The sequence below is a fragment of the Opisthocomus hoazin genome, chromosome 2 (assembly GCF_030867145.1).
Source record: "Opisthocomus hoazin isolate bOpiHoa1 chromosome 2, bOpiHoa1.hap1, whole genome shotgun sequence".
Classification (NCBI taxonomy): domain Eukaryota; kingdom Metazoa; phylum Chordata; class Aves; order Opisthocomiformes; family Opisthocomidae; genus Opisthocomus; species Opisthocomus hoazin.
In genome coordinates this window covers 126898789-127187146 of record NC_134415.1, presented here as the reverse complement: position 1 = coordinate 127187146, position 288358 = coordinate 126898789, and the positions used below count along the sequence as shown (strand labels likewise).

Here is a 288358-nt window from a genome sequence, read left to right as displayed (position 1 = left end):
AGATACTGGTTTTACAAAGTGCCCCTTTGGAGAGACAACTTGCATCTTCATTTTCCAGTCCTATCTTTCACACTTGTGTGAAAACCTTCGCAGCCATTAATCACCAGCTTGCAGCAAAATAAGCAGAACCTCTGAACCTGTCTCACACCAGAGTGCCATTAAGAAAAACAATATATCATTTAACTCAACATTGTTCGCATGTGAAGTTTATCTCTCCTAATGAGATCTTGTTCTCCACGGGTTTTGTTTTCCCCTATTTCATTATTACAGCTCCCTTTAGGCAGGTCTCCCTAGAGTTTTAATTATGAAAACAACACCTGTTTTCAGTGCCACTGTTGGAGTTTTCATCTGCTCCAGAGAAAGCATTTGCTTCTCTGTTATCTTGAATGTCTTCCACTCTCTGCATTGATTTCCCAGAAAATGCTGTATCGATTTTATCTTGACATTTCAGTGAATGCCTCATCTTCCTCATTCCTCCTTCTTCTGAATTTTAGAAAGCTACATTCACCCTTGTTCTCTCCAGTCAAGTAGGGAATATTTGTGATTCTCCTTTTCAGTTTTAAACCCCTGTGTGATCAGACCTTTGGCTGCTGTGCCCTATGCATTTTGAACGTACTCTCCAAGCCACTGGAGAAATGCAAGGATTTTTTTCTTGGTCTTTAGTCAGACCTGAAGACCTGCTGCAATATTTCTATACAAAGATTGCTCTGATTTTAAGCTCCACTTTAAGAGTTCTTTTAATCTGTCACATTTGTGTTGGTTTGGATTGAAGAGCCTGGTGTTTTGTCATGTTCAGTACATCCGTCATATCATCTAATATTAAATTACACTTGTGTTGCCTTCAAGACCATGGGCAAAAAGTTTCTCCTAGATTATTATGGCTATATATGGAGTCTGTGTTATTGTTACATTAGTGTTTTATTGCACTAGAATAATAAATAGTTGTAAAAAATGCAGTAGTTCTTACCTTCTGTATCTTCAGCATTTATCCGATATACAATTTCTCATCATTTTTGTGAGGAAAATAGGGCATCAAACAGGCAAAAAGAATAATTTTCACTATATAATAATAAAGCAGCAGTTCACATCTAGCAGCTTATACTGAAATAACAAAGAAAGATAGGCTTAATACACTGCCAAGCTTATAATATTACACATCTAGGGAGCTGGACAGAATTGACGATTAGACAAAAGACCTGCAAGGAAATTTCTGGATTCTCCTTGAAGAAAACGATTTATCATGCAAGCCACTGTGTTTGAGCTGAGCAATATCCTGGCCTCCAGTCTTGGATAAAGCCAAAGAACTATGTAAGATCTAAATTCCAAAGGACAAACATGTATTGAGGGAGCTCAGGATCCATTTTGTCCAACATGAATCACGTAAAAAGTGAGTGAATAAAAACTAGAGATTCAGGTTCCTCTTATAGCTTATAAATAAAAATAATTGAAATGTCAAGACTCTTGGTCTTAGGAAAGGATGGATCATCCCCAGAGCAGCTCTCTCAACATCGGAAGAATCAAGCTTAGACTAAATGCTGAATTTTTAGGTAGACAAAGGTAGATTAGATGTTTTCCATCCTAGATGTCCCTGAATCTTTCTAAAACGAGTAATTTTCAGTAGTGCCCAGCAACAGGACAAGGGCCAAAGGGCACAAACTAAAGCACAGAAAGTTCCGTCTGAACACGAGGAAGAACTTCTTCACTCTGAGGGTGACGGAGCACTGACACAAGTTGCCCAGGGAGGTTGTGGAGTCTGCTTCTCTGGAGATATTCAAGACCCTCCTGGATGCGGCCCTGTGCAGTCTGCTCTGGGTGACCCTGCTTTGGCAGGGAGTTGGACTAGATGACCCACAGAGATCCCTTCCAATCCCTAACATTCTGTGATTCTGTGATTCTGTAATTTCAGGTTTTATAGCCATGTTCCAATTCTGATCACTACAGCCTGGTACACTAAAATCATCACTGAACTTTTAATGGAACAAACTTTACTACCCCTTCTTCCACCCCTCATGTAATGATTGTGTTAGCAGTTAACTCCCTGTCTTCTCACCCTCAGAAACCCAGCGATAATAAAACAAATAACTCAAGTAAACAATATGCAGTGTTTAATTTGTCCTGTCTTTTAGGGTGTTTCCAGATGAAAAAGTTAAATAATATGCCGTGACGGTTTCTTTCTTTCTTCTCTAGTAGCAGTGAGTTAAATCAACTCAATTTTCACTGTGGATTATCTGGATCAGATAATAGACAACTTAAAATAAAATCCGTAAGAACTTCTTGCATTCTTTGCAAATAAAGAAGTGATTGAAATGAATCTATATTTTAGATTTTAAGTAAATAAATAAATAAATAGATATTGGAAGAACATTATCATGAAAATTTACATTAAACTGCCTCCTTACCACTTTCCCACCTTCTCATCTTCCTTCCAGACTTTGTCTCTCTTGAAATCCATATAATTTTCTGTGAGGACAGATCTTTAAATCTGAGGCATATTTGCAGTAGCCTCCCTTTGAATATATTTCTGCGAATATTTATGTACATTTTTATACACATATATCATGATGACAAGCTAAACATATATTTTGGATTAATTAGATCTCCATGCCATTAAAATATTCTCCACCTAAAAATGATTGTTTCACTATTTTGCATTTTGTTATGAATATTTTTAAGATCTAGAGAAATAAAGGTGAGCTTAAATAACAGGAATTTTCATGAACAGCTACTAGACCAAATTCACAGGTAATATTTCAAAATAAGTAAATGTGGGCATGAATCTAATGAGGAAAAGTATATTTAAATGATCTGAAAGGTACAGGATTAGCAGATTTTAAGAGTATTTGAAAATATTTTGTCCTAAGGTCTCCTTGCTATCCTAATGGCAGATGGTGATTTCACTTCAGAGATGGTCATGAAGAGCGTCTACTAGGAAGAAACATGACAGGTTCCTGTCATATGTTTTGAATATGAATTTAAGCCTACATGCTGATTTTTCTTATGGAGGGTTCTCCAAAGGTTTTAAATCGAAGTCAGCAAAAGTAGCATAAGATTTTCCTCAGCCGTACAGGACTTCCTGAGCACTATATCACAATTCCTATAGAAATGGTTTTTCAGAATTGTATTAGTTTTCCCAGTCTCATCATAGATCCACAAGTTTCCCCTTCAAGGAGTTTAGCTGAAAAAATGTATCTGTACCACAGTTTTTATGCATTGTCTTGTATGCAGACCTCAGTGCTTGCCTGCAATAATACTTTTTGGCTATATCTGTAGTATACTAGGATTGTCACTAATATGGAGGTGGCTGAGTATTACTACTGAAAAAAACATCTGAGACTAAGGGTTTTCAGGACAAAAGAGAAATCTTCATTACCGTACAAAATTTCAGATACGCTGGAGAGGCTATGAAGAGTCTTGAGGACCATCTATTGCAGCAGCAGTAGTGCAAGATGAGTTTATGTGCCTGGATGACACAAAGGATATGAAGGACTTTGAAGAGGAGACTTGACATTTGGGAAGATCTACAAGCTGTGGCATTCGAAGTCCAATTTTTTCCCCAGGACGTTCACAACATATCCTGCAGCCCATGGTTCAGGTTTTTCCTAGTCTATGAAAAATGGGGATCTAGTGAAAAATGAAGTGAAACAGAAGGCAAGACTGGAGGAAGATTTCTTAGTCTTCTAAGAGTTTTGCAAGCTCTGAGCAATTCTCTATAGAATAAATTCATTTGCTCTGTTTATATGAACAGTCTATTTGGTTCCAGTGGAAAACCCACTGAGCGCTTTTTAATGTGAATAAGTATAAGCTGACCTTTCCCATGTTATGAATTTTCTTTATAGATTTGTCCTCTAATATTGTCTGAAAAAAAAAATATCCTAGCCAGCTTTGATCAAGGAGATTCCAATGGGTTTATTTCGATTTTGTTATATTGCAGGAGGCAAAAGGAAGAGGCAATATTTTCAGTTACCCATGCTCCCAAAAATTCAGATGACTCACATCCACTAATTCAGAGTCCTTGAAGCATCGGTTTACAGAAAACTTTGTTAAAGCAACCGACCGTTCATCAAGAGATAATTGCCAGCATTGGATAAACTTGCAGAACCCAAAGAAAGATGGGAGACTTTTTATGTCGGCGAAGACTATTACTCATCGGATGGCAGTTGCAGCTTTGGAACTGCAATTGCTACTGCGCCTTGTTAAATTTGGTATTCATAAAAAAAAAAAGAAAATCACAAACAACACAAAAGTGAAACAAAAGCCCTGCTAATGTTTAAATTTTATAGTGAGATACAGCCACAAGGCACTAGCACAGAAGAATATTTCTGATTGGCTACCAGCTGTTGGAGCTGAACAGATGAGCTGAAAAGTAGCAATTTACAAGCTATTTCATATTTAAAACTGTTAGGTCCTGTGCAAAACAATCTTTTCTCTCTGGGAAAAACAACAGGAAAACAAAAAGAAAAAAAAAAACTTCCCCAGAAGAAAGGAAACATCTACTGAGAACAGATTCTCCCAGCACAGTGAGAAATTTCAAATTTCTCTTTATTCTTTCAAATACATTATTTCTTTTGAACGATTGTTTTCTTCTTTCATAAGTATCAGTGCCATTTAATTATGTTAAAAATCCGACTTGTTACAAAGAATCATTAATTACTAACTGGCCTCACCTCTGCTGCGTTGTAAAGTGTCACAGCTTAACTTCTATCTCGCTTTTTAATCATTGCTGTATTGACACAGCTATTTTAATATGATGTCTTCCAGAATTTCTGAATGCAGCCAGATAAATTGTGATTAATTAAGAAAGATTATTGTGCTTAACTAGGACGGAAATAATAAATGTTTATTTCAGGAAAATGTAAAAGATTTGTGGAAAACCGTTGCATTCTATATATAGTCCTTCACTTAACAGCTCTACAAACCTGCAAAAGTTGGTTCTTGCTGAAAACTGCCAGGCTACATACAATGAAATCTGGAGTAGTAATACCAGAGAGCTGTCAGTCAGCCATCCATCCATCTAATTGGCTTCTTACCATCTTTCCATCATGTTTTTTTTATAACTGGTCGCCTCTGGCTAAAATGCAAATCATGAGGAAGAGCCGTCTAGAAAAAGCTGCTGCTTTCTTAATTATCTGTCAGAGTATGGACCAGTGGACCCTGGGCCGCAGAGTAGAGTTATGCTAAGCAGCAAGGCATCATGGGAATTGGAGTGACAGCTCATTTTCCTCCTGTGTTTTTTCCATGTTCGAATGACAATGCAGAAATACGGGTTTTTCCCACACTTTCTCTGAACACCTGGGCCAATGCTCAGGGGAACACAAAGCCAAAACTGTCACATTTCCAGACATGGTCTTATTGCTGTCACTGTGACAGGATTGTTGACAAATGCCAGCAGTCATCTCAGCATCTTGGGAAATGTCTGCCGTGGTTGTGTCAACAGCCTGACAGAAATTGTTAATGTTTAAACTTCCTCCACTGACAGAATCCTGTCTTGCTGACAGCATTTGTCATATGAAACTCAATCTTTGTCAAACTTGCTTAAAAATTAACACTTTCTCCATTTCTTTTGAGCTAACTGCTTGTGTGCTTTTTTTTTTCTCCTCGAGTAATAAGATTTGAACAAGGTAATATTCCACAGTCCACAATGAGTCCAAGAGAACAAGTACATTATGAACTTAAGGCCAGCTTGTCCTTTTGACCTCTACTACAATGATAATTATGCTTTTATTCCTTGCCCATTTTTTTTGCCTTAGGAATCAAAGTTCTGAATTATTCAAGAGCCATAAAAATCCTATTTCTCAGTGTACAATGTGGAAAATCAATTAAACAGAGTTAGCTTAGCACTTATATAAAAATCAAGTTACAAGTTTGTAGACATACATTAACTGAGTCCTTCTCCAACTTTGGTTTTGAAGGTCAGTCCAGCTGGATAGAGAAACAGCTTCAGTAAGTCTTACCTGGAAACCTTATTCCAGCTAGAAATCTGAAAAGTCTTCAGATGGGTATTGGTTTGTGCAAATGAAAAGGCAAGCTACATAATCAATGTTGTATATCTTCCAAAATATGGCATGGGAATATCATGGATCATTTAAACTTATTTGAGTGAACATGGTTTCACCCAAGAAGACCTGAACTAATCATCAATATCTCATTGGGCGATAAGAATGAAGTACTAGCGTGGAAGACTTCTGCTTATTTTAATGTAGATAGGAAAACTTGAAGGACAAATATGCAACCAGAGGTGTGGAGACCTTCAGAAAGGTGCAAGACACGATCTTGGAGCTCCATCGGGAACAGTTTTGCCTGTAACTCCCTGCTGATACCAAATCCATGCCCCTGGTGGCATTATGCAATCAATAGCTATTAGTATGCCTATAAGTCACTGAAAAAGCAGACCTTGGCTGTTCACAGTGATAGAAGATTTAGCAAGAGTGATGTCCTGGATACAGTTTAAAGCTAAGTACTTATACCATCTCCCACTTATTGCCTTCACAGAAAGTATTCTCTAACCTTTCGGAAAGTGAATCCATTCCATTAGTAATCCTTGTGTACGCCTGATGTTGTGTCCATGATGTTTCATGCAGATCAAATATTATTCTTCATTTAACTTTCTGATTTCTCTGTATTGTTAAGTGTCTGTCATTGTCTGGCCACTGAAAAGGACAGAAGCAACTCATGGGCAAGTGAAGAGTTACTCATCTGTAACACTGGTATAAAGAAGCAATGTAATCCAAGACACTGAACATGTACCAGAGTGCTAACACCGCCTTCATCTTCACTTCACTATTGACTCTGGTTTTTAGTGTGATTTTTTCCACTTCTACAGCACAAACTGTTAAAACTTGGGTCCTAAAGTTAGGTATGAAGCGCCATATATAAGAAATTAAGTATGTGACCTGTTTTAGAACAGAAGACCATCTGACTCATCCATTATAGACAATAATGACTAAAGATGCTCAGCATCTCTGTGAAAGAGGATACTTCTTTAAGCACTAGGTTCTTAAATGACTTAAGGCATTTGGTCTATAGGATGAGTTTGAAGGTGGTATTCTCACATCTTACTTCTGCTGCTGGGTGAATACCATCAGTTTGGTTTCCTGTACAGGGTACGACAACAGCTGTGCACCTAAGGATGAGACCTGTAGAGGTCAGCAGTCTGAGGAAGACCCTGTCTATAAGAGTAAGAAATTGGAGAGAGAGGGAGAATGAGTGTGTGGTCACGGTCCTTAAAGATATGAACATTTATAAACTTTGTGTCATCCAGACCTGTTGTGGCTTCCTAGTGGGTTGAGTGGAACTGACAAGAGAGGTCAGGGAGTGCATTTGCTGTGAAATGCTGGGAATTAACGCGCTGAACTTTCCAGCATCATGATTTGAGTAGTTTATGCCCACTGAAAGAAAAGGAGGTGTTCCCAGAGAACAACTGAGGTACCAAGGAAAAGTAGACTCCTCTTCCACTAGGAAGCAGCTGAGAAAACATTCTCCATAGTCCATTTACGGAATTAGCAATTCCTACTTATCTTAAAAAAATATTTAGGAACAGGGCCTTATCCTGCCTGTATCTTTACTTTCCCAGTTACCAAACTGAGATAATTATATTCAGCTACTCCGAAGTATCTAAGAAATTGAGAATTACAAAATGATAGAATGGCCTGATATTGTATTTTCTTGTTTTGAAGTAATTTTTAAGTTTACCTTCTGAACTTCATAGTGATGTAGGTTTGCTCTCTTTTACATCCTGGACAGTGAAATCAGTCTGAATTTGTTTAAAATATTGAAATTATATAAAATTTCAGTCAGAAATTGAAGATACTGAACATATAACCATGATCTGCTTCCAAGAATGAAATGCAAACACTGTTAAATTAGGACATATAAAATATTGCCAGAGGAACCCAGTCTTTCCTGAATCTTGTATGATTTAATCTCACAAAGGTTTGCTTGTGCCACTATGTTTGAAGCTGATTATCAAGCAGAATCAGTTATCTTTTTCCAGCACACATGAATGATGTCAGATGAATTTAGCAGATGGTAAACATTGATATTGTTGATGTGATCTGTAATTCTAAGAAAGTTTCAGTCCAGCTATTCGAAAATTCTTTAGAAAGCAATGTCACCCGTTTTACAGGTAAATAAACTCAACAGATCACCCAGAGCTACAAAGGTAAGTACGTAGACCAATTGTACTGATGCGTAGACATATTTATGTGACTTGGTCAGAGCCATAAGGCAAATTGATCGCAGACCCAAGTTCAAAATCTCATGTGTCGAGAATCTTACCCTTTGCATAATGGAAACAATCTCATATGTGTCTGTCAAAAAGTAGGTTAGACAGTACGAAACAAATCCATCCTGCCGTTCTTGAGTTAGCTCTGGGTGAAAGTTATGTGTATCTGCATACAACAAAATTCTGGTCACAAATTTGTTTGCTTTCTTAAGTTATCTCTGTCATAAAGAAAAGTTTGAAGGTTTAAACTTTATTTCCAATTATTCATTTATGAAATATTAAATTTGACTGGAATAAGAAAGGGTTTTGACTGATAAAATGTTGGTAGTGCTCTGCAATTGCATACCAGACAAGAGTAATGAAAAAACTTCAGCTATGCAGATGGGGTCCTATCAGATGGAAGATGCAAAATTCAGCCCTGCAATGAAAGATTTTGGATCCACACATGGTTTATCTGGAGGCTGCTTGGAAGTCAGCGGACTGAAAGATAGATGTCGAAAACTTAAACTGGCTCTTTGTGTTCCCTGGCTAGCCTTTCAGCAACCTTTTCTTCCCCAAACCATGGCACGCCTGTGCACAGCCGTTCTGAGTGATCACCTGCACCGAGTGAAACAGAAAATCCTTCATTCTCCTTGACACAACTAAGATGATGTGAAGAAGAGAACAGTCGAAAAACCTACGAGAGCAGAGCAGAGACTAGACTATGCAGCCTGAGTCCTGGGCTAAATAATTATCTCTGGGTATTATATTATTTGCATAATTAAAAAGTTTGGCTGAATTTCCGACATGCTGTCTCCTACATCAGGGAGGTGGTGGGGGTGAGTTAATCAGCAGGAGAAAAGTGAAGGTTAATGAATTGTTATTCAGATGGTGCAGGCCCTGTGAGATTTGTGGATAATTGATACCATTTGGGAGCTAAGGCAGAGTGGAAGACGAGAGGGGAGCTGCTGCAGCAGCTAGACTGGAAAAGAGCAAGCAAATGATAACTTAGCAATTATCATTTTGATGGGTTTGTTTGTCTTTTATTTTTTGACTTCTTTCTCTGTCTCATTCTCTTTTTTTTTTTTCTGTTCCCCCTTGATTTGGGTAGAATTAAGATGGATGCAAAAGAATCATTCAAAAAAATTAAATATCTGGCAAAGGCAATATGGCCTTTGAAAATGCATCTGGGAAATCCTCATATGGAGAGTGGAAAGGATAATTTAGTGTAAGCTGGAAGCGTAGTAGCAGCTTCATGTTGCAGAGGTTCCTTTGACTTCAGCATGAGTTTTTTCCAGCAGGTGAAATTCCCATTTTGCAGAAGTCCAGGATAAGATTTATAGAATCATAGAATGTTAGAATGGTTTGAGTTGGAAGGGACCTTAAAGATCATCTAAATTCAACTCCCCTGTCATGAGCAGGGACATCTTCCACTAGATCAAGTTGCTCAGAGCTTCATCCAGCCTGGCCTTGAACAATTTCAGGGAGGGGCCATCCACAGCTTCTCTGGGCAACCAGTGCCAGTGTTTCACCACGCTCATGGTGAAAAATTTCCTCCTAATATCTAACCTAAATCTTCCCTCTTTTAGTTTAAAGCCATTCCCCCTTGTTCTATCACTACACATCCTTGTATAAAGTCCCTCTGCATCCTTCCTGTAGGCCCTTTCAGGTACTGGAAGGCTGCTCTGATGTCACCTTGGAGTCTTCTCTTCTCCAGGCTGAACAGCCTCAACTCTCTTAGCCTGTCCCTACAGGAGAGGTACTCCAGCCCTCTGATCATCTTCGTGGCCGTCCTCTGGACCCGCTCCAACACATCCATGTCCTTCTTATGTTGGGGTCCCCAGAGCTGGACACAGTACTCCAGGTGGGGTCTCACGAGAGCAGAGTAAAGAGGCAGAATCACCTCCCTCGACCTTGAATTCATACACCATTAGCCCGCTATCACTTATTATTCATGCCGTGAAAAAACCTAGAGGACATGAAGTCAAGCCCCACTCTATTCATCATTGTCCAAAAAGCTCATATTCCAAAGACCCTAGCATTTTAATCAATAGATCAGCACAAGAAAAAACCTATGAGGTGACATGTATTATCTAAAGCTACAAACAGGTGAGTAAAAGAAGCTGCATGTCCTGAACTGGCCTATTGTAAATCATGAACTTTAAACCATCTTTCTGAACCATGTTGCAGGGGTTCACCAAGCTGCCTGCATTTGACATCTTAAGGAAGATTAGAGAAACACCACTATAAGTTTTCAGTCCAAGCACAGCTTTCAGAAGACTGTGATTAAAGATTGGCAAGATGGAGGTCTTCTCCATCTTGCACAGATCTCTTGTGCAAGAAAATTTTATATACCCCAACTGTTATTTCTAATTTAAACTATTTATAGATAAAATAATTTAATTCAGGTAATATTCTATTACTGGAAACCTTTAGGGACCCAAAACCAATCTCAGGAATCTCCTTGACACCGGCTGACTACCCACATCAGTTTGAGACATTTCGCAAACACATTTCAGCTGCTTACTTTTGGCCCACAATCAAAAGCAGATCAACAAACATGTTGATTTTTTACCAGTCTAGAGATAGAACAAAAAGTATTTCAGCAGCAGTGCTGTTCTTGGATAAAACTGGCAATTTTAACACATGGGACATTCTGATATTCAAAAAATCGTTGATGTGGATCCCAGATTACCTGAATGGGAACCTGTCTATTCTCTGCTGCTCCTTCACCAACATAAAAAGGTTTGGGGTGAAATATTTAGCCTTCAATAAATACGCATTTTATGCAGAAAACTGAGGTCTGTGATGCAGACAGCAGGCTGGAAAGAAAAGACTGCTCAAAGCAGGGTAGGGATAATTTGCTTTCGTTTTTTGCCTCTTATTTAGATGGAGCCTGAAGCTTAATGGTGAAAATTATTTGGTGAAATCAATCAAAAAATTATTTTTCTTTGCCTCAATGGCTGCTGTGACAGAAACGTGAGAGCTGTAGGTATAGATTAGTACTATGTCTGAGATAGAGTCCAAAAAGTTTTAATTTTTTTTAAAAAAGTTTTTAATTAACAGTGTGCCCTGGCTGCCAAGAAAGCGAATGGGATCCTGGGGTGCATCAAGAAGAGTGTGGCCAGCAGGACGAGGGAGGTTCTCCTTACCCTCTACACTGCCCTGGTGAGGCCTCATCTGGAGTACTGTGTCCGGTTCTGGGCTCCCCAGTTCAAGAAAGATGAAAAGCTACTGGAGAGAGTCCAGCGGAGGGCTACAAGGATGGTGAGGGGACTGGAGCATCTCCCCTACAAGGAGAGGTTGAGGGAACTGGGCTTGTTCAGCCTGAAGAAGAGAAGGCTGCGAGGGGACCTTATAAATGCCTACAAATATCTTCAGGGTGGGTGTCAGGAGGATGGGGCCAAGCTCTTTTCAGTGGTGCCCAGTGACAGGACAAGGGGCAATGGGCACAAACTGAGGCACAGGAAGTTCCGTCTGAACATGAGGAAGAACTTCTTCCCTCTGAGGGTGACGGAGCACTGGAACAGGCTGCCCAGGGAGGTTGTGGAGTCTCCTTCTCTGGAGATATTCAAGACCCGCCTGGACAAGATCCTGTGCAGCCTACTGTAGGTGACCCTGCTTCGGCAGGGGGGTTGGACTAGATGACCCACAGAGGTCCCTTCCAACCCCTACTGTTCTGTGATTCTGTGATTCTGTAATATGATGTCCAGCATACTAAGCAGGTTATGTAATGTCTCCAACATAAGGGGATAGGCAAAATATGGGCAAAGAACTTCAGAAAACTCTGAGATTTAGCCTGATTTTAGGAAAAGCTAAATTTGTTCTATATTATTATGCCTAACATATTGGTAAAGCCTAGTCTACACATCACCAAAGAGGAAGAAGAGTCCAGTACAAGCGCATCTTACTGGGAGGGAAGTGGTACTTTCGTTATGGTATCATTAATTATCGCCTTCCTGGAAAACCTGTATTTCGCTACCAGTGAAAATTTACTGCACTCCCTAAGCATCTTGGTGCTCATTCCAGGTTCTGCAGCAAACCCGCACAAGTTTGGCCCAAATGCATAAGATCAATATGATATTTATTTGGACTTTGTTAATATTTCCCATCCCTTCCATTGGTGTTAGTCTAGAACAACTCTGTTATACTGTTAAGTCCCACTGAACTGATCTCTTCCTTTCTACCTTGCCTGACTGTCTTTGAACTCTTATTTTTACTTTCTTTTTTTTTTTTTTTTTCATATTACAAATTCCTGCACCTTTGAGACCTTAGCAACTTCAGGAAAATTTTATTTATTTATCAAATAAAAAATTCAGTAGGAAAAGAACATACACTCACATGTACCTGTATGGTGGGAAGGGGAGGGGGTGCAGAATCTAGGGCAGAGCTTGCCGTGATGAAAAAGATGACAGGTGCCCCCCACTGCAAGCGTGGGACTGAGAGACCATGGATTGAATGCAAGGAGGATGCTAGTGACTTCAGGGAGAACTCTTCTACCTGCAATATTTCCTTGTAGTTAAAATATACAGCACACTGCTGAAGCTAGTTACAGAGACAGGCAAGTGTTAAAATTAATTTAAGAGGCAGTTACACAGATTTTGGGTGAAGGTCTGAATAATGAAAATAGCACTGCTAGGGACATATTTTTGGCTGATTCCAGTGCTGAAATACACTGTAAAGTTGGCTGATCTCAATTTAATAGAATCCTGCAAGCAGGTGTCCTTGATGCTGCTTCAAGACTTCTTGCAAATAACTCCTTCTGTTGCCACTTTTAAAATATGTGGGCAGTATTGTTGGACACAACTTACAAACACAAAATAAATTTAAAAAAAAAGAAAAGAAGACTTGGCATTTTGCATTGAGGAGTGATGCATATAAAGTAACTGGGTTATGCTCTAACAATAAGCATGGTGAAAAAGATAGAACTGCAAATTTGTCAGGGGGACTGAAATAAGACTTGAATTAAAACTTCCAAGATTGATAAATATCCTCTGGGTCACACAGATGGCAGCAGTGGTCAGAGTGAAAGACTGGATGTAGAGAGAGGGAGCTGGTGGCTCCTTGACGTCTCCCTGCAGTCCATCTTACATAAAATATTGCTATTTTCCCTCTGTGTCTTGTGTTCCCATTTTTTCTGTCAATCTTTTGGTACTACTGCCTTTGACCTAGGGACTACCTCCAACCTGATAGCAATTTTGGACATCGTTTAACTGAATAGACAGAAACATATAGAATCCCTGTGCTCAGAAGCTGAAACCTGAAAAACATAATTTTAAAGACAAAGAAGCTTTCTGAAAACCAGAGTTATTTAAGCACCACTACCAAAAGACGGGATGGATCATTGTCACTGCAGCCCAGTAAATCCAGTCAGGGTTGAGTTTTCACATCCATGTTTAGCCTTTTAAAACTTGTGTTCTCAGCTTAAGTTAATCATCACTGTTTCCTCACCTTTAACAAAAAGGGGCAGCTTCAGGGTAATATTCTACATTAGACATTATGTATTATGCTATGATGAACAACTTTCTTTAGATGGCTTTTTTTCCCATTGACAAAAGAAATGGCCTACATATTCAGATTAACTTTCAGACTTTCAATATTAAGTGCTTTGAATTAGGTAATACATTCCTGTGTATCTGATTTTTTAGTCAATTAAAAATATGTAGATTTATTCTACCATTCTACTATCTTCAGTAACAAATTTACAATTTCTGTTTATTCCTTTATCATTCTCTACTGTTGTTTATGATAGCAAATGCCTGGTTTTGAACAGGAGCAGAATTTAATGTGATGCTACTCTTTGATTTCTCCCAGAAAGAGTACACTGAATTTTGCTGCAGCAGATGCCATCACTGACCATTGAGCTAGAAACTTTCTACTTTATGGGTCTAGTGTAAAATTTAATCCAATCTGTTTGATTAGCAAAATCCAAGCAGTTGCAAAGCATACTCGTCTGTTCTTGGAGTTATTAAAATAGAAAGGATTTTAGTGTCTAGGGGAGCCGAGTTTTCCAGAAGCCACCAGTGTAGCTGTCCTTCTGACTGCAGCAGGGTAGATAATCTTACCCCACAACAGTGTCTTCTGTCCCTGTTGGTAGAAGAGCAGGAGTGGAAGAGATGGAAAGCTTCACAGACATTTTTGCCTAGCCTAGTGCTTTACCCCAAAGAATATTTCTTCTGCATCAACAGCTGCACAGTAAAAGCAGCTCCGTCTGTTAAAATATGCAAATGACCACCACGCATTTTTCCTCCCTCTCCTACTGGGCAGGGAATTCTGAATCTAAATTTATGGTGGAAAAAAACAGAGAATCAGAGCGAAGTGAATCTCAAACCAAGGGAATGCAGTGCAGTTTATTGGATATTGATTTCAGCAAAGGAAAAAAAAGACGAACAAGGCATATATACTGGTTGTAGTAAAGAAATGTTTCAGCTTAGATTGATAGGATCAGCGGACATGACAGAAGGTCACTGAGTTAGGGGAAAATTAACAACTAAGTTATAACACTGAGAAATCTTTGAAAGAAAATTTAATTTATAATTATGGATAAAAGTGCACTTTTAGAGAGAACATAAGTAAATGGACTGAGCTGAACAAGAAAATCCAATTGGCCCTAGAAGACAAGCAGACTTTATTTATTTATTAACTCAAAGAAGAGAGAAACATTAACTCCACTTTCTGTTTGTTGTGTGTTCATTAGTTTTGCCTTTTGGTCTATTTGGTTATGCTTAATGTAGACAACAATTTAGGCAAGGTAAGGGTACCTGGTCATAACAGTTCAAGACTCCCAGTGCTGGCCTACCTTTACAGCCACTAAAGATGGTGTCTGATCTCTGTATTTATTCAAAATAAGACTCTATTCAAAGTCTTAGCTATAAATTTGAATATTTTCTGAAAGAAGTGAAGATTAAAGGTCTGACTTTGAGATGGATCCAGTACAGAAAAGGGGAGGATTCCTTAAGAAAATGAATCTGGAAGTGTATCATGGCGTGTGGGCACAAGATCACTGAGGAGTTGAACTGTGGTTTTAGAGACTGGGATAGCTGAGATGCCCTTTTCTTATACTGTATTATCCAGGATATGTTCCCTCTTAATAGAAGTGTCTTATGTTTTTGTACAGAACCGGCTTCACTGCTCTCTGAACTTAGCGGGTGAACAAAGGAGAAAGCTAATTATCAGTTCTGAGGGTTTTTTGAGGGTTGATACATGTCTCCTGGAAGAATCCTAAACTTACTCTACTGAATTACAACTATGCTGAAGGTTAGGTCTCTCTCTAATTCACATTGTGGGGGTCCTTAGCATTCCAAGTTCAGATCTTTATTCAAAGAATACTAAATAAATAAGCTGGAACATATTTTCAATACATCTGACCACTCTATGTGAAGTTATATAACAGCTGGATTCACAAATAAAGAAGTTTATTAAACTGTTCCATATTGGACTTTTCAGAACTGCCTCCTAAACCATCCACTAAATTTATTCGGCTCTTGACACTCTGCTCTTTGGTCATATCTCAGAACCATAGTCACATCTCAGAACCAGATTCCCAGAGTCATCTTTCTTCTGCCAGTCTCTTTCTGCAGAGTTGACCAAGAAAATCCAAGCTGGTTTTCTTGAAGCCATGTTACTCCCTCCTTATTTTCTGTAATTGTTTTTTTCTAGTTTCCTCCAATGCCTCTAACCTTTCCTTCAGCATGATTTGGTCTTTAGAACCTAACTCTCAGTGGGTGAATGGGGAAATGCCAGAAGATTCTGTCCTTTTGTCCATCATCATTTAGACGCCTTCTCTAGTTAGCAGGAATTGAGAGAAAGAGAATATTTCTACAGAAATATTTGATGCTTTCCTAAAGTAGTTATCTAAGGCATACATTGCTCCCTGGATATATCACTCCCTGAGAGTGCTTTGTCTCAGCTCCTTAGATGATTGAACATAGTCTAGCAGTTTCTCTGTCTTTGGGGCATCTTCCACCTATGTCTCAGAAGAGCCCTGAATCAGAATAAGGGTTTCCAATCGCTATAGTAATAAATAATACTAATGCCAGTAGTTTGGACTTTAACAGTTTGTATAAATGAAAAGCAAAAGGAATTATGATAATCTGGCAAAAAGAATATTAAAGTTCTTGTTCTGTGATACAGGTCTTTGTTTTTATTTTTTTTTTCTTCCTAATCAATTCCTTTTCAACCTCCGTCCAGTCATGAAGTATTGGATTTGTGGGCCTGTTTTACAGATGGAATAGCAATGGCACATAATCTGTACAGCTGTGCATGTAGTATCTGGCAGAGGTCTGGTTAGTTTTCTAGTTGCCAGTAAGCCACATTTTTGGCTGGAAGAACCAGAGATGTTCCAAATTTATTGCCCCTAATCACACCAATACTTCCACATTGTAGTGAAACATTGTAGTGACTGGTGCCAAAGTCATTCATGTTCATTTCACTCCCTAGCAACGACTATGTGATCTAACTTCATTGTCCTTCTAAATTATTATGTGCATAATGCTGATGAAAACCACTTTGCTGACATACAGCATTTTTCATCAGCAGATCTCAAGGATCTTTGCAAAGGACATCAGTATTTTTATGCCTGTTAAGAAATGGAGTAGCAGACATAAGCAAGTGAAGCGTGTTTACTACAGTTTTATTTTTTATAAAATACAAAAAACTGAGAACAGAACCCTATTTCCCACACTGCATCTATACAAATAAACATACCAGCTCCAAGGCATAGACTTGTGCTGGGTCTCAATGTCTTCCCACCATTTGTTATCATGTTCCTCAACACAGCTTTGGCTGGTGCCAACCAGCACTCCAGAACGCCTGCTCCCTCCAGTGAAAGGTCCATGGTCCATTTAATTTCCTAGTATAGGAAATCCCTTCATGTAAATCCAGGCCTCTCCTTACGAGGATGCCTTATTTCTCTACATAATCTATGCAATCTTTCGCTTGTTGTGAGATAAGCACTAGAAGTTTACCAGCTCTCTAAATGATAAATATGTTTGATAAATACGGTTGTCTTTGCCAATGCTCTCATACCTTTTTTTAACCCAGATTTTAATCCAGAGTAATCATTTTGAGCATAGGAACACTAAAAGGAAAGAAAATAAAATATAAACCATTGGTCTTGTCCAATGTGGAAAACAAGAATAAAAGATATCAGATCTATAAGACAAGATCCCATAAGAATTCAGCTCCCTGTTTTGCTGAGAAAACAAGAAGCATGAGTGAATTTATCTTCTGTTTGGGAGGTAGGCAGCAGACAGTTTTACAGACAAAGATGGAATACCTGAAAACAAGAACCAAATTAACTCCTGAAAAAGCAAAGTGTCCTCTCACCAACTGTGCCAAAATCAAAGCTAGGTACAAGCAACACAAAAGATATCCGCTTGAATCCATATGTTTTCCCGTCCTTTCCTAAAAGCTATATACATTTTAATGATACTGTTCAGGAACTTTACAACAGAAGTTTTTTTTCCTCCCCTCAGCAGGATATTAGAATAGGCCAGTTTTTCAGAAACAAATCTTTCAAAGTGTGAGAAAGGGTAATTTTCAAGGCTTTTTCTATCTCAAAAGCATTCCAAACTGTGAGTTAATTTGCCACTGACGAATGAGTAGAAATAACCTGGTTCTGAAACAAAATGTTTTAAAATTATGAAAGAAAACATTGTTTTTAACCTGATCCAAAATAGTATCTATTTTTGGTTAGTTTGTCTCGTTAAAATGTTTGCTATTTCATTCTCTCTTCTTTTACCAGAATTGGGAAAAAAGTGTGAAAATTTAAAATTATGGTGGCTTAGAGGCTCTTTTCTGCCAGTTCTGATTTTGAGCCATTCACCTCTGTCTCACTGTCATCAGAGAGAGCATAAAGAAACCCTGTGAAATCTTAAATATTCAATACATTTTGTACGAACTTAGGATAGTGCAGACCAGTTCCACCTGCTGGGGACAATTGCTCCTGGGCTCCCATAGAGGTGTCACATAACAGAGTGGGGACAAAGTCTACTGCTGAAGATCCATTCATGTCATCATCAAATTATACCCAGAATTAGGGAGACAAATAATCCTGAATTGCTTCATCAAGACTTTGGGGCATCTGAAAAGATTGACTGCTTTGAATTTCTGCATTATTTTTTTCTCCTACAGAATCTTATGGGATGTAAAAATCATTCTCCACATCTGAAAGGTGCCCTCCAATGTGTAAATCTTCCATGCCTTGATTTTGTATATATAAAATATCAAGGCTAACAGTTCCTTGGTCTTACCCAGTGTTGATCTTCTCTATTTTAAGACTATCATGGCAAGAGCTGAACTTTGATAGTTACCTAGTCTCAAGGACACTGATATAAATACAATCACAGGCACATTTAATTGTGATAAAGCAAATAATACAGCCACATAATGATAACAATATGGTACTTCAACAGCTTAGAGTTAGGCCAAGATTACCAAGTTTGCTTGACTATAGTCACATGTTTAAGTCTACAGAAAAATTTCTTTTGTGTGACTATGTTGAAAATACACACACCTTTAACCATCACAAATCTTGTGTCAGTAAGCCTGCTAGCTCTTTCAAAACATCACACAATTTACCTGCACTTTTCAGGACTGCACGCAAGGCAAACAGTTTTCCTTGCAACTCTTTCATTTTATTTTAAATCTTAGCTTGGTTATGAGATAAGTTGTCTGTATACCGTAAACTGTAAGCACTATAGATGTTTTCTTTAGCATATAACTTTAAATGTTTGAGGTTAAAGATCCAAAATCCAGCAGAAATAAATCCTGACATTATCCCTAGCATTTTAGACAACTTCAGCATTTTACCAATTTTCTTCGTAATTATAGGAATAAATAAGAGGCATTTTTAGAGACTTTAAAAAAAGATTACTTCAATTCAATGTAAAAAAAAGAGTTTTCACTATTTTCTACATTAATTAACACTGATTTGCATAAGTCAGGCAGGGATTTGTACCATAAATCTTGTGGTTGGCACCCATTTCTATTCCTTGTCAGAAACATCACCCTACGTTGGGCACCAACGATACAGCCTGGGCACCAACAATACAGCCAGACGCAGCCTAAGGAGTATCAAGAAGGATTAAAGAGCCCTGGGAGTGACAGTGAGAGACTCTGGAGCACAAATAGTTTTTTAATCAAGTCTCCCAGTCAAAGATAAGGTATTTGAAAGGGAGAGTCAAACCTGGCAAATCAACAAATGGCTAGAGGACTGGTGCCACAGCCAGGTTTTTGGTTCCTTAGGCCATGGGAATAGCTTTGAGAAACCCGGTCTGCTGGGGGATGATGGGTCCATCTGACAGAGACGGGGAAGAGCATCTTCGGTCAGAGGTTTGCCAAGCTGGTGAAGACAGATTTATACTAAAGATGCTGCGGGAGGGGAACCTCAATCCATCCTACTGCTGCCAGTTTGATACAAGTCCCAGCAGTAGATGCCCAGAGTCTGGAGAAGGATCACAGGCCAGCAGGAGAGCACATGAAGGGCAGCACAAAGGAACCCCAGCCAGTAAGTCATCTTCATTGGGGTCTAACTGAAATGCCTCAATGAAAAAGCACACAGCATGGGGAATAAACAAGTGGAGTTAGAGACATGTATACACCTGCAGGGATATCATGGAAAGGTGGTGGGTTGGCTCCTATGACTGGAGTGTTGGAATGGAAGCATATAGGTTTTTTAGGAAGGACAGGCAGGGCTGATAAGGAGAGGGTGTCGTCCTCTATGTCAATGACCAGCTGGAGTGCATGGAGTTCTGCCTGGGGATGGATGAGGAGCCAAACAAGAGCTTATGGGTTGGCATTAAAGGCAGCGAGGGGACGGGTAACATTACAGTGGTGGTCTGCTACAGGCCACCCAAAAAGGAAGACCAAGAAGATGAGGCCTTCTATAGGCAGATAGGAGCAGCCTTATGTTCATAAGCCCTGGTTTTCATGAGGGAATTCAAACACCCTTATATCTGTTTGCAGGACAAGACAGCAGGGTGTAAGCAATCCAGGAGGTTCCTGGACTGTGCTGATGATAACTTCCCTGTCCAAGTGACAGAGCAACCCATGAGGAGATGTGCTATGCTAGACCTTATTCTCACCAACAAGGAGGGGCTGGTGGGGAACGTGAAAGTCAATAGCAGCCTTGGCTGCAGTGACCATGAGACTGCAGAGTTCAATATCCTTAGGGCAGCTAGGATGGTGCACAGCAAGCTCACTACCTTGGACTTCAGGAGAGCAGACTTTGGCCTCTTCATGGACCTACTTGGTACAGTACCATGGGATAAAGCCCTGGAGGGAAGAAAGGCCTGAGAAAGCTGGTGAATATTCAAGGATCACCTCCTCTAAGCTCAGGAGCAATGCAACGCAACAAAGAGGAAGTTGGGCAAAAACTCCACGTGGCCTGCATGGATGAACTGGGAGAGCCTGGACAAAGTCAAGCACAAAAAGAAAGCCTACAGAGCATGGAAGCAAGGATAGGTAGCCTGGGAGGAATACAAAGAAATTGTCTGAGCAGCCAGGGATCAGGTTTGCAAAGCTAAAGCCTTGATAGAATTCAAGCTGGCCAGGGAAGTCAAGGGCATCAAGCAAAGTTTCTATAGGTATGTCAGTGATAAAAGGAAGACTAAAGAAAATGTGGACCCTCTCTGGAAGGAAATAGGAGACCCAGTTACCTGGGATATGGAGCAGGCTGAGGTCCTCAATGACTTTTTTCACAGAATCACAGAATCTCATAACGGTATGAGTTGGAAGAGGACCGGGAGTCCTGCATCCAGCATCCAGCTTTGGTGTGCTCAGCACAGGACAGAAATGGAGCTGTTGGAGTGGGTCCAGAGGAGGCCACAAAAATTATCCGAGGGCTGGAACACCTCTGCTGTGAGGAAAGGTTGAGAGGGTTGAGGCTGTTCAGCTTGAAGAAGAGATAAAGCTTCAGCGAAATTTTATAGCAGCCTTCCAGTACCTGAAGGGGCCTACAAGAAAGCTGGAGAGAGACTATTGACAAGGGCATGTAGGGATAGGACAAGGGGTAAAGGCTTCAAGCTGAAAGAGAGCAGATTTAGATTAGATCTAAGGAAGGAATTCTTTGCTGTGAGGGTGGTGAGGTGCTGGAACATATTGCCCAGAGATGCTGTGGCTGCCCCCTCCCTGGCAGTGTTCAAGGCCAGGTTGGGTGGGGCTTTGAGCAACCTGGTCTAGTGGAAGGTGTCCCTGCACATGGCAGGAATTTGGAACTGGATGATCTATAAGATCCTTTCCAACCCAAACCATTCTATGATTCTATGATTCTATGTTTTATTTTAGATATGGGTGAAATACATGTCTAATGTAAAATCACACCCTTCCACTATCAAATCTATATCAAGGGTTAGATTTTTAGGAATACAATACATTGGTTTGTTTTCATCTCAATTCTTTGTAACCAATAGGCATTTTGTCATTGACTTTCTTTAGCGTAGGTTCAACCCCCCAAGCAACAGTGTTATCTGGTGTCCTTGCTAAAGCTAACCCAAACCTTCCATTTCAATGGCCTATTAACCACAGAAGAAATAAACAAAAATACAAGTCCATCTCACAGTTCAAAGAACTGCTTAAGTAGGGGTGATTTTACAGAATCTCGGTTTCAGCTAAAAGCACCATGAGATTAAAAGAAGGCTTTGCCAGAGCAATTGCTTTGCAGGTACTTCATCCAACTGTGACTTTGCAAACTTTGCTGCAGGTTTGCACACTCCGTGGCTCGGAGTATTTCTGAAATACTGTACGGTAATAATTAGCAGCCAGAGGCAAAATAATCATTGCTAGTTTCATTTAATGTTAAAGCCAAACTAGTATATTTTCTGTTGGTTAAAATGTCAGACCTTATCTGCATTATTCTAAGATGAGATGGAAAAAATGTACCTTTAAACATGGTTCTGAATAAGACTCCACCATTTTTAAATGTGTTAATTTGAATGCAAGCTATGCCTTCTAGAGAATAGAGAGGTACATTTGAAATAAGCAGACTGAGCTAATATGTCAGCATAACTGATTTATGAGGAAATGTCAATAAGTAAAACAGCATTAAAATTAACAAATTGAATCAAGGTTGAATTAATTTAGGTAAATATTAGTATTTTAGCTCAACTAAATTCATGGGATTTCTTTGGTGGAAAGAGGTTGATAATGTTTCTGAGCAAAATTTTTAAAACAGCAATACCAAATCAGACAAGGTGTTTTTGTAAGGCCCACACCACACTGCACTTCCCAGAACTTAAGCTCTCTTTTTGCATATAGACATTCTTAAAAAGTTGTTCTTAACAGTTTTATGAACACTTGAAATCTCATCCACGCACATTATAAAAGCTATGCAGAAGTGCAGATCTTCCCCCAAGTGTTTTCAACTATGCATATCCTCCTCACCACAACATAGGAGCCATTTGTCGTCTTCTACTTACCAAGAAAGGTCTTATCTAAGTTACTGTAAGTGAACAGTGAAAGATGTCAAAGAGCCAAGTTCTGCTTTGGCTTTTTTTGTCATTTGCAGAGTTGGACATTAGAAATAGCTGCACAGACCAGATATATTTTTTTTGAAATTTTGAAAAAAGAAAAAGTTGTTCCTCTCAGACCTTGCATGACAATTTTCAACAAGGAGTGAATTTTTATGGTCAAATTACAAAACCCTGAAAACAGGAGTTTATAATGGAAACACAGATACAACCGTAACTATGGTATTGCAATTGCATCACTATAAGAAAATTGGTTTAGATAATATACACTTCTGGAATGACTGCAGTTCTAAATGATCCTGCATCTCCATAAATCTCAGCTAACTCAGTAATTCAAAATTACGAAGATTTAAGTTTAGTACCAATAAGCAATAAACTTATGGCTATTGCTATAATAACCACTGGTCTGTGCTCCTTTATTTCACAGCAGGTGGTCTTTGCGCTGGTTTGCAGCCTGAATGAAAATATTTCCAACTAATTCAAAACTAATTCCTGAAGTTGAGTGGAGGCACATCTCCAAACTTTCTCACAATTCCATTTCACTGACAAAGAGCTTGGTTGTTTGGCATTTTTTTTTTTCTTTCCCCTTTTTTCTTTAACCAGTGCCTAAGCATATTGTTCCTTTTTACACTGTTTTATACTAATATATTATATGATGACAGCTGACTTACTGTATTTCTGCAAACTGTCAAGGGAAATTCACTGAGGAACACGTAAGTTCCTCTAAACACACTGTGTCTCTTTACATCATCTTACTTCCCCTCCGATATCCCCTATACCTCTAGTATGCATAATGTTAAAATCTCATGCCTGATTCTCCTGTCAGACTTATCAGCCTTACGTAAGCATGACTTTAGTGACTGATTCAGGCCAGCAGCAAGCGAAAAGCAACTGAGGTTAATAAAGTCTAATCCCACAATTAACCAGAGCCTGAAATCTCCACTTCTTTGGACTATGACAGAAACAACACTCAACTTGCCTTTCATGTAAGGGTGAGGCACGTCCCTTTCTGCCATGGGCTTGATCCTGTTGATGAGATGTCTAGTGGTACCTTGCCTGTGTGTGTGGCAGGGGTCCCTGGGTTTGGCATGCAGAGTAAGCTGCTACCTGGAGATACTTCATCTTCTGCAGATCACTGTCAAAATTCCATGGTCCACTTCCCAGCCTGGATTCTCATGTTGTGAGCCATCCATATTCTGCCTATGTACATCTTTGGCTCTTCTGCTCTAGATTGCTCATCTTGGCCGTATTATATAGATCTGATTTATAGTGTTCATTCCCCTGTCTTTGGCTCACAGGATGGCCTTAGTACCACAGTGTCTCCATTACCTTCTTCCAGAGTGACAACAAGAAGACAAGAACTCTTGGCAGTCTTATCCATCTCTCCTCACCTTCTAAAGTCAGAATCACTGAATGGTTTGAACTGGAAGGGACCTTTAAAGATCATCTAGTCCGCTCACCCCCTGCCATGAGCGGGGACATCTTCAACTAGATCAGGTTGCTCAAAGCTCCATCCAGCCTGACCCTGAATGTTTCCAGGGATGAAGCATCCACCACCTCTCTGGGCAATCTGTGCCTCTGTGGATCTGTCAGAGGTGAAATGAACACACACTACCTGCAGACTGCATTTTTCTCTTCTCCATACTCATGCTGGGATCCAGCAACAAATTATTGATAAACCAGTTCAGGTATTTAGTCCCTGAAGAGGAGAAATTACAAAAAATGGAAATTAGCTCACAGGATGAGCCAGCATCTGAACTCTGCCAGACTGCTGCCTCTCAGTCTGTCTTGAAAGGGGATACTTAACTAGCTAGAAACCCAACAGAGGGGTTAATATTTTGTTCAGCAGAGCCAAAAAAACCCTACCAGGTACAAAACAATTTTCTACTGCAAATACTCAGTTTTAATTTTAAAGTACTCATGACTTTTTTAAAATTCAGTGTAGACAGAGGGACAGGTAGATAAAGTCAGGTCAAATTCATAGAAATACTTCGGTCCTCATTTGCTTTGTTTCAAGTTATGCTTTTAACAAGTAGCTGGTCATTACAAAAAAGAAGTGAAAGTACGTTGGGTTCTTTTGCACTGCAAGAGCTCATTGAAAATCTGACTGTAACCCTTTCCAAGCTACTATCCACTTATCCCAGCCACCCATTAACCTGTTCTGTGGTGTCTGGATGTGAAGAACTACTCCATAGTTCTGAAGTTCGACTCCAATAAACAAAGAAAGTATATTAGATGTATTGTAGTCCCAGAGCTACAGAATGTGGAGACAGTTCTGCAGTGACATGATCTTCTCTTTTTCCCAAAATATTTGCTGTCAGCCACTGCTGGAGACGGTGTTTAACCAGGCAGATCTTCCGTAAGACTCTCCCATGCATGCAACAAATGAAATTCGGTATCTTTAGAAATTCACTCAGTTAGTTTGCAGCTGAATCAGTTCCCTGATCCAACTCACAGTGTGGCCACACAAGCACTTGTTCTGGTATGAGGGAGGGTGCCAGAGTAAAGAGCCAGGGGACAGGATTTTCTGGCAACAGTGTTGAGTTGTGTTAACTAAAGTGATTATGGAGTTACTCATTTTTCTCAAGTGAACTAACTATAAAAAGCTTGCATGAGCTAGACAGGGTCTGTATCTTTGTCAACAAATATTACGGACCGCATAGCCTGCAAAGGTAGAAAAGTGAAGGGTCAATACAATTTCCATTTTACTGATACGTGGTCAGCTGCAGGTGATTCTACTGTTAATACTAAATCATAAAATAATGTCCTGTTTTTGTTTCAGAGAATTGCAGTATTTTTTCAATCCAATGAGATATAATAAATCAAATTCTTCTCAGTTCCAGCCTTGAGTTTGTCTGAGCATGTCTGCAAATGTCTAATTTGGGAGACATTTCATTCTATCACGTGTTTTACAGCAAAATTTGAAAAAAAACTATTGAATTTATGCTGATCTAATGAAAGACTGGGAGTGCCCCAGGTAGCAACTTTCAGAAAAGAACTTTTAAACATACAGAGTTTGTTTATTTGTTCGTTTATCTATTATGGAATAAAGTGCTGGGTTAACTCATTTTTACAAATCAGAATATCAGACCATTTTCAGACATTGGCACTGCTTTTCGAAGTCTCTGAATGCTTAGTTCCTGCACCTCTTATCCAAGCTTTCATTTCAGTAGGCTTTGTTAGACTTCATGGAAGAAGTTGAAGAAATAACACTTGACCATTAAATGGGTGACTCTTTTAATAGAGGACTCAGTCTCTGCATCTGTGCTGCTTTCACTTGTTGCTGAACTATAAGACTTTATCTTTTTCTCAATGTCTGTTTTGCTCCCTAGTGGGATGAAAAATTGGGGAGGGAGTAGTTTAGAGAAAACACTACATATTTTAGAAGCTCAATACAGAAACACAAGTAGGAAATTTGCGTAGAAACACAAGTAAGAGTCTACACAATAGCCAAGGTGAATGGCAGAGAAATATGCTCCTGTGGATCATCTCCTCATTCTCGATAATAAAGACATTTACAAAGACCAACTGTCAGTGCCTAGCTTGTGAGCAAAAGAATCTGAATTCATCAAATAAAAAGACAAATTCTCAACTGATGGAAAACCACAACTCTGTTGACTTCAAGTCAAACCATGCCAACTTGTGAATTTATCCCAAACTGTTAGCTTGGTTCTCTTTGGTAATGACCTTGAATACATTTAGATTGGTGTGAAATAGATGAAAAATGGTATGTAGCCTGTTATCAGTGCATTTCCCTACTCCCAGCCTTTAATCCTGTGAGAGTAGCAGAAGTGAAAAGGTTTCAAACTTCTTATGAAAATATTTTTCCACCATGCCTGTTCCCTAGCCCTGTCTGTTCTCCTTTCTCTCTGCATAAGCAGTTTTAGACTTTATTTAAGTGTCGCATTTCCAAGTGTTCACGACTCTGTACAAAGCTCGTCACACATCACTCATGCCTTATTTCACGGGCTGAGCTGGTAATTAGCATATTTCACAATTAGCCAGTGTATTTGCTTTGCTAATTTCATTCCATGATGAAGGTGCTAACTTGGCGTGAAGCTGTAATGTACTGGTTGATTTATTAAGCTTCCTCTGATGGATGAAAATCACATGCTGTGCCTTTACTGTCGGGAAAGTTAACAACATCCATTTGTAAGAGATGGTATTTGAAAAGTGATGTTGGTGTGATTGAATGTGTGAATCTGTAATGAAGCCAAGTCAGATAGCTCCTTCCCAATAAAGTAGTACTCAACTTCTGCAGTGGCTCCTTCTTGAAATTGGGCTTGTCTGCCCAGAATTCCTCCCCTTAAGTATGCAAGTACAAAATACTCATCAGCTATTTAGCACGCAAGTATCTGCAGATGGAACCAAACAACTGTAGAGGAGTCAAATGCCTAAATCCTCTGAGAGTCTGCATCTTACATTGTGTATTCATAGGACAAAGCGTTTGCTGTTCTTTTCTTAATGAAGTTACAAGGAAAATGCATGGTTGACCAATCAGTCAATTTATCTGTCAGACCATAGGCTTTCAAGTGATGCTTTTCAGGAAGAACACCCTGGTCCATGACCCCTGATTGTGAAACCTAACATAGTTATGTCCACATACTCTCCATCTTTCCAAGGAAAAACTTGACTTTGTGGTTATAACTGTAATATTAAACTTAGCAGTGGCAGGACCCATTCTTTGTCTGCAGAGCCCGTGGGTAGTCTATGTCCATACTGTGACACTCTCTTGTTCTCAGAATAAAATAAGGTTGCATGCAAGCTCTCTGTTAGAAACCGTCACTGGTCATTGCTAACCCACTATTGTACAAGGCCACAGTCTTGTTTTATTTGCTAATATGAATGTACTGTATGGTACTGTATAGGTAGTTTTCCTGGACTGCTAAACACATGGGATCTCTCTATAGTTGACGGAAAGATACAGCATGTCCAGAGATCAAATCAATAGGACCTAAAACAGTAAAACTTAAAGGAACCTGTGGCTGTGGTTTACAATTTTAAGGTAAAAAGCAGCTATATAGGTTACTCATGATCTTCACCAGGATAGACATAGCTCTGGATGTGTGGCATAGGGAAGTTATCTGTGGTTTCAATGACAAATATGTGACATGATGTAGGAATATACGTGGTGCTGGACAGAGATGATGGGAGGAGCAGTTGCAGGCTCTTTTCCATCAGTAAAGTCTGCATTGTATTCTTTTAGGATGTAGAGGATCTTTTCTACTCTGACCTGTATGGGTAGCCAGTCTGTCTGTATAAAAACATTTTTGTCCCTGATACATATCTCAAAGAGGATCCACACACTCCTGAAATGATGTTCCTCCTGCTCCCTTCGCACTGTTCTGTGGCCTGTGATTGGGGTATTTTTGAGTCTATCCTCCTTTTTACTTTCCAATTTTTCCCTTGATTTTAACTCCCCTAAAGATTATGTGTTCTCTAGAGAAATGCTTCTGAGAGAGCACTTTGAAACTTCTAATGTTTGTATGCCCAGAAAGAACAGATGAAGTTCTCTCTAAAACTATCATATTTTTGTCTTACATCTGCATTTTCTCCAGTGCATCCAATACAAACTATTGACAAATCAACATCAACCTGTCCTGTCAGCACTCTTTTGGGTGTCAAAGGTACGAGAAATCAGATTGGTCTATATCAGAACTTGCATGTGCTTCACTAAAATGTGAAAGTAGAAGGAAAAAGCAAAAAAGTATTGACATGTCAAGGAACCCAGGAATAAAAGAACAAGTCAAAGAACAACCCCAGAATAAGGATTTCTCTCATTTTGTTTAAGTAGGCAATGGAATTACACAGATAAAGTCAGCATGAGCTGCTGATCCTCCTGTTTTGTTCTGGTTTTTTTTCCCATCTATTCTCTCTGTGCTGGATTCATCTTTACTTTGTAAAGCTATGCACATATGTGATGTTATAACAGTATTAATAACAACAAAAACTTGGATTCAGGAAAAAAATTGAAGCAAAATTCGAAGTCTATATGTGCTTCTAGGCATGTGTGTACCTTTCCCATTGAGCATGTGCTTAACTGTTATCAACTTCAGCAGCTTAAAGATAAACACAGATTCAGAACAGGTTGTTTTCCTGCATAAAGGGCTTGCTTCTTGTGCCCACACTTGAATTATATTAGCAGGTTTGGATCAAGGGCACTGCTTTCCTGCACAGTCAAAAACAGTTTAGCTCAGATGTAACCAATCTCTCCCAGAAGAAAAGCCAGTAAAAGGTATCTCATCGGAAACATTACCGACCTTACGGACCGTAGACTTCCCTTTCAACTCCTGCTACCAAAATGCTTTCATGTGTCACTTCCCTTCCTCTTCTCTAATCACCCCACCCTTATGCCTTCCACCTCCTTTTCTTCCTTGGCTCAAGCCGATTTTTAAACTCAGCAGAAGGCAGGAGCTGCTGCTTCACACACATTTCGCCTCAGTGTGAGCCCCCAGTTCACACTTGCAGCTGAGCTTAGAGACCACGATCATTATGGTTACTCATGTTGTTGTTTATGCTCCAAGAGCTGCTTTTTCACGCCAGAAGAGTTACACAAAACTAAAGAGATGCTGTTTGGCCAACCTCATATCATGTGTGTATCTCAGTACTTTAGAGGACACCTTGCCTGCTTTTTTCATGATTTATAGAATACTGCTTAGATTCAGCTAGCTGAAACCTATTTTTAACTGAACAAAACCTTCCTACCAGATATGGACTATTACAGAAGAAGAACAGCAGGCTTTTCTCCAGGTTAGGGCAAATGCAACCTTTGAAAATGCAGAAATATATAACCAGTAGTTGTTTAGTTAATCTCTCAAACTGTAATGTACATGCTTTTGTAATTATCTGACAGTGATACGGACAGAATATTTTAATATTTTTAGATATGAGACACATTAATTTTTTTGTTGTATTTAGCAGGTGAGCAAGATAAACTCATCTTCATTTTATACTAAAAATAAGGACTGTTTATGTCCTTAACATGTGTAATTTATTGCAATTGATTTCATTGTTACAATTTTAGATCCCGTCTCCTTGAGAGCACTGACCTACTGCTGAGGCAATCAACAGGGAAGAGTCAAAGTTCATGAGTTAGCCAGGTCTAAGGGAGAAGCACTACCCTTGTTAATTCCTCCTATTCTGGTAGCTGGACATGGACTACAGAAAAGAAGCAATTTTCTCAGTGGGAGTTCCCTGAACTGGTGGGATCAGTGAGTTCCATGAGATTTTGCCATCACCTTGCTGAGGAAATGAAGCCCATGCCATTGAAATGAGACTAACTCCCAACTCTTCTGTATTATCAGTCAGCTCAGATGCGAAATATACTGGAGCCCTTACTGAGACTGACGATAACTAGGTCAAAACTGGAATTAGCCCGCAGCCAATACATTTGTTAGGTGCCGAACTTCATGACTAGTCTCAGCACTGGACACTAGCACTGAACAGAGGCACTTTTATGTTTCTCCTGCACATACTTGAAGCTGCATGAGAAAGCAGGGGTTGAAAGAACTGTTCATGAGAACTTGCACTTTTATTGATGATGCCAACTACAAGCTCATTAATGATCCAAAAACTGAAGCTGATCCTTGTTGTTTCCAAGTAGCACAAATCAAGGCTGAAGATAGAAAATGAGAAGGAAGAAGTGTAATACAGTGCATAGGGAATTGGATAAAGACAGGGAAGCAGGTCAGTTATGCGGATGAGGGTCCCTGCTTGATGGGAAAGGTAAATTTTAACACACATCCCTCCAAGCATGACGAAGCAACATGCATAAACTCAGATGTTTAAGGCCTGGGCTCTGGCTTCTGTCCTTCCTCCCCGTTCTCTTCACCAAATGCTCACAGAGCACTCTGTTCATGTCATTATGACCCTTTTGAAAAGTTTGATTACCTGTACCCTCTCCAGTCACTGACAACATGGTCTTGTCAGTCTTTATACCTACCTGAAGTGCTCTATTTGGACTTTTTTGGATTTCCTGCAACACATCAGCTGTCTTGTGCAGACTCTTTTTTAATCCTTAGATGTTAGGCATTGAACTCATGAGTCTACTTCCCAAGTCTTTAACTCCCATATGGCTCATCCATCATTCCAGAAGTTAATATCTCAGTGCTTTTTAGGCCTGTATCATTTTAGCATCATTACAACTTAGAGAGGTGGGATATCACACACGGTGGCACAGTGGAGCCTCTTGACAGGACAGACATATGTTTCTGGAAAGTGAGTCTCCAGTACGACAGGTGAACACATATGTCTGTTGGGGTAGAAGTAAAGGATTTTGGTCGTGCAGGCTACCAGATGAGGGAAATGTGCAGACCAAAGGTGGCTGCTGTGCCCAAAGATATATCTTACCACCAATGATAACATATCCTGTTCTGAAGCCGAATATGAATGATTGAAGTCTGGGGGGACAGGATGAAGGAATTGAGCAGAACATTTCATTTGGCTTGAAACCTCTCCTGATGAATTATCTGCAGTATCTGAGTCCTGCTCTGAAGGATCTGCTAGCACTTTCTGGGAGAACAGGATAAAACTGCTGTCATCTTGTCTGGGAGTAGGCAATAGAAAGGCGTGGAGGACAGAGAGATGCTGAACCTGTGACGAAGCAGGGTTTACTCTGTGCAGCCTGGAAGCTTGCCTTTCATGCAGCAAGCATCTTTCGAGGAGGTGTCATGGAGACAAACACCAAAGGAAGGCCCTCACATCGCTACTGTCCGTGACTCAGTTTATCGACTACAAATAAACCAGAACTTCTCTGTTCCCTGTAAACTCGCCCTGATGCCACTAGATGGTGCTTTTAATCTCTGGTAAAATCTGCAGGGCTCGAAGGCATGGAGACGGGTTCATTGCAGAGAAACTCTGCAGTTTTCATGAGGAAGGACTTTTGCAGACGAGAAAACTTATCCTGCATGAGGAGAGACAGCCAGAAACAAAGACGTATCAGCAAAAAAAGAAGTCCTGCACTGCCTTTGTTCAGCATTATTCATACACTTGTGATCCCAAAGCAAAATACACTCCCTAGTACCCTGGCAGGTGCTGACCGTAAGGGACAATCTGGACTGTAACAACAGTGTCTTTTAACGGTGGCACTGGCCAGGCTCCATCAGGGCTGCGCAGGCTGGAGGACTCGCAGCTCCGGATCAGCCCTGGAAAGGCTGCGTGTATGCAGATTGCCCTGGAAGCGTCGGTCCTCGTGTTTCCAGACTCCCAGACCATCTGGCTCCTGGCTCGGACACCAGCCGGTGGTATGCGGGTGTTTGGGCAGCGGGGTGAGAGCTGGTCCCTGAGTCAGGCAGCTCTGGGGATCCAGAGCTTCACAGAAGCCACCGACCCCACATATTCCGAGCAGCACAGCCATCCCTTCATCTACACGTGCATTCCGTTGCCATTTGGTAGGAGGCAAGTAACACGTAAAAGCATCACTGACTTCTCCTCAGCTCCCACCCTTTCTCTTAGGTTTAGTTCTGGCCAGCTGATGTTTCTCTCCAGTCTCTCTGGGCTGAACACAAGATAAAATTGCAAAGTGAAGCTCAGGAGGTTGATGTTTGCTGCAGTGCAGACCCATCATTTTCTTGTTTGCGTGGGCAGTTTGACTTTTGAAGAAAACATCCACCTCCCTTGAAAATCATTGCTCTGCAGTCTTTGACAGATGTCTGGCCTCTGCCACCACTCGGGAAAGTTTGATGAACCTGATTATTTTGCTGCTGTTTGTTGTAGACCAACTGAAGCAGATACTAAAGTCAGGATGACTGAAGTGTCATCTTTATTTGATTAGTGTCTCAAGGCAAGAATAAGGAGTTTCTGTTATATCAGTAGGGGCCTGCATTGACTACATTGATGTAAGAACAGCTGCTAAAGGCTTCTTCATATTCAGGTGACACTGTGTAATCTCAAACAGCCTCTATTAAATCCAGGTAGCTTCCATTAGATAATACACTTTGGCTGACTTAATTGTTATCTTTTGAGGATCATTTTCATTTCCAGCCTCAGGAGTAAATACCAAAAATGGTGTTGATGTTTAGAAGAGTACCTCAGTATTGCTTCTATTTCACACAGGGAAATCCTCCTTTTACCGAAGTTAGTGTTGCAGTGATACTTTGCTATCTATTTCATGTCACTTTTCTCCTTTTACTAGATCTTCCTAGACAAATTGTGAAGAAAAATATTATTTATATAAAAAATACAAAACATACTGCTCTTTTAAAATGTCCTGAGTACAATCCCAACAAATTAAGACCTTTGTTATTGACTTTCAAATTTCATAGACTTAAAAAGTTAGCTGAGATGGTTACAACTCCTAACATCTCTTAAGCAATACAGCAATAATATCCTTTCCAGATACAACTGTATTATAATAAAAGTCCCTCAAGCCGCATGAGAATTGATCTTCCAGAAAGACATCCAGTCTTGATTTAAAGGCATCAAGATGAACTAAGAGGGATGTTCAATCTTCTTTGCTAAACGCATGCACACTGCTCTGCTGTGATTTGCCTGGCTTCATCTTACAACCATTACTCGTTGTTATTCCTTCCTCAGCTGAAGAGAAAGTAAATTCCATAAAGAAACATGGTACATTCATTTACCAGAACTAGGTTACAGGCTTTGCAACATATTCAAGCCAACATGTTAGGACAGCAACAAAGGAAGTCTTGATGAGATATATCTTCTCTTATGTTAGACTTTTCTAGGATAAGAAGAAACATTCACAAGGTAAAGACAAAGCCACCATTGCACATTCCAAATTCAAATAACAGTAATAATATTTTCTGGCTCCAAATTTATGTTTCCATCTGGCTGAAGTGACTTGGCAACCAAAAGCATAAGCTTTGTTTCAATTCTTGGTATCAACAAGTACCCTTAAGGCATATTAGGGAGGTATGACAAAAATCTAGTGAATGCCAAAAGCAGTGAAGCTTAGCTATTGGCTTGCCAGCATGAGAGAAATATAATCTGCATTTTGTAAGTATGAATATAAAACAAGCCCTGGCATTGCAAGCCGCTGTCAGTCAGGAGGAACTTCCGATTTCTTTCCAGAATATATTTTTTTTTATGCCTATTTATTTTTACAGTGTGATTTAGTGAACAGAGGATTAAGCAAAATGGTGTGGCACAAAAAAACTTCTGTGTATGCTCTGTATACACATTTTCTTATTCCACACTGCTGCACTTAGCCCAGCTTTCCTTGAGTAATGGATAACTAAAAATGAATTAATCTCAGAACTTTCTTGGACAGTGTTTTTAGTGTCCTAAAAGTGATTTGAAAGAGTTTAAAAATCTCATGGTTTTTCAAGCCCTCTGTCCAGGGTGTCAAAATATCTAAAGCCTTAGCCTCTGCACTTTTCATGAAGACAGAAATGAGTCTTCATTGATGACTTTGGCATAATTTGAATCAAAATTTGATTCAAAAAAAGAAATGGAAACCTTTAGTATGAAGTAGACAATAATGAATAGAGCATGCCACATTGGATCTTCTGCCTTTGTTTGGATTGGTTTGTTATTTAAGCTGTTCATTTCAATTCTGTTTCCAGAACTTCAATTTTCATTGTTGGATGGCTATGTTCTGGTTTTCAGTGGGCAAGGAAGCATGGTCAGGCAAGAAGGTGGACTGAGGCTTGAAGACATCAGTGGGTAGATGGAGTTTGAAACATGGATGTTACAACAGAACTCTTGAGACCCTTTTAAGAGGAACCCATCAGCTATCTGATTTGTGATCCTATGGCTCCTGAGCAGTTCGCAAGTTGTCCCAGAGTCCCAGAGCACTGAATGATAGGCATCACATAGCCAGCAATGGGTTTACACTGGCTAAGCAACTGCTGGGTAATCTGGCTTTTGTACAGCCAAATGAACCAGTGGGAGCTGCTGAAGCTACCACTGTTGAATTGTCTGGCTCCACATCCGTATTTTCATCCCACGACGTAAAGCTGGACTTTTGAATGTTTTGAGATGTGACTTATTGGGCCTAGGAGCTTGGCTCCTTCTTATTCTAAAAGAATAAAACATGGCATAGTTCCAGATGTCAACTTTTTGGTTTTTTTTTAAATTTGGCTGCACCACAGGAGTGACCTTCTGGCCTTACTTGTCTCCTGTTATTCCACTTTCTGAGTTTTCCATGTCTTACACTTTGAGGCCCAACAGGAAAAATCTAACACAACCATCTTTCCCCTTTGCCTAGATTTTTACTGTTGCTAAGATTGACCTCAGAGGACAGTTACAGGGTTGAGCTCACCGATTTCATCAGGTCAGACCAGGAGCCTGGAGCAATATTTGCTGACAGTTTCAGGCTGTGACCCTGAACACAGTGAAACTTTATGGGATAATTTCTTTCTTATTATGCAATTGATCAAATCCAAGGGAAGAACAGCCAAACAGTAGTAGATTTTCAAGTTCATCAGGTACAAGCAGGTTTTCAGCCTCTTGAACTCTTTGGAGCTAGAGATTATGGAGAAAAAGATAGAATGTGAACTCTGAGCCAAATGTCGTCTTCTCTTCCTGCTGCATTACAGTAGAGCAAGTGACTGGAGACACATTGCTATGGCTTGTATTTTATCCTAACAGAATTCTTTAGAAGTGGCTTTTATAGCTGGCAAAGTAAGGATTTACCTCGGAAAGTGGTCTGCTGGAACAACTAAATAGTTGTACTACTTTTCCTATACTAGGGGTTACAAGGCCTGGTTATTTGAGCGAGCTGCACAGTCTGAAAGGATTACCTCTCTCTTCTGCCTGCACAGCTCAACAGAAACAGCCTCGCTGCTCTTGCCACTGAGATAAATCTGTTTCTGAGTGGTGGACGGTAGTGCAGAAGGGGGAAGAATCCCTCTCAACATTGCCGTTGTCTTTCTAGTGCCTGCTCCTGCGCAGAGCCATCTTCCCAGAGATGCTCCAAGCCCTGCCTACAACCCCTCTCCCTCATTCCATTGCCCTAAGGCAGGACCAGACAGCTCCCCTCCCACTCTTCACTGGAGTGATGGGAGACCAAGAGTCCCAGGAAGTCAATCAAGGCCAATCGTCTCTTGGACTGTGTAGTAAGCATTGTGGCAGCAGGCTGAGGGAGGTGATGCTCCCCTTCCACTCATCTATCATGAGATCCCACCCAGAGTACTGCATCCAGCTCTGGATCCCCCAGTACAGGAAAGACATGGACCTGCTAGAATGGGTCCAGAGGTCTCTTTATGTGAGATCTTTTATAAGAAAGGTGGAGAGAGACTTTTTACTAGGACCTGTAGTGACAGAACAAGAGACAATGGTTTTAAACTGCAAAAAGGGTAGTGTTAGATTAGATATGTAGAAGACATTTTTTACAATGAGGATGGTGATATACTGAAACAGGTTGCCCGGAGAAGTTGTGGATGCCCCATTGTTGGCAGTGTTCAGGGTCAGATTGGATGGGGCTTTGGCAACTTGATCTAGTGATAAGTGTGTCTGCCCATGACAGGTGGGTTGGAGCTAGATGATCATTAGAGGTCTCTACCAGCTCTAACCATTCTATGATTCTATGATTCTATATGGAAATGTGTGAGATAGAAGGTGCTTTTGGGGACAGGGAGACTGGCAGCGGACAAGCATGCGACAACCCCACTGCAACCTCACTACCTGATCAACTGTCACGGGGAGGTTAATGAAAAGTAAAAAAGGGGTAAAAGGTAGTTTTCTTCCACGAATAACTTCCTGAAATCATTTACTGCTCTTCAAATCTTCATTGACCCTTCTTGATATCACCCCTAAGCCCCCCTTCATATCCCCGGAGCTTCCTTCAAACCTCTTCTTCCTCCAGAACCCCACTGATCCTTCTCATGACACATCGTCACATCTATCTCCATAAGAGCCTTCACACTTCTTCTGTCACAGTCACAAAATGCAATTTTGCCTAAGACGTCTCAAATCAGCTCTGCTACAAGGCATAGGAAAAGATTTAAGATGCCACAACAACCTTAGAGAAATCACTAACAGTTGCAAACACGCTATTTCAAGTGAATGCAAGTGTTCATGAACATCTGTATTTGTATGTGTGCATGCACAGTGGGGTGCATGATATAGCCTACATGGCAGAGACCGATACTGCTTGAAGACTTGTCTTTCCTTTCCAATTAACTCCTGAATAGTAAAAGAATTAACTTAAAATGGCTCCTACAGCTGTTTGACATTTCTCTTTGTGACAAAACCCACATCATTGCGTGCAGACTTCTATGTTCACTTCATTGAAAAAGGGCCTGATCCCAGAGTGGAAAAAAATGTATTTGGACTAAGGATATGCATCAGTGAGACTTTACTGCTGCTTTGTAGGAGTTCAGGAGATCTGAATTCTTCCCTTTAGACCTGGGAAAATCAGTTTTCTCAGTCCCCTTTAGCAGGAATCCTTGGTTTTCAATCATTTAAACGCATTTTCTACAACTGGACAAAGGAATATAGGGAAAAAATCCAGTTGTGCCCCAGGAAATCTTTATTTTGCAGTGATAATGCAGTCAGTCTGTAGTAGCTCTTCTCTGAACACTGATTAAACAAAAACTGAAAGCAAATTTAAATTGCTGTAAGTAGTGACTTTAATCCATAATTACTGACAGATATAGGAAACCAGGAATCTTATCTTCATACCTCTGCTGTATTTAAAATTTTGTCTTATTTTGAAAAGGTTAAATCAAGTATAGGCAGGGAACCTGACATGTTTAAAAACTAAATACAAACACCCTGACACTTACTCAACTTCTCAGTTTTTTTAATGCTTTTAAGTCCTCAGTGAGCATGTATTGGCCATTCTCTAATTGTTTTTTTCAATCGCTACATTGTCTGATAGTTAGACTGATTAACAGCTGCATATTAGCTGCAAAACTTCCCAGGTTCACAACAAATTAGATTCATCCTGAAAGTCAAGGTCTTATAGTAGGAGGAATGATCAGTGGTCCACAGAGTGTGTCATTATACATCCTATGAACAAACAATGGTTTTTAATTTGCTCATTGAGATTTTAAAGATATACACTGAATCGTAGAATCATAGAATCATAGGTTGGAAAAGACCTCTAAGGTCATCAGGTCCAACGGTCCGCCCAACACCACCACGCCTACTAAACCATATCCTGAAGTGCCACATTGTTTTTTGAACACCTCCAGGGATGGTGACTCAATCACATCCCTGGGCAGCCTGTTCCAATGCCTGACCACTCTTGCAATAAAGAAATTTTTCCTAATATCTAATCTAAATCTTCCCTGGCACAACTTCAGGCCATTGCCTCTCGTCCTATCTCGTTCCTTACCTGGGAAAAGAGACCAACACCCGCCTCATTACAACCTCCTTTCAGGTAGTTGTAGAGAGCGATAAGGTCCCTTCTCAGCCTCCTCTTCTCCAGACTAAACAGCCTCAGTTCCCTCAGTCACTCCTCAAAAGACTTGCTCTCTAGACCCTTCACCAAACTTGTTGCCCTTCTTTGGACATGCTCCAGCACCTCAATGTCTTTCTTGTAGTGAGGGGCCCAAAACTGAACACAGTCCTCCAGGTGCAGCCTCACCAGTGCCGAGTACAGTGGAATGATCACCTCCCTACTCCTGCTGGCCACACTGTTCCTGGTACAAGCCAGGATGTCGTTGGCTTTCTTGGCCACCTGGGCACACTGCTGGCTCATGTTTAGCTGGCTGTCAACCAACACCCCAAGATCTTTTTCCGCTGGGCAGTTTTCCAGCCACTCTTCCCCAAGCCTGTAGTGTTGCATGGGGTTGTTGTGACCCAAGTGCAGGACCCGGCATTTGGCCTTGTTGAACCTCATACAGTTGGCCTCAGCCATCGATCCAGCCTGTCCAGATCCCTCTGCAGAGCTTCCTACCCTTAAGGAGATCAACACTCCCACCCAACTTCATGTGATCTGTAAACTTGCTGAGGGACCACTCAATCCCCCCATCCAGATCATTGATAAAGACATTAAACAAGACTGGACACAAAACTGATCCCTGGGGAACACCACTTGTGACTGGCTGCCAGCTGGATTTAACTCCACTCACCACCACTCTCTGCACTCAGACATTCAACCAGTTCTTTATCCAGCAGAGACTACACCTATCCAAACCATGGGCAGCTAGTTTCTCCAGGAGGGTACTGTGGGGAACAGTGCCAAAAGCCCTGTTAAAGTCCAGGTAGACAACATCTGCAGCCTTTTCCTCATCCATGAGGCAGGTCACCTGGTCGTAGAAGGAGATCAGGTTGGTCAAGCAGGATCTGCCTTTCATGAACCCATGCTGACTGGGCCTCATCCCCTGGTTGTCCTTCACATGCCCGGTGAGTGCACTCAGGATGAATCGCTCCGTAATCTTGCCTGGCACCAAGGTCAGGCTGACAGGCATGTAGTTCACAGGATCCTCCTACCAGAGCTTCTTGCAGATCGTTGTTGCATTGGCTATCCTCCAGTCATCTGGGACCTCCCCTGTTAATCAGGACTGCTGATAGATGATGGAGAGTGTCTTGACCAGTTCCTTCACCAGTTCCTTCAGCACTTGATGACATAGACTGATGACACAGACTGCTTGGGTGCAAGAGAAACAGCTCTGTTTTTTCGCAGAATAGTAAAGTATTCTGTAGCTATCAAGGAATACAATAATGCTCCCTCACGTGCTTTATTTCTCCAGCTAAAGTAACAGTTCATTATTTCACAAAAAATTTCAATGGTTTCTAATAGGAGACACTGGAAGAACTTTACTCCAAATCACTTTTGTCATCTAATCTGCATTGTATCTTTTCCTTGTTCCAATTTGGAAGACTCATTCCATATTATGCATGTAAGGGGGCAGAAAATAGAATAGTGTCTCTGCTTGCACAGTACTCTGTGGTGCTCTTTCTCATAGTGCCTTCTTCTCTGATGTTGCTTTTTGCTCCTAGATTTACTATCTTTTTAAAAAAGCACCTCCTTTCAGAGCCCTAATAGTGAACAGCTTTGGAAGTACTGTCAATAACCTACCTGGTGGAAAAACAAAATGAAGGAAAGCACAAGCACAGCCATAGACTCCATTCGTCTGGGATAAACACTATTGCCATAAAACCCTGAAAGAGCACCCTCTGGAGATGCTGTTAACAGGGTGCCCTTCACAACCCAGATAGCTTTTGTGAACATGACTGTTTTTATGGCAGTGTGTCCATCAGCTCTGGAAGTGACTAAGGCTGCATGCAGAAGGTTGTGGTATTAGAGATGGGCGAGTCTAGTCTTCAGGTTACATGTAGGAGGTGGCATAGATGGTCAGATTCACATCCCCAAGATTTAGATATTGACAGTCAAGTTGGCTAAGTCTGAAATCACTGCATGTTCAGTTTGTAGTCCACAGAAAGAAATAGACACATATAATATGATGTATCCCACCCTGATTAGACATGCAGTTAGGATAAGATGAATTGCAACCAGAAGCTTTCTGTCCCTGAACTTCTTAATTTAGGACAGGTATGCAGTACATGTCTGAAGTTAGAGGAAATGGATCCTGCCCTAAGTGACTCTCCAGTTGTTCAGTTCTCAGCCCCTGTGCCAGGGAGATAGCTAAGTTATACTGTAAAACCACTAGTCAAAATTAAGCTATAGCACAGATATGTGAAAATGGGAGGAAAATGGGAGGTAGGAGATATATCACAGAAGTGATGGAATATGAGGATTTTCATTGAGCATTTACTCTTCAATTTATTCATCATTGAAGTATTAATGTTTAGTTTTTATTAGTATAGATGTTCTTGCATATGTTTTACAGAGGCTTACATGTTCTAGATTAATTTAACTCCAACAACCGTTCAACCAGACTTCATTGTGCTACATAATACTGAAGAAATATTTAATTTAATTCTATTAGTTGTCACCAGCTTTCTCTCTTGCCACCATCCTATATATATATATATATATATGTGTGTGTATGTACAGTAGTTTGTTGCTAAGTAGAATAATATAACTATAGTACATAGGTAGATATGGCTACTTGGCAGTAAAAAGTTAAAATGACATAAAAAAGAGCACCTCTTCCAGAAAGGAGAATATTGTTAAAGATTAACTATACTTTGCAATTAAATGGGAAGCCCTGGTTAACGATCCATGTTTCAGTTTCTTTCCTAACATCCATCATCACCCTGTTGAGCACCTTGTTGATATTAATTTATTCATGCTCACCGCAGTGTTGAATCCCCTTCACTTCAGTCAGGCACAGATCAAGCAACAAAGTGACAGGCTTCTAAAAGGACACAGGGCTGGAAATGAAATCAGAAGTCAAAAACAGAAAGTTTTTCTTGCTGGGATCCTGTCTGGAAAGACCAAACATTTGAGCTTCTATTTAGGAACAAAAGAAACTCAGCCCTTTCCTTCCACAGTTTTTTGTACATATTTTAGCTACTGAAGTATCACAGGGAAATGGAATATTACCAGCTATATCCAGCAGCTTCTGCTGCTGATGTTTGGATTTGTCTCATCAAAACAGCAGCCAGGCTTCACTGTGGAGTCCAGTCTCTGTGATATACATGAAGCACTTTCAAAAGATGCTGGTGAGGTCTGCTTCCTGAAATGATGCAGGGAAGGGAACGTCATCTTTGTGAGTCAAAGCTGAACCTTGGCAGGAAACAAACATTAATGTCCTCATTTGTAAAAAACTGTGGTGTGCTAAGCTCTAGGGAATTCTATTGTTGCAAAACAGAGACAGCTACAGCTCTGAAATGACGACAGAGTTGACTAGCAGAGTTGGAGAACTGAATTTTTGAAATATGACACCTCTTGCCATGCAAGTTCCATTTTATATTTGCAAAATAGTTTCACAGTTTAGCACAGTGTATGCCAACACCCATTTACTTCATTTAAAAAACAGATGGCATTTTGTTATCTGTGGTCCACATGGACCAATATTCTATAATGGACCTATCAATGAAAACACCTCCTATCTGTAATCATAACCGTCTGCAACTGCAGAGGTTTATCCAAACAATTTTCTCAGCTGATTAAGCAAGGACGGACTCCATTTTCCTTGCACTGCCTCTGTAGATATCAAGTTTATACTTAAAAATAGACACACAATAGAATTTATGCATTCCTCTCTGAAAGGCATTGTCTGATCAAAGCTTGAAAGCATGCAAAGAACAGAGTTCAGCTAAAATTAAAAGACCAGAATAATAACAAGACTTGTGGCATTTGTATGAATTCCTTCAATGTTTGAGCACTCTTATCCAGGTAGCAGAGGCTGTTAGTTTTAAACACAGAATCATAGAATCATAAAATTATTTGGGTTGGAAAGGAATCCTTAAAAGTCATCTAGTCCAACTCCCTACATTACTATTCTGGTTACCAAATCCTGATTTCCACCATATTTATTTTCCTACATAAAAGGACGACATTAAAAGCCTTTGAAGATCTTCAAATATCAAGTATGTTGATGATATTTCTGTATATATAGAAATAGGAAAAATGTAATCTCATTATCTTACTAAATAAATTACTTTTTAGACAGAAGACATCCCTTATTAATGCCTTATAAAAAACTTATTAAAGTTAAGAACTCTGAGACTTGGGTCAGAGACTGATTCTTCTCATTCAGAAAAACTCTGCTTCATTCCATAATTAATAGGAGGTTAGACTATATGACACCAGAATTCTTCCTTTGAGTTAATACTTCCACAGCTCACCTATCCAAACAAACAAGATGTCAGCCAGGATATTTGAAGTTCCTTTTTGTATCTCAGTGACTACAAAGCTAATTTAGTCACCGTTCCTACTTTGTACCTATTCTTATGTCTTAGCAGCACCACATTACTGCATCTGATGATGGTATCTTCCTTGTTTTTCATAAGCAGTGACATTGACAGTTGTAGACTACACCAGTATAGTGATTTTTAAAGTGTATTCTCTTTAATCCTAGCTGGAGAATTAAAAAGGAAAAGGTAGAAGAGTCTAAATCACAGCACTTTTTAATTCAGAAGTTTTCTACATCAGGAAAAATTTCTCTCCATAAGAGCGTATGTCTTTTTGCTACATGTAACATTGCAGTGAGCTGTGCCCGTTTCCAAAAGCATCAAGTTTGGAGAGGAACTACTCTCCACATTAAGGCAGTGAAGAATGATGGCCAGTCTGGAAGGGAAGAAGGACCTTTTCAATAATACTCTCAAAAATGTGTTTTGGGTTTTTTTGTCAACATTTTGTGATTAAATTTTCTGAGAAAAATAATGTTTGAATTAAATTTTTTAGATTAAATAGACAAAAATTCCTCTTTAAAACGTCAGTAAAGAGGAAAAAGTAAACTGCATATATGTGTATATACTTAAGTATATTTGTATCTACAGAAGTACTTGTGAATATATTTAATTTATAGTTAGAAGAATGATGTTCAATGAAATTTCTATGGTAGACAAAAAACAGTTTGTTCTTTAAACTTTTGTCTTTTTACTAGGTGATCCAGATACAAGCACAAGAGAATAATTGTTGTCTACTTAGATACTACCTCTCAAGTTACTTGTTGCAAAGTAAGCCATTGAAGTAAGCCCTGAAGATGCAGTTCCTCCAGTTCTGACAAACAATGAAGTGAAAATCAATCATATGAACTCCTACTGGTCTCCACGTTGTGGTCAAAAGATGAAATGGAGATTTCCAGATTTCAGTTCATCTCATCCTACAGCAAATACTAAAATCTCCAGTATGAATCATGGCATTAAAATGCCACCTTCTTCTCACTTGCTTCAAAGAGAAATAAAGTAACTACTTCAGATGTAGACATCTATGTTTACAGGAATGCTATAATAATACTGAAGGTGTAAATTCTGTTGCTGTGTCCTGCTCCATTCCAGGCAATGCTACCCCACTCTTTTTATCTGTGTTGATGTCTATGCTTTTGATGAAGTCTACGCTTTTCACACAGATAAACTGGCAGTAATAGCCAGTTACCACTGTTGTTTCGTCTTAGTCTGTAGTATCAAAACCACAAACATATTACACAGATATAACTCCACAAAAAGATTGTGAAGCTCACATTTTAGCTAGTTAAGTCTTATTTTTGACATCAGAAAGTTTTAAGATGATCTGATGTTCTTTTCATGCTAATATTGTAAAGTAAGGGGCTATTACCTCTGGTCACATACCCGAGACTCCATGGGAAACCTTGTTTACGTGACAAGTAATAGCAATAGGGGTGATGTGGCAATAGCATTCAAAGGCATCAGTGATGAATTATGGCCTAATCGTGAAAAGTGTGTAGGCAGAATGAAACATCATCTCATCCAAAGAGTCGATGAATGGTGTCTTTCAAGACAACATGCTGGTACAGCAAGCAGAAAAACACGGATAAATTGTGAGAAGTTCTGCAAATACCTTAAGGAGGAACCCAGTGGTGCCACTGGCTTAGGAGGCTTAGGCCTCGCTGAATGTTTTATGGATACTTTATACTATTTATAAAGATATTTATCAACCAATGTAAATCTCTTTAATCTTCACATATCACTTTGGAAAACTGCTCCTTATTATTAACGTCATTACACACATAGAGATTTATTTCTCATGGATTGTCTTGCTTACATTAAGATAAAGATATGCCTAAAAAAGAAAAGCAAGCAAAAAAAAGGAAACGCATGAAAGCGTGACCTGTCTACTGACAAATGAAATATTGTTTGTCTCTGTACAAAGATGAATCATCATTAAAAAGATACTTCACAACTGAAGCACTGTTGATAATCTTAGTAGGAAAAACACAACAGACTGGAACTGAACTAAGGCATTTACTTATGTCTCGGGAAGACAATTCTGATCTAAAGTATGTCATATTGGTAAAATTATTTTGGGAAAATTATTGGTGTTCTTCAGAGAGATTTATTCAGTAAATATAATTTCACTATCATTTATATGCTATAATTTATAACATATATTTTTATATATTTTATATTTTAAAATCTAGTTCCCATTTATAGATTTAATCAAAGATTTTAACAATTATTGGAATCTTTATATAACCTTGATAGGTTTTGATTAGGTCATTTGATGTAAATTGTGATTAACTGCTTTGTAATCAAACCCAAGGGTTTTGCTAGAAGACATGTTTTTTGGCTTGCATAGAAAATGCCTAGCATCCTAACTCCCATCTTCAATATAATTTGCTATAATAGACAGATAATGACTCTAGGGAGTGCTGACAGCAGTGTTGAATTAGAATCTGCAAATTCAGGGAATACTTATATGCTTTGCTTTCCTTTAACTATGGTTAAATCAGTTTCAAATAATTTTCTCATTTTTTTTGGCTGAAATTAATTAGTATTCTCAAGAAAAATTATTACAGCTGATAACCAGCAGGAGATACGGATTTTTTGACGCTGAAAAAATCTTATTACGATTTTTAAAGTCAAAGGACAAAGAAATTAGGAGGGAAATTTTGCTTAACCACTAAGTATTGACTACCTTTCAAAAACACAAAAAGCCTTGGGTATCTGCATGCATTTATACAGCTTGTCCTACGCTGATTTATCAACTTATCGAGTAATCAATGGATGAGTGCTAATGGTTATTTGCCTGAACGTAGGTGTTTACATCATTTTTAATTTAGAACCATAGAATGGTTTGGTTTGGAAGGGTCCATGAATATGATCCAGCTCCAACCCCCCTGCCATGGGCAGGGACACCTTCCACCAGACCAGGTTGCTCACAACCCTGTCCATCTTGGCCTTGAACACTTCCAGGAAGGGGACATCCACAGCCTCTCTGGGAAAACTGTGCCAGTATCTCACCACCCTTATTGTAACAGATTTCTTCTTTATATTTAACCTAACTCTACCCTTTTTCAGTGTAAAATCATTGCCCCTTGTTCTGCCACTACAGGCTTTGATAAAAAGTCTCTGTCTCTCTTAGAAGCCCCATTTATATACTGAAAGGCCCCAGTAAGGTCTCCTCAGAGCCTTCTGTTTTACAGGCTGAATAACCCCAACTGTCTCGGCCTTTCCTCATAGGAGAGGTGTTCCAGCCCTCTGATCATCTTTGTGGCCCTCCTCTGGACCCACTCCAACAAGTCCATGTCTTTCCTGTGCTGAGGGCTCCAGAGGTGGATGCAGGACTCCTGGTGGGGTCTCACAACAGCAAAGTAGCGCGGCAGACTCCGCCAGTCTGTATTGATATTGAGGATTGCCCTGAACCAGGTGCAGGACTTTACAGTTGTCTTTGCTGAACTTCACGAGGTTTGCACAGGCCCACTCCTCAAGTGGTCAAGGTAGGTCTTGGTGAAATTACTTTCCTCTAGCAAATCAACATCTAGTTGACACTAGTCTTCCACTGACTTGCTGAGGGTGCACTCAATCCCACTATGTTGCTGATGAAAAGATTAAATAGTGTTGATCCCAGTATAGACCCCAGACAGACACCATTTGTTACTGCTTTCCACTTGGACATTCAGACATTAACTTTAACTCTGGATATGGCCATCCAGTCAGCTCCTTATCTGTCTAAGATTTCATCTGTCAAACCCACTTTTGGTCTCCAAACCCAGAGACAATTTCTAATGTAAAATATTTACCCCTAACTTAAAAACAGCTGAATTGTATCTTAGAATTATTTAGTCAAATACTAAATGAGAAAAGAAGAAGAGTTTTTAAATTTGAGTTACCGTAGCCAAGGATTCTTTCAAAGTTATTTCACTACTTCTAATTAAAAGGTGAATGAACTGCTAAATTAATATTTTCATCTGCCTTTGCTTTGGAGGGTTTTTTCTAATTGAACCAGATGTCTCACAAGAAAACATAAATGTATCTTAAATATAAATCCCATAAAATGTATTAACATAACTGACAGAACACACTCAAGTCAAAACTTGGTTCTGAATATTCCTATTGTTAGCAAAAAAATTTATCTGTATTTTGCACTTCTACAGGCTTGTCAAAAAAGGGAGTGTAGAAGAGCCAGTATGGTTATAGTAAGGCACTTCAACTCTGAATGTATCTACGTTTCAATTGATTGCACTTTGGAAAAACTACTAACATGTTTGAGAGTTTTTTCCAATGCCAGAGGAAGGGGAGCAGCTGACACAATGGGAAAGGAAATACTTTTGAGGTTATAAAGATTTCCTGAAAAATGTTTATCTTGTATGCCAGACTTCCCTATCACTAGGCTTAATATAGTGTCATAAATATATCAGTAATGAAAACAAGTTTTTAGGAGGTTTCAACAAGGCCAAGTGCCGGGTCCTGCACTTGGGTCACAACAACCCCATGCAACACTACAAGTTTGGGGAACAGTGGCTGGAAAACTGCCCGGTGGAAAAAGATCTTGGGGTGTTGGTTGACAACCAGCTAAACATGAGCCAGCAGTGTGCCCAGGTGGCCAAGAAAGCCAACGACATCCTGGCTTGTACCAGGAACAGTGTGGCCAGCAGGAATAGGGAGGTGATCATTCCACTGTACTCGGCACTGGTGAGGCTGCACCTGGAGGACTGTGTTCAGTTTTGGGCCCCTCACTACAAGAAAGACATTGAGGTGCTGGAGCATGTCCAAAGAAGGGCAACAAGTTTGGTGAAGGGTCTAGAGAGCAAGTCTTTTGAGGAGTGACTGAGGGAACTGAGGCTGTTTAGTCTGGAGAAGAGGAGGCTGAGAAGGGACCTTATCGCTCTCTACAACTACCTGAAAGGAGGTTGTAATGAGGCGGGTGTTGGTCTCTTTTCCCAGGTAACTAGCGATAGGATGAGAGGCAATGGCCTGAAGTTGTGCCAGGGAAGATTTAGATTAGATATTAGGAAAAATTTCTTTATTGCAAGAGTGGTCAGGCATTGGAACAGGCTGCCCAGGGATGTGATTGAGTCACCATCCCTGGAGGTGTTCAAAAAACAATGTGGCACTTCAGGATATGGTTTAGTAGGCGTGGTGGTGTTGGGTGGATGGTTGGACCTGATGATCATAGAGGTCTTTTCCAACCTATGATTCTATGATTCTGTGTTTCTATGATTCTATGACTTTGATTTTGTGATGGCCCTCTAATAAATTAATCCACTCCCATGAAGAGTAATGTAATACTTGAAATGTAGGCAGAGTAGTACTTCTAGGCATTACTAAAGACAGTTGGATTAAACTCTATTTTGTGTCCATTATGATTCACAACAAGATTATTCATAACGGAATTTTATGACATATTTTTTCAAGATTTAAAAAAGATACTTCAATATGCATGAAGACCCTAAGCAGAGTTTTGGTAACAGAAAGGGAAAAAGCCTCAGAAGAACAATTCATTAGAACCATAGCCTTCCCCCATCAATTATTTTATAAAATTTCAGAATCAGGTAAGAAAAAGATTAGGGATGGGCATCATTTGCTTAATGAGCCATAAGAAGGCAAGATGAGAATGGAGCAATAAGCTTTGCAACTCAAAATCCAGTCTTATTACACAGGAATGAAGATGTTTACTCTGTATGACTTGTGTACTTCAAAAAAAGTGTCATTGGTTTAAGGGGCTGCCTCTGTACCTGTTTTGTAAATCTGTTCAGAGCTTTTTTTTTTTTTTTTTTTTTTTTTTTGTGACAGTAACCAAAGAAAAAATCTAGTCAAATCTCAACTATGGGACAGAATTCCTGGTTCATCTTCAAAACCAAGTTGCTTAAAAGATAAGTCTGACAAATTCAATTAATGATCTGCAAAGCAAAGTAAGGAAGGTGTTATATACAACATGGAATGGTGTGTAATAAAGAATTATCAGGTTGGAGCCTACTTGAGTAGTGTTTGGTGCTTCCTGGCACATATATGTTAACTTCAGCATTTGTGAAACTTACTTTTAGCACTTCAGGCTCTGGGTTAATTCACACTGCACCTGCTGGGGTGTCTTTGTGTTATGGACAGAAGCTGAGAGCATTTTAATCTCTCCCTAAAATAGTAAAAAATTTTCTAAGTTGCAAATTTTGTTACAGAATTAAATGATTCATTACAAGTCCTCAGACCAAAGGTCATTTCCTAAGGCTTTGAAGGTCATCTCCTAAGAGCTTTAGCAAACATTTCAGTTCAGAGCTCCACTGAAGCAATGTATTGTTCCATCTCAGTGGAGCATTACATTTTGTACTGCACTCACTTAAATTACATTTCCTGTGCAAGGGGTTAGTGAAAGACTGTAACTCCTGCTTGAATGAACACATCCACAAAAGCTGCACCCGTGTTAGTGAATTCAGCAGCACTAGGGAATATGGTTTGCACTGGAATTTGATTTTGGTCTACATCGCTGAAGTGTTAGAGTGGTCCCTGAAGCTGTTTGGACTTAGATCCATGAGCACTGTCCCATACTTTGCCTAGGCAGGGTTCGGGAGCATCTGACCACACATTGAGATGCAGACATACTCTTTCAGAGTATGAACATGAGGCAGATGATTGTGGTAGTTGGTGTCACCGGAGCTGACAATGTTTAGCTTACCCAGGTAGTCTCCCAGTAATGAGGCATCTGTTGACATAGTCTTGCAATCTGTGGATGTGACAGAATGCACTAAATAATCCCTTTGGCAAACGCACAAGTGCTAGGGCAAGAGTGTGGTTGAAACGTCTCAGGTACGACCTTCAAAAGGAATCCATGGTAACCCACTTTTATATAAACCTGTAATGGTGTTTGTGGCCCAAATTTCACTTCTATGATTTCAGGCTAGTATGACTGAGTCATGCTTACCTCAACTAGTGTATTTTTAGCCTGGTTTAAATGCTGTCATGATATCTATTCACCTTTCATCGGTACATCTATCTTTGGCAGTCATTACCTTAACATTTAAACTCACTCTTCAACCTACTATTTGACAGAAAAAGACAGATATCAGTGGCTGTAGCTAAACTTAACACTGTGCTCATAGGCACCAAGTGCATAGACAAGCCATGCCATACTACTACTGTATTTTAACTTCCAGAACTAGGCAGCCACACCCAACCAGTCTTTTAGTAATGATCTTTTGTTCATGTTAACTCTCAGATCATGCCTAGGAATTGTTTGGGAGCATGCAAGTTGTCCCAGGCCAACAGCAGGCCAGGACCCGTGCAAACACAGCAACCAGGTGCCAGCGCTCAGGATTATTTCCTAGCATTTCTTTGCTTAATGGCATCAAGCTCATTGTAGGTATGTATTCTAAAATGACATGAAAATTGCTGACTAGATAGAGAACAGAAATGGAAATTTGTGCCCCTAAGAGGAGAAAGGGGATGACATTCTTGGAGCTAATCAGACACTTCATCAGCTGAACAGCTGTAGATTTCCCTGTATGTCACAAATGAGCGGTTAGGTCGCTTAAATGATCACTCAAAGGTTTTGCAAGAAATCATTTTACTGAAAATTTAGAAAATGTGATCTTGTACAGTTTCTTGGTAAGGTTCACTCTATTACTTATAAAATATATTATATATTAGATTATATATATACTATATATATAATCTAATATAATGTAAAAATATATATATGATATGATACGATACGATACGATACGATACGATACGATACGATATGATATGATATGATATGATATGATATGATATGATATGATATGATATGATATGATATGATATGATATGATATGATATGATATTAATGGGTGGAATACTAAATCGAAGGAGATTTTGAGTGGAAAATGTTTTACACAGAGCAGAAGAAAAGTGTAAGGGGTAAGGGACACCCTCCCATTGAGTCACCAGCTTCAGACTGGAGCCCCTTGCGTTCTAAGCTCCTTCTCAGAGAGGAGCCTACGTGCGGCTGGATCCAGAACCAGCCTTAGACCACAATGGTTTAAGTCCAAGGAATATGTTTAGCAGCAGTTCAGGGTGTGTTCATAGTTTAAAGAGAGATAGAATCACAGGGATTTAGCAGCTATTTACCACTGGTAAACTTAACATTTACAGAGTGATTAGAAAGAATTTGCTACTACAATCGTAGTAATAGAATGTTGTGTTTTGAATCGATTCCCACCCACACACACATACAATTTTAAAAATTCCTCTCGAGTTCAGTGAAATACTCACTTCAAAACAAATGATTTCTCAATGGGCGAAGGTTCAGTCTCAAGATCAGCCCAGGCAGTTCGTGAGTTACTCTGAGAAGCATCCCACTCAGAGGGAGTTACTGGGCGCAGCCCGCTGTGGACCAGAAGAGCTCAAAGGGCCTTCCTTTGTACCGCCATTTGTAGGGTCTCAAGATGATTGACCTTAGACATCAGTAGTTTTCCATCCTGGTTACAATGCACATGACGCAGACAGCAGCTGTACAATTCCAGTACTACCCAGAATGTACAGTTGTGTCTTTTACCAGGCAGATGCTACTCCAGGCAGGAGACTCAGGTGCCGTCAGGGAGTGCCTGATTCGCCCAGATCACTGCTCTTGTACAAAGACAAGGAAAGCGCCAAGTCATCCCGATTCAATGCACACCAGCTAACTATTCCTGCAGTGCAAGAAAGAACACAAGATTGACTGGTTCCTGGATTGCCAGGTGTGAGGGGGGGCTACACCACCACACTATTGACGGAGCTCTGTTGTTTGCAATGTGTTTTGAGCACCTAGTGCACACCTACATGTAGCCACATAAATACTGATGTCTTAATCTGCCAGTTAAATCCTATCTGCGGGTTCACTAGTTCTACTGCTCACACAATTATTGTTTAGTAGTGAGAGTGCTGCAATATAAAGTTGTCAACTAGTACAATATCATGTCTCAGTTTCCAGATACATTACAGAGGTGACAAAGTACTGTGTACGGCTCTGGAACCCTCAGCACAGGAGAGACATGGAGCTGTTGGAGCAGGGCCAGAGGAGGCCACAAAAATTATCCGAGGGCTGGAACACCTCTGCTGTGATGAAAGGATGGGAGAGTTGGCATTGTTCAGACTGGAGAAGAGGGAAGGCTCTGGGGAGGCCTTATAGAAGCCTTCCAGTACCCGAAGGGGCCTACAAGACAGCTGGAGAGGGACTTTTGACAAGGGCAAGTAGTGATAGGACAAGGGATAATGTCATCAAGATGAAAGAGGGTGGATTTAGGTTAGATAGAAGAAAGAAATTCTTCACTCTGAGGGTGGTGAGGCACTGGCACAGGTTGCCCAGAGGAGGTGTGGATGCCCCCTCCCTGACAGTGTCCAAGGCCAGGTTGGATGGGGCATTGAGCAACCTGATCTAGTGGAAGCTGTCTCTGCCCATGGCAGGGGGGTGGGAACGAGATGATCTGTAAGGTCCCATTCAACCCAAATCATTCTATCATTCTATGCAAAATACCTAGGATTATAATGAAACCTGGGATTATAATTAAGAATATTCTGTTTTGCAGGATTCAGGAGCTGTTGGCTGATGAAGCTCAATGTGATACTGTCCATAAAAAATCTGGTAATTGCTTACAGGAAAAGGCAATTTCAACAAATGCTCCTTCATGCAGTTTGCTGGTAGAAATTGCTTTCAGTCAATTATGCCTTCTATTAATTTGGATAAATGAGGCAGGATCCTGTAGCTCATTATAAGTCCAAAACCACAATAAGTAAGTAAATATTTTGACAGTGTTAAAACTAACTTCTGTAAAAACATGTATAATATTTATAAGCATTTAAAAGGTCACATGTTGTATAATCATCATTCAGTGCATTCAGTGCCAGCTAAAGGAAATTTTTCATGAATCACTGGACTGATATTTTAATACTGTAGGCAGTCAGTAGTTTTCTGAAATACTGTCAAAAATCATATGGCTGATAAGTACCTGTGTCTTTTACCACCTCTAAGAAAGGAGGAAGTTAAGCAACAGGAAAACATGTACCTTGATTATGGGACAAAGTGTATACCAGTATATAAAGTACTGGAAAAGCCGTATCTATCAATTTTGGAGCAGAATTTTATATCACTTTACATCAGAAAACAGGCAGAATAAATATATAAAAAGATCAGATAATTTGGCAACAAAAACTTTGGGGGGAAAAGAAAAGGATACTCTAGCTACCCTGAATATTAATTTGGCATGGCTCTTGATCAGACTTTGTCATCCTTTCTTCATCTTCCTGTTCATCCAGAAGGAATGCAAAGATGAGATTACTACCACCCACTTTCAGGAGAACTGGCTATAAACCAGAACTGAGGTGTCATGGAAGAGATTTTTTTCAGGTGAACAGACAGGCACATGGGAATCGTGCAAGCAGAGTATGTGGAGCAATTACTATCAAGGTTAAGATTGTCCTGTGCAACACCCGAAGTTTCTTTGAATTCCATATAAGATTTGTCCTCAAAGCAGGAAATTTGGGGTGAAAACCCGCAGTGTATGTTGAGTAAGGATATAGACGAGAAAACAGCTTGCCTGAATGTCCCAAGCTCTATGACAAGAGATTTCTGTTAAGTAAACATTGATTTTAGACTGTAGGTACAATGACTATGTCTCAAGAAAAAACAGATCGCTTGACTACCAGTGAATCTGATTATTAAAGTAGCATTCAAAGTCCATGGCACTTCAGTCACATTCCATTTTTAGATAATAATGGTCCAATGGCAAACCTCTGCAAATACTTTTATAACTGCAAGTGATGACTAAAATAGAATTTTTTACTTATTTCTGGGGATCTAACTGAAGAAAATGAAATTGGAGCAAATGAAGCAAAAGAGGGTACCTCCTCTTTTAAAATATAGGCTAGCTAACCACTGGTTTTGGAGTGGTGCTTTATTATGGTTTAGATCATAGAATCATAGAATGGTAAGGATTGGAAACGACCTTAAAGATCCTCTGGTTTCAACCCCCCTGCCGTATTATTCCTTCTTTTAGGGCTAGGACAGATAGGCAGACAGAATACCATCCCTCAATATTAATGTTATAAAGGCATAAGGCCATGAACTTTATGCAGGGTTTCTATCTTTATGGTTACTTTGAATATTAAATATCAGTAGCTCTTCACAAATGCAAATATTTACATGATTTCTTTCTCCTGTTAAATTGCAAGATTAAAACGTCAAAGCATACCGCTAAAATGCACAAGGCAAATGTTGAGTGCTCATGACCGAACAAACGCAACAGACTGACCTTCTGTTTAGACTATGTGCACATGATCTCAGTCTCATTATCTCCTTGTTTCTATATAATTTTCTGTGAACTTATTACTTCCAAGGTGGTACCTTGTGTACATTCTAGAGAAAGGATATATAAAGAATGCTGATCCTTTAAACTGAACTAGCAGAGAATATGTGATCCATCTGCAAGCCCACTTGAATAAGCTTTGAAATTACTGATTTTTGACTAAGATACTGCTGCCTTACTCTAACATGTCTTTCAACTTGTGATCCATGGCACCACAAGGTCTCAGAATTACTTCTACTGCTTCAGAAAAATGTGATTAAACATGCAGTGGTTAAAAAAAAATAAAAGACTATGATTTTATCTAATTTTTTTATATCTAAAATTTTGCTATTCTCCTTGCTGCTTTCCTTTGTCCAAGGAGGAAAGTTAGGAACAGTCTTCCTGTCTGTAGACTCTCAACACTTGTATCACGTGAATTACAGTCTCAGAATCCTTACCTGTGCTCAGAGAATAAGATAATATTGATTTTCTATGGTGAAAGATAATTCATGTTTAGTAACAAGTCAGCTCTTGTTACTGACAAGTGACACATTCTGTACTTCTGTTTAACACACTTCCTTAGCAACCCAACAGCAGCTGTAAATAGTTTAAAGTTTAAAGTGCTTGGCCAAAGTTTGGAAACAACCTGTTGTGACAAGCAATATAAACTGGATTTAAGAGGACAATTTATTGAAAAGAAACAATCTAATTCAGTTGTCTGCAATATCAGTGGGACTAAACAGTTCAGAAGGTCCCTTCTAGTCTTGCATCTTAGACTTCTTCTGATATGGAGCCATAAGAAGTGTAGCAAATATCTGTCCTACATTATGTTTTGAGAACAAGATTTGGTGTTTAAGATCTTTAAATGATCTAATTGCTTATTCCCACCATTTTTCCAACCTGCTTTTCAGATGGTGCCTTACAATAAGTGCTTAAGGTTCTGCCAGCTGACATTCACAAAACTGTATTAAATATTACTGAGGCCCAGTATAGAACCAGTTGCTTGAAACCCTTGTTGAGACTTAAACTCTGGACAACGCAAGTAGATTCCTCAAAGCTAGCTAGGAACAGCCATGTAATGAGGGAGTCAGCTGACATGCAGTCAACATGGCCAAAACCTGCCTGTTCCATAATATACATGTAGTATTACAGAGAACACAAAGATAGCTTCTCTGCCTCTCAGCTGGCAGAGTGGCTATCAGTGCTAAAAGCCATTCTCTACACATTCATGCATACCAAAGCTATGCAAATCTGCCATAATGTTGAGTCAAGCACTCTTACAGAAGGGCCCAGCACAAGAACTGGATTGTTCTGTTTGTGCTGCAACATGTATGTCAGTACTGTATGGTGGAATTTGTTTTTCAAGGACAATGTAAGACTTCATTTATCTTTAATACTATAAAAAAAAAAACTGGTAAAGATACTTTTAATCCATTTTTATATGTCCATAAAAATATACATTAAATATCAAGATTATTTAAATATAACACTCCCTTGGGAGTTTCTCAGAGTCATTCTTTATTAAGCCAGGCTGAACTGATTGTGAAATGATTGTAAGAGTGTATTTGATTTTAAATGATGCATAGTGCCTAAGTAAATGGCAGGGATTAGCTGAAACTTGCAACAAGTGTGATACAATTAAAGCTAAAGAATACCTGTTATGAAGAATACCTTCAGAATACATATGAGGCTCCATAGATCCTGAAACCTGTGGTACCATGACTGCCATACTAATTTACTGAAATATCAGCAGGCAAATAAACGCAGAGACAATTTCATATTCTGACTGTGTATCTCACATTGCATGCTACTGGTGTTTACAATAACAGCCAGGTGAAAACTTAAATATTGCTTATCTTACCTGGAAACACACATGACAAAGACAGAAAAGGTTTCTCAGCTTGTCTGTGATCAGATATTGCTTACGATATAGTGTAAAAACAGGTTAAAAAAAAGAAAAGTGTCTAAAATTACTTCCTATCTTGATACCATTAATTTCTATAGTCTTCTTAGAGTCTAAAGATGAATTCTCACTCCTTTCATTAAAAGTCCATTGTATTTTAATTTTTAAAAATAGACGTCATATAGAAAGGTCTATTTCCTTGCCAAAATGATGGCAAGAAATGTTTTTCTGTATCAGTTTCAAATGAGGTAGTGTTACAAACTTCTCTTTTACTGCTGTAATGTATTCAATAATAACTTAGTATTATTCAATTATCTTGGCTATTTTGAATAATTCAAAACTGTAAAAACACTAAAAACCAAATATATGTCAAGCCATTTATGTTACACACACAAAATGAAGAAGCTGAACTGAGTGGATTCCCAATCAGTTACGTATCTAAATAAGCATATGCTTATGTCTACATAAGCCTGTGGTTCCCAGCAGTGTATGAGAAATGGTAACAATGATGTGGTTTTACAGTGCAAAACTGGCCTTAGAGTCTGTATCCTTACACAGACGACTGAGCTTCTGTGAGTGCAGGGCAGTTTGGCTCCTCCAGTGCTTTGTGACAGAAATACCAAGTACACATCGGAATGGCTGAGCCATCCACCAACTTGTTTATTTTACCATTCCACCTCTACTTTACAGGAGTTTGTGCAACAGGACTACTTCTGCTGTAGGGTTGAGGCAGTTTCTATGGTGTTTGTATTTTTCCATATTTTGGACGAAAAGATACCTCTTTTTTTTTTCCTATCTGAGCAATCGCCTTTGATTGAGGGCCTATAATGATTCGGACTCTTGTTTGAAAAGTGATTCATATTCAAAACCGCATTTAAATAATTGCCTAAGATAATGAATGTATTAAAAGCTTGTTATGACCACAGGAGTAAGAGTGAAAATGCTAAAAGTCTCTATTTTCATATCTTGTCCTGAATGAGAATGAACTGGAGCACACACATTTCAGTTCTTTGCTGAACTGTAAACATGTTTTCGGATTATTGTTACAAAAAATGAAACAAATAAAATCATAATGTAAGAAGTGACCCAACACAGTAACGACTGTGGTGAGAAGTATCTTCTGAAATGTTTCAGCCCCACTGTGTCTCCTTAAGTCAGATCTGCATTAATGTCAGATTCACAGGCTGGTGGGGAGAGGATCCTCTCATGAGGATACACAGAAATTTTCCATGGGTGTTTGCCAAGACAAACATATCAACCTAAGGTATCACAATCCGTTAAGAGCAGTGACTTGCTTGCATTCTAGAGCAACAACCTGCCTTCAGGCTGGCAAAGAGGGAGAGCTAGTCACGGAAGCCAAGCTTGGAAGACATAAAGACCATATAGACTCTTGTCCTATGACAGACAGCTCATGCTAGGAAGAAGCTCAGGGAACTTCTCCTGGCCTTTAGTTTTCTCATAACTGCTAAGAAACCATAAACCAACACTTAATTTTGTTTTCACCTTGAGCCTTTCCATGCTTTCCACCATAGTGAATTCAGGTGTGACCTTTATGGGAGACTGTAATGATTCAACTCTTTGGGATGGTTTTCAGTAGTAGTACTCAACCTGTGGCTTGCAAACCTATGAAGAACTACTCTTTCAGCCTAGAAACTGCTACTAACCTCCATATAACCTTCCCCAGCATTTAACTCTACTGTCTATGTGATATACAGAGCCCATATTTACTGCACTGCAAGGTGAAGCATCTTTGTTTATCCGTATAGGTGACAGCCTATAGTCCTTCCATTCTACAACTGCGACTACACTTATAGAAGTGATATAAACATTGCCAGGCCTGTCTTCAGACCCTGAGGCCAAGCCACTGGGCTCAGCTACAGCTGTTACACTCCAGACAGTGTGGAGTATCCCCCAAGCTATCTGTTGGGAATGGTCCTTGGTCAACGGAAACTCCTGAACATTAACCTGCTGTTTTCTAGACTGGTTTGACTGTTGATCAGCCTGAGATCCAACTATGGCCTGTGTTAAGAGTTTAGGCAATAGGCTTTGCATTGCTCTGCAATATATAGGATCATGCCCTATCTAATTTACAATTATAAATATACAGGCTGACCCATTATCTGGAGAGCTGTAAAACTTGGAATTGGTGGAAACTATCATGAAACATCCCAGTATCACGGGACTTACCAAGCAGCCTTGCCTGCTTAGTATCCCACAGGTATTTTAACGTTCCTTACAGGGGTGAAATCTGGCAAAATTCAGATTTTGTGTTCAGCTCTGCTAAGTGAGAAGATATCTTTGACTGGAGCATTTCAGAATGAACATCCACAGTCAACACTTCCTGCAAAGATTAAGACAATCCCTTCCAAAACTTGCACAAGTTTTATTATTATTCATTCATTTGCATTAAATGATCATTAATTATATGTTCTTTGTGAGCCAGTTTTACAGGAACTCTCCAGGAGATTAAACTTGCAGCAATTCAGGGAACTCAACAATGTTCTTTCCTTTTCAGAGATGAGTCTACAAACTACGCTCATCTAGCCAGTTTCTGGATCTCACCTAGCTCAGACAAGTATGAACTTGAAATATGAGGTACCCCCCCCCCCCCCCCCCCTCAAGACAGCTGTAGTATGTCCTTAGAAATCTTTTGAGAAGACCCGACATGTGGTCACCAGAAATACTTCTTGCAGCCCTGGAAGACTTCAGATACTCCTGGCCAACATATGTCCCAGTCTGGCATCAAAACCAATATAATGTGAGAGCTGAAAATGCAAATAAATATCTGTTTAAATAAATTCTTTCCTTAAATCTCTAATTGCATTTTAGGACTCTGATGGAGTTTATGCTGCTTTGTCTACTTACTTGCCACAGACACAAGGTGAGGTCACTCGCGAGCACAATGACCTGCTGTGATGAAGAATTCCAACAGCTAGCCACACACCAATGATGGCATTTGATGAAAAGATCTTGCTCAGGTTCCTGGACCAGTAGTTCTCAAATGTGTTAATACCAGATGCCTCACAGACTAAGTTTTCATTGATCTTCTGGTGGAGGCATGAAAAAAAATTGCAACCATTTTGGTTGAAATGTCTCAACAACTTGTCTTGATCCCCAGGTACTACAGGAACTGCAACTTGGAGAGTGTCACCCTCATTGGAGATATTCAAAAGCCATTTGGACATGGTGCTGGGCAACTGTCTTTGGGTGGCTTTGAATGAGCAAGCGGGGTTGGACAACTTGATCTCCAGAGGTCCCTTCCAACCTGAACTGTTCAGTAATTCTGTGATTCTATAATTCTGTGACTCCATGTCTTCTAGACCACCAAGTCATGTATCAGAAATTCCATGGTTGCTCATTTTTATTGTATTTCATTGTATTACAAAGCAATAACAATGAACTAAAATACTGTAGAATCTGGTCTACTACTGTCTTGTTCAATACTGAGGAGTCTGACTTTAGGAAGAGAAACTCTTTTTGCCCTTTGGCCGAAGGTCAGCCTGTCATGACCTAACGAGTTACCTGGCCTGCAGGTGTGTAGAGATTGAGACCATACGTTCGTAGGATTCTGTAATATACAAGGGCAGAGAGGCTTTTCACAGAATCACAGAATCACAGAATAGTAGGGGTTGGAAGGGACCTCTGTGGGTCATCTAGTCCAACCCCCCTGCCGAAGCAGGGTCACCTACAGTAGGCTGCACAGGATCTTGTCCAGGCGGGTCTTGAATATCTCCAGAGAAGGAGACTCCACAACCTCCCTGGGCAGCCTGTTCCAGTGCTCCGTCACCCTCAGAGGGAAGAAGTTCTTCCTCATGTTCAGACGGAACTTCCTGTGCCTCAGTTTGTTTCTCTACTTTATTACAGATTGGCACGAATAATCACCAGTATATTACCATAAAATCACCACTAGCTAGTATGCCTATGGCTAACAGAGCGAAAAGCTATAAATGTTTGTGGGTGTGTGTATACATATATATAGATAGATATATATATATACACAAACACCATATCCTGGGCTACATCCCCAGCAGCATGGCCAGCAGGGTGAGGGAGGGGATTCTGCCTCTCTGCTTTGCTTTTGTGAGACCCCCCCCCAAGGAGTCCTGCATCAAGCTCTGGAGTCCTAAGCACAGGAAAGATATGGACCTGCTGGAGTGGAGCCAGAGGAAGCCACAAAAATGATAAGAGGACTGGAACCGCTCTGCTGTGAGGAAAGGCTGAGAGAATTGGGGCTGTTCAGCCTGGAGAACAGAAGGCTCCAGGGAGACGTTATTGGAGACTTCCAGTACCTGAAGGGGCCTACAAGACAGCTGGAGAGGGACTTTTGATAAGGGGATGGTAGGAGAAGGGGTAATGGCTTTAAAATGAAAGAGGATAGATTTAGAGTAGATCTAAGAAAGATTCTTTACGCTGAAGGTGCTGAGGCTCTGGCCCAGGTTGCCCAGAGAAGCTGTGGATGCCTCCTCCCTGGCAGTGTTCAAGGCCAGGCTGGATGGGGCTTTGAGTAACCTGGGCTGGTGGAAGGTGTCACTGCCCATGGCAGGGGTGTTGGAACTAGATGATCTTTAAGGTCCCTTCCAACCCAAACCATTCTATCATTCTATGATTCTATGATTGTATTACAAGTCCTACCAGCAATCAATAATATAATAGCAATTAAGAGTATGGCAGCAGTTAATAAAAGTAGCAATCGTTCATCTTGCAACAACCAATAAAAACAGTAACCAAGTAGGTATATGTTACACGTTACTATAAGCTTGTTATTTGTTAATTTATTATTATTATTATTACTGATAAGCAGCTTATCAACAATATAACAGCTGATACAATTACGGCAGATTATTTATATGGATAGATAGTACTGGTATCAAGTGAATTAGACAGATTTCAGAAAGGGATATACCATCCCAAATGGGAGGTAAATCAATCCCAGAGGGTGACCAAACCATCCCAGAGGTGGGAGGACAAACCAACCCACCTGCAGAACTTGACACAAGGCGGGACCATTAAGATAATGGACAGCATCTCACTTCAAAGATGCTCCATGTGATGGAGTATGGAGTTGACCAGATGTCCCTGGTGACAATCCAAGATCTCATAGAAAATTCATTCTGAGTAATCATCCTGTGGAATGAAGGGAAAGGGAAAGGGAAAGGGAAAGGGAAAGGGAAAGGGAAAGGGAAAGGGAAAGGGAAAGGGAAAGGGAAAGGGAAAGGGAAAGGGAAAGGGAAAGGGAAAGGGGAAGGGAAAGGGGAAGGGAAAGGGGAAGGGAAAGGGAAAGGGGAAGGGAAAGGGAAAGGGGAAGGGGAAGGGAAAGGGGAAGGGAAAGGGGAAGGGAAGGGAAGGGAAGGGAAGGGAAGGGAAGGGAAGGGAAGGGAAGGGAAGGGAAGGGAAGGGAAGGGAAGGGAAGGGAAGGGAAGGGAAGGGAAGGGAAGGGAAGGGAAGGGAAGGGAAGGGAAGGGAAGGGAAGGGAAGGGAAGGGAAGGGAAGGGAAGGGAAGGGAAGGGAAGGGAAGGGAAGGGAAGGATAATTACATGCAGAACAGGAAGTTGTCAGAAACAGAGTCTCCATTTTGGATAAAAAGTCAGTCCTTTTCGTGTCATAGAGACATAATAGGTCATAGGACGTCACCACTTCAAGGAGCCAATAGATGCTGTTAATTTCAATTTTTCACCAGGCAATAGATGACGCTTTTTTGGTTCTTTCAGACCAGATATTTTTTTTGCAGACTGTTTCTTTTTCAGAAGATAAACTGCTGTTACAGTGTCTTGTGCTTATTGATGGTATCTCAGGATGTCTCTGGCTTTTGGGCACCCGAGCTATACTTCAAAGAGGCCAGCTGCAGTTTTCAGGGATGTTTCTAGTTTGAAGGCTCCCATGCTGGCAGGCCATTTATCTGTCAGTATTTTTCAGCAGACATTTTGTTCTTTGCAGTAGTTCTCCCTTTCTAGCCAGGCCACCTGTAAGGCAGCTGACATTGCAGCCTCTGCAGAGGAAGGTCCAGTCTGCTGTAGAGAATAAGGGCTGAAACTACTGCTAGCCACTGAACAAAATGCCATGAATGGCAAAAAAGTGCCCTGGTTTGAACTCGATAAAAACAGGCTGCTTTTGAGTTGTGTGAGAAATTCTAGCATTCCTTGTGTTTTCCAGACTTCTTAGTCTTGAAAATAGTTTTCTTCAATAGGCATCACTTGTTCATGTAAGTCAAAGGCTCAGTTTGTTCTTAGGTGCTCATGTAATGGAAGCAAGCTCTTTGCAAAAAGCAAGACTTGGAAAAATCTGTGCATAAAAATGTTTGCAAGGTAAACTTTATCTTATCCTGGTAAATGTTATGCCTCTGCCATGAGCTACCTTGAAGCATTGTCTTCATGATGTTGTACAAAGGAAATCTAATCTGATATTTACAACCAACTTTGTCCACAGTGAACCGAACTGTCCCATGTTCCCAAGGACTACAAATCATGTATTTGATGCTAAATATTAACTGACTAAGAGCTAAGGTGAATCACAGTTTCCCTTATACCTCACGAAATCAAGCTCTTTTAGCAATCAACTGTGAATTATTTGCATTTTTCTGAGGTTGTCTGTACTTACAGCTGGCAAAAGGAAAAGAAAGAATTTGCAGTAACCGCAAGAAGTCAAAACCAGGGACTAGTGGGATTACAGTAGATCGATTTATAGTGCTTACAGATTGTGTGCCCAGATAATTTCAAAGCACATGGTATGAAGGGGTCAGATCAGCCTCGTGCCAACATTTTTTGCAGCATCAGGCAAGACTGTCACTTAAGACCTAGCCAAAAGATTTACAATGTAAATGGTTAGTGCATATGGGCATGAGATTGCCTGAAGTCCCCAGCTGCCAGTGTAGACAAAGCCTTAATTAGCCAATAATGCTGGAAATTTGTGCTAGTATGGAAGTTTTCTTTATTCGTTAAACAGTTCCTCAAATAGTACTGAACTGAAATCAACAACCGGTTTGACAAGCAACTGAGGAACATGGCTTTAGCTCAGTATTTATTAACTAAAAATTCACTCAGTTAGCTAAAGGTAAAAGTTTATCATTATATCTCATAAGGCATTTGGTAAGCAAATGAGAACAAGTTTCTTTTAAAAGATTAGATATCTATATTTTGGGATCTGATTACTTAGGGAGAAACCTGATTGCATGGCCAGTTTTCATAGATTCAAAGAAACGCAGAGTGTTCATGAGAGAAGCAAGCAGTTACAAGCACTTGTTCTGTAGACGGTTGAACTACCTGTTCACACTGGGCTAAGAAATTTAACAGGACCCAGGAGCTTAGAAACACAGTTCTCAGTAATTCATACTGAAAATATCAGTTTGTATATTCAACTTTAGGCAAAGCCACGAAAGCAGACAACCCCCCTTCAGTAGTTTATCTTATCCTTTGAATTAAATGTGTTCCTTGTCCCAAATTTTCTTGATGTGTGAAGTGAAGAAGCTACAAAGAATGCTACACCTTGGGCAGACAAGTACACTTTATCTTGTAGTTCCAATTATGAAAGACAATGCAAAAGTAGGTTTGTTTGTTTGTTTATTTGCTTGTTTTCTTCAAGCACTCCCTAATTGGTATAAGCTTCTTAGCAATCTTTTGTACACAGGGAAAAGAGGAGCAGAAGTATAACAAAATTATTTCCAAAAGCATAATATTTCTGAGTCTCTTTCAGTACTTTATAGGGGCTTATAAGCAAGATGAGGACAGACTTTTTAGCAGGGACTGTTGCAATATGACAAGAGGTAACAGTTTTAATTTAAGAGAGGGTAGATTCAGATTGGATATAAAGCAGAAATTTCTTAGAATTAGGGTGATGAAACCCTGGCAGAGCCTAGAAAGGTGGTAGATGGCCCATCCCTGGAAACACTCCAGGTTAGGTTGAATGGGGCTCTGAGAAACCTGATCTGGCTGAAGACGTCCCTGCTCATTGCAGGGGAGTTAGAACTAGATGACCTTTAAAAGTCCCTTCCAACCCAAGCCATTCCATGATTCTATGATTTTGTGAATTATCTGATGTTCTGGAGCAGACAATGTAAGCAGCAAACAGCTAACCAAGCTGCTAAAATCTACAGTAGGAAAATAGAAATCTGAATTTGATGGCACTGACCAGTTATGAAGGCTAATAGTCTATATCAGCTGCCAGTAAGAATGTTTACTCTCCTCGTCTAAGGTAGAAATGGGACACTAAGGCAAAGCAAGAGGCAGAATAGGATGAAGAGAAAGACTTCCTTCAAAGATGAAGGTCTACCTGACTGTACTTTGTGTATTGATAAAGAGGGTTGGGAAAGGGTCAAGTTTCATACTGTTTTGTACTAATAACTTCATACATGAATCAGCTCAAAGCAAAGAATCAGATTGTCACGTACATGAAGTCATTCTGTATATGAGCATGATTTTGGCAATGTAAAAATATAAGATAGATAGGATAGCAGCAATACATTTGCTCACATTTGAAGTTCTCTTTAAGCTGTTGCAGAAGATCAAAGAAACTAGGTATAAACAAAAGTCAGGTCAAAGTGTTTAATATGCTTCTATGCATGTACAAATGATTAGCTTATTGTTGCTAAGGATATTTGAGAGGTGTCCAAAATGCTATTATGAAGCACTTGCTCAGTCTCATTTTCATGCCATTCTCTATAATTCTGGAGATGCCTGAAAAGTTTCACAACTTTTCCTTGACAAAAGCAAGCAAACTCTCATACCGTATATATTCTACGTTTTTCCTATGGTTAAAATCCCTATTATGCGAGTACACACACCTCATGATCATTTTCAATCCAGGACTAATTTGATGAAACTCAAATCTTCACATTTAATGGACCAACGACATCCAGGACAGTGGTGGGAAATCAATCCCAGGTATTACTTCAACTTTAAAAATTGTGCTGTGCTAGGAGAACCAACCTTGTGCTCTGTAGCACTGCCAATACCAGTTACAATGGCAGCAATATCTGCCAAAATTGTTCCAGGCTTTTACTACCTTGTAACAGCTCAGTACCGCTACTAGTACATGCACCCTGTTTCAGAACCCATTGAATTCTGCTGCTATTAAGTTCTTCCTACAACAGATGAGAGTATGGAAAGGAATGAGTCCAGCATTTCTCTGCCAGTCCTAGAACTTTATCTAAGTTGGAATTCAGTGGTCTGAAAATTAAATAGACACTAGATACTTGTTTGTCCCTTTGGGTAGAAGCTGCAGCACCAGGGAGCAAGGTTTCCTGTATTCTTTGGAATAGATATGAAGAAAAGATTTTGTTCCATTCTATGTCATGTGAAAATTTCAGAGGAACTCTAATGAGCTCTACTTACACACCTTACCCCACAGGAATCCCCTGGAGAAACAGTCCTCTTGTTTGCAACAAAAGACTGAACGGTAAGTGAATAGACGACAGTAAATCTTTTGAAGATTTGATGTGGCTTTGGTAATGTTCAGTTGGCTAATCTGTTCCAAGTTCAGTCAAGGGGATTTGACTTGCCTATTTGCTTTAAACAATATATGTTTCTATTACGGAATGTGGTCATATCCAGTACATAACATACTACCTGCCATGTCAACCAGTATGGGATTAACTGTCATGGCCTTTTAAATTAACAACTCCAACAAGTAAATCAGTGTGATTATCCATGACTGCTTTATTGTGCATCAAAGAGGTCAACAGAGCATAATACCTGTGTTACACACATAGAAGAATAAGAATTCCTACCCCAGTTTTAGACTAAACAAGAACACCAAGTCTTGCAACCTTTGCTAAGAGTTACATTTAGTACCTATTGACATGGTCTTTGTCTCTTGATTTTAGATACACTTGTAAGAGTGAGATTGAGGTCATCTAACTCTAAGGGTAGCATTCGTCACTGATCACTTCAGATTTGAGTATCTACAATGTCTCTGGGCAAGATGACCAAGTTACTGCTCTTATCAGTGGAAAAATAGAACAGGATTAAATACATATGTAATGTCATTTTAAGTACTCAGAGGTGTCCTGTCTAGCATCCAGCTCCTGCTCCAGAACGCTGTGAATCTGCTGTGTATCTCCCTTTCCTGTCAGACCAATGCAAAGGTTGTCTTGGATACCCTGAGGCATCTCAAATTGCTCTAGATGCCTACGTATGGGCAAATGCCTATGTCCACAGTGTTGACATCTTCACCTGACATAGTCTTGACTGTGGCTAAAACCAATGAAGACAAATATCAATATCTCACCTATTTTAGCTGCATCTTAAAATGAGTTCACTGCTCTCAACCCCCTATTTTTCTCTGTTATCTGTAAAGGAAGCATGGGGCTGACCAGAAGAGGCATCAGCATCTATATTGTAGCTGTCTAAATATATGCAAATGAGTCATACTGTCCTACTTCTGGAAGTGGGATCCACACCAAAGGAGTAACTCCTTCTTATGCCCTCTGTTAGTATCTTTATTGTGGGGATATTCTCACAGATCTCAAAGAACAGCTGCTTAAGAGGAGTGCAGTCATTCACTCATCCAACTTTGGTCTGGTGGAGCGCTGGATCAGTGCATGAGTGTCTGTGAATGTGACACTATTCGCATCAAATTGTGGGGAAAAAGCCCTCTTTTTAAAAATCAGGGTGAACAGACATGCTGCTTTGTTTATATAACTTTAAAGAATAAATGTGGTAAGTGGTAAATACCATGCCTGGGAATACTATGACTTCCCAGTGCCCAAACGTGAGGGCTTCTGTGGACTCATAGCACTGTTAAAAAAACAATGTCAAACGAGCTGATAACAGTGGAGCAGCTGACTTTGTCTGGTTAGCTTGGCAGAACAGAACTCTGTGAAATAAATGAGCAGCTTGGTAAAACTTGGAGAAGGAAGAGAGGAGGTGAAACAGGCCCTTGACAAAGAGATGATCGTGGTTGAGCCAGAGCTGGAGATGGCATATCCCTTCTTTGTCTTCGCTCTTCAGTGTTCTCTGACATTGCCCTTTTTCCCTGTCCAATGCATAAGCACCATCCCAAGCCAGCCAGGTGTTAGTATGTCCAATGCCATCCATTCACAATCCCCTCACTGAATGAGAGCATCAGTAGGACCCATTGGAGCCAGGCTACCATTCTTCCAGGACATGACCATTAGACAAATCTGTACCACTTACACAGACATAATCCCTAACATGGGGATGCTAAGTATATCCTCTTGCTCCTCCGCACAAGAAAAAGGTTAAAGCTGACTTTGAAGCACTCACCCTACTGGCCTGGAGCAGCTGAATTAGGCCGACAGTCTCTCTAGTCTCTTCAGTCCAAACTGAAGAGAAGAAAACCATCTCAGTTGTTCCTGCTCAGGTTATAACCACAGTTCTGGGTTTCAGGAAAGACACAGCCTTAGAGACTTAAAGAATATAGCTAAAGCTAACTGCAGAGTAATCCACAGTAGCTGCACATCCCCTTTCCTTTCAGATAGTTTATGCAAGTATAAGATACTTGCTCACAATGGAAACAGAGATGCTTGCAACAACCCATACATCCAAAAAGACTATCCTGGTTCCTGTAAATGCGTCACTAAGATAGATAAATACTTGATTTAAGAGAGTTATATGATTGACAGGAAAGATTAGTCCTTGTGGTACAACAGAAGATACCTGTAAAAGGAACTCATTTCCAAATTTAAAAAAATTACCTATGCCTGCTATACTCTTTATAACTATAGTAATGCTGTATTATAGTTTAGCTATAGTAGATCATCTTCCAGTTAGCCTTTATTTTCTGTTAAGTGTTGCTACCTATTAACTAAGAATATTTCCCCTTTGAGTGTCCTTGTATGTCAATCAAATTCCCTACTGAAATAGCTCCATCCTTATAATCTCATTTTTCCTCAGTCAATTGCATTAACACTACTTGACAAAATTCAACAAAGACACTGCTTTTACAAAGTTGCTTCCAGCTTTTCATCACAACCCAATTCTCAGAGAATCTGGAATATCTTTTTTCCATGTTTCTAAACTCCTAAAAAAAATTCAAGGTATCTTGCCTAACTGCAGATTTCTAAAAATTAAGGATCTGATACAACATAGTCTGTCTTTTTTCACTGGATAAAGTGAATTTCTTGCAAAGAATGTTTTTTTTCCCACTTTTCAGAGACACCTCTGCAAAGATGTGATGAACAGCCCTCTTGCAGCTGTCTGTCTCTCTCCCTCTACTACACAGCAAGCCTACATAACCTGTTAGGTAAGATCCTTAAGGTGAGAAGAATAAGTTAGGTCAGATAAATTCTACCCTCTGTCAAACTACTTTATGATTGCATTTCCAATGAAGTAATTATGAATGAGATGAAAACCAGAACAAACGAATGAGATCCAACATCTCCAGTATTTTCTTTTTTATGTAAGACTCCCGTTTTAATTGTGGAAGAGCCAAATTAAGGAATTTTCTGATCATATAGGCAAAAGTTATGCAGGAGCACACTGCTAACTCTTGCTCAGGCAGAAATTCAAGGAACTGAAGCACAGAAAAAAAAAAGCCTGACATTTAAGCAAAGTGACATCTGTTTCATTAACAGACAACCTGGATAACATGGTTTTGTGTGTAAGAGGTTTTTATTTGTCATAACTCTGACAGCTGAAGGAACTGTTTAATCAGCTTCGGCAGAGCATAATCCTTTAACTTTGATATTTTTTCCTCACAGCACTTAGCAGTGCAAACAATATTCTGAATACCTGGAAGCATAGCAGCAGATTCGCAGTAGCAACCTGTCATAGTCTGCCCATGTGAAAGTGTTTCTGAGACCAAAAAAAAGGAAATTACCAAGAGAAAATGGCTGTCATTTTGGAAATTCATATTAATTGCCTACAGTCATAGTCAATGTCAACTGACTCAGCAAGGAATACTTAATGTTAAGGTTTGAGTAGTCCCCGGAAAATCAACCTCTCTGTTTTAAGTCAGTTGCACACTTTAACAACTGGCAGAATAGATTTTCTGTGAGTCAGTCGCTCCATTGATGTGGAAACGACAAGATTTAGGACATACATTTACACAGAACAGAGGTGGGGACAGCTTGAAGAAGCTAGCAGTGTATGGAAATTTTCAAGAACGTAAACCTGAGGTTTCCATCATGGGCCATATGTGTGCCACTAATGGGCACTGCTAAATAGGTTATCCTGTATAACTAAAGCTATTTCAGACAGGCAGCAACCAAGTCAGAATAATGGAGGGGAGTGAGTGTTGAGGAGAAATGCAGCAGTTATTCAAGTAAATACAGTTTCAAAAAAAAAAATGAGAAAGCGGAATAAGTAGTAGCTGTTATCCTCCATGAGCATTTCTAGACTGCTACACAGCGAAAGAATCCATTGCTCCTCAAGGTGAAAGAGGGGGGAAGAAAAAAAGGCAGAAGGACACAAAGCACCTGCTTTAATCCCTGGGATCTCTATGTTTGTCATGGTAGTCATGTTTCCTCAGGACACACGACTGATATATTTCTGCCATTATTGAACATTTCCCTTCTTATCTGTGTGGGAAACTGCTGTCTTTTCCAACATCCGTGTTGATGATGCTCTTATTTTCCTTTTTCATAGTCTTCTCACAATATAAAAAACATGAAATGGGACATTCTCTAGGCCGCATCTCTTTATCGCACCTTGATTTACAGCTCATACGCATTCTCTTGTGCAATTTTTCCGTGCGTCTCTGAAAAGAATCTGTATCTGTCTTCTCTACAGCCCCTGCTGAAATATTAATTACATATTCCTGTCCAGTCTTCTCCAAGATGAGCAAATGCAGGTCACTCAGCATTTCCACGTAAGTCATTAACTCTAGCCCCTAGTCATGGCCTTCTGCTGGACTTACTGCAATTTGCAAATGTCTTGCTTTTAATGTGTGTACTAAGCCAACAACACCCATACCGAGAAAATCCAAGGGACAGACAGAAATCATTAAGTGGTCAAATACTGTTTAATCCATAAACCATTAAGCTTACAGTCTCTAGGTTAGGTACCTGTAGTGTAGTCAACACATGGCCCCAAATTCATGCTGATTTGTAGCAAAGAGAAAGCTGTTATTCTGTGTGTACTAAAATGAACAACAGCCTTCACTGACGGAGGATGAGTACCAGCAGGAGTGAAAGAGCAGTGATTTTAAATGTGCTGCATTAGTTTTGGGCTTTGGGAGTATCCACTTCTTTAGTTTGGGGAGTTTCTCTATGGCCCTATAATGTTCTATTGTTAGCGAACATTCAAATGGCACATAAAAGTTTCTGTTTTTATAAAATAAGATATGCAAAAGAAAGAGTCATTTTGAAAACTCTTTACATGTCTGTCTGAGCAAATGGATCTAGCCATGAGTTTTCACTTTCAAAGTTGCCTTGAGAATACAAAGGTGGAATTCATCTTCCCTGCCCTTGAGCATATATACAGAGGTGTCTATGTTCAAGATAGGTATCTAGGCTCCCAGTACAGCCAGTGGAGATCGAGTCAACATAGTCAAAATTAATAGCTCTGCAAACTCCATTGATTCACTCAGTACTGCAACACGTAGAAGAATACCTGTCTATCTAACTCTTTGCCAGATAATGTCCAAGCATGCTTCAAGAATCAGCATGTGTCAGAGACCATAGCCAATAGGCAATTTTAATGCAATCATCCAGTTTGGAGGCTGAGAGGGTCACCAGTTTCTCTCAGAACCAGAGAAAAGTCCTTGGCACGGATTTATTTTCTACACTTACATATGTATATGTATCTGTATACACATATTCACATTTCTGCATGTATGTACAAGGAGGCAGCCAAGGATAGAGAGTCTATGTATCTGTATATATGTAAACACATACAATAGACAAAGCCTCAGAACATGCAGAGATGAGCCCTTGACTCCATCACTTCCCTTTAAAAATTTCTGTTTACCTTGTATTTCTTAAAAACTAAATGTGTGACAGCATAATTTATTTGGCAGCATTTAGGCTTGTATTTGTGTGTTTACAGTTTTTATGTGCTGTGCCTTTCTTCTGGGTTTACTGTGCATGCTCAAAATCTGAAAATTACTGTACATTTTGTACGTTAGGAAAACTCTATGCTTCTAAATACAAACTATGTGTTTGAGAAGAGAAAACTACTGCAAATGGAGCTAGCATATAGCTCACAAGTCTACCAAGTAAATTATTGATGCTCTCCAGACTCTTCTTTCCAGGCTCCTTTTGGGGTGTCAACAGGATGCTTTATGAGAAATCTACATACCTACAAGAATCCCGGATGCTGTGGGAATCAATACAGAATCAATGGCAATTCCTGAGATTTGGTTGGATATTTAAGAAGTTACTCATCTGGAAGAGGTGTAATGCCAAATGAGTTCCCCTTGACATATCAAAGCTCATGGACGTTTACCTTACTGAATAAAATAAAATATTTCTGAGCAAAGCCATTACTTCCTAAGGCAAGCCACTAACTATTATTTTGCAGCTGAATGACACAAGGATGTGCAACTACCAAAGCACAGAAGAAAGTGTCAAGAACCTCAGAAGAAAATAAGACACTTATCAGTCCTGGCAGTTCATGGAGATGGGTGAAAACAGTCATTAACTAAATGGTGAAAGTGTAAAATGCCACCTGTAATGACTATGAAAAATAGTTGTTGTGAATATTTAATAAGTTTGGAGGGGATTTTTATTTGTTTCTTTGTTTACAGATTCCTACATAACCATGTTTAAAGTTTTATTTAATTACTCAGAAAATTTAAGAGAAGTAGAACTACATCTGGCTTTACAAGAAAAAGAAAAAGAAAAAGAAAAAGAAAAAGAAAAAGAAAAAGAAAAAGAAAAAGAAAAAGAAAAAGAAAAAGAAAAAGAAAAAGAAAAAAAAGAAAAAAGAAAAAAAGGAAAATATCTAAGTAGAAAGAAAAGTCAAGATCTTTAAAAAGTCAAAATTTTTGAATGTTCAGAAGAAATTAAGATCCTTTACTTTAGTGGTCTGTAAGTCAGACAGTTGTGCCAAAGACCTCTGTAATCAATGGAGCAGTACAAGAATTTCCAGAACGAAATGCATCTTGTCTTTAGTTGTTCAAGTGGATTAAATCATGCTCTGCTGATGTCTTTTTTAGTCTGATCACTACAGGTCATCTGTATGATTAGCTTAGACCAGACATCAGACTTTAACATATGAAAACTATGTTAAAAAATAATCTCACCATTCGTACCTAAATAAGATTATGTTATTCTCTGATTTAAAAAAGAAAAATACCATCTGTTTTGTACAACTCTGATCAATAATAGGCCCTTGTTCTTGTAGACTTGGAGTGAAAATGAATATGAAGAAACATTTGTAATGCAACAATAATGTATTTTGAGTAAGGTAATTTTAGGCTTTGTGTGCAGATCTAGGGAATACAAAGAAGCTATTGAACTGTGAGACAACGGCAACTTCTTGAGATTAGAAAAAATAATAAAGAGAGAGCCCACCTTTGTCTGTAATTTATTCCCAGATGTACTGTCATGTAGCAGCATTAGGGCATAATGAATCTGTTCTGTTATTTGCTTCGCTGTGGGCTGTGAGCCAGGGAGTCATTCTGCCCGAGAGACAAAAGACACTCTGTCTGCACAGAGATCCCTGCATCTTCCCGACACATTTCCTCATACATTTTGTGAACTGTCTTTTCACTCCCCTCTCCCTCTGTTATGTTAGCTGTGAACTGCAGTGAAAATCTGTCTGTGACAGACACTTTCGGTACTTGGTCAGCTGTCAGAGTAGCATGAGGTGAAAGACTTTAAATATGGCATTGGGCTCACAAACACACATATACACAGAGAGAGAGAGAAGCAGCCTTCACTGGCTACTGCTCAGGTCCAAGCATGAAAATAAAACTAAAACACACAAAACCACCCTGAGGAAGAATCTTCTTCTGTGTAGGTCCAAGATCTTGCAAACATCGATTGCATGTTTAATAGTTTAAACATATAGTTAATATGGAAGATCTAAACCCCAACTGCAGGGTTAGTGACATTCTCATTCTATACCCAGAGCTCGTCTGTGGCAGTGTTTACTGGAGATCTCAACTTTCAGAAGTTATTTCCATTAATGCCAAAGCCAAGACACACATAAGCGAAAAAGAAGTGATGAGAAACCTGCGAATGGATAAATGGCCCAGGCTGACTCATAAAATATGAACTATAGATCATGCCATTGCAATCCACCTGCATATGGGTACTTACGTGGCACCCAGCAATGCATTTTCATAAGTCCATTATGGTTAGGGCCATGCTGTTAGAATGCTGTATGTAACCTTACCGTGTTGGCCTAAGGTATATTGCAGTGAGGTCACTGTGTTTATCCAACTTGCTGAGGCCCCAGTAACATCCTTTCTGGGTTTGTACTGTAACAAAGGGTGTTGTCTTCTCCTACAGCACTAGCTGAATACTGTCTGTAAAAAAATGCAGTATTCAGAGAAATCAAAGGAAGAATCTCAGCTTGATCCAGTCTGAGATCAGGTCTTGAAAAGCCTTGTTTGTTCAAGATCTGACCGAATAAAACAACTGGACTGCACTTAAATGAACCAAGAAACTCCTCAATTTTCTTGAGACTCTGAGACATATTTTAGATCCACTAGGTTGCATGACTCCTTTAGTGTAACCTATAAATCTAAACAACCAACATGGACACTGATTCGAAATGTGTGCGCCAGACACCCTGTCACTTCAGGTTAAATACAATCATACATGTAAATATTCATCATATTTCTAAGAACTACTTAGCATATTCATTAGTTTCCCGAGAACTAATTAGCATGCGTAAATATCTTTCACGCATGTCTGTTAGCATCTTTGGGTGGTCTTTGGGGGTCCCAAGATGAAGGTCCGTCCTCTTCATCACAGTGTTCACTGATTGACCTTTGTTTCTGTGCATAGGCAGTTCTAGGATCACGTACATCATGTCCTTCAGGTTGTTTGGCTCTGGTCTTGCTCTCTTGTGCCTCCTAATCTCTAGTTTGGTGCATTTGCCCTTGCAAGGCCGAGCTGTCTGGAGTGGAATTATTTAGAAGTCTCTTATACCCCACAATTATCCCAATTATTTGCTGGGAACCAAGACCTCTTTTGTTTCACTTAATTATTTTGTCTAACGACTAAGTGAAATCTTGTGCCCATGTCCATCCACTACATTCCTTAATAAGAAAACAGGGATTAGTGTAACAGTTACATCATTACATCACTATGCATGCAGGAATACAAGTTACAGTACTAAAGACTACTAAAAACTAGAAAATATTAAGGCTTTTTTGTTATAGTTTCACGTTTCTTACAATCCCCTCTATCAACACCTAGAATTAGAAGTGTGAACTTGAATCCTGCCATAGGCTCGCTCTTAGTCACTGGAGAGGTATAGGCACTTGTAGAGGTGAAGAAAAGAAAAGAACAGAAAACATTAACTCTCCATGGGTGTGCACCAGCTTTGAATATACTATTGCCTTCCTTCACCCTTTTCCCTCAGCTTCTGATACAAGTTTTATCCTAACAAGGCTAATTTTCAGTATCTCTTTCATTAATTAGTTAATTTAAAATAATTAAATAAAAGGAAGAATTAAAAAAATATGAAACTTTAGTATGGCCATTCAATAATCTTAAGATAAATGGCTACTTCTAGGACACAGTATAAATTTGTTCAGATGTTAGCTTCAGGATGAAATGAAACATGTCCCAAAGATACCTGTTAATTTCCAGAGTCTAAGAAAGGGGTCTTGTAAATATAGATGACTGTGTTTAATCAAATTAATTCCATTTCAAGTACCTAAATGACTTGGAGAAAGTGGTTTTAATGGTCTTCATAGTATTCATCAGAAATTTTAATCATCTTTCCTACTAAACATTGTTTTTCTGTGAATTCAAAGGGGACACGACTACATAAGCCACTTATGCAGGAGGCAGCCACAGCTATAATGTTGTGCAGACTTCAAATACTTACTTAAAAAAAACCCAAAATGCATGATTCAGTAGCATTGTCTATATTTCTTTATTATATTGTAATCACACTTGACTTAGTTTTGGCACAGCAGTTCTTTAGATGTGTAGGTTGACATATAAAGCTTCCTGTATTATGTATGTCTATTAACATAGAGTATCTGAAAAAAAGAGTTCAGCTTTTATTACCTTTATATGCATAGGATTTAGTGTTATGATGGAGATAATATAAATTCAGAAACCATTTGGAATAATGCCCGGCATTTCACTGCAGGATATGTTTTTAACCTGTAGAAGGAAAAGAAATTACTCCCAAAGATTTTGGGGTTTCTCAACAGAACTGGAAATACAGTATTCGTAGAAATATTTATTAAGGTCTCTGACTGATAAATTTGTGCCTGAACAGTTTCTGTTCATAGTATTAATAAAAGGCCTTTTTGTGTGAGGCAGTTCAAAAAGATTTGGGGCTTTTCCCTTTCTGTAAAAGGTCACAGGATGTAATTCTTCACTGCCATTAATGAGGACCTACATGTGTTCACAGAGATGTTGAAAAGGTCCAGAGAAGCTAATTTGGCTCTTGGAGCCCTCTCTTCCTCCTGCCCATTGATGAAGGACAATAATAAAGAACACATAAGATATTGAGATTCAGGTTTGAGTGGACACTCTGGCTTTGGCCGTAAGAAGAGATGTAACACTTCAGTTCTTGGGTCCTTTCATGTCGTAACATGTACACCACCACAGCCAGTGAAACAATGACTGAATTTCCAACCAAGTTGTCTTGAGACAACCCAAAAGACCTGAAGATTTGTTCTGATATGTAGTGCTTGGGGAACCACATGTGCTGGTGCAAAATGCATTTGCACTGTGAACACAGCTCTCCTTGCCCAGTGGATTTGGAGGTGTTGGTTAAGAAGCAGCTCAACATGACCTGAAGGGGCCTACAGGAAAGCTGGAGAGGGACTTCTGATAAGGGCATGTAGTGACAGGAGAAGGGATAATGGCTTTGAATTGAAAGAGGGTAGATTTAGATTAGATGTAGGGAAAAAATTCTTTACTATTAGGGCAGTGAGGCAGTGGAGCTGGTTACCCAGAGAAGTTGTGGATGCCACTCATCCTGCCCCCCCCCACCCCAAGCAACCTGGTCTAGTGGAAGGTGCCTCTGCCCATGGCAGGCAGGTTGGAACTAAATGATCTTAAGGTCCCTTCCAACTCAAACCACTCCATGGTTTTCTGATTCTATGTGCCAAAGTATGGGACTATTCCTCCTTAGGGTTATGACTTGGCGTTTGCGTCAGGGGAGGTTTAGATTGGCTATTAGGAAAAAATTCTTTCCTGAAAGAGTGGTCAGGCATTGGAGCAGGCTGTCCAGGGAAGTGGTGGAGTCCCCATCCCTGGAGGTGTTCAAAACAAGTGTAGATATGACACTTCAGGACATGGTGTAGCAGGCATGGTGGTTATGGGTTGAAGGTTGGACTTCATGGTTTTAGAGGTCTTTTCCAACCCCAATGATTGCATGATTTACTTAATTTCACGTGATTCCTGTTGGTCCATTTCTTCATTCTCTTGATGTCGCTCTGAACGCCAGCACAACCACCTGGTGTATGAGACACTCCTCTCCGTTTTGTGTAATGTGCAGACTTGCTGAGGGTGTAGTCTGTCCCATCACCCAGGTGATTAATGAAGACATTTCATATTTTTGTCCCCAGCAGTGAACCTTGAGAGGAACCCACTGTCTTTCCGGTGAGCTGTCCTCAGTTTACTCTGCACTGTTTTGTTCTCAGAATTCATTTTACTATTACTCTGAACTGAAATAGCTTGTTATTCCTAATAAGAAAATTCAGTATTAAGCTGGCTGTTAAAAGAAGATCTAAGCAAGACATGTGAAGTCTTGAATGTTTAGAAAAAATTTATTTAGTAGCCTCCTTTCCCCTCTTCCCTTCCCTCCTCCCCCTCAAAAATGTGTTCTTTTTATGCCTGGCTAGTAATTTTCATTAAATTTGGGAAATTAACTTCTTTGATGTCATTGAACCTGTTCAGGAGCATCTCCTTTTGCAACATATGGAGAAAAATGGACACTTCCAGGATGTGAATCATTTCATCCTGTATTACTTATCTAAAATAGATTACATCCCAAAAGCCCACAAATGTCTGGTTTACTTAATTTTCTCTAAAGCCTCGAGCAGCTAACTCCGTGGTAGACTTCTGTACTGAAGATGTCTAAAGGTTGATTAAATAAATCACATCCACTGAGGAAGAAAAGTGGTCATGCACACAGAAAATGTGATTATCTAAACCTTACTTCTACAGTAAATCACATTAAGTCTCAGGCATTTACAATAGTTCTGTATGCCTGGCATTGCTAATATAAATGAAATTCCTTATCTTTCTTCAAATTTTCATGCAGGCTCCATCTCATCAGCCATAAGATACTTATTTCATTTTTCCAGATATGTAGAGCCACTCTCTGTCTCCTGACATTTGTCTTTCACCCACTTTTCAGTTTCTGACTTCCTCAGCCCCCGAAGTTGACTTCCACCTTACAGTTCGTAAATTTTCAGCATCTTTAGTATTGTTATGGAAAAGCAGTCAGCAAACGTTTCCAGAGCTATCTCTGGATCTTCCATGTAATCTCTTCTTTGCTTTGATTTCTGGAAAATATTTCGCTGCAGTAAGGTAGCTCTAGTCTGTCTTACAATTAGGTCAAACCCATTTTATTTTGTCCTTATAATCTCCACTGTTATTATATCCCTGTTTATCTGTAGCCCTCTTTTGTCTTGTCTGGTAGCTAGATACACACCTCTTATGAGGAAAAGAGTCCATTTGTTCTCATTTGCACAGCATCTTCTAAAATGGTTTCTTAGCCCAGAACAGGGTCCCAGAGGCTATCACATTAAGAACAAAAAGCACAAATAAACTATATAAAGAACTGTACTTCAGATTCTTTCACCTGTCTCTAGACGTCCAGAAGATGCATATCTAGCACAAAATATGTGTCTAGAGTCTTTCAATAGTCAACAGAGAGCAGGAGACACCTTGCTCTTTTCATATCTTAGACACTTATCTTAAGCAAATTAGCTTCTGAAAGTATTGTTCTGTTCCTGCTGGCTACAAAGAGAGCCTGACCTAATTTAGATGCCACAAAAGCCAAAATGTTCCTGTTTGTGGGAGGCAGTCTCCAAATATTTAAATCTTCCTCTCTCTCTATGTATATATATATATAGATTGAACTCTTGAGCCAGAGAGGCAATTTCTAAGCCTGTGTTTACACAGTGTGTGTTTTTGATAGTCAAGATAAAACCACTTGATATAGCCACCCTTTATCATCCCAGATACACATTTTAGCAGTTAATTTTGCTTCAGAATCTGGGTCAGGTGGGGTGGTGATGTCAAGTCCCTTGTGCACAGGGAGGTGGTGGTCCTTCCACTAGAAAAGCTTTAGTAGTAGTTTTTACAAATTAAAGCCAATAGACAAGATGAACTGGCGCTTCATGCCCATTCTGAGAGTCATGATATCATAACTTAAGAGGTTGGTACAGGTTACAGGTTATGATCTGTGTGGCTGTGAGCAGCCTTGCTGGAAGTGACATGGGAGTCCTCGTGGACAGCAAAATGAACATCAGTCAGCAGTATGCTGCTGTAACAATGAAAGCAAATTTGATCCCTGGTTGCATCCTCAGAAGCTAGCAGAGATAGAGACATCATCATCCCACTCTACTCTGCTTGTCAGGCCACACCTGGAGTATGGTGTCCAGCACTGGTACCCACAGTTCAAGAAAGACATGGATAGACTGTAGAGGCTCTGAAGGAGGGCCATAAAGTTATCAATGAGCTGGAGAACCTGCCCTCTGAGGAGAAACTGAAGATGTTAGGTCTTTTCCCCCTGAAGAAGAGAAGGTTCAGGAAGGATCTCATCACAGTATTCCAGGACTTAAAGGGTGGCTGCAGAGAAGACAGAAGCTGCCTCTTCCCGAATAGCCACATAGAGAAGACAGAGGGGAATGGTTACAAATTGCGCCAGGAGAGGTTTCACCACTATATAAGAACTAAATTTTTCACAGTGAGAACAATCATTCACGGGAACCACTTCCCCAGTGACATGTTAGAGTCTCCATTGTTGGAGGTTTTCAAGATGCAGTTGGACAGGATGCTAGATAATTTCATCTAGCTTCCCATTCCCACAAAAGGTTGGACCAGATGATCTTTCAAGGTTCCTTCCAACTAGGGCTGTTCTATGATTCTATGGTTGTATGATTCTATGATTCTGTGATAATAAACTATAGAAACAGTTTATGAAGTGTCATGACAGAATCTCTATTCCCAGAAATGTTATTACAGGATAGAATGCTGTTCTGAATCATTCACTTGGTTCTATAGACAGCTCTTACGCTTGAATGGGGTGTTGATTCAGGAAGTCTCAGTGTGTATTAGGCAGAGAGATGAATGACACAAGTAGAATAGGATTTGGTCTTTACATTAGGATCCATGGTTCACTGACCACCTGAATGCAATTATATTCATTAGTAATGGTTATAACGATTATGCTATTAACACTTGCTTTCTCATACAACAATTAGAGGTTCCCACTGTAATTAATTAAATTGTCATACCTGTCAACAAGAAAAATAAGACAAGTCTCATTTGGCCCCTCTCCAGTGTAAACAATTCACAAATCACACAGCCTTAGAACAGTTTCAGTTGTACAGTACCTCTGAAACTCATCCGGTCTCTAACACCATGTTCAAAGCATCGCCAACTTGAAAGTTAGATCAGATTGCTCAGCACCTTGTCCAGTTTTGAATATTTCCAAGTTTGCAAGATCTACCACCTCCCTAGCCAATCTTCTTCAGTGCCCAACAAGCCTCATTGTAAAAATTACTTCTCTTTATATCTAGTCAGGGTGGCAATCTGTGGCCCTTACCTCATGTCTGTGTTGTAAAAGAGTCTGTCTCTGCCTTTCCTCTTGCCAACACAGTGGCCCTTTGCTAGGCTTACTCCAGTTTGTTAATGTCTTGTTTGTACTGCGGACTCCAAAACTGGACACACTTTCAGAAGTTCCAAAAAAATGAGTATAATTGTTTTCGGTACTCTCGCCACGTAGTGCCTAGTACAGTTGATGGTTAGCAGTGCAGTATATGGTTAGCCCTCACTGTTGTAAGGGTGCACAATTGACTCATAAGTAACTTGTCATCCAACAACAACCCTTAAGTGCTTTTCATTAGTGTTGCTCCCTAGACAGTTGGTCTCCCCCAATTGTTTACTTTCAGATAACTTTTGTCAAAGCATTTCTCCAGCTTTTTGCGATTCCTCTGAACAGCAGCCTTATTATCCAGCTTCTTGACTGCTCCCTGCAATTTGGTGTCAACCACAAACTTGCTGACAGTGTGTGCCTTTCCGTATAATTGCAAAACAACAAACCACACCACTACCATTTTGTCGGGTAGAGCCAATATACTGGTTTCCGAGGTAATGAAAAGCAAAAGATTGTTTTGAAGGCACGCTTCACAGGGGACTAGGGCAGGAGCTGAGTGACTACTAGGAATGAAGACCTGGATTTAAACAGAAAAATAACAGTGTTTTATATAAAAGCAGACAATGACAGCTGCTCTGGTCAGTAATTACCTGAGACTAAAAGTGGACAGAAACAGTCGATGTGCACACTAATACCCGTCTGATCTGCCAGTATTTCCACCCATTCTCATCTTGCACCATTGTACCCATAAATGTCAAATCAAACTACTATGTGTGTTTTAATGCTAGTGCACACAATAATCTTTCAATCTTTATCCAATACTGGATAAAAGTATCAATTACGGAAGTATCCTTGGCTACTTCTTTGATTTTTATACTATACGATTTATGCAAAGAAGCCACAAGATGAATAGGAACGTGGCCCAAGACTATTTTTACCCCCACAGAAAGATCAATAGGCAAGATTCCATCTTGGTTACCACAATGTCAGTCTGGAGACACCTCAGTAGCCAGCTGAGTTTATTTGCATTGCTGGAGATTAAGATCGAGTCTCACTACCACTGGATGCGTCAATCATTAGCAGAGAGCCTTTGTACCTGGCGTTCACATTGACTGCAAATCTCACATACAAGGAGCAATGCATACAAAACTCATTTCAGAGTATTACATGTCGTCCAATACAAGAAGTAAGAGGAAATAAAAATGGAACACAAGCAAACAACCTCCCTCTTGGAAGAATGCGCACCTGACAAATGTGCTGTTCTATCTGGTCACTAGTTGAATTTTATAATACCTGTGACGCTGAGTCACCTTGTCCTATCAGGAAACTGAAGAGATATAAATACTCTCTGGCGAACAACTCCAATCTTTTCCACAACCACCTGAAGCAGGAGGGAAGAAACTTCTGATCTTCCTGGAAACAAAAGGTAGGATTTAGATTGCTTTGTTTGTTTAAAGTATTACAATTAATTTTCATGTATTAAAATGAAACCTGTTGTCAGAAGACTTCTTGAACAATTTAGGACTGTCACAGAAAGAGGATTTTGTTCAGGGAAAAATAAGGATTACATCGGCAATAGTGTAACACAAGCTGAAAAAAATGGAGAGAAAATTGATGAGCAATCAAAAACAGATGAAAGGCCACCTGTATGCAAGAAACCAGTATCTTGGCAGATTATACGTACGTAGAGAAACAGACAGAGACAGACCCAACATATTGAACTGGAAATATATTCAGTTCAGTGTATTCTATTGCTATATGTAGCTACCACCACTTATTATCAGAGTGGGGAAATCACCACCTTGTGCAACTTACCATTCTCACGCAAGGTGGCTGCTAAATAGCACAATGTACAATGCTGTACAAGTGAAATCACAGCTAGTATTACTCTATTTCAAGTGCTTTTCAAAGGTAGTAAAAAATAATGGGAATGTTCTTTTGTAATAGATATTCAATTGTATGAATAATTTGAGGATAATCTTTTTTTGGAGGAGGATGGATGGGAAAATCATATTCACACAAGTTTGCTAAACTCTTGCAAACAAGGGATGCTAAAGTACCATCTTTCAGTGGCAGATCCCTGTACACAGATGGAGTTACAGGAAAGTCAGCAAGACTTGGCATATGTCCTGATTTGTGTTTGATTGAGGGGGAACAGGGGAGGGGGACAGAGAGACTGAATTTAGGACCAGTGCCTAGAAATTAATGCAGAGCAATTAAATTTACATCTCATAAACTATAAGCATTTGGTTGAAATCAGTTGGATTGCCAAAAGTATGTTAATATCTTGGAACAGGAAACCCACTGGGTCTTAAAAAGTATTCCAAAGGCATTTTGAAACTTGCATCACGTATTAAATCACCAATTATATTTAATTGGAAGTTAATTCATAGAAAATATTACAGTGAATGACTGTTTTGCCCATGTCTTTAAGTTATCTTCTTCAGTTTGGTTTGCAAAATAGAAAGCTTTACAATTATAGTGAAGAGTTATATTTCCATTGAAATAGAGAACTTGTTTTTACATGTTTTAGGTGCAAAAAGGGTTGTTTCCTCTTAGCATATCATCACATTTTGCACTCAAAATATGTATTTTTGCTTGTAACATGAGTACGGCTAAAAATAACCCCCACCTCTATTTACTTTCAGTTACAAATGAAGTGAAAATAATAATTTTTCATGCTATTAGGAGTACAGTCGTTCTCTGCTAAACACCTAGGTCATATACACTGCAAAGTTTCTACTGGCTCTGAGGAATAATTTGTAGAAAAGTTACTAAGAAAATGCTTCTTGATTCTGAAGCACTTCAAGGAGGCATAGGTGATGTCAAAGTTAAACAGAAGTGACATAAGACGATACCAAGAACAAGGTATCAATTACTTGTACTGTTAATTACCAGTATGTTTTTCCCCCAGATCAACTAGATCTTTCCTCAACCACAAGTGCTTGGAACAATCCACCCTGTTTTTGAGGCTGTGAGAATTTAATTGTACAGATGTGGCCAGTCTGTCCAGTTTTTGGAGCTCTGAGCCACAGCTGCCCATGGTCACCGTCCACTTCTATGGGCTTTGCTCTTTAGCAGAGATGGAGTAGCTCCCCTGCCTACAGGCTGGGGACTGTGGGTTGTCTACAGTGTAGTTTAAGAAAGCTGGTGAGGAAAATGGGCCTTGCTGTACCATTTGGAAAAGGGTAGGTTTTCTTACCCACATATTCTCCATGAGCCAGAGCACCCTGTGTTTTATATAAACAGGTTGCCTCAAGGTAAAGAGTCTATGCTGAATATGGAAAGAACAGCAAATCCTACTGGCCTTTCCCCAAGAATAAATTAAAACTAAAACCAGCAGCCTCTCAAAACCAAATAAGCAGTTAAGCTAATAATATATCTCTGTGGCAACATGACCATAAATTCCCTTGGAGTTGGAAGCCGGGAAAAATGCCAAAATAAGTAAATTCCACTCTTGTCACCTGCTTGCCAGCCCAAGGTAGCTAAGCCGCAACAGGCTGAATGTAAATCCTAGTACCGATTGCAATCAGGCACCAGAACTTTGAAGTGACCTATTACCTCCTGGATCACTCCAGTGGGATGGTGCGGCACTTTGAGCCTCCTAGTAAAGTAGCGTCTTGGAGCCCAGAGTCTGGTGGTTGCTTCTTCAATTAGAGAAGACTCTTATTTTTGCTGTCATTCCACACTGCCTGTAATATAATCAAGAGTTGCCTTCAAAAAAATAAAAACAATAAAATCTTTCTGAAACAAGTCTTCCCTAGGAAGTCAGTGCTGGCCAAATTCTCGTCCAGCCAGTTCTGCCCCAGGTCAGGTGCAAGGCTTCACAGTACTGGTCATTAAGTAAGGCGTTGAATCTAGGCTCAGACACCTGAGCATACAGGTCTGCAGATGGGCTGAGTGTCTAACACCCCTTTCAACCAAAGCGGTCCATTAAAAGCAGGCAATAGGGAATAGGGAAAGTTTCAGAATAATGCAGACACAAAGACAAGCTAAAAGCGGCATCCCACCTCGGCCGTTCAACAGTGCAGCAATGAGCAGGCAGCTTCCTACAGGAAGGGAAGCACAAATGTCCTCCTGTACTCAGAATTCAGGTGAAGGTATTCATCCAGGATTACAGCAGAAAGCAAGAGATGTACAAAGCAGTGGATTCATAGAAATTTGGAAATGGAGACAGGGCATGAATTTTATTTTTTTACTTTTGAAAATGGGAGGACGAGAGAAGGAGGAGAGAAAGGAAGCATTACCTTGTTATTTGAGAAAAAGCCAGGAAATACACAGAAGAAAGTCGAATTACGTATTCAGAGAAATGAAAGCTTCATAAAAAAACAAATTAAATCCTCGTTCTCCCCTTTTCAGAGATGATTCTGCTAGTGACGTTCCTGTGTCTCGCAGCTGTGCTGTCTCCATCCACTGCACAGGTAGGATCCACTCTTTGTACTATGAAAATCTGGATGGGACACAAGCGACTCGTTGTCTGACTGAATATGGCTTTTGCTATGTACACCGATCATATGCAGAAAGTCTGACTGGATATCTAGGATCTGTAAAGCATTTACAGATGTAAAGCATAAGGACATGGATTTGCTGGAGCGTGTCCGGAGAAGAGCAACGAGGCCAGTGAAGGGTCTAGACAACAAGTGAAGCGGCTGAGGGAACTGAGGTTGTTTAGTCTGGAGGAGGCTGAGAGAAGACCTTCTCGCTCTCTATAACTACCTGAAAGGAGGTAGTAGGGAGGCAGGTGTTGGTCTCTTCTCCCAAGTAACTAGCGATAGGACGAGAGGAAATGGCCTCAAGTAGCTTCAGGGGAGGTTTAGATTGAATGTTAGGAAAAATTTCTTTACTGAAAGAGTGGTCAGGCATTGGAACAGGCTGGCTGGGGAAGCGGTGGAGTCACCGTCTTTGGAGGTGTTTAATAAATGTGTAGATTTGGCACTTCGGGACGTGGTTTAGGAGGCATGACGGTGTTGGGTGGATAGTTGGACTTGATGATCTTAGAGGTCTTTTCGGGACGTGGTTTAGGAGGCATGACGGTGTTGGGTGGATAGTTGGACTTGATGATCTTAGAGGTCTTTTCCAACCTTAATGATTCTGTGATTCTATTCCATGATTCTGTGATTTCTCCTTGAAGTCTCTTTAATTTCAAAGCAGTAGTCTGGTTCCACACTTGCACACTAAACCAGCTATAGAATCACTGTTACTTAGAAGTTGAATCAGAGATAACTATATTTGCCAAAAGCTCCCATACACAGGTCCAGTAACATGGATCTCCCAAAGATCCAGCCCTCTTCCTGCTAATTCCCCACATTTTTACAGGCAGCTGTTACCCAACTCTCTCCCCTTCTTGTCGTACACGTCCTATGTGCCTGTCCCTTTGCTCACGGTCCCGTCCTCTCAACATATATCACTGATTCCCTTCAAACAGCTAAACGAACTAACACACTCAGCTTATGCTTAAAGTAGTTCCACTCAATCCATGCTTAGTCGGAAGTTTGATGCTACTTCTGCTTCAGAAACACTGATGTGACTGCAGGCTTGACTACATTTCCCTTTATTTTTCCATTTCTGCTCTCCATGCTGCAGTCTAGAAGACTAGTAAGAATGGTTGTAAAGAGGAGGCTGAATTCTTCACATGGCTATTTTTCAATTAGGAAACACATCAAAAGTTTGAGAAATGCTATCAGCTGTGGCAGGAGTGGAAGAAAATCTATGCCATGAAAAACATAGGCACACTTTTTTGTTCAGTGGGAAGTCCTGATGAAGTAGCACAAGAGATCTGTGATGATCCAGGTTCCTTCAGTGCAAAAATATTGATAATCATGTTTAAAACACTGAAGAACAGGAACACATCATAAGCACATTCATGTCTTCAGCTGTTTTTTAGATCCTGCTTCCTCAGAATGTCATCGAGGAAATAATAATAGTAAATTGTCTGATTCAGATGACTATGTTTAAGAGTCTACAGACACATGAGATGTTCCAGGATATCTCAGCCATGCACAGAGTGTTGGCACGTATGACACAGGCACCAGTGTTATTACTGCTAAACTCTACACTGTGGAACCACTTAAAGTGCTACTCCACATGGAAACACTTCTAGACATACTTAGGAGCCCAAGTGTATCACGGTACCTCCTCCACCACAGAATCATCGCCTTGGCTGATATAAGCATTTTGGTATTTTAATATTTCCTAGACTGGATTAAGGATTTAATTACATTCAAATAAAAAAGAAATATAACGTGTTTTTTCATTTTAGGAAACTGAAGGTTTTGATGATCTGTCAACTAGCAAAGTAGATCAGCAAAAGCTGATTGTTGACAAACATAATGCCCTCAGGAGAGGGGTAAACCCAACGGCCAGCAACATGTTGAGGATGGTAAGTTGAGTGCTGTAAATCTGTCTGCAACAAGTAATGGACCCTACGAAAGATACAGAATTATATGCAAGGTCACATTATTTAATTTAGCCACACATTCATGCTCCAGACCTTTCCTAAGGATTGAACATGGCCAGCACCAAGACAAACATAAAGCTGGGCAGGTGGACAAAAAAGGCGTTGAGAATTTTGTGGTGTATGAACACTAATGACTCTTTCTTTTGGAGGAAAAAGAAAAGGAAAAAGAGGAGCCACAGCATTGCTCATTTCTTTCTGGTGCGGTCTTCATCTGTCTTCACAGTTGTTATTCTTCTCCTGGGTACATAGCAACTTTGTTGCTACTCCCCCTACACCCCCAAAAAGGGGAAGAAAAAGATTTTGTATATTTTTTTTCTGATTTTAAGTGTTATTTCCAAATGTTTTTCCTTTATGAGAGTTTATTAATTGGTACATGTCTGAATGACTAATATTTTCTTCTTTCATTAAGCAATGGTCTCCTGCAGCTGCAAAGAATGCCCAAAATTGGGCCAATAACTGTACCTTAAGTCACAGTCCTGCTAACATGAGGAGAACCAGTAAGTGAACCATGAGTAATAACTGAATGATATCATACATGTTATTGATGTGACCAGTTTGAATATAAATGGTGTCTAGAAAAAAAAAAAAAAACAAAAACCAATGTGATTTTGTTAGTGCACAGGACAAAGGCAGAATTCTAGCCATAAATCTGTCCAGTAAGTGAGAAAATTTCAATCCCTTTTTCATCCTAATTGCATCAGTTATACATAGATATATCCTATTTTCTTCAGTTGTGAAAAAATCATAGTGAGAAAGATTCTCACATATTCTCTCAAAATACCTTCCAGAAACAAGAGAATCTAGATCCAGTTTACTGCAGAAACCAGCCTGTATTTGCTGGATGAAACTGTCAGGGAAGGAAGGGGCAAAGGGTGAAGGTCCAAAACCCACTGGTGGTGCTAAGCAGAATTACTAAGACAAGACTCAGAATTCTTAAATGCCCTGGCAACTTCCAACCTATAACTATCTTAGAGGATCATATAAACACCTCAGTCATTGGATATTGAAGTTATAGCTGTACTATGTTAACAAGAGCAACGGTCAGTGCCCAATGTGGTGTTAACCGACTTCTGTAAGCACTGTACGTAAGATGAGGGCTGTCCTTCAGTCCCCATACTTTTTACTTAAGAACAAAATCCTCTGGTGCTTGTTAAGGTGAACCCCAGACGAGAACTAATATGTGTGTAGGCTTAGACCTAAATAAAAACAGTAGGTGAAGACAGTGTAGAAACCTTCATGTGTACCAGAAGTAAGCTTTGAATTTTGGGGATTTTCTCAAGATTACAGAGCTGTGACCTGAATAATGACTAGGTGGCTAACTTTCAAATAGAAAAATTACAGTCATGAATCTGTGGTGTACATGTGCAGGTCTATCTCCAGATATGCAGAACGTCTGTCAACAACCATACTACCAGCCAAACAGGCTCGCTATGATGCAAACCGGTCAAGTGACAACTTCAGTATTGACAAAGGGTGATGTCACTGAAGTGGAAAAAAAAGAACACCCTGCCATCCCATCCGGGATGAGAACTTCCATGGAAAACATACTGCCTTTTGCTATCTTTTTCTCACGTGTGTCTCTTTTATGCATTTCTCAGCACCTTTCTCTTTTCAGCTGTACAATGTGGTGAAAATCTCTTCATGTCATCCGCCCCTTTCCCATGGTCAGATGTTACTCAGGCCTGGTACAATGAGGAGAAAGATTTCATATATGGAACTGGAGCAAAAAGACCAGGTGCTGTGATTGGCCACTACACTCAGGTAGATGTAACTTTTTTCTATCTATTTCAGTCTGAATAAATAGATATCTATATGTTAGCTAAGCAACTTCTATCCTCTCATTATCTTTAAAGGGAATAAGTACAATGGAGACATGACAGTTTTCTGACAAAACTAGATGAAATCTTTTGAAGTAACAGAATTAAAATTAAAATAATAGGCTAAGTGTGTTTACAGAGTAAAGACTAAAGATACTGATATTCCAAAACTTCAGGAAGAAACAAAGGCAAGAAGCTTATTTTTTTGTTTAACATCTGAAAATTCCTCAGGTGCTGGAAGAACAGGGTTACGAAAGTATAAGGAAGAAAATATATATAGGTTTTGTTACAATCTACAGAGTTCTATTGATCCAGAGAGTTTTCAGTGGCACAATGGCTTATCATAACCTTCTCTGTTCACCTGTACGAAACACAGGATACAAAATTTTGCATTATGATTCCTACATCTCCTTCAATAGTTTTCACTGAATGAAAACAAACATAACTGACACTGTTTAAATCAAACATTTTATATATATGTGTGTGATAAGTTTTTATCATTATATCCTAAATGTTCTTTCATCCAGGGGTGAAAGTAAGGGAAAAAAATGTTTTTCCAGTGAGGTGGAGCATATATTTTACTATAAAGGGTAAATAAATTGGCTGAATTTGGTTGCAAATGTTTCTGTAATGCATATTGTACTCAAATGACTTTTAAATGTATATGTTTCATTCTGCTGTGATTTTTCTTCTTATACCTACAGGTAGTTTGGCACAGTTCTGGACAAATTGGATGTGCTACGGCTTACTGTCCCAACAGTAAATATAAACACTTTTATGTCTGCCAGTACTGCCCTGCGTACGTATTGATTCTGATTCTGGAACTTCTTATTATGTTATCAAAATTAGTGAAGAGATGGTAAAATTTGTAATAGGGCACATCACCTGTAGCTGATAAACAGGCTTGAAGAGTGTGTTAGAATTATGAAAAGACAGGAACATACTCATCAGAAGAACCACCAATAGACTACCAAGCTGCTTTATCACTCCCCCTCCTCAACAGGACAGGGGGAGCAAAAATATGAGAGAAAGCAGTGGATCAAGATAAGGACAGGCAGATTACTGGCCATTTGCCATCACAGACAAAACAGACTCAACTTAGGGAAATTCACTTAATTTATTGCCGAACAAACTGAGTAGGATTATGAGAAACAAAAACAAATCTAAAATCATCTTCTGCCCACCCTTCTCTTCTTCCTAAGCCCAGTTTCTCTCCTGATTTTCTCTGCCTCCTCCCACCAAACAGCACAGGGGGATGGGGAATGGGAGTTACGGTCAGTTCATAACATGTTGTGTCTGCCGCCTCTTCCTCCTCACACTCTTTTGCTGCTCCAGTGTGGGGTCCCACCCATGGGAGAAAGTCCTTAACAAACTTCTCTAACATGGGTCCTTCTCACAGGCTGCAGTCCTTCACAAACTGCTCCAGCATGGGTCCTCTCCATAGGGTGCAGTCCTTCAGGAGCAGACTGCTCCAGCATGGGTCCCCCACAGGTTCACATGTCCTGCCAGAAATGCTGCTCCAGTGTGGTCTCCTCTCCATGGGGTCACAGACTCCTTCGGGTGTATCCACCTGCTCCGGCATGGTGTCCTACATGGGCTGCAGGTGAAGATCTGCTCCACCATTAACCTCTATGGGCTGCAGGAGGACAACCTGCTTCACCATGGCCTTCACCACAGGCTGCAGGGAAATCTCTGCTCTGGCGCCTGGCCCACCTGCTCCCCCTCCTTCTTCATTGACTTTGATGTCTGCAGAGTTCTTTCTCTCGCATATTCTCACTCCTCTCTTCTGGTTGTTGTTGCACAGAATTTTTTACCCTGTCTTAAATATGTTACAACAGAGGCACTACCACCATCACTGATCGGTTCAGCTTTGGGCAGCAGTGGGTCTGACTTTCAGCCAGCTGGCACTGGCTGTGCATGAAATAGAGGCAGCTTCTGGTGTCTCCTCACAGAAGACACGCCTGCAAATTCTACCCCCTGCCCCACTACAGATACCTTTCTAGATATATCCAACCCACATAAAATAATTTTTTGACATATAACCTAAGATAGAGTATAAATTCATATATGTATACATCCATATAATTAAGTTTTATTGTCAGAGATGTTACTGTGACTTTATAGCTTATGTTGGTAATGTTGATGTTTCAGGGGGAATCTACTAAGTTCAATTAAGACACCCTACAAAAAAGGAGAACCCTGTGGTGATTGCCCGAATGCTTGTGAGAATAGATTATGCAGTAAGTTTTAAGCACTTTAATTGTGACTCAGATAAGTTGATGCTTTTAAAATGTCCCAGTTAATTTATGCAAATCAAAAGTTTTTGAAATTCTTTGTTCAAATACCAGGCCAAAAGCACTATTATAGAACCACACTTCATCATGCTAGGTGCTTTACGTAGGTAGGACAACTTGTGGAGTGAAACCAAAAAAGAAGTCTGTGATTAAGGGGGCAGTCGCTGGTGTACATAGGGATGCAGATACCCTCCACTTCACGGATCAAGATGTTCATATCGGTTAGATACCTTCATGAAAGAAGACAATGTCTGGGTCTCCACATGGAAATTCTCAAAAATATTTCCTAGTCTAAGATGCATTGACTCCAGTGATGTCAAAGATAAGTTTATACCAACAGTAGCATGGAAGTCCAAGCTCCAGATTTCCAGTTTCAGTTTATATGCTTTTCCATACCCAGGAGAGTCAGTTCTCATCCTTGAATCTAGAAAATGTCAGGGAAGCAGGGGACTTCTTTACCTTTTTTTCTTCTTCCTCCTTTGAACAATGGCGGCTGATCAGGTAGCAGTAGCAGCACACTCGGTAAGAGCAAGTAGCAAATCTGAGCTTTAAGAGACTAAACACATATGGGCTGAGTCTCATAATGCAAGACTTAACTGCAAGTCTAACTTCTGTTACGTAATTAACCTAATTCTCATCATGAGCTGCAGTATAAAGGAGGAAAATTTGAAAACACCCTGCAAGTTCATTGAGAAACCTCCTTGAAAGAGCTAAGAATTTTGTAGGTGTGGTCAAAGGTTTTGTATGCTGCTGTGAAGTAAACGGTAACAAAGAGGAAAAAAGTACAGAGAAAAGAAATATTGATGAAAAATTATTCCAAAAGGAAACGCTGCAGGTTTTCATTTCCCTTTTATAATTAATTTTGTGTTTCAATTTGTTTTCAGCCAAGCTTTGAAAGTTTGAAGATGTGTATTCCAACTGTCTTTTCAAAGTATCCTGGATATACCCATAGCTTCGTCAAGTTCACTGCCCTGCTTCCTCTCAATGCAAAATGGAAATAAAATAATAGGCTCAATGTTTCCTTTCCTGGACATCCATGTTTTTAGTGAATTGTTACAGAAAAACAGATCCCATCCTGCCTCTCCCACATATACAGAAGGACTAACTTCAGTCCAGTAACTCACACAAGAAGAAGCTGTAGGAAGATGTATATATTCTATTCGTATAATGGTCTAGAACATAGTGGAGATCTTAACTGAAAATTGGCATTTGGGTACCAGATATATCTAGTGGTTAGCTTCTCACATCTTTTTTTCCCCAAAATGTTATCTGAGGAGCATTGTTTAAAGTCCTGTGGTTCCATATGTTTTGTATGTTCTTAGTATAGATGGATAGTCCTTGGTCATGCAACTAGTCTTAACCTGACCAACATTTTGAGTTATTGTACTATAAATAGTACCAGAAGATAAACAGGATTACCTGAAATATGTAGTTCTCAAAAGGAATTAAGAGAGCAGCGCAGTTTCTACTAGATCTATTCTGGTTTAGAATCTGTATCTTTCGCTGACATACATTCTACTGTGAAATGCTTAGTCATATTTAAAAGTAAAAAAAAAAATAGCGTATTTAATTTAAATTAATGATTCTGCTTATATTATAAGATTGCACTTAGCATGAATACAGGTAACCAAACCTTCCCTTGAATGAAAAGGAACTGTCTGAGAAAAGGGCTTAATTCACAAAAAGAGATAGCCAAGGGGAAAGGTGCCTGTATTTGGAAACCTTGCTTTTAATAGCAAATAAAGATGTCTTTGAAAATTGTTTTTTTAGTACCTTCTTTTGCTATATCAATCATTAAATTACTCGTTCTTTACTACCAACTCATAGTAATTTTTCTTCTTTCTTATTACGATAAAATACAGTTCACTTGACTTCCATCAACAATGTGACTTTATCAGCATTATGTCTTGAAGGGAACCTGATTTTTTAGCAGCATAAGAAGAAACAATTTATGTGAGAAACTGAAAATATGCTTGGCAAAACAGAATGCAGGCAAATAACTTTCCTTCAGACCTTCTTTGAGACCGAATGACGGTTACCATAAATAACATGCAATACTCACTTCTGTGACCTTTGGGAAGCAAGTGCTTTTCTCTGCAGTCTACAGTAGGACTAAATATTGTTTCAGTCTTACCTTACAATTGTTTTACATTCCAGTCCTCTTTTAGTAAGGAAGCCGCTGTCATAATTACGTTTCCAAGTCCCAGAGTCTTTGGCATAGAATAATTTTAGCACACATTTCTGACTCATTCATTTCAGTGGCAACTTCAACACACAGTTCTGACTCATTTGTTTTGGTGGAATTTCTTCTAGCATGAAAGACGAGCACTAAGTCAAAAGTCCTTTTTGACAGTTCAGAGCATTTGGGTTGTTGTTTTTCTCATTCATCTTTACCAATTTTTCCTTCCATGGTATACTTCCCTCTCATTTGGGTACTTCTCTACTAGGAAATTAACCAATGCCAGGACATAGATGTGGGCACTGGAACATGACTTACTGCACTCTTAAATAGTTAGCACAGACCTGAGTAAGAACTATGAGAATGTAATAGGTAATCCAGTGTTTTTATCATTAAGGAAATGGGTAGGTCTGTTACCACCCCACTCCTAAAAAAGTCTGTTTACTATGAGTAACAGGTCTAGAAATCTTTTGTAACTCACAACACAAGAACTGATTTCTCAGTCACTCACAAGAGGAAAGAAGTAGTGTAATGAGGTAAAATCAGCCCTCATACATCCCTCCCATGAGGACTCACGGAACTAAAGGTCAATAAACCTAATTTAGATATCTAGGAAGATAATGGAGGAAATTGTTTACCAGTTATTCTGTAAAGAGTAAAGTATAAAATACCAGCATGGATTCATCATGAGCCAATCTTGCCAAACCAAACTTTCTTCTTCAGTGAGTAACTCAGATGAGTGGATATAGTCTGGCTTTGGTACCAGTGTTTGACAAACCTGTAAGAGACATTTGCAAATTAGGGAGATGCGCTTCAGATGAAAGTAGTAAGACACAGCACATACACTCCATTGAATGCCCACACCTACGATGGTCCTGTGCCAGGAGCAGAGATGGAGGCCTCTGGCAATGCAGTTAGGTGTCTGCACAGATGGACAGCAGACACTTCCAGAGCTAACTGCACAGCTCTCACACATGATGTCCATGACCGTCCCCAGCCACAAGTCACTATCACAGTTGAAGACAGCTTTTGCCAATGATGTTAAAAACCTTCGTTGAATGCTTTACTTGGGTAAAGGAGGGTCAGATCCATGTTCCCATTTGCCACAAGCACATTCAGGGCATTTTCCTGGACAAAAAACAAGTTCTACGTTCCCAGATAGCTTCCAATGAACATTAAGAGTTGATTCTGTTCTAAGAAATGTGCCAGAATTTTAATCCATAACAGTTTAATATAAAATTAATAACTGGTACTTAGGAGAGACAACATCTGCAGAAGCAGTAACAATTGATAGATCGATGATTGTATAAGCAACCCTTGGAGCAGAAAATGTAAGGTGTCCTGTGCTGTGCTACCGAGTCAATAATCTGCTCCTGTTTGCTTCAAGGAATTTTAAATTCTTTCCCTCTCCAGAGGGACATGTCTTTGATGGGTAAAATACAGAATGTTTTCCTCACCTATCCCAAATAGCATTTAACTTAGTCTTCACAGTACCTGCTTCATAAACATTGGCTTTAAGGCAGACTGGCATTATATCATTTCTCCTGTTCCTCTGACATGTTCTCTCACTATGAAGAAAATTGGTAAAAAGTAGACTTCCACCAACACCTTTTTTTTTCATTTAATCACATTTTGGGAGGAAGATGACTGTGACCATCTTTATGTGGGGTCCAGCTACTGGTTTTTCTTGGGAATGAGAATGGTTTAGTGACTGACTTTGGTAAAACTTCGTCCTCTTGCAACCAAGCAGTGTCAGTAAAAGACTTGAACGTCATCATAGCAGATATTTCAAAATGTATTGTAGGCAGCATGCCTTGTCCCTGATAGCTCCCTGTGGTCACTGGGGTCCTCACATCAGATCTTGCGTTCCTCTTAGTTCATCCTCTTCCTGGCTTATTTCACCTTTCAAGTTGAAATCCTTGAAGCCTTTCCTACCTTTACCAAGGATAAAAAGACAAGGAGCTGCCATGGGAGGGCCCATGGAAAGAGGTCATTCCCCATTCCTTCTTCTCACCTACTTCTTATGGAGCTCCCAGCAGACAGCTGACTGCCCTAGGACAGTGCCTGAATCATGTCCCATATCTTTGGCCCCTTGGTTCACTGTGGAAAAGTACACAGTTTAGAATACAACAGAATAGAATAGAATAGAATAGAATAGAATAGAATAGAATAGAATAGAATAGAATAGAATAGAATAGAATAGAATAGAATAAATTCAGTTGGAGGAGACTGACAACAATCATCTAGTTCAACTGCCTGACCACAAACTAGTTTAGAACTAGTTCCTCTCTAAACTGCAACATTTCTCACACTTGTGCAAAGGTGTAAAGGGAACAGCAAAATTTTATGATATGTACAGTTCAGCTAAGGCAATATCCTGTCTCTCGCCATTACAAAAATAAATTCCGCTAATGGCAGGTAGAAAAATCCTGTGGCAGGCAGACTGAGTTTGCTGTTTGCCTGAATTTTATATGCAACATTCATGACATCCTTTTAGTGCTGAAACAGAAACTTTAATGTCATTTTGAAACTGTATCATCATTAGTTATGAAACTTCTGGATATTCCTAGAATGTATGCAGCCTTCCGAAACTGTAAGATGGATGTATTTTACACCCCTGACATGTTTTAGGCCTTGATTCACTTATTTCTCAGAACTTGTAGAAAAGTTCTTGAAATCTGCAAAGCAAAAACATGCAATACACTTTTAAATGTATGTGTAGAGACTTGATTGATTTGACACTTTAACGTGTTACAATAATGTTTCTAGGGTGACAATGGAGAAATGGTGGTGTCTTTTTATGTGTGGTGGGTTTGAAAAATCCCTGCTGAAACTCTGGATTGCCTCGAACTTAGACTCTCTCCTGGCTGCACTATGCAACAGCTCTTTCCCAAAATTCAAGAGAAAGATATTTTATGTTATTTCAAGTAACAATTGTTTTCTGTGAAAGGGAATTGAATGAAACAAAATGTATGTCCATCTGAACAAAATAACTTCAAGATGGACCTCTAATTTTTAAATAGCATGCTGATCACTGAGCTATCTTTCCTTACTCCAAGTAACGCTTTGCATTCTTTGGTATGTGGTAGGACAGTACTGTCTAACAATGCATCTGTACATCCAATAGGCATTATAAGAGAAGTAAATTGTAAGTAAATGACAATGAATTCCAAAGATTAGCAAAACTTATTACAACTTCCAAATTATATATGGTGTAATCAACAGCAGGAGAAAAATGACCCCATGTTGTCTCTTTTCAAGACTATTTTCACATGAAAAGGCTTTTTTTTTTTTTAGTTAATTTTGCTTCTACCTTTTTATTTGTTTATTTCCAAATTACACCCAAGGAGCAAACTCCACAACATTTTAATCCCTCGTATCAATACAGGTGGAGGATGAAAGGATAGAGAGCAGCCCTGAAGTGAAGGGCTTGGGAGTACTGGGGGATGAAAAGCTGGACATAGGCCACCAATGTGCACTCACAGCCCAGAATGTCAACCGCACCTTGGGCTGCATCCCCAGCACTGTGGGCAGAAGGACAAGGGAGGGGATTCTGCCCCTCTGCTCCACTCTGGTGAGACCCCACTGGGAGTCCTGCATCCAGCTCTGGAGCCCTCAGCACAGGACAGACCTGGAGCTGTTGGAGCGGGGCCAGAGGAGGCCACAGCAATGATCCGAGGGCTGGTGCACCTCTGCTGTGAGGAAAGGCTGGGAGAGTTGGGGTTGTTCAGCCTGGAGAAGAGAAGGATGTGGGGAGACCTCATTGCAGACTTTCAGTACTTAAAAGAGGCTTATAAGAAAGATGGGGACAGGCTTTTTAGCAGGGCCTGTGGCAACAGGGCAAGAGGTAATTGTTTTAGATTAAAAGTGGGTAGATCTAGACTAGATATGAGGAAGAAATTCATTACTGAAGGTGGTGAGGCACCGGCACAGGTTGCCCAGGGTGGTGGGAGATGTCCTACCCCTGGAAACATTCAAGGTCAGGCTGGATGGGGCCCTGAGCAACCTGATCTGGTTGAAGATGGCCCTCCTCTTTGCAGCAGGCTTGGACTAGATGACCTTTAAAGGTGCCTTCCAGCCCAAACTGCTCTGTGAAAAGACACAACTAGAAACCACACAATCACAGCGGCTTAATACAAGGATATCTTTGAGACCAGGCACAACAAATGAACAAATCTCATAAATTAATCTAAAATGTCTTCAGTGAATTTCTTTCTACACACACTTTCTTGAGATTTGAAGAGGGAGCTCTATTTTTTCAATCTGCCAGACAGCTTTTAGCAAAGCTCTGCGTGGCGTGTATCACAAAGACGAAAATGCACTTTCTGCAAGAGATATCATCATTAGCTAATACAGTTCACAAATGTTAATATTTTAAAATGTGTTAATGAAATTTAACATCCTGTACACTATTTTTAATTCATCTATCTTTGTTTTTTCTTTTTTTCACACTAAACATAAGTAATTAACATTTGAGGAAACCAAGAAATGTAGGCTCTGCAACCACTACGAGCATTCTGCATACATGAATGCACTGATCAAAATATGGAAAAAATCCATAGTATCCAAATACAGTCTTGAAGAAAGTCCTAAGCACTGAACTGAAAGACAGCTTGACTTTTTGAAATGCATGTCACAAGTAGCTGAAATTTCATAGTAGATAAAACTTTCCACTCCTCAGCTAAACCTAATTGAATTATAACTAAAAAGAGAGGCTACGGTGAGCTTACGAAGATTGGGAGTGTAGTGCCATAATGAAGTTGCATTTACCCTTTTCACCCATATGATTTTGATTGCTACATTAGACAAATGCATTGATTTTTAGTGTATTTTTTCCTGCATTTTTGCAGGAACATGTATCTTTGGCTTAATCTTCACTCATATAGTTATGTAAACACAGAGAAATTTAGTGGAAATGCAAGTTTACACAAGACCAAGAAAAGTTTGGGGTTTTTTTCCTATCTAGTGAATTCCTGACAGTGCTGGCTCATCTTCTCATACTGTTTGTCAAACTTTTAACCTATCCCATGTAAGAAAGGTTTTATCAAACAGATTTCCTCTGAGGCTGAGTCATCATCTGCTACACACTATGCTATTTCTAGTACCAGACTGTTCACAGTTATGTTCTGCATTGGTCAGGTTTTTATTCTGCTCTGCAACAGTAAAGACATCATAAAAAATAAAACAGACTTCAAAATTGCCTCAAAAAATGGGGACGGTTGTAATTCAGATACTAATCATCTAAGCAGAAAGGTGCTTTTTCTACTTGCGTGGAGATAATCCTCACTAATGTTCACTGCTGTAACAGTTAGCCACGGATATCTTTACATATAAACGGTATACAACACAGTAATAAACATTGTTCTTACTGTTTCTGTGCCACTTTCAGATTGATTTCCTGACTTTATGTGTGTGTCCACCTGCTCTGCTTCTTCAGGTTGCTGGACAGGTAAGAAAGATTATGTAATTTTGCAGCTGTAAAAGAATACAACAGGTGTATATTCATGAGATGCACATTCAGATGTTATCAGGGCTAGAGATCATCTGTGCCTTCGGCTGGCCCAAGAAATGTGCCAGAACCTGATGTTTTACATCCTGAAATCCAGCCTTGGCATCCACAATCCTCTGTTTGGCACCCAGGCTGCCCGCACAAAGCCTTACACAAGAGGTAAATGTCTCCAAATTAGATGCAAATTGCAACAAAGGACAGAGCGAGGAGTGGCCTATTTCAATTTCATAGGAAACAAGGTTCTAATCCTTCCTTTCCCTTCATGCTGTGGCATGCATAAGGGTTACACATTTCGCTTGGCGTGGCAGAGAGCTTTCAGAGACGGTTAGGGCCACACATTTGAGTTTAGGCAGCTATATTTCTCCCAGAGCTGTCTGTAGGCATGCTTTAATCTGGGTCTCAGCCTGTCCACAAACCGTCACTTGATGTAATATGTCAAGAATAAACTTCTTTACTTTTTCAGTTTTAAGTGGCAGGGATTGTCCACTGCTGTAAGTATATTTATTACTCTGCCTATAATATGCTTTGGCCATAGTGTGCTAGATTTATTCACTTAGTAGCAGTGCTGTATCAAACAATTTCTGTCAATTTTTCTGTAAGTTTTTCTGTAAATGCTGTGCTGGCTATTTTATGGGGAGCTGTATTTTAAGGAGTTGGTCTATGACAAAAAATAACTTCTCAGAAATTAGTTATTTTTAATCTAAAAGTAAGCTACTCAGCACAATTCACCGTAAGGTCCAACATCAAGTACTTTTGTTACAACTGAGGGACTGTAAAAAGGCAGAAATGTGCTGTGTGGGAGGGAAAATGTTAAACTATGCTATTATTTCATGCATAGTTAATGGGTGGGATTTCAGACATAATCTGTTAAACTGCAGAGACTGAGTATGTAGGGGTGGAACTGAGGGATGGGGAAGCAGCAAAAAATGACTAGAACAGATCATCTGTCTCATCTCACAGCACCTTGGAAATGAAGTTACGTGGGATGGTGTACACAGATTACCACTGTCGGAAGAGGAAGATCATCTCCAGTGCCACTGCTATATTTCCTCCTTTCTCAGTTGATTCCTTTTCCTAACCTGGCAAAAAACTTTCTGCAGTCTGGCTGGTAGTCAGACATGCAGACATAGAAAGGAATAGAATCTCCCTCAGCAAGAGTGGGAAATCATTAGATGGCTCCAAATCAGCCACACCCCAAGAGAGTATTTAGAAGAGGTGGCTGAGCTTCCATTTTCTCTCCTTTCATCTGTTTCCCCATTTCAGCCACCAGCAGAGTCCCTCCTCATCAGCAGTAAGTTGATGTAGTCCTTACAGAGTAGATGTGCTGTGAAAGGAAAGAATTAAAAGGAAAGGATTAGTAAGGCAAGGCTGTGGGTGGTAAGTGGTTCAACAGGCTCACTTCTACTGCAAAAGCTGCTTTTCGTGGAGGTCCCTCCAGTTTGGTGAGAGGTGAACTTTGAGCTCACTCCAGCTTTCTGCAGGAGTGGAAGAAAAATCTTGTCCCAGAATTTTGTTTGAAAATGCTGAGGTCTTCATGTCTGAATCTCTAACAGTGAAGAATGGGGAAGGAAAAACACCCGACTAGTGTAATAGAAACACCTGCTGATAAATCCCCAGTATGAGGAAGAGAAGAGAGTACCTCAGCAGATGAGATTTGTCCACCTGGGGCTGGGGCACCTTGCTGACAGCTGTGCAGGGTCTAGCTCATCTACTGCTAATTCAGTCTGCAATGCAGCTTAGAGAGAAGGCCGCAACCAACATTTCTTATTTCTTTAAGGAATGCAATCCTGCTGCTGCAAGAAATCCCCAGCTCTATAGAAATAAGTGCATTTAATCCTGTAGTCCTCAGCAGTGAAGGAGATCAAGTAAGCGGAAGAGTTCGGATGGTCCAGCTACATGTTGTTACAGTGCTGCATTGAAACAATTCACTGGGGTTTCCTGGGCAGCTTGTGCTCCTCCATTTACATCCATCTATGTGCCATGCTTCATTCTGGGGACTATTACCAACACTCACATCCCTCTGCACGGGACTTTTGCTTTCACCTGAAATCAGGCTCAGTTCAGAGAGGATATTTTCTATTTTTTGAATAACTTCTACTCATTACCTGCAGAGTGGTCAAGTGTTTCACTTAAGGGTGTGAAAATTTGGTGCTTAATCCCACTCTGCATCAGTCAGCTATACTGATAATTTTGAGAATAATTGATTTCTGTCTCTCATATATAGAATGTATATTCTTTGCTTGGTTGCATTGTCTGCTCCACCTACTTAAGGCATAATGGCTCTGGACAGTAGGCAGAAGTTTGTGTAGCACCTTTTGGGCCAAGCTCTATACTAGAGTACCATCCCATCAATGCACCGTTTGCTATGAGGTTCACCGATTGGGTAAGGATCAGAGCTGGCCTGCATTTTCTGTATGTCTCATACTCTAAAAATCAGTTCTATAATCTACAGCAAATCAGATCCTTTAAACAGAAGTATAAAGCAATCTGAGGAAATGCAAAGAGTTAATTAGAAATGCTTACATGTGTCAGTTCTGGAAGATGGTTGAAAACTTTTCATGGAAACGATCTCATTCCCTAGTCAGTCTTTGTTTTTTGAAAGCCATTTCCCATGATATCCAATACTCATGAATAAAGGTACTTTATGGTATGAACAAAGACGTGAGCAAATAAAGGTAGGGGAAACCTATTGCAACAGTCTTGCAACATCAAGTATTCTGTAATAATTGCTCATATTCATGCTCTTATTCTGTAATAAACATGAGGTAACAAAACCCTCAATGACAAATAGACATATTACCTCCAGTTTTTTAGTGGGAAAATGGAGAAAGTGCAGACACTTGAGGTGTCATAGTGGGTGGCTATTTGTTACCAGCTCTTGCTTATCCTGGGCTAACTATGTTCAGATGCCTGCACACCCAGGACTGAGACTTTTTTGTGTTACTTTTTGAGGACGTTGTCCTTTTGACATTTCTATAGCTATGGCTAGTAATGAAGACCTTTTCATGTCAACCACAGTTCATTTTGGCTGGTGAACATTATTCCCATTGATGAAGCCTTCTACCACCTCTATACAAGGTCAAAAGTCATAAGCCATAGTTCATAAACCTACAGGTTTACTTTGAAATCATGACTTTGAAAAAGTGATGCACTCAAGGGATATTTTTTTCTCTTTGCTCTAGTCTGGTCTTTCTCCAGGTCATTCAGGATTTCTGGGAACTGCACAGGATGGAAGCAAAACAAAAGTTGTGGTTCCTTCTCAACCAAGGAATTGCGTGAGCTGGAGATTAGAAGACGACACTAAACACCTCTTAGTCATGTATTAAAGAGCACAAAGGTGTAACAGCAGGAGGTACAAAAGTGTAATCCCTCATTCTTTGATGTTGAAATGAGGCACATGTGCACTTTGAAAGGTTTTATTTTTCAGCACCATTTTTTAATAGAAAGGGAAAAGCTTCAGAGAGGATTTTGTCCAAAAAGGTATGAAATGCAAGATTTTTTGTTAGCCCAGTCCCAGGAGGTTGACTTTGGGAAACATTTCTTATGAGACTAGCAGAGATTCAAACCTCTTGCCCAGCTTAGACTGGTGAGGTGTATGCTGTGACCAAAGGTCCTACCTTTCTAACTTGGAAAATTATAGAAAATGGATATCACTTAAGGAAAGCTGCATGTTGTTCACTTCCACTCCATTAAATCAGTCTTCTTCCCATTTGAAATCAGCCAGGATGAGTACATGCAGCAGAATGGACTTGCAGTGTCTGACAATCTGTAATATTAAGCAAGACTTGAAAGCCAGTTCGTCTATTGCGTGTAATCTTTTGAATTTTCCATTCTTTATTTTCCAGCAAACACTTGCATATGTACAGATAACTATTAAAAAATGTCCTGATAACAGGGGGGTAAGCATATTATCACGACATTTCAGCATCATTTTCAGGCTTCCTGTGTGCACCACTGAAATAAAATAAACAGAGCCGTATTCCAGAGAATTGTATGCCAATGAAAACACTTTTTGCATCCTAATACCACGATCTTTAATGTAGTCACCCAGCTAGCTTTGGGAGTGGGAGATAGAGCACTGGGCAAGGCATGGAGAATCCCATGCTCTCGCCTGAAGTGACACCGTGGCTCAGTTACTGCTCTCTCTGCTTTCCTTTTGCCTCACAGCACCCTCTTTCCATGACATGGTCTCTGGGAAGAAGCTATCTCCACACTGTATCCTTACTGTTGTTAATTTAATGATTGAAGCCCACGTGATTGTCAGTGTATTTCTGGAACTCATTTTATTCTGATCATAGCTAACAATAACACCAGCAGCCTTCATGGCTCGCTCCATGGAGTGCAGCTGCCCTGCTACTTACCTCCTGACCTGCATGGGTTTTGTAGGCTGTGCAAGAGCTCTGGGTTGCCCCCAGGATCAGGCACAGCCTCAGGGGGAAGGAGAGACGGTGCAGTTACACAACTGACACCATTACCGTTGGACTGGCAAGTACTAACACGGACCTGCATTTCCCTAAACCACCCCTTCTTCTCCTTCCCCACCAAATCCACCTTTGAATACTATGAGCAGTAATCAAGATAGTTTTAGCCATCTTCAACAACAATGTCCTCTTGCCTGTTTAACCCTTGCTGAGATAAATCAGCACAATAACCTAGCAGAAAACCATTCCTCTGGTTAGTTTTCTCTTAGAGGGGATCACTCCTCTCCTCTAATCACAGCATCAAAGCTAATAAAAACCAGGACCTTAAGCAATCAAATACATTTGACTTGCCTGCATCCTGTACCTGTCCTGAGCTGCTAGCATTAAACTCCCCCATTCACATAATGACAGAATACTTCCCGAGGCACGGAGAATGGCTAAACAAGGATTTGTTTCTAGTTTAAATGTGCCTTAAGATCTGCAGCTGCAACTCTCTAACAAAATACAAAACAGGTCAAAAGAAGCGCTTGTTAGATGAAACCCCTCTACAGTGTTACTGCTAAGATTTTAGTGCCGGGGGAATACATTGCAGAGTCTGTCATGTATTTCTATCTCTGCTTATCAGAGGACTTTGTCAAAGAAAATGGTAAGTAAAAGATAAGTTAGTTTGAGACTGACAAGACCATGTTGTCTTGAACAGCAACACAGCAACATGTTAACCAGCATCATTAGCAAAATTGTGAATAGGAATTGCATGCCTTATGGCACTTGTGAGGAGCAGTCACCACCTAATGAATGCCATGGGTCTTTGGTTAGTGCCGTGTACTGCCAGCTACATCTGTGAAACAAGGTGAAGATAAAAGATAAGGAATAATAAAGTAGGATGTCATTAATCAGCTTCTACATAAGTAGCGTATCAGTAGATAGCATTTAATAATACATCGCCCCAAGCAGCTTGATGTCTGAGCCTGATCTCATCATCTGCACAAAGCATATCCCTTGAGCCCAAGCTGTCTTTGTTCTCTTTACAAGCTGTAGCATTGGACTTGGACCTGCTTTGCCATTAGTGGGTGGTAGCAGGAAGCTCATCCTGCTAGAAGGTGATACACAATACTTAGGTTATGTTCTTGCTCCATTTAAGAAACTAACAGCAAATAACAAGGCCATTCAGGTTAGCCCATCACCTAATGAGGCATAACACTGGCAGTCAGTCTACCCATTACTAGTCAATAAGAAAAAAGATTGCACAGGTTGGGCACTGAAGACACCTGTTAGCCAAGAGGTGCCACACAGGTCCTGTGTCAACCAAAGCAAGTGAGCTTACCCATTAAAACATCAGGAATACCAATGTGGGGGGTGGAATTCACCCCGAATTACTTTAGCCATCTACAGCCTGTTTAGTCATAGTGACAGTACTTAATGGGAAGATAGCAGAAAAATTGGTATTTTTGTGGAACATTTCATACAAAACTCAAAACTCTTTCTCAAACAGAGGCAATATGTGATAATCTGGGTTGGCAAAGATCTACATATAGGGCTGGTGGGTACTCTACTGGATCTACAGAAAAAAGAGGGGATAGTTTTAGACTGCTAAAAGCAATTGCTAGGGATCTTCATCTTTGCAGTCAATGAAACTACTTGCCTTTATATTGGTTTTGGCTGGGATGGAATTAATTTTCTTCATGGTAGTTCGTATGGTGCTATGTTTTAGACTTGTGACTGAAAGAGTGTTGATAACACACTGATGTTTTAGCTATTGCTGAGCAGCGCTTCCATAGCGTTAGGGTCTTCTCTGCTAGTCATGCTGCCCCACCAGCGAGTAGGCTGGGGGTGCACAAGAAGATGACAGGGAAGACAGCTGGTACAGCTGACCCCAACTGACCGAAGGGATATCCCACACCACGCGATGCCATGCTCAGCAATAAAAGCTGTGGGAAAGAAGGAGGAAGGGAGGGATGTCTGGAGTTATGGCGTTTGTCTTCACAAGTAACTGTCACATGTGATGGAGCCCTGCTTTCCTGGAGATGGCCGAACACCTGCCTGTCAGTGGGAAGTAGTGAATGAATTCCTTATTTTGCTTTGTTTGTGCGGGCAGCTTTTGTTTTACCTATTGCACGAGACTTTTCACTTTTACCCTTCATATTGTCTCCCCCCTGGCACTTGAGGGGGAGTGAGTGATTTGTTGTGTGAGGCTTAGCTCCCTACTGGGGCTAAATCACAACAGCCATAAGAATTTTGACATCTCGTTATGTTCCTGCCCATGGTAGGAGGGTTGGATCTAGATGATCTTTAAAGGTCCCTTCCAACCCAAACCTTTCTATAACTGAATGAGATGAAATGTTCTGCATGAAAAGCAAATTTTTTCATGCCACTGCTTCTGGCATGTGTGTCACATAAGTGCACCAGGCAGGTGAACAAGGGTATGAGCTCAGTTCTGGGGAAGCAGCAGCTGTGTTTCGAAGACAAAATAGCAGTTGTGCAGCATGCCTGGTTATTTCATACATATGGTATGTGTAGTATTTTCCTTCCTCTGTGCAACTGGGAAACACATTAACAGCTGCGCTGCACTCTAAAAACAGCCCTCTGATCGAGGGCAGGAATGGGTGATGTGTACACACCAGGATGTGTATATACCAGAGCTATGAAGGCAATTCTGATTACCTAAGCAGCTGAAGAAGTGGCGAGGTGCAATTTTATGTTGCTTCTCACAAAAGAAACACAGCACACTTTAATCTTTCCTACAGACCATACAGAGAAACTACCAAAGAGTCTCCAAAGGTAACACACTGATGAGAAGACTAATCAGTTGGGAGTAGGTTTTCCTCCTGGTAACTTTGTGCTGCTGCTTCCCTGAAACATGAACTAGCTGATATAGGTCTTCTTTACACATGTCCATTGCAGTCTAACACATTCCCTGTGTATTTTAGAGGATACATACACACTGTTGGTCAATCACTGGCGGCATTCTACAGCAGAATGAGTAAATACTGTCTCCAAGGCATGATGTGAATCTATTCTTAGCTTTAGACCTTCTTTCTAGGTCTTTCTACAAACCCTTTCCACCCATTCATTTTTCCTTGTCTATTTATATCGATAAGTTACAGAGAGCCAGAACACAGGCTTGAGCATTGACTTGATTTTCTGTGACTTTATAATCTGAGTCCTTGACACTATTTTGTCTTAGACCAACCAGTATTACCCTCCAGAAAAGTCTTGACATGGCGGAGTGGTTAGTAATGCCAAGTGCCCTACATTACTAGCAGCGCAGAAGATGTCGTAGTGGTTCAAGAGGCAGAGTTCAGCTATACTAACTAGAGCCAAACCAGCTGGCCTTAAGGTCCAGAACTTTATCCTAGACACATAGTATTATAGCAATAGCATTTATATCCTTACAGCTCCCCCTTACACCTCTTCCTGAAACAATTGTTTGCCTTAATCGTGTCCTCAAAGAGATATAGAATAGTGAATTCCTTGACCCACATGATACTTATTTTTAAAGTCTTGGTGATGTCAAGACAGCCATTTAACTTAGCTGCTCATCCAGCCTATCTCAGACATCTGGAAGAAGAGGAGGTGAAATGCAGACCTGAAGTACCCCTATGACCTATAAAGGCAGCATAAGCAGAATGGTTCTGGAGTAGATCCCTAGCTTCTGGAGCTGGATGAGACTAATCTCATCCCAGCAGTCTAGATCATACTGTTGCAGGGACAGGTCTTCATCATCATCTGCAAACTCAGGAGACTAGTGTGGAGGCTAGCTATAGTGAGACTAACTTTAATGACAGTGGGCTTGGCTGCGGTGAGGCTGGGAAGTTGGGGATTTGTAGAGCGTAAGGCTTCGGGCTGAAAAATGAGAGACTGAATAGTGGAGATACTGGCAGGCAGTTAAACACTGAGAGATTTTCTGCAGTGGGTCGAAAGTAGAAGTTTAAGAAGCACATTAAGATAAGTAGTCATGAAACACTCCAGAGAAGTGGAGTGACCAGCCCCATTAGATGAACTAGGTAGAGATTCACCATGCTTAAATCCTGAAAGCACGGAGGTCACCTGTCTCCTCCTGAAGTGCAACACCATGGGTTGATAGAAGACCCCATATTCTTGATCTCTCTTTGATCAGTTTACGGATGACTAGTTTTGCCCAGAACAGACAGCAGCTGGCGCATTAGCTGGAGCATAGAAGGTAGCAAGGTGGAGAGGTGTCATTGCAGAACAATATAGTCAAAGAAGTCATCTTATTACAAAGTACATTTGTAGCTAAAAGCTGCTGGGCATTTCTGTGTGATTTTTTCAGCTTCTGACTAGACCGACAGGTCACAGTCATATGACATCTGTAGGCCTAGTGAAGACAGGTGATTTTGTAAGCACCTCTTGCAGACCTATAACCAGATGGGAAAAAATTGTGACAGAGAAAGAGTGCCAAAGGTGTCCGTAGGAAAAATACAACTGAGAGGAAAGGACTGAAAAAAAAAGAAGCATGCTTACACCTGTGTTAACTCAGCCTGGTTCTCCCTTATTGTCTCAGCTGGGTTCAAGTCAACATAGAAGCTTCCCTGGTGTAGAGCTGAGTTTAACAGACCGATTTCAGGCTGTTCCTTCTCACTGGCTTTACGGGAAGGAAGAAGTACTTACCTGTTTAATTGCTGTGAGAATCTGTCACTCTTGACGTGGTGCCAGAGCATGTAAACCATTTGATGTGTCATACTTCCAACTTCTGCTGACTCTGTTCATGTATATTTTGGTCAAATTACCAGAAGAGCTTATTTCCTCCTCAAACTACTGTTGCCAACTGTTTCAGTAACTAAAGAATGAGACTAACTTTAATAAATCCTCATGAGGTAATTCAGCCTTAACAGAGCCTGTAAAGAAAAGTGTTTTAGTCTTGTATATCTAGATAAAGCAAACATAATTTTCTGTAGCATTTTTCTTCAAATATCTTTGACTTCCTCATGTGGATGCCTTAAAAACTCTACTTTCTCTTCTGTCTTCAAAAAACAAACTACCTAGATTGTTCTCACCCAACTATATTACATTAACTGCCCTAATATCTTTCTAGAAAGAAGTAAAAAAGCTAAATAACACTCAAAAACCCTTACAGTATACGACACCTGATAGGGACAGAGTCCAGCTAAACTAACAGATTCTTCAGTCTTTGCAGATTTGACTGCAGATATCTGTTTTATATTGTACACTGATATAGATTCTGAAGTCCCAAAGCTACAAAATCAGCTCAAGCTGCATCATCTCTCAAACTGATTTTATTTTGTAACAACATCTATTTCTATAAACCAAGATAACTTCACTGGGCAGCGCAGGCTTTGGAGTATTCCACAGAAAATGTTAAAATCTGGTACCAAGCCTGGTGACACTGGTGGCCTCAATCCTTCTCGGGAGAAAAACACAAAGCCCTTCAATCCCAGGTTAAACTGGGTCATATCCTGGCCACACCAGACACTGTGTGTATGAACTGATTATTTATTTCACGTGCGTGAGCCTGACACATCTGACACACTGAAGACGTGCTGTGCATGTTCATCTAGCAGTGGAGGGTGCCAGATGATGCATAGTGTTGACAGATGTGCAACGAGGTGAAGCCGATCCTGCATTTTTCCTCCTGCTGTGTTGCAACTAGAATTGTACGGTACCTGCCAAGCTATGCAAACCTGCCCAGTGTTGTTCAGAAACTTGCCTTCATTAAAAATATAGGAGTGCCCTCTGGTGGAAAACTGAATATCTGAAGCTGAAGTTTCAGTGTCGCGAAGAAATGTCTTTTTCCTCAACTGCCAGTACATGCAGGTTGTTTCACAGAATGGTAGGGGTTGGAAGGGACCTCTGTGGGTCATCTAATCCAACCCTCCTGCCGAAGCAGGGTCACCTACAGCAGGCTGCACAGGACCTCGTCCAGGCGGGCCTTGAATATCTCCAGAGAAGAAGACTCCACAACCTCCCTGGGAAGCCTGTTCCAGTGCTCCGTCACCCTCAGAGGGAAGAAGTTCTTCCTCATGTTCAGGCAGAACTTCCTGTGCCTCAGTTTGTGCCCATTGCCCATTGTCCTGTCGCTGGACACCACTGAAAAGAGCTTGGCTCCATCCTCCTGACACCCACCCTTCAGATATTTATAAGCATTTATTAGGTCCCCTCGGAGCCTTCTCTTCTCCAGGCTGAACAAACCCAGCTCCCTCAGCCTCTCCTCATAGGGCAGATGTTCCAGTCCCCTCACCATCCTTGTACCCTTGTTTCTGGTAAATGAAAGGAAACTGCAGGACCCAGATCAGCTCTTAATTACATCACTGCATATTTTCACCTAGAAATAAGTTTACTAAATAAAAAGTCCTTGGTCAGGCAACCTGGTTATTTTATTTTTTTGCTCTTAAAAAACCCCTTGGTTTAGACTTCAACTTCTTACCTACCTTGATAAAAGCCTTGGGACACAGCTCATCCTTGGTGTGCTAGGGACTGATGTTTCATCTCCTGAAACTTAAAAAGACTATCTGCCTAACGGTTACCAAGAGTAACACATTTTATGTTGAATATATACTTTTGGTGGTATTGTAGCAGCATATGGAGCTCTGTTTTCAGTGACTAAACTTTCTCTTCAGGTATGGGAGAGTTTGGCATCGCCAAAAGGGCATCCTTTATTGTCAGTGTGCCATAAAAACTACTCTTGCAAGCAGGGAGAGCTCTTCTGCTCCTCTCCTTGTTTTTTGGACTTTGGTGAACATGCTGTGAAACTATGTCTACAATCATAAAAGAGGTCCAGATCTAAAAATACCTCTTTTAGATCTCCATGTCAAGGTAGAAGAATCTCCCCTGTTGGTGACTGTGGAGAATCTGTGTCTGTTTAATAGCTGTAAATTCCTCACCCTCAAGGGAGAGCACAGCAAGAACAGAAGAACAACCTCTCCCCATCCCAACTGTAGACTACCAGCAGCTTAGCCTTGTGATAGAGCAAAGGCTTCTGTCTAGCAGGGTCCCTCTGTGTGAAAATTATTTATTTAAAGCTAACAGTCACACATGCAGAATTTTCTCCTCCAAAACGCTCCATTTTTTGGCTTGAATATAAAAACTCCTGTGCTTAAACTTACAAGTATACTTAAGTATTTGTCTGGATCACGGCACAATGCTATCAATAATTTCTGAGTCAAACTTGCACTCAGAAACTAGTTCAGATATGCTGAAGAGTTTTGCACAGTTATGGTCCTTCTCTCAGCCTTAGTAATCATTACCACAGCAGAGAAAAGTGCTTAAATGCGTAGTATCATAGAGTACAACATAGTTAACAAATATGCTGCTAGTACACCCAGAATGGGGTCATTCCAGAAAAGAAACAACGTCCTTGCTTGAAGACCTTGTAAGTATATACAACAGGGCTTTATATGTCCTAAGATACATTTTTTATATATATGTATATATAAAAATATATACATATATATACATATATATAGAAAAAAAAATATATGTAAAAACTGCATCTTAGGATGTTTGGCAAAATGGAGCACAAATTAGAGTGAATCATGTTTATGTAAATAGAGTTATTTTTGTGCTAATTTCTACTGAAAAGGGAGGTAGGGTGTTTCCATGCAAAAGTGCAATGACTGGTTTCAAAGGTGAGAAGGTTGTAAAACCTGATTCTTATGTTCACTGAGGGCTTGATACCTGCCTTTTTGTAGATGATAACAACACCTGCAGCACTGGTTTGAAATCGTTCACCTTGGTTTACTTGTAGGAAATTCTCTTCTTGAAACTCATTACATTATATTTTTGAAAAATTTTGTGGTTTCAAAAGCTGGTAGTCCAACTCCTGAAAGAAAAATCTGTCAAAGACATTAATTATACAGATCTTGTCTCTAATTCAAGGAATCCAGCAGAGAAGGGGAGATAGTCTGGAAAGCATCATATCTTTGTCCTGCCCTTCAAATCTTCCTAAGAGTTTGCTTTTGGACTTTCCAGCGGAAAGACAGTGGAGTTAGGCTGACTTTTGGCACGATCCACTGCTGCCATTTTCATATTTGTATTAATTTATCTATTTAAACTTGGACTCGCTAGAATTGTTCTATACCACCACAATACCAGACTGAAAAAGCTACATGGAAAAGTAAACCCGGCTCAGACTTGTAGAGCAAAATTATCACTTGTCTTTAACTTCAGGACTCTGAAGAGTTCCTTGCAGACTGACAAGGCTCAAGACCAGTTTGATGTTGCAGCAGAGCTTTCCCTGCAGCTGGGGTGCTGAGGGAGACAGTTAGTTTAGGGAAATTGTGGACCCCTCATCTTCAGAGAGCAGGACAGGAAGGCAGGTGCCAGAATCCCGTGGGCCAGGGCTCTCGAAGGCAGGGGGGTCCATGAGTGCTGGTCGCTCTTTAAACAACACTTCTTCCATGCACAGGAGCAATGCATCCCCTTGAGAAAGAAATTTAGCAAAGGAGGCAGGAGACCTGCATGGTTAAACAAGGAGCTTCTAGCGGAGATCAGGCAGAAGAGAAAGGTCCATGGAATGTGGGAAGAGGGACAGGCCACTTGGGAAGAGTACAGAAACGTGGTGAGAGCATGCAGGGATGCGACGAGGAAGGCCAAGGCTCACCTGGAATTGAAGCTGGCAAGGGATGTCAAAAACAACAAGAAGGGCTTCTTCAACTACATCAGCAGCAAAAGAAAGGCTAGGGACAACGTGGGGCCGCTGCTGAATGAGGCGGGTGTCCTGGTGACGGAGGATGCGGAGAAGGCAGAGCTACTGAATGCCTTCTTTGCTTCAGTTTTCAGTGCTAAGACTGGCCCTCAGGAATCCCAGGCCCCGGAGGTAAGAGAAGAAGCCTACAAAGAGGACGACTTTCCCTTGTTCGAGGAGGACTGTGTGAGGGATCGCTTAAGTGATATGGACATCCACAAATCCATGGGCCCCGATGGAATGCACCCACGAGTGCTGAGGGAGCTGGCGGATGTCATTGCTGAGCCACTCTCCATCATCTTTGAGAGGTCCTGGAGGACAGGAGAGGTGCCCGAGGACTGGAGAAAGGCCAATGTCACTCCAATCTTCAAAAAGGGCAAGAAGGAGGACCCAGGGAACTACAGGCCGGTCAGCCTCACCTCCATCCCGGGAAAGATGATGGAGCAGCTTATCCTGGAAGCCATCATCAAGCAAGTGGAAAAAAAGAAGGTTATCAGGAGTAGTCAGCATGGATTCACCAAGGGGAAATCGTGCCTGACCAATCTGATAGCTTTCTACGATGACATGACTGGCTGGGTAGATGAAGGGAGAGCCGTGGATGTTGTCTACCTTGGCTTCAGCAAGGCTTTCGACACAGTCTCCCATGATGTCCTCCTAGGGAAGCTGAGGAAGTGTGGGCTGGATGAGTGGTCGGTGAAGTGGATAGAGAACTGGCTGAATGGCAGAACTCAGAGGGTTGTCATCAGAGGCGCGGAGTCTAGTTGGAGGCTGGTGACAAGTGGTGTCCCCCAGGGGTCAGTACAGGGCCCAGTCTTGTATAACTTCTTCATCAACGACCTGGATGAAGAGTTAGAATGTACCCTCAGCAAGTTTGCTGATGACACCAAACTGGGAGGTGTGGTAGATACACCAGAAGGCTGTGCTGCCATTCAGCGTGACCTGGATAGGCTGGAAAGCTGGGCAGAGAGGAACCTGATGAGGTTCAACAAGGGCAAGTGCAGGGTCCTGCACCTGGGGAGGAACAACCTCATGCACCAGTACAGGCTTGGGGTGGACCTGCTGGAGAGCAGCTCTGCGGAGAGGGACCTGGGTGTCCTGGTGGACGACAGGTTAACCATGAGCCAGCAGTGTGCCCTGGCTGCCAAGAAAGCCAATGGGATCCTGGGGTGCATCAAGAAGAGTGTGGCCAGCAGGACGAGGGAGGTTCTCCTTCCCCTCTACACTGCCCTGGTGAGGCCCCATCTGGAGTACTTTGTCCAGTTCTGGGCTCCCCAGTTCAAGAAAGATGAAGAGCTACTGGAGAGAGTCCAGCGGAGGGCTACAAGGATGGTGAGGGGACTGGAACATCTCTCCTACGAGGAGAGGTTGAGGGAGCTGGGCTTGTTCAGCCTGAAGAAGAGAAAGCTGCGAGGGGACCTTAGAAATGCTAATAAATATCTGAAGGGTGGGTGTCAGGAGGATGGGGCCAAGCTCTTTTCAATGGTGTCCAGCGACAGGACAAGGGGCAATGGGCACAAACTGAGGCACAGGAAGTTCCGTCTGAACATGAGGAAGAACTTCTTCCCTCTGAGGGTGACGGAGCACTGGAACAGGCTTCCCAGGGAGGTTGTGGAGTCTCCTTCTCTGGAGATATTCAAGACCCGCCTGGACAAGATCCTGTGCAGCCTACTGTAGGTGACCCTGCTTTGGCAGGGGGGTTGGACTAGATGACCCACAGAGGTCCCTTCCAACCCCTACTATTCTGTGATTCTGTGATTCTGTGATTTAATCCTAAGTCTCAGAGTGGGTCTGTGTTCTATTGTATAATAAGTAGATTTGATATTATAAATAGCAGACAAGCAATTATAAACAACTACTGCAGGCAGTAAATGTTCAATGCAGCTTTTATCGTATTTAGAAGGAATATTATAACAAAAAATCAAAGATAATAAAGAAATGAGTTAAGGTTTTTCATGAAAGATACAACCCAGCTAGAAACAAACTACTGTTTGTATGGAATAAGATAACTGTGTATGATCAACTAACACCATGTAGTGCTAGCGATATGCAATCAACTTCCACAGAGGAAGAAAAATTTTAATTAGTGATGAAATAATTAAACATATATTTTGTGATAGGACTCTTTTTTTCTGGCAATGAGCCTGCCTTCAGACAGAGTTTTCCATTCCTTCATATCCCACAAATTTTTGAAATTCTGTCTCTGAAGGAACATAATCTTAAATGCTAATTATTTTCTTACATTTATTTAAGGTTACATGGATAATGAGAAGTGAAATACGATACAGTTCACCATACTGTAACGCATGAATGAGTGGAACAGTGTTGGTCTTTATTTAATATAGAGTACTGTGTTTAAAGATTGATTCTATGTTATTTTATTATTTATTCTGAGAGGCCAGTCTCTTGAGAGGGAGTGGGGGGTGCCATTGGCTCCCAGACCGAATTCAGCAGAGACTAAATTCTACAGAGGAGAACCCAATTTAGGCAAACATCTGTCTGGAGTGCTTTAGGTCTGTTACATTCTGCGCTTGGACTTTTCAAAGTTTTTTCCAACTCTATTTTTATTTAAGCAAGTACCTTCAAAATGAAGTGTAAGTTACTTTTCATCGCTTGCCATTTGTTTCTAAGCCTTAAAAGAAAAATTAAAACCAAGTTTTATAAGGAAAAATTACTAATACAGGGTACTTCAAATTCAAATGACAAATCTCCAGGTATCTCCTAGAAATATTGTCTTCACCCCATGAAAAAGCAAAGCAGAACAAGCCAAGACTGTAATTTTAGTTGTACTGACATGCAACTATCCTATAGTGATACAGTTGTCCCTTATTGGGAGCAGGTCTGTATTAATATAATCCATCCGTGTCAGCATAAAGCCCTTCTGTCTGCATGTCAATGTGTTCAAATTTAAAGCTGCAATCAGATATCACACCCTGAGCAAATCTACTGAACTCGAACAAAAACTTGCAGGGTTGGGCTTGCAAAGGGGTGGGAAAGCCTCTGTCATGACACCCATGCAGTCGTATCCCCACATCAGCCATCCTAACGAGAGGCCAGCAAATTGCTGTGTGCACAGAGCGTGTCCGTAGCCATCCCGCTCTGCCCGGGAGGGGATGGATGGGTGCTCATAGGAAAATTACTCTCTGGAACTGCTTATTAGTGGCAACTCTCAACATTGCACGTGGTGGCCTCCACTGTCTCCATGCTAGAAGGCTGGACTTAGGTTCTACCCCATGTGCTTGGTCATTCCTGCGGACTGGAGGGAAAGCTGTGCATGAAAAGTGTTTCTCTGTGCCAGCTGGCCAGAGGTAACATCCCACCTGTGATGCAGTTGATGGTCAGTTCAAAATCTCCACTTAAACTGGAAGTGATCCCCTAAGCGATTCCGGAGGATCCACCACATTGAACTGAAACATATATCATAGAATCACAGCATCACAGAATCACAGAATAGTAGGGTTTGGAAGGGACCTCTGTGAGTCATCTAGTCCAACCCCCCTGCCGAAGCAGGGTCACCTACAGCAGGCTGCACAGGACCTTGTCCAGGCGGGTCTTGAATATCTCCAGAGAAGGAGACTCCACAACCTCCCTGGGAAGCCTGTTCCAGTGCTCCGTCACCCTCAGAGGGAAGAAGTTCTTCCTCATGTTCAGACGGAACTTCCTGTGCCTCAGTTTGTGCCCATTGCCCCTTGTCCTGTCGCTGGACACCACTGAAAAGAGCTTGGCCCCATCCTCCTGACACCCACCCTTCAGATATTTATTAGCATTTCTAAGGTCCCCTCGCAGCCTTCTCTTCTTCAGGCTGAACAAGCCCAGCTCCCTCAACCTCTCCTCGTAGGAGAGATGTTCCAGTCCCCTCACCATCCTTGTAGCCCTCCGCTGGACTCTCTCCAGTAGCTCTTCATCTTTCTTGAACTGGGGAGCCCAGAACTGGACACAGTACTCCAGATGAGGCCTCACCAGGGCAGTGTAGAGGGGAAGGAGAACCTCCCTCGTCCTGCTGGCCACACTCTTCTTGATGCACCCCAGGATCCCATTGGCTTTCTTGGCAGCCAGGGCACACTGCTGGCTCATGGTTAACCTGTCGTCCACCAGGACACCCAGGTCCCTCTCCGCAGAGCTGCTCTCCAGCAGGTCCACCCCAAGCCTGTACTGGTGCATGAGGTTGTTCCTCCCCAGGTGCAGGACCCTGCACTTGCCCTTGTTGAACCTCATCAGGTTCCTCTCTGCCCAGCTTTCCAGCCTATCCAGGTCACGCTGAATGGCAGCACAGCCTTCTGGTGTATCTACCACACCTCCCAGTTTGGTGTCATCAGCAAACTTGCTGAGGGTACATTCTAACTCTTCATCCAGGTTGTTGATCAAGAAGTTAAACAAGACTGGGCCCAGTACTGACTCCTGGGGGACACCACTAGTTGCCAGCCTCCAACTAGACTCCGCGCCTCTGATGACAACCCTCTGAGTTCTGCCATTCAGCCAGTTCTCTATCCACTTCACCGACCACTCATCCAGCCCACACTTCCTCAGCTTCCCTAGGAGGACATCATGGGAGACTGTGTCGAAAGCCTTGCTGAAGCCAAGGTAGACAACATCCACGGCTCTCCCTTCATCTACCCAGCCAGTCATGTCATCGTAAAAAGCTGTCAAATTGGTCAGGTACGATTTCCCCTTGGTGAATCCATGCTGACTACTCCTGATAACCTTCTTTTCTTCCACTTGCTTGATGATGGCTTCCAGGATAAGCTGCTCCATCATCTTTCCCGGGATGGAGGTGAGGCTGACCGGCCTGTAGTTCCCTGGGTCCTCCTTCTTGCCTTTTTTGAAGATTGGAGTGACATTGGCCTTTCTCCAGTCCTCGGGCACCTCTCCTGTCCTCCAGGACCTCTCAAAGATGATGGAGAGTGGCTCAGCAATGACATCCGCCAGCTCCCTCAGCACTCGTGGGTGCATTCCATCGGGGCCCATGGATTTGTGGATGTCCAGATCGCTTAAGCGATCCCTCACACAGTCCTCCTCGAACAAGGGAAAGTCGTCCTCTCTGTAGGCTTCTTCTCTTACCTCCGGGGCCTGGGATTCCTGAGGGCCAGTTTTAGCACTGAAGACTGAAGCAAAGAAGGCATTCAGTAGCTCTGCCTTCTCCGCATCCTCCGTCACCAGGACACCCGCCTCATTCAGCAGCGGCCCCACATTGTCCCTAGCCTTCTTTTTGCTGCTGATGTAGTTGAAGAAGCCCTTCTTGTTGTTTTTGACATCCCTTGCCAGCTTCAATTCCAGGTGAGCCTTGGCCTTCCTCGTCGCATCCCTGCACGCTCTGACCACGTTCCTGTACTCTTCCCAAGTGGCCTGCTCCTCTTCCCACATTCCATGGACCTTTCTCTTCTGCCTGATCTCCGCTAGAAGCTCCTTGTTTAACCATGCAGGTCTCCTGCCTCCTTTGCTCGATTTCTTTCTCAGGGGAATGCATTGCTTCTGAGCATGGAGGAAGTGTCGTTTAAAGAGTGACCAGCACTCATGGACCCCCCTGCCTTCGAGAGCCCTGTCCCACGGGATTCCTCCCAGTAGCTCCTTGAAGAGGGCAAAGTCAGCCTTCCTGAGGTCCAAGATTTTGATCCTGCTTATCGCCCTGCTTCCTCCACGCAGGATCGTGAACTCGACCATTTCATGGTCACTGCAGCCGAGTGTACCTCCGACCTTCACATCCTCCACCAGTCCCTCCTTGTTTGTTAATACAAGGTCCAGCAGCGCACCTTTCCTTGTTGGTTCCTCCACCACTTGCATTAGAAAGTTATCATCGATGCTCTGTAGGAACCTCCTGGATTGCACCTGCCTAGCTGTATGGTCTTCCCAGCTGATGTCAGGGTGGTTGAAGTCCCCCGATGAGAACCAGGGCCTGTGACTGTGAGGCTGCTTGCAGCTGCCTGTAGAAGGCCTCATCAACCTCCTCCTCCTGGTCAGGTGGCCTGTAGTAAACACCCACCGTAATGTCACCCTTATGAGCCTGTCCCTTAATTCTAACCCACAAGCTTTCAACTCGTTCCTCATTTGCCCCCAGGCCAAGCTCAATGCATTCTACTTGCTCCCTCACATATAGAGCAACTCCCCCACCTCTCCTTGTTGGTCTGTCTTTCCTAAAGAGTCTGTAGCCATCCATGACAGCATGCCAGTCATGCAAGTTGTCCCACCATGTTTCTGTGATGGCGACCAAGTCGTAGCCGTCCTGCTGTATAATAGTTTCCAGCTCCTCCTGTTTATTGCCCATGCTACGTGCATTGGTGTAAACACACTTGAGCTGGGCTGTCAATCTCACTCCTGGCCTTGGCACGCCAAGCCTGGGTTCATCCCTAGTGAGCTGGGCAATATCCCCTTCCCCTTTCGAACCTAGTTTAAAGCCCTCTCAATGAGCCCCGCCAGCTCGTGGCCAAGAATTCTTTTTCCCCTTTGAGATAGCTGAGTTCCACCTGTCGCCAGCAGGCCCGGTGCTGTGTACACCTCCCCATGATCAAAGAAGCCAAAATTTGACCGATGGCAGCTGGCCTTGGACAGGGTCTTCCATGGGACGGGTCAAGGAAGGATCTCTGATTTTCTGCCCCATGGTGCCTTCCAGAGAAATCCCTCTCTGCAGATGGAGTCTGGCATGGCTTACTGGGTATGTTAGGTACAGTTGAGGTGAATATCCCCTCTCTTTTGCCCCTTTGATTTGAACAAGTGCAAAACAAAAGGGAGACCTTAAAACAATATTTGGGCTGTATAGGTTTACCAAATCATCCATCTCCTCCACAAGAGACTTCAGCTGGCTTAAAAGTCCTTGCATATCTGACTTGATGCACAGCTTTGACAGCCAGCTGAGCATCCTCACCCTCACCAATAAATTGTTCCTGCTGCAAGCATGGAGGTTATTTAAGGCGCCTTCCAACCCTTACTATTCTATATTTCTATTATTATCAAAATTATCACCACTGGACGTCATGGAGTCAAAATTGCTCAGCAGGTCTGCAGCAGAAAAGTACACATTAAAATACATATGTAAATAGTTCGAGCTTTCAATTTTACACTGAGAATGAGTGCAATCCTGTCTCTCTGCAATCCCCCCTGTGAGCTCCCTCCAGGCATGTGCCAGGGTTCAGCTGCCTGTGTTCCCAATATCCGTGTCCTAAGTACATAAGCTTGTTTTCTACTGCTGGGAAAGACCAGGGGGAAAGTTTGTAGAAAGACAGCAAAGTAAAAATAAAAAGAAAGCCATGACTGCTGAGATAGGGTTCTTTTCAATGATTCAAAAAGGAGAACATCAACATGGAATTTATAAAGTCCTAACTAAGAAAAAGGAAGAAAAAAGCCCAGGATGCAGGTCAGGAACTAGCTGGGAATCACCAGGTTTTTGGGTGAGTTATCAGAGCTACTGGTGTCCACAGAGATGGTGGAAATTAGTACCTCAGTACCACTGGGAATGCACTCCAAGGGCCTGGGAAAGCCAACCAGCCCCCTTGGTGCCTACCCCACCAACAAATATTCTGCACAGTCATGAACCTGTTAGCCTCAGAGCTTCTCAGACCATAGCCACCTTTGCATGCGATACCATATAAAGCAATAAATAATTGCATTATATTTTGTATCTCTTGCTTGAACAGTTTGTGCCTGACTAAAGTTGCCAGAGCAAACGGACCCAAGAGAGAGGTTGTAACATGAGAGGTGACGAAGCAAGGAATTGGGAAGCTGGAGGCATCCACTGAACCTCCCTCCAAACTACCTGACCCTCACCCTGGTCCACACATTTAACCAATATTGTTGTCACTATGCATGGTTTTCCCTGTGTTTGCAAAGGGGTAAGGGGTAAAGAAAGAAAAATATTTAGGAAGGAAAATGAAGGAAAGGAGTTGTAATTTTCTCTTAAACTCAGGCTTTCAGATGATGATGTTCTTTTAAGGTAAATATACGTTAACTTGTTTATTTGATAAGCTGAAGAAAGCTTGTGATTTTTTGCTTGGCACTAAAAGTATTCTTGGAACAGATGAAAAAATGCCCTGGTTGTACAACATGGAATATTAAAGAAAAATTACTTTGGCAAACAGAAAGTTTCCTGGTAAACACTCTTTGGCTCTGTGGGAGTGGTACTTCACTGACCCAAAGTGTTTGCTTTCCACAGAGCAAAGGACAAGCAAGACAAAAGTCCGTGAGACTACAATCTCCAGATCTGTCATATGAGAATGTCATGACGTAAAAACTTTTTTCTATTTGTCTCCTAAAGCTACACAGATATGGAGATGACCCAGGTAGTAAAATGTAAACACCTAGTCATACACAGGGAAATGCAATAAATTCCATGTAAATTGTCTTCACCACTATAGAAGACAGGACAAATCCATCTGCAAGATTAAAGGTAACAGTGAGATGGCAGAGGTGTAGTCAAGTCTGATGAAATTCACCACTGATACTTAAGGAACTAGCTCAACAAATCCTTGAACCAAGAACAACCAACTCCATGAGGGCAATCACCCCGCAGAAGAAGTGATTTAGAGCTTTGGGAAGATGAATACGGAAATTCTGCCTAAAAAGTGAACTAAATGAGCGTTTTAATCATTGGCCTGGTTTATTTCACGGAAAAATTCTGGACCAAATTATTAAAAAAGCAATGTATAAATCCATAAAGGCTTTGTTGATAACAAAACACATCTAATATCCCAAATTTCCATCAAGCAGGCCTGTGAGATGAAGAGGCCTCATGGTAGCTAAGTCCTTAAAAGGGAACTTTCACATTTCCCTTTATGTACGCAAAACAGAAATGTGAAACAAGTTACTCTGCTGCTCTGATATGCAAACTACTGGCACATAAGATAAGAAGCTGTCTTTGTTCAGCTAGAGCTAGGCAGAAGAATCAAGGCTAAAGTAGAATAATTATGTCAAGTGACTGGATATGGTAAAGTATACCAGTGTGAACTGGAAAATGACAGGGTGTTTTGGGCTGCAATGGCACTCATACTTATCATATCAGCAACACCATCTAATGTCAAGATTGCCTAGGGAATGTTATCAGAACTATCAGGTTTTGGAAAACTAAAAGTAAAACTAGGATCAAAGATGAAAATGTGATTAAAGAAGGACTTCTTATTTGAGAGGTGTTTGAGCAGGGAAAATGGGGTGTAAGGGCAGTGAAAAGCTGGGCTCAAACTCAGAAAAATGGAAAATAAAGAATAAAATCAAAGAACAATAGTCACTGAATATTCTGGCAGCAAGAGAATGGACACCTACAGACACCACTCATGCCGACCAGTAGACCTAAGTCCACCAGAACACTTCGCATAGATTCATAGAACGGTTTGCATTGGAAGGAACTTTATAGATTATCTTATTCTAATCCCCCTGCCATGGGCAGGGACACCTTCCACTAGATTAGGTTGCTCAAAGCCCCATCCAGCCTGGGTTTGGGCACTTTCAGGGCAGGGTTGGGCATTCACAGCTGCTCTGGGTAACCTGCTCCGCTGCCTCACCGCCCTCATAGTAAAGAATTTCTTCCTTACATCTAATCTAAATCTACTCTCTTTCATTTTAAAGCCATTACCCCTTCTCCTGTCACTACATGACCATGTCAGAAGTCCCTATCCAGCTTTCTTGTAGGCCCCTTCAGGTACTGGAAGGAAGCTATAAAATTTCCCCAGAGCCTTCTCACTCCTCCAGGCTGAACAGCCCCAACTCTCCCAGCCTTTCCTCACAGCAGAGGGGTTCCAGCCCTCAGATCATTGCTGTGGCCTCCTCTGGCCCCACTCCAACAGCTCCAGTTCTGTCCTGTGCTGAGGGCTCCAGAGCTGGATGCAGGACTCCCAGTGGGGCCTCATCAGAGTGGAGCAGAGGGGCAGAATCCCCTCTCCTCGCCCTGCTCGCCACACTTCACTTGATGCAGCCCAGGGTACAGTTGGCCTTCTGAGCTACGACAACATGGTGCCAGGTCTTGTTGAGCTTGTTGGGACACTTGAGGGTCCCCCATGGGACAATCCATTGCACTTTGCATCAGGTCAGCAGCTGGTGGGGAGGAGGGGACCAACATTGCATCACAGTATTTGTAGAATTTTTATTCAATAGTGGATCTAGAACTTAAATTAGATTTAAGAGCTATAATTAACAGCTTCATAATTACACACGAACATCTGCATAGCTACATAACAGTCAATTAATATTAGCAGCTTGTTATTTTGTTAATTGGATTATGGATTAGTTTGGTTTCTTTACATTACTAATTGAGATTACTGGTTGCTTTGCTTATTACCTCAAAATGTGTTCACTAATTATTAAACACCTTAATTAGTTTGCCTAAGTTACATCTCAAGTACCTGATCCAAAGGGAGAGTATCTACTCTCAGCTTTAACATGGGCGAAACAAGTAAACTGAAAGCAAAAGACAAGATATGCTTTGACTTTAACAGGAGTTTCGATATTGACTTATATGCCGTTACATATAAAGAACAAAAACGTGTGATTTAGATTAAAACTCCATGAAAGAAGCACAAACTTCGCTGAAACTCAGCAAAGTTTCAATTCACATGTCTGATATGTGAACTGATATGAAGAACTGATATCAGGTAAGGGCGCTGAGGGCTCCCATGCTGTGTGAGGCCATCTCTGTTTTCATTGTGTACTTGCAGATGAACGGGGAGTTCAAGTGTCAAAAATCTTGCTGTCTGATAACTTCCAGAAAAAAAACAGCAGGAAGCAGTCTGAGCAACTAGAAAAGTGGAATTTATTTATTCTTCCTTTTCAAGGGAGAAGAAGGGACTGGATTTAACTGAAATGCTTGAAGTGTCAGTGTTATAATTTTAATTGCACTTGAAAAAAAAAAACCTGAAAAAGTCACAATTCTGGCATTCCCATAGCTGCTAAGTGCTCCCAACAAACAGTCATATACATTGTCTATTTTTTACATCCAGTATGTTTTTTCCACAAGATTTTGAGATGTTTCTTTGACAAAGAACTTAAAATGATTGGCTGGAAGTTATTGTTCAGATCCGGATGAAGACTGCTCCTTTCTCCTACTAGACCTTTACAAATGCTTACATCAATCCTGTTCCCAAACCTCTCTCACCACAGAAGGGAAAGCTGCTCAGGGTTGTATCATAATGAAATATTCTTAAAGAGAAATATGAATGTGAAGCATTCTTGAAAAAGAGCAAGAGGATCAGTAATCTGGCAGTACCCTAACCTGTTAATTGCAGTGTCAAACTGACTGTAAAAACTAAATAAAACACAGAAATGTCTATTGAACAGTCTCTTTAAGAGACACAGATCTAAAATCAAGGCTCAGACTTTGGAAGTGAAGCATTTGATCCTGTAAAGGATGAAATAATTTTTACTCTTTTAGTGCTCGTTTTGTGAAACTTAATCAGGGACCTAGAGGTGGAACTCCATTTGAAACAAATAAATATAACCTTTTCTTTCCCATTCTCTCCAACACATTATGAAAAAAAAAAAGATAATTCAGACTGGATTGTTCCATTTAGCTGGGAACAAGGTGCTTAGTTCAGGACATTTATGGGAAAATCAGAGAAAGTGCTAGAGTCCGGGTCTCCATCTCCTTCACAGTTAGTAGCTATGTGAATAAAATACTGAACGCACTGTACAGAAAACTTGGATGGATTCCTCCCCTGTCTGCGCTGAAGCACATGTCCCTCCTGGAAGAGTCTCCTAATCCTCACGTCACCAGCGATTTGGAGTGGCTTGCACTCATGAAAATGCCCTCTTTATCCCCTCTTCTCCCTCTTCCCAATGACTTCTGGAAGTGGTTAAGATGCCCAAACACAAGCGTGTAATACCCTACTAGATGACCCAGTGCCTATAGTACCTCTGTGTGAGTCTGGCAGTTTGTGTGTAAAAGACCTACACCCTTCTGGAATAGAAGGAAGAGGCCAGGAAAGACCTGCAAGGTACCCACAGCCACTCGGGGCACCTGTATCTGTGCAGTGTTAGCAACGTCTAAAGCTAAACTGGAATACATCTACACTGCTTCCTAAGGGAATGTCTTAACCATGAGGCTGCAGAGCTGATATTAACAGGGGAGAACAGCCTCCTCAAAATAATGTATAAAACCCTTTTGGGGAGCTCTGTTAAGAGCTGCTATGTCTTCTCTATTAAAACAAAGGGAGTTAAACTGGATTTCATGTAGCCTGCTTGCATGCTTTAACCCCACACCAGGAGGAAGAAGGAACAGTAACTATCCACCTCTGAAAAACTACTTCCAGACAAAACATCTTGGCTGATGTAACCCAAGCCCCTAGTAGTTCCAGAATAACTAAAATAGTGCTCTTCAGCTAGCTCACAGTTTTCCAAGTGAGAATACAAAAGAAACAGTCTCCTACTTCTGGAGTTGAACATTCTGGTCCAGAACCAGTAAAACTTTTGTTCACTGTTGTGGACCCACTGGAGCTTTTTCACTCAGAGAAACTGGTTTGTAGCTATGTCCTCAGCCAAACTACAGTCCTGCTCTCTCTGAGTGCAAAGTCATTATGTCTGTTTTTAGAAATCGTTTTCTTGCACTTTTTCACAGGACTAAAAACTTGTAGATTCAAAGCAATCCAGTCACATACCAGAGCAATGATTCCTTTAGGTTAGATGATCCAGAGAAGGTATTCCTTCTGCTCAGAAGAGGCTAGTAGGTAGTTCATGAGTCATCTAAGTTGAGAGACAGCTTGTTTTGACTTGCAAAGGAGACATTAAAATGTGCATCATGTCAACAACACTATCTACCCTTTCACTGTAGGCTCTATTCTCCTAAGGATCAGTGAATGTCAGCCCAGCTGTCTTCACAACCCAAGCTGACATTAAAATGTGGCATGTTCTCAATACCTCCTCTTCATCTTCAGTGTCAGAGTTAGGATGTGAAAGATCTGCTGCTTGCAACATCAAGGATTTTTTTTCAGCTCTAGCTTGACTCCCAGCTGGCCTGTTCTCCCCCTCTAGGCCACAGTTTTGCTGTTTGTCTGGAAAGCACATCTGACTTCTTAGTTTCAGCTGGATGGATAAGAAATCAAACCTTGGTAGAGTTTCAACCTGCAATGAATGGCCCTAGGCTATTGCTGCACTGTTCACATAGCGCTGATCATAGACTTCTACTCTTATGCTTTGGGTCTTGTGAGCCATTAGCCCTGTGTTTCTCAACCTACCCATTTCCTCTCTACACACAGCTGCAGCCTCTGCAAACCGACATCCACAGCCGTTACTGCAAAATTGATGTCTCCTGGTGCACTGCAGCTGTACTGATGCAGTAAGGGACAGGATTTCTATCCCCAAAATCCTAAGTGTAAACAAGACACTAACTAAAGGTATTAAGCTGTTAAGAGGTAAGGACAGGAAAAGAGAGTTAGTATCTATTCCTTTTTGCACCTGCAGGTTGTATATCCAGGAACTTTTTGCAGTGCCAGCAGTGGATGTGAAGAGAAAAGCATGTCTGCTATTCTAGGAGCTAATTGCAAAAATGCTTGTTTAGCTGCTGATTTTGTGGCCAATGGATACAATAGAGCAGAATTTAGGTCTAACCACCGGAGGAGCTCACTGTCAGACTGTCCACAAAGCACAACTGCGGGTGAGTATGAATTCAACAGTGGCTACGCCCGTCAGTGGCCTGTGGTGCCCCGTTTCATAGCTGACCTTCTTTGAGTGTACCTGTATCTTATTTTTGCATGGTTCTCTTATTACATCCCATTTCTTTCCCCTCCTCCTCACTGATTCCTGCTTACTATAGTTTGCATTAAGGTTCTACCACATCCCAACGTGTACCAGGCAAACCAAATGGAAACATGGCCCTTGTTCCAGTTTTGATACCAATAAAATACAGCAGAATGTCAGAACATGGGACAAAGATGGCAACGTAAACAAGACATGGTCAATAAATGCACTTGAATTTGGAACAGTAGGTGAAACCAAGTCATCAGGCCCACATCTCTGAAGATGATTGTTCTGAGCAAGATGAATTTATTAGTATAGACTTGATTTATGAGACGCCAGTCACACAAGCAAACCAGAAGGCTGGGAGTATTTATTTACTACACTTCTAAAATAATTTCTGGCTGCTGCTAGAAGTTTGGGTTTACATGATTTTTTTCTCTCTACAGATTCATTTTGGAATAGCTGGTCCAAACTAAACTTCCTCACAGATAACAGATACTTGCAGTTTGTTACACTCCATCGCTGAAGAGTCGGAGGTGGTAGGTCCAGTTCTTCTGGACTGAAATATCCATAATGCAGACTAATTGCTCCAAATTCCTTTTATTTTTATTTCACAAAGCGACATGGTTTTAATCCCGGATTCATGTAGTCTGGTTCAGGGTGAGGCATTCAGGGCAATGCACATCACGTCTCAGAAGTGACAGTTTTTCTCCAGTGATTATAAAGGGAACTAATTTTATGAAGGCAGTGCACTATAGATATAAACAATTTAGTAAGTTGAATTCTACCCTAGCTATTAAAAGGCTATGATGGGTACATGGAATCATAACAGCAGTACTGCAAGCTTTTTATTGTAATAAAAGGTACAGGCATACACACTTGAAAAACAGGGATGGCTTGCATGCCACTAATCTCATCTGCTTTTCACCTGGAGATTTACCTGAATCTACAAGGTTAGCTTTTCCAAAAAACCACTCTGGGTTCCTCTCCTTGGTGGAGCTAAGTCAACGAAAACAACAGAATTTGAGACACAATAAACCTGTTGACATGTAGACACCTTAGCACAAGATAAATCTCTCCAAAGACACCCCTCATTGTCTCCTCTAAGTGTTTAATTCAGTTGGGGTGTGCAGAACTTACTGAGATGCCCCAGAGTATCCTGCCAGGCCTCCAGCTACAATTTGGAAGGGCGTGGGTCTTCTGCACGTCCTTTGTAACATCTTTAGCTCTGCAAGGGTGTCTTGGACATCTTGTTTTATATGAAATGGTGCCAAGTGCCTCCATATAGGCTGCTGCATTTAGTCTTTGGTCTCCACTATCCAAGATCTCCATCTCTCTGTCGGAGTAACTAGCCCAGATATAGAAACCTACATTTTAGATACCCTCTTTTAGTTAGACACAACCATATTTTATTACTACTTTCAAAAGAGTGATTTATAAGAAATGTATATATTTGCTTTTCCCCACCTTGATCATAGCAAAGCACTAATATAAGCACGTGTGCTTAGATATCATTGATACTCATGTGAATAACTGGATACTTTCCAACAGTAGAACCTTGTAAAAGACATGTATCAGTTTCAGCCAGGAAATATTTTTTTTTTACCAATTATTTTTCTTCGCTTCGTTATAGAACAGTGTTCCAGGTTCTGCTTTATGGACTGTGCGTACATTTTCTATAATACCATGTCTCTCTAAAAGGGAAAAACATTACAGGATGCATAAACCAGAAACCTACGCCTCTCTCTGCACTGCTTTGTCACTTTTGACACTTTGACGCTTTTGGGTGTCAGGAGGATGGGGCCAAACTCTTTTCAGTGGTGCCCAGCGACAGGACAATGGGCAATGGGCACAAACTGAAGCACAGGAAGTTCTAGCTGAACATGAGGAAGAACTTCTTCACTCTGAGGGTGATGGAGCACTGGAACAGGCTTCCCAGGGAGGTTGTGGAGTCTCCTTCTCTGGAGATATTCAAGACCCGCCTGGACAAGGTCCTGTGCAGCCTGCTGTAGGTGACCCTGCTTTGGCAGGAGGATTGGACTAGATGACCCACAGAGGTCCCTTCCACCCCTACCATTCTGTGATTCTGTGATTCTGTGATTCTGTCACAGGGCCTTTTTCATGCAATAAAGTACTCCTCCTTGCCTTTTTTTCCATCTAACCCTTTGATTCCTGCATGTCAGACTGTGGAATGGTTCAGCTTCAGCAAGGTGTGTGGAAAGCCCTCTCAGACAAGATAAGCTGTGAATGGGTATGTAATACGCCTTCTGGTCACGTAGGTTAGATCCATCTTTTATCAAGTAGATTCTCGTTTCAGAACGCTATAACCTCTATGATATTGTAAAAAAAAGGAGAAAAGCCTCCACAAACAAGCTTCGCAGTTATTTCAGTAATTACTGTGAGTCAAACTACAATTAATTAGCAAATGACCCTTCATGCTGGAATACTGTGATTTTAAATGGAGAATATCTTAATACATCTCTTCAGTGTTGCAAGTGTTTCATATTTGCTTACTGCAGCCAGTCCCGTAGAATGGAATGAATTTAAGGCTGACACTTTTTTAAAGAATTCACGGCAAAAGTCCCCACATTGTCATCCCGTTAGACTAGAGAAACACCTTTTCGCAGCAGATACATGTAGCAAATAAAAAGGCATTCATGAAAAACTTTAGTTGTTTGTACATCCTGTTTTACAGAGAGATAGCTATGACTGAAGTCATTAATGACGTCAGCTGAAGCTGAGCCCTTAAAACCATTTTTGTAAGAAAGAAATACCTCCAGATCTTCATTACATTTGAGATATCTGTGATAATCTGGACTTTGTATTGTTTTGTGTCTTTCACTATTAGAAGGAAAGGGATGTATTTTCCATTTCCTTTTTTTTAAAAAAAACCCAATCACTAAATAAATCATCTATATCAAATGCCAGTTTGGTTTCTGGGAAATGTTGCTGTTTGTTTGCTTTGTTTTCTGTCGGCCAGATTTATTTCAAATAAAGGATTTGTTCTAAAACATCAGCTGGGCATAACTATGTTTTCTGTACATCAGACTCTCACAGAGGAAGACATATGCAAAAAAAAGAGTTTTCTTCTACATGAGGTTTCCGTACAGAAGGTTTTCTTTCTTTGCACCCTTCCATATTGTAGTTAACATTCACTTACAACAGGCATTGGTTTATTTGTTTTCTGGGAGAAACGAGATTGAAGGGATGTAGCTTATCTGTCTCACTGATCTGTATCTGATCATTTCTCTTATTCTAATCTAACGTTTAAATGTATTAGATATATTGCTTCCTAAAGGTGAGCTTAAAAGTAGTTTTTAGCTATTTACAAGAAAACAAAATGAAAAAGACTAGCTCAAATGCAAAGGCAGTAACTATTGAGTTGTCCCAGGAGTTGGAAAGAATTTTACCCCAAATTTATTTTCCAGAGCCAGATCCTTAATATCACACAGTATAGATTTAGAAAATGTTTCTAATTAATTACTAGATCTAAACACTAGCTGGAGTGTCAAACTTCATGCAGTTAAAAAAGAGCAATGTTACTTTTTTACATTCTCAGCTTTGCCATGTTTCAAGAAAAAACATTGAAAAGGACAAGAACACATGCACAAATTGAGCTTTAGTATGAAAAGTGTACAATTGTAGTAATTGAATCACTTGTTAATTCATTCTGGACTTCATGCAAAACTTCCACCCCACAAAAAAAATCCCTTTTGCAATTTCGTATATTAGATTTTAAGTGAAGTTTTTGAATAGTAAGACTAGTAAGGAATTAAGTTTATTACGCAAGGAAATCATGACTTCTCCTTGCTGCAGACTTTTAAGAATCATGTAGAAAAACATCTGACAGGCGGTCTAGTGGAAGAGGTCCCTGTTCATTGCAGGGGAGTTGGACTAGATGACCTTTAAAGGCCCCTTCTAACCCAAACAATTATATGATTCTGTGATTCTATTTAGATCCCGTTCTGGGGGAAGAAGGGAGGAAATAGGCTTTTCAAAGTTTCTGGTTGACAATTTTTAAAATTATTTCATTATACTGTGCTTATGCACAGTTACTATTGGTTCATTTAGTTTTTTACATTTTTTTCCTTGGTTATGAATAATCACATAGGCAGTGCTTTCAAGTTTCACAGTGTCACAAAAGGAGACTTACTGCAATCACTAGGGCAATCACTGCATCAGGTTTTTGTTTCAGGTTGAATACTTTAATAATCTAGCTGCAGTCCAAACGATGGGCACTAGCAGCAGGTTAGCAGCAATGACTACAGTTTGTGCATTGCACTCTGTGCTTTCCTCATTTTCTGGAGAGATCTGGGACTTTGCAGAAGCAGGAGAGGTTAGAAAAAATAATATCCATGTGCTCAAAACCTCTATAAGTGTCTCGTCCCCTCCCAGAAAGGGGAAGCATGTAGAAGGGACATGGTGGAGCTGCTTGTTAGTGTGCTTAGTTTCTACTTCATATGCTCTTAATTCAAAGCATGTACCTGAGATCCCTAACTTCCAATGGAAAGAATGACCTGTTGGTTACACCCGTCTCGTCCATTAATTACTAGGAGTTTAGACAACGAGTTTGGAGTAGATGCTTAACTTCTCGATAGCCAGTGTAAGGGAAGTGAATTCCACTTCAAATCTGGTAGTCAAATATTTATTCAATAAAACTAACAAATTAACACATGCTCAGTGCGAATTTCCTAGTGAGGTGATTATAAGAAGTGATGGATTAGCCAAATAATGTACATTTGTATTTGCCTATGAAAAAAAAATATTTTCCTTTTTCTCAACAATACTTTTTTTCAAGTAACAATATGCTAGGGTTATTATAAGTTTCTAAATCTGGTTTCAAAGACAACTTTCTTCTATAAAAGATTATTTCTAACTAAGAATCAGACTAGTACTTTAGAAAAAATGTTTTGTCAAACAAATCAAAATTGTATGGGAAATTAAAGGATTCATATTTTATTTTACTTATTCACAGAATGGGATCCTCAATGTTTTAGGTCACTGAATATCATGCCTTAGCACCTGGCCAGTCCTTGATTATGCTGATAATTTTATCTCTTATTTTGTCAACTGCCAAGATGACCTCTGTCATTACAAAGAAAAGAAAAAAACCTACTCCTCATAATTTAGTCTCCTGTGCTCTGTTTCTAGGGTGCTGATTTCTCCTAGGAAGAATGTAAGAGTAATCAACTCCTGTTTATGAGTCACCAGAAGTTAAAAATCTCCCTTTACAGTTCAAAGCAAGAGATCAGAAAATTCAGGAATGCTTCCTTCCTATTTTGTAGGCAATATAAAAACGTATTTAGCTATTAAATCTATTTCTGAGAGGATTTGTCTGTGGCAGAAGTGAGCAGTCATTGAAATAACACTGCCTTAGGTAACCACACTGTCAGACAGTTATACGTGTGTGCTTAGTCTACAGCCTCATTTGTTAAGAATTTCCTTACTACTTGCCAGAGAGCAAATAACCTGAACAACATTTATTTGTAGTGGCTTTAAAATTACAAGTCACTGACATTATACTGTGTATATAAGCATACAAATCCCAGTAGCATCCCCTAGAAGGAGAGGACAAAAACAATATCAGGATTGAGCAGAAGTCTCTTTAAAAATCTAACTAGTAAGCAGTGGTATGGGTCTTTCTCAGCTACTCCTCACCCCTCACCTCTGTAGATCAGATTAAGCCGTGTTTAGCAGAGGCTTACACTCAGCCAGCCAAGTCCACGCAGCCCAGGAAATGAGGAGCAGTCACACTGCCAGTCTGCAGGACTGCCTCTGACAGTAGACCTGAAAAATCACCTGTAGGCAATGGTGCCTGAAATGTCTCCTTTGTAAAGTGAAAGCCAATTTCAACCCTTAAAGACTGCAGCTGTGCCACAGTGGGCAGCAATCTAATGAGTACATCTGCTTAGACTGACAAGCGGTGGAGAAAAACCGTGGTGTGTAGCTTTGCTCTCCAAAGAATGAGGGCAGATATCAAATTGTATGTTTCTCTGAGGAGCGTGGATTTGCTATATCTTCTCTCCATGCTGGCTGAACACAAGCCTCTTCCAGTTCAAAAACAACGGTGCAGTATTATAATGGAACTGTAGTCAAATTTTCCAATTTGCAAGCTGTCTACTCTCAGAATCTCAATCGTGGTATTCCAATAGCCTTCAAACACTCTGGCAGCTTTTGCATTTATGTACCTTGCCTTTGCCTGGGCTAGATTTTTTTGTGTGGCATCTACTCCCATCTAACCGTATCTGTTTGAAATATTACCCTGTTGGTTATCTCCCTAATAATAATCTGGATTGGAAGGTGAGTTGAGCTGTGTGGAAGAAATTAACCATGTTCCTTTATGCAAAGGATCAGGTCTGCAAGGTGTTTCGTATCAATAAGAAAAAAATCTACGCAAAACCTGAACCACACAGAACAGCAGGAATTTTAATCAAAGGCACTAGTTAAGCTGTCACTGACTTCAGCGGAACTAAAGAACTGAAGAAACTGGAATTTTGCCTTCATTGCTTGAGCTCAAATCAGATACTTGCAGTTCAGGTTTATCACAGAATCACAGAGTGGTAGGGGTTGGAAGGGACCTCTGTGGGTCATCTAGTCCAAGCCCCCTGCCGAAGCAGGGTCACCTACAGCAGGCTGCACAGGATCACGTCCAGGTGGGTTTTGAATATCTCCAGAGAAGGAGAAGCCACCACCTCCCTGGGCAACCTGTTCTAGGGCTCCATCACCTTCAGAGTGTAGAAGTTCTTCCTCATGTTCAGACGGAACTTCCTGTGCTTCAGCTTGTGCCCGTTGCCCCTTGTCCTGTCGCTGGGCACCACTGAAAGAGTCTGGCTCCATCCTCCTGACACCCACCTTTAAAAGATTTATAAGCATTTCTAAAATCCCCTCTCAGCCTTCTCTTCTTCAGGCTAAAAAAACCCAGCTCCCTCAGCCTTTCTTCATAGGACAGATGCTCCAGTCCCCTAATCATCTTCACAGACCTCGGCCAGACTGTCTCCAGTAGTTCCTCATGTATATATCCTCATATGCAAGGGCTGGAAGAAGAACTTCCACAGTGAAATCTCTCAAGATGTTTTCTTTTTTTTTGAAGTACTTTCTGTTGATTTGTCTTTAAAAAAATACACACATTTGTAAAATCCTGTAGAATTCTTTTTTTTTTAAATTACATTACTCCACCCCTCCAGTTAATGCACATGAGGAAGTGGGAATTTATATGATAAATTACTTTTTGTACCATGGTCCCAGATGCCAGTTTTATTAGTCTTTGTTTTCTTCCCAATTATTTTACCCATAGACCATGAATTATAACATATCTGACAGACATTCTTTGGAGAACAAATGTATTTCTTTATTTAAACAGTTGTGCCACACTAAAGAAATAATTGCAGTAATATTATTCAATTTTAATAATATAAATCAGCTCAGGTGACTGTAGTAAATTCATGAAAATTTCTGAGTACAGTGGAGAGGGTTAAATAATGAAACTATCTCCCAGGACACTGAGCGTCTGGAGGTGCTAGACTGCCTCCCCACACAGTCAGTAGAGATTCTATCTTAATAAGTATGATGAGCAATTTATCAGTCTTTCTGATGGCCATAACCCTGGTCTCATCAAAGTTGCCACAAGCACTTCAAGTAAAAACACACCCTTGCTTTTATCTCAGAACATAGCAGGATATGGGAGACATTATCACAAGCGATTTCCCATAGTGCAGTCCACTATATAAATAAAGAACAAAAGCAGCTGTGTTAGAAAGGAGTTATAATCCAATATTAAAGTTCTGGCAGCAGCACATGGCTGCAGAAATACTGTGGAAAATAGGAAACCGTTCAACATTATTGAGCTGTACTACAGACAGGAACATCAACGTGGTGTAACAAAAATGGTGCTTAATGTGCAAGGCATAACAGCGAAGGCAAGGACAAGGAAGGGAACTGCAAAGAGAGCAGGAGGAGATGTGCAGATGCTTTATGCCTTCTGAAAGCCAACAGGCAGCATGGAAGGAAGCAAGACAGGTTTTGTTTATATAGAGCAGAGTTGAGCATCGAGCACCTGTCAAAGCTGACTTCATGATATTACCTTAGAAAGGAGTGGAAAAAAAGATTCTGCAAAAAGGAAAGGTGACCTGAATGCTGCTGCACTGGAGCAAAAAAGCAAACATATGCCACATGTCTTCAGACTACAGGGAGAAGATGGACATGTCTGCAGCCATTCTGCCTGCAGGTTACTCTTGAGCTACACATGGGGTGAATTGTGTGTACAGTAATGCCTAGTGCCACAGCCTTTTGGCCTCAGTGAGCTAACGCAATATAAATTTTGTTTAGCAAATGGACGTTCAGGAATCACTTGGAAGAAAATATCACTTCTTTGCCCAGTGTGCAGGTCTTTCTGTGCATGGCTATGCAGTGATTTGCTGACTTACGCCTCTGTCTCAAAATATTTATTCCACTCTTTTTCCAGAGCCAGAAGAGACAATTGCAAAGCAGCCATCCCGAAACTTGAGCTTTCATTTTGTGAACACAACATCAGCACTGCAGCTTGCTGATCAGACTACAAGTATTTTGGCAAAGTCAAAGTGCTGCAAAAGGACAGACCTTTTATCTTCTCTCTTTCCTTTCCCTGGAGACAGGCAATAAAATCCAGAACAATGCAGTTGGATTGGTTCTTTTTGAGTCACTTGTTCCTTAAGAAAAATTCTTTCTTCTAAAATGTGCAGCCCCAAAGCCGATGTAATTTATCAGCAACAAATATTGACAAGGAAGGAGAAGGGAATGCATCTATATATATATACAACCCTAGAGTGAGAACAGTCTCTAACTTCTGCCACTCTTCCTAATATACAGAAGGATTCTGGCTGGACAAAGGTAATGTATGCAGCATTTAACTTCAGTGTTAGATATTTTATCCATAGAGTCACTTGGTCGGTATTGACTGGGAACTGTGTTACAAAGGCTAATGTAGTTAATAACTAAGTTGTATCACATGTGATAATTGAAAGAGCATCTGCTTATAAAAATCCCAGAGAAATAATTTAAAAATCAATTATATTTTCTGCTTAGAAAGCAGATCTTCCACCTGTCTGTGTGAGGAATGACTTTAGTGAAATCTAATTCCCATATTTCTTTAGATCAAAAGGTAATACTTTGACTCACTTCATTCTTCAAAAGTGAAACATACATTAATCTGTTTTGCAGAGGGTCATCAATCACAGGAAGTGCTTTTCTAATGTCATTTGAATTATTATTATGTTGAATTTATTTCAGTTGAGTATTCAGTTATACCAGTATAGCTGAACTCAGAATTTTGCCATCTAGAAATATTAACTATCTGTCCAAGCTTTCAGGTATATACAGTATTAAAATATCTATTACTTCTCACAGTATGCACCAAGCTGATTGTGTTTTCTTAATGCAGATGGAAAATTTTTTTACAAAATGAAAGTTAAAGATGTAAACTCAGAGAAGGTAGAAAAAACTTCTATCGAAGTAACTGGAAATACAAATATTCCCGCTCTTGAAAACTTTCAAACCTGCTATACCCTGAAAGCTTTAACAGCTCGGAGAAAAAAGGCTCTGCTGAGGACTGAAGAACCATGACTAAGCACAAAAAGTCTGGACTGTATTTTTCAAATAGAACTTTGTTTCTGACTTTTTATCTAAGGATTTTATTTTTTTAGGATCAAAAAAGTTTGCATGAAATGTCCAGTTTTCAAGCAGAGCTACCTAAAATTGCACTGTTAGCATTTGTCTTTTCAGAAGCATAGTAGTGATTTAGCGGATTGAATATTATTGACGTGGAAGGATAATTGTATCTGGGAACTGTCATCTTTTGACCTTGAAAGTAATGCCAAATACATTTACTCCAAGGGACAGATTTGATTGTACAGTCTGACAACTGAAGACGTGCAGTAGTATTTTAAGCAAGTTTACTTCTGGAGCTAGAAATTTTTTATGTTTCCGGTTGTACCACTTGTCTGGGCAGTCCCAGAAAGATCTTGTTTCTGCATGTAAGGACAAGATAACTCCTCAGTGGCCGAAGATATCCCTTCAGTTTGAGAGTTCATTCTTCATTAATATGAGTGAGATCCCTGCCTCTGCCACATGCAAGTGCTATCCTTATGCATTCATGGGAAAACAAGCTAAAGACTGAATGTCTGAATGACATGAAGTGTTTGGTGTGATAGGATATGTCTTTGTGATTCATATCATGTGACAGAATACAGTACTGGAATAAACAATCGAGCTAGCTGCCACCTATCTAGTACCAGGAGCATTATAGTCACCAGATCACAGTCTCCTGGTGTTTCCATAGGATGAATAGACCTCCTAAGAGTTCAGATTTCTTAGCCAAGGTGCAATGGCATCATAATGTAAATACGAAGCCCACTGGATTCAAAGTCACATCTCTGCATGGCAGTGCTATGCCATCATTTTTGTTAGTATTAGTCTGGGAATCGATACGCCAAGCTCATTACCTTGTGAGCTCATAAAAGAACACAGCACATTGCACAGAATAACCTAACAGCTTTTGGTTTGAGCTCGGACTGCTTAGTCTTACATCGCTACCATGCAAGTGAAAAGGGACTAGTGTTTTAACTTTTCGTCTTTTATTTAATTTCCCTAGAGGTAGGTTCAAGCTCTTTGTAGCAGGGAACCTAAAAATTAAAGAACTACCTTGTTCCAACAGTGGCTTGATGGTCATCTTCTGATATATGGACTTTTGCCTTATACTTTTTCATGAACACTTTGCTGTGAACATTAGCCCTAAGATCTCTTGGCTGGGTGTGAAAACCACACGCTACATTTATGTTCTCTGGTTGACTGACCTCCAGTCTTAGTGGAAAGTCTTCCCTGTGTTGTCAAAATGATGAATGTTTCTAGCTATGCCGATGGTTATTAACATCTAAATTCAGAGGAAGTCACTCTCAACCTCAAAGCTAAATGCTGCCAAGAGCATCGCTACTTCAAGCCCTTTACCATGACATTATACACTGTGATGTGTGTTGGAAAATTCCTACTGAAAACTAGGGTGCAATACTCATAAAATGTGAATGAATGTAAAAGGTGTCTCACACACAAAGAAAGATGTTTGAAAAACTTCATATTTTCCAGTGTTCTGGCCAGCCTTTCCCAGTCCCTCTGTTCAGGGCTGATTTTTATTTGAAAGTTTAACCCCAGATAAGGATTATAATTGAACCTGCTTGTGCCCAGTTACAGATCACAATGTATAGAGCTTGAAGATGAAAGCAATTAAGCTGTTCCACTAATTATAAATGAAAGTCACACAAAAACGTCTGAGAAGAAAACCAACAACTTTCTGGACTCTCATCATTACTCTTTTTATTATTATAATTATTTTCTCTATAATAAGCAGTAGTTTCTGACACCACAAATGCAGGCTGACTCACTCACATAGCACTAAATAGCAAGTAAATCCACTGATTTCAGTAACATAAACACAACATAAATGAAGGGAGATCAGATCAAAAATCTAGAGGCAATTTCAAGTGTTAAACAATGAACAGGATATAAATAACACTGTAAATGCCATCTCTTCCAAGTCATCATTGTAGGAACAAGAAATGTTCATCCTACTCAGTGAAATAAGAATGAAATGTAAGCTGTATTTCCAGAGCCTTGGTAACTTGCTGCTAATTCTCTGAGGTGTGAATCCACCCTTCAGTTCCTGACAGAAGGAAAAACTCTTAACTTATTCTTCTCACCTAACATCGACATGTTTATTTAATCACCTAGTAGAGACGAATTGGTGGATTGTTTATATTTTCATTATATATTTATGGTTTTAACCGTTGTTATCCCAATAGTTTCCCAGTCAAGCACGATTTCCAAGATCTCTACTGCTCACCTGTACTACTCATGCGATGGATTTTTCTCAGAGGCCAGCTCTGAGGTTTATTGCATTCAACAGTTTTTATTACATCTGTTTTCTTTGCTTCCTTCAGTCTGTTTTCAGGTAACCCCTTGAGCTCAAAATTATTCTTCCTTGGGATTTTGCCACACATTTACTCTTTACTAACTAAAAATACATGATTTCCTTTATATCCTCAATAATGAAAAGATATGTAACCTTTGCTTCTTTTGACATATAGAAAAATTACCCCATGAATATGAGTGGGTCTCAGACTGTCTGTGTACATACCATGGTATTTCCTTCTATAAGGCATCTTAGCAGCCAGAGGGCAATAGCCAATATTATTTCATGAAGGTTTTGTTCATGTTGAAGTGTAAGATGCAACTTGAGGGTGATCACCACCATTTACTGGAGCCAGTATGATCCTGACTTGATGAGGAAACAGGGAGCAGGAAAGGAACGGAGACAACTGTTGATGTGTTCAGTGCTCCACTCCACAGTACCACTTCCCAATAGGTATTATGCTTGCTGGAGCAGGACACTGATATGACCCTACTGAACAAATTAATAAGCTATCTTGCTATCTTTTATACAAGGAGGCAAAGATGAAGGAAATGGTGCAAATTCAAGATAACTTGAATAAAGAAGTCAAAAGGGGACTGGTCCATCTGTTACAAGGAACACACAAGATTATGTTACTAACTGTCCCTGTTGCAGTGCAAGGTGGAGACTTCTCTGTGTACAAGACAATGGTGCCCATGCACCATCATACACTCATTTGCACAGTTTCATAGAATCATAGAATCATAGAATGGTAAGGGTTGGAAGGGACCTTAAAGATCATCTGGTTCCAACCCCCCTGCCATGAGCAGGGATATCTTCCACTAGACCATGTTTCTCAGAGCTCCATCCGACCTGACCTTAAACACTTCCAGGGAGGGGGCATCCACAGCTTCTCTGGGCAACCTGTTCCAGTTTCAGCACATTCAACTCTGCTAGGTATCAACTAAAATAATCTGATGTGTGGCAGGCTTGACTTTGCAATAGTTTTGTGTCTTGCTTACATACTACATTACACCACAAACTTTATGCAACAGAGATTAACGGATTTTGGTCTTTATATTTTGTTTTTTCTCTGTAGAAATGGATCTACTAACTGCAATCATTTTCCTGGCTGCTTTGCTACACCAGTCTGATGGACAGGTAGGAGCATTCATCTATTCAGAAGAGCCATAAGCAAGAACATTGTACAGATATCTGATGTGGCATAGTCTGGTCTAGTGATCTCTAGAGCTTTACAGTTTGGGGTCGAAATTATTGTTAATATGTCCTTTCACAATAAAGATGAACTCTTGGTTTTCTTGATTTTTGTATTAAAATATTTATTCTGCATATCAAAATATTCTGCTTTTCACAAGAATAATTTAAAAAATACATTTTCCCAAAAAATATGAACCGATGGCATTCTAAAATAGTTTACTTAAGTATCAGAAAACTAGATTTCACCTCTCCTTAGAGCGGACTAATCTTGTAATATCTAGATATCTACTAACTAGACACATGAGTGTGAAGATATGCTTAATAATGAATGAAAAGAACTAAGTACTCCAGGGATGCCAATCATCTCTTTCTTCAATAAATCTTCGGTGATCTATGCCCTGAGTTGCTTGTTGCCTCTACCTGAATACAGCAGCAGTCCAAAATAACTGTCTGAGATGTTATTTCTACCACTGTAAATGTCATAAGTTAAACAAGATGTATGACCTCTTGGAGTAGGTTCAGTTTCCCAAACAGAAGTGTCTTAGTGCAACTTGAGACTCTCCAGAGTATCTAAGCTGTTCATTGGCGGCTGTACAGACAGTTATACCTTTCTGAAGCAACAATATGAGGCTAGGTAGAGCTCTCTGGGCATTTCAAATGGCATTACATGTCATTTGACACCACTGACTACAGCCTTTAAAACCTGGAATTGAGCTCTGAAGGCAAAGCAGTAGGATTCATCCATGTTACTTGGACATTTCAGAATTTAGTCTCTCTCCTTTTACGCTTTTCTCATTGACCGCAACAGCAAACTGACATGACCTTTAGGTATTTACATCTATGGCTTAGACAGATAAAACTAAATTAGACGAACCAGTCCATAGAAAAGAGACCGTGAAACCAATGGCAGAACTCATCTCGCTGACTTTAGCATCAAAGTATTAGTTGTTCAGATCTCTGTCAGGCTTTCTCTACAAACAAAGCAAGGAGAAAGAGGTAGTTGTACAGAATAGTTCTTCCAGTCCTAAAAATGAGTTCAGCTTTTGCGGGATCACAGAATCACAGAATCACAGAATGTTAGGGGTTGCAAGGGACCTCTGTGGGTCATCCAGTCCAACCCCCCTGCCGAAGCAGGGTCACCTAGAGCAGGCTGCATAGCTACCTCTGCCCTCTCCAGTAATGACAAAGAGAGAGAAGGTGTCTAGCTTAGACTGAGACGTCTCATTTTTAGACCTTAAGTGGGAAGAATCTTTTCCTGAGGGATGTTTTCATCTGAAAACTTCAACATATGCATTGCAACTTTTTTTTCTGAAAGGATTCATGACCTGACATCACCATGTAAGAAACAATTTAAATCATTCATTGTTTTCTTGACCTTAGATGTCTTAGAAGATGGTCTGCAAAACATATGAAAATAGAATTCCTACCTACAAATTTAATTTAGGGACACGCCTCCTAATGACAAGTGCAGTTCAAATCAAGGAAGCAAGCAAAAAAATATCTGCAATTATAAGAACAGAATAACGAATAAAGGAAAGATGGGAATTTCCAAGAAGGTCTACTTTGACAAGAAGCTCATAATTTATCTTGCTTATTAAACTTCTGGAACCTTCATTGTTGTTGTTTTCCAGGGTTTTCAGCATAAACAAATGAACATGCCCTCCTTTCCACATTCCAACATTCAAAACCAAAACCAGATCCTTGATGAACACAATGAAATACGGAGATCAGTAATTCCCTCAGCCGGGAACATGCTGAAGATTGTAAGTTATGCATTGCAACTAGCCTTCTTTCCATATCGTTAGAAGAAGATTGTAGCCTTCTAAACGACCCACACTCAGTGAACAGAGAGGGCAGGAAAGGCGCTCTGGGACTGAGATGAAGAAATCAGAATTTTATCCTTTTGTTTCTGCAGGATTCATTCTTAATTTTGCACACTTTAATCCTACAAGCACTTCTAAAATCATTGCAAATGTCTCAGGATGGACCACAAGTGTTATTTGAAACCTTTCTCTTAACCAGCATGTCTTAGTTTCTCTACTCAGAAAAATCCAATTAAGTAACATAGGAACTGTTCCATGCCTAGGGTTATTTTTGTACAGGAACAATGAACACAGGTTTGCCCCAACCACATCTGTTTATTGCTGTCAAACCTACATTAACATAGCCTGCCCAGTGAGTCACAAGCTCTTGCCTTGTACTCATTCGTTGCAATAGACAGCAACTGCAAGCCTCTTCAGGGAAAGCCTTTAAACTGAGGATGAGAAACAAAATGCAGTGATGGCTCTCAGATTATGGATAACACTCTTTAGTCTGTGCGATAAGAAGCTCCCTTACAAGAAGAGAAACACATGCCCTGGATGAAGGCAACAGTGTGTAAAGCAAAGGTGGGGTAGGAGCGTGAGCAGCAGCGTGCTTCTGGATTGCACATTATCAGGGGAGAGAAACAGACCTAGATCTGCATAGCCAGTTGTCCCCAGCTGAGCTTGCTTTGCCCATCACTGTTCCCATTCCTGCCACCCCTGATATTCTTTGTTATCCCTGTCCCATGGGCAGATGAGCTGGTCAGTGCTTTATGGCTATTTATGCAGAGTAAGACTTGCAAATATTCTCCATGTTCTAATTCCAGCTGGCATCTACCACTTCACCTCAGCTCCACCTGGGCTGAAACTCAGCTTTCTTACATGGCACTCAGCAAAACGTAACTCAGACATGAAGTCAAAATTCCTATTAATCAGGACCATCTGGAGATCAGGACTGTGTGGTACTGTGCCATATAACCTGCTCTGCAACATTTAAGAGCTGAAGAATTGTGGTGCCCATGTCCCAGTAGTGTAAACTGGCGTGACTCCTCTGCTTTCTGTTGAGGACCACAGGAGCATTCAGTGCACAATGACCGAGTCACCCCCCACTTTTTTTCTTCTCCCTCATGGACTGCGCTAACCTATCTGTGACCTGGATAATTCTTACTTTGTGTCTTTCAGGTGTGGAGTGAGCAAGCTGCCAAAAATGCTCAGAAATGGGCCAACAAGTGTGGGATGAAAATCAGTCCAAGAGATCAGAGAGTTATTAATGGTGCGTGACAAATATGGAGCCTAAGCTCATGTGTTAATGACAATTTACAGATGACCTCTGTGCATGTGAACTAGAAATAAGGATAACTTTTAATATGTTGTAGAACATCTTTTTAGAATTACTGAACATAAAAACATCATCTCTGTCAGACAAATACCCTGAAAGACAAAATGTTGTTGTAGCTTGAGAGAAGGATGCTATGTACTTGCCCTGAATTTGTACTTTTCTTGTGTCCGCTTTTGGCTCCTGCTGGAGACAAGACAGCACAATAGATGACTGTTGGTATGACTAAGTACAGACATTATTGTGTAACATTTTGTAGTCAAATACACACCTGTGACTGAAAGCTCACCAAAATCAGCACAAAATTTCCTGCAGCCATCATGGAATCAGGCGTGCTGTCCTCTTCTTAAAAGCACAGGGTAAATAGATCATCATTGTAGAGATTTTTTTAGGATGTAGCTAATATTCCTCCATCCTACCTCCCACTCTACAGCTTGCTTCTCTCCTGAGTAATAAAACAGACTTACTTCTACTTCAGGTGTCACCTGTGGTGAGAATGTATTACTATCATCTCACCCAAGAACATGGGCTGAAGCAATTCAAGTCTGGCGCAGTCAGTCCTCCAATTTCAAGTACGGATTTGGAGCAACCTCGAAAAATGTCAATATCAAGAGCTATACTCAGGTATGGAGAGTTGAAACGAACTGCAATGATATGCTAGAAGTACAGGATTACACATAAGGGAGCTGGGAGATATTTATCATCAGGAAAAAATTATAACTGTATCAGACCTTTATCTTTAACTTAGAAATAAATGTTTTCTACTTAGGGATGGAAATACCTGACTAAGAATTGTCAAAACAAAATGTCTACGATGAAAATATTTGAATTTAAATTTTAGTGTCCTGCCAGAAACTGTGTTCAAAAACATTTGGAAACCGCGAGACACGATTAACTCTTTTTTCTATTTACTCTTTCTGACAGTTAAACTGTAAACTTAAAAGCAAAACAGATGAAAGGAAACAAATAATTATCTTCTGGTTCTGTTATTTTGTGAGCTCTTTGATGATAATTCAACAAAACATGACTCTGAAATAATGTGGTTTTTTTTTTGTTCCACAGCTAATCTGGTACAACAGTTACCAGATTGGATGTGGAGTTGCCTATTGTCCTAGGAACCAGTTCCACTACTTTTATGTTTGCCAATATTGTCCTCCGTATGTACTGCCTTTTTACTCATTTCAGATATGATAATTCTGGATATGTGTTCAAAAACTCCTGCGATCCTTTGGTCATATGTAGGATAAAGTGATTACCATTTATTTTAACCATTTATCATTTTGAAAACGTGGATGTGAATTGTCAGTTTAACATCAGGTTAAACAGTAATATTTATTTTATTTCATTTTGAAACAGATATTAGGGAAATTTTAGCATATGAACAAAGAAAGGTCTGCATGTGTCAGAATCGAGCGTCATGCACAAATCATGCTATAACTTTGACCATAAACAAGAAAGTCAGATGTAGTGTGAAAGTCAACAGCAAATGCATATTCACAGAGGTAAAAAGCATATCTGAAACAGCTGCATGTCAGAAGGCGTCTGCTGAGGTTATTTCCTTTAAAACACAATCACATGAAAGCCATTAGAAAAGCAGAACTAAGCAGCACATAAGATTTTTTTTTTAACTGATAGTGCTATACAAATGCATACAATTGATTAATTTTCTTTTCCTAAACCTTATTGTCCCTCCTATTTAAGATCAAAGTTCTTGTATTATATGAATATCTGAAATTAAAACATGACTGTCTATGAAAATAATTTTATCCAAAAACTTCTGGATGCCTTTCATTGCGGTAAATAACATGAACTCCTGTTAATTGGCCTAAAGCTACACTTTGACCTTCTTTTGTGTTGTGCTTCTTTCAGAGGAAATAACGCAATGCAAATAGCTACACCTTACAAAAGCGGACCAAGATGTGCAGACTGTCCCGGCCACTGTGACAGAGGGCTTTGCAGTAAGTGAATGTATTCTCCTCCTTTCAACAAACATTACATTACCTCAGATAATAACGTTGTTGCTTTGTAGCATTTTGGGTTTTCGTACTTACATCTTGCTAATCTGGAGGAAAGATCCTAGAACTGCCCCTTTCCTTCCCCCCCCCCCCCGAAATAACAGTGGTTACATATCCCACCACAACAGGCACAATCTTGAGCAGGGGGGGCTGGACAAGACGACCTCCAGAGATCCCTTCGAAGCTCAACCATCCTATGATCAGGGGTAAACTGTGTCGCTGTTGAGCAATACGTGCATTATCACGCTGTCAATCTTCTGCTGCCCTCTTCTGGAGAGCTCAAGAGAAAGTGTCTTGATGTACATCTATATATCTCAGTGCACGAACAGACTGTCAGGCTTCACACATCCGTATGTACGTGAAGATCTGCACAGGCCGCTGGGTTCTGTAGACTTCCATATGGAGCAAGCCAAAGGGTACAGATAGATGGGAATCGTAAGACAGCACCTTTCTGTCTGCATTCCCTTTTCTATAATATTCCAGCAATTTTAACAACAGAGCAAAAGTGCAAAGGCTATGTAGACATGAAAAATTGGAATTTTTGGAAAATGGAGAAGTACCAGATGAGGATTTGGTTTTCAACTAATAATTCATGATTTTGTTTCTGTCTCTTGCATTTTAGCCAATCCTTGCAAGCATCAAGATTTCTTTGGAAACTGCAGAAATCTGAAAATGTTGTTTAGCTGTAACCATTCACTGGTGAAGGAGAAGTGTCCTGCTACCTGTAGATGCACCACTCAAATCATATGATGTCCTGGTGGATGTTGTTCTAGCTTTTGCAAGATTTACTCATTAGAAAAGGGTAGAACTTGCCATGAAGTGTATTCACTCTCAGTGCATCAGCTCCGTCTGATCTATAGGTAGTTATTTTTTCTGAACTCTCACCATTATTTCAGTCCTAAAGAAGTCTAGAATCTCATACAACCTCTGATGTTATTTTAGACTTTGTAGAAAACATGCTTAAGCTACTAATGTGTTACTTTGTGGTTTTCCTTGCAGTGGATTATCCACTGATTCTTTCCTTTCAAAACGCCCTAGGTTTTTCAAAATATGTTAAATTCCACTTAACTTTCTACTCTTACCTTTTCTTTGATTAGAAATGGAATTTATTCCTTTTAATTAAATACACGATTTACTACTGGTTTACTAACAGAGTGTTTCATTGAAGTTATTTATAACTCAATTTTTTCATTTGGAAAATTCCTCATCAATATTTCAAGACTCTCTGATACTTCATATGAGTGAGGATGAGACTGGAAAAGCAAGACAAAGCAAAAAAACTGATACATGTTTTTATAAAGCCAAAATAAGAGGCATACACTGAATATGCCAAATTTTACCCTGTGGCCTAAACACAAAGCTTCTGACAAGTCTATGTATGCAGGTGGTAAATGATTTTTTTTTATGTTGTATCAACAGTCAAGAAATAGAAAGCTTTTTAAAAGCACTCATACAAAGAAATAGGTACAGATATCCCTTCCCATTCTTTCTGTGAGTTCCGATGAGTAAGCAAGTCCCACACTCGCTTGAGATTAATATTGCAGCATGTAGGAAAAAAAAAAATAAAAGCAGTGCATCGAAATCCCCCAAAACCCCCATGAAAATATCTGATTTTCTCCAAAACATCCAGGGAATGAACTTAGTGCTAGTTCCTAGCAATACACACCTCTTGGATCTCTCCAAGAGGATTAAGATCAGCTGAAGACCTTAGATGTGCCTTCTCTGTTGGCAGGCAGACCACCAGCTCCTGCCTAGGGGGAAATTCAGCTAGATCTGCTGCCCTTGGTTGCAGAGCCACATTAGTTTACCACATCTAATCATGCATTTCCTTGAGTAAGGTTTTTCATTTCATAGTTTTCCACGCCCTTTACAACGCAGGGCATGACTTCAAAACTGTCTGTGTTGACCCAGAACTGAGGATTTAGATTTGTCACCTGTCAGTGGCATTGGTTTCTTGGAGGAACTTTTCACAGAATCACAGAATGTTCTGGTTTGAAAGGGACCTCTGAGGGTCATCTAGTCCAATCCCCCTGCCCAAGCAGGGTCACCCAGAGCAGGCTGCACAGGACCTTGTCCAGGCGGGTCTTGAATACCTCCAGAGAAGGAGACACCACAACCTCCCTTGGCAGCCTGTTCCAGTGCTCCATCACCCTCAGAGTGAAGAAGTTCTTCCTCATGTTCAGATGGAACTTCCTATGCTTCAGTTTGTGCCCATTTAGTGAGGGGCATTATCACAATCGTGTCTCTGACAATATCATTACATTGACAAAACAGTATTTCAGAATCATCTTACAGCTTTTTTATTTACACATTCTAGCTTTTATCTCATCTTTATATTTCTAACTTTAATAAAAAGGTAGATACAGAGGAAACAGAAGCTTTTCATGCTGACAGTTTATGAACTTTGATAGGTGTTAAAAAACAGACATCTGGAGCAGCATCTTCTCACTGAATAGAGAAGCTCCTTCCCCCAATCTTCCTCCCGCCACTTGTCCCAAGCCTCTGCAGAGCAAGTGATGCATCCTGGTATCATGCAAGATGATACAATAGGGTGTCCCACCGGACCACCAGCTGCCCCTCAAGATGGGTGCTGGTTTCCCACAGGTCTGGAGTCACATATACCAGCCCTGAGCAGGACTGATCCCGCTTACCACCTTCTTTTGTTATTTTAGGCCAGCAAAAATCCGTTTTCCATCGGTCTGCAGTTCTGGTTAAAAACACAAGAGGGTGAACCATACCCAGATATTCAGCTGCATTGGTTTTTCGTTTTGCTACCCAGATGAAGGGCTGCTTCTTTTATTAGAAATTGAAGCTCTGGGCCTCACTGACCTGTTTATAACACGTGCCTGCACAGAATTTCTAGATAATACTGGATAAATAAATAACAACTACATATAGAAATAGTTTGGTAGCGGTTTCTTCCACTCCATTGTTTCATCCTGCCTCTGTTGGCCAAATTACTGTTATATAAAACAAATATATACTCTCAAATTAAGGCAATTTATATTCCATTATATCAATGGCTAAATATGGTAGTCTTGATTTTCTACCTGCCTGAAGCTCAGTGTCAAAGTAATGACTGCAAGCAACTATTTAAGGTTCCTACAAGCACAGCAGTATTCATAGAAATTGTAATTCAAACCAAAGCTGAGTGAAAATTTCCTGAGAAAACTGTTTTTTCTCAGAACATACTATTCTGTAAAACCATAGTTCTCTTACAGGAGGTTACAGAAGTTTGGCAAACTCTGGTGTTTTCTGGGCTATTTTCTAATATTTCATTTTTGCTTGGAGGTGGGGGTTAAAACTCCTTCCGCACACGCACTTTCTTTTTCCTCCATCTCTCTCTGGCCCGATGAATATTTAAAAATGAATTATTTTATTATCAGAGATTTCTGAGAGAGCTCCCTCCCCAGAGAGCCAGCTTTTGTGCTCTGGATGTCCAGCTACTGTGTTTGAGCATGGCAGCAGCAGGAGCTGGAAGACAACTTCTGCATCATGAAGTGCAACCCTGGAGCATTAAGAATCCTGACGGGCTACTGCAGGGTGTCCAGGCATTATCCTTCTTTCTTTCTTAGGGGATTTCAAAAGATTCTGCTTCCTTATTGATGTGGAATAAATGAAACAGCAGGTGAGATGAAATGCTACCTGGATGATTCTATTTCTCAGTACAGACTTCAAGGAGATCTTGGGTCATTCCACTTAGTTGGTCATGTCCCTGGAAAGGCTGAGACGCTTCTGAACATGAGTTTTCCATATGCAGGTGAGGTAAAAGCAATATGATATTCAGCGATATCCAGCACATGAAGTAATATTTTTCTCCATTCTCTAACAGTATTTTCTGAAACTTATCTTTCATGCTGATGCCCTGAGAGCTGTGTCCTTTGTGGTACTAGCATATGCTTTCTGGTATATGATGAAGTTACATCTATAGAAATGTGCTATTTTTTGGGTGTAGTTCAGAGGAGACACTACTAACACCGAGAATTTCTTACAGTTTCTGTTCTAGTTCCAGATATACCGACTAGAAGCACATATGCTGAGAGATGATAAGAGCAACTAGTACTGTACAAGTCTAAGACTTATCTGTGGAGAATGATGTAAGAGCTCGTAAGCAGTTAACTTACATGACACGGACTTCAAACACAGAGTTTTGAAAAAATACTATGAAGTAACTTTAACAGTCTTATGACTTCTGGAGAAAAAATGATGCTATTTAAAATATGCCGACTGCGGTAGTTATATTGTCTAATTTAGCTATCTGAGAATCAGCCTCTGAACTAAGCAACTAAGGTACTTTCAACACCACAAAGTCTTGCTGAGAGTAATGGGCCTAAATCTTCCCTGTTTGTCGCGTGTATTGATATGACAGAGAGAACAACACTTCCATAAACCTTGCCTTGCTCATGTCCTTAACATATCACACCTACAATAGCAGCAGGTTAAGCAGCTGAAGCTAAGACTTTATACTAAATGGAAAGCAAGGGTTGGAAACCTTGACATGCCATTAGAAATTTGTGTTGTCAGAATGTCCAGTTGGTGCCCAACAAACAAAACTGTAGCAAGACCAAGCAGCAAAAGGGCCATCAGACCCGTGACAGGATGAGGATGTTCTCCACCCCTGGGCTGCTCTCAACTCTTCTAGGCCAGGCTGCCAAAAATTGAATTCCTCTAAGTGTAAGGGCCACAGTTAAACTGTGAAAAAACAGGTGGTGGACTTTCTTATTAAGAAGCTACTTGACAGTTACTGTCTCCACTCCGGGCTGAAAGCAAGACATTTAACCTCCGTGCTTCTATCTCACTGACTGCAACGCAGAGATAAACTGACATCGTCAGGGCAAGGAAGATTAATTAGTGAGCACTGAGAAAGAGCCTATGAAGCACTAAGACCTGTTAATTATAATATCATATTTGGTAGCCACACCTCCGGTATAATTATATCTCAGTGTAACCACAAGTCAAGGGGACACAGGGCACCAGGAGATACAAGTGAGGAAATGACACTCCCTCCTGCGCTGACCCACTGGTGATGTCTGGAGGTTCACAGGTTGGTCACTAGGCTCAGTCATCTGGTCTTGGGTTTGTGCAGCGCAGCCGTGGGCAGCCTAAGACTGACAAAGATATGCCGACACCCGCATCAATAACAAGTCTTGAAGACAAGCAAATTTTAGGAAAATTTGAGGTAGCAGATTGCATGGAAATACTGTTGCATACATTAAGGAAATTGCCTGTGTTAACTACTCATTCTGTTAGCAATGGGCAACAGAGTGCTCGATACATGTGTAACTGAAAATGGCTCTTTAAAATGCCTATCATCATTTTGTTTTTTTCCACCGTAAAGGAAATTACGATTTCCAGCCAAATGTCATTTTTCTCTTCCTGATTTGCATCACTACCATTCCTTCTCTGTTTTCTTCACTTCTCCTGCTTCTGCATAAAGCAATGGAAGTAAAAGGGGAAAACCTAAGCTGCCAAATTAAAATCAAATTAAGGCTTTTATTTCTTTTGTTGACAAATTTTGAATGGAACACAAGCTTTTTTTATTTTATTCATTGACTTTAAAACACAAATTTTTTCTTCAAACAGTCCTTTCCCAATGTAAACATATTCCAGAAGCCTATGCTGAAGGTAGCCGAGGAATTATATGTAAAAACGTGTTAGTTTTATTTAGTGATATACAGTAGGCACTTACAACAACTCAAGTTTTCCACAAAGTGATTCCTGGATGGTGAAACGCTGCTTATTTTGGCAAGAATTGAAATGTAGCCCTTGTGATTTTTGTACAGGATTATAACATGGAGGAGTAAGGCAGAGTTTGTAAGCACTACTGCTTCTGAAGCACAGAAATAACACAAAACCAGTAATTTCAAAGGAAGAATGGTTTCACCTCTTGTGCAGACGTGGCTGTGCAACTCTGGCCATATGATGGAGGTGACTTTCCTCCCTCATCCTGCAATGTATCAGAAAACATAAAAATTTCTCTTATTTTTTTTAAGTAGACTCCTAAGTTAGTGCTGTGGTTCCTGTGCAGGTGTTGCTATTTCTTATGTCAGGAGAGGTTTCTCAATGTATTGGTTACCACAAGTAACAAACCTGCTGTTTTTTTCCTTCCTTTTCTATTGTACAGGGGGCAATGCATTAATAATACAAAACCGAGTCTGATTAAAAGGAAATAATCTGAAACAGAACTGAGATTTAGCATGAATATTTAATATCCTGGAAATCTATCACATGGAACAGTTTAATCATTCAGTTTAACCACAAGTTCTAGATGTGCTTTGCAGCATTCATCCCCAATTTGTGGCTTACATGCAAGTCCCCTTGTAAATTTTTTCACTCCTATGCTTGACTCCATACCCTTTTCTTCAGCCTGATAAGAAGCACAGAATACAATACTGTTCAAGCTTGTGTTAGAATGTTTTATTGGAATTTTTTTTTTATTATTTTTAACTCAGAGGGGTGAAGAATTCTCACCTTCCAACATTGCTGTGCTGGCAGAAGTTCTACTGGACAGAAGCTTACAGCAGCAAAACATGTCTTTAATCAGAGAATCCTTTTTAATACCGGAAACATTTTCTCAAAAGAGCTCTTTTGCTACCAAAAGCTGTGTATCCAGCTGCGAAGGAGTTGGCAGGATTCTTCATTGGTATATGAACACAGACTTCTCCCATATGGGTAGACTAACTCAAAGTCAAGTTCTGTTTTCACCACCTTGATCCGTAAGGCAATGAAAGTCTAATGATAAAATATTCTATGCATAAATACTTCCAGTAAGCAGAAGAACCTACTAATTGGTGGAGACAACAGCTTATGTCAGAGCAAGTCAGTTAATATTTAGCAAGATCCAGATGAAGATCTAGGTGTAGCTAGTTTGCACACACTCTAACTCTCTGGAAGGGTAAGGACCGCATTCTTCCTCTTGGTTCAAAGCAAAATCTGGGTATCCGAGACAATGGCAGGAAATGAGGCAAACACCTCGTGTCTGAAAGTTTGGTAAATCTGGACACATTTTAATTGCAAGAATTTCCAAATCAAGATCAGGTTTTGAGCCTCCTCCCTGCTATTTTTTCCAAAGCAATCACTATTGTTGCAACTTGGTGTTTATCTGGCAGGCTTTCCTGGAATTCTGCGGTTTCATGACTGGAGAACTATTGTTGCAGTTGAAAGAGTTTTATTTACCACTTTACATACCCAGAGGAGAAAGCTCAACACTTTACCCTTTCTCCTTCCTCAGGCATTTACACTGAGTGCATTGGGTGCAGAAATGGTGCTATCCATCTAGTACGTTGTTATCTTAGATAACCCTGTCCCTAGGAGAAATTAAAGAGGGACTTGTTTAAGATGGCTATTTATTTTCACGATATAATTGCCTTTAGCTATAAATAACAGTCACAGAATCACAGAATCACAGAATCACACAGAATGTTAGGGGTTGGAAGGGACCTCTGTGGGTCATCTAGTCCAACCCTCCTGCTGAAGCAGGGTCACCTACAGCAGGCTGCACAGGACCTTGTCCAGGCGGGTCTTGAATATCTCCAGAGAAGGAGACTCCACAACCTCCCTGGGCAGCCTGTTCCAGTGCTCCATCACCCTCAGAGGGAAGAAGTTCTTCCTCATGTTCAGCTGGAACTTCCTGTGCTTCAGTTTGTGCCCATTGCCCCTTGTCCTGTCACTGGGCACCACTGAAAAGGGTCTGGCCCCGTCCTCCTGACACCCACCCTTCAGATATTTGTAAGCATTTATAAAGTCCCCTCGCAGCCTTCTCTTCTTCAGGCTGAACAAGCCCAGCTCCCTCAGCTTCTCCTCGTAGGAGAGATGTTCCAGTCCCCTCCTCATCCTCGTAGCCCTCTGCTGGACTCTGTGGACACACAGGATCGTGTGGTTATCTTCAGGATGTGCTAGGAGTAGTCTTGCCTAAAAAGCTTTTTCCACAGCCCAATTGAGACAACGAAATGAGTGGGTCTGATCGACCCCTTTTGGTGATACAAAAGATGGGACAGGTTTCATTTCACAAAACATACACTCAAACTTCTTGGTGCCATTTACAATGAATATTCTGATAAGTCTCCTTAAGAATGGTACCTGATTTTGAAAACATAAGAGTTACCTGACCAGGTGTCCTGCAGTCCCAAAGCAGACTTCTCAAAAGACAGATTGATGTTTTGACATCTTTTCATATCACCCTTATCTCAGCCAGTTGAGGACAAAGTTGGCAGTTAAGGTGCTGGTGCTGAATCACAGCAGACAGGAGCCCTGGTGCCAGACTTCTTGAGTCTCCACTGGAAAGGATCCTCGAATAAGTCTTCTCTTGTTTGAAATAAAAAATGAAAAGAAAACTTTCAATTGTTCTCTCTGGGTTGTGGAGTAGCAGGCAGACATGCTACGCATTTAGAAGGTAATGTACCTTCTTCAGCCAGAGTCCTGAGAGAACTGGCTGATGTCATTGCCACTCTCCATGATATTAGTAAGGTCATGGAAGTCAGGTGAAGTCCCCAGTGACTGGAAAAAGGGAAACATTGTGCCCATTTTTAAAAAGGGTAGGAAGGACGACCCTGGGAACTACTGACCTGTCAGCCTCACCTCTGTGCCTGGGAAGATCAGAGAACAGATCCTCCTAGAAGCTACGCTAAGGCACATGAAGGACAGAGAGGTGATTTGAGACAGCCAGCATGGCTTCACCAAGAGCAAGTCCTGCCTGACCAGCCTAGTGGCTTTCTATGATGGTGTGACTAGATCAGTGGACAAGGGAAGAGCTATGGATGTGATCTGTCTGGACTTCTGTAAAACCTTCAACACAGTCCCTCACAACGTCCTTCTCTCTAAATTGGAGAGACATGGATTTGATGGGGGGACTGTTCAGTAGCTAAGGAATTGGTTGAAAGGTCGCAGCCAGAGGGTAGTGGTCAATGGCTCATTGTCCAAATGGATGCCAGTGACAAGTGGTGTCCCTCAGGGCTCCGTACTGGGATCGGTGCTGTTGAACATTTTCATCAATGACTTAGACTGCGAGATCGATTGCACCCTCAGCAAGTTTGCAGATGACACCAAGCTGAGTGGTGCAGTCGACATGCCAGAAGGACAGGATGCCATCCAGAGGGACCTGGACAAGCTCAAGAAGTGGGCCTTTGTGAACCTCATGAGGTTCAACAGGGTGAAGTGCAAGGCCCTGCATCTGGGTCGGGGCAACCTCCACTACCAATACCAGTGGGGGGATGAAGGGCTTGAGAGCAGCCCTGCCGAACAGGACTTGGGGGTACTGGTAGATGAAAAGCTGGACATGAGGCACCAATGTGCACCCGCAGCCCAGAAGGCAAACTGCATCCTTGGCTGCACCTCCAGCAGTGTGGCCAGCAGGTCGAGGCAGGGGATTCTGCTCCTCTCCTCCACTCTGATGAGACCCCACCTGGAGTACTACATCCAGCTCTGGAGCCCCCAGCACAAGAAGGACACGGAGCTGTTGGAGCGGGTCCAGAGGAGGGCTACAAAGATGATCCATGGGCTGACACACCTCTCCTATGAGGAAAGGCTGAGAGAGTTGAGGCTGTTCAGCCTGGGGAAGAGAAGACTGTGGGGAGACATCATTGCGGCCTTTCAGTACCTGAGGGGGGCCTGTAGGAAAGATGGGGAAAGTATTTTCAGCAGGGCTTGTTGCAATAGGACAAGGAGAAATGGCTTAAAACTAAGGGAGGGTAGATTTAGACTAGGTATCGGGAAGAAATTTTTTAGCGTGAGGGTGGTGAAACACTAGCACAGATTGCCTGGAGAGGTAGTGGAGGCGCCATCGCTGGAAGCAAGGCCAGGTTGGACGGGGCTCTCAGCAACCTGGTGTAGTTGAAGATATCCCTGCTCACTGCAGCGGGGTTGGGCTGTATGACATCTAAAGGTCCCTTCCAACCCAAAGCATTCTATGATTCTGTGATTCTGTGTTTCTATGATGAGAAGTTATTTGTTCAGTTCTAAGCAGCTCAATCTGGAACATTTTTGTGGTCAGTGGGGAGAAGGAGAAAATAGTCCAAAACTAGTAGGATGGAGCACAAGCCTGGGAAAGACTCAGGCCATAAAAGGAGTCAAAATGATAAGTTTAGACTGAATGTTTAACACTTACTCAGTTTTCTGTGATAACGTGGGAGGCAGTCAACATGAACCAACTCTTCCAGGGGAGCCCTGGATATACTAATTGCAGGATGACAGTTAACTATAAACGTGATGTTGTAATCAACGTCATCTTAGCACGTAGCATGCACTTCCAGTAAGCAGAAGAGCTAATGCTATTTTACATGATATTGCTAAGAATGGATTTAAAATTCTGTTTACAGTTGTAGTCATCTGTCATAAAGAGAGCTGAAATTAAGCTCCAAAAGAAGAGATATTAACATATTCAGGAAAATGGACAGCCTGCAATACCAGAGAAAACCAAAGAGGTCACTTGATTTGAAAAAGCAAAAGCTGAAAGGGAATATGACTGTTCTCTACAAACATCATAAGGGTTGAAAAAAACAGGTAAGAGCTGCTTGAGCTATCAGATAGTTTTATCACAAGAACAAGATACATACACTGTATTAATAAATTTAGTGAAGAAATCAGTTTCTAAGCATTAAAGCTGAAAATGTCAGCAGCAGCCTTCCAACTGAATGAAGCAGGACACAAAAACTTCACAATCAGAGGGCAAAATATTTATGGAAGAGATTATGTGATAAGCTACCTACAATTCCAAGAAAACTCCTCAATGACCTAAAAATTAACTGTGTTCCTAAAGAGAAAAATGCTGGGAGGCTGAAGATCTAAAAACTGTCAGTCACAATAAATAACCTGTTGGAAGCAGCCATTGTGCTTTTTCCACAGACTGTAGTGGCTGGGTGTTCATAAGAAAATCAGCTTACAAATGGGAAAGGAGAGAGGGGACAACAGAAAAAAAAAGGAAATATATAAAGAACTAGGAGGGAAAAGTGAAATGAAAGCCAGCAGTAGAATGTGAAGGTACAGAGACAAACCATGAGATAAGGGAGAGGCCATCCAAAAAACAGAGAATGTTTGCTGGACAGGCAAAAATCACCAGAAATATGAACGACCACGCAAGCCTGGTACTTAATAACAGGCATCAAGGAGTTTTTAGGACACTGAAGGCACTCATAGGCTGTAACAGCCCCTACCAGACTACTTTGAAGCCTCTCCCACAACCTGCCCATGGCCCCAGGAGCCCCATTTTGGCTCAGCCTGTCTCATCTCAGTGTATCTGTCTCTAGCCTTGTCTTTTGCCCTGCCTCCTGGGTGGGCCTTGGATCATCATTTATGTAATCAAGAAACACAATGATGGGTGCTTTTGAAACACAACAACGATCCAGACCATGTTGACATAATATTGACTATAATAATCGTAAACTAAGCTTAAATCTTGGGAGCTTAGATTATTCCAGTAGCCTCACATCAACAGTCATTGCAGATCTGGCTAGAAAAATCAGTTGAAAAATCAGTATAAAAGATGTTTATCCAGCCCTATATGAGTTATTTCATGCTGGTAAATTATGTTTGAGATGTACCTGGAAAGCATCTAAGAAGAATGTAGCATCTGATCAGCTATGGCATGAAAACTTGTATCTTTCACAGGTTGATATGAACACTTCAGGGACTGGACTTTTCCACTGAACTAAATTTTCCTTCTATGCCCATATTTGATTTCTCTCAATTCATTGTAGTACCTCCAGTGTTGGCTTGTCCCGGAAGGGGTGTTTTATTTTAGATATTAAGCTGGGTTGCAGTTGTTCACTGAATTTGTGCTCAGCCCATTTAAAGGAAACAATAAATTCATCTTGTCAGTTCAATGGCACATAACTACTTGTGGGTATTCAGTGATTTATTACATACTTCCTGGTAACTAAAAAACAGTCATGTAAATTAATTATGAAGGTCACAAATAATGTCTTCCATTCGGTCAGCACTCATGCTACAAACAAAGAAGTCCCTACTTGCCTAATATTCAGACCACTAAAGGACTTGTTAGTTGTACACAGGAAAAAAAAACAATATGAGAGTTTCTTGTAAGAATTTTTTTAAGGTACCGATTGTTCTACCTACATTAACAACTTGTGCCAAGGTTGTATTTCTCAGAATTTGTGGCTCAGTGCTAACACATGTAAAAAAAGCACAGCTGATGCTGGTTTTCCATTTTTGATGTGGCACGGAGTTCACAGCACTCATCAAAATGAGATATTTAATACCTCCCTGTCTTGACAAATCCTCATGTAGATCAGATCAATTATTTCATGCTTTACCAAGTGCCACACGTAACAGGAGGTCTTCTGGGGTCAGCTCCCTGGAGCCTGTTTCCTGCAGTCTCAGTCTGCAGACACCCTCTCCGATCCGGCTGCTATGGATGAGTTGCTTGTACAAAAGTAGTGCTGGGAGCTATATTAGCTAGGGAAATTGAAGTTAACACATCTTTCCATTGAGGAATATTCCCTAAACACCCTCTATGACTCTTCATGCATGCATTACTGTTGCAGCAAACTTAGCATTATGTAGCTCACTTCAAATTTCCATACCATTTGTGTACTCTGCAAGGTTTAGTGAAGAGAGAAGTACTTAACCTTCTCAATAGGAGGGCACGATGAAGCGGAAGAGACAGGAACAGGCCCTCTTGCTGAAACAGAAAACATGCCAATTTTCCTGTAGCGGCCACTCTGCTGATGTGGCCTTTCCTTAAAGCAAATGGAGCATGCAGGACCTTTGCAGGAATAGCACAGCATTGTACAGCAAAATTGTACCTGTGAAAGACCATTGGGAGCAAAAAAAGGATTTCTGTTTCCATTTAAATCTCATCCTACTTTTGGGGTAAGTTTTGTTTTGGTTAACATGAATATAACAAGAACACATTGAAGGCTACAACTGTATATCAAGTGATGTTGTAGAGCATCTGCAACCCAAGAAAACTTGGAGATGGCTCAGACTGACATGCGCATGAATTGCTGATGCCAGCAAGGAAAGCTGTATCATGAAAGGTCATGAGGAAGAAAAGACTTCTCAATTTCCCTGACAACTCCCCTTTCCTAGTGCTCTTCTGGCAAGATGCAAAGAGTAGAGTGAACACAAATATAGGTGTATTCACAGCTCCAGAATGAATTTTGAAACCTAGAGACGGTCCTCATTAAGGAAAAACAACTGAGGTGATACACTGTCACATCTGAAGTCTTTTCCTTGTGCTTTTTCAGAAGCTTAATACCTGCTTGCCTTTAGAGCACGACTTACGTAAGGAAATTCACAGTGGCAGGAACAGCATCTGTGTAAGAGCCACCTCAAATGCCCAGATACAATTAAGAACAGAGGACTGGTCAGGAGCAAGAAAAAAACTCATGTTAATGCAAAAAAGGACAATAAACACACATGACTTAACACTAACAGCTTTTGCTAGTAGTACCAGAGGCTTAAATCATTCATCTCATTTATACTATTTCTTATTGCTTTCTCAGGCTGACAGGTAGAACTTTAAAGTGTATATAAAGTGCCCATGTTCCCTGCGGTAGTGTCTTTTTTATCAGAAGAGCAGTACAAACCTGCCCTTGTGTAAGGAGAATGAACCCCATTATCTCTTGTAAACAGCTTTCTTGCAGCTTTGGGATCACCTCAACCAAAAGCTTCTGCTTCTGCATTTTATTCCTGCTTTGCAACACTCCTGCAATTAACGTAGAACATGAAACAGGGAAGTCTTTAAGGCCACCATGCTCCTCTTCAGCAAGGTACACTTAGCAAAACACTCCTTAACTGGATCTAATTCTCTGGCCTATTTTCATTAGTGGGGAGAAGAAAAAGACAGTAATTCCTTCTAGTCTTAACCTCTATCAGTTCTTTGTGTACTGGAGAGAGGAAAAGCATTGTGTTGTAATCAAGCAAGGTCTTCCATAGAGAAGAAATTCTGTGCGATTTCCAATGGAAAAATACAACACAGTTGCTTCAGCAAGACACCCTGTAATAAGAAAGTAAAATAAACCATCATCTACCTATTAAGCTGTGTTTGCTATTTGTCCGTTCTGTTTCCCTGCTCTTCTGATGAGATTCTTCAGTGTTCCCTGTAATAAACTTTTAGTGGTGCATCAGTGACCTCCTTTTCCCTGCATTTGTAAGAAGTCAGGTACGAGGCTGGTGGGGGTGATACAGATTCCTTCAAGACAATCTTGCTGTTATCCAAAGAGTCAGAAAACACACTTACTGTCACTTCCCTCTTCAGGATGAAGGAGACCATTTAATGACTGCATGGACAAACTGCATTTACTTGGCTGAGTTGTCAACTTGAGGTGAGATAGGTGTCTGCTGACTCAGAGCATTAATGTTTAATGAAAAAACTCTTCTACCATGGCACCACAAAAATGGGTGAAATGTCAATGTTTACAAAAAAAAAAAATTATTCAGCTCAAAGTTCAGGAGATCTAAGAAATATTTCTGTCACATTGTAGGCAAGCTGCACCTTATCCTACCTTTCTGGTCTCTGTAACTATGTCCACAATAAGCATACACCAAGAAGTAGCTTAAAGATTGATGTGCTTCCTAGTCATGTTCCATAAATTTACATTGTTGGCTGAGGGATACTCATAGCTCAGACTTCAATGAAATTAACTCGGAGTTTTAAATTACAACGGCCTTTTCAGCAGACGACATCAGTTCTCTGCTAGAAGGGATCCTGAAGCTGATTTGAGCCTGTGTCAGCCAGCAAACATGGCCAAAAGGGCACTGAGTGCCAGGTCCTTGCATTCACCTCGCCTATTTAGCCTGTTTTAGATATCTTCCCTTAAGGTGAAATTATTTGCTCTTGGAAGTTTCTACTTGTCTCTTCAGACTTAAAAGGAAAGCATTACTGGTTATATCAGATACAGAAATGTAGAACTTGTATCTATCCACTCTTACTGATGCTTGAGGGTGTTCTTTAGGAAAATGATTACAGAATCACAGAATCACAGAATCACAGAATCACAGAATGGTAGGGGTTGGAAGGGACCTCTGGGGATCATCTAGTCCAACCCTCCTGCCGAAGCAGGGTCACCTACAGCAGGTTGCAAAGGACTGCATACAGGTGGGTCTTGAACATCTCCAGAGAAGGAGAATCCACAACCTCTCTGGGCAGCCTGTTCCAGGGTTTCGTCACCCGCACAGTGAAGAGCACAAACTGAGGCACAGGAAGTTCTGTCTGAACATGAGGAAGAACTTCTTCACTCCAGAGTACTCCAGATGGGGCCTCGCTAGGGCAGAGTAGAGGGGAAGGAGAACCTCCCTCGACCTGCTGGCCACACTCTTCTTCATGCACCCCAGCATACCATTGGCCTCCTTGGCAACCAGGGCACACTGCTAGCTCATGGTCAACCTGTCATCCACCAGGACACCCAGGTCCCTCTTCGCAGAGCTGCTCTCCAGCAGATCCACCCCAAGCCTGTACTGATGCATGGGGTTGTTCCTGCCCAGGTGCAGTACACTGCACTTGTCCTTGCTGAATCTCTTCAAGTTTCTCTCTCCCCAACTCTCCAGCCTGTCCAGGTCTCACTGAATGGCAGTACAGCCTTCCGGTATATCCACCACTCCTCCCAGTTTTGTATCATCAGTAAACTTGCTGAGGGTCCACTCTGTCCCTTCATGCAGGTCATTGATGAAGAAGTTGAGTAAGACTGGGCCAAGTACTGACCCCTGGGGGACACCACTAGCTACAGGCCTCCAACTAGACTCAGCGCCGCTGATGACAACCCTCTGAGTTCTGCCATTCAGCCAGTTCTCAATCCACCTCACTGTCCACTCATCCAGCCCACATCTCCTGAGCTTGCCTATGAGGATGTTATGGGAGACAGTGTCAAAACTCTTGCTGAAGTCTAGGTAGACAACATCCACTGCTCTCTCCTCATTTACCCAGCCAGTTATGCCTTTGTACAAAGTTCCATATTGGTCAAGCATGATTTCCCCTTGGTGAATCCATGTTGACTGCTCCTGATAATCTTCTTTTCCTCCACTTGCTTAATGATGACCTCCAGAATGCCTTACAGCTCTGTCGTCTTTTCCAGGATGGAGGTGACGCTGACCAGCCTGTAGTTCCCTGGGTCCTTCTGCTTGCCCTTTTTGAAGACTGGAATGACACTGGCTTTCCTCCAGTCCTCGGGCACCTCTCCTGTCCAGGAGAGGTCTCCTGTCCAGGTCCTCCAGGACCTTTCAAAGATAATGGAGAGTGGCTCAGCAATGATTAAATGCAGCTTTTTTTCTCATTCTTTACTTAAGGGTACTGCTCAAACTACCACTTTATTTCTTACTTTGATTTATCTGGAAGCTTGAAAGTCTGCCATAACTTTTCACATTTATTTACATAAAGGCTGCAATACTTCACCAACACCATATTTTTCCATCAGATGGAAATGCAGGATGAAAAACTCAACAGCCATTGAGAAGACAAATACCCAAAGTCAGTTAATAGATCTGGAATTGCAACAACATTTATGAAAGAACACCGTCTCTTCTTCCATTGTATTTGTAGCCATCGTGACTGGGTTGAAGCAAACAGGGAGACACAAGGGAATCTCCTAGCTATTAAAGATCGTATGCTCGAGATATGTGCACTTTTTGTTGCCCTGTGCAGAAGTTGGATGGACATGTAAAGACCTTTGAAATAAGATGTGGCAGATGGCTGTTCTCCATCACCTGGCAAGCCAGGCAAGTGTGAGAAACAAGACAATCAGAAAAAAAGATGGGAATGACAGACAGCCATTGACATGGCAGTCGCTTCAGCTGGGAAATATATCAGGCCAAAATGCAGGACCCGCTGACTTTCTCCTATGCACAAAGTTTCCACTGTGATGTAGGTCTGTAGGTTCAAGACCTTATTTTCATGCCTTAAGAGAATAAACACTTTGTACCCTCCACAGATGGTATGATCAAGGGCCCACAGCCATCTGTAGAAGTTTTTCCATTTAATAGGGAGCTTCATTAATACATAAGTTACCTGAAAAGTTGGAATACTCTATTTTCCTCTACAGAAATGAAGCTGTTTCTGTTTTGAGCTGTGTATACAGAGGACAGTGTTTAAGGATCACTCTCAGTGCCTTATGCTTCCTGTGATTTCATTTCACCCTTTTGTTTGAGAAACTCACCTCATGCACAGCAGATCTGGCAGACAGGGGAGTCTACATGCTGTGAACATGCCTTTGTCTTGTCCTGTGAAATTCTCATCAGGTTTGGATGAGCTGTGAGGAGTTTAGAAGCGTCGTTTTCAGTACGTGAGGTAGAGCAGCATCTGGTCACAGTCTCAAAGAGCAATCCAAGCTTTTGCAGAGGAAAGCTGAAACTGTTGCCCTTGCTACCGCTGCTTCAGACTCAGGGTATGGCTGTTTACCCTTCTTCCCTTGGAGAGGCTTGAGGAGAATATCTAAAAGAGCTGCCGTTTCCTGAAGTAGTCCCTAAACCCAAACACGATACAAGCCAAAGTCCACCTCTAACTGACAAAAACTGAGGCAGTGACTCAGGCCAAACTGGGTTTTCCCAAAAAGTCCAGTAAGCAAAGTAGCCCAGCTCTACCCTGAGGATCAAGCACTTTCTTCCTCCTGGCAGCTTGTGTTGTCAATCCTTTTTGCTTCAAGTTGGTCATATCTGAAGTTAAATGTTGGCAGATTAAGCCTTATCAATGATGAGAGAAAAGTGTTTAATTTATTTAGGAGAACAAATATTGGAGTACATAAATATTGGAACATGATTTCTTTAGAGTCCCTGTTCTTATATAAATCACCTGCACGTGCATAGAGGCCATTTGTATATAGCTGCTGGACAGGGAATATAGTGAAGTTGCTCTTTCTGGCTGAAAAAGGAAAAGAAAAAGGGGGGGCATGAAGAGAGAAAGCTAAGCACCTGGCAGACTGCTAAGAAGGCAATGTGAGGTTTGCTAAATATAAGTGTTAAGGACTGTGCATTCCAGTCACACTGGTACATCAGGTTTCTGGCACATACATGCTGAAGCACAGCTTTTGTTTGTACTCTCAGGTAACAGATTTCTGTCTCATGCACTGCACAAGCCACGCGAATTGCAGCAGAGTAAATGAGCACATTCGGCATGTGCTTGAAAATCTTGGGCGAAAAGCCTGATCCTGAGTCAAGTTTCTAGAGGCTGCATGCTTAAATCTGAACTATGCACTAAAGGCTTGCATTATAATCAATGAGAATCTCTAAAACATTGTGCATCTTTTCCTAAGACAAGTATTTAAGAGAGTTAAGACTAATCAATTGCTTGAGATGCACATAATTTCGCATTAACTACACAGGCAGTGTAAAGTGACCAAGACAGGCATGAATACTCTTTCAATATAGATTGTGCATCTGTTTATGTAACTGCATGCAATTTCAGACATAAAGTACTAGCCTCATCTAAAGTCTTGATTGAATGACCTTGACTTGACCCATTTTAAAATTTAAATCTCTATTAAAAGGCACATTCCCTAGTAAGATTTCAACAAGGAGTCTTTTCTGCACCCCTGAAAGGACGTACAGGTTGCACATGCATCATGTGAGATATTCACTAGGGAAAACATTATATGAGTAACACAAGATATTCATGACTGAGCTGTGGGTAAAAATAATGAACTTTACTCATGTTTCTGTTCTTTTTTAATTACTTCCTGTGCAAATGAAGGAGCTCACAGGTCTTTGCAATCAAACATTGCCATCTGTCTGATCCTCTGGTACAACAAGGATGAGAAACAGCTTTTTAACAAAGCGCTGCTTCCTCTCTTTGAGCTGTTCAAACGCAATACAGTTGCTACAAAGAAGAAATACGTGTATGCTTATTTTAGATTTGCTGCTTGCAAGGTTGATTGTGTGATAGACTGGTATGTTCTTCTTCCTAAATAATTTGATTTCCATTCCAAAGTCACAGACCTTTCTTCAAGGAGAAAAAGCTAAGATCGTTTCAAATTTAGTGTGGACAATGGTCTAATTCTACCTTTATACCAGAAAACTGAACCGTGCCAGGGCTATTATCCTTCCAAAGATTACCATAGTGTCAAGCAGACTTAGTCCAGGAGTTATCATGAATGGGGCAGCAATCCTGTAAGAAGCCTGGTGTCAGTCACCCTGTTTGGCAAGTTAAAGATTGACAAATATGTAAATTGGCCTAAGGACCAGAGAAAAGACCATGGCACTGCTTGGTACACAAGTATAGGTATAACCTAAAACACCTAAGTTCTTGAAATCTTATAGCATGTAGTAGTTCTCCCACAGTAGTCTCACTGGGACAGCATCCCAAGGTAACATCACCTCCCAGCATCTACAGGTTATTTTGGTACATGTTATTTTATTGCTGTATGCTAGTACTACTACCTCATGACCAATTAGTCTACTACTGTAATATCATCCCTTTTTTTAACAGATAAAATATTTCATGAAATAAAGGCTTCTACCATACAATTTTGGCCTATCTTCTGAATACTGGATTAATAGAGGCCAAGTTACTCAATAAAAGTAACATACATAAAAATCAACAAAATATTTTACCCACAATACTTTTAAGAGTAAAGACAAATTTTGACAAGCAACGTGAATCTCAAGAACAAGTGTTTATCCAAGAGCAGTCTAAGTGAAATTTAATTTGCTCCTTCATTCATGAGAACGTTTACAAAGTGAGCTTTTTAAAAATATTTAAGAGGTTTGATCTCTAACTTATTTTCATTGTCTCAGTTAAGGAAAATGAAAAAACCAATTATGAATATTGAAATAAATTATCCGTTTTTTTCAAATTCTTTTTATTACCTACAGCTTTATTTTCTGAAAACTAGAAACATTTTTTTTCCTATGAAGAAGTATAATTATTTTCTTTTTGTATAGCAGTTCACAATGAGAACTTGTGCTCTGTGAGTACTTAATTCACCTTGAAATGGAGTACACTTCATTCTCTTCGCAGTTCTCTTCGCCTATCATATCTTCTATGAAGAGACAGGAAATTATTTATGCTTCACATCACATGAAAAAATATTTACCTTTTAAAACAAAAGCCACAACCTGAAGAAATATTTGACTACAGGAAACACAACCCACTGTAGCTCTGTTCCTTACTATGTGTGACAAACCAGGCTAGGTGAGATTTTCTTTTAGGCTCTTTCCTTTTTAAAATACTTACAAGACAGTGAGAAGCATATCTGTGGCTAAATGAGCTGGTTTGCACTACAATTTGAAAAAATATATCAGCCAGCATTTAATGCCCAGAAACAGCCTGGGAAATAGAAATTGATATATTGACCATAACTGTTTCCGTCCCATAGTGGGTGTGACGGTGTGTTTGCCTGCCTCTCTGTTTCTCTTTTTTTTTCACTATATCAACCAAATCCACTGAATTAGGCAGCTCCACTGAAAGCAAGCTTCTTTTATCAGGATTTCACAGCCGCCTGCTCTCCTGCAATGCCTTCAGCCCGTGACACCAACATGAGGTTCAAGTTCTCGATCCTGGCTCTTCTTCTGGAAGTTATCATCATTGTTTTGTTTGGGATATTCGTGGAATATAACAACGTTGACACCTCTCTAAGTTTATACCCACGTAAGTGTTGCTGTCTAAGATTTATAGAAGTTAGAATTTATTTAAACTAATCCTAAATAAGATTTCTGAATAACATAAGACACCTATTGATATAGCTAGAAAAGAAAGACATGCTTTGGGGCAAACAGACTTTTTCTGAGGTGCCAAAGGAGCAGGCTTCAAAGACAAATTCAAGCTGAGCACATATAAATTTCTGAAAGTAGCTAATTGATGAGAAGTTCGCTGTTCTGGGAGAGAAGAGTCCTGAAAATAGTTCTAGTGTTTGCGTAGCAAGTTAAAACTTGTAGAAATATGAATTGTTTTGAACAATTCTGGCATTTCCAGAGACAGATGGGAGTGCTTCTTGCAGGACATCCTATCCCGATTACTGTATCAGATAATGAAAATGAACAGAACATTTCATTACTGTCATCCAGGTTTCAAAAGGTTGTCTTCTGAGAACATGGAAACTGGGCAGCATATTCGCCATTGTTACAAAATATGTTTACAGAAACTGGACTCTACGAAGGGTGATAATTTTTGTCACAAGGTAGATAACCTCCTCCTATCTTTCAACGCGGTGGCTCAGTTGTGGACAGTAATAGTTCAGCCTGCAAATGTTTCTGTTTTTTTGTTGTTTTGCAAATGCTTGACGAAGTTCAGGGAGAAAGCTTTTGGACTGAGAAGTAGTGGCTGACTTCTCCCATCCTCCTCTTGCTCATTCAAAGATCAGACTGTTGTACACAAACAGGAAAATTAGTCTGCAGAGCAGCAGTCTGTGTCTCGCTGGTAGTATTGAAGGTTTGTTGTCCATTTTCTTGGCTCTGATGTCTTAACGACTTGTAGCCCTGATTGCAATCATCTTAATGATGACCAGAACGGTACAGAACTCCTTGCCTGTATGGAGTGACCGTGTAATTTTGAATGCATCCCTCTTTTTGTCTCATTCCAACTAGCCTTTCAGTGACTGTTAAAGGGGAATGTGATCTAGAAGTCACTTCAGTCCTTAGTAGTCTTGTGCTCTGTGTTCTCACATAAGACCGTTGTCCAGTCGAGAGAACAGTGAATGCACGGCTTTATTCAGTTCCAGATGTAAGTTAGCTGATGAACATCAGGGACCAATTACTCACAATTGAGTTAACTCCACTGAGATGCAGCAGTATCCTCAACAGATAGCAACTTAGGCTATGCCAGAGCCCACTCTTTTTCTGAGACACAGCTTAATCATGTCCATGATATCGACCTATCCCAGTTCCTAAATTAGCTGGCCTTAGCTAGACAGTATATTGGGAATGACCCTTGGTCTGCTGTCACTCAGGGGGTGATAGCTGGCCTAGGCAAAAATTACGCCAGAGCCCACACCAAGGATTTGACAGCACAGATAATTCTACTCTGGCACTGTTATATTATTAACATAGCTATTGCCTAAAACACCTGTCCACCTTCCTCTTCTCTGACTCTACCACAAAACAACACAACAACAACAGATACAGTCACAGAATGATATTGTTTTGGACTTCTTTGTACAATTTGGTAAGCCAGAAGGATGCTGCCTAGCACTTGGGTCCTTCAGACTCTGGTAAAGGTCTGTTTGCCCTGCAAGAACAGAGAAAAAGACCTCCTCCAGTCTGAATATCTGCTGGCTCTGGTACTAAACTGACCTGCATTTCCTTGGAGACATACTTACAAAGGAAAATGAAGAAAGGTGCATGGGATGCTCTTGCTTATGGCAGTAATTTAGTAGTCTTCAGTGGCCCCTTGCAGCACCATGGCGCATTTCTTAGCAAACCTTTAGTCCTCTGCATGGAGACTGCCTGCATCATGCGCATCACCGTGGATACTGCTTTCCCTGGGGAGCTCCTGGGGTAGGCTGTTCTTGCACTTAACAAAACACTCTCCCAGCCGTTGTGTGGAGCCTTCTTTTTTAATTTAATATCTCCACTTTAAAAAGGCGTGAGAGGCAGGGCAGAAGCCTCATCAATACCACAGAGAAAAGGATTCTTCTCACCAGAGGTTACACTACAATATAGTTTTTTAAGTGTAATCCATCCAGTTAGAGATCGCCTACAGTTATTTCTTCTCTAATACCAATGTCTAGAAAATGCCTGCTGTCTCCCACACCTTTCTGCACAGCCAGTGTATGATTATGTTATACTTGCACACTGTCCCCCAGTTGTCCACATTATTGAGCTGTTTGCAAGATTCTGGCATGGTTTTTGTTCATTCAAATCAGCAGCTTGACCTCCTCCTACATATGGCCTTAGGCATAGCATAGATAAGGGACTACTCTCAATAAGAAGTACAAGTGGAAATAGTGTTTTGGGAAGGAAAAGCAAGTAGCTGTACAGATGTTGAGTTAAGCTATGTCATTTGCCCTTTGGCCAGCCTGTTCATTTTACCAGTAAAGACATAAACTGAGCAAACAGTGCACAGGTCATGCTGGATTTTCAGATGCTGACCTAAGAGTACATTAATCTCATTCACAATGCACGAATGTAAGAAAAGCGGGATTTTTTGATATCTGTGTTTTCACTTTGAGGCCCTGTTTCCCTCAAACAAAAGCATAGTTTGCCTGAGGACCCAGCAGAAGGTTAATGCTATGGTTGTATAGATGTATCAGAACACATCCTGAGCCTGGACTTCCCCTGAGTTCACAAAATGATGCATTCAAACAGCTTCCCAATGGTCCCCAGGGATGTTAACCCATCTGTACCTCATAGATTTAGCTGTTTCATCCAGGGGCTAATTTATTATCTCAGAACTGCAGTGCAGGGCCTGCTTTTGTGTGCCTTAAATACCTCAGCACCATGAATCCAAGTTATTTCAATGTTTTTGGACTGAAGAAAGATGAGAATAATAATTGAAGACCGCCATGATTGCACTCAGGTAAGGGAGGCTGAGCTGAGATCATTCCCAAAGCATAGCTTTGCATTATATATATTTCTGGTTGATCCAAGTACAGGCATGGTGAATTGTATGGACAATTTCAGGTGTGTTGTGCCACTTTCTTTAGTGCTGGTATCCTGTACATAACGTCCTGTGATTAATCCACGACTCATGGCCTAGGAAAACCCCTCTTGTTCAGGGTTCTGCTTTTTACTCCTTTAGACAGAGCAAAATCACAGTTTTAGTATAAACCTAGATGCCACCAGCATCTTTGTGTTGAGGCTGACCACCACGCAGAGACCTTGCGGGGGAATTAATATGTTGCTCTTGGGTAGCCTTGCAGAATCATGTGCAGTGGTTTTGTTCAGGATCTGCTGAAGTGTTTTTCCCAGCCTTTATTTTACTGTCTCATAGAATAGAAGTACTATGTTTTGTTAAACACAACTAGTTACTGAAACAGTTTATTTCAAATCATGCTGTTGCCTCCATCATTTGAAACCCTTCCAGACCTACTGTTCTTTAAAAGGATGCATAATAGGTAGTTAAGGCACAAGGTATAGGCTAGACTAGTTGAAACTTGTCCTCAACATCCATGAATTAAACTAGTTTTAACCAAGACTTATAATCTTTCGAGTAAATAAGTCCAGACAGCTTTCAAACATTTATATGAATCCTGGTTAGCTCTCAGGAGGACCCAGGATTACATATCATCCAGCTACCTGTTTCAAACAGAATTTCTTCTAACCTTCAGGGCTGGGGTAAGTTTTCTAACAGCACCTTTCAAAAGAGACCTGAATATGCAGAAGCCATATTCACGGGCACTGAGAAATAAACTCCTCAGTCATCAATGTGCTTTTGAAACCCGTTCTTTTGCTCACATGTAGCGCCAGGTTCCTTAAGCAGTAAAGCATCTTTTACTAAACAAGACACAATTTTTTGAGAGGTTGTATACATGAATAGGATTGTTTTGATGAGAACAATTTACCTGCTTTGTCTGCAATGGGTTAACCAGGAGACTGCAAACAAGAGCAAGTAATATGCTGGCTGCTAACGAACCATAATCTCCTCCGAGAGACTGGAAAAGCTTTCTTACCTGAAGCTGCCTGTCCTGTGATTGAGCAAAACTAATGGCTGGGTTATTCCTTAAACTTCATTGGAAAGTCCATGGCATAGGCTGATTAAATAATAAAAAGAGCAGAAATGGTTCATATTCAAATGTAGACCTCATTTTGTGCATGAAACTCAAGTTTGATAGAAACTGAAGACTGTTGAAGTCATATTTCACTTTGATTTGCCATGCTAAGAATTTATTAAATATATTTCCATTTTCTTCTACTGAAGTCAAACAAAAAGGCTGCTTTTTTAGATGTTGCTGTGCAGATTTTATGGATTTGCCCTTTAGTTCTGTATTTTGTTTTTTTTGTTATACTAACAAGCTCTTAGTAAAGTATTTTTGCAAGAGTCAGACAAAAAACCTGGGCCACTTCCCAAACACGAAGGTGCTGATCCCACAGGTTACTGGGTGAATGGTCACTCACAGAAAATTCTTTTTAAAAAGGGGGGAAAAGTCTTATTCAGCATTCAATTTCTGCTTATGCTCAAAAAAGAGGGGGGGAAAGACCTCAGGGTACTCCTTCTGCTATTTGAGAAGATCTTTCTCATGTTAGCTGCCACCATATTTTTGTCCTACTTGAAAAAAAAAAGTGGGTCATCACTTGTATTTGAGGACATCAGGGCTGTGTTAGGAGAAGGCCGGGAAGGTTATCCACTCTCTGTTCTACCAGCACCAACCACTGGTACACGTTTTCCAAGACATTTGAAGCAGAGTTGCTCTAGATGTGCAGTCCACCACCACAGTCGAGTCAGGCACAAAGCCACAGCTGCTGCAAGCTGGAAGGGTGCACAGAAGGATGTACCCATCAGATGAGCTTGTACTTTAACATTCTTTTCCTAAACACTCCCTACTGACTCCCTCTGACAGAGGAATATGGGCAAATTAAGTTGTGTTTTGGGTTCTGCATCCACTAAGACACTAAAGACTTTGCTGCTGGTAGGATCATGAAGGTTGTACTAGCATGGTTTGTGTTGTCTTCAGCCATATCTTTCTCATCCCTTGCCAGGTCCTCTGAAACAAGGGAATATGTTGAACTCTAAGACAGACAGTTGTTTTCATGCAGCACTGCAATACAAAATATGCAAGTATATCAAAAGCAGAAGCCCAAATGGGGAAGTTGATTGTGTGTCCTTTAAAACAAGTAGTAAGCACAAGAGTTTGGATAGTAGTTCTGGAAATTGAGTAACATGGAGAAAAATGGGAAAATTCCGAAGGACTGCAGGCGTCTCAAAAATCCCACCACTAGCTATTATTGAAGTGAGAAAATAAATGTGAAAACATCCAGCCTAAAGGGGAAGCAAAAGGGTTGGGGACGTCTGTGAACCACCTGCATTTCTATGCTGTTTCTTAAACACGTGTAGCCCAATGTAAAAGATCTTACTACATGCATGTATGCTATGTCAGGGCTGGAATATGACAGTGCAAACATAATAGAGTTTCTTAGAAATCTCCAGTAACTTTTGACACTTCTGGGCCCTCTTTTGGCTAAACATGGTAATGCGTACAGCAAAACTGCAGGAAAGCTGAAAGTACATAACTGGGAAATGTAAATTCAAGCCAAACATTATACTAACCAGGTCAAAGTCTCAAGTGTTTCCAGCATATTTACATGTAAAAAGAAATGAAATAGAAATGAAAAGAAATAGTTTCTCTATACTGTGGTTCTTACTAACAACAAAATCAGAGAAAAGGCTTTAATTACAGAACTCAGACCTGTTTGGTGTAGGGTTCATTAAATCCCATAAACCACTGCAGAGAAACAAAACATTTTAAGATATAAAACATTGGTGTTGTGGTGATAAATTCAGTTTTTATTAAAAAGCCTAAAAAAGGAAATTTAAAAAAAAGAAACTTAAAAAAGTGAAAAAATAACTAGTCATATTTTAACAAAATACATATTTGAAGAAAATCACATATTTGAAGGAGGGCTTAGTATATGTTGATTAGCAATATTAATTTACTAGTTTAGACATTACCTTAAATTCTTTTTTTCTTTTGCACAGGTAAAGAAATCAATCTCTTGCACAGTAATTTTTAGGGATCACAAGCAAACCTTTGCACTGGGCCAATTAGTATTCTACCAAACAAATCCCATGTACAACTTTGGACTTAGCCAGAACATGCTGCATGTGACAACCTTTATCTGAGGGGGAAGGGAACTTTTCTGTAAGTACACGAATCTGTGGTGTTCCAGGTAGCTTCACATGCAGAGAACAGTTCCAGAGACATTAAATTTGCTAGTATAGAGATCTAGTGTTCTTTCCATAATGATGTAGCATGGAATAAAATAAATAGCTGGGTCTTGCATTTTCAAGACAGTCAATCTTCAACTAGTAGCCTGGACATGAAGTGGGGAAGGATGGATCACAATGATGATAGAAGTTTGGAACTCTTCTATTAAATCCTCTTTAGTCCCTCCCCTTCCTCCCTTCATAGTTACTACACAGACATGTTTTCCCTTCAGATTTTCAGGATGTCCATGTGATGATATTTGTTGGAATTGGTTTCCTGATGACCTTTCTGAAGAAATATGGATTCAGCAGTGTTGGTATCAACATGCTCATTGCTGCCTTCGGTCTCCAGTGGGGAACACTGATGCAAGGATTTTGGCACATGGATGGAGGGAAAATTCATGTTAATATTGAAAGGTACACATGAATTTATCAAAACTGACATTGCTATCCCTTAAGATATAAGGAGAAGCCATAAACTACAAAATCTGTGGGATCAGACTTCTAGGTTCACTGAAATTTGATTGAGCCTTACTGTCCACCTCCCAACAGAGCCTTACTGTCCACCTCTCTACATTCATCTGCCCTTCATCTCTAACGAGGCAACACCTGGTGGACTTGGCCAAGGGAACCAAAGGGTCCTACATTAAGTGTGGGCCATAGGTTACGTGGATAGAGACTGCTTTGAATCTCTGGAGCTGTGGAAGCTGGAAGATCTCCAGCAGTAACACAGCACATCCTGCATCCAGCAGGCATGAAAGGATCTGTCCTTCCACAATGCACAGGGTCACAGAAGAAAGGTTGAAATAGTGTGTCCATCCATTCATGAGGCTTTCTCCTACTTCTCAAGGAATGACTTGCATAAGCACCTTACTGCAGTAGGTTTTGGACTCCAATTGCAGGAGATCTCATGAGCAACTTCTCTAGATATTTCTAATCCCCCTCACTTTCATCTGTCCTGTTTCTACCAAAGTCTCATGGTGTTTTCCACATTTGCAACTCTGTTTTCTATGACAGCTTGCAGACAATTTTGAAGGGAACAGCATGGAAACATTACTGAGGGACGAGCAGAAATAATTTAAGTAGCTCCTTAACACTTACAGACAGGCGTTTGTAGAGGGAGCCATAAATTAGTCTCCCTCTGAGCTGAAAATTTTTGACCACTGTGTGTTTTTATTCATCTTTGCCATTCTCTGTAACCTGTTAACACTGGTCCTTACTGACAGCTAGTGCAAATATGATGCACAATAATACAAAGGCGTGTGAGGTTTTTGAAATGAGATAAACCATCTGACCAAAGCTAAGAGCTCTTTGCCATCTTTGGAGTTCAAGTGACTGTTAAAGCTGGAAGTATCCCTGAACATCCACAATACACATCTCATCCGACTTATCACTATAATTTCAACCACCTAGGCAAATATATGGTATAAATAGGAGGTAACTTTCCCACACTTCTTCCTCAGTAGCTGGTAAGATCCCTACAAAACCCATCTGGAAAGGTTTGATTTAATTTTCACCCACAAAGATGACTTTGATAATTTTATATCTGAAGAGTGAAAGCTCTGTCATTTTAATACAACAGGTTTGATGTTACAGCCTTATTTCAGGTGTTTTTAATTTTCTTTTTTCCTGTGTTATTGTTTTGCTTTGTTTTGTTTTTATTCATTTTCTTAACTTCAGCATGATAAATGCAGACTTCAGTACAGCAGCTGCTTTGATTTCATTTGGAGCAGTCCTGGGGAAAACAAGTCCTGTTCAGATGCTGATCTTGGCAATTCTGGAGATCACAATCTTTTCATGCAATGAACACCTAGTTACTAAAATACTTCAGGTACAACTATTTAACAATAATTATTTTCTGTTTATAAAAAATGCTTTGACTTCGTAATACTTCCAGTTTACATATTCTAGGTTCTAGTTTCTATCAGAGAAGATAAATTATTAAAGTCATCCAGAATTCTCCTTCATCAAATCCTCATCTTTATGTTGTATAAAATCTGCGGCATTATATTGGGTCCCCTTTACAGGCCACAGATGTTGGAGCCTCAATGACAATCCATGCTTTTGGAGCTTATTTTGGTTTGGCTGTAGCCCTAGTCTTGTATCGTCCTGGTTTGAAAAACAAACATGAAAATGAAGAATCTACCTATCATTCGGACCTATTTGCCATGCTTGGTAAGTGAAGTAATAGCGAGTGCTGATAAGATGTTCATCCCTCTTTCATCCCAATGTTTAAATGTTTCCCTGTTATTATACTGCATCTATTTTCTTAAGTACACTCCTAGAGGTAGATTGGTTTTTGTCTGATGCATGCACTATGTTTTCAGTGTCACACATATTTTTACAGTTTTTCCTTGGTTAAAAAAAGGAAAGATCAAATTAAAGATGCATTTTCATTTTCATTAGTGGTGACTGTCTTTTTGTTGTACCTTCTGTTATAAGCAGCATTTCCATAGAAATTGGCCATAATTAGAAGTATTAAGCTGTGCCTGTCCTGGTAACGAATGTTAGAAGCCATATGTCTATCTGTCTGTGAGACCTATTCAAAGATCGATTTATCAGCTAAAACTATCAGTTATATCAAGAGATGATACAGGGTTTGCGTGTGAAGTGTCTTGCTAATGCGTCTTATTCTGGTATGGTTTTCACAGTGGTGGCGAGCTCTGGCAGTGAGTGGGACATGACAAGGGGTCACTACGTCTTAAAGTCTTCCAGTAAGATTTGACAGAGACACGTGTCAAAATACCAGCTGCCAGTCAGAAACGTCTGCATAATCTCTTATTTCTTCCAGCTTTTTGGCTGTTTCGTGTTTCTTATCAATCATCTTCCCCATTTCTTGTAGCTAGTTCTGTTGTGTTGGATCCTTCACATTGAAATGCCCCTTGTGACTGAATAGCCTTTGTTTCATTTTGACTTATATTCTCCCAGGTACTCTGTTCCTTTGGGTTTTTTGGCCCAGTTTTAACTCTGTCATTGAGCCCGGAACAATTTCCCAGACTACAGCAATTGTCAACACTTACTATGCCTTGGCTGCCTGTACCATCGTAACATTTGCCCTCTCCAGCTTGGTGGATCAAAGAGGCAAATTCAGTATGGTAAGAATCACATCACAACCTCTGTTAAATGGAATCACCCCTCCGTAATAAGGATGATTAGGCAGATTCCCAATGTCCATGAGCTGTTTGGAGCCTTTGCTCACACTGTGCCAAATTTAGAGCTATTATAGTTCTAAAATCTGTAATGTAAGATTGTGCCCTGAGGCAACATGCCCTGCTTTAGGTGTGTGATGATTCCTCGGTGGGATCACTACATCCGGAGACTGAAAAGCACTTAGACATTATCGAGATGGTCCTGCTCCCTTGTTCTGTCTTGTCCACAGAACCTGCTGTGGCACAGAGACATTAGTCCTATGTTCAGTTGGACTTCTGGGTCTTATTCCAGAGAAGATCCTATGTGAGTTACTGTATTGCAATAGCCAAACTAGGTCTGTCATGGCAATCTCACAGTGCAGCTGCACAACAGGCAAAGCCAAACTAGGTTGGGGCCGCCAGGCTGCCAACGTTTCGTCTCCTTTTCCTAACATCCAGCCTTATGTTTTCATCCACTTCTTTCCAGAAGTTGCAGTGTTTATCTAAGCCCAACATGAGCAGGCACAGTTCAACAAGCTTGCAGAATTTGCTGCTGTTGTAGGAGGCAGTTCTTACTGGCTCAGACTGGCTTCTCAAGAGGTCAGATGAGTTTTAGTGACTTTGGAAATGTTGGACTCCATTAAACTGGCCTAGAGCAGCTTTGAACCAACACCCTGAACATGTAACAGGGAACCCTCTTTCAAATTCCTGTTCAGTTTTCTTTAGAAAAATCCCACCTGAAGAAAAGGAAAACTTCTGTATGCAAAAAAGGCCTTCAAAGTCACTCAGACCTAAAACAAGTCTCTGTTCCACACATATTATCTCTGCCTCTGTCCTACGTATGTTATCTCCACCTCTGTATACCCTTTGCAGGTTCTCATTCAAAATGCCACCCTGGCAGGAGGAGTAGCAGTGGGTACCTGTGTTGACATGTCAATCCACCCTTTTGCTGCCATGTGCATTGGGAGCATTGCTGGAATCATCTCTGTCCTTGGGTTCCGATTCCTGAGTGTAAGTATTGAGGACCCAACCCTGGTCTCACTTAGTAATTGCTTCACTGGCTTTACTGGAGCTCCCTTGGTCTGCCAGAACGGAAGTTTAGAAACTGGCTGGTACAGTGTAAAGAGTAAGCTCTAGATAACAGTTTATTTTAAATCAGTGTGATTTAAATATATACTTATGAGATAACTTCAGCCCATCACCTAGCTAAAAAGAGAGAAGGATCACATAATATTAGAGTTCATTAAAGCTGGGATTTCTGTTCAAGGACCTGCCGTAATGTTGTTTCAAGCCCATGTTTCAGTGAAATAGGACTAATTACATTTCAGGACTTTAAAATTTCTGCATAGATCTGTATTAAAAAAGTAATTTTGAAGTATAAAATTGAATTGTTTCATGTGCAAAATGTAGAAAAAAACCATTCTGACTAAAACTGTTTAAACAGGCATTTCCTGATGGAGAAATGTTCTGGAAGAAAATACCTGACTAGTAGACTCAGGACAGGTGTGTGTGACACTTGGCCACCTCTTTCAGCCTTTGCTGCAGTGGCTGAAAAGATTAGGAATATCAGTGGACTGTCATGTGTTTTGCACCATTGTATTTATGATGATAGTTTGGACATTTGTACGGTTACACACACATACTTGGTTTTGTCTGCATATAAACAATTTCACAGTGGAAGAAAAGACAGCAGGTTTTACAGCTAAGCTCTGTGTACATGAAATAAGTTACATTGTTTCTTATACTTCCGCATTACTTTCTTTTGCATATCATTCTAGAGATAATAGTATACTATAAACTCACTGTAAACTTCATATTTCCCCTCATTTCAGCCTCTGTTGGCATCCAAGCTGAACATTCAAGACACTTGCGGAATTCATAATTTACATGGTTTACCTGGAATACTGGGAGGTATCGCTGGCATTGTAGTAACTGCCATAAAAGACGAAGCTAAGTGAGTTATAGAGAGATGAGAGAAATTAATTTACTGATTTTTGAAGGTCTATCCTAATTTTCCACCTTCCTTGGATCTACTTATGGGGATTTTTTTTCAGAAAATGCAGCATTGATTTGATGTCAGACATCACATTCTAGTTTAAATAGAACTACTCCTGACATTCTGCTTTTAACACAGTGTTTATATGCCAAGCTTGTTCCAAATTAAAAGCTCAAGTAAAAATACATAAATTAAAATCATCATAAAAAACAGCATACAGAACCATTCAAACACAGAATAATCTTTACTATGATTCTACAATTACACGGTTGGTAACCATAAGATTTCCAAGAAAACTGGTAAAATGGGCTATTTCCACTATCTTAAAAGACTCCAAGAAGATGAAATGCTGGCCTTTTCGACAAAGGAGAGTATTCTCTGAAGGCTTGCAATATACTAACAAACTTTTCAAATAATTTGTTTCCACCTGCAGTCTAAAACAAAACCAAAATAAAATCATGGTTTCTGTCTTGTGCACAGAAACGGCAGGATATTTTCCTATGAGACATCTTGTCTAGCAGACAGCAAGTACCACATTGTAAGACCAATTATCAGTCTTCAAGTGTAATAATTTTTTGATTGTCAATGGTTTGTTTTTCTGCCCTTTTCAGGCAAGGTGTCCGCTTTACTCCCGGCATGCAGGCTGCTGCCCTGGGCAGTTCAGTCGGAATTGCACTGGTGGGCGGAGCATTGACAGGTCAGTATGATGCATATAACAACTGAACTATACGTGAATTTAGTGGTTTGCCCATGGAGAATGTCAATGTATCTACAATTTCATGTGAATAATACAAAATAGAAAAATGGAAATAATGCATGATATCACATGGGCAGAAACTTCAATACAGAAAAGCAGTCTTCCAGTAATTTTGTCTTCAAATGAAGCCTAGATACTAATACACACTTCATAGACACAGGTTTGTTTACACAGGAACAGTAAGATGTTGTTCTGGATGGAATTCTTCTCTAGATTCAGACACTGTGGATACTTTCCAAACAAAACTTCAGGCTGAAATAGAAGCTTCCAGTCTGATATCTGGGAAAGGTTTGAGCAATTAAAAACAAGCTCTTCTTCATGTTGACATGAAGAAACCTGCATCACCTCTCATAATGCGTGACCTGATGTCCCAAGATTGTTGGGCATTTCTGTAGGCTAGGAATTGAGTCAGAAAACTTCAATGACTCCCTAGGGCACACCCAAGGAATACTTATTTGGGCATTTTGACCATTATTCAACCTCTGATCCTGTTTTTCCTGCAGGTGGTATTCTAAAGTTGCCTTTCTTGGGACAAGTATCTGACCAGAACTGCTTTGATGACTCTGTTTATTGGGAGGTAAGGTACAACCTCCTTTTATTTTCATTACAACTGAAGATGTACAGCACCCTTCAGTCCCACTCCCCTGGGATTTGTGGTTTGTGCACGACTCAGCTTTCAAAAATGTTACTCTGGCCCAGGCTGTGAATTTATCAAGGCCACGTTCAGGATCTTTTTCAGACTTGGTAGCTAGTCAGGCCATTTGCATAGGGCTAACCTTGAACAAAAACCAGAACCAGAGCCAACAAATTGAGACCTCAGTAGAGCTCTCTACCTCTCTTTTAAGCGCTCACTGTGTCAGGTATCCTCTTCCTTCTTGTGGTTTAGACACATGATATTTGCATTTCTAGCTAAAGGGTGCTGTTATTCTAGTGTTGTGTAGAATTTCATCCTGAATGAAATTTAGACCACTTCTTCAGTATGTGTAGAGTGCCCTTAGGCTGAGCAGAAGCTCTTTGGCTTCCTGATTGAATGATCTGACCACTGAGGTTACCAGAAGAAGACGGGCCTCCTAGCACTACTGTTTTATGCATGAAGACACAATGGGGCTGAGAAACAAATACATCTGAAATAGCCCTGCTAGGTTTCCATTATGCTCCATGAAGAGATGGCTCTAGATTGCAGTTCATTTTAATGTCTCTAGGCTTATGTTCAGTTACATTAGTTAAAACCTTGAAAGTCTCTGTATTGCCCACTGATAACAAAAGACCTTTCATTGCCTACCTCAAGTATAGAGCTCTATACCATAGACACCTAGATTTGATCAGATGAGTCCCACATACATCTCTGAGCGGGATGCCTGCAATGAAGTGCAGAGCAGAAACTCAGACATACCTTTCCTCTTGGTTAACCTAAGCAGCTCCCTGTATGTAGGCTTTCTGCATCTCCCTTCAGTAGAGACTGATGACAGATTCTTAATTTAGGCAACCTGATTTTTATTCTTTATGCCAGGGTGAAGTCAAAAAGGCAAGATAAAAAGAAATACATGATAAACTTTCCTTGTAAATAAAATGTTGTGAACCCAAAAGGAGATTTTCTTAGTTTTTTAATGAATTAAACTCCAGTATGAAACACACTATTTGGATTTTGGTGAGAGAAAGATTGCAGTCTAAGGGGAAGTTTTGAGCCAAAAGATCAGCTGTAGCAATGACAACCAGAAAAAAACAACTTTTCATGATAGCTCAGCAAGTCGTTCCCTATTTGGCCTTGGGATAGTCAAAGCACTAGTTTTCAGCAAGACCTGAGATAGTAGATGATAAAAAAAGGCAGAAAAAAAGAGAAAGTTTTAAACTGTGGCTGAAGAATTCACAGCCTGTGTTAACCAGTGATAATAATATAACCTTGCTCAACTGAAGGTCCTGCAGTATCAGTAGAACTGCTCAGAAATATTCTATTCTAAATGAGCTTTATCAGGTAATGGGAAGGGACATTAATATTTGTCATAAAACATGGTTTACATTTCATTAGAGATGGTCAGCTTTTTGTTCAGAGCTCTCTGAAAATCCCAGATATTAAGTTTGCATTCTCATAGCTAACATCAATGTCAAAGAATTCTGTTAAGAAAACTGAATCGATCCCTCAGAATTTAAAACTGTTGGTTCACGTCAGGCTGGGTCAATGTATAAACAGACACATAATATCAAATAAACACATAATATATGCAAATAGAATTACATTCTCAGTGCACTTCAGTCTCCTTTTATGGCAAAAGGAAGTCTATATCTCATCAATTGAACTCTTCTCTGATTTTCATGGCAGGTTCCAGAAGAGGAGAAACCACTTGAAATTCAAGCCAACAACTATAATGAGCACAGCAGATTTGAAGCCAGCATGTAGAAAAATAATTAATGTGTAATATTTGTCCTAATGATGCTCTTTTCAGTTTCTAATTCTATAAAACAACATCCAAGTATTGTCCTGACCACACTAGGTTCTCAAGAAGGGGCTGTACGTCGCTATATTTTTGTAATATAGACATTAACCCAGCACAGGTGAATTAATTAGATTGTTCCAATAGGTTTGTTCATCAGAAAAACCCACCACAAGCTGCTCTACAAAATTATCTGCATTTTACCTTTGGTCATCACTGAGTCAATACAGCCATTGAAACAACTTCTTGTTTCTAGCCTATTACGGGTTACCTTATCTGACTGCAAGACTTCTGAGTTACACTCATGTCCTTCAGCTGCGTAGGGGTAGTCAAGAAGATGTTTATTTGGATTCTAACAAGTTTTCACCAGAGCATCCAAGATTAACTTTTTAAGAAAGTGTGTCATCCTGTTTTTGGATGTGAGAGACAATACGCTGGATTTTGGAGATTGACTATGACAGGAAACAAAATGTTGAAACAATTTTCATGACAAAGCACAGAATATAGTGATTGACGAGGTATACTAAGTGCAAAATGGCTATCAAGGCTCTTTGCTAATATGTTTATTGAAAGGGAGAAGAAAGTGAAATGGTGAAAAACACTATTGGCATAAATTTATTTCGACTGTTTCAAGGACACTAGAAGGGAATTGAGTAGGAGCTGTGAAAACCAGGCAATTACACAATATGTATTCTTATATCCAACAGTAATAAGTGGATAGTAGCACTGTTAATGTCAATAGATATAAACTGCACTAAATACTAGCTTCAAGAAAAAGTGTGAGTTGTTAGGAACTGGTTGGAAAGCAACTGTGTTCAACTTACAGAAGACTCGGTGGAGAACTTCTGTATGGTATGTCGCTACCTTTAAAGTTACTACCTCCTAAAACAAGAGAAAGCAAAAAGAAGAAAATTGAAGCTAAATTAAGCTAAATTAACTCCACCCAAAAAGTGATGATAGTGGCTGCTCAACTAAAAGAGACAAAAATTGATGTACCTGAAGGAATTCTATGAGATACCAGTAGCTGGGAGCAGCGTCACACATCTGTGCCTACCTACACGAGGTAATCCATTGGGAGGCAATGCATGGAAGACAAAAACCTAACAGAAAGACCACAGTGCCTCTAGACGTTATTCAGACACAAAAAGCTACCGCAGATATTCCAAAAGGACAAGCTACAGTGGATGAACTCTCAAGACTTCTTTATATTAGCATCTTATTTCAAGTATTACTTATCAGATTTAAGAGGAAAATTCTCATATAAAATAGCACAGCTGTTTTTTGCTCTGCTGTTGTATTTTGTCTTGAAAAACTTTACAAAGATACTAGGCAGGGCTGTCCCGTATGTTACATAAACTGTATGCTGCATATATATATTTCGAAATTCTAGCTATGACTGAAAATACATCTGTTGTAACACACTTTAGTTCAGATATGCTCTTTTGCAGATGTGCAACAACTGACTCTTTTCTACCTTGTTGGCTAGAAGACATCTTTTATTCCTTCAAAGCTTTCACACAATTATTTCTGTAGAAACTCAGAAGGCATTTAACAATGTAAATATTGCATATGTAAAGATTTTAAAAGTACTTTGTGCATAATTTACAAACACAAAGTATTGAAGTGCTTGAAAAAGGTCCCATATGCAGACAGACTGTAAAAATCTTGTCCTCAATACATGAAGCTCACCCCTCAAAATCCTCCTTGGGGATTCAGAGGGTCTTTCATTCACCTGCAGCTGTGGGGTAATTTCACTGATAGTGAATGCTGACCACAAAGGAATACCTGAGTAAGAAAGTCCCACCCATTGTAAGTAAAATTTTCAGAATGGTACCTCAATAGTTATGTTTAGTTCCTTAAAACAAATGGAGGGGAAATAAACTATGGAGTTTTGTTCTCCAGTTCTCCTTATAAGCTATCCATAGTAACTCAGACCCTCATCCACTAAGTGGAAGCAGGGCCTATAGTTGTAGGACAAGGGGCCCGTAGCGACGGAACTAGAAGTAATGGTTTTAAACTTAAAGAGAGGAGATTCAGAACAGATATAAGGAAGAAATTTTTTATGATGGGGGTGGTAAAACCTTGGCACAGGATGCCCAGAATGGTAGGAGATGCCCCATCCCTGGAAACATTCAGGTTCAGGTTGGATGGGGCTCTGAGCAGCCTGATCTGGTTGAAGAGGTCCCTGCTCATTGCAGGGGGCTAGGACTAGATGACCTTTAAAGGTCCCATCCAACCCAAAGAATTCTACGATTCTATGACTCTAAGTCTAGCTTAGCCTGGGGAACTATATTGTAGATGGCTGAAACCATGTGAGGAGTATATGACTTCAGCAACTGGAAGAGGGATCACAAATGCATCTGTGAAAAACACTTCAATAGGTTCATTCTGATGTTCACTATACTTCAAAACTGTTAACAATGCAGAAAAAGCATCAGGACAATTAAAAATTTAAAAAGCATGTGTTGTAAAAACATCATACAAGAAATAGGCCTAGAAGTGACCTCTTGAACAACTTGGTGCAGCCAGATGACTAAACCCTTATGTGAAGTTACACTAAATGAACAGGATGTGAGAAACTACAGACCATTATATGAAAAAACTGCTGGATGTGACAGGAAAAAATATACATGCACAACTGCAAATCCATTCCTTTCCTAACGGCAGAAGCCTTAGACAAGTGCCTCAGCTCAAGACAAATGAACCCAGGCCTTATGGTTTGACCACTCTACACTAAAAGATTGGACACAGAATTTTCCCAGCATGCTTCAGACTTTTTCCAGCATGTTTCAGACTGCTCTTCACATCAAACAGTCTCTCTCTGTGCAACACATGGTGCACAAAGATGTCTGTGATGGTGTCATCGGGAAATGAAAAACAGCAGTCGCTGGCTTTCTAGATAACCTGCTTTTAATCAGAGCTTTAAACACTGCTTTCTTTTCAATGTCACCATGCCCTTGAAGATACTTATTTGTTTCTCCTAATGTTCTCTACCCTAATTTCTTACCTCCGTACTTCAAATGTCAGTGGCATTTGGTTCTCTGTCTCAGGGTATTTTCTTTGGTTGGTTATTTCCAAATTGACAGTCAAAGCTTTGAATACCCTGAGTCAATAGAGCTTCTTTTGAACGTAGTTACAACTTCTGTGTCATACGTTACTGGACATGATGGAGAGGTGTCCAGCCTTACAGAAGCTTAAAACATTTTGCTAAGAACCCTTTTGCTTGTCAAGGAGGGAGCCACACACTGGCAAGAAAGGAAAGCAAGGAGTTAAACGAGACACAGGGTGGAGGATGAGCTCTGAGGATGGGACTGAAAAGTAAACCAAAGTTAATGTACAACTACTCTAAATCTGAGATTCACGATGATTAGCATTTCTTTTTTTATAAACGACTGCTGATGTTTTCTCCTCTCCAATAACTACAGAATGCTCTTTCTGTATTACCCTTGCTCTCACCTTGACTTGTTTTTACATAAAAAAGCTTAAATAAGGTTTACGTTTTTAAAAATGAATAAAAGCTCATTCAGTATTGACATTTATTAAACTGTGCCTAAAAACATCTGAAAAAGATGAGTTAAATGGCAGCAACTGTGTATAACATTCAACTTGACATTGCATTCCACTATCAGGATGCTGAAAGTGCTTTCTTAGATTTCTGTCAGTCTTGGAAGAAAACTTAAGAGACTGTTCATATTTTTCAAATTAGTAGCATTTTGGAGGTGAGATCAGTCATCCTTTGAAATCTGTATCCAGTGCAAGTAAGAAAACAGATCTCTTTCTCTGTAAGGGTCAAAGTCAGGCATTGGGATTGGTGGTTTTCACTTTTTTTGAAGTGAAAACTTCAAATCTAATGTTTCTAATGTAGAGTCTGTCTTTTTTTTTTAAGCAAGAGATTAAATACAGATGGATTAAATTTTAATAAAATTAAACAAAGTACTTAGAGTTAAAGAAATAAAAGTCTTATTATTGTTTCCTCTTAGTAGCAATTTTTGCTTACTTAAACTAACCAAAGGTCAAGTTTTTTTAGACACTCATCCCTTTTCCAGAACACCAGTGGATGATCATAACTTTGAAGACTGTCTTACACATATTAAGTACCACCTCTTTCAGAGCAATATCTTTGTATTTCACTACTCAAAGCAAGCTTATTTTAAAGCCGTTTGCTGAACATTTGCCTACAACACTTCTTTTAACATTTGTATTCAAATCTGTTGCTCATTAAATGCATGAATTAAATGATCATATGATCAGTTTTACTTGTTTGATAGTTCTTGGGGACATACAGTCTTTTTTCTCTCTCTGGGATCAACCTGTTATCAAAGTATATATGGTGAGGCACTTGGCTAAAGAGAGCTCTTCCTCTTCTCCACAGGCCTCCTGCAGAAGTTCACTTTTCACTCTCCGCTAAGAGTTCCCATCTCAGACCTGCACCTCTTCCCCTCCTATACTACCTTCCATTAGTTTTTCTTTCTCAGATGTATTTCTGACTCAGAAACAAAAAATGCATACATTTAGTACAAACTGTATTAGCAGTCCACTCCCACATATGTGTCCCGACACCTATGCATCTTCTCATCAAGCAAACAGGCCAGGGATCAGTCTCTGGTACTGCACGGATCACGCCACCCACACAACCACACTTGCTCATCCCTGACCTCCAAGGCAGACCTTGCTTCTTTACACATTCCTCCAAATACAAACACGCATATAGATGCACACAAATACTAGTACAATCTACCGCAACAAAATGATGGATGTTGTCCCAGTTCAGAACTACTGTGCAAACATGTTGAAGAGTACTGGAAGAAATACTATACTTGGAACAAAGAACCACTTTACCTTAGAATAATATGCATATTAATGACATCCACTGAACTCTGAAAGAAAACCAAACCCAGACTTCCACTTTAAAATTAAACTGGCTCTAGCATTGTCTTCAAAGATGCAAAGATGCTTACTTTATTATGAGTGATATATCTAATGTGACCAGATCACCCAAATTTCCATCAAGTTTGGCCAGTGACCCCTATGTCAGTATCTGTTTGGGTGTTTTTTTTCTGGAGTTGATGTTAGGTGAGGAGAACTGGGACAGGGAAAACAATGACTCTTGTGCTATTGAGTCTTGCTCACCGAGAGGACTAAACACCAAAAGAATTTTCTCCTGTTCCTAAAAGAACCTGGTCAAGTTCTCCTCATGCATCACATAAAACATCATAGAGCAGTGAAATATTTGACCATCGTAAACTTAACAAACACTTTAGAAACCACTCGTCTGGCTCAAGACATATGTCTAGGGAAATTGCCTGTCAGACTTTGGAGGAGCCACAAGTAATGGCCCAAAGCAAGCTTTTGAATCTCCACTTCAAAATAAGGCCAAGGGAAAATGTTCCCAAGCAGGGAAGAAACACTCGCTGCCTGTCACTCATGTCTGTGACAATCTCACCCTTGCTCGGCTCACTCACTACCTGTCAGAAATGCAGGAACCTGAGACCTGGTGGAGGAAATCAGCAGGACTGAGCAGGGAAGAGCAAGGGGCTGCGAGGGGTTGCCTCCTTCTCCCACTGCATTTCAAGACGTCCCTAGTTCCCTCGCTGTCCTTCCAATAACCCAGAGGGTCTTGTGCAGGCAGGTAAATGCTGTGCTTGTTCTGAAAGTCTGCACAGACCTAACCCTGGGCCCGCCTCTTGGGAAACGGCTCAGAGTTGCTGCTTCTTTTCATATCTCAGAAGTCAGTATCTGACTCACTCTCTGTTAATAGTTAAACCACAGATATATGTGGAAAGAAACACATTCTCGGTGCCTTTTTACCTACTTTGGGGAGGTGGAGTAGAAACCGGCCAATCAGCACACAGTTGGACATAAGCCCTGGACTTTTTCTGGGATATCTTCCAGGTAGGTGAAATGTCCTGATCTTTGCTCCAGAGACCCCATGAGTAGCAGCAGACTCGGGGCAAGTCGGTAAGAGAGCAAGCTTCCTCTGGCTACTCTTCTAGGCTCCTGGCCAGGTGCCCATGCTCTTTCCCTCTAGGTCTCCACATTCCAGTCCCCTGGGGGGTTCACTCCTCTCCTATGCCTTTGGTCATGTCTCTGCAGGGATCCTGATGCTTTAAAGAGTCAAGGACAAGGGGCTCAGCCTGGGCATCTCACCTCACACAGCCTTCACACTCTTGCCTCAAGGTATTTTGCAATTTAATTCTCTCCACTTCAACTAGAAAGCTTTCCCAAACACTGTTCTAATGGCTGCAGCTCATCTTCTCTGGTCAGTCTCAATAAAAGCCCTGGATGGTTTCTTCTCCATGGCTTCTTCTTTCAATTCCTCCCACTCTGCTGCTCGAAGACACATGAGTCAGACTGTACCTCAGCCCTCTTTCCTCAGCCAACAGAGGCCATCTTTTCTCAATTTTCCCCTCAGCCTTGGCTCCCCATTCAGAGACAATCATACAAGCTCTTCTCTTCACCTCTCTTCCTGAAATGGTTACAGCTGGATGTTGAAGGCAATTGCCACAGTTGTAGATACAAACCCTACTGTACAACTGGCTCTAGGTTGCCCTGCTTGAGCAACAGTGTTGGACTAGATGACCACCAGAGATCCCTTTCAACCTCAAACACTGTGTGAAAATCAGGAACATGTAAGGCATGAATTATCTGACCAGTTTCAGCTTCTGGTTTTGGATGAGAAGGTGCCCCTTACCCTCTATTCACTTTAAAGGAAGTTGAGGCTATCAGGTTAATAGGACATCACTGTTTAGCCAGATCAGTCTGATCCTACATTTCACACTGCTTGAACTCCTGCTAGAGCAAAGATGTGTGAGCCACAACATATTACTCCGCTGGCTCAGAGGAGCTCAGCACTGAGTTCTTCCTCTCTTGAGCACTTCTGATAAATGCAGCTTTCTACTATAGGATCTACAGCGCATCAAGGCCATAAATCCACATTCAGGTTACTCAAGAGGAATATTCACATCTGTCCCAGAACCCTAGTCCGCTGAGCTTCTGCTCTTGTCAAGACCTGGCATCCCCAACATCTTCCGTAGTGAGAAGGGAAAGCCTGAGCAACCAGCAGAACCTCTTCTTTCTTCTCTCACCTCCACCCAGTCTCAAAGTTCAAGGCAATGCTTGAGCTGCTGTTTCTAAATTGGACTTATACCCTCAGATATCAACACACATGACTAAATGAGACATCACCCATTAAACAGTAACCAGCATAGCGTAAAGTGAGTGCACACGGTCGTGGGAGTGCATACTAGGGATTCTCCAGAAATAAAACCCCAGATGGGCATTTTTGCCATTTCTTAGAGGTGATGCTCATATCTCTGTATGTGTAGAAGTGCCATTAATGCTTGAATCTCTTAAGATCTGACAGGAGATCGCACTTATTGCCTGCATTTTCATCTTCTCATCTAAGCCTTTGCTGAAAGACGATGGATTGGGTCAGTCTTGTTCCTGTGGGGTTACTATTTATACTCATTCTCCTGCTGATTCTGAAAAGACAACATGTCTGGAAGAGCCATGCAAGAGCCAACTTCCCCCCAGGACCCAGGCCTTTACCCATCATTGGAAATCTGCACATGATGGATCTGAAGAGACCTTACCTGACGATGCTAGAGGTAACTTCTGTTGTTCCTTTTCTTAGAGCTCTCTAAGGCAGTGATTAACAAAAGAGATACAATTTTTTCTCTGGAAAGGTAGATGCACATGCAGCAGTATCTGGAGTAACTGCTCTTCCTATCACACTATCTTGTGTTGGTGCAGGAGAATTGACTCCAGCCACATTAAGAGAACTGACCCATTCCTGTAGACACAGGAAATGCCGGGGTTCTCCAGAAAAGGCTAACTTGAAGAGAGGAGCCCTACAGTTCCTACAGAAACTTGCACCTGTGGCTGCTGAATCATTTAGGAAGGAGACCAGACCTTTCTGGAGGCTGTGTGGTGGATTCAGCTATCAGAGAACTGGCAGACAATAGCTTTTTTGATCCTCTCCCTTCATCCTCACCATGAAGGAGGAACTTTCCTGGGTTCCCAAACCAAAGTGGGAAACAAACAAACACTGCTTATTCTTTCCTATCTGGTGGCAGTAAACTCCCGGCCTTCAGGGAAGATGGTGTGTGACAGTCAGACGGTGTGTGATTTTTGCGGTCGCTCCTCTCACTGCACTACTCCTCAAAGCCATGAACACAGAACACAGTTTTCCAGTTGTGGCCTGACAAGCACTAAGTAGAGGGGGATAATGACTTCTTTGTCTCTGCTGGTGATGCCCTTGTTGATGCAACCCAGCACGCTGTTGGTTTTCTTTTCCACAGCAGCACACTGTTCATTCATATTGAGCTTGTTGTCCACCAGAACCCCCAGGTCTCTTACCACAGAGTTAATCCCCAGCCGGGTAGATCCCAGCCTGTGCTACACTCCTGGATTATGTTCTCTATGATAGAAAGCTAGCAGATTGCTCAAGCATGATTTCTTCTTGGTGAATCCATGTTGACTACTCCTGATAATCTTCTTTTCCTCCACTTGCTTAATGATGATCTCCAGAATGCCTTACAGCTCCATCTTTCCTGGGATGGAGGTGACGCTGACCAGGCTGTAGTTCCCTGGGTCCTTCTTCTGGCCCTTTTTGAAGATTGGAGTGACATTGGCTTTCCTCCAGTCCTCGGGCACCTCTCCTGTCCTCTAGGATCTTTCTTACATGATGGAGAGAGGCTTAGCAATGACATCTGCCAGCTCTGTCCGCAATTGTGGGTGCATTCCATTGGGGCCCACGGATCTGTGGGTGTCCAGTTTGCTTAAATGATCTCTCACACAATCCTCCCAACCAAGGGAAGGTCTTCCTTTCCGCAGGCTTCCTCTCTTACCTCCAGGGACTGGGATTCCTGAGGGCCAGCCTTAACAGTGAAGACTGAGGCCAAGAAGGCATTCAGTAACTCTGCCTTCTCTGTATCCTCCGTCACTAGGACACCCACCTCATTCAGCAGCGGGCCCACATTTTCCTTAGTCTTCTGTTTGCTGCTGATGTACTTGAAGAAGCCCTTCTTGTTGTCTCTGATATCCCTTGTCAGATTTAATTCCAGGTGAGCATTAGCCTTCCTTGTTGCTTCCCTGCATGTTCTGACAACATTCCTGTATTCCTCCCAAGTGGCCTGTTCCTCTTTCCACATTCTGTAGACCTTTCTCATCCATCTGAGTTCCACTAGAAGCTCCTTGCTCATCCATGTATGTCTCCTGACTCCTTTGCCACATCTCTTACTCAGAGGGATGCACCGATCCTGAGTACAGAAGTGATGCTTAAATAGTGACCAGCTCTATTGGACCCCCCTACCTTCTAGAGCCCTCATTCACAGGATTCCCCCAGGTAGCTCACTGCCAGTTATCTCTCCTCAAGTACAAGGTTGTGATCCTACTTATTGCCTTGCCTCCTCCTCACGGGATCCTGAACTCCACCATCTCACTGTCACTGCAGCCGAGGCTGCCCCCAAGCTTCACATCTTCAAAGAGTTCCTCTTTGTTCGTCGGTACAAAGTCCAGCAGAATGCCTCTCCTCGTTGGCTCCTCCACCACCTGCATCAAAAAATTATCACCAATGCTCTGCAGGAACCTCCGGGACTGTGTGGTCTTCCCACCACATGTCAGGGTGGTAGAAGTCCCCCAAGAGAACCAGGGCCTGTGAACATGAGGCTACTTTCAATTGTCTGTAGAAGGTCTCATCAACTTCCTCTTCCTGGGCAGCTGGCCTGTAGTAAACACCCACAACAGTGTCACCTGTTTGAGCCTATCCCTTAATTCTCACCCATAAGCTCTCGAATCCTTCTTCATCTGCCCCCAAGCAGATCTTAATACATTCACTCACATAAAGAGTCAACAGGTATTTTGTCTGCTTTTCCATCTCTGGTACACTTCTCTGTTTGTTTCAAGCAGACTCGGAAGCTCACAGTTAAGCCAAGGGGGTCTCTTGCTCTGCCTACTTCCCTTACCTTTAAAGAGGATGAAATGTTTTTGTACTTCCAGGAGAGTGTTATTGAAAAACTCCCAGCACTCGCTAGCTCCTTTGTCCTGCATGGAAGCGTCCCATGTAACCCCTCCCAACTGAGAGCTGAGCTCTTCTGAAATCTTAAACCTTTGTCTTAGTACTAACCTTCAGCGTGCTCAGCAGGATCTCAAACTCCATAATATCGTTGCAGCCAAGGTTATCACTAACTAAGGTACGACAAAATAAATTTTCTTGGTTTGTGAGCAGCAAGTCCAGCAGCGCCTCATTCCTCGTTGGAACATCTAAAATTTGTATGAGGAAGTAGTCCTCTACGCATTCCAGGAACTTGACTGATGACCTATGAGCTGCTGTCTGGGTAGTTGAAGTCACTCATAAGAACCAGGTTGTGTTGACTGAAAGCTTGCTTAAGTGACCCATATATTGCTTCACTGGCCTTATCGTCTTGGTTTGGAGGTCGGTAGCAGATGTCTACTATTAGGTCCCGCTTGGAGACGACCCCTCTGGTCTTGACCCAGAGGCATTTGATAGGGCTTCCACAATCACCATAGTTGAATTCTATACATTCAAGGTTCTGCTTAACATAGAGTGACTCGTCCTCCTCTTCTTCCTACCTGTCTTTACAAAACAGCCTGTAGTCATCCATTGTGATCCTCCAGCCATGTGAGTTGTCCCACCATGTTGCAGTTACACTTCTGATGTCGTAACTTGCTGACTGGGCGCACAGCTCCATATCTTCCTGTTTTTTCCCCAGGCTGCATGCATTGGTATACATATACTCGAGGTGGTTCTCATCTTGGGATTCTCCCTTTTCATCCCATTAGTTATCGAAAACATATGGCCCAGTCTTCAGCATTCAGATGGGACTAAGGAAAATGGTGGTGCTATCAGGATATGACACAGTGAAGGAAGCTCTGGTGAACCAGGCGGATGCATTTGCAGGGAGGCCTAAAATACAAATCTTTGAAGAGACAGGAAAAGGAAAAGGTGAGTGTGCTTCTGTTCCCCATACGCTTGCCTTCTGCAAAGATGGATGAGACTTTCTCTATGGAGAGGACTGCAGAACCTCTCACTTTCCTTTGCTAAGCATGTGAGGCAATGGAAAGGAGGGAGAAATTGAACAATAGGTGGTGATACCCATTGTGGATAAGGAGAGATGATACTCTTAATTTACATAGAAACATGGAATTTAGAGGTCTGAATCTGCAGCTGAGTCTTCCCTTAGAGGTGACATGTTGAGAAGCTCACACTGGGGCATCTCCTGATCTCTTCTCACAAAGGCCACCCCTGCAGCCACCGAGCTACCAAAATCTTGCCACATAAATCCAGCACAAGCCGGCAGAGAAGTGTTTATTATATCAGCAGCACTATCTCCAAATACTCCATGTGAGACTGATATTATTGAATGCTTATTTTAAATTTTCCAGTTCAATTTACAGTTTAGAATAAATCCCTCTTTTTAAGAGAAAAAACAATAATCCAAGCCTTTAGTTCACTTCTCCACAGGGAGCTCACTCTTGCTCTGAGTTCTGCCGGTACAGATTTCACCCTCCACAAGTGTTAGATCCTGAACCTGATGTTTTAATTAACATAAATATTGATGGGGTGTATGGAAGTAGGGACATGAGAGATTGTCTTCTTCTGACAGGAAAGCAAGGGTGAGCACTTTTGTATCTTGTGACCAGCACTGAGTAGCCAATATTTTGTTAAATGTCAACTATCTGCAAATATTTTTTTACTCACTATGAACAATTTCTTGAACAAGACTCCAAAGAAGAGTAAGAGAGCATGATAGGTGTAAGGAGAATAAATAGCAGCACCAGCTTGACTGGTACTTTTCTGAAGCTGCCACTGAGAATTCTCTGCAGCTTTTCTAGTGTGTACAGGGGTGGGATTTCCCTGGACAAATGGCGATATTTTCCAAACAGATGCCCATATCTGAGGTTTCATTTATTCTCTACAGTCTACAAAAGAACACAGGTCCTCTTGACTGAGGATGCATCTCACCTAAGGGAGACATATAAGGTTAATGGGCACACCCATCATCTCAGGTGATATCCCAGAGGCACAAATCCAACTCCCTGATCTAAACAAAGGTGAACAAAAGGTCTCATGTCTCAGGACACATCAGACACCTCATAAACTCAGAGCAGTGGCTGCTTCCCTGAGAGCTTTCTCCTGACATGTTTTTCCTGTCTCATTTCATTCTACATGGAGACACAAGGAGAGCTTGACAGGTTTCCTGCCAGCACTCCGCTTTACCAAGATTCAGGGTAGATGAGGAATCTTTTCTCTCATGATGATATTTCTACTTCTGTGTTTTCATTTTCCCTTTCAGGAGTTATATTTTCTGATGGAGAAAACTGGAAAGTGATGCGAAGATTTACTCTTACAACCTTACGAGACTTTGGAATGGGCAAGAAGGCCATAGAGGATCGTGTTGTAGAAGAGTATGGATGCCTGGCAGACACCATTGAGTCACAGAAAGGTGGGGTGATTCTTACCTTCATAATGCCCTGATTTTCCTCAAGCCTCCTACAAAGGTGCCAAGGGTCAAGAAGGAAGAATCTCTGAACTCTTTCAGAGATCTACCTTTCTCCCGTATCAGTGCTCCGAGGATGTTTAAACAAGCTGTCTGTCTCTCTTCCTGGCAATTGCATGGCAAGGAAATGAAAAGCATTCATTGAGGAACTGGAAGTCAAAGATACAGTCAGACATCAAACAGCACATCTGAGAAAAGTAATTTGGTCCTCTGTGTGCAGCACCTTTGATTGATTTAACGGCATGGGGAGAGCAGAAGGCTGTTGCAAGGACTTGCATATCTATACTAAAACATTGAGTGTCCCTCAAGTCACATGCCTGGGAAACCCCTTCCAGTGGGATGCAGAACATCCGGTTACACATTTCACCATCATCATCCAAGATTATTTCTCACCAGGCTGAGTTACCAAGAGCAGGACTTCCATAGGTAGCTGTTTTGACAAAAACAGATTTTGACATCATTCTAGTTCAGGCTTCAAGTCCTCACCTTGAATGCCTGAAAGCAGCAGTTGTATCCATCTGCAAAAAGGATGCACAAGAGGCAGCTAGAAGCTGCGGAAGAGCCCCAGCAGGAAGAATTGAGTGACCAAAAGCTACTGAGTTAGATTTGACCTAAAGGGACACAGTCCAGCTCTCAAAGAATACTGGTGATAAGGAGCAGCCCAGGATGACACTAATGGGGGAAGTGGCAATGCTGAGAGTTTCCTTTATACTAGCAAACTTTAAAGTCATGTGTGCCTAAACAGAGCAGGCTGGGGAAGGGCCACAAAGACACAGGACTGCAATAGTCTTGGAGAAAATGGAGGGGAGAACAATAGACTTGTATTCAGTCCCCAGTCTGTCTAACCGCCATTAGGGATGTGCAGACCCTGAGATGGGGAAGCCTTTCCATGTGCCAGCTCTGTGGCTATCATATACCAGGCTTCACCAAGCCTCTGCATGCTACTTTAATTAATTAGAATAACTACTGATTTTGTTGTTTACGCTACCTTTTCCTACACTAGGGAAGCCCCTTGAGATGACTCTGATGATGAATGCTGCTGTTGCCAATGTTATCGTGTCTATATTGCTTGGAAAGCGGTATGACTATGAAGACCCCACATTCAAAAAGCTCCTGTCATTGGTGAACATAAATGTCAGGATTTTTGGAAGTACATCAGTTTCGGTATGTTTGAATATTGCTCTTCAAAGGCATGATTACACACCACAACAGCACACCTCTCCAACTCTGATCATTGCAAGACATCTATAAGTACATGTCAAATGCACCTTGAAATGGCAGAAAATGGACCTCTGGTGATATTTATGAATTTCTCTAAACAGCATAATCTGGGAAACTGTAAATTCCTCCTTTCCTGAAGAAGAATTGAACAACATGTAATACGATACAAGGCTTGTGTCCCCTAGCACTAGAAGTTGGTCATTATTCCCAATCTCCCCTTAAAAACAACAAGGTCGAAAACAGGGTGGGAATGCTTGTAACTGCCTCTTAAGCTTGAGACTCCCAAATCCAACCAGTGTGGACAGGGAGAGATTAATTGTCTAGAAATGGAGAGGTAGGAAATTTTGTCAACATATGCAGAAACGTGGGATTTCTAGGCCATCATCAACTAGTGTGATTAATACACAGTGGGGAACAACTTTTAGCCATTTTACTTAGTTGTCCAAGGAAGGAGGAGGGCAAAGGGACACATTGCATCACAAGGATAAGGCTACGCACCATGTTCTGTAAGGGCTTTTTTTAATATTGTGGATGCCCCCTCCCTGGAAGTGTTCAAGGCCAAGTTGGATGGGACTTCGAGCAGCCTGGTCTAGTGGAAGAGGTCCCTGCACATGGCAGGAGGTGTGAAACTAGACGATCTATAAGGTGCCTTCCAATCCAAACCACTCTATGATTCTGTGATTCTATGATTCTATGACAATATACACTGTTGAACTGTGGTACATCTACTTAGCAGCTGGTTTTAATTCCTTCCTACCTCTGCATCTTGCAGATATATAATATGTTTCCAGTCCTTGGATTCCTCCTGAAGGATCACAAAATTTTTATTCGGAATGTAGAAGAAGTCAATGCTTTTATCAAGGTTACTTTTATAGAACATCTCAAAGCCCTGGATAGAAACGACCAGAGGAGCTTCATTGATGCTTTCCTCGTGAAACAACAAGAGGTAATTGAAGCCCAGCAGCTTCTTCAAATCTCCTCACTTTCCTTTGAAAACTTGATAGATAAACAAATGTTCTTCAGCAGAGATCTAGCATGTGCAAAAGTCTTAGCAAAACCTGTGGCCAGGCTAAAAGACTGAGCAGTCATTTCAGCTAGGAGATAAATTAATCACAGACAAGCATCTTTTCTGTGTCCCCAGTAATTTATCAGGAAAGCACAAAACACTATTTCAGCAAGCGAAGCATGAGAACCTGTCTTTACCAGTAGTTTAAAATCCCTTTCCACACTCCAGCTTTTCTGACTTTTTTTTTTTAAACTCACATTCGCCTTCCTAGAGACATACACAGGGAAAGTCCTAGGCCCAGGACTCTTTGGTACATATTTCTTGCTTTTAGTTGCCAGCTCACACAAGATTTCATTTACCTGCTTCAAAAAACACCTCTGGTTTTACAGTTCTTGTAAAAATGTGGCAGTATTTGTACCCAGCCCTCACCTCTCTGTGGTATGGACTCACGGGGTTTTAGACCAAGCCTGCTATAGCAAAAATATGGGTAGGCTGCTGGATTACAGAGGAATATGAACCACCTTTCTAAGCTCTCTTTTGATGTTAGTGGCAGGTAAAGGCAGTATCATCATACACCAAGTCCCCAGTACCTCTTGAGTTCGGGTCAAAACCCATCTCTGACAGCAAATTTATACTTCTTCCCAACAAATCTCATCCTGCAAGATTCTCTGCTCCATGATCCATGGGCAGAAGTTATTGAATCACATGGTTGGCACCTGTGATTGCTCACTCTTTTCCAAAACGTTCTTGTCATCATAGTTATTATCCAGCTGAAGAACCCTGTTGACTGGAGTGTGTGTTCTTGTGGGCAGCATGGACAGTCCAAGCACTCTAGCTCAAGACTCATTTTAGAACAGGTTTCTCGAGGCATCCCCTCAAAACCTTCTTGTCCTTTACTCTTAACTCCTCCCTGAAGGCTGCTTATGAAAGTTTTTCCCTGTCCTCCAGCGAAAAAGGGCCTTCTTGAATCTTTAATCAGTTGATATTATTATTGTTTCATATATCCAGGAGAATGGAAAGGCCAATGGATATTTTCATAATGAAAACTTAACTGAGGTTGTGAGAAATCTGTTTGTAGCTGGCATGGAGACCACGTCCACCACTTTGCGCTGGGGCCTTCTGCTCATGATGAAATATCCTGAAATTCAGAGTAAGTGGGAACTTGGTAATCAGTGGCTTCCTTCTCATCAGGTCACCTCAAAAGTGACTTCACACTGAACAGGGCTGGCAAAAAGAGAACTATCCACAACCCACTATTCCTAGCAGTAGAAAGAGATATTCAAGTGATATATCTATATATGATCCTTATTCCTTTCACAGAAAAAGTCCAAGAAGAGATAGAGCGAGTGATAGGGTCAAACCTCCCACGAACTGAGCATCGAACTCAAATGCCATATACGGATGCTGTCGTCCATGAAATTCAAAGGTTTGCTAATATCGTGCCATCGAACTTGCCTCATGAGACTACTGCAGATGTCACCCTCAAAGGCTATTTCATTCCCAAGGTGAGATACCTTCAGCAGTCCTTTCCTTCCCTTTGTCCCCAGAGCGACACCTCTCCCTTTCAAGTCCTGCTTGCATCCAAGGATGCTCAGTCCCAGCGGGCTTCTCACAGCTACTTTGGCAGGATTTTTCCTATTAAAGTGGGGTTTTTGAGCTTCAACACTCACTATTGCTCTGACAGTCACAGCAACACCATCCTCTGTGCAATAACAGCTCTGCCTTGGCTTGCAGGGAACCTACATTATCCCATTATTGACCTCTGTTCTGCGAGACAGATCCCAGTGGGAGAAACCAGACATCTTCTACCCCGAGCATTTCCTCGACTCAGAGGGGAAGTTTGTAAAGAAAGATGCTTTCATGCCTTTTTCAGCAGGTACTTTCCGTTCTGGTTTTGGGGCTCTCAGGGGAACTTTGTATCTAAGACTCCTTTCCCATTGAACCTGGCCTCTCAGACTCAGAGGTCTCCTCTCCTCTCCTCTCCTCTCCTCTCCTCTCCTCTCCTCTCCTCTCCTCTCCTCTCCTCTCCTCTCCTCTCCTCTCCTCTCCTCTCCTCTCCTCTCCTCTCCTCTCCTCTCCTCTCCTCTCCTCTCCTCTCCCTCTTTTCTCCACCTGCATCTACTAGGCTCAGAAGGACAGCTTTACCAAAGGGGCTGAACTTTGAACTCCCTCCACCAGAGCTCAAAGCCCCTGAGAACAGCTCAATAAGCAACTCCCACTGACTGTCTTATGGTCTATTCTGCATTTAATTCCAGGGCGGAGGATCTGTGCTGGTGAGACTCTTGCCAAAATGGAGCTCTTCCTCTTCTTCACCAGTCTGCTTCAGAGGTTCACCTTCCACCCTCCCCCTGGAGTTTCCATCTCTGACCTGGATCTCTCTCCCTCTGCTGGGATCACCGCCTCCCCAGTGACTTATGAGGTCTGCGCAGTGCCACGTTCCTAGGGCTTTTCTTGGCCTTCTCTTTTTCCTGAAGCACCCAGATGAAATATCTTTATCTCTAGTCCCACATGGGAAGTTTGGTACTTCTGAATCCAGTAAGAGATTTTTAGCCCAAGCTCACCTTGGCTCATACCCACCGTTACAGCAAGCAGTAGCCCTGACTTGAAGCCACTCCCTGAAAGGGAATGTGATGGTCATTGTGAGGATGAATTCCACAAGGGAAAGAGCAAAGACAATTTCTTTCACTCCTTCCCTACACCTCTGCACGTTCCTCTCGATGAAAGAGGCTGGAACCGGTCTCTGGGCCAGATCTCAAAGGGTACTGCACTGATCTACACACACAGACACACATGCACACAAAAACCCAAGTGCTTTCACCTTCCACCCCTCCAGCACAGCTGCATCCATACTGTCTAGTGAAAATGGTCCATTACACAATTTATCCCCACACCAGTGCCCTGAATGCACACGTACACGCACACAGAAATATAACTGAACAGCTCAACAGGAGACAAGGAAATATAAGATGTCCACTTGATGAAGAACTGCAGTGCAGATGCATAGAGGGCTCTCAGGTGATGCCAGGTGGTGATATGCTGTATGGAAGTTAAAATTAATTAGTCTACTACAGTACAGTGTACATATTAATGATAATGATAAAAATACAGAAAAATAAAAAAGCCTCCTCCTTTTCAAATCAAACTATTGCCAGTGTTGTGTTCAAAGCTGGAAAGATCTTATTTCACACCTGAAATGGCTTCTGGGGATGCATCCTTGCCTGAAACAGACAACCAGTGCTGTGTTCCCAGTGGGAACTGGGCAAACCAGTCCTTCTGTGGCACCACTTAGGCCTCTCTAACTTCTTTCTCATACAGTCCTGCTGTAGCTTTTTAGTCACAAGTTGTCTTAGCCACAAGGATTCGTCTTAGACTTCAGTGAGACCTTTGACACTGTGCCATAAGATCCTCATAGACAAGGTGTTGATGTATGGGCCGGATGTGCAGACAGTGAGGTGGGTTGAAAACTTGCTGAAGGCCAGGCCCAGAGGTTAGAGATCAGTGGTGTGAAGTCCAATTGAAGGCCAGTAACTAGCAAGGTACCCCAGGGGTCCACACTGAGTCCAGTCCTCTTTAATGTCTTCATTAACGCTCTGGATGATGGGGTAGAGTGTACCCTTGGCAAGTTTGATGATGACGTCAAACTGGGGTGAGTGGCTGATACACCAGAAGGTTGTGCCACCATCTAGAAGGACCGCAACAGGCTGGAGAAATGGGCTGACAGGAACCTCATGAAGTTCAACAAGGAGAAATGAGAAGTCCTGCACCTAGGGCATAACAACCCCAGGCACCAGTATGTGCTGGGGGCTGCCCAGCTGCAAAGCAGTTTGGCAGAAAAGGACCTAAGGGTCCTGGTGGACACCAAAATGACCATGAGGAAACAATGTGCCTTTGCCTCAAAGAAGGTTATTCGTGTCCTGGACTGCATTAGGCAGAGCGTTGCCACCAGGTCAAGGGAGGCAATCCTTCCCCTTGACCCACCACTGGTGAAGTTACATCTGAAGTGCTGTGTCCAGTTCTGGGATCCCCAGTACAAAAGAGATATGGACTTACTGCAGGGTCCTGCACCTGGGCAGGAATAACCCCATGCACCAGTACAGGCTTGGGGTGGACCAGCTGGAGAGCAGCTCTGTGGAGAGGGACCTGGGTGTCCTGGTGGATAAGTTGACCACAGGCCAGCAGTGTGCCCGCGTTGCCAAAAAGGCCAATGGCATCCTGGGGTGCATGAAGAAGAATGTGGCCAGCAGGTCGAGGGAGGTTCTCCTCCCCTTTACTCTGCTCTAGTGAGGCCCCATCTGGAGTACTGTGTGCAGTTCTGGGCTCCCCAGTTCTATCAGGATGAGGAGCTACTGGAGAGAGTCCAGTGGAGGGCTACAAGGATGATGAGGAGCATCCCTCCTATGAGGAGAGGCTAAGGGAGTTGGGCTTGTTCAGTATGAAGAAGAGAAGACTGAGAGGGGACCTTAAAAATGCCTATAAATATCTTAAGGGTGGGTGTCGGGATGGTGAGGCCAAACTCTTTCCAGTGGCACCCAGTGACAGGACAGGAGGCAACAGACACAAACTGAAGCATAAGAAGTTTCATCAGAACACATGGAAGAACTTCTTCACTCTGAGGGTGACAGAGCCCTGGAACAGGTTGCCCAGAGTGGTTGTGGATTCTCCTTCTCCGAAGATATTCAAAACCTGCCTGAATGAGGTCCTGTGCAATCCTGCTTCAGCAGGGGGGCTGGACTAGATGAACCCCAGAGGTCCCTTTCAACCCCTACAATTCTGTGATTCTGTGAGAGAGTTCAGCAAAGGGCCAGAAAGATGCTGAAGGGACTGGAGCATCTCTTCTATGAGGAAACACTGAAAGATCTGGGACTGTTTACCCTAGAGGAGCGAAGGCTCAGGAGGATCTTATCAGTATGTATAAACACCTCAAGGAAGAGTACAAAGAAGACAGAGCCAGTCTCTTTTCAGTGGTGCCCAGTGACAAGACAAGAGGCAATGGGCAGCAACTGAAACACAGGACGTTCCCTCTGAACATCAGGAAATACTTTCTTACCGTGAGAGTGCCCAAGCATTGGCACAGGTTGCCCAGGGATGCTGTAGAATTTCCCTCCTTGGAGATATTCAAAAGCTGTCTGGACACAGTCTAGGGCAACTGGTGGCCCTGCTTGTGTAGCGGGGTTGGACAGGATGACTTCCAGAGGTGCTTTCCAACCTCAACCATTCTCTAATTTGAAATTCCCAATGAATTCAATGGAAGCAGTTATACCAATTCCTAAGTGCTTTAAAAAGATCAATCTCTGTGCACTGATCACTTTGGCACTGGCATTCTGATTTCCGTCTTCAGGGTCTCAAGGCTGTGCCTGTACTAATGACAAAAATATAACTAATCAGTAACTTGGAAAGAATTTATGACTTTTATACCAAATTACAGGTTGATGACCTGTGGTTGTCCGTGTTCTTGGACTTTCATGTTTGGACAGTGAGCTACACCACACCAAGTCAAACACGCTTGGCTGGTAAACATCGACCTCCCTCTGTACCATACTGAGGATTCACTAGCAAGCACAGGGGGAGAGAACAAAATCAGTCAACAATTGCAAGAAAAACACCTTTCACTGGGAAGAAGGTTTATGGACTAGTACAAGTGTCTTTCACGGGAAATTTTTGGCGGAGGACAGACATCCAGAGTTCTCATTTTCTCTTTTCTCTTCTGTAGCTAATACTTGGCTGAGTAGAGATGGACTGGAGCAGTTGCACTTCTGTTGGTTTACTGTTAGTCCTGACTTTTCTATTCGTTTTGAAAATGGGAGATTTCTGGAATAACCACCAGAGAAAGAATTATCCCCCAGGACCAAGAGCATTACCTATCATTGGAAATCTGCATTTGTTTGATTTGAAGAGACCCTACAGGACTTATCTACAGGTAGTCATTATCATTTCTGTTCGTCCCATAATTGCACATATCAGCAAGCCCCATAGTCCAAGATGTCAGAGGGTTTATCCTATTGCACCCAGCACCCACAGATGACCCTTAGCAAGTGACAGGAGACTGTTATTTGAGTAGAAACCTTTGAATGCAGTGAGATTTGTTCTTTACTGTAATACTTTCTCCATTCACTGCAACTTCATGTACCTAGGTTTCAGCTTGAAACAGATCTCAAATTAATCCCAAGTGTTCGCCTTATTTTTGTGGTAATTTTGTGAAAATGGTAACTGAATAAGAAGTGATTTTGATATGTGGTACAACTCCCTTCACCTTCCACTGACTGACATGTGTGGGGTAGTGACTGCAGCCTCCTGCCTTCACTGACGTAGCAGTCCTTCTCACTGCCTTTTCCTCCTTTCTCCTAAAAAGCTGAAGATAATTATATACTCTTAATATTCAGGGCGAACAGTTGCCAGAATATACAGAAAAGTTCCAAGCAAATCAAAGTAATAAATATTTTGGTTTTTACCTAGTGCTCTCTTTACCTAGTTTATTGTAGGACTTCCCTGATCTTGCATCAGAAGACTGTGAACCTGGTCCCTTCATAGAGGTTTATCTGTTTAGACATTGAAATGACATAGGTCCTCCTTGCTGACTATTTTTAAAGGGATATTTACTCCCACATATCTGTGTGTATGTTACATCCACAAATCAAAAGACTACTCAGATGCAGTGTCTGGAAAATCATCTATAGCTATCCAATGCAGCCTAACTGGGTTGGCAAAAGCAAGCTCCAACTCTTTTCAGGCCAACAGTAAAAAACATGTCTCTGCTGTAATTCCAGTGAATCCATTCTAATGGAGAAGGTTGGTTCTCTGACTTGAGCCTAGGTCAAGGTTTAAAAGTCACACATACTTAATGTGCAAATGTGACTGGAGACCACATGCAATCAACACTGCAAGCACTGGAAAGTCGTTACTGGAGAACACCCTTGGAAAAGACCATATTCTGCCACAGCTACAGCAGACTGGGATAACAGTATCACCATCAAAAAAGCTGCTCTTTGAGCTGCTCATAGAAGCTGCTCAGACATGTGTCACTGCTGCTATGTTTTTTCATATAACTATATGAAAAAGTTGGCTGGACTTGTTCACCAGTTCCTGAACATTTTGCATATTTATGCTAAATAGTTGCCTACAGTTTCTCTGTGCAAACACACTAGAAAATAAGCACGGTGATGAAAAACTCCCCCTATTGTCCAGAGACTAAGAAACCTTGAGTTCTCTGAAAACAAAACTACCTGTACAAGCCAAAAAGATACCAGCTTAGGCCAAACATTGTCTATGAGACAGATTCATGGTGGATGTGGTCATATATAAAAAGTGAGCATTTACCTAATGCTAAATCTTGACCCAGAAACACACTGGGCTTATTAGAGAATAGTGGTAGCAAAAGTTTGAACTGGTTTAGTCTATAAACAAAAGAAACACAGTAAGATAGAGATCAATGTGAGAAGACAAGTAAAAAACCTGAATTTATAGGGGTTCCTGAGGGAAGAGAGTTGTCAGCACAATCCTTGACTGACTCGGGGTTTCAGCTGTAAACTGTTCTGCCTGGTTTAGCAAAATGGGACTCCAGTCCTGACTGTGCCATTTAGTCATTAGCCATCATCATGTCTGGCACATTTACACTATTTAAATCAATTCTCTTTTGCTGTACTTAGGAAAACTTAAAACATTTTAGTAATGTGGAGGCAGGACAGGAAAATAAGCAGCACTGAAAAGCTGGTGAACTTCTTTGGAAGCTGCAAAAGCTATAAATCACTGTTATCTTCTTCTGACAGCTGTCGAAAGTATATGGTCCAGTCTTCAGTGTTCAGATGGGGTTAAGGAAAATAGTAGTGATTTCTGGGTACGAGACAGTGAAGGAAGCTCTCGTAAACCAGGCAGATGCATTTGCAGAGAGACCTAAAATCCCAGTCTTTGAAGATTTGACCAGAGGAAATGGTAAGTTGGTTTTATTTTTCCTTAACACCTTGACTTATTTAAAAAAGTTTTTTCCTACAGACAAAGCAGAGGCTGGCAGGTCACTCTGGATCAGAGACCATGTAAGGCAGTGGAAACAGGGAGCAATTTCATTAACTTCAGTGCATTTATTCAAATTTGAAAGTACTGACAGTGACAATAAAACAACCATAACTCCAACAATAGCAACAGCAACAGATAATGGACAGTGTCATGCTTTCAGGATCTAGAACAGGGGCGTACATGCCAGGGAAGGCATTTCTAGCTCTTGTGGTATGGTTCTGGACTTCCATTGTTTTGACCTTATCATAGAATCTCCTTTTCCTGAAATGAGTATTATACCACTGCTTCTCATTTCAAGGGGAGAATACTGCTTCTAAAATCTGAATGTGACAATAGAATGGAACACACATAGAATCAGGGATTTATTCTAATAAGGGAGTTACTGTATACTGAGCTGGGTTGCAAAATAGTATTTCACATCCAAACTAAATTCTAATTTTGTATGAGAGATTTTTATTTCCACCCCCAAAGACACTTGGACAAATTCAGGAATAATTCTGCAAACATTTTAACAGTTGCATCTTTTGATCACATTATTGAACGTAAGCTTTCTTTACATCTTATTATTTCTTTGGAAAAAATATAACTAATGTAGGTAGTTACATGGGGTAACAATTCCAGTGAAAAACTGACTGAGAAGGCTTTAAGACCCTTCCTGTATTCTAAAGACATTTGTGCTTAGTCAGTTTTCTCCTGCAATTGTCAGAGACAGGAGAGCTCAGTTCAGTTCCACTTCCAAAGTATGATGGTCAGTGGTCTGAACTTGAACTTCCAATGCCCTCCTTGTTTCAGTGACAAGTGTCTCTCAAAGATGCATATTCTTCTTAAGCTTTGCTTAAATACCTCTTTAATAGTTTAGCCTCCTTTTTCTTGTGCAATAAACCTGCTGTTGAGGCCTGAAAATACTTAAGAGAAAGATGTTTTTTTCCCCATCCTGATGTAATTTAGCTTATTTTAAAAGTGACTGCTAACAAATGCTTCTGTTATTTGTCTACAAGTCAGTTATTTAAAATCTTCTGCCACCTTGAAATAATCTCTCTGTATCAGGGATAGTTTTTGCTCATGGTGAAAACTGGAAAGTCATGCGAAGATTTACTCTCACAACCCTACGAGACTTTGGAATGGGAAAAAGGGCCATTGAGGACCGCATTGTGGAGGAGTACGGGTATCTGGCAGACACTATTGCATCACAAGAAGGTGGGTAGGCAATTCACTCTTCAGACCTCTACGGTTTTGTTGAATTTCCCAGAGGCTTGCCAGTAACCTTCTCCAGTTCAGGCATTTTTAAGATATGTCGTACTTTAGGCTGAATCAAGTGGGTGAATTTGGCTCCTCTGGCATGTTTTCTTTATGTCTTGGCATGGTATTCTAACATTGAATAATAACCAATAACACCAATCAATAACAACAAAATAAAGAAATAGCTATAATTACTATCACATTTACATAGTCTCTTGCCACAATGTAATGTATTCTTTTGTCCATCATGTAGGAAAGCCCTTTGATATAAGTAAAATAATGAATGCAGCAGTTGCTAACATCATTGTGTCAATATTACTCGGACAACGATTTGACTACAAAGACTCCAGATTTGGGAGACTTCTACATTTGACCAATGAAAACATGAGGCTTGCTGGGAAACCTTTGGTTTCGGTAATGATAAATATTTTTATGCTGCTGTTCAACTGGATGCCATAGGAATTTGGTAATACTGGTAGTCATTTTTTTCTATTAAACAGAAAAATCTGAGACTCTGACAGATAACAGGTTTACAAGAACTTCCTGGGGCAAAACAAAGCTTGGAAGGTCTTCTGGGAATCTTGAAGCCAACAATCAAACCCCCAATTTCTCAAAAAATTCTTAAGCTATAGCTTGAAGAGTGACAAATCTGGACTGAAAAAAATCAAACTCTATTTCCCCTCTACCTTGCTGTAAGCTATTTTCTCCGTTGTTGGGACTGAAGCGTTTGCAGAGTTCTGACATGAACTGGATGCAAAAATAATACAATTTACAAGGAAAAAAAAAAGGCTAAGAGATTTTAGAAAGTTTAATTTTCTGTGAGATTACTTTCCCAGTCAAATATCTTGTTCAAACACAAAGATGCTTTTGCTGGCACTGTAGAGTCTGGTATGAGGAAAGGAGCAGCTGAGAAGAGAGGACAACAAGGCTTTTTTTTTCTGGCAGCAATGCTGGCTGAGACGCCCACTGAATTGGTCTTGGAGAAAAGCAATGTTGCCTTGTAAGCTGGTGCCTCTCAGGGAAGAAAGAGCACTGAGTGGTCCCTTTTCTATTCTTACTCCACTTACACTCATGGCACAACATGAGGTGGGTCCAAACTTCCAGCTTACAGACTGTGAAATGACTGCCAGGACAATTTTTCCAGAGAAGTAGACTCCAAGAAATACTGTGAAGGCAGGAGCAACTCCTTTCCCAGAGCACAAAAAAGATCAAAACTAATTATGCATCAGGAAACAGGTGTGAAGCTCCTTAGAGATGATAGTGGGATGAGGGTTGATGTTGCGAGAGCTATTACTCCTCCCTCGGCCCAGTCCCAAGGACTGTGAGGGAAAAGGACAGTCAGGACCATGCCACATGAATTAATTCTGGGGATCCAGCCTTTTGCCAGACACTTTTTTCTGAGAAAGCAGAGATTTATCTGGGCACACACATACCCACCCTGTGCAGTGCATGAACAGCAAGTACAGCATTCCCCAAAAATATGGTTCACGTGTACAAAGTGTCCAGGCAATACAGTACACTCTCTCAGAACATAGGGCAGGGAGAAGCTATAGAGTATGTGGTCTACCTGTATGAGGAGCCCTGATACAAAACGCATTTTCCTGTGATTCTAGTACACTGAAAGGTTTCAACGACAAATAAATACTTTCAATGAGTAATAAATACTTTCAATGAGTAATAAATACTCTCATGGAATGCTGCTGCAACCCAGACTCACTTCTGCCCCTTTAGGCTTTGAAACAGCAAGAAAAATTAGCAGAAGATCTGGCCAAAAAAACAGTTGCTAGACAACATTTCCGTGTCCCTGGAGGCAAGTTGCAGCTGTTTGAGTCTGACATATACACTACTCCTGCAAAATCGTCTCTGTTTCCAGAGATTTGGGGCTGAGATGTTGCCTTGTATTCAGCAGTCCAGGATGGATTTTCTACCATGAATTCGTCCAGTTACTTATTTGTGTTCTAAAGAGCAAAATATTCACATTAAATCTTCGTCTTTTTAACTGCAAAATGGGCACAATGTTATTAATTTGTTTCTGTAGTGTTTTCAGACCTCTGGCCAGTAAATTCTAACACCTTTCCCTCTTGTAGATGTACAACATCTTCCCACACCTTGGATTCCTCCTAAGGGCTAACAAGAATCTTCTCCAAAACAGAGATGAATTTCATGCTTATGTACAAGTTACTTTTGTAGAACATCTCAAAACTCTGGACAAAAATGATCAAAGAAGTTTTATTGATGCTTTCCTTGTTAAACAGCAGGAGGTAACTGAATCTTTTTTCATTCATTGCAACTTTTATGGTTATATGAAGGCATTTACTATTTCTTTTCCGTTCCTAAAATTATTGCTATATGTCTTTAGGGAATCTACCTTTGACAAAATAATTTTAACAACCAGTAGAGTTGAACAGATGTTTTCACTCTATTGCAGTTCCTGACCCTTGTGATCTGCAAACATTTATCCTTATTTATGCTTTTCTCTTGTCTATAGCAATATATTTACAGAGCCTGCATCTTTTTGTCTGCTCTTGCTGTTGTCCTAGCCCTTCTGGCTCCTTCAAAAACATAACGCATTACAGAACCAAAACGCTACCTGGCCTTCACTGGGAACCTTATTTGTGGTCTTTCATATATCTGGGTTACCTTCTTCATAGAGAAACCAGCTCTCTGCAGCTGGCCCCAGTAAACGCAGGGATCATGCAAAACATAAAACCCATGCCAACACTCTTCTCCAGGTACAAGCCCAAAGCTCGTCTTTGTCTTTCACAGTTTTTAAGATAAAAGATTTATTTCTTAGCTAATATTTAGCTTTGCAAATTGCATTTTCACATGGAAAGCTTAAAGTTTTCATCCTTTTATCTCAACCACTTCTTGCAGGAGAAATCCTCTACCAGTAGGTTTTTCCATAATGGCAACTTGCTAAGTTTGGTGAGCAATTTGTTTACTGCTGGTGTTGAGACAATTTCCACCACACTAAACTGGAGCTTTCTGCTGATGATGAAGTACCCAGAAATTCAGAGTAAGTGGTCTTATGACAGATGCTGTTACACTCTGTGCCCCAGGAAACGAACGGGAACCTTGAGGGCCAACATATCTGTTAATATGCTGTTACAAAAAGCCAATATTTCTAGCTATTTATCATCAGGCATCACCGTGCACTGTGGTTCAGACCCAGTGAGGGACACACTAGTCAGCCTACAAGCAGATTTTAAGCAGAGTTCATAGGCTAGTTCCTTTTCCGAGTAAAATCTCACTAATTAAAAAGAATACAGCTGTCCTGTGTTGGCCAATGAAATTGTTCCAGGTTTCCTTCAGAAACAGGCTGTTGATAAACCGAAGGCCTGTGCAGATGTTAAATGGACTGCACCAATGCTTTGAATACCTGAGAAGATTCAGGGAACTGCCCCTTGTCTGACATCTTCATTTCACCTTATAGTACAGGGTTGTTAGGAGTCAAGTGGAGTTTTTAAGACACCTCTTCATCAGAACAAGAAACTTTAGGCAGAAGAGAGGGCAGAAAAATACAAGTCTTTAGGTCTTCCTGGTAAAATAATAATCAAACACTGTAGTTCTGTCCGCCTCCGTGTATTTCTGAAAGGAATAAAAAGATTTTAGGAGAATTTTCACTCAAGGTCTTTTATACTTTACGTCAGTAAAGCACAGTTCTTGTCAGGGATGAATGAGTCCTTGCCTCTTTACTATAGCTGATTCTTTCCTCAGAAAAGGTCCAAAAAGAGATACAGCAAGTGATAGGGTCAAACCCCCCACGGATTGAGCATCGAACTCAAATGCCATATACGGATGCTGTCATCCACGAAATCCAGAGGTTCGCTAATATCCTGCCATTGGATTTGCCTCATGAGACTGCTGCAGATGTCACCCTCAAAGGCTATTTCATTCCCAAGGTGAGATGCCTACAGGATTGTTTCTTTTAGCATTTATTCATTTTCAAATCTGTTTAATGTGATAAAAATGAACTCTCTAAGGAAGTCACATAACAGCAGTGAGAACAATCTCTTTCTCCAGGCTGACAATCTCAAAGTTTTATTGCCATTACTGTCACCACAATATTTGTCCACGGATTAATTCCATTGTTATTTTGCAGGGAACTTACATCATCCCCTTACTGACCTCTGTCCTGCAAGACAAATCGCAGTGGGAGAAACCAGACGCATTCTATCCTGAGCACTTTCTTGACGCCAACGGAAAATTTGTGAAGAAAGATGCTTTCATGCCTTTTTCAGCAGGTGCCTTCTCCTTTCCATTTACTGCTGTTGCAAGTACAGATCTTAGACAAGAGCTACTTGTACCAGTGTTTTTTCATTACTGAAGCCTGGCCTCCACACTGTCTTGTTCATGGGACCATTTCACAACCTGTATTTCACAGATTTTTCAGGACACATCTCTGATAGACTACTCACAAATGTCTGCTAATTCCTCCAGCCTCTGGATGCTCTTGGTTTCTCATTTAGTATTAAATGATTATAAATGAGAATTTGTAGTGCCTTCTTAAATATGAAGGAAATTTTCAGCAAATTCCATGATGGTTTAGATAACAAATTTTCAGTATAATTTGTTGCCCACAACTGCTCTGCGGCCTGGGCTTCTCTGTCTCCAACTCTTACCACGCCGAGCTGCATTGTCTATGACCACACACAAAGCACACAGAAAAGGTGGCTTCTATGTCTTTCCTGGGGAGCCATGTTTCATTTTTACACTTCCCTTTTTAAAATCCATGAATATTGTCGCCTGGGATCAAGTTTTCATATACTGTGCCAACAAAGAGGAGTTGCCTTATATAAAAACCCAAACTCCGTGTACAATGAACAGACAGAAAGGGGTTGCCTTCTGAGGCTTCCACAGAGCGTGATGTTCACCTAAGTTTACACATCTGCATCATTTGCCAAAGCATGGGAGACTCTGAACCCAAGGACTACTCCTTCTCTGGCATTTTCCTTCTCTGGAAATTCTCCTGCTTTGCAAGCTCTGTCATTGCTCAACTAAGTCCCTGTATGTCAGTCTCTGGCTACCTTGTCTACCACATGTACAACACCGTGTTTTTTAGAGACTCTCTTTATGTATTTTTAATTCTGTATGATATTTGAATAAGGTTTTTTTCTTGTCCTACTCACCATCCCACATATATTAAATAATCTTTGTCATAAAAGGGCTTGTAATACTTCCAATTTACATGCCTTCTTTTTCAGATTTGAGTCTAGATGTCCTAGCTGAAAGCACACCCAGGGAGCCCTGGAGGGCTTATTTCATAGTGCAGCCACGCAACAGCTCTTCCCTTGTCTTTCCGTCATACAAGGGACTTAAAATCAAATCTTAGTGCAGGCCTTGTTAGTTCTGGCCTTGAATCACCATGCTCTGACTCGGGCAGTTTACAAGCTGTTGAATTTGATGAGGATTGAGAAATATTTATATTCATGGCACTTCTGAAGAAAGGCTTATATTAGAGGCTCCATAGAATATATCCACCACCTTCCTCTTCAGTCTCACTCTAGACAGCATTTGTGAGTCTCCAAGGACTTCTCTGACAAAATTTAATAGAAAAAATAGCCTATCACTAATAGACTCAAAGTCTAGACTAAACGTGCCAAAGTTGGTCTGGGATCCAAAAATTTAACCAAGTGGAGGAAAAATCTGAAAAAGGAGAAAAATATAAATTTTCTTGAAAACTGGAGTTAAGGAATTCAGATTGCTTTTCCACACATTTCTCCTCAAATGCACACATTTAGACAAAGGAAATTAAAAAAATTCACCAGGTGGCTTTGTTATTATACCTCTGAAGACCAAGTATCCTTTTTCTCAGATGATTCTTGTACTCAATAGATTTTTAGGAGCTATTGTGCTCTTTATTCATAGCTAGGATATGACATATCAGTTGTTCTGGATTCCCACAGATCTTATTCAGAATAAGAGCTGCTCAGCAGTTTTTACTTCTTCCAGCTACTGAAGAAGCAACTCTCACTGAGTTTCTTACTGTCTATTCTGTATTTAATTCCAGGGCGGAGGATCTGCGCTGGTGAGACTCTTGCCAAAATGGAGCTCTTCCTCTTCTTCACCAGTCTCCTGCAGAGGTTCACCTTCCACCCTCCACCTGGAGTTTCTGTCTCTGACCTGGACCTCAGCCCTGCTATTTCCTTTAACGTCGTCCCAAAACCCTACAACATGTGTGCTGTAATACGTTCCTAGAGCTCTAATCAGCACTTTAAAGTTGATATATGGAGAAAATTCAGTTGCTTTGACACCAAGGCTCCAGCAACATTTAGATACCCTCAGATCTTTTGCTTGGCCTCCAGCTGCCAGATGGGTCCTGTGCCATATAAGCCCTGTGTGCATGCTTCAGACAATGTAGATCAAATGTCTATGAGTGTTGAAAAGCAGACTGTTAGATAGGACGAATGACTAAAGACTCAAAAGGGAAAATAATATTAGAATCCAAAAATTACATGAATGGATGCATTATTTTTATTTTCAGGAGTGAATTTTCCCTCCTCTTGCATTCTTCTAGTGTAATAATTTCCCTGTAATTTTAGGGAAAATTGTTACAAAGGAGTAGCAAACTTCTCATCTAGATTTGATTATTTTAGTTTTTGGATTCACAGAGGTTGTAGGTTGTAAGGAAATTTAGCCTGAGGTTTTTATTTGTTTCCAGATTTCAGGAGGCAAATACTATTAAAACTCGTGTCTCTCCTACTCTCCAATCCAGTTTGCAGAGCAGGTGCAGGTGAAAACCTTGCCAACATGGAGCTCTTCCTGTTCCTTACAAGACTCCTGAAAAAGTTCATGTGTTTTCCCACCCCTGGACTATCCATTTCAGGTCTGAACACAGTTAGGTGCACTGGCCTTTCAGCAGATGTTTTAGGATGTGGCCTATGATTTTATGACCTTTCTTGCCAATACAGAAATCCACACACTCCTGTGATCACAGAGGGTTGTGCAGGTGTAATGGTGGCAGGAGTCTATTTTTTTCACTTTTTGTGAACATTTACAGAGGTTTCCAAATCCATCCTTCAGCCTCGCCATTATAATAAGACACAGTTGTCTCCACTTTCAGTAGAGGACAGACCAGAAAAGCAATGCAGAAGAATGGTAAGTCTTACTAGATACAATAAGAGAACACCCCTGTGTAACTTCATGGTGCTCATTGAGCTATATGTCCTCATGTTGCTATCCCCTCTGAAGCACCAACAGAGCTAGCCATACATCCTCATGACTGGGTAGCATTTTGTGTCTCAGAAGGAACAAACTTTAAAAATCAGAGCTGCTGCACTGGAAGTTGTAATACACCAGATCCTCACAGTCTCTGTTTCTAATTAGTCCAGGGCTCCGGTGAGAAAAACTAATGTAACTTGCAGGACATTCCCACGGCAATCTTGTGTGTGTCTGTCTTCTGAGTTACGTCTGCACTTGGAGAAGGTGATGTTTTTCATCAGTTAGCTGTTATCTGTGAAAATTACAATTTAATTAGCTTTACCAGAAAAAAAAAAATTCTCTGCCCTTGAATTTTAAATGTTAAAAACACTTCTGAAAATATAGGGGGAGGTTCCACTGAAGGTTTGAAAATGGGACTCACTGTAGAAAAGGTGTTAGAAGTTGGTGATCACAATTCGTTTTCTGAAGCTGTTCTTTCTCGTATCATCAAAGTACTCAAAACAAATCAGATGTTTGTGTTTCTTGCTGCTTTTAACCTTTAAACAAAACATATTTGTCTCAGTAATATAAGAAATCCAATGTAACAAGGAGCCTTACATTTGTCTTACAAATGAAGATTCTGAAACCATAGAAAGAATGTGATAACTGAAAGCATGGTCAGAGTGCATGAAAAGGTGGGAGGTGAGACAATTGCACTGTGCTTTCCTGAGAGAGTGTTTCTGTATGTACAAAGCAGATAATCTTCTCTAAACATCGTTGTACATATTGATTCAAATGCCCTCAATTAACCTACTATCTGAGGCTTTTCCACATATTTATCATCAAAGCTAGAACTAGATCAGAATGGACTTTTTTGCCTTTTTCCAGCTCTAGCATTTCAGAAAAACCCCACTCAGTTTAAAAACTGTTTTTTCACTTGGGGCCTTGGAGATAAAAACGATGAAAAAAAAGAGATTTTTTTGTAAGCAAAACAGACTGCTATTCCTTCCACTACTCTTTGCCAGGAATTGCCATCAGCCCTGGAGAGGCTAAACCTCTGTTTCTAGGTCTTTACTCATTCAGAAGAAGATGGACTTCATCTGAAAGATGGCAATGTCTGATTGTTCATGAGTTACGAGACAGTTGCTTGATGTTTGCAAGATCACAAGGATGAACACCATCATGGAGGCTGTAACTCCTCCAGGGGAGCCCCACACACTGCAGAAGAAGGCAAAACCCATTTGTTCTAGAAACAGGACATTCATTCACATCTAAAGTTCACCAAAAAGGCCCCCACTTCTAATCACAAGAGAACTTAGTCTGTTGGTCTGCCCAATTGCCTTGGTCAGTTCGGGCACGCTTACTGGCAGACGCACCTGCTGCCTGACTGCTTCTCACCCTGAGAAGAAACAGAAATCCTCCACCATATGCCACTTGCACCTGTAAAACAGCAATTTCTTCTTTAACTGTTATTTCTCTCTCATTTCCCTGCTATTTTCTGTTGACCTTCTTCCAGTGATGGAATGCTACAACTAAGCCAAACAGCCCTGAAAATTTATATCACAAATATAGATGTATCTGCCACAGCCTACCATATGCAAAGAAATAACACTTGTGTACTTGTTACAGCACGTCCCTTCTCAGCAAAAACCTTAAGCCAACTTGACCTGAGTCCACAGGTTCATTAATAACTTTCCTGAATATTCTGTAACTGGATAACCTCAGTAAATAAAGTATGCACACATGGCAAATAGCTGATGCTTTTCTAATGAACCTTCTGACTTCCTACTAAACACTGCATAAACACTATCTGCAAATTCCAGCTGGCAGAGGGCTCCCACCTCCTGTTAACAGTAAAAGGAAGTTAAAACTGACTGAAAGCCAAAATAGCCCTAGGCTGATACTGCTTCAAGTCTCCACGTCTGCTCTCTCTCTGCAGGCAGCGTGGGAGCCGAGTGGTACTCCTAGTTCAGGCCCAGGATCCTCAGGGTGCCACCCGGACAGATCAGGGCTCATCAGCCAAGTGCTGGTGCAAAGAACATCTACTTACTGAGCGATCACTACAGGGTGCATAGGGGACCCTTCGCTCAAAACAAATGATGATGCTCACCTCTTTTCTATGTGCTGATTGCTTGTCCTGACTCTTCTATAGGCTATGAAATACGGAAAGTTTCTTGAATATATATTGCAGAGAATTTCCCTCAAATCAAAGTCTTTACACATCATTGGAAACCTGCTCATCACAGATAGCAAGGAGGCCTCCTACATATTGCTACTGTAAACCTTATTGTTCTTCCTACTGCGCCACCATGCATTCAATGAGCATTTGTGTTGGTGCTCTCTATCTAAACTTCAGCCCTGGTACAGAATGACATGTATTAAACTGAACTCCACCTGAAAGTGCAATGGGAGGAAAACTTCAAACACTACATAGTTCATGCTCTTTACTGTAGATGCCCTTTTGTCACATCACCATATCATTTCTGATTTCTGTCAAAATGGTTTTTGGTGATTAAAAGGGATCAACCCAGTTATGAAGCATTCATATCATTTTGGGATTGATACTCAAAGAATGACCAGAACAGAAGGGGTTATGGAGACGCACCAGATCACCCATGTCGCTGTAAGAATCAGTTGCAAGAACATCAAAATGCCTAGACTGTGGCCACAGCCTGCTCTGGTACTGAGTCTGTAGACCTCAGCATGTTACTTTTTCTTTCACAAATGAAAAGTTATCTTCTCTTCACATGGCACCTCTTCACATCATGGCTCCTCATTCTTTTCCATTAGCTAGCAGTACTTCTAGGAGTAGATGGAGAAGAAAAATCCACTTCCATAAGAATTTCAGGTTCTTCTTATCAACACCTTTCTGAAGGCAAGAAGACAGAAGCAGCAAAGCTCCTATTAGAGCTTCAGCGAGTTCCCTGCACTGGCTGTACTTTGAGGGTTTCAACTGAAAAGTCAGTCTTGCCTGAACCGACCTTGGTCTTTCCTCTAGGATATTTATGTGCCTAGGCAGCCTGAAATTCTGCCTTTCATATGGCAGGATTCTAAATTGCATGACCACCTCAGGCTCTTTGTTGAGGTCTCTCTGTTTATCAGATCATAGAATCACAGACTCTTTACGGTTGGAAAAGACCTCTAAGTCCAACCGTCAACCGAATACCACCATGCCTGCTAAACCATGTCCTGAAGTGCCACATCTACATGTTTCTTGAACACCTCCAGGGATGGTGACTCCACCTCTTCCCTGGACAGCCTGTTCCAATGCCTGACCACTCTTTCAGTAAAGAAATTTTTCCTAATATCCAATCTAAATCTCCCATGATGAAACTTGAGGACATTGCCTCTCGTCCTATCGCTAGTTACTTGGGAGAAGAGACCAACACCCGCCTCATTACAACCTCCTTTCAGGTAGTTGTAGAGAGTGGTAAGGTCTCCCCTCAGCTTCCTCTTCTCTGGACTAAACAACCCCCAGATAATTATCTTCTGTCTTCAAAATCGAACAACCACTAGATGTGGTTACCTAGAAATTATTCTGCCTGTTGATAAATATAGGTTTTCCACAGCTTCTGTAAAAATGGTCTAATTGGGCTGAATGAGATAGAATCTAGGGGTAGACATCTGGCCCCATCGAAGGTAATGGCAGGATTTACCTGGACTTGAGAAAGACAAGGATTATAACCTTGATCTATTCAGTTATCCTAAAATACTGGGCTGCCTTAAACACAGATTAGCCTTTGAATCCAGAGTGTATACATCTGTGTGCCTGCTCATGTACTAACAATCACTATCATTTCCTGCAAGTCTCACTTTTCCACGGTCTTGCAGAAATTCTATGTTGTATGCCAGTAGCTTCCCTCCTGCAGGAAATCCTGCTTTGCTCAAAAAATATATTCAGTTTTTAAAAACTGAGGAAGTAGAATCGTAGCTTGATTTTCTGGCACCAAATCTGCCAGCCCTGCATAAGTGATTCAGATACACATACTGTCTTTCAAATGGCAGTGCACGTACAAGTGACATTCTTATATTTAATGCAGTATGAAACTCAGAAAGCTAAATAGTAATGGAATATTTGAATATTAGTGAAATGAAATGTCTCAACACACCTTTTTGTCCTCCTTTTAGAAAATTTTGTAATTGTTAGTCCAGGACCTGATGATAATTCAGAATCCTTTGTGCCCTAAAAGGACACGGGCCTCCTCTGTTCCAGGCATGGATTTAGCAATGCGAGGTGCCTTCCATTAATATCATCCTGTCAGGTATACACTGCAAGTTAAGTTAAACTGGAATTAGCCCACGAATATGTCAAGCCCGACCACCTCGCAGACCTGCAGGTATCCAGCCCTGTATCCCTCTGGCCCTTCTGAATGTCTATGTACATAAACTATTTACCTTTCCCAGCTCACCTGGGTGGTTGTTAGTTAAACCATTAGATGGCTTTGTTGGTGATGCCAAAGCATGCAAGGAAGAACACCAGCAAGCCAATCAGTTGGATGCCGTGTGAAGCTTTGAAAGTACTTGAAGTCAGAACTCGTATGATTTGAATTCTTAGCAGCTTGACAGCTGCTGTTCAGAGGCTCCCTGGCAGCTGCCTGGCCAGCAATACGCCACTGCTATGCTTCTAGTCCACACTGTCTGAATCAAAGGTGATCTCTGTGACAGTGGTGACAGAAGTCAAGCCAGCAGCTTAGAGGACAGCAAACCGTGGAGGAAGCAGCAGTCTCCTGGGAATTAACCAGTCTACTTTTTTACTTGACTCTGTGTAGAACACACTTTTTCCTCTCTTGCTTGCCATAATACACCTACTTGGGCATATGCTGTCTGCATTAAACCTTCACAGCAAAGGAGCCAGCTACTTAGCTTTCGTATAAGACTAAGGACGCCCTTGCTGTCAGTACCAGAAGAGATAGGTAGAAAATATAATGAACAGGCCTATATTTCCTCCCCAGTACCTTCAGAGCCTTTCTGTAGGCTTGTTTTTCTAAGGCCCTTCTCCTGAAGCTCGTGGCTCATTCTCTCAAGTAGAGAGACCAACCTAACCTTGTTTCTCCAAGAGGTCAGCCCCTCAAATCTTCTTTCCCTTCCCCCATGGCTTGTCTCTCTCTCTCTTTCTTTTGCTCTGTTTCCGAGACAAATTTGGGAATGAATCTGCACAACTTTACAGGGTCTCCTCCAACCAACTGGACTCTTTGCTCTGACTTTGTCTGTCCTTCACCTTTCTGCTCTCCTTCCTTTGCCAGACAGAACTGCCACAACTGGTTCTCACTCAGGCTTCAGTTAATCTCCTTGTCAAAAGGAAACAGGACTCCTTTTATTCTGGACCTGACTCCTGTGAGGTGCTGTAATCATGGCCCCTTCCAGCTCAGTAGATAAACACAAGATTAAGGCTAAATCTTACTAGTCCCTAGTAAGTATTCAATGACTGATTCATTTCAGGTCTGTGAGGAACCTTACTAACAGTGCTGGGTACATGTTTGCACAGGAGATACCCACAAAATACCAGAGATACATAGTAAATTGAGCGGAAAGCAGCACCTGTAGACATACATCCCCTTGACAGACACATCCTGTTTCCAGTCACACCCATTTAATTCCAAAAGGCGAAATTGTGGTGCAAAGCTGGAATGCCAATAGATTTACAGGCTCACAGGACCACAGGATAATTCAGGTTGGAAGGGACTGCAGGAGAACAAAGAATCAGCCATGAGGTCAGATCAGACTGCTCAGGGCTTTATCCAATCTGATTTTGAATCCAGATGGATCCAAATACAGTTTTGGACATACATAAGTGCAACAGAAAGTACAATACCTCTCCGGGTCAAAGCTAAATGCCAAGACAGTATAATAAGCCTCACGCTGTTCTGTTTTCCAGTGGAGATCTGAGCTTGGTATACTTCTCAGGCTGAGATCCAGGCTCTTCAGATGAGATTGCATGGCACGGTGCTTATTGCCCCACTTTGCCGTGAGCAGAAGGCACTGATGTGGTGGAAGTAGTCTCCATGACAGCGACAAATGGCTGACAAGGAAAATTATCTCTAGAAGACCACCATGGCATTAACACTTTGCTTTTCTCTGGGGATATATTGGTAAATAGATATGCTGTAACATGGGAAGCTATGAAATATGGACTAAAAGTTATTTGACTAAAAGTCAAACTAAAAGTCTAGTGATTCTTAAAGTGTAAAAGAGAAGCAGTGTACTGAACTAAGCGCCCTGTGAAACGAAAGTCCTCCCCTTTCAAACTATCTTCTGCAAGGTACTGGAAGAGGTGGTCCAGACTAGTAATTTATACAATACCAGGAACCAACAGAAATACTAAAAAAGTTATGAATGTCGTCTGAAATCAACCCCTTTGATTAGCAAAGGATGGTGACCTCCAGCAAGAAAAGTGTTCCCACGCTACTGTGTTGGTAGTACTTCAAGACACAGGCTGTTAGGCAAAAGCACATGCAACCAGCAGGATTCAGGGATAAATTCAGGCATGTACATTTAAGTGTTTGACTGTAAGTGTCTACGAGTGCCCTTGTGACTTAATTCAGTTGTCTAGATCTTGAGTGTTGTTTGAAATGCTTTGTGACAGCTGATGTCCAATGAGTAGGCCAGAAGAGTGTTGGTCTCCCTTTGAACATCAAGCAGGTGTGTCAAATATTCTAAGATGCCCAAAGTTAGGCTAGACACGCATGTCTAGGCAAGTAAGCAGCAGCTTAGTCTACATTGTCATTATTTAGTGAGGATCTCCTGAAAACAGTCGGTGGAGCCTAGACAGTGATTTGATTTAGCCTAAGCACACACTTACGTTTGTTCAGCATTAATTGAACCCTGCCCCTTACTATCATTTCTGACACCACAGAGCGTTGGAGATACCTGCACAGGGTTAACAAATGCGACATAAGGGAGATTTGTTGCCCTCTGGACCAGTAGCTGCAGATCAGGAAGGGTACTCTAGAGCACTGCTTGCTTTTGGCCAACCAAATAGAGCCTCTGTTGTATTTTATACCATCAGCAACCTGTCTTTGATAGCTGTGCTGCTCAAGGAACAACCTCTTAGTTACGTCTTTATCCTCCTAATAGGTGCCTGCGCAACAACCTTGTCAGCTTTGGTATATACAGGACTTCCATGAGTCCTGCCACGGCCTTCATTGATAGCATTCTCATTGTTGCTCTGAAGCATTATCCTGGCTCATAGCGTTTAGCCATGTCCCTAGAAATCATAGTCACTTCTCTTAAATGCATATCTACACTTGGATGCTCTTGACTGAGAGACAACGTAGATATCTCACGGCTTCTGTCTGCCAAATTTAGTTTTAGACTGGTGTGAAAACAATGAAACTTACTTCCACCCCCAGAAGGAGCATTTGCAAAGCATTTGGAGTCTATATTTACTGATCGAACTGATGGAAATTACTTCTAGCAAGCCCTCCCAACTTGTGATAAAACACCTATGTCTTGAAGTTAAAACCTGCAAGAATTTTCATCCAGCATTTCCATGTTTAGCTTTACCATGAGTGGAAGATAGATAGACAGATAGACAGATTTGTAGATATGCACTTTGAGCATAAAGAGACACAGTAGAAAGGAGACAGACTTGTTCCTGCATTGGATAATAAAAGACATCTTTGTAAAATTTTTCTTTAATTCAGACTGCTCCTTGCAGGTTTCTCTGCTTCTTGATTGTGTATACTAATCTCTTTTAGGCCATCGAAGGGAAAGCAGAGGCTTGAGAACTTACACCAAGACAGACGGATGGGGTTAGAGATGTCCAAGGATTCTGCTGTAGATATCTCAGAAAGTAATTATACAGTGGCAAAAATTCTTCAGTCAGAAGCTGTAAAATGGGAATATCCATTACAGCTGAATTACAACAAAACTATTAAACTGATGACCATTCCCAAGTCTTTTGGATCTGCCATGAGCAGAGAAGTCATGAGCAATTAATACCTTCAATTTTAGGTTTATGCAGGAAACTCTTGTATGATTTCTGATCTCACCCAAAATTAAGTTCCACCAAAATGCTGCTGAAGTGCACAAAGGTTAATCTGAATGTAGAGGTTGGTAAGGTTTGGATACAAGTGAGATTTGGCTAAAAAATGAAAAGGTGTGTGAATCACTGTGAAAAATGGGCACGAAAGAAACCGGGCGTTCACGCTTTAAAGCAAAGTTATTGATGGTATATTCGTCTCCTGGACATTACCCTGTGCTGGAAAGCCACAGCTATGTAATTTCTTAGCTAAAAGGTAGCCACAAGCCTGCTATAACCCCTCCTCTGATGCTGTGGAAGAGTATAACCATGAATCATGGTGGCAAACCGATCTGTTAGGCTCCAGGAGAGCAGATGCCCATTGTCATCCAAGACACAAACACTGGGGAAGCAGCAAATAAGGTTACCAAGGTACTTCTGGCTCCTTGGGTTGTCACCCCCCCATGACCAGGTTTTGCTGAGCAGGCTGGCATGGGAGATGTCCAGGTGAGTCACTGTTAATTTAGGGTCCATCCTAAGAGACAGTACAGAAAGTGTATTAGGTAGAAAGCTGTGTCCCATATTCTCCAAGCAACTGCACAAGATTTAAAGCTGTCTTTTCTAGCCAAATAGATCTTCAGGTCTGTATCAGAAAGGGGAATCAAAGTGAGCTGAGTTCACTAGGCTGGAGGTTTGGAGATAATTATAGAGGGCAGCACCTCTCCGTTTTAAGTCTTTGTTTATCTAAGCTCCTGGGTTCACACAACACACTCCAGAGGTGCCTTCTTCCTTATGGGAAGAATGGACAATATGTTAAGGAAGGCAAGGAGCTTAGTGATATATTAGGTGGCACAGGAGAGTGGAAAGGATTTGATTTCCAGTCTCGTTCCACCTAGACTGACAGATTCCCTCTGGATTTTGAATCCAGCACTGAAAAATTTATTCCAGAGAAAATGGAGCCTCTGGTTCCCCTACTGTTCTGCTCTGGTGTCAGACCGATATCTCACCAGCAGAGGGATGTTGGAAAACTGAGTAGGCTTCAAGTAGTTGTGTAAAGTCCCCTTGTGAAAAAGAAACTTTGCAGGAGTCCTAGGTCTATCTATCAACAATAAGGAGCTTTGACACAGGAAGGTCAAAGGCAATGGAGAGCAGACCTGTGGATTCCATGTATACACTAAGAGAGGAGGCAATCGGGACTATTCAGGAATACAAAACTGCAAAAGTGATAGACTGAATGAAGAAAAATCTTGGTAAGTGTTTAAATGAATAGTTCCTTCCTTATCAAGTAATTCCCCAGTTAGATTTTTCAGCCAGTCACAGAGAAAGTCTAGCAGTCTTCCTGATATTTTTGATGTAAATGTACTTTCAGGAAATATGTTGCTGTAGTAAGGACATTGACTAATGACATGGAGTGCTTAGACAAACTGAAGTCTGACATCTGGATCTGAACGGATAACCATATGGAAAGGGGATGTTTTCACATCTACCCGCTTAGATAAAGCCACAGTTCTGGATATTTCACATATTCCATGCTGGAGCCCTGTGTATACAGAGGTAAATACTGAGGCACCTTAAAAAAGAAAAGGTTTTTTTGAAAACAAAGAGCAATAGTACACTTCTAATGGAACTAGCCAGGTACTCGAAATCTCAAAAATTATTAAATACGTTCATACCACACCCTGGCTAAAGCTTACACTTACCTTCCACCAGACCAGGTTGCTCAAAGCCCCAACCCAGCCTTGAACACTGCTAAGGAGGGGGCATCCACAACTCTGGGCAATCTGGGCCATTACCTCACCACCCTCCTAGTGAAGAATTTCTTTCTTATATCTAATTTTAAATCTACCCTCTTTTAGTTTGAAGCCTTTACCACTTGTCCTATCGCAACAGGCCCTGATAAAAAGTCTGTCCCCATCTTTCTTAAAGCCCTCTTTCAGTACTGGAAGGCTGCTCTAAAGTCTCCCCAGAGCCTTCTCTCTTCTCCAGGCTGAACAGCCCCAGCTCTCCCATCCTTTCCTCCCAGCAGAGGGGTTCCAGCCCTCAGATCATTGCTGTGGCCTCCTCTGGCCCCGCTCCCACAGCACCTTGTCCTTCTTGTACAAGGGCTCCAGAGCTGGACACAATACTTCAGACCACCTCCTAAAAGTCTGGATCTATGTTCCTGTTTCATGTTTTCCTGTTCATGTGTGCACGAGAATCCCAAAGCAACAACATCCACAGCCAGCCAGCTTATCATAAATCGCTCAACGTCAGGAAAAAAAAAACAAATTAAAATAGTTATGGCTCACTTCTGTAACTATCTCGCCCTGTAACAGTACCGCCATTGCTAGCGGCAGCTCTGCACAGCGTTCACAAGGCCTTGGGACTGAGGCTCACCCGATGCTCTTTCCGATTGTTTTACTTCACTGTGTAATTTAGCGCTTTCCTCTAGTTGACCAGGTGTCTACAAATTGTTTCACTTTTGTTATCTTTGTATGGTACAACCACAGTTTTATATAGAGAGCAGTAACAAGCAGCTCTTCTGCATCAGATGAGATATTTACGACTAATATAATGACGCAGTATAGAGAAATACAGGCTGAGTATTACAGCAGAGGCCTTGAGAAACGGAGTCAGGGGATGCGGGGCAGACAAGTACGGGCACAAGGTGGTCAGCAATGTGGCACAGGAGAGCGATGACGATGGTAAGAGATGAAGACTGGCATGGGAGACCCCTCAGCTACAAAGAACTCACCAACGATCAGGTCAAGAAATACAGACTCAGAGCTGGAAAAAAAATGGCTTTAGGAGTAAGAAATAGGACCTAACATACAGAAAAGGTACTACACGCTGCCCCCAAGATGTGCTTCTTCTCTGCATATAAACATTATTTTGAGCGCATCACCTTGCAATCTAAACAACTAGATTTGCAAGGCAGGGAAGTGACCACAAATCTCAGTCCCAGGAGCTGACCACATAGGCTGGAATCATGAGACATTTTGCAATTATTCCTTTCTTGGGGAAATGTAAGAAATGCTGCAAATAGCTAAGGAATAATTCATCCTGCTTCTGTACCCTGTCTTTCAGGGTGTCAGCATGTATGACCGAAAGTAAATCAACAGCGTAGAGACTTCCTGTTATCAGTAGTGTCCAAACCATTTAAATGTCTCTGACGATTACATTCTTCATATATTTTACTTCCTTTTCACACCTGTTTATAGACTTCAGCATACACAGGATCTTCTGGCACTGTTACACACACTTGACTGTGAGAACTTGCTGTCTAGCCCCCAAGTTGGCTACTCCCTCACTCCTGTGCTGTAAAAAGCAGTGAGTAACCCATCCCTATTCAGTGCGTTCATAAAAAGCTTCACGTCTTTATTATTTCCTTCTCCAGTTACTGCTATTTCAACTTTCCTTATACGGAAGCTGTATCATATCTCCGACTCCTACTTACTGCCCTTCTCCACACTTCCCTTTTTTTAAAAAAAGAAAAAAGGTATTGATGTGACTCACGAAGTTCAAAACCCACACAAAAAACTGTTCGCAAGTAGATCACCCTTGAAGAAAGCTGAGGAGTATATCTTCACTCAACAAAAATTGAGATAGCTGGCATGCAGCAAAATCATTAATCCATAATCTGGATTAAATGACTTTGGGGTAGTGGTTATGTCAGTAAGTGCTCCCCTTGTCACATGATTAAAAATTTGGGAAATGTTTCTAAATATTTATATACTTTTGCACGTAATTCAGCATAAAGCAAGCAAGTACTTAGTCTGGTTTTCCTGATCCTACACGTAGCAACTACAGAGAGGCTTTAATCTTTCATAGGAAAATAGAGATAATTAGCTCATGTGTCATTAAGAGTACCAGCAGCTTGTAAACAAAAGAACAAGTGTTTGTGTGGTAAGTCAATGTAAAGAGCACTGCTTCTTTAGGGAAAAACTTTATCATGGCAAAAATAGAGGAGAGATTAAAGTGCATGGGAAAAAAAATAGACTTTTGACTTAATTTTCTCTCTCTCAAACTGAACAATATCTGACAGTTAATGAAATATAAGCTGAGTACACAACTCTGAGATTAGAGCTTTGCTTATAATATTCTTATCGGCTTTCCCCAACTATCTGGATAAACCAGGTGTGAATGTCTTTTTTTTTTTAAAGCAGTGAATATGAAAATGCAAAAGAAATCCTGCACATTTGAGAAAAATTATTCCATTTCCTGCCATGGAGGGTTTTTATTAAAAAATGCTAAGAAAGTTGAACAGAGGATTTGCAACTGAGCATTACATAATCATATTTTTAGTATGTGTTTCAGGTTTAAAGAGGATTTAACTACAAAACAAAAGTTAGTTTTGTAAGACATACTGCCTTCACTGATTTACAGATGTGATATAAAAGTCCAAATATAATGGAATATGTTGCCTTATTCTATAAAAATGCCAAACAAACCCAGGACCTATTTCCCTCCCTTCTCCTAAGACGGTATATATCACCATTAGAAGTTATCACAGGTCCAAAAACACAAAACACCCCAAAAAACCCTTGACTGATCACTTCAGTGACTAGAGTCCCAGAGTGCACCTACAGATTTATATACTAATATTCACAGGAAACGTTTTAACAGAAATTCCGCAGTCACAGCAGCAAAGCCAGTAGGAAGAAAACAACATTTCCACAATCAGCATCCTGCTGCTCTACATCAACAGAGTGCTGGCATAGGTTATCTTCCTCAACGGAGACTCCTTATATCTTGGTGTCTCAAAGGAAGTCCACCTTCTCATAGCTCTTTTCAATGAGGGTTAACATGTTCTTCAAGTCAGCTGACTGCTGAATAGTGTTCATATCCTTTAGAAGATCTTTCTGATTTTTTATCTTCAAAATTTCTTCCTGAAGAAGGAAAGAAAGAATAATTGACAAAAAAAACCAAAAACAGCTTTCACTGAGTCCAAAAGTAATTTCACTTTCATGCAGCCTAGCGGTACCTAAATACAGCTAAAATAAAAGATTAAAAGACACAGAATGAGGCAGTCTTCTTTCCATCAGTTATACAGAGATATATTTCAGAAATTATTACAGATTCCCTAGGACCAAAGGATTCCTAGGAAAAGACATGATCCTTTAAATGGCAGGTTTTCCAGGGTTTTGTTCCATTTTTAAAATGTAAGCATATGGTTCTCAATGAAAAGAAAAACAAGAAAAAAGAAAAAACTTTCAGATATTTCAGAATTTTCAGAAATTACTCTCTGGCAGAGGTTAAGTGACAAAAGCTCATTCTGTTGATTTCTTTCTCATAGCCAAGGTGTCTCTGAAAATACATTCCATGCTCACCTGCAAAGTGGGTGCCTGGAAACTGCGCTTGGGGAGTTCTGGAAGGTGGAGTGCTCCATTGCCATCTTCCTGGAATATCTAGAAAAGGAAAAAGAGAAAGAAAAAATAATCCAAACACAAACATCAGGCACAGAAGTAGGAAAATAAAGCGGCTGTCATTATCCAACTTCTGAAATGTAAATTTCTTAATTCTGCAGCTAAAGTTGGAAAGACTGAAAAGATATTTTCCCAAAGGCAAATAAGGTCTTCCTTATATGACGCTTTCTGCAGAAACAGCTTGTCGGGACAGCTCTGGAAGCTAGCCCATTCCTCTAGGTTAGAGGAGTGCAGCAGCATCTATTGGAGATACCTTTCTGGCCTTTTTTTCATCTTCCTCTAACTGATTCTTGAGCCTCTGGATTTTGTACTGCAGTTGCTGTCTAGTTTCTTCAATGCGTCCTGCTGATCGCTCAGCTTCATTTATTTCTTCCTATAAGACAAAATACACACAAAGCCAGAATCAAATTCACTTTAGAGACAGTGAGTCTTTTGCTTACAAGATACTGCTACTTAGCATCAGCTGAGTCACTGAAAATCCATCCAAAAAGGCTACAAAGCAGTGTACCAAGGTGGGTGACAAACAGCGAACAACTCCTCTACAACAGCACAGGCATAGCCTGGATGGACTAGGATATAGTCCATCTACTAAAAAGTTACAACACAGTGAGCAGCAGCAGACAGGTAAGATATTTTCTTCCCTTTCTTGCCTTCGTACCTGCATTTGTAGCAAAGACTCTTCATTTGTCTCCAGCATTTCTTTCTCCGCCATTAGAAGGCTGGGGACATTCTTCAGGTTGCCCAGCTTCCCTGGAGGCACCTTTAAAGTCTTGAAAAATCTCAGCACCCTTTATTATAGAAAAAGGAAAGCATGACTTGTTTGGAGTTCTTTGCAAAACAAAAAGAAAACTGATTAACAGCTTCTCTGGGGAAAAACTAAACTCAATTTAGCCCAATTGCTGCCAGTGAAGTAAAAGGATCCAGACAGGAAGAAGAGCTGTCTTGAACTGTTTTCCAAAAATCGTATAGAATAGATGTCTAGCGAAGGAATCAGGAACAAGAAAAGCCACTGTAATCTTCACTATGATGCTGATGTTTTGTGGTTTCTACCCCATTGGCCTGTACACTCCCTGACTGTAATTTGACATTAACTAAAATTTTCCCAGTTCTGACCCTTCTGCTTTTCAAAGTAAAGCTAAGTTCCAAAAGTAGCATTTTTAACTGCTTCCACACAAAATCAATGCTTTTGTGAAACATGATATATAATTTTATGCCACAGGAAGAGCTTTAGCTTGCTCTCAAAGGTCCTTCTGATTCTGAGGAAGATTTTAATTGTTTCAAGTTGGATCCGTCTGTTAGATACACCGAACTGCCACACTTTCCATGCATCTCAGATGAGACTGCAGGAGTCTGGCAACTCACAAATCAGACCCAAAATGTCACAAATTAAACATGAAAAAAAAAAAGGAAATCATTTATGAAAAACTAGCTCCTCATGTTTGAATCTTGAGGTACTGTAAGAACAAAGAAAGCAATTTATAGGCTCAGGCTTTGTGTTGCTAAGAGCCAAAGACACACACTAAAATTCTCAGAGAAGCAAGCATACGTAATTATTCCACAATGACACAAAAAGACTACAAACACAAAATTTCAAGTTTTTTTGAAGTAACTTCAACAGTCAGAAAATGAATTAGCATTTAAGAAAACTTAGCTATAACTCCTACCGCCACTATAATAACACGATAATAAAATAAAAACCTGCCTACAAATTTAAACCCTGTATGAAGAGTACAAAGCTGATTAAAGGAGCTCTTAGGAATACCTCCTAGGTTCTGTTACTCATATAGTAGTTAAAAAGTGGGTCTTTCAACAACTCTTGCTTGTCCACTTCAATCAATATACAGTCAAGATACTTCCCTTCTTGATTTTACACCAACTCTCCCTTCCAAGACTTCCTAAATGTGACCACTTCCAGAAGCAATTCTGTAAGCACGGTAGAAAACACCTGGGTAAAATAAAATCCCTTCTCTCCCTCCTTTAAAAAGAAAAATCGAAAATTTCCTACCTTTCTTTCAGTAAATTGAGGTGTTTCTGAATATTATCTTTCCTCCCACTTTCCTGGCACAAAACAGATCTGGAAAGAAAATAAAAACAGAATCTTCATCACAAAGCCTGCAAACACAGAGAATGCATCAAGCGAAGCAAACCTAGCCAGAACCTCTCTAGCTGAAAACCTCCAACTTCAGACAGAAAGTGTTATGTTATACTGCACAAAATATACACAGTCAGCCATACTGCTCAAAAAAGCTCCAAAGCTTTTCCAGTTCAAGCAATATTACAATTTTTACTTTATTCCTTGTGGAAACAAGAGAAAAATCACCAGGATATTCGATACTTACAGTATTACGGAATCCATTACAGTTTCCAGAAACTGCCTGCTGCTCTCTGAGAGAGTCTGCCAAGATCCTACTTTAGCACTGCTTAGTTTCACCTTTTTTGAAGAGCCTTTTTCTTCTGTTAACACAAAGGAAAAAAGGAAAAGATATCATTTGTCAAACCTGGATAAACAGCTTTGTGAGTCAATTCAGTCACATCGCAGTCAAAGGTGTAACAGTTACGATTATCCACACCCCCAAACTACTGTGTCACATCTATTCCCATTAGATGTGGGGACTATTTGCAAGTCACAAGTTGTTTAAAAAGCACGAAACAGAAAAGGTTCTTTCTTACAGCAGTTTCATTCTAAACAGATACTTTCCCAAAATCATTGGCAATACGAGTAAGAAAATCCAGAATGAAATGAAAAAAAAAAAAAAATAAAAATGGGGGAATCTACATAAGCGAGAAACTCAATGCAGCACAGGCCTCATCTCATTTGTATGTTCCATACAGCACATGCCAGTCTTAAGGCAGTGTCCTGGGTTCAGCTGGGACAAAGTTAATTTCCACAACAAGCTGGTTGGGCTGACCCAAACAGCCAATCCAACGGGATATTCTATACCGTGTGACATCATGCTCAATATTTAAGTGGGGAGCTCGCTGAAGGAGAGACTTTTGGTACTCGGGAACAAGCTGAGCATCGGGTGGTGAGAACACTGCATGTTGTATATGCTTTTTATCAGTATTACTGATTGTTGTTTTCTTCTCCCTTTGCCATTCTGTTAAACTGTTCTCATCCCAACCCACGAGTTTTTCCCTTGTTTCCTTCTGATTCTCCTCCCCATCCCACCGGGGAGGGGGAAGGAGTGAGAGAGTAACTGCGTGGCTCTTTTGTTGCAAATTGAGGCAAAACCACAACAGGCAGAAGGATAACAGAGAAGACGACGACCTCTGAAGAGAAAGTTAAAGTGTTCTGGTGCTTGTGGTGGAATTTTACAAGAACACTACTGGCAAACAAAAGTGCATGATTAATACGTGCATATACAACACATTAGGTATGAATGCACACTGGCTAAGACTGTACTGCAAATATTCGTTGTTACTGTTCAGAAAGAAAACTTTGAAACTTGTTTCAGTGATATCTCAGATGCCTATGATTTCAACATAGCAGTTACTACTTTTACTTTCTGCATTTTTTCAAAACACTGAATTTACATGAGAAAAACATAAGGAAAGAATACAATCCTACCCGCAGGGGAATAGTCCTTGTGTTCCTTAGCTTTTCTTTTGACTGTTAGAGTGCCCTGCTGAAGAGAAAAATTTATGGCAAACGTGGTAATGTTGAAACATCCTCTGCTGTGCAACCATTCATCTACTCCTAGCAACGCACCACAAAAAAGCTATATAAGCATGTTAGTGCTTGACAGAGGTCTTGACGCTGACCGCAAAAAAGGCTTTTTGACCTGTGAAAAAGCAATTCATCCCAAGCAGGTTAAGCAAAGCATTTCACTCTTCTTAATTCCGCCCATTCCAAGAATGAGGTCATGAAATAAGAAATGCACAAGGTGTTTAGCTATCCAGCCACATCTTCATATCATGCTGTTCACAAGTTCAGTGGCTAAGCAAGCTCTCTCCAACAGAAAGCTGCCCAGGCCAATCATAAGACCAGCAGAGAATATTTTCCAGAACTGAATAAACATCATCTAAGCTGCATGAACTCTGATTTTATCATCAATCTGCTCAAACAGATGCTGTGCAACTCTTTAAAACTGCACAGCCAGTTTGCCTTTGTATTAATGATCAGGCGATGCTTCCCTCTGCTTGTCACACGCACAGCAGCATGCAACTAGAAATTCTGGAAATCAGGAGAGCAGCTAAGCCAGTGGGTCTCAGAATAGCTGTTCACACTGGACATTTCCTCAAGAGGACTATGTCTAGTTAATGAAATATTTTCTATAAATTCCACTAGAAAGCTGGGCAAAAATGTATTTTATTTCTTTGATTACTTTTCTAACTTGTTTTTATATATATATATATATGTGTGTTATAAAAATAATGATTACGTTTCGTTTTTGAGCTGCTTTTATTCCTTCTCCATCTGTTCCTTTTTTTTTGCTGGAAGGCCCTTGCTGATTTTGTGATTTGAAGGCTTTTTTTGCTGATCCCCCACCAGTGGTCTCCCCTATTTTACTGGAAGATGCGTGGCTGCGTTTCATTCTCTGTAAACCAAATGGAACAGGAGGAGGAAACAAAACAAAAATTAAAATGCATTTATAATCCATACAGTAAAAACCGCACACTAACAAGCAAAATGACACAAATACCCTGTGCTAAATAAGCCTAAATGCTTGCATATTTTCTAACCCAAACACTCGACCTTCCATATTTATTTAAGTGCAGGACCACTAAAAAAAAGTCCCTATTTGCCTTTTAAGAAAGTCTTTGTGTGGTTAATATACCTTGCTAAATTTAAACGCTGGCATATCTGTATGCCAAAGAGGAGCAATGACACTGGGAATAGTAACTTGTTCTTAAAGCCCCCAACAACAGAAATTCTTTATCTTTCTAATGCAGTTCACCGCAGTCATCCTCTTACCAGAACTTTTCACCCTAGCACCTAACCATCAGGCTCCTTTCTGCAGTTTAAACCCACAGTTTCTCTCCTTTACTCACCAGAGAGATGGAGGAGAAGGAAGCTACACAGCAGAGTAACCGTGACACCCCACCGGCCTTCCCTCTTCTGAGCAGAGCGATTCGGATGTATTCAGCCTTTCTTTCATCCCCTCAGGCCACTTCTTCCCTCACACAGAGGCCCCTTCACAGCTCGCCAGACGACAGTCGCGACCGACACCAGGTAAATAAGCCCTGCCTCTCCCCCCTGCCCCGACCAGTAGCTACCGACACCTCAGCGTGCGAGGCGCGGACTACAACTCCCGGCATGCCACGGTGCCTGCCACTGACGCAGCGCCGGCCCAGCGACCGAAACGCATGCTGGGAATTGTAGTCCTCACCACTCAGACACACACACACACCCCCCCCCCCCCCCCCAGTACCCCCGAACTCCTGATACCCGCTGCTGCCGGATAACACTGCGAGAACCTCCACAAAACCTGCTGCCGCCTTATCCCGCCTCGAGCCTCACCTTCCCGGCGCCTCCTCACCGCTCCCGCCGAGCCGTTAGCGAACCGCTCTACCCGCGCATCCAGGCGCATGCGCACAGCTAGCTCCCGCTTCTTGCGGGGAGACGCGCCGGGCAGTGCGCATGCGCAGTGCCGCCCGGGCTGTGGGTGCCGGCGGAGGGCCCGAGGCAGGTAGCGGCTGGCGCCGGGGCCTGTCCTGAGCCCGCAGACCGCCCCACCCCCCCCCTCCCTCGGGCCGCGACCCCCCGTTCCGGTCCCCCGTCCCTGCTGGCCGCCGAGGAGGCGTGTGGAGGGCGGGCTGTGGCGGCGGAGGGTGCTGGGCGCTCGGCGCTGCGCACGGGCAGGCTCTGTCAGGGCGGTGCGGGGCTGCTAGGCCCGGCCGGGGAACGGAGCACTCTGGTCGCTGCCCGCCTGTGGGGGCTGCGGTGTGAGGGGTGGAGGAGGGTGGCGGGGCAGGTCTGTGGTTCCTATGGGGTGCAGGGCCGGGGGGGTCGCGTTGGGAGCCGTGCAGCAGCGGAGGTCGAGGTTGGCTTCCATGCTGGCTGCAGGATCCCAACTTGGCAGGGAAGTGAGTGCTCCTCTGGTGCTCCTTTGCGCTCAGCAGATTCTATGTATACCACAACGCAGCATATATCTTATTAAAGCACTTGTGCAGAGAATGTTGCTGCAGCACCATAACAGTGATAGAGATGCTTTCCAGTGTTATGTAGACTTTCTCATAAAGATGTAAGGGAAGCGTGTGTTTCCAGGGAGCTGAGAAGGAGAGGAGGCAGAGACTGGCCCTTCGAGCCAAGCTGTAAAGGTTTTGGCTTGGGGAGGAAGTGCAGGGACAGGGTGCAGAGACCAGATGCAGAGGAGCTTACAGCTTTCAGGAGTTATTGAACTTATCCACCATCTGCATGGTGACATGAGCTCTACAACTTGTATTATCCCCGTGTTCTTGCAGAGCGTGGTTTTTTTTGCTCCTTTCCCTCTTGGTATATATCAGGGGGCAACAGACACAAACTAAAGCATAGGAAGTTCCAGCTGAACATGAGGAAGAACTTCTTCACTTTGAGGGTGACGGAGCACTGGAACAGGCTGCCCAGGGAGGCTGTGGAGTCTCCTTCTCTGGAGATATTCAAGACCCGCCTGGACAAGGTCCTGTGCAGCCTGCTCTGGGTGACCCTGCTTTGGCAGGGGGTTTGGACTAGATGACCCACAGAGGTCCCTTCCAACCCTGAACATTCTGTGATCTGTGATTTCCATCAAGCCCAAGCCACCTTCTCCAAAGTGTATGATATATCGGCAATTTTCTGACAGTCCACTGCCTTCAGAGAGGCTCTTTGATGTTGAGTGTCTTTTTGACGTTAAGGAATTCATAGATGAAAGGGAGATGGGAAGGTAGGCAGGTAGCTAGGCACGCCATCTTCATGCATAACACTGACTTTTCAGTGATGGATAAATGATGGTGCTGCTTAGGGACTGAAATAAGTTACACATGTCATAGGTGGATGTGGATGATTTATAGGAGTGTTTTCCTTAGCTGGAGGAACGTGTAGGATTTTTCCTGAACTCTGTTTTATGCATTATCTGGTTGAAAGGCAAGGGGAAGGGGTGTCTGTCAGATGAATAAGTGAATAAATACACTTAGCTTTTTCCTGAGTAATTGTTTCGGTTTTGGCAGACTGCTTGACCTCACCATGCTCACTTCTCCCGTGTCGGATTTATATGATAGTGCAAAAAATACGTGTTTTTATTTTCTCCAGCTTACCCCATACTCGCCAGCCAGTGGGGCAGACATGCTAAGAGCCAAGGATGCTCTCCTGCGCCTGCGGCCCTGCCGCGGCACGTGCCGGGCACAACTTCCAGCCTGCCAGCTCGCATGGCGTTCACTGCACAGGCAACAGCTGCACCCCGAATGGGCTGCCTTTGCTGAAAAGCAGCTGAAGGGCAAGAATCCAAAGGATTTAATTTGGCACACCCCAGAGGGGATTGACATCAAACCCTTATACTCCAAAAGGGACACGAAAGACCTTCCTGAGGAGCTGCCAGGGGTGAAACCGTTCACTCGAGGACCCTACCCAACCATGTACACGTACAGGCCGTGGACTATCCGCCAGTACGCTGGCTTCAGCACAGTGGAGGAGAGCAACAAGTTCTACAAGGACAACATTAAAGGTAAGACAGTTGATTTGGGAAACCACATTGCCTTGCAAAGCAATGGGGAACATTCATATGGTAAATGACATGGCAAATGTGATTATTCCGCCTTGTGAGTTTTGGGTTCTGATAGGCTTTTCCCAGTGGTGCTGTATTTCTTTGTTACTGGGAAGTTGGATCGTTTCTGAAACTTCCTTTGCTTCATTTTGCAATTGAGATGGAAAAATGAATATGTTAAATGCTATTTTTAGTTATTCTTCCACGGTGCTCAGAGAGACTTCATTTGGCTGCATCCCAGGGTCCAGCCAGCAGAGATCATCGGGCACTTTACACTGATTTTGTAACCATGAGAGAAGATTGTAGTGGAATAAAATGTTGAACTTTGTCACTTAGCTAAACTTCTGGTGTTAGTGCATTCTCAGATTTTGGATTCCATATTACAAATTTTAAATGAACTCATAAATACATATGAATAGTGTCATTCGTGGTGTACTAGTAAAGCCAGCTTCCTAAAAATATTGGTATTTTCCTTATTTGATAGCAGTTTTCCCAATATTTCTGCAGAGTATTGTGCTTTGCAGCAATTTGTTCAGCTAATAGGCAGGGCATCATCATAATAGACTATTGAGTTAGGCGTTGTAAAACCACTGCTGAAAAGTTGTTCTTGACATACTGAAGCATTAGTTTTACACCAGCCATACATCTTAGCAATTGTTTGAAGCTAATTGTAACCTTACCAGTCAAAAAAACCGACCACTGAAAGCTGCCTTCTGAGTAATACATCTGTGATGCTTTTATCTCCCACTTTACAGGCCTTCCTACTCAAAACATCACTCTTTAGGGCAGGGGAAGGGAGGACTTTGGCGATTTTTACCTCTTGCCATATCATGGTTGGCTAATATGAAGCAATATTAGCTGTTGCAGTATTCTTGCAAGTATTATTGATCCTTTCCATTTGTAAAACTCTAGGTAGTTAAGAAATTATAAATACAGGATATTAGAGGTTTGCAAACAAACATTTCAATACCAAGATTGTTCTGAATGTACTCTGTCTTACTGCTGAATGTTGCTGCTGAAGCAGAAGTGCTAATTAACACTTGGGTTAGCTGGTAGCACAGCACAGTTACTCAAGAATATTTGCTGCCAGGAACTTTTCCTCATTTGAGTTTTGACATTGTGATATTGTAATTTTATCTCTGTTTTTGTGTTAATGGTTGTATTAATATTGAATTATTTAGCATAGCTTCTGAATCTGACCTGTTTGAAAAGCATTTTTAATAGTTCAATTTAAATCGCTCTGTAATTAGAGGAATGCTGGAAAATAGTTTATTATCAGTTTTCATAATTGCTGAAATTTCTGTTGCTTGAAGCTAGGCAGAAATTTTAATTTTTGTCACTGTGCTTCAGAGCTAAAACAGAGCAAAGGCAGTAGCTGGTATCTGACAGCTAAGAGCTCTGCTGACCTGGAGAAGCACGCTCACAAATGCAGTAGATAGCATTACTTCAGGAGCAGCAGTGCTGGTCGGAGAGTGAATGCCTGGAGTGAGCAGAGTTTCAGCTACTGCTTTCAGATCAGAGCAGCAAATCTGTCAGGAGCTCTGACTGTCCTGTTCCCTGCTTTCTATGGGTGATTTTCTCTTACTGCAGATTTAGTAACGCATCACTTCACTGGTATGTGTGTGCGCGTGTGTTTAATTTATGATAAAGTGAAGGTAATGTGACATAATTTATCACACTTTTGTTTCCAGCTAAGCTAAGTAGAGTTTCTCCTGATACTGTCTCTCTATGCACATTTGTAACTTGTGGCTAAACTGTTATGCAGTAATTTGTTAAGCGTGGTAAGCTGACTGTGTGGCTGAACTAGAACTATGATACTTCTTTCTCAGTTAAAGGCTTTTTGTTTAAAGTTTGAGACTAGAAGACCTTGGACAAGTTTTGGGGAGGGAATAGCTTTTAACATCAAAAATTGGTTTGTCATCCAAGCCTAGATGACTGGAGGATGTAAAATAAAATTAATAAATTTAGATCCAGTCCTAATGCAAATCTGTTTAACGCTTCTGAATCTCTTTCTCTGTTGTTTTGGTGTTGTTTTTTTCCCTTTTTCATGTAGCTGGCCAGCAGGGATTATCTGTTGCGTTTGATTTAGCCACCCATCGTGGTTATGATTCAGACAATCCACGAGTTCGAGGAGACGTTGGAATGGCTGGAGTTGCAATTGATACGGTGGAAGATACCAAGATCCTTTTTGATGGAATTCCTTTAGAGAAAATGTCAGTTTCTATGACGATGAACGGGGCAGTCATTCCCGTGTTGGCAACATTCATTGTAACTGGAGAAGAACAGGGAGTGCCTCAGGCCAAGCTGACAGGGACAATCCAAAATGACATCTTGAAGGAGTTCATGGTCAGAAATACATACATTTTCCCCCCAGAACCATCCATGCGGATTATTGCTGACATCTTCCAGTACACCTCAAAGGTATTCATTGTTTAAATGTATTTACTTCTGTTATTATATCTAGTTAATTATTTACGAGGCACTTTGGAGAACAAAGCAGAAGACAGAAAGACCTGTCACAGTGAAGAATGATGTAATTGTGGAAAGGGCCAGGAGGAGGAGTTAAGATCCCAAATCACTTATGGCATAAATTTTAAGATTTTTTAGTTAATCCAAATAAAAGTCATAGTAAGATGAGCCTAAGCCTTGCAGGAGGCTTGGAGATGAGGAACGCACAGGCTTTTCTTTGCATAGAATGTAAGAAGCCACATACTGAGGAAGCAGTATACAGCTGTAAGGAGGAGCAAAGTGGTAAGAAATCATGAAGGACTTCTGCGAAATTGTGCATGAGAAGCAGATGATGAAAGGAGTGAAGTCCTGAACTGACGTGTGGAGGCTCAGTCCTACCAGTTGTTTTCTTAGCTGCATTTTCATTGGAGAGGTGGAACACGGCCTGTAATCAAGAAAGAGACTTATCATGGTGGGTGATAGTTTAAGCACAATGAATAGTGCAGAAAGGTAAAAGCATATAAAGTATATGTCTGCAAACACCATTTAATAGAGATGGTTGTATTCACAGTCTATAAAGAATGGATTGTTTGTGAATGTTGGTAGAACAATTATCTGATCCTCACTTCTCTGCTGTCAGAGAATGGTTTGGGATGGGAGGGACCATTAAAGGTCATCTAGTCCAGTCCTGCCTGCAGTGTCATACCATGTTGTCTTTTTATTTTTGCAGTATATGCCAAAATTTAATTCCATTTCAATCAGTGGGTACCATATGCAAGAGGCAGGAGCTGATGCCATTCTGGAATTAGCTTATACTATAGCAGATGGCTTGGAGTACTGCAGAACTGGACTTAAAGCTGGCCTTACCATTGATGAATTTGCACCAAGGTGAGCTAAAGAAATTTGTGAGTATAAAACGCACTTTTGGTAAAACCTCCAGAGTTTAATGTCGAATTCAGTATTTTTACACATACAGACAATATTGACAGTGCTCGCATTGCAGATAGGTTTTGTTTTGTTTTTGTTACACAGTTTCAGCGGTAGGAAAATATCTGGTCCAAGAGACACTGAGACTACATCTACACTAATAAACTGAATAAAGCTCATGTACAAGCCCAAGCATTGCCACGGTCTGTTGTGACAGTTGGTCTCTGGGTCAGAAAGAAGAGCCCTAGGCTTTTGTGTCTAATACAGTTGTAGCTTTAGGGCTGCAGAATGCTGTAGTAGTATTGAATTTTTTTTCATCCGTATTATTTTGAAATATTTGAGGAAAAATGCTTAACAAGGAAAAGTTCAGGTATTTCAATTTACAGTTGCAAATTTCCTTTAATTTTAAGCAGAATATTGTATTTTTGCATAGTTACTGCCGAATTGAGCAGAATCACAGTTTCAGTGGTCTAGCTGATTTACAGATTCCCTAACTATATAATGAGTCTAAAAAACAGAAGGCATGGTTCATGTCACCTGTTGCACAGTCAAACTGTAGGAGTTAGCTGAACTCGCCTCTGTTTCCAAGATGTATGACAAAACCAAAGTGAATTATACAGAAAAGATACAGCCGTATTTTCAGACGTCCTGTTGATGAACAATCTGTAAGAGCGTTTGACAAATTGTTTCAGTAACTAATTCACTGTTAAAAAAGTGCATATTTAGTCTAATGAGTTTTACTGGCTTTAATTATGCATTTTGACATTTATAAATCATAGAAGCTATAAACAGGAAAAAGTAGATCGATCAGTCTGTTCCCTGATATGCTCTCCACTATTGAACTGATGTTTGATTCGAATTTTGATGAAAATCGTCAGGAAAAGAATGAAAGCATGCTTATAATATGTAATAGCTTCTCATTGTAAGTAGTTTGTAAGCGTAACTACACTAGTAGATTGTGTCCAGGAGCATTCCCTGGCACTAGAGTGTCACTGTCTATAAAAGTGACTTGCTGGAACACTCTTGACCTACGGCTATCCCAAAACAGTCCCTGGGGACAGTTTAGGAGTTCCCGGGACCGTTGTCACTGGCCGTTTGCCTGTAGTCACCTTGTACTGGGGGCTAAGCCAGTTTGTTGGCATAGATGTGTATCATTCCATAGCAATGGGCATCAGTGTCCAGGAACGTCCCATCATCTTATATCTGGGTTATAGGTCTAAAAGTAAATTAACCGGAGGTCTTTCTGTAGGACTTCTTTACTGAAACTAAGTAATTAAATGGTTTAATGCTTTGTCTTGTTCACGTGCTGTTATTACAGACTCTCCTTCTTCTGGGGAATTGGCATGAACTTCTATATGGAAATAGCCAAGCTGAGAGCGGGGAGGCGGCTGTGGGCTCACATGGTAGAGAAAATGTTTAAGCCGAAGAATCCCAAATCTCTTCTGCTGAGAGCTCATTGTCAGACTTCGGGCTGGTCACTCACTGAGCAGGTTAGAAATTGGACTCTTATCAACTTCCTCATTTAAATATATTCTCATGGTGTATATCTTAAAGGGGGCTGCTGGTTTTATTCATAAAGATGCAGCTTTCTGAAGAAGACAGCGTGTCTGAGTCTGACAAATGCACACACTACCGTTGGGTACATCCTTTGCTTATGTAACACAAGAAGTCTTATTGAGTGCCAGCAGCATTTCTTCCCAAAATGCTGGTTTACAAAATACAACTGGAGTATGAAATACATTCTGGACTGCCCTGTGGTGCTCAGGTGAAAGGGCAGAAACTCAAGACTTGAGACTGTATTCACAAAGGGTTCCAGTGTGGTGATAGGCTGAGTCTCAGTCACTAACTTTTCGTTATCTGGCTTCATTTTCATTCTGGAATCGTCTTAAGAGTGTGTTCTCCCAGTCTAGTGGATACTGATTTGAGAATAGGATCCAAACCTGCTAAGTAGAGAGAGAACTGCAGAGGTGCTTATATTATAAGTTGCGCTAGGTGAGATTTAGACTGGATATTAGGAAAAATTTCTTCACCGAAAGGGTTGTCAATCATTGGAACAGGCTGCCCGGGGAAGTGGTGGAGTCACTTTCCCTGGAGGTATTCAAAAGACCTGTGATGTGGTGCCTGGGGACATGGTTTCGTGGTGGACTTGTCAGTGTTAAGGGTTGGACTTGATGATCTTAAAGGTCTCTTCCAACCTAAATGATTCTATAATTCTGTATAAATTCAGGACTCAGAGGATGAAGCTCTTTCTTGGATTAGTCTTTTAAGTTACCCTTTCAGAATGCAGCTGAATGAGAAAGTAGAGGCACCTTTTTTTCAGGATCACTGTCTTGAGATTCATTTGAGTATCCAGGGAAGTCATTCATGCCCATCACACTGGGTGAAGAGTGAAGTGACGGTTACAGCTCGTCTGCTCTTTTGAAATTGGGTGCACTTTCTGCTTTTTCTCTTGAGTTACGTCACTTCACAACAAGAAAACAAATCATTGGGCTGCATATGTAGTTTCCCAGGTGAAGTCAGAGCCAAGTTCCAGCTCCTATTCCAAGGCCTGCTTCTCATCCAAAGTCACATGTGTGCTTCTTCACTCCGTCTCAGAACACAGGTCATCCCCTGGAGATCATGATAACTCCTCTTTCACTGTAAAGACATACATATACAACTCCATTGTCTAAGTGTCTGAAAAGAGCAGATGATAATTTTGACCTAAAGGCTGAGATTATATTCTGTAATACTGACTCTGTTTCTATGCCTCGTACTCCAGATTATCCATTTGTTTCGGTTAATATTGCAGTTCTTCCATAGATATCTTTCCATTTTATAGCACCAGCAAATTTCAGCTGTAATTAGTACCTTTACGTAATGCTGTCATTAATGAAAATATTAAGCACGTTTAGTTCCAAAATGGATCTTGACTAGTAACCTGTCTGACAGATGTGCTGTTCACTACTCCGAGAGTTCTGGAATCCGAGGATGGAGGACATCGGGACTACATGTTCCATCCTTTTCAATTTGGATTCATGAAGTTCTCTGAAACACCACTTTGCTTTGTTATCATGACCGGTTTACTCATAAACTGATAATTACAGCTTTCTTTATGGATTAATCTCTTTGTCCAAGATACTGATAAGTGATATATCAGTTAGATTGAACGCTTATTATTGACTGTTGTCTTTTTCAGTTTTTGTTATGATTGCAGTGTTTCAGTGGAGAATCTTGCATTCATTTCATTGCAGTAGTATATGTGTGACTAACCTGCCTCAGCCCTGTGACAGAACCACTGAGCTTCAGAGCTCTCCTTTGCCTTCCAGGATCCCTTTAACAATATTATCCGTACTACAATTGAAGCAATGGCTGCAGTGTTTGGAGGTACGCAGTCTCTGCATACAAATTCATTTGATGAAGCCTTGGGTTTGCCTACAGTGAAGAGTGCTCGCATTGCTCGGAACACGCAGATCATAATTCAGGAGGAGTCAGGTATTCCTAAAGTGGCAGACCCCTGGGGGGGATCTTACCTCATGGAGTGCCTGACTGATGACGTCTATGAAGCTGCTCTAAAGGTCAGTTTGTATAACCTTTTAAATATATTCTGGGGGAAAATCTTAGGTGCGGGCATTTTGAGAAAAGTCTTTTAAGGGACTATTGCGTAGGTTAGTAAGTTCTAAAGAGGGAATTATTTTACACTTCAGTGATTTCTTTGTAAATGAACTTTACAAAAATACAGTGTATATTTAGGGAGAGACTTCAGCCTTCTTACTAGTAGACTACATTGAAAAGGGAAATAACCCAGTGTGGAACAAATAATCAAACCCTGCAAAGTGCCTTGCATGCTGAGGACTCCCAATTTGCTGGGATCTCTGTTTTATGTGTAAGCAAAACAAGAGTTCAACAGAAGGAATAGTCAAACCAACCTACTCAGTAAGTTTGCAGATGACACCAAGTTGGGCGGGAGCGTCGATCTGCGCAGGGGTAGCAAGGCTCTGCAGAGGGATCTGGACAGGCTGGATCCATGGGCCAAGGCCAACTGTATGAGATTCAGCAAGGCAAAATACTGGGTCCTGCACTTTGGTCACAACAACCCCATGCAACGCTACAGGCTTGGGAAGGAGTGGCTGGAAAGCTGCCCAGCGGAAAAGGATCTTGAGGTGTTCGTCAACAGCCGGCTGAACACGAGCCAGCAGTGTGCCCAGGTGGCCAAGAAGGCCAATGACATCCTGGCTTGTACCAGCAATAGTGTGGCCAGCAGGAGCAGGGAGGGGATCGTGCCCCTGTACTGGGCACTGGTGAGGCCGCACCTCAAGTACTGTGTTCATTTTTCGGCCCCTCATTACAAGAAGAACACTGAGGTGCTGGAGCGTGTCCAGAGAAGGGCAGCGAGGCTGGTGAAGGGTCTAGAGAACAAGTCTGCTGAGGAGAGACTGAGGGAACTGGGGCTGTTTAGTCTGGAGAAGAGGAGGCTGAGAGGGGACCTTATTGCTCTCTACAACTACCTGAAAGGAGGCTGTAGGGAGGTGGGTGTTGGTCTCTTCTGCCAAATAGGTAGCGGTAGGATGAGATGCAATGGCCTTAAATTGTGTCAGGGGAGATTTAGATTAGATATTAGGAAGAATTTCTTTACTGAGATTGTGGTCAGGAATTGGAACAGGCTGCCCAGGGAGGTCGTTGAGTCACCATCGCTGGAGGTGTTCAAAAAATGTGTAGAAGTGGCACTACGGGACATGGTTTAGCAGGCATGGTGGTGTTGGGTGAATGGTTGGACTTGATGATCTTAGAGGTCTTTTCCAACCTATGATTCTATGATTCTATGCTTGCTCATGCCTGTGGTGATCTGCTAGAGACTTTGAAACTAGGGGTTATTGAAAGCAAAGTTTCATAGCCAAGCATGTGGGCAGACAATTGTGTGGCCATACTCGAGTATTATGCAGAATTTAGAAGAAATTTTTCTTTTGGATCAGAACATTTTTTTAATAAGGTTTTTAGCTGCCAGTCATTACTTGCATGTGAAAAGTACTGCACAGGAGCAGTCTTACTGGTGGCAACCCTACATAAAGATACACACCTACTTGTCTAGCCTACAGCGAAACCTAGGGATTCTCCTTTTAAGCAAGTTGTTCCTCTTATGCAAAGTCCCAAATCAATAAGCTAATACAGGCTCAAACACTAGCCTGGGACTGTACAGACACCGTTAGCACATTGTCTGACATGTTTTTTGGGGCCTTGTCCACTAGGACGGTTCTAGACAGCGCCAGGCATGGTCTGATGGCTATTTTCAGTTGGCAGTTTGAATGCGGTCACCATGTTTTGGAGCTGAATAGGCTTCTGCTGTGTGAGAGCTGAACCATGCCATGCCGCTTGTCTTCAGGATCAGAGAACTGACCCTGGCTTTTTTCAATTTATTTGTATTTGTACACACGTAACCATAAGGGCTGGTTGGCAGGTAGCAGTCAATGCAGAGTCAAGGTCTCAAATTTTAAGCCTTTTCGTCCATGGCTGTTACTGGTTGAACAATATGCCATGCGCTGTTATTGAACTCATGGAGTTTTGCTAATAAAAATGCTCTTTTGTTTGAGATGTCTCTTAATTTATACCAAAACCTGTAGTCAGAGACGCAGAGATAGGAAACACAGTTTTAGAGCACAGGACAGTATATACAGGTATAATAAAAATTAGGGTGGCAGTACAAGTGCAAAGCTCGTTTTGTGAACCTTGCTGTTGCTCATTTTCTGAATCTTCTTTATTTCTCAGCTTGTTGAGGAGATAGAAGAAATGGGTGGAATGGCCAAAGCTGTTGCTGAGGGAATTCCGAAACTTCGTATTGAAGAGTGTGCAGCCCGAAGACAAGCCAGGATTGACTCTGGTAGGGAGCAGGGAGATGAAAGAATGGAAAATAGAAGATGGAGTACCTTTTTAGAAAGATTTTTTACACACATTTTCGTTGCTTCTTTTTTCTTCTTAGCTTAGGCTTAGCAGAACTGTGAGTGATAAAATGGTAATATTTTAGTTTTATGTCAGTGAAAGCTTCTGGAAAGAGAGAGCAGTATGAATGTGATACAGTATGAGTATGAAAACAGTCTTGCTTGACATATTTAAACTAGATTAGACAAAGCACTAGAAGCACTATTTTAAAGGAGTATTTTGAGTCTACAATAGTTAATTTCTTAATTTCTGAGCGGTATCTTTGAACTGTGGCTTCTGAATTTAAAAGCATGACTGCCAGCAGGTGGCGATTTTGAACGAGCTAGCCAAACTCGTTTTGCTTGAGAACTGCCCATTTTTCCTGAAGACCAGAAAAAGTGCAGTCATCTCACGTTAGAGGATGATGCAGCTCTTTATTTGTGATATATATGTATGTATGTACATATGTGCATATGTAGTAAGTATATGTGGAGATGTGTGTATATGTGTGCTTATATCTCTATTCCAATTTTTGATATCTGCATTCAAGTAACACTCTGGTAACAGAAAGTAGGGATAATTTAAACATGAAAGAGGTTACATGAATTGGAGGGTAAATTTGAAGCAGGTCTTTAATTAAGACTGATAAAGAATAATCAATAAAGTTCTGTGTTTTCTCTCCCAAAGTAAATTACTTCATGTTGCTTTGAAGAGTGTAGTAATGTTATCAGACACGGCAAATAAAAATGTTTGTTCAGTCCATACTGGCTGAAAGCTAAAATACAGTTTTCCAATGTGGTAAATTAATTTTTATTCACATGGATTAGTTTTAGGTAGGAACTTCACTTTCTTAATTATCTGGTAAATCAGAAAAGTAAATACAGAGCAATGCAGGACCACTTCTTAAAAAGAGAAAAATAGCTAATGTGTATTAGTGAGTCATTACTAAATCGGTTTGTAAGACAAATATTGTTCTATTTCAAATCTCTTTTTCTGGCCCAGTATTCACTGAGTTGAATGTTCATGCATCTTATCGTCTCTCATCATAAAATATGGAAAATACAGACTTAGGTCTTTCCTGTAAGAACAAATTTTAAGTATTTGAAATGTATATAGTTATAAAGCAAAGTGCTGCATTATAATGCTCAAAATGTTCTTGTCCTGTTAATGTTGTGTCTTTTCACGGTAGTTTGCAAATATATTCTGAGTTTCTGATGTTTCCACTGGAAATAGGGTCTGAAGTAATTGTTGGAGTAAACAAGCACCAGCTAGAAAAAGAAGAGACAGTCGAAGTTCTGGCTATTGATAACACTTCAGTCCGTAACAAGCAGATCGAAAAGATTTATAAGGTGGGAACTACATTCTTAAAAATGAAAGTTCTTGTAATTGCAGATAGGAGTTGAGTAAGGGTACATTGCCAGGAACTTGACCCTCAGATTTCTGGGAATCCACTCTAGTCTTTAGTGGAGAAGCTAGATTTCTGCCCAGCTTCAGTGGAGCCTGATGGAAAAATCCTGAGAAACACCATATTAGAATCCAAACAAAAATGGTTTCGTTACATTCATTTGGGCTTTATCATTGTATTTCAGATTGTATTGTGAATATATGTCTAACCTTTCAAAATTGAGAACTTTACATTTTCTGAAATTAAGATTGAAAATAGCTCTGCAATGTTTTGCTCTAAAAATACGTAACATGACTTAATCACTGAAACTGTTTGGTGCAGCTTGTCAAGTGCTGTTAAGGGACGGGGTTATGGAACCAGAAACAGACATCCACTTTCATAATTAGTAAAAATGTAGATAAAATGGTTTTAGCATTATTTGATGGACTTGTACACATTTTAAGGTCTGACGTACCTTTTTATTTCTAATCTTTTTGAAATATATGACGGGGATTGGCAATTGACAATTCCATGCCTCCAGAATTAATATTTGAAATCAGAAATCCTTACACACTTGACTTCTTAGTTCACTTTGTATTTTTTTTTAACTTAATGTTTTTCTCCTGTGCATCAGGTGAAGGCCAGTAGAGATCAAGCAGCAGCCCAGCAATGCCTCGCTGCTTTAACACAGTGTGCAGCTACTGGGGAAGGCAACTTACTGGCGCTTGCAGTGGAAGCAGCACGTGCAAGGTATTGGGTGTGGGGAGGAGTATCCAATGGCTGTCTAAAAATCAGTGTCTCATTTTCACCTTTTAACTGTTCTTGAGTATGGTGTCAGTGAGGTCGGTGTCACGAAAGGTTTTGGGTTTCCCTTCCAAGGTGGAAGTACAAGATGGCCGCAGTTTGACTATTACCTTTTACAGTCCCTTAAGGCTGTGATTTAATTTCCCATAAAGAACAATACGGATACAAAGAATCTCATATGAAGTGATGTTGTTCACGCACATTTTGTTATTTACAATTCAGACTCTTACCAGCTTCAGGACATAACTGGGTTTCTCTGCCACCCTGCTGTTTCATAGGTCAGGGAGCTTGAGAAGTGTCTGAGATGTGAGAATGGATATTCACAATCTTATCATGGTCTGTTGCTTCATCGTTCCTTGCACCACAGATTGGTGTGAAAACATTTTTTGATTGAAGGAGCAATAAGTTTACTTAGCCAGGCAAAGATGTAAAAGATGCTCTTGAGTAGATCAGTGAGGTATCCTTTAGAGTCCAGTGGAACATCTACATTTTTGACCTAAGGTGCTTTTAAGACTGTTTTCATTCCTGCTTCATCAGCCTCTAGAATAGATCTTATCTGTCTTTTCCTTAATTAACTAAATGCCCCAGAAATGAGCAAACCAAATTCACTCCTTATTGGGGCGCTGTCCTGTTTTTACTGTGATGTCTCAAATTTCTTCATTCCCTTTCCTTGAATGCTTAACAGCTATTTTTGAACACACTTTCTCCCATGGCGTTATCACAGTTCTGCCAGCAGAGTGTCTATACCTGTCTTTGAACTGTAAAGTTCACAGGAGAGTAGGGTTAGATTTATCTGGGATTCATATTGTCCGTACCAAAATTGACCAATTAACTACTAGTTTTTCTCCTTGGTGACCTTGTTTTTATTATTAAAAAAGCATTAATGGACTGCAGATCCACTTTGTAAGTTGCAAACACAAAACTTAACCTCTGTCCCAAAAATGTATATGGGACATGACCACAGCAAGAAGTTGTCGTGGCATCTGATAAAGAGTGCTTGGAGGAGGATTGTGAGCTCTGGGAATATTTACGGGGGCCCTTCTATTAAGGGCAACATAGGAAAAGATTTTCAAGTGAGCATGTTCATCCCTCACAAGTCGTAGACAAGTAGGCCAGTATCACCAGCATGTCAGTGCCAGATGCCTGTCTCCTACTGAATGGAAAATGATGGATTTTGGTCGTGAAGACAAGTAATGTAATTCGGTAGAAATAAAAAGAGTAGCACAGAATTTTCAGCATTGAACCATGGAAAAGACTCCATGGACTAATATGGAGGTTTCAGTGCTGACAAACACAAATAGAAAAGTAATCTTTTTGTTGTAACCCAAGTAATAAGACAGGCAAAAGGGAATAGGGAACGGGAGCAGCACTGCCTCCCTGCTGTGCCTCATTTCTCATGAGAAGCCACGTTACAGGAAAATGGGTGTAGTTAGATAGGGCTGTGAGACAGATTATGCCAAGTTCTTTCTCATCTCCTTCATCTGCTGTGCTGTTTTTCTGTCCCTCTCCAGACCTGCAGCTCCTGCTGTGCCAGGTATTGGTGATGGAAAAGGAAGGCAGGAAGTGCAGTGCCACGTGTGGTGCTGCGTCTCTGTCTGCCCAGTCTGTGTCCTCACAGTGCCGTGTCACCTCATCGCACAGTGCTGCCTCTCACCACTGGTGAAGTGCAGAGAGGCAGCAGCAGTACTGTGGGACTGAACAGAAGGCAACAGTCCTTGCGGGCACAGCATCACAGACTTTCTTTCTTCAAATCCATGTTTGTGCAGCACAGCCTCTGCCCCTGGTTGTGAACCACTTGGAGAGTCACAGCACAAACTGCTGAAGGAGATGGGTCCTGTGCCTGGTAGGACATGCTGAACTGAACAGTGTCCTCTCTGGCCGTCACAGTTGTTGTTGCCTTTCATCCCATTGACCTTGTTGAATTGCCCGAAAGCTTAGCCAACAGCCAAGCTCCTCATGTTTGGAAACGACCCGCTTTTGAGCAGGCACAGGGAATCTCTGAGCAGCTGAGGGCTCTGATAGAGCACAGTTGGTCAACAGTAATTCTGAGCAGTGCAGAAGTTCCTAAGGTGCAGACCACAGTTTACATACAAACATACTGCCTTTGCCACCAGATATTTGTATAGCCTGATAAAATACAAAACTATCTTTTGGTCTCCACTTCAAAATGTTAAGTTTACTTAAAACTACAGATGAGGTAGTAAATTACCTTTTAATAAGTAAACAGGTTCCGCACAAGGCAAATGTGAAAGAGTCATATGAAGGAAGCCCGTACTGATAGAGTAAAGGTAAAGGGACTTCTGTTCTGTCAGTTGTGTATAACTGTCTCGTAGGATTTTAGCACCATGCATTGAAAAAAAACTACAAATGAATGATAAGAATTGTTGCTAATGCTACTGAAGTTTTTTAACAGTGAGATGAAAATGGTTGTCTCCAGAACAAAATTTTGCTGTAAACAGAAATAGGAGGGTTTTTACACATCCAGATTGTAAAGATCTGTCTAATGTTATGGCTAGCTGATTATAATTGTCATTAAAAATGTGCATCTCCTTTCCTGTTAAGAAAAGAGGCTGTATGCTGGGCTCCAGACAGAGCTATTCCACTGTGGATGCACAGATGGTACCTACTGATGCAGCAGGACTAAGCAGAGATTTTTTAAAAAAATGTTTATTGATAAATAGTAGGAAAACATTCATGAGTAGTCTCAAAGCAAAACTCTTACTATTATTTAGCAACTTCAGATTTAAAGGGTTACAGAGACGTGGGGCGGAATTTTCAAAATACTCTATAGGAGTTTCAGGAGCCGTATTTGCAGAAGAAAGAAATGTATTTCATGTTTTGTGCAGTACACAAAAAAACTTCATCCCAGCCACCAGATTATACTTCAGTAAAATTGATAGTCCAGGCCGTTTCTTTTTCACTTGTTACATGAAACTTTCATTCACTCTTCTACATAATTATAACAGAAAAACTCAAGAGAAGTCTATTTACACATCCTGCACTTTGATTTAAATGGAACTTAGATGCTGCTTTGCAGAAGAGAAGGATTTATCTAAACTTCCAGTTTTGCGGAAGAAAAGCGCCTGTTAGGGCACCGTAAGCCTTCCCCAAACTGCCCGTGTTTACACAGGAGTATGTTGTCAGTGTTTATCCGTGGGATGTCTCCCTCAGGCTGCCATCTGTGATGTCTAGCACTCTGAGAGGGAGTCAGTATTTACAGATACTGTTCTTAACTTGCTTTTTAACCTTGGGGAAATCACTTAATGTAGCACTTAGGCAGTTTACTTTTCATTTTTTTGTTAGTAATATCAGAGAACAGTAATATTAATAACATTATTTAGATGTCCTGAAAACAGCAAAATTATTATATAGTGAGTAAGGTCTGAGAACTGTTGTAACTCGGGTAGTGCTTGCTAAGCTTTCTGAGATCCTACAGGTGCTGTAAAAATTAAGAGTATTACATAGTGATGTCAAAGGAGTTCTGATGCAATCATGGACAGTTTGCTTTAGAATTTATGCTTTCTAAATCGTTACTAATAAGTTCAAAGAAAGTGTCAGACTCAGTCCTGTTCACACATAGCCATGCGGAGACTGTAGATTTGGTATTGCTTTGCATGAGTTGCTTTTCTAGACTATGATCCTCACGAATCCAGATATGAACTTCTCGGTATGCCGAGGAAGAAAACGGACAAAAGCAGAGAACTTTAAAAATATAATTCCAGGAATCTGAGGGAGGGAAGATGACAAAAAGTGGCTGAGGCTGTGTCGATAACATGAGTTAGAAATGTGTGTTCCAGTGTGATGCTGTCTTCTAGACAAAGCAGGCCAACGGTGAAGTGCGGTACCTGGAGACAAGAGGCTGGCTTCGGGCACGTGCATTATGCAGACCTCGGCTGTGTGTTCAGGATGGGATTTCTGCCATCTTGCATTAGTGTAGTTACAGTTCATAGCTGTGGTTAAGTTTACTCGGTATCAAAAGGAAGAGCTAGCAAAATAGCTGGGGGGTCACGGGAAGTTAAATATCTCTCTGAAATTTACTGAAGGGTTCAGCTAATACAGCAGAAATCCATCTTCTGTTACATTGGACGTGTGGCAGATTGCAAGCAGTAGGAATCGGATAATAGTACTCAAACTGCAAACAGCAGAAGGAAAACTGAGTACGAGACGTTTGGCCATCCCCTTCTAAACGTATGTGGACAAGAAGTTGCGTCTTGTCCCAACATCCTTTGAGCATTTTATATAAAAGCTCTAAGGGTGCTTAACTAAATTTTACCTCGGAGTAGCTTATAGTCAAATGCAGCATGACAGGAGAAATTGTGAATTTCAGGGATTTAAAATGTGCTTAGCAGTAGCTGAATGGATGGGGTTTGATCTCTGTATTTGTAAGCATAACATAACAGTAGTATTTTTCTTTCTTTAACAAAGTTTGCAGCAAGTTGTATTCATTTCTTAGTATACGTAAATTCTCTCGTCTTTTCCTGTCCAAGTATAAGCTAAAATCTTTTCATCAAAATATTTATGATGAAAGATTTTGTCAAGAGTGCAGTAGCTTACCTTCAAAACTATTACACAGTACTGACTCCCAGTTAATTTCATACCAGAAGTAAGAAGCTCGCTGTGATGGAGCTACCAGCTGAACTGCTCTTGTCTTTTTCAGTACAATCTGCAATATAGATTTTACGCAGAAAGGTGAAATCCATTCAGCATGAGATTTTTAAGTGGTTTGGAACAGAGGCTGTTATTTCTGATGTTTGTAGAAGACGATAGGACAGTCTAGTTGCCTTCTAGCACTTGTGCTACAGCAGTAAAATGTGTAGTATTTCTAACGTGCACAGTGTCTCCAGTAGCAAACAGAGTTTGTAACTTGCATGTAGGTGGAATTCCCAGATTTTTCTGCATCTCAGTGCATAAAGAAGCAATGCCAGGAGTAGAGAAGAAGAATAAAAAATGCTAAAATATAAACATCGAGGGAAAGGCAAACAAATTCCAGTTAAAAAGTTCAGGCTTCAGTTGTTGCTTTTTTTTTTTTCCTCTTGATTTGTATTTTGAATTTTATTACGAGTCCAAATGCAAGATCTTGCAGTCTGAGCCCCAGAAAATTCCCAGTTGAGTATATTTGATTTAATTTCCTGAAACATTTTGCGATGCAGTGGTCCCTGTTGCCTTGTCACTTGTAAAATCAATTCTGACATCAGCAAAACGGTATTTTCTGAAAAAATGCTCTTGCATGTTCTCTTAGCAGATGACGCTGGGGTGAATCAGATGTTCAGAGTTGTAGCACCAAAGGGGAAATGAGTGTAACTGAATTTGTCCTGCAGCAAGGCAGATAGTTGGGCCACTGCCAGTGATTTCTGTTTTCATACAAGCCTCCTGTTCATGTTAATACTTTGTGTCTGTATCTTAGGTGCACCGTTGGAGAAATAACAGATGCAATGAAGAAGGTGTTTGGGGAGCATAAAGCCAATGACCGAATGGTGAGCGGAGCTTATATCCAGGAGTTTGGAGAGAGTGATGAAATTCTTCATGCCATCAATAGGTGAGAACAGCTTCCCAGGAAGCCGAACGCAGCCTACTCACTCTGCCCTTAAACAAACGTTTCCCAAACCCAAATGACATCCCCAGAACAAAACAAAGACCTGCACAGTCTTTCTCATGCCTGTAAGCAAGGAAGCAGAATGAGAAGAAAGAAGTGCAATAAGAGAATAGTGAAAACTTAATTGCACTTCTGTTTGCTTGCAAACAAAATCCACTGAGGTGATGTTACGGTTTGAGGATTTTGTTCGTGTATCTAGAGAGCTGTAGGATTAAGAAGCTGAAAAACGTTGCCTGAAGTCCCCATATATTGGATGGCTTCTTTTGAAGTCTGTGTAATAGCAACCCCTAAAATATTTCTAGCAATTCATATTTAGAAAACCTGGGTTTGGTCTGCCCATAAGTTGTCACTGCAACTTCCCTCTTGCCTTGTAAGGCTAAAATCTCTCTGGATATCCACATACAACTTCCAGTCTACGGGTGTTACTTACTCGTATCACTAGGGGAAAAAGCATCAGAAGTGGTATGTGTGAAAACAGTGCCTGTTTGTGCCTTATGTCAGCTTCTGCCTTTGCTGCTGTCCTCATGGGTGAAGAGGCTGAATTGCTGTAGTCGGTGGTCGCGTGATATGAATCGATGCTCTTAAGCCCCTGCTGTGCTGGGGCTTACACATGAAGAGTTACAGGATGTCTTAAAAGGGAATTATTGATGGCTTCACAATAGTGATGTTTGGCCTGACTTGAAAGTAGTTGTGCTAGGGGGTGGCACCCCAGTTTTTTATTGACAGGCTAAGAGAGTTGGGGCTGTTCAGCCTGGAGAAGAGAAGGCTCCGGGGTGACCTTAGAGCAGCTGCCAGTGCCTGAAGGGGCCTCCAGGAAGGATGGAGAGGGACTTTTCACCAGGGTGTGTAGTGATAGGACAAGGGGGAGTGGCTATAAACTAAAAGAGGGGAGATTTAGATTAGATATTAGGAAGAAATTCTTCACCGTGAGGATGGTGAAACACTGGCCCAGGCTGTCCAGAGAAGCTGTGGCTGCGCCCTCCCTGGCAGTGTCCAAGGCCACGTTAGATGGAGCTCTGAGCAACCTGGTCTGGTGGAAGATGTCCCTGCCCATGGCAGGGGAGTTGGAACCAGATGATCTTTAAGGTCCCTTCCAACCCAAACCATTCTATGATTCTATGATTTGTAACTAGGCATTTACACGAAACTGAACTGTGTCGATTCCTTGAGAATCAAGATGTAGCTCCTTTTTTACATACCAGCCTTTATGTCCAAGGTCATGTGTACCAGTTAGTAAACATGGTAACTAAACTGGATTTACTACGCGTCACCTTTGCACAGGCCTTCAGAAGTGTGATTTCCCGCTTGCCCCACACTTAAACCCAGCCCTGGGTTGCAGTGACTCCGGTGGTTTTAGCCTGTCAGGCCTGGAGCACCTAGAGCCGTTCTTGTTGGGAGGGAGCCTGGGGGTGGGGAAGTAAGAAAACAAGGATATGGAAACAGAACACAATACAGATAAAAGGAGATCACGAAGCAGTTCAGATAACCTACTTCATTGGTCTGCTCAGCAGTCCTTAGGAACCGAGAAGGCAGGCCCAACGCCCAGGCATCCTCAGGCAGCTTTGTCAGTCTGCTTCTTCACGCTCTCTCGGCATAATTCCTTTCTAAGGTGTCCGAGTTCTTATTTTTTCCCTCCTACATGATGCATATTCCTGTCATCATCTGCTGAGGCAGTGTAATCTGTGCTGATAAATGCTTTATCTAGAGTCAAGTTCTCCAAACTAAGCCACTGGATTCATACAGTGATCGTCCCAGCCAGATCAGCGTGTGGTTTCAAGGCGCACCAAATCCATACAACTCCATCATTAACAGAATGCTCAAAACAGTACAATATTAAAAAAATCACCAAAAAGAATCCAAAAAACCCCAACAAAACCCTGTGATTTCTGAGAAGTGGTAGCCTTGGAGTCCCACTCAAGGAGAGATACTGGCAGTACACAGGTAATGAGCAGTAGTATGAAAGATTCATCTCGGAGGCTGTGGTTACACGGTCACTTTTACTCAACAGAAACCTGAACTGCCACTGACCTGAGAACGGGAGGCACTGGCAGGAGTGCTCAGAGGGGGGGACGCCGTGATCCTTTCCTGGACAGCCTTGTGCCCAGCTGAATGATGATGCACAGTCTGATCTCTAGGACCCACCTCTGTAGCCTGTGTGCCATGCAAATACTTTTGAAATAATTGGTCATAATTATTCTTTAAATCTAAAAGTTGCATTATAGTTAGTTGTAATTCAGCTCATTAAACCCTCAGAGAATTCAGTATTTTGTCTGTTAGGAAGCAGAAAAGTAGTGGAGTGGGTTTCTTTAAAAAAGAATGTTTTATTGTTAAGGCTAGTAAATACAAGAGATCAGTTAGGAATCGTATACCATGAGTATTAACGTAGGATGCAGACTACATAGACAAATCACGACTTAGAAGATCTTTTTATTTGATGTACAGAAATTATGCTACAGTTGCAGCCAGTGCTTTTTATATTTCTGGAAATACTTCTCACGATTCTCAGCGACTTACAATGGTACAATATGTGTTTCCAATCAGAGTTAACAAGTTCATGGATCGTGAGGGGCGCAGGCCTCGTATTCTTGTTGCAAAGATGGGTCAAGATGGCCATGACAGAGGAGCTAAAGTTATTGCTACAGGATTTGCAGACCTTGGCTTTGATGTGGACATAGGTCCCCTCTTCCAGGTATGACCGATGGAGCGGTGTCCGATGTATTTCAAGTGCAGCGATTTTCCCTCTGTTGCTTGCTCAGCAACCAGGCTGGGGCTAACTTGGTCCTCGCGTCGCCCTCTTTCCACGCAGACACCTCGAGAAGTGGCCCAGCAGGCGGTTGATGCAGATGTGCACAGTGTCGGTGTGAGCACACTTGCAGCAGGACATAAAACTCTTGTGCCTGAGCTCATCAAAGAACTCAACGCCCTTGGACGGCCAGACATTCTTGTCACATGTGGAGGTGTCATCCCACCTCAGGTACGGGTCAACAGCATTTCCACCAAGACTAGGAGACTGTTTTATTTCTCTCTGTGCTGTTTTTAGCTATTTTCTATATTCTGTTAATGTCAGAGGTGATTACAGCGCTGAAGGCTGCTGTGTACTATCACCAGGGTCAGCACAGATCTGCAGGATGGTCGCAGAGTGCTGTCAGGTCTCATTGATCCGCTTTTCTGTACACCACGTCCTGGGTTAACTTACAGGGTTTCTTGGATGGAATATTAAGCTGTGCTGTGGAAAGATTAGCCTCGGGGAGATGTTGTTTCTGCTCTGTTGTTTCCGATTACCAGTACCTTGCATATTGCTGATGAAGGCTAGCTCCTGTCTTACGAGACTTTATGACTTCCAATAATAGTTTGGAAGAGGCTCAGCTAGTTACTAAGCCACGTGGCAGGTCCCAACCCCTGCAGGCTACACATCTCGTTCTCTGTTTAGCCTCTCGTGTTCCCCATTGTCAGGCCTCAGTGGTGCCTCTCATTCCCCCCTACTCGAGTATTTCTCCTACACTGTTGAACAGTTTGTTGAATTCCCTTTGAGTCAGATCTGTGCTTTTGTCTTAAAATTTTCCTTAGTTCATCCACAGTGTGCCTGGCTGTGTCACCTTTAGGGTCACCTGCTGTCTGGAGAGATTCAAACTGATTTTGCATGTAAATCGCCCGTTGCTCCTTTTTCCCAGACTTCCTCCTTTTCTAGCCCATTAGGTAGGTGTTCAGGAGTCACAGACAAACAAAACATGGTATTTTTATAAGAGGCAAATTGTGTTCTCTCCAGTCTCTCAATGGGATGCTACTAGCCTGTGGCTGGAAGAGGTATAATATAGCCTGTAGAGAAGTAAGAGAGACTGCATAGCTGCTTCCCAGGTCTTTTTAAAATTTCAGGACATTCATAAATCAGAGTAGCTTAGATTGCAGGAGACTGCTGGCAGTCATCTGGTCCAAGCCCTTGTTTAAACCAGTATTTTCAAAATCAGAAGTTAGATCAAATTTAGATTAGGTTATTCAGGGTCACATGCAGGTAATTTTTGAATATTTTCCAAGGATCTGACATCAGTTTGATTCTAAACAAGTAAAATCTTTCCTGTGGATGATTTTGTAATGTTTCTTTCTTACCTCCTGACTACTGGGTTTTTTGCTGTTTCCCTTGATCCTGTGCTGCCTCTCCCTGGGACTTGTTGCCTGTGCTTTCTCAGGCCCAGGATAGAGCATACACCACCTGTAAATGTAAATAATTATCGATCTTAAATTTGTTTCTGAACAGGATTACGAATTCCTGTATGAAGCTGGCGTTACCCATGTGTTTGGTCCAGGGACCCGTATTCCAAAAGCAGCTGTCCAAGTGTTGGATGATATTGAGAAGTGCCTGGAGAAGAGGCAGCAATCTATGTAACGCTGCAACGTCACACAACGCAACCAGCCTTACACTAATCGCTTACGGCGTGTAATCATCAGCGAGGGATGGCCAGCCACGTACCTTTGGATCCACTGCCCTGGGGCCTGGTGTTTTGTGCTTTCTAAGAAAGTCGTAAATTCTCTGCTTATTCTAGTTGAGGATTGTTTATATATGTACCCGCAAGAAAATTTTATCTCTAAAACTTTGACTTCAGGGAATGAAGGGAATTCAATGGGTGCATTTGCTTTTTTTCCCAGATAAACTGATAAATAAAATATCCATTCCAGCTCTTTGGTTGATCTCTTTTGCATGCAGATAACTTCTTTTGAAGTTTTTGGTAGGCATTGTAGACCTAGAAGTCTTCGGGCAAAATCACTGTAGTTCAGCCAAGATATGACTGAATCCAGCAGCAGTTTGATGTTAATGTTAATCTGACTCAGCTCTCTTTAGAAATGTAGAAGCAGATAAACCATAATTTTTCAAAGTCATGGTTTATTTAATGAGATACAAATCCTGTCCCTGGCAGTAGCCCGTCCAGGAGCAGCTGTGCACCTCTGCTGTCTGCATCGCTGCCCTGCTCCCTTACTTAGTTCTGTGGTTTTGTCCAGTTACTGTTCTTGCTCTCCCTGCCTATTTAGCAGCAGGACTTTCTTCAGGTAAATTGATCCTAAATTCTTACCATTTTTGTCTCCCCTCCCAGAAAGAACTGGATTTATACATGTGAAAAGTCCTTTGTGGAATCCATGCGATGCCAATGGGGTGTGAGGGTCTGTGGCATTATGGCCTTCTCCCACCTCGCTTTGCCTTGGTGCTCATTGCATCTCACCCTGAAGGGAGACCACAGCCTTGCTGGGAGAATGCTTGTAGCTGCGTCCTGGTGGAAGAGGCTGTAGCACGTTTCTAAGAGGTTCAGCGCCGTCATACTTCATTCAGAATGATTTTTTCTGCAGTTGGCTGGAAATTGCAGATCCAATTAATAGCATTGTATCTTCACTTCAAAGATTGCAGTTGATGAAATCTTTGCTTAAAATAAGTTTATTTAATGGGGCACATGCCCGCAGTCTCACACTGCTCAGAAACAAGGAGGTTAACTGACTTCTTTTCTCTCTCTCTCTCATAAAGGTTTAATCCCAAACCAGACCTTTGCCTTTACAACTCCTTGCGGGTTTATCCTGAACTATTTACAAGTATCTGATTCCCTCCAAGAAAGATTGGTGTGGCTCAAACCAGGATATACAGAAAGTAACAACAACAAAAATACTCCCTTTTGTCTTTTCACAAGCCTCCGTGCCTGCCAACTGGAAAAATATATAGTCAAAGTGTTGGTGACCTCTAAACTTTATAATGACACTGGTTTCATTCATTTCTCTCTATGGTTTCTCTGCTTTTTGATAGTGTATGTCATCTACCTGTGTTTGCCTTACAAATTCTGCTTTTTTTTAACTCCAAGCATCTTTAAAATCTGCATCTTGTTCCCCTGAATTCAATAAAGAATCCCCACCAGCTGCAACTGGAACCTTTCCAGGCCTGCAGTGCTTGAAGGAGGGCCCTTTAAAGCTCTCGATCAGGGCTGACTCACGTACCTTGATTCTCTCTTGTCTTATCAAGGTTCTAAAACAAAACGGTGAGTCTGGGGAAGGAATGGTTTTCCCACCCAGCACACAGCGTTTGTGTTAGGCCCTTGAAGGAAAGAAAATATTCAAGTGAACAGACTTTCCTTCAAGCTTGTCGTCAGCTCACTGCCTAAGCAGAGATTCCTTAGGGGATGACAAGCCACGATGGAACGTGCTTTTGCCATACGTTCTCTGCTGCTGGAGCAGCACAGCGATGAGCGTAGTGCTTACTGACAGGTTGGTGTCAGGTTGTCAGCCCGCACTGATCACGGGGAACGGGTGCCAGCTAAAATCTCACACTCCTCGTTGACGTGGCTGCTTTAAAACCGCACTGCTGGTCAGGCTGGTGGGAATTTGGATTGGTGCAAAATCAAGAAGGTACTTTGCAAATATACTGAAACATTTTGTTTCAATGTGAGTATTTTTGGCATATTGCAGGACCACATGATAACTATAAACCATGGGACTAGACACTCAGGCCTTTCCAACAGGAATGAGCAAGGCAGCAGCAGGTTACTGCATGACTAAGTCATTTCCCTTAGGAAGTTCCACAACAGTAGATCTTTTTTTATCTGTCAGACATTTTCTAGTTTGCAAAAGTGCAAGGAATACAGACAGTACGAAGGGCTGGAAATCTGGAGATCCAAATTTATGCATAGGAATGCATTGTCTTTCATGAAATAAGCATTGTCTTTCATGTTGTGCATAGGAATGCATTGTCTTTCATGATAAAGCAAGAACTTGAGCGTAGCAGCAAGTCCCAGGCCAGTGCCCTGTGAAACGAACTTTCCACTTGATTTTCAATTGTCAGCTAACCTCCGGAGCACAGTACATGATCCAGAGGACAAAGTACTGTAAGGGCATAGCAATCTGTTCTTCATTCCGAGTGCCTCACAACCTTCAGGATTGGTGCTTTTGCACTTGTTTTAAGCTGTTCATCAAACAATCGGTGCGTTACAGTGATGAGAGCCAAGAGCGTCTCTCCACTGTGGATAAGAGAAGAACCCAAGGCCAAGTTTAAGTGATTTCCCTGAATTTGCAGAGTATAACTGACAAAATAGTGGGGTGGAACCCCAGTCTCGACAGTGTTAGCCTCGTGCTTGAACTTCCAGCACAGTGATCTCCCTCAAATAATTGATCTTTGTTCTGGAACAAGTCACACTTAATTTTGCAGATGGAAAACTGATGGTTAATAGAAGTGGTCCAGTTCTGTAAGTTACTCCTGTGCTGAGATGCACAAGCTGCCTAGAAGGTTTTTCAAAGTAAGGCACTGAATTCCAATTTATTTTAATGCAAGTCAGGGTGTCATTTAGTTAGTCAGTTGTGTTATTTAACTTTGTACGTCATCATCTGAGTAGGGAGCTCCATTTACCCTCAATGGAAAGAAAGCAGCCAAAGGTGGCTCGCTTAGATGTGGGTGTCTGCATTGTCAGCTTCCCCACTTTGATGAGAGAACTCCCAGTACGACCAGGTGAGATGCTCTTTGAATTTTATCTTAAATATTTGTATTGGGATGACTGCGCTGGTGATGGCAAACACAAGATGCCCAGATTCACTCCTCAGGTAAGTGCTTGCATTCTGCTACAGTGTCTTAGAAGATCGCTTAGGTGACAACACAATCCAGGGCTGGGCAGGAAATACCATTAAATTAGTTATAACTGCACCATAAGGGAGAGCCGTGGATGTTGTCTACCTCGACTTCAGCAAGGCTTTCGACACAGTCTCCCATGATATCCTCCTAGGGAAGCTCAGGAAGTGTGGGCTGGATGAGTGGTCGGTGAAGTGGATTGAGAACTGGCTGAATGGCAGAACTCAGAGGGTTGTCATCAGCGGCGCTGAGTCTAGTTGGAGGCTGGTAACAAGTGGTGTCCCCCAGGGGTCAGTACTGGGCCCAGTCTTGTTTAACTTCTTCATCAACGACCTGGATGAAGAGCTAGAATGTACCCACAGCAAGTTTGCTGATGACACCAAACTGGGAGGAGTGGTAGACACACCGGAAGGCTGTGCTGCCATTCAGTGAGACCTGGACAGGCTGGAGAGCTGGGCAGAGAGGAACCTGATGAGGTTCAACAAAGCCAAATGCAGGGTCCTGCACCTGGGGAGGAACAACCCCATGCATCAGTACAGGCTTGGGGTGGACGTGCTGGAGAGCAGCTGTGTGGAGAGGGACCTGGGTGTCCTGGTGGACGACAGGTTGACCATGAGCCAGCAGTGTGCCCTGGCTGCCAAGAAGGCCAATGGGGATCCTGGGGTGCATGAACAAGAGTGTGGCCAGCAGGACAAGGGAGGTTCTCCTTACCCTCTACACTGCCCTGGTGAGGCCTCATCTGGAGTGCTCTTGTCCAGTTCTGGGCTCCCCAGTTCAAGAAAGATGAAGAGCTACTGGAGAGAGTCCAGCGGAGGGCTACGAGGATGATGAGGGGACTGGAACATCTCTCCTACGAGGAGAGGCTGAGGGAGCTGGGCTTGTTCAGCCTGGAGAAGAGAAGGCTGCGAGGGGACCTAATAAATGCTTACAAATATCTGAAGGGTGGGTGTCAGGAGGATGGGGCCAAGCTCTTTTCAGTGGTGCCCAGTGACAGGACAAGGGGCAATGGGCACAAACTGAGGCACAGGAAGTTCCGTCTGAACATGAGGAAGAACTTCTTCCCTCTGACGGTGACAGAGCACTGGAACAGGCTGCCCAGGGAGGTGGTGGAGTCTCCTTCTCTGGAGATATTCAAGACCCGCCTGGACAAGATCCTGTGCAGCCTGCTGTAGGTGACCCTGCTTCGGCAGGAGGGTTGGACTGGATGACCCACAGAGGTCCCTTCCAACCCCTACCATTCTGTGATTCTGTGATAAATTGACTTCATGAAACACAGGAAGAAACAACTTGTCCCCTGTACAGTATGCTATGCTTCCTTTCCTAGTCCTCTGGACAAGGGCAGCCCTGCCCTTTAAATTTTCTACATATAGCATAAGCACATCTGAAATTCAGAGTCTGCTGGGGAAGTTCCGATTCGCTTCTCACTGAGTCTGAAAGGTGAAATTTGAGCCGTATTTCATACATAAACACCTCGACTTTGGTTTTTAAAAATGAAGTACATGAACAGGTAATAAATCAGGCTATTAAACTATTAAACAGTAATAAGACACGTCTTTTGGTTATATCTCATATATCAACTATAGTATCTTTTTGTTTTACAGAGATTTTGTCTGTAGAGTGGTGTATTTTTCATATTACATACACTTAAAAAGCATTTACAAGTGGATGTGGACGTCTTCTGGTCCTAATTTTTTCACAGAGGGAGCTCACGTTACATCATCAACGCGCATCTCATTGTTCTGTTCAGAAACCTGCAGTTAGCAGATGGGAATATATATTTTGCTATTTGTTTTAAAGCAACTGGGGAAGTCAAAGCAAATACTCTGAGGTGGAAGATGATTATTAAAATACAGTTTCATTTTCCTATCAGGTTATTTTTTAAAGCTGAGAAAATGTTGATAATTGACCTTCACCATAACGAGTCTCCTTCCAGCACATTAACATTTTCTCCACCTGCTGACACACTCCTCTGACCCTTCTTGTTTTCCGCTGTTGTCCCTTCTGCATTTCTCTCTACCGTCTCCTTGCCTTCCCCACAAACAAACTTGCATAATGTTCTCCTGCCTCTTCTCCTCTTCCCAGATATTTTTCTTCAGCTTTCACATGCGCCCATCTCAGTTACTGGCGTTTACTCCTGCTCCCCACATTCCTTTTCCCGTTTTCCTGTGCCCTGGGCTGGCAGAGGTGAGTGGTCCCCAGAGGATGCTTCACCTCTTAGTATTTGGGACAGAAGACCAAGTGCAATTTCATTCCATATGGAGCATCTGTGAGTAACAACCCAGGACAAGATAATCACAGAATGGTAGGGGTTGGAAGGGACCTCTGTGGGTCATCTAGTCCAACCCTCCTGCCGAAGCAGGGTCACCTACAGCAGGCTGCACAGGACCTTGTCCAGGCGGGTCTTGAATATCTCCAGAGAAGGAGACTCCACAATCTCCCTGGGCAGCCTGTTCCAGTGCTCCGTCACCCTCAGAGGGAAGAAGTTCTTCCTCATGTTCAGGCAGAACTTCCTGTGCTTCAGTTTGTGCCCGTTGCCCCTTGTCCTGTCGCTGGGCACCACTGACAAAGAGTTTGGCTCCATCCTCCTGACACCCACCCTTAAGATATGTATAGGCATTTCTAAGGTCCCCTCTCAGCCTTCTCTTCTCCAGGCTGAATAAGCCCAGCTCCCTCAGCCTCTCCTCGTAGGAGAGATGTTCCAGTCCCCTCACCATCCTCGTAGCCCTCCGCTGGGCTGTCTCCAGTAGCTCCTCATCTTTCTTGAAGTGGGGAGCCCAGAACTGGACACAGTACTCCAGATGGGGCCTCGCTAGGGCAGAGTAGAGGAGGTGAACCTCCTTCGACCTGCTGGCCACACTCTTGTTCATGTACCCCAGGATCCCATTGGCCTTCTTGGCAACCAGGGCACACTGCTGGCTCATGGTCAACTTGTTGTCCCCCAGCACTCCCAGGTCCATCTCCGCAGAGCTGCTCTCCAGCAGGTCTGCCCCAAGCCTGTACTGATGCATGGGGTTGTTCCTCCCCAGGTGTAGGACCCTGCATTTGCGCTTGTGGAACTTCATCAGGTTCCACTGCACCCAACTCTCCAGCCTATCCAGGTCTCACTAAATGGCAGCACAGCCTGCCAGTGTATCCACCACTCCTCCCAGTTTGGTGTCATCAGGAAACTTGCTGAAGGTACACTCTGTCGCTTCTCCCCATAATACCACCCTAGAGGCCAACTTCATTTAGGGATTTTCACAACTTCTTGTGAATAAACCTAGTTTAATCTAGTGCAATATTTATGAAAGTTGGTGCCAGTGCCAGTGGCAGGAATTCAGGGGAAGCCAAGCTCCTTAAAGTTTCCTAACCCCTGACTTAGGAATTAGTTTGTGCCTTAGGTATGTTACAGCTCATGTCTCATTTTGTTTGTTCTTTTGTAATCCACATTCCACAGCAACAGAAATTCTCATGGCCACAGAAGTGTTTAAGCCTAGCTTTTAATCCTGTTCTTGGCCTTAGATGTAGTTTATAAAATTAAACTAATTATTAGGGTTTAAATATGGTAGAAGTTTTCAAGCACTCAAAGTCCATTCACTATTGTTTTCAATTGTTTTTTAAAATCTGTGCCAAATCTGCCTGCGATTTAACTCTTCTTGTCTTCACCGAACCTAATGCAAAGACAGATGTGGTCAGCTGAGCAAGCAGGGGAAGCAAAACTGCTGCCGTTATTGAGCCATATTTTGTACAACACTTCAACCCCTATAGATGTGGGTTTATGTCCTTTCAAATCACAAACAGTAAGTCAGAGAGAGAGAGATTTAAACTGTAGGAGCTCATCATTTGCACCTCAGAATCTCTTTGGTAAAAACTGGCTAGCAGGATGATGTCATGGTGTACACACGCGTTAAACGGAATCAGCAAACTCTCTTCTCAGTTGCAGTCGTGTCGGTGCTCCAGCTGGCGGGGAACTCGGCGTCTCAGGAGCTGCCACTGAAGCGAGGAGAGCTCGCACTGCGTCCGCAGGATTACGAACTGCCGGCTGGGTTATCCTGGGGTTGCCTTTTGGCACGCTACACAGAGTGCTCCTCCAGAAAACCATGCTCCGGCAGCTTTGGTGGCGGAAGAGCTGTTACACCTCAGCAAGTGACAGCCGAAGTGCACAGTTCCTTTTGCTAAGAGCTTCCTTCCCTTCTCGCCGTGCCGTTTGCGACACGCAGAAGGCACCCGTCGCTCGCCGACGGCCACATTCCCACCTCACCTCTTCAGACTAAGGCTGCTCGACTGCGTTTCGAGCTTGTGTTTTGAGGAGCTGGAACCACACCTCTGACGGAGCAAGGAACGTTTTGATAGCAGCCACTTCATCATCTTTTCCTGGCAGCGAATATTTCTTGCTGCCTGTATGGTTTTCTGTCTGCATTGCTGGAAAGCTACACTCTCAGCTGTATTTGTTTGGTAACACCTTGTGTTCAACCTACGGTTTTCTCCGATGGCTGTTTTACTGATAGAGCCAAGAGTTTGCAGATAGATTGCATTAAAAAGTCAAAAATATAAGATAAAAAACCCAAAATAATAAATCCTCTTTTAATTATAGCTGTTTCCCTGAAAGTAAGTTTAGTTTGCATATTTATATGTTTAGCATATAAATCCTATCTATTTCCTCTAAAGCGGAAATTCTTGAAAAAAATAGCATTTATTTTGTTGTGTAGCTTAAAGACAGTATTTGAGAGTTGCTTAAAAATATATACTTAAACCTCTGTATTTGACATAAGATACGCAGTGGCAACACGACGTGCTGCATTCCTACTCCTTTGGACCCGTGAGTGAGCCCACGTTTCAACCTATGTTGTGCAACCATCTCCGCGTTTCAGCGAGCTGCAGCTCCCTGATTCTCCACCTTTGCAGCTGAAGAGAGACGCACGTTGTCTCTCCCACTCCACATCATCGACGCAGGATTTTCAGCAGAGCTGTCGGTGCTGAAGAAATGAACTCGCCAGCCACAGCAACACTGCAATTGTTTGATTTCGCGTCGGAAAGTTTTGCTGAAGATGTAGTAAATGAAAGGGTTATAGGCTGTTGAAGATTTGGCAAACAGACAGGGCAGCAGTGTAACAACGGGCTGTAGGGAATCGCTGGAGTTAAATATGGACCAGAAGCTGGCTGCTGCGTACGGCGTCCACGAGCTCAGGAACCCGACCGAGATGAGCACAGCCATCTGCAAGGGAAACAGGGCTTCGGTTCTCAGCTTGCACTGGCTGGGCCTGATACGTCGTGTGTGGGTGAAACCACACCTGAACCAGCTGAAATACCTGAAACTGTATGTTTGCTAGGTTGTGACATGAGCACAGATAACACTGGACAGTGCACATACGTTTTTATTCCCACCTAGCAGATCTAAGCTGTGGGTTTCTTACGAGGCAGTTGTTGTTTTCATCTCCTCCCCTGACTCTGGCTGCAATATGTCATGGGAGACATGGCCTAGCCAGAAAGTATAGCCTGTCAATAGATGGGCCTCTAGAAAGTTTGGGTCAATTCTGCTTTTCCACAGCTAAAGTGCTTATTTGAAAAACTGTTACATTAAAAAATTCGGTTTCCCTATAGAATTTCTGTGTAGCTCTCAGCATAGGCACTCAATCAATAAAAAACACCTAGGATGACAGAACAAGATCTTCACCCCAAGTAGATTCAACAGCTATTCCAACATGAACAGAAATCTGTACGTTCATAAAAATCATGGGTGCAACTGCCTAAAGAGGGTTTAACACGCTATGTTGTACCTACAATATATAATCCTGATCAAGCTACTGAAATGAGAAGGTTTCCAGGAGCCCCCTGCTTCTCTGAGGACTGGGGAGTGCGGTTGAGACTGGAACCACATCACACATCTTTGGTCAATATTAGGCAAAGGCAATGAAGGGTCATTATGAGCCATGCATGAGCAGAGCCTGTTCTCTGGGGTAACTCACCAAGGTCAGCTTCTTCTCCAGTTTAGCTGCGTTAGGGATCCTGTTAATATTCTGGATCTCCTGGTACGCTTTATGAACCTTCCAGGCGATTCCCAAGTAACAGGCAACGATGGTCAGTGCAGGCAGGACTGTGCACAGGAGGAACATGCTGAGGATGAATGAAAAGCCATTGGAGGAGTTGTGGAACTTGCTCCAGGCTATTGTACAGGAGATGCCAAATGGCTCAGGGCCGTAGTAGCCCCAGCCTACTAAGGGCAAAATAGCCCAGAGCAAGGAGTAGAGCCAGATGAAAGCAATCAAGATGCAAATGGTGTTCTTGCTGATTTTGTTATCTGCAAGAAAGAGGAAGAGCAAGCGTATATGAATCTCATCTCAGCCACATGGTTTTTTCCATAACTTCTTCTCCAATGGAAGGATAGTGGCTACAAGTATGCCTGGGCTGCTGCTGCAGTTCCCTAACCTTTGGTCTTCTTGAAAAACATAACAGAGAGTGTCTATGGATTGGGTGAGATCTCAGTGCAGCCCTTGGTGCTGATCTAAAATCTGCTAAATCAGGGAGCTTTGCAAGCTCAAGCTGACCAAAAAGTACCATGCTTCCAGCCCAGGAATGTCAGGGGAACACTCTTTCCTCTCAAGGTTCAATAGTTGTGCTTGCACACAAATAGGAAGAGAAGACAGTCTGGTCCAGCAAAACATTTGGGCTCTGCACCCTCAGTTAGTGTCACCTGGTATTACTGAGAGGTGAGAAGGCTCACTGTTTAATAAGGAATTTAATCAAATCCTTTAAGGAACATTGGAGGTTTGATATTGGACTAAAAGTTGAGGCTTATTCCTACAGTTATTGAACTCCACACCATGTTCAGCAAAGTACCTCTCTGAATATAATAGCCCAAACGCACCCTTATGAGTTTACCAGAGATGTAATTACTCACTGTTAGATTTGGATGAATTGGTAACAAGGAATCGAATCACAGCCATGGCACACAGGGTCATCATGCTGCAGACACCAAAAAGGAAACCCATCAGGGCATAATATATGCAGGAGGCATCTCCTCCCAGCCAAGCGTGGTTCCAGGCGGATGCAATGGCCAACGGATACATGCTGATTGCCATTCCAATATCTGCTACTGCCAAGTTGACTGTAAGCAGCTCCGGTGACTTCAGGAGGGAAGAGCGCTTCACAGCTGTAGCTAGGACAGCTGAATTTCCAAGGATTGTGAGGATGGCTGAAAGAGAATAATCAGAAGAGACAATAATATCACACAGCACATCTGTGAAATGCTTATCTGTACAAAAGATGTGAAAAACGCTGGTGGTTAGCCTGGCGCTAAAGTCTAGAAGACAGCACGGACTGTGAGACTAGCCGGGATTCAGCATCCCCCAGGCCAACGCTGTGCCGCACTGCTGCTTTGCAAACACGCCGGTGTGTCTCTGCTATGCCCTGCTATGACACCTTGTTCTTCAGCTCATGGCGAGAAGACGTGTGCTCTTAGATAGCAGATAGGAAATACCACCTGGCTGGTATTTCTGAGAGCTGCTCCACAGCTCGGCATCCTCACCACAGCATCCACTGGTTCGCTTCAGCCAGCTCCTGGGTTTCAGTTCCTGCCTCCCTGCTAGACGGGGATTTCCCAGTCAGGCTGTGTTTCCACTATGGACCTGCTAGAGCAAAGAGTGCTTCAGATTTCTGTTCACAGCCTCCTGTAGTGCTGGCCAGCCTTACTGACCGGGGGAAATTTTGTCATATGAATAGTAGATCGTATCTTGCCCCTTCCTATCACCACACTATAGCTCTTTCCATGTCACACCTCCCTCTCGACGCATTATATTCCCCCGAGGCTCCTATCACTTGAATAGCCCACACCCGTTCACTCCACTCTCTTACAGTATCTTGCACAACATACCATCACGTAAAATGGGCCTATCCACCTTCATTTTTCCCTGGTAATATCCCCACTTACTTCTCCTTCCCACTGAAGAACTCCAGCCATCCTGCCTGCTTGTCCCCTCCTCTCATCTGGTGCCCTGCACTTCCCAAAGCCTTCCCGCTTTGCCTCGTAGCTTCCTCTGGAGCCCCAGCACAAGCCTCCTGGGCTCTGAGCTGCCTTGACAGTTGGCGTGTGCTGCCTGGGCAGCTCAGGGTCCTCGCTGGTCAAGCAGCTGAGAACTGCTCTGTGCCGCAGTTCAGACACCCACGCTGTTCTGGTGGTCTCTGAGCGCAGTGAGCCAGACCATGCAAATTGTTTTGCCAGAGGCATGCAACAGCCCAGCGATTGCTTTGCAAAAGGACCTGTCAGGCATACATTATTCAGATATGCCATAGGGCTTCAGAGCATTCATGACAACAGTGTCAAAAGTATACGCAGCAAACAACTCATTTTCTCTTTTCTTGCAAGTGAACATTGTGCTGGAGGTACATTTTGATCAAAGGTTTTCCTGAGAAGGTGTCCTCTAAAGTCAGAAGTGAAATAGGGAAACAGAAGAAGATTCTGTCATGTTTGCTTGCTGCTATGAAAGCAGAAAGGCTGCATTTGCTCACAGCTACCCCATAATAAAGTGCCCACAGAGGAATTAATAAAGGCGCATGCAACAAAATGGAATAAATACATTGGCGTAAATCCCAGGATGGGCAGAGATGCCAAGAGAAACCCTTAAACAGAACAGAGATACAAATCTGAGACGCCGCATCCCTCACTCATTCACTTTCTAACCACACGTGTTCCCTTGGCACCTCTGGATCTGCTTGAAGAGTTCCCTGAGCTCTCGAGAGTTGCATGTCTGCACACGCAGAGATGCCCACGGTGGCTTGGCACGGGACCGCTTGCTGACAGAGCAACCTGTGGCGTGGTGGGAAGAGCTGCCGAATGACAGCCATGGGCTGGGATATCCTCAGGCTTCAGGAGGGAAATGAACCCAGTTCACTTTCTTCTGACAGAGCCCTGACCCCTAATCAAGAGGCAGAAAGTAGCTCTTGGTCTCACCTTCAGAGGTGGACGTCCAGGAACACCCTCTCTTTTACTTCACCAGATGTTGTTCCCCCCCATCCCACTGCCTGTGGGGCTGCTGGCTGGCACGGGACAGAACTGTGAACTGCATCTATGTACTTGTTTTGTGTGAGAAAACAGCTGGCACCCTGACTTGCATTAACACAAAAACCCTTCGTTGTTTTGCAAATAGCGATTTATGTCACCCTGAGCTGTACTCTCTGCTGTCAGCACAACTGAGGGGACAGCACAGTGCAGGGAAAAGCACGTAGAAACAGGGGTGAGATGTGAAATGCTAAAGCCTAGTATTGCTGCCCAAAGCCTCTCTATTAAAGCACATAAAAATATATGCTTGTCTTTCTTAAATGCATCTCAACCAGGGTTTTCAAATGAGCTGAAGGGAGGAAGGTACTTGCATCTTAGCAAAATTCAGTTGGACTGCATGCCGAAACCAGTTCAGCTCCTCTCCAAATCTACACCGATAGCAAACAAATCACCTGGGTGCATGCAACAAACAGACAAGGAAGAAAACGCTCAGCTGAAGTCATGTTGGACAGACTGGTACACATCCCCACTTGCATTTCATTGTAAAGCTGCCTTCAGCAGGGCAAATGAGCCATTATAAAAAGCAGAAGTGCTATTTGGAAACCCTTTGCCGTTTTATACCAGTTTATCCTACCAAGACACAGCTGTTCTTCAGGCGTAATGAACATCCCCCTGCAAGGGTCACAGCAAAGTTGCTCTCCCCTGATCAGTCCCGTGAAACGGGCTGCCTCATCTCTCAGTGCACAGGGCTGAGGTGCCAGGATAAGCGGGAGACAACTTATTTTGAATACTTATGACACCACAGAAACAAACTTATGCTGGCAAGTCTTCAGCATCGAAACAAAAGATCTCAGAGCGGAGATTAATCCTGGCATCCAACCAACTTGAAGGCAGTAAGCAGGAACCTACGTGGAAACAGTTTTTCTATCATTTCCCTCCAGTTTCCTCTGGCTGACCGCAGCATGGACGGGGCAGCCCCGGTGCATCTGCTCCTAGGCTTGAAGCAAACAGGCAGACTGTGAAGGCAGAACTCACCTATGATCAGAAGAAAGACCCCAGCTCCATAATCCACTACCGGGTGGAGTTTGGAAATGTACTGCTCCTCCATTGTCCCTTGTGGAAGCAGGTGAAGGTTTTAAATCAAAGGCAAAGTGACTGTGGGGGCAAAGAGACTCTTCCTCATGGTTTGCCTGCTGCAGACGTGAGCCGGGCAGTTGGGTGCCGTCAGTAAGCAGGGACCCTTCTGGTCTCTCCTCTCTCCCTCCCTCTCGTGTGGCAGGGGAGAAGCCTGGAGCGAGAGAAAGGCTTCCTCCCCGGGGAGACAGTGAAAGCCAGGCAGAGCCACTGCCAGCACGTCCCGCCTGCCTGGCTGGCAGAGCATCTCCCCACCCACCCCCTCCTCTCACACGGCTCTGCTCCTTGGCTTGTCAAGCACCTTCACAAGGCAAATCCCCTCAGACCACCATTCCTGAGCAAAAACACTTGTCATTCAACCATCAGCAGCCTTGGGAAAATAAATCCAGGCTGAGGGATCAGGCAGGGGAAGGAAAGGTGGGAGTTTTGTTTTCCAGCTTTATGGCTGTGTATGGGAAATACAAGGTTGGGGCAGGGAGATCTCTTTGTTGAAGTATTAGAGGAAAGCTGTTTGCTGCAGGGGTTCGGAAGGGTCAAAGTCACTGAAGGCAGGACTTTCAGAGCTGCTCCAGGGCAGAACTGGAGGATGATCAGTCCGGTGTCCACAGCTGCAGAGCACCACAGCAGAACCAAGCTGTGAGTTCACTCTGGAGACACTCCAGTGTTGTTACTGGGCAAGCAACGAGAGCAATGCCTGACATCCAAGTTTACCTTCTCCTTATAATATCTGAGCCTAAAATCATCAGAATGCTCTCTCAGTCTTTACAAACAATGCGAAGTTTTGCTCCAGGTTCCAAATATGTGTTGCAGGCTCATCTATCAATTTAGGTCTTGATTTTGGTGCATGCAGTTTAGAGGTCTGTAGTTGCAATGGCATTAAGTTGACTTTTAGCCTGGGCAGTACCCCGTCAGCACATTGTAGAGCTGATCTGTTCTAAATTATTTAATTCCAGTACCTGGATATGCTAAGCTGCATTAGCATCATTCTCTGCTTGGCCTATTTTACTCTGTTCAGACATAGGGAATTTTAGGATCCCCAAGAGCACGTAAGCATCTCATGTGCAACCTAGGTGGAATTTAGGTGCGTAAGGATAGAGTAACAGCCTAAATTCTGAAATCCTTAGGAATCTGAGAGACTTTAACATCTTTGAGTCTCACCAGAAAGCAAAACTGGCCATGCACAGATATGCTGCCACCTCAGCTTTGCTGCACATCTCTGTGCTTGCTCCCCGCTGAAGCTGTCTGGGATTTACACACCAGAGTTCCCTGCACTGAAGACTTTGAGGAGTTTAATTCAGCAGCCAAGTACATGCAACACAACATACAGCACAGGGCTCAGCAGCGCTCACGGCCTTCTCGGACATCTTTGTCCTAAAAGCTTAGCCATCCTCTGTGAAATGGCGAAATCAGTTCTCTCTTCTGGTTTCAGAGGCTCAAATACCTGCTTCTCCTGTAAGAGTATTTTATTCTGCAGGTTACAGATGCTTCGGGGTGAGGAAAATGGCATGACAGAGATATGCTTTCCTCTCCACTTGAAGCTGGATTGCTCCATACCTAAGTCACGAGATTGGAGGGAGAAAAAACAAATGGTATCTGACTCTCTAGTACGGCGCTGAAGGGAGCTCTTGCTCCAAAGGTTGTTAATAGATTTTGCAATGGACAGCTATGGCACAAAAAAAGATCTGCAGGGGTAGTGTTGGCTCAGTATTGGCCACTAGCTACAGCTTCAAAATGAACCAATCTCACAGAGGTGCTGCTCAGGGTATAGTTATCACTTCAGAGAAACAAAATCCCTGTATCCGGGACCATGGCCCCACACCAGGACTCTTCACTGTCAGCATGCTGGGTGTTATGAGTTTTGTTCTTAGTAAATGTGCCTCCACCATTGAACAGAGAACTTGGGTACCAAATTCAGCACTCATTCTGCTGCCAGAGATACAAACCTTATTTTTAAAGGATACTGAGCACTACTAAGAGTTAGAGAGTTAGGTAGCTTCGTTAGCTCACAACAGTGCTCCAGTTCCCAAGTCCTGCTGTCAGGAGCTGTATGTAGGTAAGATATAGTGGAGGAGAGGAGAGAGAGAATGTCTATTCTTCCATCAGAGAACAGACACTGCAGCTCATTGTATTAACGGAATGGAGAATTCAAGGGATGCTACAACCCAATGATTCCCATCCTCAGAAAACACTTCCCTGGTCTAAGCTACTTCTTGACTAGAGGTTGGCTTATGTGTAGTCAGCTCAAATGTTTCTGAAAAATTTCCCTAACCCATCCCACGTCGCTCCAAAGTCAGTAGAAGCACAATGGAGTCTGCACATATTCATGGCATAGATACACACTAGGACATGGAACAGTCCACCGGTTCTTCTCCAGAGCTTATAAAACTCTAATTCAATGACAGTAATTGCTGGCCTAAAAAATCTGAACAGATACGACAAAAAGGTTGTGAGGTTCCTGTTTAAACTGGAGAACTGGGAAGGCATAAGCTATGGGTGAAGAGAGACAAATGTTCCAAACCTTGATCCAATAAAAAGGGCACCTACACGATGGCAGACTCACAGAATCACTGAGGCTGGAAGGCATGTGTGAAGGTCGTCTAGTCCAAGCCCCCTGCTCAGAACAGGGTTAGCTACAGTAGATTGCTCAAGGCAGTATCTGGTTGGCTTTTGTACATCTCTAAGATGGAGATTCCACAACAGGTGGAGCTCTTCTGTGAGCAACTTGTTCCAGTGCCCCTTTGTGGTCTCATTGAGTTTCATATGGTTTTTGAACAGTGACACCACCTAACTCAAGAAATCAAGCACCTACTTATTAGCTGTTCGGCGCAGGGTCCTTCATCGGATGTTCCTTGGCAGCAGACAGTCAGCTGAATGTGTTTGGTTGCTGCAATGCCTCTCAAGCCTTGGGTGTATAACAAGTATCAGTTTAGCCTAGGAAGGTAGGATATATACAATATTAATTACAAAAAGAAGTTTTTCTATCAGAAAAGGCTAAAAAAGGACAGCTATGATGTCTTAAAAACATGCCTAGTAAAGAGAGTCTTAAATAGCTTGATCAGATCAGTGTAGTCTGTTCAAGAAGAAGAGATTACCACTTGATCCCCATTTGGGGAAGAAATGTCTGCTAGAGTCAGCAAAGACACAGTAAATCCTGTGACAGAAAACAGAAGATTGCTGTATTCTGACAATTAATCCAGTATAGTGCACAGAAAACCACAATATTGGTAAATTAAACAATGCCAGATCACCACAAAGATGCTGGAATTTGACCGTTCACCTTGTTCAATTCACAGAATAGTTGATAGCATTTTTTGGGCTGGGCCAGCTAGCACTGTCCTAAGTCCCAGACACAGGTCAGCTAAAACAGGCCCAGGACCGTTCCCAGTAGGCAGTAAGGTTATCGGCTTCAAAGCAAAAGTGACACTGTTTAGTTCCCTGGTACAGATGTTGCCCATGGGTTTTGCTGTCATCCTGGGTGCAAATATTTAGCTCAGAAATAGATTCTCAAGATGCAGTCATTAGATGACAAGTGACTGTTTTAAAGGATTGTTAGTGCCCAAACAGAGTTTATAATTCTGATGATAAAGAAAATTCTTTGGAAAGTTTCCTGGGCTGTGGTACGTAGTCAGGTCACCTAACGTTTCCTTTTGGCTTTTCTTGGTGAAAACATGACAAGAGGGCCCAGTTCAGGGAGCCTGATGTCACCCAATTCAAGTCAGATCTCCTGCTTTCCCACTTGTTGCATGGTTCATCCTCTACTGAAATAAGATACTACATTTCTTCAGGCAAGCAAAGAGAAACGAGAGGCAAGATTAAAACATTTTGCTGCAAATTTAATTACTCCCTGGAGACCCCATTGGCTACATCAGGAGCCTAGTCCTCTTCCAGCTTTTGTGGGCACCTTAGATTACACTGTGTGGATATTTCATGCTGGTTTAGATGGCATTTCTTTTATTGTGAAACCCTGAGCTTAGCATTCACATGGGGTAGGATTACATCAACAGTTCAGTTATGAAATGGAAGAAAAGAAAATAAATTATTAAAACCAGAAGAGTTGACTGATCCCAAATCCAGTCCATTATTCATGTGTCGTTTAACAATAGCAAGTTTTACCCAGCATTATCTTTCTGCAAGTCAGATCAATCTAGATCATCTGTTTACAACCAAAGCACAGTCAAAGTTTATACCTCTTGACAGACCCAATTTTGGGGGATCATATTTTAGAATTCTTTTGTGCAATTTCCCTTCAATTTAAGAAAGTACACTGTAAATTAGACAGATGGAAGAATAAAGTTGCTACCTACTCACTTCTGAAAGGTTATGTGAAACTTCAAACAAAAAGTGAAGCCATATATACATATTTGAAGTAAATCTATACATATATAATAAACAAGTTCCTACTGTTGATGTAAAACAGGGTATGGGTTGAGTAATTACATGATGCTACCAAGTTAGAATGTCCTACAACTTTATTCTTCCTTTCCACATGAAAAAGAAAGGAAAAAAAAGAGTATTCTCAATCTGTACGAACAAGGGAATTGTTCTAAATTATCAGTTTGCCAGTGTGTGGTAGTTCATTTTGCGGAGATAAAATGTCTCAATGTTTGGAGCTGTTTGGGCCAAGAATATAGGGTTAGGTTTGATACCATATATCAATATCATTGATACCTCCTGATAGCTGGAGAGGGCTATGAATCTATGTCCATATCTGCACAGAATTCATGTCTATCAAAACTGGTTGTGTATTATTTATAAGAGCAGCATAGCTTTGCTATTTCTGTTTATCTCTGGCTGCTCGGTCCATATCTTCTCTTCCATGAAGACACTGAGATTTCAAGCTGAGCAGAGTACTGCAAAGAGTCTATTTGGACAGTCCCTTTTGGGTGCCTTCTCCTTGCTTCAAAATGAGTCTGCCATGATGCACACTCTAGCTTTTTCATTAACAAACGCCACCTTTTTCAAACTCCTTGGAGGCCATCACTTCATCATATTCTCCGGGAATTCCTACAACTTCCTTCATTTAACTATTCGGCTGTGTCTGCAGTCTTACTTTTGGAAGCTCTTCTTTGAGCTGAGACCTCTAGCTGAGCTTCTAGCTTTCACCTCCATTTATGAAAACCAGAATCAGCATTTAAGTTGAATTCAACAATCAAATCTTTCTTAAACTGGTATCTGCAACCTCAAGCATAGTAATTTGTAAATTGTTTCCTGCTGGATGTCTGCACTGACTTGAATGTTAATGCTTGAGGGCTTATTTACAAAGTCTAAATTCAGTCTAGGGACACTAACCTGCCTAGCTTCCCTCTACAGTAACTGAAGGTAGCTGCCCGCTTGAAGAATTCAGTTTGCATCAATAAATTTTGCTCTTTCGCTAAACCCATTTTTACACATAATACTTGGCTGCTGGTTAACCCAGTCAAAGTGAGTACAGCTCTCCACCGTAGATCTGAGTTGCAGCTGTTATGCAAGTGAGTGTTTGACCCCAGAGCAGAAAATGGACTCCAAACCCAAGACCATCTTGTACGCACAGGAGTGAAAGATGATTTTAAAACTTTAAATATCACTTTTATTCTTCACTTTTAAGAGTTGTTCAATGCCACTGGCAGTTTGAGGTGAGAGTAAATAGCAGTTTAACACTAAACAAATGACCAGTGATTGAGATATGAGGAAACAAACACTTGTACAACTTCCACACTAGCTGGATATCTTGGAAGTATATCACAGAATCTCAGAATGGTAGGGGTTGGAAGGGACCTCTGTGGGTCATCCAGTCCAACCCCCCTGCCGAAGCAGGGTCACCTACAGCAGGCTGCACGGGACCTTGTCCAGGCGGGTTTTGAATATCTCCAGAGAAGGAGACTCCACAAACTCCCTGGGCAGCCTGTTCCAGTGCTCCATCACCCTCAGAGGGAAGAAGTTCTTCCTCATGTTCAGGTGAAACTTCCTGTGCTTCAGTTTGTGCCCATTGCCCCTTGTCCTGTCACTGGGCACCACTGAAAAGAGTTTGGCCCCATCCTCCTGACACCCACCCTTCAGATATTTATAAGCATTTATTAGGTCCCCTCTCAGCCTTCTCTTCTTCAGGCTAAACAAGCCCAGCTCCCTCAACCATTCCTTGTAGGAGAGACGCTCCAGTCCCCTCATCATCCTCATAGCAAAAGTCAGAGCCAGAAGCTCATATTTATTAAACAACAATGTCTTCTTTTGTTCATAGCTGGTAACCATTGATACTCATTCCACATTGGTGAAAAGAAGACAACCTGTACAGCTGTGAGGAAAGTCACACATGGAGTAAAGATGTGTCGTATCCCTGACATGACAAGCCAGCTCTTTTCAACAAGTAATAGGCTGCCCTCTGAGGGACAATTTTTTTTAAGTTGTTTTTCACGGTTCCCAAATATGAAATGAAAGGCACTAATTTGAGAAGCAATATGAAAACAAGACAAAGCAGAAATATAACATGAGATGGGAAGGGTAATATGGTAAAGAGACACGAAAAGGTTAATTCAGCATGCAACTAAAAAAGCATATTATAGCTGTTTCTTTCAAAGGTGTGAGAAGACAGACACTAATACACTATGAGTGGAAAGGAAATGGCACCAAAGGTGCTAACATAAAATGAAAACTACTATTATGTCGGGAAAAGAGAAGAATAAAAGGTATTGCCCATGGTGTGGAATTTGACAATGCAAACCTGCTCATATTTAATATGACGACAGTGTTCCCAAACCTCAGTTTAACAGTAGCATGAACAGCACTAATCCTCCCATTTTCAAGATTTCAAAGACAAATTCATGTCCTGTTCTGCTGGATATTGCACAAATAATCATGATGAGATGCTTGCAGTTTAAGTAATTTTTCAACCATTTATTGACAGTAGTTTTTGGTAGCACACTCCCTTGAATATTTCTTTGCATTTTGGTCCTGCACCCCATTTATTCATGGTTCCTCTGTGCCATTCAGACCATGGGAAAAAGTCATACATTTTTTAGAATGGACCATCCAGAACTCTACCACCACAAGAATATTCCTGTGCAGTAGCTCTGTATCATCATCCTCTGCATGCCTCTAAGCAGACTGCATGCAGGAGCATGGCTAAAGAGAAGGATGAACTGGGAAGCAATGTGTTGCAGCCACTCTACATATTGAAAAGCCAGTGAACAGGCTGAATCATTTAAGACTGTCCAGTTCTATGTAGCTGTAGTATGGTGGCAACAAAGACTTGACTGTCTGTGATCCTAAGCTCAGAAGTGTTCTAGAAGCAGCAAAATAGCAATCATACCAATAAAAGAGATACCAGAAATGGATCACAGTGTGTAGGGTTGGGACCATACCTGCCCATATCCCTCCAGCAGCACTGGGTGCAGGAAGACCAGCTCTTCAGGAGTCTCCCCCAGCTTGAAGACTAGTCCCAGCTCTGCTCCTTCTTTGTCTGTTTTTCATATGACCTAGTGCAGATCTGGACTCACTCCTTCCTCCTTTGAATGACAAAGCTCAATTCTGTCCACTTTGTTGGCAAATCCAGAAGCATGCTGAGAGGCAGCATCACTCCAATCGCACAGGTGAAACTGGTCCTTTTCTCTTTTCCTTAACTTTGGTGGCAGGGTAGGATCCGGCAGAACTGAGACAGGACAAAACCGGCTGTGGCAGTGATGGTCGCAAATGGGAATGTTTGGCATGCAGGGTCGTATGGAATGGAAAACATCAGAGGGCTTTTTTGAATATAGGGATGAGGACAATAAAAGCCACCCAGTGCTGCCTCTGTTAGAGTCCAGTGGTTGCATTCTTGCTTGTGCTGGTGTTGCGTGCTTCACTGGAGAAGAGGGATTCTTTTTTTTTTATTTTGAGGGGAGCTTGTTAGATTTTTTTAAAGGTAGTCAGAGGAAAGGTTACCAGAATAAGAGACAAAAGATGAAGTTATTTTTACTAGCTTTGGAGACAGAGCTGAAACATATACTGATATTCTTTACCCAAAGGGTTTAATCTTCTTGTGTTGACACCACGGAGTCTCTGAACACTGTCTGGGTTTACAAACACTGTCTGCAGGACTGAAGATCCAGCCACCCTTATTCCCTCTTCCAGTTTCTCCACAAAGGCAGGAATACAGCAGACCAGGGGTGTGACACCAAAACAAGCACGGCTGTGTATCCAGTGCAGACAGTCAGCGGAGAAGGGTTCAAGGGTACAATCATCTGGCACTGCAGATGAACCCGATGGTACTGCTTTGGCCTGGTTATAGCCTACTGTGTGACACTCATCGAGTCACTTCCTTCCCCTTTCTGCCGCTGATTTATCCACTGAGATCATACATTTTTCAAGGTCTGACTGGCCTCCTACTATTTATGCTCAGTGCCTGGTAACAATGTAGGGCCATTATTTGCTTGTGCCTCTCAGCACCATTGTGATATGACAACAATAGTTTTATGAAGGAGGCCAATTTTCTTTCATTAGGATTTGGCTAATTTTACTCTTACTAATTTCTAAATGGACCCACACTGGGAATTCAGAAATGCCAGGATTACAACTTATTATTTAGAGAGACTTGGCAGAGAAAAATAGCTGAGAGACTGAATCCGGTAAAAATATAGTGGTAAATACGAGTGGAAATTCATGGAGATGCTTCTCTTGGATGAAAAAGAACGGGTTTCCTTGTTCAATCTGGAACATGATGTTTAATGGAGAAAGAAGACAGAAAGACTGGGAAACAAAGACGCAACAGAGACTTGATGATAACAAATCTCTTATTAGGTAGAATGAAGAAGACAAAGCTTCTGCTCTACAGTAAGCTGCGGTGGCACCAACAGTACTTTTAAAATGACCCTGTTAAGGACAGCATTCAGCATAACTGCCAGCCCAGCAATTACTAATGCAACAACCTACTGATAAAGCAGCTTCCCTGGATCTTCACTTCATGTGAAAGATATTGCTTGGCTGAGTGAGTTTAAGGGTCCTGAGCAGTGGGGATGGCACCAGAAGCCTCATGCCAAGACCTTCTGTCACTTTCCAGGTCTGGATCAAATTTGCAAAATCATGTTTAAGTCTCTTTTTCAGCCTTCAGATTATATTTATACGAATGAGAGAAGTCACAGCTCTTCTGTCTTCACTTCCTTTCCACAGCCTTTTGACCCTTCAAGCCAAGTAGCATTTCAACTTTGCTATACAAAAGCGCCAAACTTCAAGCTGGCTGTAAATATGGCACAGAGTAGGACTGTGAGGCAAAGAAGAGAAACTCCTGTGCTACTTTCTCAACATCATTATTAGATATCAGGCACTAGCATTTTAATTGCTTGCTTTTTCCAAGTTAACTGAGCTGCAGCTACATGTTGCTTTCAGAGAGCGTATCCCACACCTCTGTGCTGGAAGATGCTTTAGGGTTCACTCCCTCTTTGCAGTGGTGTGAAATGCCCTTTGCAGTGATAAAAGAGATCATCTAAGTGTCAGAAAAAACCTCCCACAAGTGCTATTAATTTGCAGTCAGGTGCTCTGCTCATTGCGTTTGATTCCTGACCAAAAACAAAAGTGGGATCAAGGGGTAAGTTAAATATTCAGTGGATATTCCCTGTATTTGAATAGAGAAACTTTCAGCTCGTTCGTCCATGTTTCAATAGCGCTCAGCTCTGCTTTGCTAACATTGAGTTAGCCCTCTGATTACCTTCCAAGGGCCACTCTACAGTGAAAACCTAGTAAGACGACAAAAGGCCTCAGAAAAGCTATGCATCACTGCAGCCCTCTGCATCCCTAGGTAGGTATGACACAGATTCCTCTGCTGCTGAAGTAACCTGCTGTACAGCAGGAAATATATGGTCTGGCTTTTAAGACACTGGTTCGGATTATTCTGTAATAGACAATGCTTAAAAACAGCAACTGTGAGTACTTTCTGCACTCAATTACACTGAAAAAACAGAGATGAACCTAGCCTCAGAAAAAAAAAAAAGAACAGCATTGCAGTGAGGGCCCTGGGGAGTGCTGGGTTCAGCTCCTTGCCTTGCCACAGTCTCCCTGTCTGCTTTTTGGCAAGTGAGTAAATCTTTCTGTGCCTTAATGCCCGCAAATTAAACTATGGATGTCAATAAAGCTTTCTGCTGCTTCTTTGTATCCTTTAAATCACTAGCACACTTTGTGGCAGAGTTCTGGCCTGTGCAAATCAGCATTCTCTCAGGCAGTGTCTGGAGATGAAGCGCAGGAGACCAGTGCGCCAGGGACCATTCCTGGCAGGCCGTTTCCCTCCTGCACTGGGAGGGAAGACGGTTCAGGCGCGTAGATGTGAGCTGTGCTATTCCACCTGCCCTGCTGCTCAGAGCACAGCTGATGGCTTGTTTCACCCAGGTAAGCACAGAGTTTGGGGGCAAAAGGGGCTTGTTGTTGGGGGCTTGTTTTACTCACATCAGCACATGGGGGCAAAGGCCTCCACGGCACGCTTTGGCTAATCTGGAGGTAGAGATACTTGTCACTTGGAGAATCCCTCCCCATGAGCATTTTCTATTCAGTCTGTGTTGCAAACATGTTTGTTTGTTTGTAGACTCCATTTCCTCATTAGAAGGGAATCTCTGTATTCATTCAGAAGGGAAAATTCCATCATTCGTTATGGTTATTTAGAAAAACTCTGACAGCATGAATACAACAGGCACAAAAAGCATGAGGTGAATAAAGAACCATAATTATGATGCTTTTTTCACTCATCGTTTCTGTGATACTGACTTGTGACCACTATAACGCATGGAGTTGACAGGATAATATTAATCTGGTTTTGCCTCTAACTGAATATATTAAAATATTTGTCTGTCACGTGTACTTAAATGGATTTTATAACCCTAACATTAGAAGCTAAACTTATTTATTGGCTTGTAAGTGAATATATTAAAATCTGTCACATGTACTTAAATGGATTTTATAACCCTAACATTACAACAGAATTTATTTCAGCTAAATAAAACCATTTAAAAGTTTCAGATCTAGTTTAAACTAGTCATCCAGACTTAGAATCATTATAGAGTCATCACAGACTGGTTTGGGTTGGAAGGGACCTTTAAAGGCCATCTAGTCCAACTGCCCTGCACGGAGCCAGGACATCTTTAACCAGACAGGTTGCTGAGAGCCCCGTCCAGCCTGGCCTTGAATGTTTGCAGGAATGGGGCATCTACCACCTCTCCGGGCAACCTCTGCCAGGGTTTCACTACCCTCATTGTAAAAAACATCTTCCTTATATCCAGTCTAAATCCACCCCTTTTACTTTAAAAACATTACCCCTTGTCCCATCGCAGCAGGCCCTGATAAAAAGTCTGTCCCCATCTTTCTTGTAAGCCCCCTTTATGCACTGGAAGGCCGCAGTCAGGTCTCCCCAGAGCCTTCTCTTCTCCAGGCTGAACAGCCCCAGCTCTCTCAGCCTGTCCTCAGAGCAGAGGGGTTCCAGCCCTTGGACCGCCTTTCTGGCCTCCTCTGGCCCTGCTCCAACAGGTCCAGGTCTGTCCTGTGCTGAGGACTCCAGAGCTGGATGCAGGATTCCCAGTGGGGTCTCACCAGAGCGGAGCAGAGTCCCCTCCCTCAACCTGCTGCCCACACTGCTGGGGACGCAGCCCAGGGTACAGTTGGCCTTCTGGGCTGTGAGGGCCCACTGCCAAGTCATGTCAAGCTTTGCATCCACCAGTACCCCCAAGTCCTTCCCAGCGCAGCTGCTCTCAATCCCTTCATCCCCCAGCCTGTACTGATACCGGCGGTTGCCCTGACCCAGATGCAGGACCCTGCACTTGGCCTTGTTCAACCTTGTCCAAGTCCCTCTGGATGGCATCCTGTCCCTCAGCATGTCGACCACACCGCTCCGCTTGGTGTCATCTGAAAACTTGCTGAGGGTGCACTTGAACCCACTCTCTAGGTCACTGATGAAGATATTAAACAGTACTAGTCCTAATATGGATGCCCCAGGGACACCACTTGTCACTGATCTCCATCCATGACATGCACCGTCCATATGAAACATCATCCTACCTCCCTTCTGCGGGAGGTAACCTGCCCTTCAGAAATCATAAAGACAACCTAGTTAATCAGTTTAAAATAGACCCCCCAATTTACTCCTGTCTCTGATGAGCCAGCTGACTAGACTGCTGGGCCTCTTTGAGGAAGGTGGTAACACTCAGGTTGGATTGGGAAACTGTCTTTGTAAACCACAGACCAGTGGTGGCCTTGGATTAGATGGACAAAGGGATTAAGTATTGATTGCTTTGATAATGAAGACTGTGGACTAGATCCACCACATCAGAGCAGACTCGAGTACTAAGGGAAGGGACTGACGTGCTAATGTATACTAACAGGAGAGCATACACACAGCCTTTAGGACTGAGTGAGCCCCCATATTAGTCTATGACTCACTTTGTTCTGCCAGTTCTGCTGTGAGAGTGGCAACCTTTGGCAAAACATTAATAATAAAAACCAGAAGAATGATGTTATCTGAAATTGTGGCACCCAGCGGCTAAATTAATGTATGTCTAAACCCCAGGGTTTGCAAAGCCCACTGAAGCCAGTGGAAAGATTCCCGTTGACCTCAGTGGGCTGTGAATCATTCTCCAGTGGAAATGGAGCTCCAGTTCCAGCAGCTGTTCTCATCTCCATGCAGATTAGTTTTAGGCCAGATCCTGTATCAGCCATGCTGTTTGTGGGGGGATAAAGCTATTTGCTGCTGATAAGGCGAAGCGTACCCTCATAGTACTCTGAAGTGGGGATGGGTTGAGTTCATCTAATCCCATTAGACATCTACATCTAAGCTAATCACCCTTTGTTCCTCTAGTACTCAGTGGAGAGAACTCAGCATTTCATCTGCAACTCATCACTCCAAAATGGACATCTAAAATAGGTCAGATGACTCACACTCTAAATGCCTGTTTCTTCCCATTGATAATAAAGGGAGTCTGAGGTAATTTTCTCAGATTCAGACATTGACATGTGGTCAGAAGAATTTCACTCGAAGCGTCTTCATTAGACAAGCTTCAAAAATGTTGTGTTTTTCTATCTGATTGCTAAATCAAACAGCTAAGTTAACACAACAGCCTAGTGGAGACAGGTTCAGGTAATCCCAGTCAGTTTTGGGTTGTCTTGATTGAACTACAGAGCTTTGCCTCAGCAGGGTTTTATATTAACAGCTTAAAAATATACCAGGTTTTTTCAGTGACAAGACAGCTTTTGATGTATCCTGCTCTGGTTACATGCTCTGGATGACATGTCCAAAGTGGGCTCAGGTATACTCCAAAGATAATAATATTAAATAGAGAGGAGACTTCAAATTATTGCCATTACTTTGTTCTCAGAAAGCTCTCATCGCACTGGTGAACAGTATAGGGGAAATTCAGCACCAAATTCAAACCCAAATGTACATGGCTCCCATGATAGTTCTTGGAGAACTAGTCAATACAGGCAATAGAAACTGGAAAGAAATTCATCTGCCTAAATGTAGGTGTCTACTTTAGAGTGACCTGGACTGCACTCTATGCTCTGCTGGCTGTAGAAAGTCCCTCTCCAAAACAGGAATTTGGCCACCAGCTCCAATGTAGTCACCACACAAAGAAGATACCTAAAATGGGGTAGGTAACTGTAGCTGAATCTCACCCACAGTACTGGAAACTGTCCACTTGGTTGCCCAGTAATAACATCCTTACCTGGACCACATCCTGACAGGATTCAATGTGATGAGATGTGCCGAATCCTGGACCACTAGAACTGTTATGCCAGGAGCTAATAAACTAATAATAATGCAAAAATAAAAAGAACCAAAAATAAGCTCTGGAATTTCCTGTGTACATACATATATAAATATATATATTTTTTTTAAAAGCAACACTTTTCTAAATGGACAGAAAAGTTTTTATACTTGTAGTTTTATTCATACTGAGAATGAAAATACACTGTGAAACTTTGACATTTGCCATGAAATGGAAATGCTGAGTTTCAGACAGATCAAGTAAATTCAATAAAGCCCTGTAAAGATGAAGTGTACAATATCTTTAGCACAACAAAAACCATAAACTGACTCCACACAGGGACATGTAAGTATGACTGCCAGTCTTTGTTGTGTCAGCCTGATCCCTTGCACCAGATGTTTCTCCGCTGAGAGTCCAGACACGCCAACATAAAGTTTCTCAGAAAACTACCCAAAACTTAATAGAGTCCTTGCATATTTGAAAAGTTCTATTCAGAAACACAGCTTCTAACTTGGCACTTATCCTCAAAATATTCATGATTGTCAGCAGCTATTAAAAACAAGAATAACAATAGCTATTTCCATAATAGCTGTATTTTGAAATCTCAGAGCATTTAGTGAACTTAGCAGACTTATCTGAGATGTACGGACTCATATCATCTATTAGGTGCAGCTCCCTCTGGGGCAAGAACTGGACTTCTGTTCTCAATAATTCTGTAAAGAACTACAGATAAGGCATGAACAGAGATTTATGAAAATTGAGACCAATTCGAATTTTCAGGTAGGCTGAATATGAGTTTTGCTCTCAGGACATGCCTAGAAACTATATTTAACCTTTGAAAGAGTGGAATGATTTCTTTTTTAATGAGCAGCAGTAAGTAGGACTTCTCTCTTTTGCCCTAGAGAGATGGGGTAAGGTTTTGAAGTACTGCAATATCAGGCAAGGGCACTGACGCAAGGAGATAGCATGGGCTGCAGAATTGTCAGTGCAGTAAACAACATTAACTGCCTTTTGTTTTCCCATTGATACAGCACTGAGGTAGCACCTGGGACACCAGGGCTGCGTTGCAGTTTTCTGTTTAGGCAAGAGTCCTCTGAGTTTTGTTTTCTCCATCTCTACAGTGAGATTTCTCCTTTGTAATATTTTGGGTGAGAAGCCTGTCGATCAGAATCATAGAATTGTTAAGGTTGGAAAAGAGCTCTAAGGTCATCAAGTCCAACTGTCAACCCAACACCACCGTGCCTGATAAATCATGCCCTGAATGCCATATCCACACGTTTTTTGAACACCTCCAGGGATGGGGACTCCACCACTTCCCTGGGCAGCCTGTTTAATACGGGTTGGTTTGTTTCTGAGTGAACCACAGCTATTCCAGGTAACTTTAGCTAGGAAGAAGTCTGTCAGGGTGAACTTTGCTGCTTCTGAGATATGTGCTAAATGCAGCCACAGCAAATGACCCTCTGGAAAAACCCAAAGTGCTGTTTTTGTCTGCCAGGGAAAGAATGAAGTGTCATCCTATAGCATGTCACAGGTGGGCTCTGGGGAAGCACCACAAGCTAGTGCCTTGCGACAGTTCAGAGAAATCATGTGTACCAAGTAAATTTCTTCCTAGCCGCTTTCCTTGGAAAGATCCTTCAATTCAGCATTACGTGAACTGTAGTCTTCAGAGCAAAACTTGTTTGTGGGTCTCATCTGCGCTTAATTACAACATAGCCACAGCAAATATAATGACTTTTGACTGATAAGTCACCCTAGTAATCATCCTACTCTAATGAGAAGTCCATACCACTCGGTGAAAGCCTCAATCACTTCTAGCATGCTATGTAACTGTCACTTATGCAAGACAAAATGATGGAAAAAAATAGCGTTTTGTACTTGCATTAATGGAATTTGCTCGAAGCCAGACTTGGTACTCTCCAACATGCAGGGGAAAATAAATTCTGGAGAGAATTTTTGTATCGCGTAAAATGCCCCTTATGCATTTTTCCATTATTAAAAGCATAACCTAAACTATTTCAGGATCAAATAATCTAAGCTGGAAGGAAAATACAAAAATAGGCTAGGAGGGACCTGGTGTGTTTATCTGGGGAAAAGGCTGCAAACAGAAAAAGCTTTGGCTCCTCCTTTTCCACAATGTTCAATCATTTTCAATTTTGTCAGAATAAATAACATAGTTGATTTTTGCTATGACTATGAAGCAGCTGCAGAACACATAACAAATTTCAAAAACAGCTTAAAAAAACATTTATCTACTTTGTTTTAAATTGAGACACTTGTCCTAATTGCAGAAAAGTAACCAAGCTGACTATAATTCCATAAGCCACACCTGATCAGCATATAGTTTAGGTTTTGGAGGGAATTTCTAAGCAATCTTATGAAACCAAAAAAATAATGCTACTTAGATGTTATAGTCAAACAAAATATCCTTTTTGCAGCCCAGAACAGAAGTCCTAACTCTGAGGTTTCTTGTTCTGCATGTACCCATTTAGTCTCTCTTGCTGAGGACTTTAGTGGTCAGTACACTAAGTTTGCAGATAGAAGGTTCTCAGGAAATTACAGAGGTACATTTGGATGGCAGTCACCTAAATTGGTCTGGATCCCCCTTACACACTACAGCAGGTACTTCCAGGTGAAAGACCCATCTTCTTTTAATGTAGATATCTAAAGGTCAGTCGGATCGCACATGAAAGGTGCCTATTTCTCTTTCATCCATAAGAAAGGCCTTAGGTGTTCAGTTTAGAGGAAGCCTTATAGAAGAGTAGATAGGTGAGGTAATAATACATTATTCTAAGAACTGGCAAAAGAGGAGAAAAGAAAGTGGATGAAGTTCTGATTGGCCCAGTTTTATTTTACTTTGTAGCAATCATTTTTCTAGATGACCTTCACTGGTGCTAGAGGTTTTAGTAAGGAAATCAGTATTCTCTGGTCATTCCCTCTGTTTCTCTGTCTTGCTCTCTGTCCTGGGAAATTATCCCTGACCCATGCTAACTCCTAAACTGCACTTGGAAATTGCTTAGGAGAGTTTTACTTTGCCTGGATCCAAGCCAGGCCAGTACCTTGTTGACAACATAGCTGGAGTTCTACTGCCTTGTGCAGATGTCTGTCACTGTTTAATTTGTTGGTGTAGCCTGGCAGAGACACAGAGAGAGATGGATAATTTCCAAATGGCGACTGGGATATAGCTATCCTGTTGTAGAGGGAAAGAGAAATTCACAACAGGACACGACCAGATCACTCCAAAAGGCCTCCAATAAGCAAAAAAGCCCTGTCACATGCAAAAACTATGTCAAGAACCAGCTAAATATTCAACTATTATCCAGTCAAAAGCAAGCAGAACATTCTCCATTTTGAGTGAGGTGCCTTAGCCATCAAGTTCTGTTTATCGTGTTTTCAGGCTGGTCTTCAATCCTTGTGCCTGTGAAGACACTTTTCCATAAATAAATCATATGTAGTTTATTTTATCTGGTGTGGATGTATTATTTTACAGAATCACAGAATGGTAGGGGTTGGAAGAGATCTCTGGGGATCATCCAGTCCAATCCCCCTGCCAAAGCAGGGTCACCTACAGCAGGCTGCACAGGACCTTGTCCAGGCAGGTCTTGAATAACTCCAGAGAAGGAGACTCCACAACCTCCCTGGGCAGCCTGTTCCAGGGCTCCGTCACCCTCAGAGGGAAGAAGTTCTTCCTCATGTTCAGGTGGAACTTCCTCTGCTTCAGTTTCTGCCCATTGCCCCTTGTCCTGTCTCTGGGCACCACTGAAAAGAGTTTGGCCCCATCCTCCTGACACCCACCCTTCAGATATTTACAGGCATTTCTAAGATCCCCTCTCAGCCTTCTCTTCTTCAGGCTGAAGAAGCCCAGCTCCCTCAGCCTTTCCTCGTAGGAGAGATGCTCCAGTCCCCTCAGCATCTTTGTTTTAAGTTATTTTAAGTTCATTAGGGATACATCAAAACTAAATAAAGGAACTTTTTACTGTTATTCATGTTCAGCGAACTGAATTGAGCTTGCAGCCAATGTTAGCAATGCAGTCTAGGGAGATATTATCAGACCAAATGTAGCAGATAGACTTCATTGCCTAAATAAAAGTGTCGAGCCATTTGAGACACCCTGATTTATCTTGCCTGGTCTACAGATGCTCTTCCAGAAGGGCTTATTTTACCATCTTGTCTGTCATATCTGCCAGACCACACAGATGTCTCATATGCCCCATGGCACCTCGGATTGCTCTAGACACCCGTATTTAGGCAACTGAAACACGTCTGTAGTGGCTGATCAGCTTAATTACTCCCTAGGGTCTACCGTCTGTAATGGGAGCTTAGACATCTGCTGCATCTGTAGACACATGTGGTGCAGGTCTCTTAATCTGTAGCTCAATCTCATTTCAAGGACTTAAGTCAGTTCACAGATGGACTTCTAGCACCGTTTTAAATGCTCTGTGATTTGGGAAACATCCTCACAGGGCTGGCCAATACGACACAGTTAGGATACCTGCTCCTTCTGGACCAGCAGCAGAACCAGTAGGGCAGTCTAAGGCTTCCCCATCAGCCCAAGGCACCTACCTAAGGGCAGGTGACTGGATCAAGCCTCATGTCTTAATCATAACCTGAACTCCACCAACAAAGCTGGTTGCTTCTTGTTTGTATTTTTTTCTTAAATGCTCCACTGAAGAAAACTTCACACAGATGGTAAATCATTAAATTCCTTCCATTAAGCAAATATACTTTCCTTCAGCTGTGGGTTACCCAGCAACTGACAATTAGCCAGCAATACACTTATTTTTATGATTAACCTTGTCAATCCACAGACACTTGCTTTCCCAAACAGCTGACCTTTTCCTACAATATTATTTTTGACAGGTGATGGCTCATTACCCTTTGTTAAACTGTCAGTATTTTAATGTTCAGTTTTCAAATTATTATTGAAGCTGGAGGCACCAATATCCTATATCAAGATTTCCTTACGCTTTTCACAATAAAGTCTTGCTATACTGGAACTTTCAAGCTGAAATTTCCTTTGCCACATTTGTTTCACATTGATATTTTTTTAGAAAGGTTCAGTAAAAAAACCCTTGTAATTTCCAAGACAAAGGTTAAGAAATATTTTGTGTATATAAAATTATTTTAAAAATATAATCAGTTGTACACTATTGCTGAAAAGCTCTAGCATTTCTGTGCTTTGAAGCAGGAACTTGAAATCAAGCCACACATGTAACCCTGGGGACAATGTTGTGTCTTTGGCTGTTTTCCTGATGTTCTTCCAAACATGACACAGCTCTGAGCCCCTGGAATATCAGTTTATACTTGCTTGGGTGAGACTTAGTTTGACAGCTGCATTGTCCAGTGCGCTGGCACTGAGCTCCTCCCAGCACAGCTCCTTTTCCCACCATCGCTTGGATCATTAGGCACATCCACCCTGAGGTCACTGGGGCTGAGCTGAGTCAAATGAAGATTTCTGAAAAATGAGGATAAGACTGGGAGTGAAAAGGTTTAGGAGAGAAAGAACAGGGAAAGAGAGCAGAAAGAAAGATGAGAATCTGGGGAATGCAGAAATAAAACTGGCAGGTAGGAAAAAGGAACAGACAACTGTAAAAGAAAAGAAAGCAGATTCTGCAGTGTTTCTTGCAGAACATGTGCAAGAGATGAAGGGAAGTGGATGGCTTATGCATTTTAGCATGTATTTAAGACAGTGGACCTCCAGGACTCCCTCCCTTCTAGGGAAACAGCTGCAACCAGCACTGCATGACAGAAATATCTGGTACCATCTCTTGTTCCTCTCAAACTGCATCAAACTCCATGACTCAGAATTTTTGGCGAATTGTTAAGATCAAAACATGAAACAACATTTAGTTTTTAGTGCGTTACTAGTTCTTTCTGCGTACCTTAAAGTACAGCAGCTTTGGTATCAGACTAGTCTCTAAGTGTGGCTTTCTGAAAAGCAGTCCTTTGATTCAGAAGTTCTCAGACTGGTGTCCTTGCTGGCAGAGTTTTTTCACATCGGAAAGGCACAAGAGAACTGCAGGGAAAGAGGAAGAGCAAATTAAGTGGAATGGACCATGCTCAATCTACCAGAAAAAGGGCTGTGTATTTGCAGGTTTTCTCAAGTTCTACCTTGGATATATTTGTCTCCTGGTTTAGGGAAATGCTGTGTATGGCAATAAATTAAGCTCTGTTTCCAGTTACCCAGAGCTGCAAACACAGCACTGCACTGTTCTCTTTAAGCAATGTGAAGAACTTGAAACACTTTGCCAACAGTAGTGATCTACACAAACCTGCAGAAAACTCAGGACTGGAAATCAAACTTCCTGCCTCCTATGCCCTGATAACTGTAAATGTAACAAATATAACAAGTCTCGGTTCTTTGTGAATATTAGGACGGTTGCAAGACAAGGGATTCCTGAATAATCCCTTTAGGCTCCTGGGCCTTGGGAGAACAGGTATGCAAACTACAGAGATAAGGAGGCTGCAGGATAATCTGAAGACCCCTACCGAGAGACGCTAAACAAACATGTGCGACGGACATTACCATATATTAATGAATTCTTGGAAAAGCCATTACTATGATAAACATTTCTTGGAAATGTAATGAATATGTATGTTCACATAGCATAAATACCTAGTAACTGTGTCTCTTCGGTGCACACGTTTGGAGGAGAGATCCCCCGTGTGCCCGGCGCCGCAATAAAGAATACCTGCTTAATAGTCTGCCGACTATTGAGTCTTCAATTCCGGCTTTTCACGGCATCACCCTAACCATAAGACTGAATTTCTTCCCTAGTCACGCAGTTTCAAGAAGTTCAAGGTGACCTTAATGACAAGGAGATCAGCTTGGGGCAGAAAGTATTAAAAAGAAGAGTGCGCTGGGGACTTTGTGACTCTCAATCTTCAGCTGCATCTCTCCGTGGGCGTTTGGTGTTAGAAGGGTGTGTCCCTAAGTGTTGCTCAGCTCTTTGCCAATGACTAGCTCCTCACTGATGTGTTTTCTTCTGTTCCCTCTGGAACAGCCTTTAGTGAAGCTGTTTGCAAAGAAAAAAAAAAAAAAACTAACAAAAAAAGAAGAGTCAGTGACAGTGTGAAAAAAGAGAAAAACAACAACTCAGCAGGTTTTATAATAAAAGAAGCCATTTAGTTACTAAGTCTTGGTTTGTTATTGCAACATCCTGGCTCTCAAAAAGCTCTCAGCCGTTGTCGTTCACAGTCCTAATACAGCCGATATTGTGCTGACCAACCCTTCTAGAGATATTTTGCCTCTTTGCATTAGCCGATAGATTAATAATTTCATTCCCAACTCATCCAGCATGTTTTCATGCTTTTCCAGATAGGTTTGTATTCTGCTACCACTCTTCCTGCTGCAATTGCCAGACTATAACTGCTCCTACATTATTTTCTTAAGAACAATTCTCTTACTCTCTCTGGCCTAAAAGTGGTATTATCTTTTATCCGCGGGGTTTCAGGCTTTTTGCTCAACTAAGACATTTCCAGCTTGATTTTTTGTTACTTGCCAAACCCCCAAAGGTTTAGCTGAAATTACTAGGAGCAATGGATGTCTACGGCCAGATGACAATCTGAAAGCATCTACAGACGACTATATTTGTCTTGAGGTTTTAAACAATACATTGTAATGCCTAGGAAAGGACAAAGGACTTGTATTGCCATCTGCCAGCATTTACAAATGCCAGGTTCTGATGGTATCTGTGTGAGTGATAATGACACACAGCCAATGACAGAAAGGAATCAGCAGCATGAAATACCAAGTGGCATGTGCAACTGCGGCAATAACAGTACTTACACAGCAGCAGCACTCAGAGGCTGTAATCAGACTGCGCCCCACTAAGCAGGGTACTATGCAAACACAAACACAGGCACAAGGCCATATGTGCTCTACCTCATTTTAGTCTTGTAGCCAAAGCTTGCACATGAGGAATGTAATTTCTATAGGTTCTTCCATAATTAAGAAAGACACTGTAAAGGGTGATTCAGTTTAGCCCATCTCTGGTACAGTACCTCACCTCTGCTCTCACTGTACAGCAATGGCTTTCTACTTTCTTCAGCTTGCAGAAGACTTTATGCTCCCTTTTGGAGGTACAAAGCCCTGTCTGGCAAACTGAAGCACACTCATGTAAGACCTTACGAAATTACTGTCACAGGCCCTTCCAACACATAGTGCTAGATGCATGAGGATAAAAAACACCCCTCTAGAAGAAGCCTAGGGTTACTGCACTCTCAAGTTATGAATTCCAGGTCAATACCTTATGTTAGTTGACATAAGTCTGGGCCACCATTCTGGCCTCAGAGATGTCAAAAATCCACAATTCCAATAATTACATTTCATTGGGGATACTTCACCTTGTTATAGTGTCCAATATTTGCCGTATTTTTTTTTTTAAATTATTATTTTCCATAAATACAAGACATATTTGACTGTTAATCAGCACAGACAAACTTTCAGTACAAATCAACATCTGATTTTTATCTTGCAGACAGAAAGCTGTATGTTGCTGCGTTGGTTTTTGTCAAAGTACATTTTTCAAAAAACATAATATCTCATATGCATTTTCCCATTTCTGTCACTGATGTCCAGGAAATCAAAGGAACATTCATTGACCAAGATGCACACATGCACTGGTAATCATAACTGAAGCTCATAAATAAAGACTTTCGGCTATTAATAATTAGTGGCAACTCCTCCTCCAGTTAATAGTGGATCTGAAGACCCCCTCTTTCTCTCAGATTTGTCACAGAGTTAGAAGAAGGCAGAGATGCAGGAATCACAGAGATTCTTTACAAGATACTGTCCACAACTCCTTTTTTTCATGCTGGAGTGTGGGCACGAGCACTGTTGCAGGCAGATTTCTATCACTCCACTGCAAGTTGAATTTGCAGAACATAGTTTGGTGCAATGGGCTTGTGAATGTAGCTCCACCATTCCCCAGACTCACTTTCCACAGGCCAAATTTATTCTTCAGCCACTCCATGATAACTTTATTTGCTAGATGATAGCATCAAGGAGGACTAGGCTGAGAGTTATAGTTTGTTACTTTAAGAAAACGAGTGGAAATATTCACTTCAAGGAATAAAGCTTATCATTTATAGCTTTGTAAAGTTTGCACAGAGTTTTGCAGGTTTTTTTGGGGGGAGGTATTTTTCAAGTAAGATTATTTAAAAATTTATACTTTAAAAAGAAAGAATGGAAATAGATATTAATCTCCTTACAGTGAGAATATATGAGCAACTAAAGCATTCCAAATTAAGTTCTTTTTTTCCTCATTTTCTGCAATCCCAGATGCAGACCCAGGTTACAAGAAACACCAGCTGTCTGAGTTGTGGCATCCTTTTCAGCTGTTAACCCCTGTGCTTTTAAAATGCAAATTTGGAACTACCTCAGGAAAAAAAGATTCAGCAAATGGCTGAGACACAGATCACTACAAGAAATCAGTGTACCCATCGCTAGGAACTGAGACAATACTCACAGCCAAAAAAGAAATCCTACTGACAATGGATTTCTTGCAGTTTAGTCTCTTTAAAACAGCCGAGATTTGTGCATTTTGAAAGTCACCTATGAAACGGCAGTAACAAATGCGTTGGACATTACCTTTCCATTAGCTTTGATAATTATCACTGAGGTGATGTTTTCTTCCTCCTTGATTTCTAGTTGAAATTCAGATATTAACTGCCTCCCTTTCCACAAGAGATGTCCTGGACCAGCTGAACACGGACAGGATTATTTGTGCTCTCGCGGATTTTCAGGTTCGCAGAGCCTTTCTCGGCACATCCACGGAGCAAACCCGTGGCCGCAGAGCCCTCTTGTGGAGAATAAGACGGTTCTGGCAGAAGGAGAAATTTTTGTTACTTTTTTAAATTTTTTTTTTGCATAATAGGAACAAGAAGGACGTCCTATGGATTGCTGTGGCAGGAAAAAATTTGGCAAGACATCCTGCCCATCCCAGCATCTGTTTCACCCAGCCTAGACTATCAACAAGTCTTCTTACCTTCAGACCTGAAGCACAGAAACCAAGATTCCACTCATCCTTGCCTAATTTAATAATCCCAGTTAGTAGGGTTTTGA

The 288358-nt window shown here is 41.5% G+C and overlaps 8 protein-coding genes across 12 annotated transcripts; 5 read left to right on the top strand and 3 right to left on the bottom strand.

The window, feature by feature from the left end:
* Window positions 1-80799: 80799 nt before the first annotated feature.
* LOC104332766 (cysteine-rich venom protein pseudechetoxin) lies at window positions 80800-143412 on the top strand. The gene is made up of 9 exons (XM_075411079.1): window positions 80800-80823; window positions 83757-83819; window positions 84749-84809; window positions 85677-85776; window positions 86264-86351; window positions 87470-87615; window positions 88376-88470; window positions 89823-89911; window positions 143285-143412. Exons 2-9 carry the CDS (start codon window positions 83759-83761, stop codon window positions 143410-143412), a joined length of 768 nt encoding a protein of 255 aa, XP_075267194.1. The 5' UTR covers window positions 80800-80823; window positions 83757-83758.
* A 19564-nt stretch (window positions 143413-162976) lies between these two features.
* RHAG (Rh associated glycoprotein) lies at window positions 162977-181936 on the top strand. Of its 2 annotated transcripts, none has more exons than XM_009938201.2 (10): window positions 162977-163192; window positions 169636-169819; window positions 171083-171233; window positions 171430-171577; window positions 172331-172497; window positions 173404-173541; window positions 174363-174484; window positions 175138-175223; window positions 175787-175860; window positions 177601-181936. In XM_009938201.2, the coding sequence occupies exons 1-10, from the start codon at window positions 163057-163059 to the stop codon at window positions 177676-177678; spliced, it is 1284 nt and encodes a 427-aa protein (XP_009936503.1). In that variant the 5' UTR covers window positions 162977-163056; the 3' UTR covers window positions 177679-181936. The 2 variants fall into 2 exon arrangements, with proteins under 2 accessions (XP_009936503.1, XP_075271109.1); XM_075414994.1 differs by lacking the exon at window positions 162977-163192 and adding an exon at window positions 169216-169337.
* A 2947-nt stretch (window positions 181937-184883) lies between these two features.
* On the top strand, window positions 184884-195602 carry LOC104332762 (cytochrome P450 2K4). Its single transcript, XM_009938199.2, has 9 exons — window positions 184884-185319; window positions 188516-188678; window positions 190030-190179; window positions 191237-191397; window positions 192227-192400; window positions 193469-193610; window positions 193781-193965; window positions 194195-194336; window positions 194716-195602. Exons 1-9 carry the CDS (start codon window positions 185134-185136, stop codon window positions 194901-194903), a joined length of 1491 nt encoding a protein of 496 aa, XP_009936501.2. The 5' UTR covers window positions 184884-185133; the 3' UTR covers window positions 194904-195602.
* Window positions 195603-197938: 2336 nt separating this feature from the next.
* LOC104332763 (cytochrome P450 2K1) lies at window positions 197939-210599 on the top strand. Its single transcript, XM_009938200.2, has 10 exons — window positions 197939-198080; window positions 198171-198377; window positions 200224-200386; window positions 201515-201664; window positions 201960-202120; window positions 203794-203967; window positions 204581-204722; window positions 205424-205608; window positions 205809-205950; window positions 207717-210599. Exons 2-10 carry the CDS (start codon window positions 198192-198194, stop codon window positions 207902-207904), a joined length of 1491 nt encoding a protein of 496 aa, XP_009936502.2. The 5' UTR covers window positions 197939-198080; window positions 198171-198191; the 3' UTR covers window positions 207905-210599.
* A 6244-nt stretch (window positions 210600-216843) lies between these two features.
* On the bottom strand, window positions 216844-219130 carry GLYATL3 (glycine-N-acyltransferase like 3). Its single transcript, XM_009938210.2, is given in 4 exon segments — window positions 216844-217085; window positions 217088-217341; window positions 218232-218376; window positions 219112-219130. Coding segments are annotated over 4 exon segments (660 nt in total).
* Window positions 219131-220994: 1864 nt separating this feature from the next.
* CENPQ (centromere protein Q) lies at window positions 220995-227744 on the bottom strand. Of its 3 annotated transcripts, none has more exons than XM_075411059.1 (9): window positions 227673-227744; window positions 226594-226749; window positions 225780-225837; window positions 224551-224665; window positions 224217-224285; window positions 222870-222999; window positions 222465-222584; window positions 222116-222193; window positions 220995-221674 (listed from the first exon to the last, which is right to left on the bottom strand). In XM_075411059.1, exons 2-9 carry the CDS (start codon window positions 226744-226746, stop codon window positions 221546-221548), a joined length of 852 nt encoding a protein of 283 aa, XP_075267174.1. In that variant the 5' UTR covers window positions 226747-226749; window positions 227673-227744; the 3' UTR covers window positions 220995-221545. The 3 variants fall into 3 exon arrangements, with proteins under 3 accessions (XP_075267174.1, XP_075267165.1, XP_075267181.1); XM_075411050.1 differs by lacking the exon at window positions 227673-227744 and adding an exon at window positions 227204-227440; XM_075411066.1 differs by lacking the exon at window positions 227673-227744 and adding an exon at window positions 227204-227440 and having other exon boundaries at window positions 225780-225834.
* A 48-nt stretch (window positions 227745-227792) lies between these two features.
* Window positions 227793-251587, top strand: MMUT (methylmalonyl-CoA mutase). 2 transcript variants are annotated; one of them, XM_075414991.1, is made up of 13 exons: window positions 227793-227837; window positions 229419-229830; window positions 231923-232290; window positions 233048-233205; window positions 234563-234734; window positions 236553-236801; window positions 238987-239098; window positions 240370-240485; window positions 241155-241270; window positions 246729-246860; window positions 249459-249606; window positions 249724-249891; window positions 251170-251587. In XM_075414991.1, exons 1-13 carry the CDS (start codon window positions 227793-227795, stop codon window positions 251296-251298), a joined length of 2325 nt encoding a protein of 774 aa, XP_075271106.1. In that variant the 3' UTR covers window positions 251299-251587. The 2 variants fall into 2 exon arrangements, with proteins under 2 accessions (XP_075271106.1, XP_075271107.1); XM_075414992.1 differs by having other exon boundaries at window positions 227793-227841.
* Window positions 251588-259348: 7761 nt separating this feature from the next.
* On the bottom strand, window positions 259349-264584 carry LOC104332759 (opsin-5). Its single transcript, XM_009938196.2, has 4 exons — window positions 264512-264584; window positions 261380-261673; window positions 260448-260779; window positions 259349-259696 (listed from the first exon to the last, which is right to left on the bottom strand). Exons 1-4 carry the CDS (start codon window positions 264582-264584, stop codon window positions 259349-259351), a joined length of 1047 nt encoding a protein of 348 aa, XP_009936498.1.
* Window positions 264585-288358: the final 23774 nt, after the last annotated feature.

Bases quoted from the DNA above. Each gene is read 5' to 3' on its own strand.
- LOC104332766 (XM_075411079.1), top strand. From the start codon at position 83,759: ATGATTCTGCTAGTGACGTTCCTGTGTCTCGCAGCTGTGCTGTCTCCA. The intron at 84,810-85,676 runs TCCCTTCAAACA...AGGTTTTGATGA, and splicing joins TCTCAACATATATCACTGAT to TCTGTCAACTAGCAAAGTAG. The intron at 88,471-89,822 runs GTACGTATTGAT...TTGATGTTTCAG, and splicing joins GTCTGCCAGTACTGCCCTGC to GGGGAATCTACTAAGTTCAA.
- LOC104332759 (XM_009938196.2), bottom strand. From the start codon at position 264,584: ATGGAGGAGCAGTACATTTCCAAACTCCACCCGGTAGTGGATTATGGA. The intron at 260,780-261,379 runs GTGAGTAATTAC...TCTTTCTTGCAG, and splicing joins CAATTCATCCAAATCTAACA to ATAACAAAATCAGCAAGAAC. The intron at 259,697-260,447 runs GTGAGTTACCCC...TTTCCCTTGCAG, and splicing joins TGGAGAAGAAGCTGACCTTG to ATGGCTGTGCTCATCTCGGT.
- MMUT (XM_075414991.1), top strand. From the start codon at position 227,793: ATGCGCAGTGCCGCCCGGGCTGTGGGTGCCGGCGGAGGGCCCGAG. The intron at 232,291-233,047 runs GTATTCATTGTT...TTATTTTTGCAG, and splicing joins TCTTCCAGTACACCTCAAAG to TATATGCCAAAATTTAATTC. The intron at 249,892-251,169 runs GTACGGGTCAAC...GTTTCTGAACAG, and splicing joins GAGGTGTCATCCCACCTCAG to GATTACGAATTCCTGTATGA.
- LOC104332762 (XM_009938199.2), top strand. From the start codon at position 185,134: ATGGATTGGGTCAGTCTTGTTCCTGTGGGGTTACTATTTATACTCATT. The intron at 191,398-192,226 runs GTATGTTTGAAT...TGCATCTTGCAG, and splicing joins TTGGAAGTACATCAGTTTCG to ATATATAATATGTTTCCAGT. The intron at 194,337-194,715 runs GTACTTTCCGTT...ATTTAATTCCAG, and splicing joins TTTCATGCCTTTTTCAGCAG to GGCGGAGGATCTGTGCTGGT.
- RHAG (XM_009938201.2), top strand. From the start codon at position 163,057: ATGCCTTCAGCCCGTGACACCAACATGAGGTTCAAGTTCTCGATCCTG. The intron at 171,578-172,330 runs GTAAGTGAAGTA...ATATTCTCCCAG, and splicing joins GGACCTATTTGCCATGCTTG to GTACTCTGTTCCTTTGGGTT. The intron at 173,542-174,362 runs GTAAGTATTGAG...CCCTCATTTCAG, and splicing joins TTGGGTTCCGATTCCTGAGT to CCTCTGTTGGCATCCAAGCT.
- LOC104332763 (XM_009938200.2), top strand. From the start codon at position 198,192: ATGGACTGGAGCAGTTGCACTTCTGTTGGTTTACTGTTAGTCCTGACT. The intron at 200,387-201,514 runs GTAAGTTGGTTT...TCTCTGTATCAG, and splicing joins AGATTTGACCAGAGGAAATG to GGATAGTTTTTGCTCATGGT. The intron at 203,968-204,580 runs GTAACTGAATCT...CACTTCTTGCAG, and splicing joins TCCTTGTTAAACAGCAGGAG to GAGAAATCCTCTACCAGTAG.
- CENPQ (XM_075411059.1), bottom strand. From the start codon at position 226,746: ATGAAACGCAGCCACGCATCTTCCAGTAAAATAGGGGAGACCACTGGT. The intron at 225,838-226,593 runs GTAATCATTATT...TTTTCTCTTCAG, and splicing joins AAGCAGCTCAAAAACGAAAC to CAGGGCACTCTAACAGTCAA. The intron at 222,585-222,869 runs GTACGAAGGCAA...TTTGTCTTATAG, and splicing joins AGTCTTTGCTACAAATGCAG to GAAGAAATAAATGAAGCTGA.